General features: G+C 47.2%; 2 protein-coding genes and 1 long non-coding RNA gene across 5 annotated transcripts; 2 read left to right on the plus strand and 1 right to left on the minus strand.

The window, feature by feature from the left end:
* Nucleotides 1-61,118: 61,118 nt before the first annotated feature.
* LOC143766420 (uncharacterized) lies at nucleotides 61,119-166,854 on the minus strand. 3 transcript variants are annotated; one of them, XM_077254096.1, is made up of 7 exons: nucleotides 166,791-166,854; nucleotides 146,410-146,559; nucleotides 146,101-146,280; nucleotides 145,894-146,017; nucleotides 145,714-145,811; nucleotides 145,425-145,515; nucleotides 61,119-63,171 (listed from the first exon to the last, which is right to left on the minus strand). In XM_077254096.1, the coding sequence occupies exons 2-7, from the start codon at nucleotides 146,485-146,487 to the stop codon at nucleotides 61,565-61,567; spliced, it is 2,178 nt and encodes a 725-aa protein (XP_077110211.1). In that variant the 5' UTR covers nucleotides 146,488-146,559; nucleotides 166,791-166,854; the 3' UTR covers nucleotides 61,119-61,564. The 3 variants fall into 3 exon arrangements, with proteins under 3 accessions (XP_077110211.1, XP_077110212.1, XP_077110210.1); XM_077254097.1 differs by lacking the exon at nucleotides 166,791-166,854 and adding an exon at nucleotides 166,461-166,770; XM_077254095.1 differs by lacking the exon at nucleotides 166,791-166,854 and adding an exon at nucleotides 156,714-156,833.
* An 18,922-nt stretch (nucleotides 166,855-185,776) lies between these two features.
* Nucleotides 185,777-193,718, plus strand: LOC143766422 (uncharacterized). The gene is made up of 3 exons (XR_013213567.1): nucleotides 185,777-185,885; nucleotides 187,244-187,336; nucleotides 192,736-193,718. It is a non-coding gene; the product is annotated as an uncharacterized LOC143766422 (long non-coding RNA).
* A 37,013-nt stretch (nucleotides 193,719-230,731) lies between these two features.
* On the plus strand, nucleotides 230,732-257,096 carry LOC143766423 (uncharacterized). Its single transcript, XM_077254099.1, has 11 exons — nucleotides 230,732-230,827; nucleotides 235,425-235,574; nucleotides 235,704-235,883; nucleotides 235,967-236,090; nucleotides 236,172-236,269; nucleotides 250,216-250,365; nucleotides 250,495-250,674; nucleotides 250,758-250,881; nucleotides 250,961-251,058; nucleotides 251,257-251,347; nucleotides 255,254-257,096. Exons 2-11 carry the CDS (start codon nucleotides 235,497-235,499, stop codon nucleotides 257,050-257,052), a joined length of 2,922 nt encoding a protein of 973 aa, XP_077110214.1. The 5' UTR covers nucleotides 230,732-230,827; nucleotides 235,425-235,496; the 3' UTR covers nucleotides 257,053-257,096.
* The last annotated feature ends 31,262 nt before the right edge of the window (nucleotides 257,097-288,358 follow it).

Genomic DNA, 288,358 nt, shown 5'->3' on the forward strand with positions numbered 1-288,358 from the left:
GTACTGAGATGTGGTATGTGGTCCCCACCTGCAGAACCACTCCTTTATTGAGTGTGTCTTGATAATTGCCAATAATTTCCATCTGTTGTCTATTCCATTTGCACAACAGCATGTGAAATTGATTGTCAAACACTGTTGCTTCGTAAGTGGACAGTTTGATTTCATAGAAGTTTGATTTACTTGGAGTTATATTCTGTTGTTTAAGTGTTCCCTTTATTTTTTGAGCAGTGTATATATCTACCTATATCTATCTATACATCTATGTATCATAGAGAGTAAGATAGCAGAATAACAGAGAATTCAATTGTCGGGTTCTCTATAGTTATTGCAGAACCCGACAGGATATGAGACATGGTTTACATACAGTAAACCATTGCATATCCGTTAGATTTTTGTTGATGTCCCTCAGTAATAATGTTAGTAGTGTGTGTGTGTAAAATTTTGCAGCTGTAGGTGTTAAATTAAAGGATTAATTCATGGAAAACACTGGCGTGGGCTCCCACGCAATTTTCTCTGCCAGAGAGGGAAAGTCAGTGACTGAGGGTAGATATTAATAGCCTAGAGAGGGACCATGGTTATTGGCCACCACGGCTAAAAAAAATCTGCCCCCGGCCACCCCAGAAAAGGCGCATCTGTATGATGCGCCTATTCCGGCACTAAGCCTCTCTCTTCCCAAGAGAGTATGAAAGGGTTAAAAATACACATATGAAGAATATATTCCTTTAATAAAATAATGAAACACACAGGTTTAACACCTTTATTGCACTCTCAATCCAAGCGAAGCTCTTGTTCTTCTGTAAAAAAAATTCCAAAATAAAAAGGCAACAATATCCCATACCTGTCCGCTGTACAGTCAAGTCCCACGCTGCACACCATCTCAAGGGGTTAAATAGTTTACAACCCAGAGTGGTGCTAATGCTACCGGCCAGGCTATAAACCACAGAGGAATGAATGAAAAGCTGCCTGCGCAGCCTCCCTGCCTGACCGGACATGAACTCTCTAGCGTTGGAAAGTTTCTGAACATTTTCCCACGCTGTCAGTTCACCGTGGGTCAGGCGGGGAGTCTGCGCATGCTAAGTGACGTCACCCTTGAGATGGATTTACAGCGTGGGACTTGACTGTACGGCGGACAGGTATAGGATATTGTTGCTTTTTTATTTGGGTTTTTTTTTTTACAGAATAGCTAGGGCTTCGCTTGGATTGAGAGTGCAATAAAGATGTTAAACCTGTGTGTTTCATTATTTCATTAAAGGACTTTATTCTTAATATGTGTGTGTGTATTTTTAACCCTTTCATACTACTGGATTAATAATGGATAGGTGTCTTATTGACACCTCTCCATTATTAACCAGGCTTAATGTCACTTTACAATAGCAAGGTTACATTAATCGCTTATTACGCCATATGCCTCCTCTACAGGGCAATGGAAAGAGAGAGGCTAAATGCTGGAATAGGTTCTTCTTACAGATGCGCCTTTTCTGGGGTGGTTGGGGGCAGATGTTTTTGGCCAGGGGGTCAAATAACCATGGTCCCTCTCTAGGTTATTAATAAAAAGAAAAGTTTTTATCATGAATTAATCCTTTAATTTAACACCTATAGCTCCAAAATTTACACACTACTAACATTATTAGTGAAGGACATATAAAAATCTAACGGATATGCAATGGTTTACTGTGTGTAAACCACGTCTCATATCCTGTCAGATTCGGTAGATTTTACAGATGCCTACAATTGAATTATTGGCTATTCTGCCATCTTGCTCTGTATGAAATATAAAGAGATATGTCCATTTTGCAAGCCGGCGAGAAAATCTCACCATACGGATGTCACACGTATACTTTTTTGAGAAAAAAAAATCGCATCCTCGCATTGCACACAGATGACATACGGATCACTGTTCGGGAACATTTCTGTGTATCTCGGCTGGAAAAACCGGACCGTATTTTTATACTTTATGTGTGACGCCGGCAGATACCACCTCCCCCATCCTTATAAACAGCGGCCTGTCTGTCAGGTAGTCGCTTATCCAGTTCACCATCCCCTCATCTACCGCCATATCAGTCAGCTTATTACGTAGTAAGGGCAGCTGTAAGGTGTTGAAAGAACTTGTGAAATCAAAGAAAATGGCGAGCACTGCAGTTCCATCATTGTCCAAGAATGAATGTACTGTATGTAGCAGAGACACTACCGCATCATCGACCCCCAATCTCTGCTGGTACGCAAACTGTAGGGGGTGAGTGTAGGCCCTCACCCTTGTGCACAAGTAGGCAAGTACTAATCTCTCCAACGGCTTCATAGCATGCCATGTTAAGGCCATTGTACTATAGTCATGTAGGGAAGTCAGAAAAGTGATCTTGGGAACCAGCACCAGGCAGGTGGTCTTCCACAGCATTGGTACTCTCTGTAATTGTAGGCTCCTGTTAAACAGGAGCTGGAAGACAGTACACAGTTGGTTTGTGCATGCTCTGATGACACATGGACTGACGCCATCAGGCCCAGCTGCTTTGCCAATGACTAATTTACTAAACTGTTTCCTCACATCGCTTGAGGAGACAGTGAAAGCAGACAGTTTATCTCCCAATGTCAATGCTGCCGATCGTTCCCCTGATCCATCCCCCATTCCTGATGATGAATCTGTTGAAAAACTTGTTCATTTCATTAGCCATGGGCAGATCCACTTTCCCCACGCTCCAGCCTTGTCTTAAACCCAGTTAACTGCTTCAAGAATGGGCAAGAATTTGAGTCTCTCGATGTACAAAACTGATAGAGACATACCCCAAGCGACTTGCAGCTGTAATTGCAGCAAAAGGTGGCACAACAAAGTATTAAGTTAAAGGGGCTGAATAATATTGCATGACCCACTTTTCAGTTTTTGCATTTTCACAAAAATTTTAAATAACTAATAAATTTCGTTCAATTTCACAATTGTGTTCCACTTGTTGTTGATTCTTCACCAAAAATTTACATTTGGTATCTTTATGTTTGAAGCATGATATATTGGAAAAGGTTGAAAAGTTCCAGGGGTCCAAATACTTTTGCAAGGCACTGCATATACATGACTACTGCAATGCAAATGGAGAATTCTCTAGGTAGATAGTAAGACCTAAAGCCAACTGCTAGGAGTTCAATATTTTGACTACAGTGACTTTCCCTAACAGTAATATGTCGCTGATTACACCATCTGTTATTAATGTGTAATATCACCCCACCACCCTTCTTCTTACAACACTTGGCTTTGTCTATCAGCCCGGACCATGTGAAACCCTGGAATCCAGACACTGGAATCCGGGACCTCCCCAAGTAACTAGGTTTCTGTAAAGCACATGAGACTGCATATCTTTACCTCCGTCTGGGTTTTACATAGAGCTAGCAGTTCATCCGTCTTATATCCCAGCGAGCGTACTTTACCCATAATATACTGACGGTACTGCTGGTTTAAACCTTCTTCTCCTGGACTTTTTACCAGCTCTGCAGCCTCTGAAAGGTCTTCACTAGGGTTGAGCGAAACGGGTCGTTCATTTTCAAAAGTCACCGACTTTTGGCAAAGTCGGGTTTCATGAAACCCGATCCGACCCCTGTGCGGGGTCGGCCATGCGGTACGCGACTTTCGCGCCAAAGTCGCGTTTCAATGACGCGAAAAGCGCCATTTCTCAGCCAATGAAGGTGAACGCAGAGTGTGGGCAGCGTGATGACATAGATCTCAGTCCCCACCATCTTAGAGAAGGGCATTGCAGTGATTGGCTTGCTTTCTGCGGCGTCACAGGGGCTATAAAGGGGCATTCCCGCCGACCGCCATCTTACTGCTGCTGATCTGAGTGTAGGGAGAGGTTGCTGCCACTTCTTCAGAAGCAGGGATAGTGATAGGCAGGGTACATAAAGCTGCAAATCGCTTGTGCTGTAGCGATTTCCACTGTCCAACACCACCTTTTGTTTGCAGGGACAGTGGAAGCTACGTTTTTTTTTCCTCAGCGCTGTCGCTCATTGGGCTGCCCTAGAAGGCTCCCTGAGCCTGATAACTGCGTTGCTGTGCCTGTGTGTGTACGACGCTGTGCAAACCAACTGCTTTTTTCAAAGCACAAATCCTCTTGTTCCTTCCTTTCTGCACAGCTATCTTTTTTGTTTGTCCACACTTTTTATTTAATTTGTGCATCAGTCCACTCCTTATTGCTGCCTGCCATACCTGGCTGAGATTACTGCAGGGAGATAGGAATTGTAGGACAGTCCCTGTTTTTTTTTTTTTTTTTGTGGGAGATTAAGATTGGCATTTCTGCTAGAGTGCCATCCCTGTGTGTGCCATCTCTCAATCAGTGGGCCATAGAAAGCCTATTAATTTTTTTGCTTGATTTGGGTACTAAAATCTACCTGAAAAAAAATCACTACATCAATCATTGGGAGAAAAATATTGGCCTCAGGGCTTGTGTGCCACTCCTTACTCCTGTGTGTGCCATCTCTCACTCAGTGGGCCATAGAAAGCCTATTAATTTTTTTGCTTGATTTGGGTTCTAAAATCTACCTGAAAAAAAATCACTACATCAATCAGTGGGAGAAAAATATTGGCCTCAGGGCTTGTGTGCCACTCCTGACTCCTGTGTGTGCCATCTCTCACTCAGTGGGCCATAGAAAGCCTTTTTTATTATTATTATTTGGTTTCTAAAGTCTCCCTGAAAAAAAAAAAAAATTCAAACAGTGGGAGATTAATATTGCCCTTTCTGCTTGTGTGCCACTCCTGACTCCTGTGTGTGCCATCTCTCACTCAGTGGGCCATAGAAAGCCTATAAATTTTTTTGCTTGATTTGGGTTCTAAAATCTGCCTGAAAAAAAAATCACTACATCAATCAGTGGAAGAAAAATATTGGCCTCAGTCAGGGCTTGTGTGCCACTCCTGACTCCTGTGTGTGCCATCTCTCACTCAGTGGGCCATAGAAAGCCTTTTTTTATTATTATTATTTGGTTTCTAAAGTCTCCCTGAAAAAAAAAAAATTCAAACAGTGGGAGATTAATATTGCCTTTTCTGCTTTTGTGCCACTCCTGACTCCTGTGTGTGCCATCTCTCACTCAGTGGGCCATAGAAAGCCTATTAATTTTTTTGCTTGATTTGGGTTCTAAAATCTACCTGAAAAAAAATCACTACATCAATCAGTGGGAGAAAAATATTGGCCTCAGTCAGGGCTTGTGTGCCACTCCTGACTCCTGTGTGTGCCATCTCTCACTCAGTGGGCCATAGAAAGCCTATTAATTTTTTTGCTTGATTTGGGTTCTAAAATCTACCTGAAAAAAAATCACTACATCAATCAGTGGGAGAAAAATATTGGCCTCAGGGCTTGTGTGCCACTCCTGACTCCTGTGTGTGCCATCTCTCACTCAGTGGGCCATAGAAAGCCTTTTTTATTATTATTATTTGGTTTCTAAAGTCTCCCTGAAAAAAAAAAAAATTCAAACAGTGGGAGATTAATATTGCCCTTTCTGCTTGTGTGCCACTCCTGACTCCTGTGTGTGCCATCTCTCACTCAGTGGGCCATAGAAAGCCTTTTTTTTATTATTTGGTTTCTAAAGTCTCCCTGAAAAAAAAAAATAAAATAGGTGGGAGATTAATATTGACATTTGTGCTTGAGTGACAGTCCTGCGTGTGTGGCATCTCTGTGATTTGGTGCCACAGAAAACAGAGTGTGTAACATTGTGCCTGATTTTCCTTGTGGTCTCACCAACCTGTTAAGGGATATTGAAATCATTCTGAAGTTATAGCTCACCGTGTAAGTTGTTTGACAGCAACAAATAAAGTTACTTTGGTTAAGTTTTTAAAACAATGAGGAAGTCTGGTGCAAGAGGTCGTGGCCGTGGGCGTTCATTGTCAGCTGGTAATGATGGTAGTAGTAGTGGAGCATCAGGTGGTCGTGGGGATAAAAATATTCCACCTAAGTCTGGAGCTGTGGAGCCAGTTTCGTCGTCTGGCTACACAAGGCCTCGAACGCTCTCTTTTCTGGGAGTAGGAAAACCGCTTTTAAAGCCGGAGCAGCAACAGCAAGTTTTGGCTTACATTGCAGACTCAGCCTCTAGCTCTTTTGCCTCCTCTTCTGAAACTGGTAAATGTAAAAGCAGCGCGTCGCTTGTGGATGTTCACGGTCAGGGACAAGTCGCTTCCTTGTCCTCTTCAGCAAAAACTACAAGAGAGAAGGATGCAGCAGGCGACACAACGGGTTACTCCATGGAGCTCTTTACACATACCGTCCCTGGCTTAGAAAGTGAAACACTTAACAGGCCATGCCCATTACAAGTAGATTCTGACATGGAGTGCACTGATGCACAGCCAGAGTACTATGCTGCTCCTTTGACTCAGACCACAACATTGCCCTCTCAGGGTACTGATCCACAATCAGACCCTGATGAGACTGTTGCCCCGCCACGAACGCTATACCACCGACCGACATGGTGACACAGACGAAGTTGCACACGAGCTCGAAGAGGAGGTAATAGATGACCCAGTTGTTGACCCCGATTGGCAGCCATTGGGGGAACAGGGTGCAGGCGGCAGTAGTTCAGAAGCGGAGGTGGAGGAGGGGCCGCAGCAGGCATCAACATCGCAACAGGTTCCATCTGCCGGTCCCGTATCTGGGCCAAAACGCGTGTCAAAGCCAAAACCTGTTGGAGGACAGCGTGGCCATCCGGTTAAAGCTCAGTCTGCAATCCCTGAAAAGGGATCCGATGCTAGGAAGAGTGCAGTCTGGCATTTTTTTAAACAACATCCAATTGATCAGCGCAAAGTCATCTGTCAAAAATGTTCAACTAGCTTAAGCAGAGGTCAGAATCTGAAAAGTCTCAATACTAGTTGCATGCATAGACACTTAACCACCATGCATTTTCAAGCCTGGAGTAACTACCAAACGTCCCTTAAGGTTGTAGCACCCTCGGCCAATGAAGCTAGTCAGCAACGCAACATCCCTTCCGTCACTGTAAGGCCACCATTTTCCGCACCACCGGCAGTATCTGTGCAGGTTTCTTTGCCAGCCAAAAGCAGTCAGGGTCAGGGAATCACCAGTTTTGTAGGAGGAAATATTGCATCTAGGGCACCGGCGGAAACAATACCGTCTCCAACCGTCTCTCAGTCTGCCATGTCCACCGGCACACCCGAAAGTTCCACGATCTCCATCTCTCCAGTCCAGCTCACCCTACATGAGACTCTGGTTAGAAAAAGGAAGTACTTATCCTCGCATCGGCGTACACAGGGTTTTAACGCCCACATAGCTAGACTAATCTCGTTAGAGATGATGCCCTACTGGTTAGTTGAAAGCGAAGCTTTCAAAGCCCTGATGGAGTACGCTGAACCACGATACGAGCTACCCAGTCGACACTTTTTTTCCAGAAAAGCCATCCCAGCCCTGCACCAGCATGTTAAACAGCGCATCATCCATGCACTCAGGCAATCTGTGAGTACAAAGGTGCACCTGACTACAGATGCATGGACCAGTAGGCATGGCCAGGGACGTTATGTGTCCATCACGGCACACTGGGTGAATGTGGTGGATGCAGGGTCCACAGGGGACATCAATTTCGGGACAGTTGTGCCTAGCCCACGGTCTAGGAAACAGTTGGCTGTAGGTGTTCGCACCCCCTCCTCCTCCTCCTCGTCCTCCTGCAGAAGCTACAGCTCTTCCACAGACCGCAGTCGGCCAACCACTCCATCGGCAGATGACACTGTTGCACACCAGTTGTCCCATTATGGGCCAGCTACTGGCAAGCGTCAGCAGGCTGTATTGGCTATGAAGTGTTTGGGCAACAACAGACACACCGCGGAGGTTCTGTCCGAGTTCTTGCAACAAGAAACGCAGTCGTGGCTGGGCACAGTAGATCTTGAGGCAGGCAAAGTAGTGAGTGATAACGGAAGGAATTTCATGGCTGCCATCTCCCTTTCCCAACTGAAACACATTCCTTGCCTGGCTCACACCTTAAACCTGGTGGTGCAGTGCTTATTGAAAACTTATCCTGGGTTCTCCGACCTGCTCCTCAAAGTGCGTGGACTTTGCTCACATATCCGACGTTCGCCTGTACACTCCAGCCGTATGCAGACCTATCAGCGGTCTTTGAACCTTCCCCAGCATCGCCTAATCATAGACGTTGCAACAAGGTGGAACTCAACACTGCACATGCTTCAGAGACTGTGCCAACAGAGGCGGGCTGTTATGTTTTTGTGGGAGGATACACATACACGGGCAGGCAGTAGGATGGCAGACATGGAGTTGTCAGGTGTGCAGTGGTCGAAGATACAAGACATGTGTCAAGTCCTTCAGTGTTTTGAGGAATGCACATGGCTGGTTAGTGCAGACAACGCCATAATAAGCATGAGCATCCCCCTAATGTGTCTGCTGATGCAAAGTTTGACGCATATAAAGGATCAGGCGTCTGCACCAGAGGAAGAGGAAAGCCTTGATGACAGTCAGCCATTGTCTGGTCAGGGCAGTGTACAGGACGAGGTAGCGGGCGAAGAGGAGGTGGAGGACGAGGAGGATGATGGGGATGAGTATATTTTTAATGCGGAAGCTTTCCCGGGGGCACTGGAAATTGGTTGCGTGGCAAGGACGGGTTCTGGTTTTTTGAGGGACACAAGTGACGTAGATTTGCCTGAAACTGCCCCTCAACCAATCACAACCGTAGATTTGACAACTGGAACTTTGGCCCACATGGCGGATTATGCCTTCCGTATCCTAAAAAGAGACACACGCATTACGAAAATGATGAACGATGACGATTACTGGTTGGCCTGCCTCCTTGATCCACGCTATAAAGGCAAATTGCAAAATATTATGCCACATGAGAACTTGGAACTAATATTAGCAACCAAACAATCAACTCTTGTTGACCGTTTGCTTCAGGCATTCCCAGCACACAGCGCACGTGATCGTTCTCACACGAGCTCCAGGGGGCAGCAGACTAGGAGTGTTAGGGGTGCACAGATCAGAAGTGGCGTTGGACAGAGGGGTTTTCTGACCAGGTTGTGGAGTGATTTTGCTATGACCGCAGACAGGACAGGCACTGCTGCATCAATTGAAAGTGACAGGAGACAACATTTGTCCAGTATGGTTACTAACTATTTTTCATCTCTTATCGATGTTCTCCCTCAACCGTCATTCCCATTTGATTACTGGGCATCAAAATTAGACACCTGGCCAGAATTGGCAGAATATGCATTGCAGGAGCTTGTTTGTCCGGCAGCAAGTGTCCTATCAGAAAGCGTATTCAGTGCTGCAGGTTCAATAGTAACCGAAAAAAGGACTCGTCTGGCTACCCAAAATGTTGATGATCTAACATTCATTAAAATGAACCACAACTGGATTTCGAAATCTTTTGCCCCACCTTGCCCGGCCGACACCTAGCATTCCTATGAAAAGCTCTTGCCTGTGGACTACTGTGAATTACTTTTCTAATGTCTAATTTGCTGCAGCTGATTGTCCAGCATACGACATGTTTACACCTCCCTAAATGGCCAAACTCCCCACACGGGGCCGTGGTATCGCGACTTGGCGCAAGCACCCGTGAGACTGCTGTTTGTCTGAAGAGGTGGGTGTGCTTGCTTTTGGTCGACGGCATTGCTACTGGGTCCCTTATAGTACAATAAAGTGTCTCTGGCGGTGGTGGTGCGCACCCAACGTCAGACACACTGTTGTAACATGAGGGGCCCTGGGCCTGTACCGCCGGCCACAAGAGAGTTCACCCACCCCCAGGTCAAACATTGGTCTACCACTTCCACAGTTATCTCTCACACTTCCACCAATGTTTAGTCTATGCGCTGACATCCTTCCATAACTGCCACTGACAATACCATTGTGTTGACATGTATGATGGTACTTAACATAGTCAGGGGCAGTGTCCTCTATTTACCACAGTAAATACTTTGCGCTAAATTAGGAGTTCTGAAACAACGCAGAGGATCCCACCCCTGAACCTAATGATTGCACCCTTTAGTGTTTTTGTTTTGTTTTAATGCGAGACATTCACATTTATTTGTTGTTTTGGACTACTAACTGGCAGACACTCATCACAATCGGCCTCCGTTGACCAGACCACTGCTGCCCGTGTACCCCTGGAACCAATTATAAAGTGCCTACAGCCCGCCCATTTTAGTATGTTAGGCCTTCGAAGCCTGTCTGCGGTCCCTCCTTCCACTAGGCCTCCACTCACCTGACCACTGCTGCCCGTGTACCCCTGGAACCAATTATAAAGTGCCTACAGCCCGCCCATTTTAGTATGTTAGGCCTTGGAAGCCTGTCTGCGGTCCCTCCTTCCACTAGGCCTCCACTCACCTGACCACTGCTGCCCGTGTACCCCTGGAACCAATTATACAGTGCCTACAGCCAGCCCATTTTAGTATGTTAGGCCTTGGAAGCCTGTCTGCGGTCCCTCCTTCCACTAGGCCTCCACTCACCTGACCACTGCTGCCCATGTACCCCTGGAACCAATTATAAAGTGCCTACAGCCAGCCCATTTTAGTATGTTAGGCCTTGGAAGCCTGTCTGTGGTCCCTCCTTCCACTAGGCCTCCACTCACCTGACCACTGCTGCCCGTGTACCCCTGGAACCAATTATAAAGTGCCTACAGCCCGCCCATTTTAGTATGTTAGGCCTTGGAAGCCTGTCTGCGGTCCCTCCTTCCACTAGGCCTCCACTCACCTGACCACTGCTGCCCGTGTACCCCTGGAAGCAATTATACAGTGCCTACAGCCAGCCCATTTTAGTATGTTAGGCCTTGGAAGCCTGTCTGCGGTCCCTCCTTCCACTAGGCCTCCACTCACCTGACCACTGCTGCCCGTGTACCCCTGGAACCAATTGTAAAGTGCCTACAGCCAGCCCATTTTAGTATGTTAGGCCTTGGAAGCCTGTCTGCGGTCCCTCCTTCCACTAGGCCTCCACTCACCTGACCACTGCTGCCCGTGTACCCCTGGAACCAATTATAAAGTGCCTACAGCCCACCCATTTTAGTATGTTAGGCCTTGGAAGCCTGTCTGCGGTCCCTCCTTCCACTAGGCCTCCACTCACCTGACCACTGCTGCCCGTGTACCCCTGGAACCAATTATACAGTGCCTACAGCCAGCCCATTTTAGTATGTTAGGCCTTGGAAGCCTGTCTGCGGTCCCTCCTTCCACTAGGCCTCCACTCACCTGACCACTGCTGCCCGTGTACCCCTGGAACCAATTGTAAAGTGCCTACAGCCAGCCCATTTTAGTATGTTAGGCCTTGGAAGCCTGTCTGCGGTCCCTCCTTCCACTAGGCCTCCACTCACTTGACCACTGCTGCCCGTGTACCCCTGGAACCAATTATAAAGTGCCTACAGCCCACCCATTTTAGTATGTTAGGCCTTGGAAGCCTGTCTGCGGTCCCTCCTTCCACTAGGCCTCCACTCACCTGACCACTGCTGCCCGTGTACCCCTGGAACCAATTGTAAAGTGCCTGCCTACAGCCAGCCCATTTTAGTATGTTAGGCCTTGGAAGCCTGTCTGCGGTCCCTCCTTCCACTAGGCCTCCACTCACCTGACCACTGCTGCCCGTGTACCCCTGGAACCAATTATAAAGTGCCTACAGCCCGCCCATTTTAGTATGTTAGGCCTTGGAAGCCTGTCTGCGGTCCCTCCTTCCACTAGGCCTCCACTCACCTGACCACTGCTGCCCGTGTACCCCTGGAACCAATTGTAAAGTGCCTACAGCCAGCCCATTTTAGTATGTTAGGCCTTGGAAGCCTGTCTGCGGTCCCTCCTTCCACTAGGCCTCCACTCACCTGACCACTGCTGCCCGTGTACCCCTGGAACCAATTATAAAGTGCCTACAGCCAGCCCATTTTAGTATGTTAGGCCTTGGAAGCCTGTCTGCGGTCCCTCCTTCCACTAGGCCTCCACTCACCTGACCACTGCTGCCCGTGTACCCCTGGAACCAATTATAAAGTGCCTACAGCCCGCCCATTTTAGTATGTTAGGCCTTGGAAGCCTGTCTGCGGTCCCTCCTTCCACTAGGCCTCCACTCACCTGACCACTGCTGCCCGTGTACCCCTGGAACCAATTATAAAGTGCCTACAGCCCGCCCATTTTAGTATGTTAGGCCTTCGAAGCCTGTCTGCGGTCCCTCCTTCCACTAGGCCTCCACTGACCTGACCACTGCTGCCCGTGTACCCCTGGAACCTATTTTACCTTGCATAGAGCCTATTTTTTTATTTTATTTAATATTAATAAAGCCATGATGGACTACGCTGTACCACGCTATGAGCTACCCAGTTGACAATTCTTTTGCGAGAAAAGCCATCCCACACCTCCACCAGCATGTTAAAGACCACATTGTCCTTTCATTCTGTCAATCTGTGAGTCCAAAGGTACACCTGACAACAGACACATGGAGCGGAAGGCATGGCCACGGAAGGTTACGTGTCCTTTGTGGCGCAATGGGTTAATGTATTGGATGCATGGTCCACACAGGGGACAGCCTGGTAAGTCTGTCTGCAGTCCCTAATTCAAGTTGTCCTCAAATGAATAAATCTGAGCTTCCACCTTCTGGCTCTCATTAAGTGCTGTTTTTTAAAAGATTGTTGGTTCCGGCCTACTAACGGTGTCTGCCCCTGCCTGGTGTTGTCCTCAACTGAATAAAGCTGAGCTTCTACCTTCTGGCTCTGATTAAGCTTTTTTTTTTTTTTTTTTTAAATTGCTGGATGGGGCCTAATACCTCTGTTTGCTGCTCCCTGGTGTTTGTCCTCAACTGAATAAAGCTGAGCTTCTACCTTCTGGCTCTGATTAACTGCTGTTTTTTAAAAAATTGGTGGTTCCGGCCTACTAACGGTGTCTGCCCCTGCCTGGTGTTGTCCTCAACTGAATAAAGCTGAGCTTCTACCTTCTGGCTCTGATTAAGCTTTTTTTTTTTTTATTGCTGGATGGGGCCTAATACCTCTGTTTGCTGCTCCCTGGTGTTTGTCCTCAACTGAATAAAGCTGAGCTTCTACCTTCTGGCTCTGATTAACTGCTGTGTTTTTAAAAATAGGTGGTTATGGGCCTACTAACGGTGTCTGCCCCTGCCTGGTGTTGTCCTCAACTGAATAAAGCTGAGCTTCTACCTTCTGGCTCTGATTAACTGCTGTTTTTTAAAAAATTGGTGGTTCCGGCCTACTAACGGTGTCTGCCCCTGCCTGGTGTTGTCCTCAACTGAATAAAGCTGAGCTTCTACCTTCTGGCTCTGATTAACTGCTGTTTTTTAAAAAATTGGTGGTTCCGGCCTACTAACAGTGTCTGCCCCTGCCTGGTGTTGTCCTCAACTGAATAAAGCTGAGCTTCTACCTTCTGGCTCTGATTAAGTGCTGTTTTTTAAAAAATTGGTGGTTCCGGCCTACTAACGGTGTCTGCCCCTGCCTGGTGTTGTCCTCAACTGAATAAAGCTGAGCTTCTACCTTCTGGCTCTGATTAAGCTTTTTTTTTTAATTGCTGGATGGGGCATAATACCTCTGTTTGCTGCTCCCTGGTGTTTGTCCTCAACTGAATAAAGCTGAGCTTCTACCTTCTGGCTCTCATTAAGTGCTGTTTTTTAAAAGATTGGTGGTTCCGGCCTACTAACGGTGTCTGCCCCTGCCTGGTGTTGTCCTCAACTGAATAAAGCTGTGCTTCAACCTTCTGGCTCTCATTAAGTGCTGTGTTTTTAAAAATTGGTGGTTAGGGCCTACTAACGGTGTCTGCCCCTCCCTGGTGTTGCCCTCAACTGAATACAGCTGAGCTTCTACCTTCTGGCTTTCGGCCTATAGTATCAGATATTAAACTGCATTTGGCCTACTAGTGTGGTTGGGCCCTTAAAACAGTGTCTGCTGCTCTTGGGTTTGCTACTCCACTGAACAAAGCAGTGCCGCCTGTTTAGTCCTGTTACCAATTTTGAACTGCATTTAGCCTACTTTATTCTTTGGCCCTATATCTGTTTCCTCCTCATCCTGCCCATTGCCCAGCCACTGCTAGATGAGTCTGCTGGTACATTGACCCAGACCACTACATTCCCCTTGCACTCTACACAGCCAGAATCTGACCCTGCTGAAAGTAAGGTTCCCCTTCCCGCATGTTATACCACCTTACACAGGGACAAAGAGGAAGGTGCAGATGAAAGTGTAGGTTCCTTCATCAGGTGGGGGGGCATACTCGTTGGCGACGTCACTGGCACAGGGCCCCTCAGAGTACGCAAAAGTGTCGCTGCTGGTGGGAGGCGCCCCCGCCGTGCAAACACACCGCTGTACTTTGAGGGGCCCTGTGCCAGTGCCAATGCCAATGAGTGGGCCCCCCTGCTTGCTTAGGATCACAGCACTTGCAAACTTGACATACTTACCTCTCACTGCTCCACCGCCGTGACGTAGTCCACGTTTCCTGTGCCCACTAAAACCTTGAACCAGCCCTACCCCCCACAACTTTTGCCAAATGACCCCCAATTTCCAATGCCCAACTATTATTATAAAGTTAATTAAGATTGACAATCTTCAGAAACAAGAATGGATGTTTTTGGCATTAAAATGGGCACTGTAGGTGTTTTCCTGGCCTCCACTCACTGCCGACTATGCTTCCCCATTGACTTGCATTGGGTTTCGTGTTTCGGTCGATCCCCGACTTTCAGCGATAATCGGCCGACTGCACCCGACTCGACTCTGGACAAAGTCGGGTTTCAAAAAACCCGACTCGACCTTAAAAAAATGAAAGTCGCTCAACCCTAGTCTTCACACTTCACGAGGAACATGAGGTTTGGCCACAGCTGGAGAAAACTTCAATCTGCTCAGCTCTAGAAGTCGATCACTTGAATACACAACACGTTTAGTGATGGGCTTTGGGACATCCAGCAGATCAGTGACCCTGTCCTTCGTTCCAGTCCACGCCATGTCTGACTGTGTCCAGTGTTCACCTCTGTACCCAGATGGCAGCATCAGTAACCAACAAGGTAGAAGCTGTGTGAATTGCGGAACTGTAGCTGACAGCGGTTATATTAGATTCATGTCCAAGGATGCTAATAATAACTGCTCATCACGATATCCATTTCAGGTTGCATGTAACTGTGGGGGGAAGTACGTAGTAGTGGCGGATCCGGGTACCGATCCAGAGCTGCATGTCCAAGGGCGTTTGGTTGGTTGTGGTGAGTGGTTTCCACCTTCCCACAATGATCCGTCATGCAGGAACAGTGCGATCCACAAGGTATAAAACATCCATGAATCCAAGATTAAAATTAGGGGTCCGTCAAAGTTCCAAAGGTCCAAAAGAAAGTCCAAAGAACAGTCAACAAGCAAAGCTGACAGAAACAAACCAATTAGTTGCTGCTACAATGGGCTGCCAGTAGCACGGCGCCGTTATTATCTCCTCCGCCTTGCAGAGAGCAGACAAACACGTCCGCTCACTCCGGAGTCACAAGTGAAAAAAAAAATCTTATTCAGCAGAGCAAACCAGCTCCTTTCTGGCCAGAAGGGCACTACCAAAATTATTTTTGCCCTCTCTTCCTGTAATTTCCTTAGTATTTTTGGCATCGGAGAGAGAGGAGGGAATCTGCAGATCAGTTCTCCCCCCTCCCATGATTGGGATAGTGCGTCGACGCCTGCTGGATTATCTAGGAGGTTTAGAGAGAAAAATTCCCTAACCTTCGTGTTTTCTCTGTATATGAAGAGATCTACTTGTGGAACTCCCCAATGCTAATGTTACGTGGCTGCTGTTGTGTCCTGGGCTTATTGCCCTATGGACGCTTCAGGCAGCTAGGCCCTACTGAACTCACCTAGCATAACACACTCGCTTACCACACAGCAGTCTCTCCTACAATTAACCATCTACTTACACTAAGTTCCCGTATACACTATGAATGCTACAGTGCCCCCCATCTAGTGGCCATAATTGGGCACTATGCTTTCCCTATTCTAAACATAGCAACAACACAACAGTATAACATATTTATATATATATATATATATATATATATATATATATATATATATATATATATATACTGTATATATATATATATATATATATATATATATATATATATATACACCTAACAGTGTACCAGTACCACAGTATAATAGTGGTAATACACTAAATCGTGTAGCAGTACCAACATACGTTAACAATAAAGAAAGGCTGAGGCCACCAATCACCACACAATAAATAAATAATCAAAGCTATATTGAGCACGAGAACGTGAGAACAACACAATTTAAAACATTTAAAAACGTCACACATGTGACTAATCGAATACAATCATAACCCATAATAGGGTAATACCCAAAACAATGTGACACTAATGATTAAAACCTAAATGGTACAAAGGTACAAGATACAAACAGCACACCACACTGATAATAGTATAAAGAAACCTATGGAGCTGGGGCAGTATAAATATCTAAACCATGCAATATATAGTCAGAAATTGACAGTTACTATCCAATAATGGCCCGCAAAGAATAATTAAAACACAAATATAAAAGATAATAATAGGTATATAAGTCCACAAGAGATGAGCCTGTCTGTACCTGAAAGAATTGCAGGATGGCGGCATGTACTAACACTCCAAATACCAAAACCACATGGGATCAGCACCTCAAAATCATTCAAGAGGCACCTCCTGTAAGTGTCCCCATAACAGCGGCTAAAAAATGCCGAGGGGATTAAGGCCTAATGAGGATGCAAATAATACGAGTGGCATAGTTTATAAATTAAAGCTGATCAGCAGTATAATACCACAAATTGATACACAGACCAGCAAGCCACTGAAAGAGTCGGTGCCATGGGATCCCAGGAGGTAAGTAGATATGTCAATGCATATATGTCAGATCCTGCAAAATAAGTGTCACAAGGATGAGTCTGGAAGCCCAACGTGTGTCGCCACTCTCGGTGGCTTCGTCAGGGGCGGGTTGCTCTTAGAACGCTTTATGCGCAATATATATACAAAATAATTAGCGGTATTCACATCAGCTGTTCAGCTTACGAGAGACCGACGATGTGTGAAACGCTGGGGCGCCGGAAGTCCAACAATGTAACCAGCGCATGCGCGGACTATGTCAATACTGCGCAAGTCAGAGGGAATAAGTCCAATGCCACTGCGCAGGCGTCCAAATGTAGTAACTCAAAATCCCTTGGTGGCAACGTATACTGGCAACGATTAAGTATAAACATACCGGATTCCATAGTAACAGCGCCTGCGCAATAATGGAAAGACTGTGCCAAAGAGACCGGAGTATCCAGATAACAAAACAGTGGAAATAAGACCAGTGAATCCATGGACTCTGAAGAATTACAAGCCATGCCTAGAGAATAGTGTTGAGCATTCCGATACCGCAAGTATCGGGTATCGGCCGATACTTAGCGGTATCGGAATTCCGATACCGAGATCCGATACTTGCCGCGTATCGGATACCGGAATCGGAAGTTCCCAGGATTCAAACTGCACAAATTTGACTCAAATCAGCCAATGAGAATGATTCCAAGTGTGGGCACATCCTGTTTAGCATGGAGGGCATGAAACTACTGGCAAGGCTGTGATTGGCTGCTGAAATGATGTCATGATGCAGTTTAAAAGTCGCTGGCGCCATTTTGCGCTCACTCTGCTGTGAATTCAGTTAGTGACAGGACGCTGTTTGCTGACTGAGGGCCAGTTTTGAGATAGCGATTTGCTTAATTGTTCTTTTCCAAGGCTAATTTAGCAACCGCTGTGTTCACCTACTAATCACCTTGCTTTTGCCTTGTAGCGCTGTTTTCACAGCGATCTGCAAGGTCTGTGTGTGTGTGTGTGTGTGTGAGTGCAGCCCACTCTCTAGTCTGAGTGCAGCCATAGGCCATCCATAGCTGGTTGTATTCAGTTCAGGGAGGGTGGTTCATTGCCTCATACTGTTCTTTGTTTTTTTTTGTTTTTTTTTAAGTAGTGCAGGCTGCTGCACATTTTTTTAAAAAATTCCTATTAGTGTCTTTCCACCCGTATCCAGCTAACTTGTGGAAAAACACTACATAGGATAACGTAGAGGAGGGTTTTTGGGCCTTGCAGCGCCGTTTACGGCTGTCTGCACGGTCTCCGTGTGACTGCAGCTCGCCCTGTAGTCTGTGAGCAGCCATAGCCTGGTTGTATCCAGCTCAGGGTTGTTCACTGCGTTATACCGTAAAAACAATTTTCCTTTTGTTTTAAGTAGTGCAGGCTGCTGCACATTTTTTCAAAAAATTCCTATTAGTGTCTTTCCACCTGTATCCAGCTAACTTGTGGAAAAACACTACATAGGATAACGTAGAGGAGTGTTTTTGGGCCTTGCAGCGCCGTTTACGGCTGTCTGCACGGTCTCCGTGTGACTGCAGCTCGCCCTGTAGTCTGTGAGCAGCCATGGCCTGGTTGTATCCAGCTCAGGGTTGTTCACTGCGTCATACCGTAAAAACAATTTTCCTTTTGTTTTAAGTAGTGCAGTCTGCTGCACATTTTTTCAAAAAATTCTTATTAGTGTCTTTCCACCCGTCTCCAGCTAACTTGTGGAAAAACACTACATAGGATAATGTAGAGGAGGGTTTTGGGGCCTTGCAGCGCCGTTTACGGCTTTCTGCACGGTCTCCGTGTGACTGCAGCTCGCCCTGTAGTCTGTGAGCAGCCATAGCCTGGTTGTATCCAGCTCAGGGTTGTTCACTGCGTCATACCGTAAAAACAATTTTACTTTTGTTTTAAGTAGTGCAGGCTGCTGCACATTTTTTCAAAAAATTCCTATTAGTGTCTTTCCACCCGTCTCCAGCTAACTTGTGGAAAAACACTACATAGGATAACGTAGAGGAGGGTTTTTGGGCCTTGCAGCGCCGTTTACGGCTGTCTGCACGGTCTCCGTGTGACTGCAGCTCTCTCTGTTGTCAGTTCAGCCCCCAAAAAATAAATCAATAATAAAGTTCACCAAACACACCAGTGACACCACTTAACATTTGTGTAGGCCACATTAGCTCATATTAAAGTCTAGTCCACACTTTAGAAAATTAGTGTTTCTTATACCTAAAAAGACATATGAAACTGAGATATCGCGCTAAAACACTGTATGTCCTAATCGGACCTAACAATTGAGACACAAAAACCTTTTCTAAAATGATAATAGTAATAATAATAGTAACAAACTACCGCCACTATAAGTGCCAGATCCAGTATATTATAAAGAAGATGAGCTCTGCTCCTTACCCAAGAGGGTGACTTGATAGAGGTTACGGCTGATATAGCGGTGCTGTTAGTAGGTGTCAGTTGTTGTGGATGCTAGACACCTGGTGGCAGGAGTAGATGTGAGGATGCCCGTAGTCAGGGAACGTGCAGAGCCAGCAGCGCTCCGGCCGGTAGCGATACTGGATGCGCGTGTGAAAAAAGGCCGTCGCTGCTAGGCAGCGGCGTGGGACGTCACAGAAACTACGGCGTGTAGGACAGGGCAAAAAGCTTAACCAACGCGTTTCAAGGGACTCCGTCCCTCTTCGTCAGCTGACAGTTTTGCCCTGTCCTACACGCCGTAGTTTCTGTGACGTCACACGCCGCTGCCTAGCAGCGACGGCCTTTTTTCACACGCGCATCCAGTATCGCTACCGGCCGGAGCGCTGCTGGCTCTGCACGTTCCCTGACTACGGGCATCCTCACATCTACTCCTGCCACCAGGTGTCTAGCATCCACAACAACTGACACCTACTAACAGCACCGCTATATCAGCCGTAACCTCTATCAAGTCACCCTCTTGGGTAAGGAGCAGAGCTCATCTTCCTTATAATATACTGGATCTGGCACTTATAGTGGCAGTAGTTTGTTACTATTATTATTACTATTATCATTTTAGAAAAGGTTTTTGTGTCTCAATTGTTAGGTCCGTTTAAGACATACAGTGTTTTAGCGCGATATCTCAGTTTCATATGTCTTTTTTGGTTCACCAGTAGGTGTGACGGGCGAGGCATGGCACCCGTCTGATATCAGCAGCTTGCACCCTTACTACCTCATTAGCGCCAGTGTGATATTGTCTGTTTTTTAGTTGTTTCTTATACCTGTTAGGAGCTGTTCAGGAATAAGCACACAAAGCCATTAGTACTTTTCTGCTTATCTTTATCAGTCAACCAAGATGAAGAAGGCAGTGAGTAAGGCACGTGGGCGTGGGCGCGGAGCAGGGAGAGGACGTGGGGATTCTGTGCCTGCTGCGGGCACCGGTGACTCTCCAGCACCCAGTTTCACCAGGGAACAGTCCTTCATGCGCAGCTTTGTCACAGAGCGCCGTACACCGCTGCTGCGTGAAGAACAAATTGAAGCCGTTGTCGGATGGATGGCAGCTAACGCATCGAGTTCAATTAGTGCCACATCCTCTCAGACACAGAGCACTGTAGAGCAGCCATCTGTCTCTTCACCACCTGCCAAATTGCCCAGGCAGACAGAGAGCCCAGGACAGGAGTCATCTCTACTTCTGTTCTCTGAATCTCTTGGCTTGGAAACAGGGGGCCAGCCAAGCAGCATTGGAGAAATGGAAGAAGAGGCAGGGTGCAGTGATGCCCAACAGCTTTTTCTGTCTTCCTCTGAAGAGGCGGGTGGGCCAGTGCCTCCGGTCACCACATCGCAGGCCGCATCCGCTGATGATGACACTCAGGTGCCACTTTCTGGTGCGTGCTCTGCTGCTAAAACTACCCAGGAGGAGCAGTTGGTGGCAGAGGGTAGTGTAGATGATGAGGTCCTTGACCCATCGTGGCGTGAGGTGTTGTGAATTTGCTTTTTGCTCCCTCTAGTGGTTACTAGTTTTTTGACTCTGGTTTTTCTGTCATTCCTTTTATCCGCACCTGGGTCGTTAGTTAGGGGTGTTGCTATATAAGCTCCCTGGACCTTCTGTTCAATGCCTGGCAACGTAGTTATCAGAGCTAGTCTGCTGTGCTCTTGTCTACTGATCCTGGTTCCAGTTATATCAGCTAAGTCTGCCTTTTGCTTTTTGCTATTTGTTTTGGTTTTGTATTTTTGTCCAGCTTGTTCCTAATCTATATCCTGACCTTTGCTGGAAACTCTAGGGGGCTGCTGTTCTCCCCCCGGACCGTTAGACGGTTCGGGGGTTCTTGAATTTCCAGTGTGGATTTTGATAGGGTTTTTGTTGGCCATATAAGTTACCTTTCTTTATTCTGCTATCAGTAAGCGGGCCTCTCTGTGCTAAACCTGGTTCATTTCTGTGTTTGTCATTTCCTCTTACCTCACCGTCATTATTTGTGGGGGGCTTCTATCCAGCTTTGGGGTCCCCTTCTCTGGAGGCAAGAAAGGTCTTTGTTTTCCTCTACTAGGGGTAGCTAGATTCTCCGGCTGGCGCGTGTCATCTAGAATCAACGTAGGAATGATCCCCGGCTACTTCTAGTGTTGGCGTTAGGAGTAGATATATGGTCAACCCAGTTACCACTGCCCTATGAGCTGGATTTTTGTATTCTGCAGACTTCCACGTTCCTCTGAGACCCTCGCCATTGGGGTCATAACAGTTTGCCAGGCCAGTATTAAATGTTTAATGCATTGCAGAAGAGGGATTATAAGAAAGAAGATTCTGAGGTTTTTTTTTCTTTTTCCCCTTTACCTCAGAGTGGCTATGCTTGCTGCAGACATGAATGTCCAGACCTTGATTACAAGTGTGGACCAGCTGGCTACTCGTGTGCAGGGCATACAAGACTATGTTATCAGAAATCCTAGGTCAGAACCTAAAATACCGATTCCTGAACTGTTTTCCGGAGACAGGTTTAAGTTTAGGAATTTCGTGAATAATTGTAAATTGTTTTTGTCCCTGAGACCCTGTTCATCTGGAGATTCTGCTCAGCAAGTAAAAATTGTTATTTCGTTCTTACGGGGCGACCCTCAGGATTGGGCTTTTTCGCTGGCGCCAGGAGATCCGGCATTGGCTGATCTTGATGCGTTTTTTCTGGCGCTCGGTTTACTTTATGAGGAACCTAATCTTGAGATTCAGGCAGAAAAGGCCTTGCTGGCTATGTCTCAGGGGCAGGACGAGGCTGAAGTGTATTGCCAAAAATTTCGGAAATGGTCCGTGCTGACACATTGGAACGAGTGTGCACTGGCCGCTAATTTTAGAAATGGCCTTTCTGAAGCCATTAAGAATGTTATGGTGGGTTTTCCCATTCCCACAGGTCTGAATGATACTATGGCACTGGCTATTCAAATTGACCGGCGGTTGCGGGAGCGCAAAACCGCAAATTCCCTCATGGTGTTGTCTGAACAGACACCTAATTCGGTGCAATGTGATAGAAAAACCGCAAATTCCCTCATGGTGTTGTCTGAACAGACACCTGATTTAATGCAATGTGATAGAATCCTGACTAGAAATGAGCGGAAAATTCATAGACGCCGGAATGGCTTGTGCTACTACTGTGGTGATTCTACACATGTTATCTCAGCATGCTCTAAACGTATAGCTAAGGTTGTTAGTCCTGTCACCGTTGGTAATTTGCAACCTAAATTTATTCTGTCTGTAACTTTGATTTGCTCACTGTCATCTTATCCTGTCATGGCGTTTGTAGATTCAGGTGCTGCCCTGAGTCTCATGGATCTTTCATTTGCTAAGCGCTGTGGTTTTACTCTTGAACCATTAGAAAATCCTATTCCTCTTAGGGGTATTGATGCTACACCATTGGCAGCAAATAAACCGCAGTATTGGACACAGGTTACCATGTGCATGACTCCTGAACACCGCGAGGTGATACGTTTCCTGGTTTTACATAAAATGCATGATTTGGTTGTTTTAGGGCTGCCATGGTTACAGACCCATAATCCAGTCCTGGACTGGAAGGCTATGTCAGTCTCAAGTTGGGGCTGTCGTGGTATTCATGGGAATTCCCTGCCTGTGTCTATTGCTTCTTCTACGCCTTCGGAAGTTCCGGAGTATTTGTCTGATTATCAGGATGTCTTCAGTGAGTCTGAGTCCAGTGCACTGCCTCCTCATAGGGACTGTGACTGTGCTATAGATTTGATCCCAGGCAGTAAATTTCCTAAGGGAAGACTGTTTAATCTGTCGGTACCTGAACATACCGCTATGCGTTCATATATCAAGGAGTCTCTGGAGAAAGGACATATTCGTCCGTCTTCTTCCCCTCTTGGTGCGGGATTTTTTTTTGTGGCAAAAAAGGACGGATCTTTGAGACCTTGTATTGATTATCTGCTTTTAAATAAGATCACTGTCAAATTTCAGTATCCTTTACCGCTGTTGTCTGACTTGTTTGCCCGGATTAAGGGTGCCAAGTGGTTCACCAAGATAGACCTTCGTGGTGTGTACAACCTTGTGCGCATTAAGCAAGGTGATGAATGGAAAACCGCATTCAATACGCCCGAAGGTCATTTTGAGTACTTGGTGATGCCTTTTGGGCTCTCCAATGCGCCTTCAGTTTTTCAGTCCTTTATGCATGACATTTTCCGGAAGTATCTGGATAAATTTTTGATTGTTTATCTGGATGATATTTTGGTTTTTTCTGATAATTGGGATTCGCATGTGGAGCAGGTCAGGTTGGTCTTTAAAATTTTGCGTGAAAATTCTTTGTTTGTCAAGGGCTCAAAGTGTCTCTTTGGTGTACAGAAGGTTCCCTTTTTGGGGTTCATTTTTTCCCCTTCTGCTGTGGAGATGGACCCAGTCAAGGTCCGAGCTATTCTTGATTGGACTCAGCCCTCGTCAGTTAAGAGTCTTCAGAAGTTCTTGGGCTTCGCTAACTTCTACCGTCGTTTTATCGCTAATTTTTCTAGCATTGTGAAACCTTTGACGGATATGACCAAGAAGGGCTCCGATGTAGCTAACTGGGCTCCTGCTGCCGTGGAGGCTTTCCAGGAGTTGAAACGCCGGTTTACTTCGGCGCCTGTTTTGTGCCAGCCTGACGTCTCACTTCCCTTTCAGGTTGAGGTGGATGCTTCGGAGATTGGGGCAGGGGCCGTTTTGTCACAGAGAGGCCCTGGTTGCTCTGTTATGAAACCTTGTGCCTTTTTCTCTAGGAAGTTTTCGCCTGCCGAGCGAAATTATGATGTGGGTAATCGGGAGTTGTTGGCCATGAAATGGGCATTTGAGGAGTGGCGTCATTGGCTCGAGGGTGCTAAGCATCGTGTGGTGGTCTTGACTGATCACAAAAATCTGATGTATCTCGAGTCTGCTAAATGCCTTAATCCGAGACAGGCCCGCTGGTCATTGTTTTTCTCCCGCTTTGATTTTGTTGTCTCGTATTTACCAGGTTCAAAGAATGTGAAGGCCGATGCTCTTTCTAGGAGCTTTGTGCCTGATGCTCCTGGAGTCGCTGATCCTGTTGGTATTCTTAAAGATGGAGTTATCTTGTCAGCTATTTCTCCAGATCTGCGACGTGTGTTGCAGAGATTTCAGGCTGATAGGCCTGAGTCTTGTCCACCTGACAGACTGTTTGTCCCGGATAAGTGGACCAGCAGAGTCATTTCCGAGGTTCATTCCTCGGTGTTGGCAGGTCACCCGGGAATTTTTGGCACCAGAGATCTGGTGGCCAGGTCCTTTTGGTGGCCTTCCCTGTCAAGGGATGTGCGGTCATTTGTGCAGTCCTGTGGGACTTGTGCTCGAGCTAAGCCTTGCTGTTCTCGTGCCAGCGGTTTGCTCTTGCCCTTGCCTGTCCCGAAGAGACCTTGGACACATATCTCCATGGATTTCATTTCTGATCTTCCGCTATCTCAGGGCATGTCCGTTATCTGGGTGATATGTGATCGCTTCTCCAAGATGGTCCATTTGGTTCCTTTGCCTAAGCTGCCTTCCTCTTCCGATCTGGTTCCTGTGTTTTTCCAGAACGTGGTTCGTTTGCACGGCATCCCTGAGAATATTGTGTCAGACAGAGGATCCCAGTTCGTTTCCAGGTTCTGGCGATCCTTTTGTAGTAGGATGGGCATTGATTTGTCGTTTTCGTCTGCTTTCCATCCTCAGACTAATGGACAGACGGAGCGAACCAATCAGACTTTGGAGGCTTATTTGAGGTGTTTTGTCTCTGCTGATCAGGACGATTGGGTGACATTCTTGCCGTTGGCTGAGTTTGCCCTTAATAATCGGGCTAGTTCCGCCACCTTGGTTTCGCCTTTTTTCTGCAACTCTGGTTTCCATCCTCGCTTTTCTTCGGGTCATGTGGAGCCTTCTGACTGTCCTGGGGTGGATTCTGTGGTGGATAGGTTGCAGCAGATCTGGAATCATGTGGTGGACAACTTGAAGTTGTCACAGGAGAAGGCTCAGCGCTTTGCCAACCGCCGCCGCGGTGTGGGTCCCCGACTACGCGTTGGGGATTTGGTATGGCTTTCTTCCCGCTTTGTTCCTATGAAGGTCTCCTCTCCCAAATTTAAACCTCGTTTTATTGGGCCTTACAAGATATTGGAAATCCTTAATCCTGTATCTTTTCGTCTGGATCTTCCTGTGTCGTTTGCTATTCACAATGTACTTCATAGGTCCTTGTTGCGGCGGTACATTGTGCCTGTAGTTCCTTCTGCTGAGCCTCCTGCTCCGGTGTTGGTTGAGGGCGAGTTGGAGTACGTGGTGGAGAAGATCTTGGATTCTCGCCTCTCCAGGCGGAGGCTTCAGTACCTGGTCAAGTGGAAGGGCTATGGTCAGGAGGATAATTCCTGGGTGGTCGCCTCTGATGTTCATGCGGCCGATTTAGTTCGTGCCTTTCATGCCGCTCATCCTGATCGCCCTGGTGGTCGTGGTGAGGGTTCGGTGACCCCTCACTAAGGGGGGGGTACTGTTGTGAATTTGCTTTTTGCTCCCTCTAGTGGTTACTAGTTTTTTGACTCTGGTTTTTCTGTCATTCCTTTTATCCGCACCTGGGTCGTTAGTTAGGGGTGTTGCTATATAAGCTCCCTGGACCTTCTGTTCAATGCCTGGCAACGTAGTTATCAGAGCTAGTCTGCTGTGCTCTTGTCTACTGATCCTGGTTCCAGTTATATCAGCTAAGTCTGCCTTTTGCTTTTTGCTATTTGTTTTGGTTTTGTATTTTTGTCCAGCTTGTTCCTAATCTATATCCTGACCTTTGCTGGAAGCTCTAGGGGGCTGGTGTTCTCCCCCCGGACCGTTAGACGGTTCGGGGGTTCTTGAATTTCCAGTGTGGATTTTGATAGGGTTTTTGTTGGCCATATAAGTTACCTTTCTTTATTCTGCTATCAGTAAGCGGGCCTCTCTGTGCTAAACCTGGTTCATTTCTGTGTTTGTCATTTCCTCTTACCTCACCGTCATTATTTGTGGGGGGCTTCTATCCAGCTTTGGGGTCCCATTCTCTGGAGGCAAGAAAGGTCTTTGTTTTCCTCTACTAGGGGTAGCTAGATTCTCCGGCTGGCGCGTGTCATCTAGAATCAACGTAGGAATGATCCCCGGCTACTTCCAGTGTTGGCGTTAGGAGTAGATATATGGTCAACCCAGTTACCACTGCCCTATGAGCTGGATTTTTGTATTCTGCAGACTTCCACGTTTCTCTGAGACCCTCGCCATTGGGGTCATAACAGTGAGGGACAGGAAGGTGGTGGGAGCAGCTCAGAGGAAGAGATTCCTAGAACGGGCCAAAGAGGTAGAGGGAGGGGGAAGACTGCGTAGCCTGTAGCCTCCACTTTGGCACCCGTTAGGAGCATGTCTGTTCCAAAAGCCAAAAAGGGCGCTCCCAAGACTTGCAGTGTCTGGCCCTTTTTTGACACAGTTGCAGATGACATTTGCTATGTCAAATGCAAGGTGTGTCATCACAAAGTCAAAAGAGGTCGAAATGTCAGCAACCTCAATACCTCCAACATGTGGAAACATGTGCGCAACAGGCACGTGGCGGAGTTAGAAAAACACACTGAAGAGCTAGGCCAACCAACAGCGGCAGCTACCACCTCTTCAGCTCGTGTTGCCTCTTCCTCCAGCTCACACGCAGCTGGTTCGGCTTCCTCCCAGGATCGCCGTGGAAGAACCTCTGGCCCTGTTGTCCAGAGACCCAGTGTAATTGCACCCGCAGCACCACGTTCCCAGTCATCCACACACTCCCAGCCCAGTCTACAGCCATCGGTAGTACAGGCATGGGAGAAAAGGCGGCCTTTCTCATCAAACCACCCACGAGCACAGGCTCTGACTGCAGGCATTGCCAAACTTCTGTCACTGGAAATGCTGTCATTCAGGCTGGTGGAGACTGACAGCTTCCGTGACTTGATGTCATTGGCAGTCCCACAGTACAATGTGCCCAGCCGCTTTTACTTCAGCAGGCAAGCTGTCCCTGCCATGCACAAGCATGTGGAGGGACACATAAAACATGCGCTACTGAATGCCGTCAGTAGCAAGGTCCACCTCACCACCGATGCGTGGACCAGTCAACATGGACAGGGGTGATACCTTTCCCTCACTGCCCATTGGGTTAATGTCGTTGAGCCGGGTACAGATCGTGCGAGTGGCGCAGGACGTGTCCTGCCCACTCCAAGGATTGCAGGAATCCATTCTGTACGCATTGACTCCTCCTCTTACACCAGTTCCTCAGAATCATCGCTGCAGGAGCCGTCACAGTCCACCTCCACATGGACCCGTGATGAACGTTTACCTGTTACGACCGACATGAGCACAGCCGTGGCCAAACGTCAACAGGCCGTCTTGAAATTAATTTCTTTGGGGAATCGAAGCCACACAGCACAGGAGCTCTGGAATGCCATCAAGCAGGAGAGCGACGTGTGGTTTGTGCCAGCGAATCTCCAGCCAGGCATGGTAGTGCGTGACAATGGCCGAAATCTGGTGGCAGCTCTGGGCCTCGGCAACCTCACTCACATCCCATGTCTGGCACATGTGCTCAATTTGGTAGTGCAGAGTTTTTTGAGGGACTATCCGGATCTTGATGCACTGCTGCACAAGGTCCGCCTAGAGTGTGCTCACTTGCGGCGTTCCAGCACGGCAAAATCGCGCATTGCGGCTCTGCAGCGCCGACACCGTCTGCCGGAACATCGCATCATATGTGACCTACCTACCAGGTGGAATTCCACGTTACATATGTTGGAGCGGTTGTGTAAGCAGCAGCAAGCTGTAATGGAGTACCAGCTGCATCAGGTGCAAAGAAGTCGCACTCCGCGCCGTTCAGACTTCACAACCACAGAGTGGGCCACTATGAAGACGTCTGCCAGGTTTTGCGTCCCTTCGATTATTCCACGCGGATGGCGAGTGCAGATGATGCACTAGTCAGCATGACTGTCCCCCTTATCTGCCTGCTTGAAAAATCACTGCAAGCGCTAAGGGATGATGTTGTGGAAGAGGTGGAGGATGAGGATTCACCATTTCCATCATCTTCTGGACAGTCAGCGCCACGTGGTTCCTCACAAACGCGTAGGCAGGGGACACTTTGTGAGGAGGAGGATGAGGAGGAGTCAATGGAGGAGGAAGACATCCGTCCAGAGGAGGGAGTTACTCAATTGTCCAGTAGTCAGTGTGTACAGCGAGGGTGGGGTGATGACGAGCGGGCAGAGATCAGCAGGGGACACCATTTCTTGGCCAGTTGGCAGTCTGCAGCACATGGTGGATTCCATGCTGCAGTGCCTGAGAAACGACCGCCGAATCGCCCACATTCTCAACATGCCGGATTATTGGGTGTTCACCCTCCTCGATCCTCGCTACCGGGACAACGTAGAAAGCCTCATCACACCGTTGAACCGGGAGCGAAAAATGCGGGAGTACCAAGACACACTGGTGAATTCCATCATCTTCTCCATTCCAACTGAGAGAAGTGCTGCTAGTGCATTACAAAGCAGCTCAGTGCGTCCAGGCAGTGGTGGAGGCTCTGCACAAAGAGGGAGCAGAAGCAGTGCCTTTGCCCAAGGCAAGACCAGTATGTCCCAACTGTGGCACAGTTTTCTGAGCCCGCCACAAAAGTCTACACCATCACAGACGGCTCCAGTCAGCAGGAGGCAACGGTTCCGTCAGATGGTGACAGACTACATGTCTTGCCCTCTTGCTGTACTCCCAGACGGCTCTTCCCCTTTCAAGTTTTGGGTCTCAAAGCTGGATACATGGCCAGAGCTAAGCCAGTATGCATTGGAGGTGCTGGCTTGCCCTGCGGCTAGTGTATTATCGGAACGCGTCTTTAGTGCTGCAGGTGGTGTACTAACTGACCGTCGCATGCGACTATCCTCCGATAACGTTGACCGGCTTACTTTCCTGAAAATGAACAAGGCCTGGATCTCGCAGGAATTTGCCACTCCTCTTACTGATTAAATAAGTAGTTGACTGTCTACGTTATCCAGGTCTCCTGTTGTGTTCATCTTTCTACCACCTGAACTTAAATTCCTGGGCTCCAACACCGCCAGTTGAGTCTCAGAAGTGCCGTCTGCACAGTCAAAACATACGACCCAGTGTTATTGGGTTTCAGTAACGTCAGCTGATCCCCAGCTGTGTAGCCGGCAATGTGTCCTGCGACCGCCATGCTGACACAACAACTGAAATGTAAGGGAACCTGTCCCCCCCCCCCCCAAGGCATTTGTTACTGAAAGAGCCACCTTGTGCAGCAGTAATGCTGCACAAGGAAAAGGTAGCTATTTTTGTTTAGCTCCTTGCACACGCATAACTTAACACTTATAAAATGTGTCCACTGATACCGTAAAACCGGCCCGGAGGTGGGACTTTCATTCGTAATGTGACGCAGCACAGCCGTCATTCTTACCCCCCCGGCGCCGTGCGCCGGCTCCTCTGCATTGTTTGATTCCGTCCCGGAGCCTGCGCTGTTATGTTATCCCTTGGCCAGGCACACTTAGCGCTGCCCCTCTTCTGACATCATTTGGTGTCAGGCTGGCTGCGCCTGTGCAGCCGCGCTGGCCGAGATCCCGCCTCGCAGTGTCTTCTGATTTAATCCCACTGCGGGCCTGAGATCCATGGACATGCACAGTGCATATCTCAACCTCCGCCTCTCACTCATCTCCCTACGCCTTCTTCAGACTGTGCGCCGTCAGCTGATCCCTAATAGCATGCCACGGCCGTGAAGCCACACAGTCTGAAGAAGCCGTAGGGAGGGGAGTGAGAGGTGAGGATATGCACTGCGCATGGCCACGGATCCCAGGCCCGCGGTGGGATTACATTAGACGACACTGCGAGGCGGGCTCTCAGCCAGCGCGGCCGCACAGGCGCAGCCAGCCAGACACCAAATGATGTCAGAAGATGGGCAGCGCTAAGTGTGCCTGTCCAAGGGATAACGTAACAGCGCAGGCTCCTGGACAGAATCAAACAACGCTGAGGACCCTGGGCACGGCGCCAAGGGGGTAGGAATGACAGCTGTGCTGCGTCATATTACGAAGGAATGTCCCACCTCCGGGACGGTCTCACGGTATCAGGGGATACATTTTATAAGTGTTTAGTTCTGTGTTTGCAAGGAGCATAATGAAAATAGCCACCTTTTCCTTTTGCATCCTTTGTGCTGCACAAGCTGGCTCTTTCAGCTACAAACGCCTTGGGGGGGTTAAAGGTTCCCTTTAGACTTTCTCCAATCAGGCTTCGGCCTACACTGTGTTCCTCTGCTCCTCCTGCTGTCCCTGGGCTCCAACACCGCTAGTTGCCGTCCAGAAGTGCTGTCCGCACAGTCCCAACAGTCGCTCCTCTGTTATTGGGGTTCAGTAACGTCAGCTGTTCCCCAGCTGTGTGTGTGGCAATCCCTCCTATCTCCTCCACCTCCTCCTGCTGCTGTCCCTGGGCTCCAACACCGCTAGTTGCCGTCCAGAAGTGCAGTCCGCACAGTCCCAACAGTCGCTCCTCTGTTATTGGGGTTCAGTAACGTCAGCTGTTCCCCAGCTGTGTGTGTGGCAATCCCTCCTATCTCCTCCACCTCCTCCTGCTGCTGTCCCTGGGCTCCAACACCGCTAGTTGCCATCCAGAAGTGCTGTCCGCACAGTCCCAACAGTCGCTCCTCTGTTATTGGTGTTCAGTAACGTCGGCTGTTCCCCAGCTGTGTGTGTGGCAATCCCTCCTATCTCCTCTACCTCCTCCTCATGCTGTCCCTGGGCTCCAACACCGCTAGTTGCCATCCAGAAGTGCTGTCCGCACAGTCCCAACAGTCGCTCCTCTGTTATTGGGGTTCAGTAACGTCAGCTGTTCCCCAGCTGTGTGTGTGGCAATCCCTCCTATCTCCTCCACCTCCTCCTCATGCTGTCCCTGGGCTCCAACACCGCTAGTTGCCATCCAGAAGTGCTGTCCGCACAGTCCCAACAGTCGCTCCTCTGTTATTGGGGTTCAGTAACGTCAGCTGTTCCCCAGCTGTGTGTGTGGCAATCCCTCCTATCTCCTCCACCTCCTCCTCATGCTGTCCCTGGGCTCCAACACTGCTAGTTGCCATCCAGAAGTGCTGTCCGCACAGTCCCAACAGTCGCTCCTCTGTTATTGGGGTTCAGTAACGTCAGCTGTTCCCCAGCTGTGTGTGTGGCAATCCCTCCTATCTCCTCCACCTCCTCCTGCTGCTATCCCTGGGCTCCAACACCGCTAGTTGCTGTCCAGAAGTGCTGTCCGCACAGAGCCAAACACCTCGCCAATGTGTTAGTGGAATTCAGTAATGCCTGCTGCTCCCCTGCTGTGTATACGGCAACGTGTCCTGCGACCGCCACGCAGGCACAACAAGTTAAATTTAAGGGAACCTGTCCCCCCCCCCCCAGGCATTTGTTACTGAAGGAGCCACCTTGTGCAGCAGTAATGATGCAAAGGGAAAAAGTGCCTCTTTTCGTGGTGCTCCTTGCACATGCTGACCCTAACACTTATGAAATGTGTCCCCTCACACGGTTAAACCGTACGGTCGGTGGAACTTTCCTTTGTCATGTGACGCAGCACAGCCGTCATTCTTACCCCCTTGGCGCCGTGCGCCTCCTCCTCAGCATTGTTTGAATCTGTCCCGGAGTCTGCGCTGTTATGTTATCCCTTGGCCAGGCACACTTAGTGCTGCCCGTCTTCTGACATCATTTGGTGTCAGGCTGGCTGCGCCTGTGCGGCCGCGCTGGGCAAGATCCCACCTCGTAGTGTCTTCTGATTTAATCCCACTGCGGGCCTGTGATCCATGGACATGCGCAGTGCATATCTGAACCTCCGCCTCTCACTCATCTCCCTACGCCTTCTTCAGACTGTGCAACGTCAGCTGATCCCTAATAGCATGCCACGGCCGTGACGCCGCACAGTCTGAAGAAGCCGTAGGGAGGGGAGAGATAGGCGATATGCACTGCTCATGCCCATGGATCACAGGTCCGCAGAGTGATTACATTAGATGACACAGCGAGGTGGGATCTTGCTCAGCGCGGCCGCGCAGGCGCAGCCAGCCTGACACCAAATGATGTCAAAAGATGGGCAGCGCTAAGTGTGCCTGGCCAAGGGATAACATAACAGCGCAGACTCCGGGACAGATTCAAACAACGCTGAGGAGGAGGCGCACGGCACCAAGGGGGTAAGAATGATGGCTGTGCTGCGTCACATGACAAAGGAAAGTTCAACCGACCGTGCAGTTTAACCGTGTGAGGGGACACATTTCATAAGTGTCAAGTTCAGCGTTTGCAAGGACCATAATTAAAAGAGCTAAGTTTACCTTTTCCAGCATTAGTGCTGTACACGATGGCTCTTTCAGCTACAAACGCCTGGGGGGGGGGGTTTAAAGGTTCCCTTTCAACTTGCTCCAGTGCAGGCTTCGGCCTACACTCCGCTCCACCTGCAGAGCCCGGGCTCCAACACCGCTAGTTGCTGTCCGGAAGTGCTGGCTGCACAGAGCCAAACACCTCGCCAACGTGTCAGTGGGGTTCAGCACCGCCAGCTGTTCCCCTGCTGTGTAGCCGGCAACGTGTCCTGCAACAGCCACGCAGACACAAAGCTGCCACCAGTGCAGGCTTCGGCCTACACTCCGCTCCCCCTGCTCCTCCTGCTGACCCTGGGCTCTAACACCGCCAGTCGTGGCCCAGATGTGCTAGCTGCACAGAGAAAAACACCAGCCAATGTGTCAGTGGGGTTCAGCACCGCCAGCTGTTCCCCTGCTGTGTAGCCGGCAACGTGTCCTGCAAACGCCACGCAGACACAAGAACTGAAATTGAAGGGAACCTGTCCCCCCTCCCCCAGGTGTTTTTATGTCTTACAGCCACCTTGTACAGCAGTAATGCTGCATGTGCGCAAGGTGGCTCATAAACTTATTCTCCTTGCACACGTGGAACAGAACACGTCTAACATGTGTCCCCTGAGACCATTAAAACGTCCCTCAGGTGTGACTTTCCTTTGTAATGACACGCAACAACCTCCTTGGTAGTGCTGCCCGTCTTCTGACATCATTGTTTGGCTGGCTGCGCCTCTGCGGCCGCCCTGCCCCTCGGTGTCTTATTTATTTTGACTGCGAGGGTGTGATTGACGGGCATGATCGGTGCATTTCTTCGCCTGTCCCTCATCTCCTTCCGCCTTCTTCGGACTGTGCGGCTTCATGGCCGTGGCATGCGATAAGGGATCAGCTGACGCCGCATAGTCCGAAGCAGGTGTAAGAACCCAAGCGAGAGGCGAACATATGTACTGCGCCAGGCCATGAATCCCAGCCCCGCAGTGTTTTAACAATGTTAAGACACTGCGGGGCTGGGATTCATGGGCATCGCGAACCACACCGGCCGACATGAAATGATGTCAGAGGACAGGCAGCGCTAACAGCGCAAGGCCAAGGGATAACACGACAGCGCAGACTCCTGTGCAGCAAATAACGACGCTCAGGAGGCCGCGCCAAACACCAAGGTGGCATGTTTGCCAGCTGTGCTGCATCTCATTACGAAGGGAACTCACGCCTCCAAAACAGTTTGACTGTTTAAGGGCCTAAATGTTATACGTGGTTCTTTCTGCGTGTGCAAGGGGCAAAATTAAAAGAGCCACCTTTGACTTGTGCAGCATTACTGCTGCCCAAGCTGTGGCTCTTGTAGTTTGTAACCCCTGAGGGGGGGTTAAAGGTTACCTTTAAAATCGGTTCAATTAGGCTTCGGCCTACACTCTGCTCCACCTGCAGAGCCCGGGCTCCAACAACGCTAGTTGCTGTCCGGAAGTGCTGGCTGCACAGAGCCAAACACCTCACCAATGTGTCAGTGGGGTTCAGCGCCGCCAGCTGTTCCCCTGCTGTGTAGCCGGCAACGTGTCGTGCAACAGCCACGCAGACACAAAGCTGCCACCAGTGCAGGCTTCGGCCTACACTCCGCTCCCTCTACTCCTCCTGCTGACCCTGGGCTCTAACACCGCCAGTTGGGGCCCAGATGTGCTGGCTGCACAGAGCCAAACACCTCGCCAATGTGTCAGTGGGGTTCAGCACCGCCAGCTGTTCCCCTGCTGTGTAGCCGGCAACGTGTCCTGCAACAGCCACGTAGACACGACAGACCCAAAGCTGCCGCCAGTGCAGGCTTCGGCCTACACTCTGCTCCCCCTGCTGACCCTTTGCTCCAACACCGCTAGTTGGGGCTCTAGGAAGACAAGCTTGAATAGGTCCCCATCCTGGTTCCAGCACCGTCAGCTGGTTGCGGGCAGAGCCTTTGGCTTAGGTGCCTCCCTCTGGGTATCCGAGTTCCACCAACGTCAGGTGGTCCTTGGTAGTGCTTTCAGGCACGGGTACCTCCTGCTTAGTAACCGGGTTCCAGTAACGTCAGCTGGTCCTCGGTAGTTCAATTGGCTCTTGGACCTTCGGCTACCCATCCGGGTTCCAGTACCGTCAGCTGGTTCTCGGCAGTGTCTTTTGCTCTTGTACCTTCTGCTCCCCATCCTGGTTCCAGTACCGTCAGCTGGTTCCGGGCAGAGCCTTTGGCTTAGGTGCCTCCCTCTGGGTATCCGAGTTCCACCAACGTCAGGTGGTCCTTGGTAGTGCTTTCAGGCACGGGTACCTCCTGCTTAGTAACCGGGTTCCAGTAACGTCAGCTGGTCCTCGGTAGTTCAATTGGCTCTTGGACCTTCGGCTACCCATCCGGGTTCCAGTACCGTCAGCTGGTTCTCGGCAGTGTCTTTTGCTCTTGTACCTTCTGCTCCCCATCCTGGTTCCAGTACCGTCAGCTGGTTCCGGGCAGAGCCTTTGGCTTAGGTGCCTCCCTCTGGGTATCCGAGTTCCACCAACGTCAGGTGGTCCTTGGTAGTGCTTTCAGGCACGGGTACCTCCTGCTTAGTAACCGGGTTCCAGTAACGTCAGCTGGTCCTCGGTAGTTCCATTGGCTCTTGGACCTTCGGGTAGCCATCCGAGTTCCAGTTCCATCAGCTGGTTCTCGGCATTTTCTCAGCCTTCTTGTACCTTCTGCTACATTTCCAAGTTCAAGACCCTAAAGACGATGACCCGGAAGACCACCCCTAAGATGACGACGACACCAGAGATGACAACCACCGAGATGACAACGAACCTGGAGACAATGACCCTGAAGACCACCCTGATGACGACGACCCCGGAGACGACGACCCTGGAGACGACGACGACCTGGAAGACCGAGAAGCAGAAGAACAAGAGGCTGCAGAACAAAGAGCAGAAGAACATTAAGCATAACACTAAATATCAGAGCAAAATATATAATCTAAATTATAAGCAGAAGAAGACTAAGCAGTGTATGGGGGTGAGTCCGTTCCTCCTCGTGGTGCCCCTGGATAAAGCCTGATGCTGCAGGCCAAACGGAACACAGACAAATGTAACTCTTTTGTGACAGGCAGAACGGAAGGTGTAATCTTCAAACTTTTATAGATAACAATTACGGGAATGCCTGTCACAAATAAGAATATGATGAAGAAGTTGAATATGAAGAAGATAATAGTTAAATAAAAAGAATATGAACAATGTAACCAAAAAAATAATAGGTAGAAGATGAAGAAGAAGATGAATAAGGTGAAGAAGGTGATGTCAAAGAAGCTGATGATGAGGATAATAAAGAAGAAGAAAGTGTGGGAGAAGTAAAAAAGAGGGTGAAGGGCGTGGAAGTAGTGAAACATCAATATCTGACAAAATAAAAAAAAAATTAACATAATCAAAATCTTTCTAACGCCGAACGTCATAAAAATTTTTTTAATTCCGGCTATTCTATTTGATTGGGCTAAACCTCTGTGCCTTTAATGTCTCCGCCACCTCCCCCAATACATCCTACATTATTCTTAGTTGTTTTCCTTCATGTAGAATGAACCTACAAGGAAAGAAAGGGTTTATTTTAATTCCGATATTTTCGTCCCATTGACTTGCATTGGGATCGGGTATCGGTATCGGATTGGATCCGATACTTTGACGGTATCGGCCGATACTTTCCGATACCGATACTTTCCGATATCGGAAGGTATCGCTCAACACTACTAGAGAACAGTATATACAATAAAAAATAATAATAAATAATCACCCAACAGTAATTTAATAAACACCTCTCACATTATTACAATAAAGATGTGCATAATAATTTTGTCAAAGTGAAAGGTCGTTGTGAAACTTCTTTCCCCCCCCCCTCTTTTAACCCCTTTACCCCTAAGGGTGGTTTGCACGTTATGGACCGGGCCAATTTTTACAATTCTGACCACTGTCCATTTATGAGGTTATAACTCTGGAACGCTTCAACGGATCCCGGTGATTCTGACATTGTTTTCTCGTGACATATTGTACTTCATTATAGTAGTAAAATTTCTTTGATATTACCTGCGTTTATTTGTGAAAAAAATGGAAATTTGGCGAAAATTTAGAAAATTTCGCAATTTTCCAACTTTGAATTTTTATGCAATTAAATCACAGAGATATGTCACACAAAATACTTAATACTTAACATTTCCCACATGTCTACCTTACATCAGCACAATTTTGGAACCAAAATTTTTTTTTGTTAGGTAGTTATAAGGGTTAAAATGTGACCAGTAATTTCTCATTTTTACAACACCATTTTTTTTTAGTGACCACATCTCATTTGAAGTCATTTTGAAGGGTCTACAGGTCCTTCTCAAAAAATTAGCATATAGTGTTAAATTTCATTATTTACCATAATGTAATGATTACAATTAAACTTTCATATATTATAGATTCATTATCCACCAACTGAAATTTGTCAGGTCTTTTATTGTTTTAATACTGATGATTTTGGCATACAACTCCTGATAACCCAAAAAACCTGTCTCAATAAATTAGCATATTTCACCCGTCCAATCAAATAAAAGTGTTTTTTAATAACAAACAAAAAAAACATCAAATAATAATGTTCAGTTATGCACTCAATACTTGGTCGGGAATCCTTTGGCAGAAATGACTGCTTCAATGCGGCGTGGCATGGAGGCAATCAGCCTGTGACACTGCTGAGATGTTATGGAGGCCCAGGATGCTTCAATAGCGGCCTTAAGCTCATCCAGAGTGTTGGGTCTTGCGTCTCTCAACTTTCTCTTCACAATATCCCCCAGATTCTCTATGGGGTTCAGGTCAGGAGAGTTGGCAGGCCAATTGAGCACAGTAATACCATGGTCAGTGTCATGATCTCCATGGCCAGAGAACTAGCATAAGCCTCTATAGGAACAAGCTCTTGGAAGATGTAACTGTACTGACCATGAACTAAACCTACCGCATCATCTAGAAGTAGCCAGGTAGCATGTCCTACTTTTTATCCCTATATGCCCAGCGCCGGCCGGAGAACTAAATAATGCTAGCAGAGGGAAATATAAGACCTGACTCACCTCTAGAGAAATGCCCAAAAAGGAGACAGAAGCCCCCCACATATATTGGCGGTGATATGAGATGAAACAACAAACGCAGCAGGAAAATAGTTTTAGCAAATTTGAGGTCCGCTTTCTAGATAGCAGAAGACAGAAAGCATACTTTCATGGTCAGTAGAAAACCCTAACAAAACACATCCAGAAATTACTTTAGGACTCTGGCATTAACTCATAATACCAGAGTGGCAATTCCTGATCAACAAGAGCTTTCCAGACACAGTAACGAAACTGCAGCTGTGAACTGGAACCAAAATACAAAAACAAAACATGGACGAATGTCCAACTTATCTAGTAGATGTCTGGGAGCAGGAACAAGCACAGAGAGGCTTCTGATAACATTGTTGACCGGCAAGCATCTAACAGAGAAGCCAGGTTATATAGCGACACCCAGATCTAATCAGAACAGGTGAACAGGGAAGATGATGTCACAAGTTCAATTCCACCAGTAGCCACCGGGGGAGCCCAGAATCCAAATTCACAACAGTACCCCCCCCTCAAGGAGGGGGCACCGAACCCTCACCAGAACCACCAGGGCGATCAGGATGGGCCCTATGAAAGGCACGAACCAGATCAGAGGCATGAACATCAGATGCAGTGACCCAAGAATTATCCTCCTGGCCGTATCCCTTCCACTTGACCAGATACTGGAGTCTCCGTCTGGAAACACGGGAGTCTAGGATTTTTTCCACAACGTACTCCAACTCACCCTCAACCAACACCGGAGCAGGAGGCTCAACGGAAGGCACAACCGGTGCCTCATACCTGCGCAATAACGACCGATGAAAAACGTTATGAATAGAAAAGGATGCAGGGAGGTCCAAACGGAAGGAAACAGGGTTAAGAATCTCCAATATTTTATACGGACCGATGAACCGAGGCTTAAACTTAGGAGATGAAACCTTCATAGGGACAAAACGAGAGGACAACCACACCAAATCTCCAACACAAAGCCGAGGACCAACACGACGGTGACGGTTGGCAAAAAGCTGAGTCTTCTCCTGGGACAACTTTAAATTGTCCATCACCTGCCCCCAGATATGATGCAATCTCTCCACCACCGCATCCACTCCAGGACAATCCGAGGATTCCATCTGACCGGAGGAAAATCGAGGGTGGAACCCCGAATTACAGAAAAACGGGGACACCAAAGTGGCAGAGCTGGCCCGATTATTGAGGGCGAACTCCGCCAATGGCAAAAAAGCAACCCAATCATCCTGGTCAGCAGACACAAAACACCTCAGATATGTCTCCAGGGTCTGATTAGTCCGCTCGGTCTGGCCATTAGTCTGAGGGTGAAAAGCAGACGAAAAAGACAAATCTATGCCCATCCTAGCACAGAATGCCCGCCAAAATCTAGACACGAATTGGGTTCCTCTGTCAGAAACGATATTCTCAGGAATACCATGCAAACGAACAACATTTTGAAAAAACAGGGGAACCAACTCGGAAGAAGAAGGCAATTTGGGCAGGGGAACCAAATGGACCATCTTAGAAAAACGGTCACACACCACCCAGATGACAGACATCTTCTGAGAAACAGGCAGATCTGAAATAAAATCCATCGAGATGTGTGTCCAAGGCCTCTTAGGAATAGGCAAGGGCAACAATAATCCACTAGCCCGAGAACAACAAGGCTTGGCCCGAGCACAAACGTCACAAGACTGCACAAAGCCTCGCACATCTCGTGACAGGGAAGGCCACCAGAAGGATCTTGCCACCAAATCCCTGGTACCAAAAATTCCAGGATGACCTGCCAATGCAGAAGAATGTACCTCAGAGATGACTCTACTGGTCCAATCATCAGGAACAAACAACCTATCAGGCGGACAACGATCCGGTCTATCCGCCTGAAACTCCTGCAAGGCCCGCCGCAGGTCTGGAGAAACGGCTGACAAGATAACTCCCTCCTTAAGAATACCTGTGGGGTCAGAGTTGCCGGGTGAATCAGGCTCAAAACTCCCAGAAAGGGCATCCGCCTTAACATTCTTAGAACCCGGTAGGTACGATACCACAAAATTAAACCGAGAGAAAAATAATGACCAGCGCGCCTGTCTAGGATTCAGGCGCCTGGCGGTCTCAAGATAGATCAAATTTTTGTGGTCAGTCAATACCACCACCTGATGTCTGGCCCCCTCGAGCCAATGGCGCCACTCCTCAAACGCCCACTTCATGGCCAAAAGCTCCCGATTCCCAACATCATAATTCCGCTCAGCGGGCGAAAATTTACGGGAAAAGAAGGCACAAGGCCTCATCACGGCGCAGTCAGAACTTTTCTGCGACAACACTGCCCCAGCCCCGATCTCAGAAGCGTCGACCTCAACCTGAAAAGGAAGAGTCACATCAGGCTGACGCAACACAGGGGCAGAAGAAAAACGGCGCTTAAGCTCCTGAAAGGCCTCCACAGCATCAGGGGACCAATTAGCAACATCAGCACCCTGTCTAGTCAAATCGGTCAATGGCTTAACGACATCCGAAAAACCAGAAATAAATCGACGATAAAAGTTGGCAAAGCCCAAAAATTTCTGAAGACTTTTAAGAGAAGAGGGCTGCGTCCAATCACAAATAGCTCGAACCTTGACAGGATCCATCTCAATGGAAGAGGGAGAAAAAATATATCCCAAAAAGGAAATTCTCTGAACCCCAAAAACGCACTTAGAACCCTTGACACACAGAGAATTAGACCGCAAAACCTGAAAAACCCTCTTAACTTGCCGGACATGAGAGTCCCAATCATCCGAAAAAATCAGAATATCATCCAGATACACTATCATAAATTTATCCAAAAAATCGCGGAAAATATCATGCATAAAGGACTGGAAGACTGAAGGGGCATTAGAAAGACCAAAAGGCATCACCAAATACTCAAAGTGGCCCTCGGGCGTATTAAATGCGGTTTTCCACTCATCCCCCTGCCTGATCCGCACCAAATTATACGCCCCACGGAGATCAATCTTAGAGAACCACTTGGCCCCCTTTATGCGAGCAAACAAATCAGTCAGCAACGGCAATGGGTATTGATATTTAACCGTGATTTTATTCAAAAGCCGATAATCAATACATGGTCTCAAAGAGCCGTCTTTTTTTGACACAAAGAAAAAACCGGCTCCTAAGGGAGATGACGATGGACGAATATGTCCCTTTTCCAAGGACTCCTTTATATATTCTCGCATAGCAGTATGTTCAGGCACAGACAGATTAAATAAACGACCCTTTGGGTATTTACTACCCGGAATTAAATCTATAGCACAATCGCACTCACGGTGCGGAGGTAGTGAACCCAGCTTGGGTTCTTCAAAGACGTCACGATAATCAGACAGGAACTCAGGGATTTCAGAGGGGATAGATGATGAAATGGACACCAAAGGTACGTCCCCATGAGTCCCCTTACATCCCCAGCTCAACACAGACATAGCTCTCCAGTCAAGGACTGGGTTGTGAGACTGCAGCCATGGCAATCCCAGCACCAAATCATCATGAAGATTATACAGCACCAGAAAACGAATAGTCTCCTGGTGATCCGGATTAATACACATAGTCACTTGTGTCCAGTATTGTGGTTTATTATTAGCCAATGGGGTGGAGTCAATCCCCTTCAGAGGAATAAGAGTCTCCAAAGGCTCTAAATCATACCCACAACGATTGGCAAAGGACCAATCCATAAGACTCAAAGCGGCGCCAGAGTCGATATAGGCGTCCGTAGTAATAGATGACAAATAGCAAATCAGGGTCACAGACAAAATAAATTTAGACTGTAAAGTGCCAATGGAAACGGATTTATCAAGCTTTTTAGTACGCTTAGAGCATGCTGATATAACATGAGTAGAATCCCCACAATAGAAACACAACCCATTTTTCCGTCTAAAATTCTGCCGCTCGCTTCTGGACAGAATTCTATCACACTGCATGTTTTCTGGCGTCTTCTCAGTGGACACCGCCAGATGGTGCACTGGTTTGCGCTCCCGCAGACGCCTATCGATCTGAATGGCCATTGTCATGGACTCATTCAGACCTGCAGGCACAGGGAACCCCACCATAACATCCTTAATGGCATCAGAAAGACCCTCTCTGAAAGTAGCCGCCAAGGCACACTCATTCCACTGAGTAAGCACAGACCATTTACGGAATTTTTGGCAGTAAATTTCAGCTTCATCTTGCCCCTGCGATAGGGACATCAAAGTTTTTTCTGCCTGAAGTTCCAAATGAGGTTCCTCATAAAGCAAGCCCAAGGCCAGAAAAAACGCATCCACATTGCGCAACGCAGGATCCCCTGGTGCCAATGCAAAAGCCCAATCTTGAGGGTCGCCGCGGAGCAAGGAAATCACAATCCCAACCTGCTGTGCAGGGTCTCCAGCAGAACGAGATTTCAGGGACAAAAATAACTTACAATTATTTCTAAAATTCTGAAAGCTAGATCTATTCCCTGAGAAGAATTCCGGCAAAGGAATTCTCGGCTCTGATACCGGAGCATGAACAACAAAATCTTGCAAACTTTGTACTTTCGTGGCGAGATTATTCAAACCTGCAGTTACACTCTGTAGATCCATTATAGACAGGTGAACATAGAGCCATTCAAAGATTAGAAGGAGAGAGAAAAAAAAGAAAGACTGCAGCATAGACAGACTGGCAAGTGATCCAATTAAGAGCACACTAACTACTAGAGAAAAAAAAAAAAAAAAAAAAAAAACTTTCAGCAGACTTCTTATTTCTCTCCTTTCTCAGCCAAGGATTTTAACCCTTTAGTGGGCCGGTCAAACTGTCATGATCTCCATGGCCAGAGAACTAGCATAAGCCTCTATAGGAACAAGCTCTTGGAAGATGTAACTGTACTGACCATGAACTAAACCTACCGCATCATCTAGAAGTAGCCAGGTAGCATGTCCTACTTTTTATCCCTATATGCCCAGCGCCGGCCGGAGAACTAAATAATGCTAGCAGAGGGAAATATAAGACCTGACTCACCTCTAGAGAAATGCCCAAAAAGGAGACAGAAGCCCCCCACATATATTGGCGGTGATATGAGATGAAACAACAAACGCAGCAGGAAAATAGTTTTAGCAAATTTGAGGTCCGCTTTCTAGATAGCAGAAGACAGAAAGCATACTTTCATGGTCAGTAGAAAACCCTAACAAAACACATCCAGAAATTACTTTAGGACTCTGGCATTAACTCATAATACCAGAGTGGCAATTCCTGATCAACAAGAGCTTTCCAGACACAGTAACGAAACTGCAGCTGTGAACTGGAACCAAAATACAAAAACAAAACATGGACGAATGTCCAACTTATCTAGTAGATGTCTGGGAGCAGGAACAAGCACAGAGAGGCTTCTGATAACATTGTTGACCGGCAAGCATCTAACAGAGAAGCCAGGTTATATAGCGACACCCAGATCTAATCAGAACAGGTGAACAGGGAAGATGATGTCACAAGTTCAATTCCACCAGTAGCCACCGGGGGAGCCCAGAATCCAAATTCACAACAGGTCAGTAAACCATTTACCAGTGGTTTTGGCACTGTGAGCAGGTGCCAGGTCGTGCTGAAAAATGAAATCTTCATCTCCATAAAGCATTTCAGCCGATGGAAGCATGAAGTGCTCCAAAATCTCCTGATAGCTAGCTGCATTGACCCTGCCCTTGATGAAACACAGTGGACCAACACCAGCAGCTGACATGGCACCCCACACCATCACTGACTGTGGGTACTTGACACTGGACTTCAGGCATTTTGGCATTTCCTTCTCCCCAGTCTTCCTCCAGACTCTGGCACCTTGATTTCCGAATGACATGCAAAATTTGCTTTCATCAGAAAAAAGTACTTGGGACCACTTAGCAACAGTCCAGTGCTGCTTCTCTGTAGCCCAGGTCAGGCGCTTCTGCCGCTGTTTATGGTTCAAAAGTGGCTTTACCTGGGGAATGCGGCACCTGTAGCCCATTTCCTGCACACCAGACTCAGTCCACTGCTTCCTCAGGTTCCCCAAGGTCTGGAATCGGTCCTTCTCCACAATCTTCCTCAGGGTCCGGTCACCTCTTCTCGTTGTACAGCGTTTTCTGCCACATTGTTTCCTTCCAACAGACTTACCATTGAGGTGCCTTGATACAGCACTCTGGGAACAGCCTATTTGTTGAGAAATTTCTTTCTGGGTCTTACCCTCTTGCTTGAGGGTGTCAATGATGGCCTTCTTGACATCTGTCAGGTCGCTAGTCTTACCCATGATGGGGGTTTTGAGTATTGAACCAGGCAGGGAGTTTTTAAAAGCCTCAGGTATCTTTTGCATGTGTTTAGAGTTAATTAGTTGATTCAGAAGATTAGGGTAATAGGTCGTTTAGAGAACCTTTTCTTGATATGCTAATTTATTGAGACAGGTTTTTTGGGTTATCAGGAGTTGTATGCCAAAATCATCAGTATTAAAACAATAAAAGACCTGACAAATTTCAGTTGGTGGATAATGAATCTATAATATATGAAAGTTTAATTGTAATCATTACATTATGGTAAATAATGAAATTTAACACTATATGCTAATTTTTTGAGAAGGACCTGTATATGATTAGAAAATACCCAAGTGTGATGCCATTCTAAAAACTGCACCCCTCAAGGTGCTCAAAACCACATTCAAGAAGTTTATTAACCCTTCAGGTGTTTCACAGGAATTTTTGGAATGTTTAAATAAAAATGAACATTTAACTTTTTTTCACAAAAAAATTAATTCAGCTCCAATTTGTTTTATTTTACCAAGGGGAACAGGAGAAAATGGACCACAAAAGTTGTTGTACAATTTGTCCTGACTACGGCGATACCCCATATGTGGGGGTAAACCACTGTTGGGGCGCATGGCAGAGCTAGGAAGGGAAGGAGCGCCGTTTGACTTTTCAATGCAAAATTGACTGGAATTGAGATGGGAACCATGTTGCGTTTGGAGAGCCACTGATGTGCCTAAACATTGAAACCCCCCACAAGTGACACCATTTTGGAAAGTAGACCCCCTAAGGAACTTATCTAGAGGTGTGGTGAGCACTTTGATCCACCAAGTGCTTCACAGAAGTTTATAATGCAGAACCGTAAAAATAAAAAGTAATTTTTTTTCACAAAAATTATCTTTTCGCCCCCAATTTTTTATTTTCCCAAGGGTAAGAGAAGAAATTGGTCCCCAAAAGTTGTTGTACAATTTGTCCTGAGTATGCTAATACCCCAAATGGGGGGGTAAACCACTGTTTGGGCGCATGGGAGAGCTTGGAAGGGAAGGAGCGCCGTTTGACTTTTCAATGCAAAATTGACAGGAATTGAGATGGGACGCCATGTTGCGTTTGGAGAGCCACTGATGTGCCTAAAAATTGAAACCCCCCACAAATGACACCATTTTGGAAAGTAGACCCCCTAAGGAACTTATCTAGATGTGTGGTGAGCACTTTGACCCACCAAGGGCTTCACAGAAGTTTATAATGCAGAGCCGTAAAAATAAAACAAAATTTTTTTCCCACAAAAATTATAATTTAGCCCCCAGTTTTGTATTTTTCTGACGGTAACAGCAGAAATTGGACCCCAAAAGTTGTTGTCCAATTTGTCCTGAGTGCGCTGATATCTCATATGTGTGGGGGAACCACCGTTTGGGCGCATGGGAGGGCTCGGAAGGGAAGTAGCGCCATTTGGAATGCAGACTTAGATGGAATGGTTTGCAGGCGTCACATTCCATTTGCAGAGCCCCTAATGTACCTAAATGTTATGACGCCAGTGGACAGGGTCTCAGAGGAACGTGTAAGTCTGCAAGATACAAAAATCCAGCTCATAGGGCTGTGGTAACTGGGTTGACCAAATAGCTACTCCTAACGCCAACACTAGAAGTAGCCGGGGATCATGCCTACGGTGATCGCTAGATGACTCGCGCCAGCCGGAGAATCTAACTACCCCTAGGAGAAGAAAACAAAGACCTCTCTTGCCTCCAGAGAAAGGGACCCCAAAGCAAGATACAAGCCCCCCACAAATAATAACGGTGAGGTAAGAGGAAATGACAAACACAGAAATGAACCAGGTTCAGCAAAGAGAGGCCAGCTTACTAATAGCAGAATATAGCAAGATAACTTATCTGGTCAACAAAAACCCTATAAAAATCCACGCTGGAGATTCAAGAACCCCCGAACCGTCTAACGGTCCGGGGGGAGAACACCAGCCCCCTAGAGCTTCCAGCAAAGGTCAGGATACAGATAGGAACAAGCTGGACAAAAATACCAAACAAAACAAAAGCAAAAAGCAAAGAAGCAGACTTAGCTTGAAAAACAGGAACCAGGATCAGAGGACAAGAGCACAGCAGATTAGCTCTGATTTCAACGATGCCAGGCATTGAACTGAAGGTCCAGGGATCTAATATAGCAACGCCCCTGAACTAACGGCCCAGGTGAGGATATAGGAAAAGACAGACGCTCCAGAGTCAAATCACTAATGACCACTAGAGGGAGCAAAAAGCAAAATCACAACAGTACCCCCCCCTTAGTGAGGGGTCACCGAACCCTCACCACGACCACCAGGGCGATCAGGATGAGCGGCATGAAAGGCACGAACTAAATCGGCCGCATGAACATCAGAGGCGACCACCCAGGAATTATCTTCCTGACCATAGCCCTTCCACTTGACCAGGTACTGAAGCCTCCGCCTGGAGAGACGAGAATCCAAGATCTTCTCCACCACGTACTCCAACTCGCCCTCAACCAACACCGGAGCAGGAGGCTCAGCAGAAGGAACCACAGGCACAACGTACCGCCACAACAAGGACCTATGAAACACGTTGTGGATAGCAAACGACACAGGTAGATCCAGGCGAAAGGATACAGGATTAAGAATTTCCAATATCTTGTAAGGACCAATAAAACGAGGTTTAAATTTGGGAGAGGAAACCTTCATAGGAACAAAGCGGGAAGAAAGCCACACCAAATCCCCAACACGTAGTCGGGGACCCACACCGCGGCGGCGGTTGGCAAAGCGCTGAGCCCTCTCCTGTGACAACTTCAAGTTGTCCACCACAAGATTCCAGATCCGCTGCAACCTATCCACCACAGAATCCACCCCAGGGCAGTCAGAAGGTTCCACATGACCCGAAGAAAAACGAGGGTGGAAACCAGAGTTGCAGAAAAACGGCGAAACCAAGGTGGCGGAACTAGCCCGATTATTAAGGGCAAACTCAGCTAACGGCAAGAAGGTCACCCAATCGTCCTGATCAGCAGAGACAAAACACCTCAAATAAGCCTCCAAAGTCTGATTAGTTCGCTCCGTCTGTCCATTAGTCTGAGGATGGAAAGCAGACGAAAACGACAAGTCAATGCCCATCCTACTACAAAAGGATCGCCAGAATCTGGAAACGAACTGGGATCCTCTGTCTGACACAATATTCTCAGGGATGCCGTGCAAACGAACCACGTTCTGGAAAAACACAGGAACCAGATCGGAAGAGGAAGGCAGTTTAGGCAAAGGAACCAAATGGACCATCTTGGAGAAGCGATCACATATCACCCAGATAACAGACATGCCCTGAGACACCGGAAGATCAGAAATGAAATCCATGGAGATATGTGTCCAAGGTCTCTTCGGGACAGGCAAGGGCAAGAGCAACCCGCTGGCACGAGAACAGCAAGGCTTAGCTCGAGCACAAGTCCCACAGGACTGTACAAATGACCGCACATCCCTAGACAAGGAAGGCCACCAAAAGGATCTGGCCACCAGATCTCTGGTGCCAAAAATTCCTGGGTGACCTGCCAACACCGAGGAATGAACCTCGGAAATGACTCTGCTGGTCCACTTATCAGGCACAAACAATCTGTCAGGTGGACAAGAATCAGGCCTACCAGCCTGAAATCTCTGCAACACACGTCGCAGATCAGGAGAAATAGCTGACAAGATAATACCATCCTTAAGAATACCAACAGGTTCAGCGACTCCAGGAGCATCAGGCACAAAGCTCCTGGAAAGAGCATCGGCCTTCACATTCTTTGAACCTGGTAAATACGAGACAACAAAGTCAAAACGGGAGAAAAACAATGACCAGCGGGCCTGTCTAGGATTCAGGCGTTTAGCAGACTCGAGATACATCAGATTTTTGTGATCAGTCAAGACCACCACACGATGCTTAGCACCCTCGAGCCAATGACGCCACTCCTCAAATGCCCATTTCATGGCCAACAACTCCCGATTGCCCACATCATAATTTCGCTCCGCAGGCGAAAACTTCCTAGAGAAAAAGGCGCAAGGTCTCATAACAGAGCAACCAGGGCCTCTCTGCGACAAAACGGCCCCTGCTCCAATCTCTGAAGCATCCACCTCAACTTGAAAGGGAAGCGAGACAATCAGGCTGGCACAAAACAGGCGCCGAAGTAAACCGACGTTTCAACTCCTGGAAAGCCTCCACGGCAGCAGGAGCCCAATTAACCACATCGGAGCCCTTCTTGGTCATATCCGTCAAAGGTTTCACAATGCTAGAAAAGTTAGCGATAAAACGACGGTAGAAGTTAGCGAAACCCAAGAACTTCTGAAGACTCTTAACTGACGAGGGCTGAGTCCAATCAAGAATAGCTCGAACCTTGACTGGGTCCATCTCCACAGCAGAAGGGGAAAAAATGAACCCCAAAAAGGGAACCTTCTGTACACCAAAAAGACACTTTGAGCCCTTGACAAACAAAGAATTTTCACGCAAAATTTTAAAGACCATCCTGACCTGCTCCACATGCGAGTCCCAATTATCAGAAAAAACCAGAATATCATCCAGATAAACGATCAGAAATTTATCCAGATAGTTCCGGAAAATGTCATGCATAAAGGACTGAAAAACTGAAGGGGCATTAGAGAGCCCAAAAGGCATCACCAAGTACTCAAAATGACCTTCGGGCGTATTGAATGCGGTTTTCCATTCATCCCCTTGCTTAATGCGCACAAGGTTGTACGCACCACGAAGGTCTATCTTGGTAAACCACTTGGCACCTTTAATCCGGGCAAACAAGTCAGACAACAGCGGCAAAGGATACTGAAATTTGACAGTGATCTTATTTAAAAGCCGATAGTCAATACAAGGCCTCAAAGATCCGTCCTTTTTAGCCACAAAAAAGAATCCCGCACCAAGAGGGGAAGAAGACGGACGGATGTGTCCTTTCTCCAGAGACTCCTTGATATATGAACGCATAGCGGTATGTTCAGGTATCGACAGATTAAACAGTCTTCCCTTAGGAAATTTACTGCCTGGAATCAAATCTATTGCACAGTCACATTCCCTATGAGGAGGCAATGCACTGGACCTGGACTCGCTAAAGACATCCTGATAATCAGACAAGTACTCCGGAACTTCCGAAGGCGTAGAAGAAGCAATAGACACAGTCAGGGAATCCTCATGAATACCACGACAGCCCCAACTAGACACTGACATAGCCTTCCAGTCAAGGACTGGATTATGGGTCTGTAACCATGGCAGCCCCAAAACAACCAAATCATGCATTTTATGTAGAACGAGAAAACGTATCACCTCGCGGTGTTCAGGAGTCATGCACATGGTAACCTGTGTCCAATACTGCGGCTTATTTTCTGCCAATGGCGTAGCATCAATACCCCTAAGAGGGATAGGATTTTCTAATGGTTCAAGAATAAAACCACAGCGCTTAGCAAATGAGAGATCCATAAGACTCAGGGCAGCACCTGAATCTACAAACGCCATGACAGGATAAGATGACAGTGAGCAAATCAAAGTTACAGACAGAATAAACTTAGGATGCAAATTACCAACGGTGACAGGACTAACAACCTTAGATATACGTTTAGAGCATGCTGAGATAACATGTGTAGAATCACCACAGTAGTAGCACAAGCCATTCCGGCGTCTATGAATTTTCCTCTCATTTCTAGTCAGGATTCTATCACATTGCATCAAATCAGGTGTCCGTTCAGACAACACCATGAGGGAATTTGCGGTTTTTCTATCACATTGCATCACATCAGGTGTCTGTTCAGACAACAACATGAGGGAATTTGCGGTTTTGCGCTCCCGCAACCGCCGGTCAATTTGAATAGCCAGGGACATGGTATCATTCAGACCTGTGGGAATGGGAAAACCCACCATAACATTCTTAATGGCCTCAGAAAGGCCATTTCTAAAATTAGCGGCCAGTGCACACTCGTTCCAATGTGTCAGCACGGACCATTTCCGAAATTTTTGGCAATACACCTCAGCCTCGTCCTGGCCCTGAGACATAGCCAGCAAGGCTTTCTCTGCCTGAATCTCAAGATTGGGTTCCTCATAAAGTAAACCGAGCGCCAGAAAAAACGCATCAATATCAGCCAATGCCGGATCTCCTGGCGCCAACGAAAAAGCCCAATCCTGAGGGTCACCCCGTAAGAATGAAATAACAATTTTTACTTGTTGAGCAGAGTCTCCAGACGAACAAGGTTTCAGGGACAAAAATAATTTACAATTATTCCTGAAATTCCTAAACTTAAATCGGTCTCCTGAAAACAGTTCAGGAATCGGAATCTTGGGTTCAGACCTAGGATTTCTGGTAACATAATCTTGTATACCCTGCACACGAGCGGCAAGCTGGTCCACACTTGTAATCAAGGTCTGGACATTCATGTCTGCAGCAAGCTTAAGCCACTCTGAGGTAAAGGGGAAAAGAAAAAAAAAAAAATGAGAGAGGGAAAAAAAAAAACTCAAAATTTTCTTTCTTATAATCCCACTTCTGCAATGCATTAAACATTTAATACTGGCCTGGCATACTGTTATGACCCCAGTGGACAGGGTCTCAGAGGAACGTGTAAGTCTGCAAGATACAAAAATCCAGCTCATAGGGCTGTGGTAACTGGGTTGACCAAATAGCTACTCCTAACGCCAACACTAGAAGTAGCCGGGGATCATGCCTACGGTGATCGCTAGATGACTCGCGCCAGCCGGAGAATCTAACTACCCCTAGGAGAAGAAAACAAAGACCTCTCTTGCCTCCAGAGAAAGGGACCCCAAAGCAAGATACAAGCCCCCCACAAATAATAACGGTGAGGTAAGAGGAAATGACAAACACAGAAATGAACCAGGTTCAGCAAAGAGAGGCCAGCTTACTAATAGCAGAATATAGCAAGATAACTTATCTGGTCAACAAAAACCCTATAAAAATCCACGCTGGAGATTCAAGAACCCCCGAACCGTCTAACGGTCCGGGGGGAGAACACCAGCCCCCTAGAGCTTCCAGCAAAGGTCAGGATACAGATAGGAACAAGCTGGACAAAAATACCAAACAAAACAAAAGCAAAAAGCAAAGAAGCAGACTTAGCTTGAAAAACAGGAACCAGGATCAGAGGACAAGAGCACAGCAGATTAGCTCTGATTTCAACGATGCCAGGCATTGAACTGAAGGTCCAGGGATCTAATATAGCAACGCCCCTGAACTAACGGCCCAGGTGAGGATATAGGAAAAGACAGACGCTCCAGAGTCAAATCACTAATGACCACTAGAGGGAGCAAAAAGCAAAATCACAACACCTAAACAGTAGAAACCCCCCACAAGTGACACCATTTTGGAAAGTAGACCCCCTAAGGAACTCATCTAGATGTGTTGTGAGAGCTTTGAACCCCCAAGTTTTTCACTACAGTTTATAACGCTGAGCCGTGCAAATAAAATAAAAAACATTTTCCACAAAAATTATTTTTAGCCCCCAGTTTTGTATTTTCCCGAGGGTAACAGGAGAAATTGGAGCCCAAAAGTTGTTTTCCAATTTGTACTGAGTACGCTGATACCCCATATGTCAGGGTAAACCCCTGTGTGGGCACACGGGAGAGCTTGGAAGGGAAGGAGCACTGTTTTACTTTTTCAACGCAGAATTGGCTGGAATTGAGATCGGACGCCATGTCGCGTTTGGAGAGCCCCTGATGTGCCTAAACAGTGGAAACCCCCCCAATTATAACTGAAACCCTAATGCAAACACACCCCTAACCCTAATCCCAACCATAACCCTAACCACACCCCTAACCCTGACACACCCCTAACCCTAATCCCAACCCTATTCCCAACCGTAAATGTAATCCAAACCCTAACCCTAACTTTAGCCCCAACCCTAACCCTAGCCCTAACCCTAATGGGAAAATGGAAATAAATACATTTTTTAATTTTTCCCTAACTAAGGCTACGTTCACATTTGCGTTGCGTCATGCGCCCCTATATTTAACATGGGGGCGCATGGACATGCGTTGTCTTGCGTTTTGTGACACATGCGTCATTTTTGCCGCAAGCGTCAGGGCGCAGAGGACGCTGCATGTTGCATTTTTTTTGCATCCAAAATCAAGCCAAAAATGGACGCATGCGTCACAAAACAATGCGTTTTTGCATGCTTTTTGCATGCGTTGTGTGTTGCGTCGCCGACGCAACGCCCAACAATGCAAATGTGAACGTAGCCTAAGGGGGTGATGAAGGGGGGTTTGATTTACTTTTATAGCGGGTTTTTTAGCGGATTTTTATGATTGGCACCCGTCAAACACTGAAAGACGCTTTTTATTGCAAAAAATATTTTTTGCGTTACCACATTTTGAGAGCTATAATTTTTCCATATTTGATAATATAATATATATTGCGGCGGTATCTTAAGAAAGGACACGAAGCGACGTTTATTGTGGAGAAGAGTCATGTGAGGTCTTGTTTTTTTGCGGGACGAGTTGACGTTTTTATTGGTAACATTTTCGGGCACGTGACTTTTTGTGACGCAGAATGACCAAAAACCAGCTATTCATTTCTTTTGGGGGAGGCGTTTATACCGTTCCACGTTTGGTAAAATGGATAAAGCAGTTTTATTCTTCGGGTCAGTGCGATACCTCATTTATATCATTTTTTTTATGTTTTGGCGCTTTTATACGATAAAAACTATTTTATAGAAAAAATAATTATTTTTGCATCGCTTTATTCTGAGGACTATAACTTTTTTATTTTTTTGGTGATGATGCTGTATGGCAGCTCGTTTTTTGCGGGACAAGATGACGTTTTCAGCGGTACCATGGTTATTTATATCTGTCTTTTTGGTCACGTTTTATTCCACTTTTTGTTCGGCGGTATGATAATAAAGCGTTGTTTTTTGCCTCGTTTTTTTTTTTTCTTACAGGATTTACTGAAGGGGTTAACTAGTGGGACAGTTTTATAGGTTGGGTCGTTAAGGACACGGCGATACTAAATATGTGTACTTTTAATGTTTGTTTTTTTTAATTTAGATAAAGAAATGTATTTATGGGAATAATATTTTTTTTTCTTTATTTAGGAATTTTTATTTTTTTTTACACATGTGGAAATTTTTTTTTAAACTTTTTTACTTTGTCCCAGGGGGGACATCACAGATCGCTGCTCTGACAGTTTGCACAGCACTCTGTCAGATCACCGATCTGACTTAGAGCACTGCAGGCACTCGGTAAGCCACCTCCCTCCCTGCAGGACCCGGATGCCGCGGCCATCTTGGATCCGGTACCTGCAGCGAGGAAGGAGGTAAGAGACCCTCGCAGCAACGCGATCACATCGTGTTGCTCCGAGGGTCTCAGGGAAGCCCACAGGGAGCCCCCTCCCTGCGCGATGCTTCACTATACCGCCGGCACACCGCGATCATGTTTGATCGCGGTGTGCCGGGGGTTAATGTGCTGGGGGCGGTCCGTGACCGCTCCTGGCACATAGCGCCGGATGTCAGCTGCGATAGGCAGTTGACACCCGGCCGCGATCGGCCGCGCTCCCCCGTGAGCGCGACTGATCGCGCTGGACGTACTATTCCATCCTTGGGAAGTAGGGCCCACCCCACATGGACGGAATAGTACGTCCAATGACAGAAAGGGGTTAATGAACATGGTAGTGTAAAACATTTGTGCCATCCTTAAGCTGATAGAAGAACTTGATAGGAAGAGAAAAAAAAAAAAACTTCTCAAATGCGAATCTAAATGGATCTTTAATTTGCAATGTGCGACTCCTTCTGGACTAAATGAAGATCTGTTGTATACTGGTTTCTACAAACAGATTTAGCAATGGGTTTTTTCTTCTTATCAAGTTCTATCAGCGTAAGGATGGCACAAATGTTTTTTAGTGTCATTAGCAGTGTAATTTGTTTATCTATATATATATAAGAGGCATCGTGATTACTCGCTAATCCCGCCCCCTGCACAGTAGCTCCGCCCCCACCACATAACCACACATAATCCTACCCCCCACCCCATTACCACACATAATCCTGCCCCCACCACATTACCACACATAATCCTGCCCCCCCCACATTACCACACATAATCCCTCCCCCCACATTACCACACATAATCCCGCCCCCCACCACATTACCACGCATAATCCCGCCCCCACCACATTACCACACATAATCCCGCCCCCCACCACATTACCACAGATAATCCCACCCCCCACCACATTATCACACACAATCCCTCCCCCCACAAATCCCGCACCATCACCACACATAATCCCACCCCCCACCACATAACCACACATAATCCTGCCCCCACCCCATTATCACACACAATCCCGCCCCCACCACATTACCACACATAATCCCGCCCCCCACCACATTACCACAGATAATCCCACCCCCCCACCACATTACAACACACAATCCCTCCCCCCACAAATCCCGCCCCATCACCACACATAATCCCACCCCCCACCACATAACCACACATAATCCTGCCCCCACCACATTACCACACATAATCCCGCCCCACCACATTACCACACATAATCCTGCCCCCGCCACATTACCACACATAATCCCGCCCCCCCACCACATTACCACAGATAATCCCACCCCCCACCACAATACCACACATAATCCTGCCCCCCACAAATCCCGACCCGTCACCACATCACCACACATAATCCCGCCCCCCCACCACATCGCCACCCATAATCCCGCCCCCCCACCACATCACCACCCATAATCCCGCCCCCCACCACATCACCACACATAATCCCGCCACCCCCACCACATCACCACACATAATCCCGATCCTTCAACACATCACCACACAATCCCGCCCCCAACACATCACCACACATAATCCCGTACCCCACCCCATTACCACACATAATCCTGCCCCCCACCACATTACTACAGATAATCCCTCCCCCCACCACATTACCACACATAATCCAGACCCCCACCACATCACCACACATAATCCAGGCCCCCCACCAAACACACATAATCCCGCCCCTCCACCACATTACCACACATAATCCCACCCCCCCACATATAATCCCGCCCCCCACCACATCACCACACACAGTCCCGCCCCCCACCCCATTACCACACATAATCCCGCCCCCCACAATATCACCACACATAATCCCGCCCCCAACACATCACCACACTATTGTTATTAACTTCATTTAAGTTAATTTACCACCTGCGTAAGCGCTATTGAATGTTGTCATTATTTACTTTTGTTTAATCACCAGCCGCGTTAATTAGATAGCAATGAGCGTGCCGAGCGTTAGCTGGCTGGAAACATCTAGTTATATATAAACAGATATAAACAGCACACTACCATGTTCATTAAAAGGGGGGGGAGAAGAAAAGTTTCACAACGACCTTTCACGTTATTGACAAAATTATTATGCACATCTTTATTGTAATAATGTGAGGTGTTTATTAAATTACTGTTGGGTGATTATTTATTATTATTTTTTATTGTATATACTGTTCTCTAGGCATGGCTTGTAATTCTTCAGAGTCCATGGATTCACTGGTCTTATTTCCACTGTTTTGTTATCTGGATACACCGGTCTCTTTGGCACAGTCTTTCCATTATTGCGCAGGCGCTGTTACTATGGAATCCGGTATGTTTATACTTACTCGTTGCCAGTATATGTTGCCACCAAGGGATTTTGAGTTACTACATTTGGACACCTGCGCAGTGGCATTGGACTTATTCCCTCTGACTTGCGCAGTATTGACATAGTCCGCGCATGCACTGGTTACATTGTTGGACTTCCGGCGCCCCAGCGTTTCACACATCGTCGGTCTCTCGTAAGCTGAACAGCTGATGTTAATACCGCTAATTATTTTGCATATATATTGCGCATAAAGCGTTCTAAGAGCAACCCGCCCCTGACGAAGCCACCGAGAGTGGCGACACACGTTGGGCTTCCAGACTCATCCTTGTGACACTTATTTTGCAGGATCTGACATATATGCATTGACATATCTACTTACCTCCTGGGATCCCATGGCACCGACTCTTTCAGTGGCTTGCTGGTCTGTGTATCAATTTGTGGTATTATACTGCTGATCAGCTTTAATTTATAAACTATGCCACTCGTATTATTTGCATCCTCATTAGGCCTTAATCCCCTGGGCATTTTTTAGCCGCTGTTATGGGGACACTTACAGGAGGTGCCTCTTGAATGATTTTGAGGTGCTGATCCCATGTGGTTTTGGTATTTGGAGTGTTAGTACATGCCGCCATCCTGCAATTCTTTCAGGTACAGACAGGCTCATCTCTTGTGGACTTACATACCTATTATTATCTTTTACATTTGTGTTGTAATTATTCTTTGTGGGCCATTATTGGATAGTAACAGTGTCAATTTTTGACTATATATTGCATGGTTTAGATACTTACATTGCCTCATCTCCATACTGTTTTTGATTGTCCATATATACTATTATCATTGTGGTGTGCTGTTTGTATCTTGTACCTTTGTACCATTTAGGTTTTCATCATTAGTGTCACTTTGTTTTAGGTATTACCCTATTATGGGTTATGATTGTATTGGTTTAGTCACATGTGTGACGTTTGTAAATGTTTTAATTGTGTTGTTCTCACGTTTTGGTGCTCAATAAAGTTTTGATTATATATTTATTGTGTGGTGATCACCCATTTAGTGGCCTCAGCCTTTCTTTCTTGTGCATATACTGTGAATATTTGGGCCCTGGGTGGATCCCCTCAATTATTGTCCTATGGTGCCCTCCACCTTCACTTGCTAACATACGTTAACAATTAATCTGACACTGATAATCTACGGCAATGGGACGAGAGGAAAAGTCAAGGGTATAAAAGTAATATATCAAACCCCCTACACTAACAGCATGTAGAACACCCGGTTCAGCTCTGTCGGAGGTATCCTCTGTCTGCTTAGGAAGTCTGCCACCTGGTTTTTGGACCCCTCTAGGTGAACTGCTGAAATGGATAGCACCGTCTCCTCCGCCCACTGAAAGACCTTCTCTGCAAGATGTTGCAGAGAGGGATGTCTTGGAACTTCCTCATAGCGTAAAAATGCCACGGTCGTGTTGTCCAATAGGATTCTCACATGTTTGCTCCTGACTACTAACTGGACTTGGAGCAGGATCTCCTACACTGCAAAGTTCCCTATAATTTGAGGACCTGGCTTGGATTTCTGGAGTCCAAGGTCTTTGGAAGTATCTCCCTTCCACACAATCACCCCAGCCTAGTTGACTTGCATCAGTGGTGATCACTGAGCAGGGAGAGAGAACCCAGGGGAATTGAATCTGGAGGTTTTCTGGAATGGTCCACCAGCATAGAGATCTCCTGACTAAGGGGGAGAGGGGCATCACAGCATCCAGGGACAGTTGGCGTTTGACCCAAGCAGCCAGAACGGCCCGAAGACCCCGTGAGTGGAAATGACTCCACTGAACACAAGGGATGCAGGAAGTCAGTCCCAGGATCCTTATTGCCTCTCTGATGGAACAACAGCTTCATGAGAATTGACAGATCCTGTCCCCTATTGAGGTCTGATTCTCTACTGCCAAGAAAGATGTTGTTAAAGGATAATCTAGGAGAATCCCCAGGAACCTCTTTCTGGACTCTGGAGAGAGATCTGACTTCTTCCAGTTTATCACCCATCCCAGCCTTTGTAGCATGCAGACTGAGTTCCGACAGTGCTCCTTGAGTTCTTCCCTGGATCTGGCTTTGATAAGCAAGTCGTCCAGGTAGGGGACTATGATAATATTTAACTTTCTTAGGCGACTACTTCCGCCACTTGCTTGAACACTCTGGGGGTCGAGACTAGACCGAAGGGAAGGCAACGGAACTGGTAGTGAAAATCCCTCCCCTGGACCTTTCGAGCAAACCATAAGTACCGCTGGAAGGAAGCATGGATGGGAACGTGGTACGCATTTTTTAGGTCTAGGGTACATATTACCACATTTTTTTTCTATCAGGATGACTGTGGCCCTGATGGACTCCATTTTGAATATTTTGGACTTTACGCAACGGTTTAGAGGTTTCAGGTTTATTCACTGGTCAACAGCATTTTTGGTGCCAAAGATATTTCATCGAATTTAGGGTAACTTTGGGGTGCTGATTCTGAATATGTCATCAGTTTTGCCAGATTGGCTCAAGTTTTTGAGGTTTTTCGTAAAATGTGTAAAAAAAAGACGTAATTTGCTACACGCGCATTAACTGCACAGAAATAACAGTCATCATGATGATTTTTTTGCTCTCTCCACACCATTGGAACACCAAATTTGAAGCTTTTTCTTTGTCCTTTGCTCCATTTTCGTAATAATTCGATACATGCTTTGCACACTATGTGTGGTCCCCAAGCATAACCCCAAAATAGGCAAAAAACACTTTTTTTACGAAGTCTGTTATGTTTCTTCTATGTTTTGGCAGTGTGTAACACAAAACTATATTGAGAACTGCTCAGTTCAAGTACTAATCCAAAGAAATTAATGAGATGATGCGTCGCATTTACCAAGAAGTGCTATAAATAAGATACCAAAAATCTCAAAAACTTGAGCCAATCTGGCAAAACTGATAGCATATTCAGAATCAGCACCCCAAAAATACCCCAAATTCATTAAAATATTTTGGACACCAGAAAAAAAAATTTTTTTTGTTGACCTGTGATTATCGTGCGGCTCTCTTCCGAGGGTTTTTTGACCGAGAAGAGACTGGAATAATGGCCTTTGCACCTTTCTTCCTCGGGCACCGGTACTATTGCTCCGATGTTTAGGAGATCCTGAACATCTGACCACATGGGGTAAGCAGCAGACTGGAGGCAGGAGCTTGTTATTATGATCCTCCCTGGCGGGGTCTGGGTAAACTCTATTCTGTAACCTGAAGAGTTTATCCCCAACACCCACTGATTTTCTGAGATCTCTTGCCAACTTTCAAGATACTGTCCTAGCCGTTCCCCCAAGCTCATTTTCTTCCTGAACAGAAGAGAAAGTCCTTACCCCTACCTCCTTTGGGGTAGGTCCATCTGCCTGACTTCCCCTATAGCCTGACATCCGGTTGGGTTGGGGTGTACGAAAGGCCTAATATTTTTTTGGTTTATCCTCAGGGAATCCCTTTTTATTTGATGCCTTTTCCAGAATATCATCTAGAACCGGGCCAAATACTATCACCCGAGAAAGGAATGGAACACAGTTTGTTTTTGGACTGTGTGTCCCCAGACCATGTTTTTAGCCAAATAGCTCACCGGGCAGCATTAGCTAAGGCTTCATTCCTGGCTGCAAATCTAACAGATTCTGTAGATGCATCAGCCATGAACCCGGTAGCTAGCTTTAGGAGGGGAAGGGATTTCAGGATAGCATCCCTGGGGATTTTAGACTTTAGGTATTTTCCAGGTCGTCGACCCATAGGTGTATGGACCAAGCTTGCTGTGACGTAGGCTGGAATTATGGCCAATGTCTCCCAGGTTCTCTTAAGGAGACAATCCGCCTTCCGATCCATTGGCTCTTTAATGTTAGAGGAGTCCCCAAATGGGATTGAAATCCTCTTTGCCACCTTGGCTATGGGCACAACGATATTGGTGATGTCCTCTAGCTTGAAGGGCAGGTGAAGCTTAAAGTCTCTGGAAATAACCAGCCTTTTCTTGGTGTCTTCCCACTCCTCCATGATCTTCGAGCAGATGTGGCTGTTAACCAGTAAGACTCTGTTCCTCTGGGATCTTAAACCACAGAACCTCTCGTCCTGTATACAGTAGAATGAGGAAACTGGGTTTCCTCCACCTGCATAGTGCTCCTCCCTGATGACCATTGAGGTGCAAGGTTTGCATAGATGTTTTTGCCAGGTGTCTGGCAGCTTAGTATTGTAGAGAGCACATCTTCTAGACTTCCCTGCTTTCTTGCCGTCCCTTTTAGGTGTTGCAGAGGTGGATTTTCTCCCCTAGAATACACAGCATATGACAGGTGTTTCTATGTGTGCGGTAAGGGGCTGACAGTGGGCTTCTCATTAACCCTTCTATTCATGTGCCCTGGCCTTGTTTATAAGTAACCTCACCTTTGGCAGATTCCTCCATGTTTAAGCATACAATTGGGCAGCCTACAGCCATTTAGAACCCTATTTACATAATACCCATCAGATGAGGTGCCGCTAGGATCCTTGCTTCGTTTGCATACTTTCTGCGTTCCACCATGGAACGCATGCTGACCGCGACCCAGAAATGCTCAACCCGGCCCGCAGGAGATTCTGTGTGCTGGAGCAGAAAGCCTCCTGGCAGGAGGAATTTGCTCACAGCCTGGGAGCAGCGCTCACCACATAGTCTGAGGGACACCCATCAGAGGGTGTCGGCCACAGACCGCTTAACAGAAGGAAGAGAGAGGCTGGGCCCCCTGATCCGCTCTGGGTGTGCCAGGTATAGCCACGAGGGATATGCCGGAGCTCTTCTCTCGTCATTCCTATTCTCACTGTGACAGGAACAACACTGAGGGGTGGAGATGGGAGGGTCCTATTAACCTCTAGTTGTTTCCTGTCCCAGCAAGGATAAGAAGGACGACCTCCATAGTACTGTCAGTAGGGATGACCTGGAAACTCTTTGTAGCTAAATCTAATTATATGCTTAAAGAAATAAGTAAGCATCTGCAAACTGTCTATCTCTTCAGGGAAGACCAGATTCATTGCAGGAGCTCACATGCTTGGCAGGCTCCTTTGCAGTCTAGGTGCATCATCATTAAGTTCTTGATCCATAGAAAGCCTTCTGCGACGTTCTGGAAATCTCTGTGGCATTATTGGAGCAGATGACCAGTCAGATATTTGGATTCTGGGAATATTCAGAACATCACAGAATGGTCTCATGTCACTTGGATCTTTCAAAGTAAACAATGCCATTTTCCTAAAAGGCATCAAGTAGTGGTTTCAACACCCTTCCTTTAGCAAGTGTCATTCAGGATAGATCTGTGGGCAATTAATTGTATGCGTTTTCCATTGAAATTAACATGGACCATGATTGCCTAGTGTACGGTGCACCCTGTCTATCTCCAGCTCCTTATCAATAAGATCACCAAGGATATTATTGAATAATGTCTGCAGTGTTGGCATAAGCGCTTGTGTATTGATGCTTTCAGGTATACACCTTATTTGGATATTATTGTGATTTTCTTGATCTTCAACCATATTAAACAGACTGTTTATCTGTTGGCTGTGAAACTCCAGTGTTTGCTTATGAGAATTATGATGGCCCATACCTTATATGACATCATCCTCTTAATCTCTGTACCTGGTCAGTGAGCTGTGACACAGAATGCGAGTCCCGACACCACTGGAACACAGCCATAAAGGAACGAGAGTATGAGTGTTTATATTTTAACGAGGCCAAACATGAGGAATGACAAGGGGTTGTCCTACTAGTGGATAATCCCTTTAAGAAATACAATTTTCAGTTAACTTTTCCAACATTCTGAACATGAAAAAGGCTTCTCTCATGTGTGACCTTTCGGAAGTTTATTAAAAGTTGATTTGTGTAAAACATTTCCCACATTGTGAACAGAAAAAAGGCTTATCCTCTATGTGAATTATTTGGTGACTAAGAAGAGATGATTTCTTAATAAAACATTTATCATATTCTGAACACTAAAAAGGCTTCTCTCCTGTGTGTGTTCTTTGGTGCTTAACAAAATTTGATTTCTGGTTAAAACATTTCCCACATTGTGAACAGAAAAAAGACTTATAACCTGCATGAATTGTCTCGTGACTAACATGTTCTGATTTCTAATTAAAACATTCCCCATACTCTTAACATGAAAATGAATTTTCCCTTGTGTGGGTTCTCACATGCCTATCAAGATGCGCTTTCGTGTTAAAACATTTCCCACATTCTGAACATGAAAAAGGCTTCTCCCCTGTGTGGGTTCTCACGTGCCTAACAAGGTCCACTTTTTGGTAAAAATATTTCCCACATTCTGAACATGAAAAAGGCTTCTCCCCTGTGTGAGTTTTTTGATGTTTAAAACGATCTGATTTATCTTGAAAACATTTCCCACATTCTGAACATGAAAAAGGCTTTTCCCCTGTGTGAGTTCTTTGATGTTTAAAAAGAGCTGATTTATCTCGAAAACATTTCCCACATTCTGAACATGAAAAAGGCTTCTCCCCTGTGTGGGTTGTCATGTGCCTAACAAGGTCCACTCTTTGGTAAAAATATTTCCCACATTCTGAACATGAAAAAGGCTTCTCACCTGTGTGAGTTCTCCAGTGGTTATCAAGTTGCACTTTCACCTTAAAACATTTCCCACATTCTGAACATGAAAAAGGCTTCTCCCCTGTGTGATTTCTTTGATGTATAAGAAGAGCTGATTTTTCCTTAAAACATTTTCCACATTCTGAACATAAAAAAGGCTTCTCCCCTGTGTGAGTTCTCCGGTGGCTATCACGATGTGCTTTCCTGTTAAAACATTTCCCACATTCTAAACATGAAAAAGGCTTCTCGCCTGTGTGAGTTCTTTGATGTTGAAAAAGAGCTGATTTATCTCGAAAACATTTCCCACATTCTGAACATGAAAACGGCTTCTCCCCTGTGTGAGTTCTCCAGTGGCTATCAAGTTGCCATTTCACATTAAAACGTTTCCCACATTCTGAACATGAAAAAGGCTTCTCCCCTGTGTGAGTTCTCCAGTGGTTATCAAGGTATCGTTTCAGGTTAAAACATTTACCACATTCTGAACATGAAAAAGGCTTCTCCCCTGTGTGAGTTCTCCAGTGGTTATCAAGGTATCGTTTCAGGTTAAAACATTTCCCACATTCTGAGCATGAAAATGGTTTCTCCCCTGTGTGAGTTCTCCAGTGGCTATCAAGTTGTGCTTTCCTAGTAAAACATTTCCCACATTCTGAACATGAAAAAGGCTTCTCCCCTGTGTGAGTTCTCCGGTGGTTATCAAGTTGCGCTTTCACATTAAAACATTTCCCACATTCTGAACATGAAAAAGGCTTCTCCCCTGTGTGAGTTCTCCAGTGGCTACCAAGTTGCGCTTTCTGGTTAAACCATTTCCCACACTTGGAACAAGAAAAGTTATTCTTCGCTGTGTGAATTTTTTGATGTTTATGAAAACACTTTTCAACGGGAGAACTATTTCCACATTCTGAAACTGAAAATGTATTTTTTGCTTTAGGAGCAGTTTGTTTTTGAATTCTTAGTTTGTAACTTTGATTTTCCTTAGTAGTTGGTAATGAATCAGAAGACAGGACCTGTTTCAAAGGATCAGATGACAGATCTTTGCTCTGAAGTGATGATGGTATATCTGGAGTAATGGCACTCACTTCAGTTGTATCGTGTGGGATCTCAAGATCATCTGATTTAAAAATTGAATATGTCAGCTGTCCCTCTGGTCTCCTGGTACAGTCATCTGCCAAGAAAAAAAACAATATTTATTTTTTAATAAAATACCCTTAAATTTGATATTTTTGAAAAGTTCCAATTAAACTGTCAGTAAATTTTGAAATATTCACCAAGACAATGACAGTTAACAGTTTAATAGAAAACCTCATAGGATGAACCAGTAGAGCGTGGTGTTCATATGTTTGTTCATTCTTAGTTACATAGTTACATAGTTATTAAGGTTGAAGGAAGACTGTAAGTCCATCTAGTTCAACCCATTCTGCCTCCCTAATATGGAATAAAAAGGCACCAAACAATGTTATGTAGACTAAAATAATACTAATAAAAACTTCTACTCATCTCACAAAAAAACAAGTCACCCACTCAGGTCCATCATCTGTCAGTGGTAAAACAGAGGTTTCCACCATATTAGAGGCTCAAAGGCTCTTGAAAAGCAACATGGCTTCCATAAACCAATCCAGCAATATCCGCTCTTCCAAAGTCAAATCTCCCCCTCGCTTCTGGTCCTTGAATTGTGCCCAAATCAGATTTAGCATCCATGTATTTGTCATTTCTATAGTGAGAAGAGTGAGAAGAACCCAATTAATTTATTGTGTGTTTCTCCTGAAGCACAATCTGGGTGCTATGTGTTGGTTAATAAAAAAGGCAAATGTGCAATTTTCACTCTCCAACATCCACTGATTACAGATATTAACAAAGTGTCTTTGACGCCAAAATATTCCCTACTTCTAATGATTAATTAATTCAATGTTTTATTTCCCAAAATGGCAACACTTTATGGGAATTTCTACTGCTCTAGTTTTCTGCACGTTTGTCACAATAGGTTTTCTGCACATAGTGTGTCCCATCTCCTATGTGACCTGTTCCTGCAACGTCTGCTTCTGTCACCAGGAGTCGCCTTATTCATTCTGCAGGCAGCGCTGGTAATGGAAGAGACATGGGAACCAGGAAATTCAAGAGAATTTTGAAAATAATTTGTAAGGTCCACTTGTTTCCTATTATCCTTTGTGAAGAATTCCAAAATTATCACCTCATAAAGTGATACATGTCAGGGCCCTGATTAGGAACACAAAACTGGCGGGGGGACGAGGTTAACCCCTTTCTGCCATCGGACAGAATAGTACATCAGCGGTACGTCGGCAATAGAACCAGAGGTCTCCTAAAGACCTCTATGGTTGTTAATGCCAGATTGCTGTGAGCACCACCCTGTGGTCGGCGCTCAACGCAATGCTGGAATTCAGCTACATAAGGGCAATCTGAGCATCTCCCCTATGTAGCAGAGCCGATCAGGCTATGCCAGCTTAAAGCCTCCCATGGAGGCTATTGAAGCATGGCAAAAGTAAAAAAAAGTTTTAAAAAATATGAAAAAAATAAAAAATATATAAAGTTCTAATCACCCCCCTTTCGCACCATTCAAAATTAAAAAAAAACTACACTTATTTGTTATAGCCACGTTCAGAATCACCTGATCTATCAATAACAAAAGGGATTAACCTGATCACTAAACGGCGTAGCGAGAAAAAACTTAAAAATGCCAGAATTACGTTTTGTTGGTTGCCGCAACATTGCATTAAAATGCAGTAACGGGCGATCAAAAGAACGTATCTGCACCAAAATAGTATCATTAAAGACGTAAGTTTGGCATGCAAAAAAATAAGCCCTCACCCAACCCCAGATCACGAAAAATGGAGACGTTACGGGTCTCGGAAAACAGCGCAATTTTTTTTTGCTTTAGCAGAGTTCGGATTTTTTTTTACCACTTAGATAAAAAATAACCTAGACATGGAGAATGATAATGGCAGGTCAGTTTTAGCATTTAGTGAACCTAGAAAAAAAGCCAAACAAAAAACAAGTGTGGGATTGCACTTTTTTTGCAATTTCACCGCACTTGGATTTTTTTTTCTGTTTTCTAGTACATGACATGTTAAAATCAATGGTGTCGTTCAAACGTACAACTTGTCCCGCAAAAAATAAGCCCTCACATGGCCAAATTGATGGAACAATAAAAAAGTTATGGCTCTGGGAAGGAGGTGAGCGAAAAACGAAAAAGCAAAACCGAAAGAAAAAGGGGCTTAAACACTATTTTGGACACTAACTACTGTAGTCAAAAACTGATTATATACAACAACACATCTACTGAAATGATCAAACTCAACAGTCTTCATTAGTAAGAAATTAGTAAACAGAGGTGAAACCTCTCTGGGGTAATTACAGTTTGGGGCTCAGTGGCTCTTGGCAATCTAAACTATTGTAAATGACAATATTTTCTGTCAGAGGAATATCATGAAGAAATATTAGACATTTAAAGAGAACTTTTTATGATAGTGCAGAGCTAAGGTGTCAGATCTCTGGCATTTGGCAGAGGAAATGGAGACTTTTTTAAAGATACCAGGGAATAGAACACTCACATAAGTGAGGCAGACCGATCCCACCACAATGAAACCATCATACAGAATGAAACTAAAAAAAAAAAAATACAAATTAGACCTACTGGTAATTATACTTCCAGGAGTCCATCATGACAGCACCTCAGGAGGTAGTCCCGTGTATCCTCTAGGGACAGGAAACACACAAGAGGTTAAAATCCCCCCCTTTCCACCAAAACCAGGATGGATGCAACTCTATTTTATTTAACTCTTACACACAAATGTTAACTCACATTAGTTTCAAAGTTAAGGGGGGGGAATGTAATGGTGCGGCCATGATGGACTCCTGGAAATATAATTACCGGTAGGCCTAATTTGTATTTTCCCAGGATGTCCCTCATGACAGCACGTCAGGAGAAATACCAAATAAATGGCATTCTAGGGTGGGACCACTGCCTGTAGAACCTTTCGTCCGTAGGACAATTGAAGACCTGACATCACATCTAACTTATAATGTCTACAGAAGGTTGTTAAATTGGACCAAGTTGCTGCCCTGCAAATCTGGTCTATGGAAGCCCCTGTCCTTTCAGCCAAGGAAACAGAAACTGTTCCTGTAGAGTGGGCTTTAATTTTAAGCAGGGTATCTTTTTTCTCTGACTCATATGCTATTGCTATGGTAGACCTGAGCCACCTAGACAAAGTTAATTTAGAGGGTTTTTTACCCTTATTTTTCCCAGCATATTGCAAGAAGAGGTTCGAATCCTGCCTCCAAGAAGCTGTGATCTCTACATAGCGCATCAATGCTCTTCTCATGTCTAGTGTGTGGAACAGCATTTCCTTCTCGTTTTTTGGAAGATGACAAAGGTGGAAGAATAATCTCTTGGCTCAAATTTGACTCTGACACTATCTTCGGTAAAAAGGATGGGTCAAGCCTAAATATTAACCGATCCTCTAGGATCTGTAAGTAGGGATCCCTGACTGAGTGCCTGTAATTCACCCAAACGTTTCGCCGAGGTAACTGCCACCAGGAATGCCGTCTTCATAGAGAGGAAGTTGATGTTGGATTCTTATTGGGGCTCATGGGGGGATCTGCACAGGGTAATTAACACAAGATTTAGGTCCCAAGAAGGCACAGTTTCTCTGACTGTGGGTTAATCTGGTAATGGCTCGAGAGAACCTTGCTACCCAAGGGTGGTCCGCTAAAGTAAAGTCCATGAAGGCACTAAGGGCAGAGATCAGCACCTTCAGTGTGGTAGACTTTAAGCCCATCTCAAATCCCTCCTGGAGGAAGTCCAATATTCTGGGAATGTCTGGACAGACTGTGCTTGAAGTAGATTCGCCAACGTAAGAACAAAACCTCTTCCATATCTTGGAATAGATCGCTGATGTTATTGGTTTCCTACTCGCCTGCATAGTAGCTATCACCCTGTCTGACAATCCCCTGGAACTTAGGATCTTCCATTCAGGATCCAGGCCTTCAGGCACAGAAGACGATAGTGTTTGTGCCAGTGGGGACCTTGCAACAGCAGATCGGGTCTGTCTGGAAGTGGAACTGGATCTTCCAGAGTCATGCGGTGCAACATTGGAAACCAAATCCTCTTCGGCCAGAAGGGAGCTACCAATATCACTGTGGCCTTATCTTCTTTGATTTTTCTCAGTATTCTCTGTATGAGGGGAAAAGGAGAGAATGCGTACAGAAGACCTTCTTCCCAACTCTGAGATAGGGCATCTATGCTGTTGTGAACTCTATTTTTGGGCTCCCTCTAGTGGTCACTAGCGGTACTGTGTAGTGTTTTCTTTCTGCAGGTTGGCTGCATCAGCTGGTTCATTATCCTTGGTTGGTTTCCTATTTAACTCACCTGGATACTCAGTTCCTTGCCTGCTATCAATAGGAATTTCCTATTCCTCTGAGGGGAATTGATGCTATGCCATTGGCTGAGAATAAGCCTCAGTATTGGACGCAAATGACCATGTGCATGACTCCCGTACATCAGGAGGTGATTCGCTTTCTCGTTCTGCATAATTTGCATGATGTTGTCGTTTTGGGCCTGCCATGGCTGCAGGCTCATAATCCAGTTTTAGATTGGAAAGCTATGTCTGTGTCAAGTTGGGGTTGTCAGGGAATTCATGGCGATACTCCGTTGGTGTCTATTGCTTCTTCCACTCCTTCTGAGGTCCCTGAGATTTTGTCTGACTACCAGGATGTATTTGATGAGCCCAGGTCCAGTGCCCTGCCCCCTCATAGGGATTGTGACTGTGCTATAAATTTAATTCCTGGTAGTAAATTCCCTAAGGGACGACTTTTTAATTTGTCTATACCAGAGCATGCCGTGATGCGGAGTTATATAAAAGAGTCTTTGGAGAAGGGACATATTCGCCCATCCTCTTCCCCTCTTGGTGCAGGATTTTTTTTTTGTGGCCAAGAAGGACGGTTCTTTGAGACCTTGTATAGATTATCGTCTTCTGAATAAAATCACAGTCAAATTTCAGTATCCTTTGCCACTATTGTCTGATTTGTTTGCTCGGATTAAGGGGGCCAGTTGGTTCACTAAGATAGATCTCCGTGGTGCGTATAACCTTGTGCGCATTAAGCAGGGAGATGAATGGAAAACAGCATTTAATACGCCCGAAGTGTCATGATCCCCAATGGCAAGGGAACAGGGAAAAAACGGACAAGCTCTAGGAAGATGGTAACTAAGGTAACCGCGATGCTGAACCTACCACGCAACTAATAGTAGCCAGGGGGTGTTCCTAAGTTGGTTCTAGACACCTCGCGCCAGCCGGAGATCTAACTACCCCTAGAAGAGGAATACACAGACCTGGCTTGCCTCAAGGGAAACCCCAAAAGTCATAGTAGCCCCCCACATATAATAACGGTTAGATAAGAGGAAAACACAAACGCAGTATGAAAATAGATTCAGCACAGTGAGGCCCTCTGACTAAATAGCAGAAAATACAAAAGAGGACTTCACGGTTACCTCAAAACCCTAAATAGCCATCCTGAAATTACCTTAGCACCGTTATCAACTCATGACACCGGAGCGGCAATTTCAGCTCACTAGAGCTTCCAGCAGCACAAGAAACATAAATGCATGCTGGACAAAAAACAAATGTTCAAATGCCAAAGATTCAACTTAGCTGAATTGCAGACTTGGAGCAGGTAGCAAGTAACAGGAGAGCTCTGGTAACATTGATTGCCGGCGCTAGAGTGACTGGGAAGCCAGCCTAAGTAGGAAACTCCCAGTAGCCTGATGAAAACAGGTGCACTGAGGACCCAAGCCACAAGTCAGCCAGTACCACAAGTAGCCACCAGAGGGAGCCCAAAAACAGAATTCACAACAGTACCCCCCCCTTAAGGAGGGGGCACCGAACCCTCATGAGAACCACCAGGGCGATCTGGATGCGCCCTATGAAAGGCGCGGACCAAATCAGAGGCATGAACATCAGAGGCAGTCACCCAAGAATTATCTTCCTGACCATATCCCTTCCATTTAACCAAATACTGAAGTCTCCGTCTGGAAACGTGAGAGTCCAAAATCTTCTCCACAACATACTCCAATTCACCCTCCACCAGCACAGGAGCAGGAGGCTCAACAGAAGGAACCACCGGCACCTCATACCTCCGCAACAACGACCGATGGAAGACATTATGAATGGTGAAAGATGCCGGTAGGTCCAAACGAAAAGATACAGGATTAAGAATCTCCAAAATCTTATACGGACCTATAAACCGAGGTTTAAACTTAGGAGAAGAGACCTTCATAGGGACAAAACGAGAAGACAACCACACCAAGTCCCCAACACGGAGACGATGACCCTCACGACGATGACGATTAGCAAACTGCTGAGTCTTCTCCTGAGACAACTTCAAATTGTCCACCACATGACTCCAAATCTGGTGCAGTCTATCCACCACAGTGTCCACTCCAGGACAATCCGAAGACTCCACCTGGCCAGATGAAATACGAGGGTGAAACCCTGAATTGCAAAAGAAAGGGGAAACCAGAGTAGCAGAACTGGCCCGATTATTGAGGGCAAACTCGGCCAACGGCAAAAAGGCGACCCAATCATCCTGATCAGCAGACACAAAACACCTTAAATAAGTCTCCAAGGTCTGATTAGTTCGCTCCGTCTGGCCATTAGTCTGAGGATGGAACGCAGACGAAAAAGACAAATCAATGCCCATCCTGGCACAGAACGCTCGCCAAAACCTAGACACAAATTGAGATCCCCTGTCAGAAACGATGTTTTCCGGGATACCATGTAAACGAACCACATTCTGAAAAAATAAGGGAACCAACTCCGATGAAGAAGGCAATTTGGGCAAGGGTACCAAATGAACCATCTTAGAAAAACGGTCACACACCACCCAAATGACGGACATCTTCTGAGACACCGGGAGATCCGAGATAAAGTCCATAGAGATGTGAGTCCACGGCCTCTTTGGAATAGGCAAGGACAACAACAATCCACTAGCCCGAGAACAGCAAGGCTTGGCCCGAGCACACACATCACAAGACTGTACGAAGGTACGCACATCTTGAGACAGGGAAGGCCACCAGAAGGACCTGGCCACCAAATCTCTGGTACCAAAAATTCCAGGGTGGCCTGCCAACACAGAAGAATGAACCTCTGAGATGACTCTACTGGTCCACTCATCTGGAACAAACAATCTCCCAGACGGACAACGATCATGCCTATCAGTCTGAAACTCCTGCAACGCACGTCGCAAGTCTGGAGAGACAGCAGACAAGATCACTCCATCCTTAAGGATACCAGTAGGCTCGGAATCACCAGAGGAGTCAGGCTCAAAACTCCTAGAAAGAGCATCTGCCTTTACATTTTTCGAGCCCGGCAAGTATGAAACCACGAAATCAAACCGGGAGAAAAACAACGACCAGCGCGCCTGTCTGGGATTCAGACGCCTGGCAGACTCAAGGTAAATCAGGTTCTTGTGATCAGTCAAGACCACCACCTGATGTCTAGCACCCTCAAGCCAATGACGCCACTCCTCAAATGCCCACTTCATAGCCAAGAGCTCCCGATTACCGACATCATAATTTCGCTCAGCGGGCGAAAACTTTCGAGAGAAAAATGCACATGGTCTCATCACTGAGCAATCGGGACTTTTCTGTGACAAAACCGCCCCTGCTCCAATCTCGGAAGCATCCACCTCAACCTGAAAAGGGAGCAAAACATCAGGCTGGCGCAAGACAGGGGCAGAAGCAAAACGGCGCTTAAGCTCCCAAAAGGCCTCCACAGCCGCAGAGGACCAATTGGCAACATCAGCACCCTTCTTAGTCAAATCAGTCAAAGGTCTAGCAATACTTGAAAACCCAGTTATAAATCGACGATAGAAATTAGCAAAGCCCAAGAACTTCTGAAGACTCTTCAGGGAAGTAGGCTGCGTCCAATCACAAATAGCCCGAACCTTGACAGGATCCATCTCAACAGAAGAAGGGGAAAAAATATATCCCAAAAAGGAGATCTTCTGAACCCCAAAGATACACTTTGAACCCTTGACAAACAAAGAATTGGACCGCAAAACCTGAAAAACCTTCCTAACCTGTTGAACATGCAACTCCCAGTCATCCGAAAAAACCAAAATATCATCCAGATACACAATCATAAATTTATCCAGGTATTTACGGAAAATATCGTGCATAAAGGACTGAAAGACTGAAGGAGCATTAGAAAGGCCAAAAGGCATCACCAAATACTCAAAATGGCCCTCGGGCGTATTAAATGCAGTTTTCCACTCATCCCCCTGCTTAATCCGCACCAAATTATACGCACCCCGAAGATCAACCTTAGAGAACCACTTTGCCCCTTTAATACGAGCAAATAAATCAGTCAATAGTGGCAAAGGATACTGGTATTTGACTGTAATCTTATTCAACAGGCGATAATCAATGCAGGGCCTCAGGGAGCCATCCTTTTTACCCACGAAAAAAAAACCTGCTCCTAAAGGGGATGAGGATGGACGGATATGTCCCTTTTCCAAGGACTCCTTAATATACTCTCGCATAGCAGCATGCTCAGGCACAGACAGATTGAACAAACGACCCTTGGGAAACTTGCTACCAGGAATCAAGTCTATAGCACAATCACACTCCCTGTGGGGGGGGAAGAGAACCCAATTTAGGCTCCTCAAAAACATCAGAGAAATCAGACAAAAATGCTGGAATTTCAGAGGGAGTAGATGAAGCAATAGAAACCAAAGATGCTCCCCCATGAGCCCCCCGACATCCCCAGCTTAATACAGACATTGTTTTCCAGTCAAGGACTGGATTATGAGTTTGCAACCATGGCAGTCCAAGCACTAAGACATCATGCAAGTTATGTAGCACAAGGAAACGAATCACCTCCTGATGATCAGGAGTCATACACATAGTCACTTGTGTCCAGAATTGTGGTTTATTCCTAGCCAAAGGAGTGGAATCGATACCCTTCAGAGGGATAGGAACTTCCAATGGCTCTAGGCTAAACCCACATTGTCTGGCAAAGGACCAATCCATAAGACTCAAGGAAGCGCCAGAATCCACATAGGCATCCACAGCAATAGATGACAATGAACAGATCAAGGTTACAGACAAAATAAACTTAGACTGTAAGGTGCCAATAGCAAAAGACTTATCAGCCTTTTTTGTGCGTTTAGAGCATGCTGATATAACATGAGCAGAATCACCGCAGTAGAAGCACAATCCATTTTTACGCCTATAATTCTGCCGTTCACTTCTGGACAGAATTCTATCACATTGCATAATCTCCGGTGCCTGCTCAGAAGACACCGCCAAATGGTGCACAGGTCTGCGCTCCCGTAAACGCCGATCAATCTGAATAGCCATAGTCATGGACTCAATCAGACCTGTGGGCGTAGGGAACCCCACCATGACATCTTTAACGGCATCAGAGAGACCCTCTCTGAAATTAGCCGCCAGGGCGCACTCATTCCACTGAGTAAGCACTGACCACTTTCGAAATTTTTGACAATATATTTCAGCTTCATCATGCCCTTGAGAGAGGGCTATCAAGGCCTTTTCAGCCTGAATCTCCAAATTAGGTTCCTCATAGAGCAACCCCAGTGCCAGAAAAAACGCATCCACATTGAGCAACGCAGGATCCCCTGGTGCCAATGCAAATGCCCAATTCTGGGGGTCACCCCGCAACAAGGAAATAACAATTTTAACCTGCTGAGCAGGGTCTCCAGCGGAGCGAGATTTCAGAGAAAGATACAATTTACAATTGTGCTTAAAATTCAAAAAGCAAGATCTATCTCCAAAAAATTACTCAGGTATAGGGATCTTGGGTTCAGATATAGGAGCATGTATAACATAGTCTTGAATATTTTGAACCCTAGAAGCAAGTGTATTCAGGTCCGAAGCCAAACCCTGGATATCCATCTCTCAGCAGCTGAGATCTGAGCCATTCAGGGGTTAAGAGGAGAGGAAAAAAAAAACAGCAAACTGCAATTATGGCTAAGCAGAGTTTCAGAGCAAAAAAAAAAAAAAAAAAAGGTCAGAAACTTCTTTTCTTTTCTCTCCTTCTTCAGCCAATACATTCAGTGGCCGGCAATACTGTCATGATCCCCAATGGCAGGGGAACAGGGAAAAAACGGACAAGCTCTAGGAAGATGGTAACTAAGGCAACCGCGATGCTGAACCTACCACGCAACTAATAGTAGCCAGGGGGTGTTCCTAAGTTGGTTCTAGACACCTCGCGCCAGCCGGAGATCTAACTACCCCTAGAAGAGGAATACACAGACCTGGCTTGCCAAGGGAAACCCCAAAAGTCATAGTAGCCCCCCACATATAATAACGGTTAGATAAGAGGAAAACACAAACGCAGTATGAAAATAGATTCAGCACAGTGAGGCCCTCTGACTAAATAGCAGAAAATACAAAAGAGGACTTCACGGTTACCTCAAAACCCTAAATAGCCATCCTGAAATTACCTTAGCTCCGTTATCAACTCATGACACCAGAGCGGCAATTTCAGCTCACTAGAGCTTCCAGCAGCACAAGAAACATAAATGCATGCTGGACAAAAAACAAATGTTCAAATGCCAAAGATTCAACTTAGCTGAATTGCAGACTTGGAGCAGGTAGCAAGTAACAGGAGAGCTCTGGTAACATTGATTGCCGGCGCTAGAGTGACTGGGAAGCCAGCCTAAGTAGGAAACTCCCAGTAGCCTGATGAAAACAGGTGCACTGAGGACCCAAGCCACAAGTCAGCCAGTACCACAAGTAGCCACCAGAGGGAGCCCAAAAACAGAATTCACAACACCGAAGGCCATTTTGAGTACTTAGTGATGCCTTTTGGACTCTCTAATGCTCCTTCTGTGTTTCAGTCCTTCATGCATGACATCTTCCGAGAATATCTGGATAAATTTATGATTGTTTATCTGGATGACATTTTGGTCTTTTCTGATGATTGGGAGTCCCATGTGAAGCAGGTCAGGATGGTGTTTCAGGTCCTGCGTGCTAATGCTTTATTTGTGAAGGGCTCAAAATGCCTCTTCGGAGTACAGAAGGTCTCCTTTTTGGGTTTTATTTTTTCTCCTTCTACTGTGGAGATGGACCCAGTCAAGGTCCAGGCTATTCATGACTGGACTCAGCCTACGTCTGTAAAGAGTCTTCAGAAGTTCTTGGGTTTTGCTAATTTTTACCGTCGTTTCATCGCTAATTTTTCTAGCGTGGTTAAACCTTTGACGGATTTGACCAAGAAGGGTTCTGATGTGACTAATTGGTCTCCTGCGGCCGTGGAGGCCTTTCGGGAACTGAAGCACCGGTTTTCTTCAGCTCCAGTCTTATGTCAACCAGATGTCTCTCTCCCCTTCCAGGTCGAGGTTGATGCTTCTGAGATTGGAGCAGGGGCTGTTTTGTCGCAGAGAAGCTCTGATGGCTCTGTGATGAAGCCATGTGCTTTCTTTTCAAGAAAGTTTTCGCCTGCCGAGCGGAATTATGATGTTGGTAATCGGGAGTTGTTGGCTATGAAGTGGGCATTTGAGGAGTGGCGACATTGGCTCGAAGGAGCTAAACATCGTGTGGTGGTCTTGACTGATCACAAAAACCTGATTTACCTCGAATCTGCCAAGCGCCTGAATCCTAGACAGGCTCGTTGGTCGCTGTTTTTCTCCCGTTTCAACTTTGTGGTCTCATACCTGCCTGGTTCGAAGAACGTGAAGGCTGATTCACTTTCTAGGAGTTTTGTGCCTGACTCTCCGGGAGTTTCTGAGCCGGCTGGTATTCTCAGAGAGGGAGTGATTTTGTCTGCCATTTCCCCAGATTTGCGACGAGTGCAGCAGAAATTTCAGGCGGATAGACCTGACCGTTGTCCACCAGAGAGACTGTTTGTCCCGGATAGATGGACCAGCAGAGTTATTTCCGAGGTTCATTCTTCGGTGTTGGCGGGTCATCCTGGGATTTTTGGTACCAGAGATTTGGTGGCTAGGTCCTTCTGGTGGCCTTCCTTGTCGCGGGATGTGCGTTCCTTTGTGCAGTCTTGTGGGATTTGTGCTCGGGCTAAGCCTTGCTGTTCTCGTGCCAGCGGTTTGCTTTTGCCTTTGCCTGTCCCGAAAAGGCCTTGGACGCACATTTCCATGAATTTTATTTCGGATCTTCCAGTATCTCAGAAAATGTCTGTCATCTGGGTGGTGTGTGATCGTTTTTCCAAGATGGTCCATTTGGTGCCCTTGCCTAAGTTGCCTTCCTCCTCCGATTTGGTTCCTCTATTTTTTCAGAATGTGGTTCGCTTGCACGGCATTCCTGAAAATATTGTGTCTGATAGAGGATCCCAGTTTGTGTCCAGGTTTTGGCGGACTTTTTGTGCTAAGATGGGCATTGATTTATCTTTTTCGTCGGCCTTCCATCCTCAGACTAATGGCCAAACCGAGCGAACTAATCAGACGTTGGAAACTTATTTGAGATGTTTTGTTTCTGCTGATCAGGATGATTGGGTGACTTTTTTGCCATTGGCCGAGTTTGCCCTTAATAATCGGGTTAGTTCTGCTACTTTGGTTTCGCCTTTTTTCTGCAATTCTGGTTTCCATCCTCGTTTTTCCTCGGGTCAGGTTGAGTCTTCTGACTGTCCTGGGGTGGATTCTGTGGTGGATAGGTTGCAGCAGATTTGGAACCATGTGGTGGACAATTTGAGGTTGTCACAGGAGAAGGCTCAGCGCTTTGCCAACCGCCACCGCGGTGTGGGTCCCCGACTTCGTGTTGGGGATTTGGTGTGGCTGTCTTCTCGGTATGTTCCTATGAAGGTCTCCTCTCCTAAATTCAAGCCTCGCTTCATCGGTCCTTATAAGATCTTGGAAATCCTTAACCCGGTGTCTTTTCGTTTGGATCTCCCAGCATCGTTTGCCATTCATAATGTGTTCCATAGGTCTTTGTTGCGGAGGTATGTGGTACCTGTGGTTCCTTCTGTTGAGCCTCCTGCTCCGGTGCTGGTCGAGGGAGAATTGGAGTACGTGGTGGAGAAGATTTTGGATTCTCGTATCTCTAGACGGAGGCTTCAGTATTTGGTGAAGTGGAAGGGCTATGGTCAGGAGGATAATTCCTGGGTTGTCGCCTCTGATGTTCATGCTGCCGATTTGGTTTGTGCCTTCCACGCGGCTCATCCTGATCGCCCTGGGGGTCTTGATGAGGGTTCGGTGACCCCTCCTCAAGGGGGGGGTACTGTTGTGAACTCTATTTTTGGGCTCCCTCTAGTGGTCACTAGCGGTACTGTGTAGTGTTGTCTTTCTGCAGGTTGGCTGCATCTGCTGGTTCGTTATCCTTGGTTGGTTTCCTATTTAACTCACCTGGATACTCAGTTCCTTGCCTGCTATCAATGTATTCAGTGCTCTTCAGATTCCTTGTGATTACCTTGCTCCCAGCCTCTCCAAGACAAGCTAAGTTTTTGTCCGTTCATTTTTTGATTATCAGCATTCATCATGTTTCTTGTCCAGCTTGCTAAGATGTGATCTCCTTGCTTGCTGGTTGCTCTAGGGGACTGAGTTTCTCCCCCCACACCGTTAGTTGGTGCGGGGGTTCTTGAAATCTCAGTGTGGATATTTTGTAAGGGTTTTTTACTGACCGCACAGACCCCTTTACTATTTTCTGCTATCTAGTATTAGTGGGCCTCATTTGCTGAATCTGTTTTCACCCCTGTGTATGTGCCTTCTTCTTACCTCACCGTTATTATTTGTTGGGGGCTTCTATATCTTTGGGGATTATTTCTCTGGAGGCAAGAGAGGTCTTTCTTTCTCTCTAGGGGTAGTTAGTTCCTCAGGCTGGCTCGAGACGTCTAAGATTTTTAGGCACGTTCACCGGCTACTTCTAGTGTGTTTGGATAGGTTCAGATTTGCGGTCAGTCCAGTTTGCCACCTCCCTAGAGCTTGTCCTATGTTTGTTACTTAGCTGGAGTAATTCGTGATCCTCAACCACTAAGGATCATAACACTATGCCTTCTGGGCTGTCGGCTGTATTTATGGAGAAGAATCTTGCCACCTTCGCGTTCTTCCGGGTTGCAAACAGGTCTACACGCGGTGTTCCCCATCTCCAGGTCAGCTGGTGGAATACCTCTGGGTTCAGTTCACACTCTGAGGACCAAAGTTTCTCCCTGCTGAGATAACCTGCCGTTATGTTCTCGGAACCTTTCAAGTGCACAGCGGAGATGGACCGGACGTTTCTTTCTGCCCACTGAAAAATATTTTTGGCTAAGGTCTGCAGGAGTTGGCCTCCTTGGCGTCACAAGAAGGAAACTGCTGTGATATTGTCCGACAGGACTTTTACATGTCGATCTCGTACCGTGTCCTGACAGCATTGCAGAGTCTCCCATACAGCTTTTAGCTCTCTCTAATTGGAGGATCTTCTCCATTCTTCCGGGCCCCATGTGCCCTGTAGAAAACAACCCTCTACCTCTGCACCCCATCTGCTCAAACTTGCATCGGTGGTAATCCAGATGCAGGGGGAAACGATTCAAGACACTCCTCTTCCGAGATTGTCCTTGGATGTCCACCATGACAGGGAATGTTTTAGACCAGTGGGGACCGCTATCTTTTTGTCTAGGCCTGAGGGATGCCTGTTCCAGGATGCAAGGACTGCACTTTGAAGGCGTCTTCAGTGGGCCTGACTCCAACATACACTTGTGATGCAGGATGTCATCAGTCCTAAGATCCTCATGGCGTATCTGATGAAGCTCATCATCTTCCTCTGTAATGCACAGATCCTGCTTCTGATCTCCTCTTGCTGCACGTGGGGTAGGTAGGACATCCTGCGATGGGGATCAAGGAGGACCCCTAAGAACACCACCTGGGTCCCTGGATGTAAATCGGATTTTTCCCAGTTTATTTGCGACTCTAGGTCCTCCAGAACTTTTATAGTGCGAGATAGATGTTGTGTTAGGTGTACAGCCATGTCTGCTACCAGCAGGATGTCATCCAGGTAGGGGACCATGACTATTCCTTGTTTCCTCAGAAAGGCTGCCACCTCTGTCATTTTCGTAAAGATGCGCGGGGCTGAGGATAGGCCAAATGGGAGGCATGTGAACTGGAAATGATGGTTTGAATCGTAATGGTGTACAGCGAACCTCAGATATTGGCAATGGTCTGGGTGATTTGGCACATGATAATACACATCTCTTAGATTTAAAGTGCACATGATGTTGTCTCTCTCCATCAGTTGGATGGCAGATTTTATTGTCTCCATTTTAAATCTTTTGTATCTTACCCACTGATTCAGTGGTTTTAAATTTATGATGGTGCAATATTTGACTGAAGGCTTTTTTATGGAGAATAGAGAGGAGTAGTGGCCCTGATGAACTTCTACAATAGGTACCGGCTAGACCACCCCCAATTCTAAGAGATTTCTGACATCTCTCCAGAGCCTGCCTTGCGTGGAAAGGGATTGGGGTTTGGTGATGCAAAACCAATGGGGAGAGAGATGGGCAAAGTCTATCCTGTTACCTTCTCCTATGGTTTGCAGAATCCACTTGTTGCTGGTTATGGCCCCCACTCTGTGTTAAAAAACTGCAGTCTCCCTCATACTTTCCTGGTGTCAAGACCTTCTATGTGCGGTGGAGGAAGATTGGGTGACTTTACCCTTACCTCCCTTGGGGTAACTCCATCTGCCTGCCTTACCCTTTCCCGTAGAGTCCTGCCTAGAGGGCTGACGGGGCCCACGAAAGGAATTAAACCTTTAGTTTTTCCCTCCGGCAACCCCCTTTTGTCATCAGCGGCCCTCTCTAAAATGTCATCCAGTACAGGACCGAAGACGTATTCCTGAGAAAGGGATAGAGCAGAGCTTGCTTTTGGATTGGCTATCCCCGACCATGTTTTAAGCCATATGGCCTGCCGTGCCGAGTTGGATAGTACGTTACTTCTAGCCACAAATCTTACAGACTCTGCTGAAGCGTCCACCATAAATTGTGTCGCCATTTTTAACATGGGGATAGATTCTGCTATAACCTCTCTAGGGGTGTTGAATTTTATCTGGGTGGACAGTTGTCAATCCAGACGCACATGGACCTAGCTACCAAGGTGGTTGCTATGTTGGTGTTAGTAATCGCCACCATGGACTCCCAGCTTCTTCTCAACAGACCTTCTGCCTACCTGTCCATGGCATCCAATAGGCAGGAAGAGTCCTCAAATGGTATAGCGGTCTTTCTTGTCACTCTGGTGATAGTAATATCCACCTTTCCACCTTAGGGATTTCTTCCCATTGTTTGATTTCTGAAGGATCAAAAGGAAGACGGGCTTTAAAGTCACAAGGGATGACCAGGCGCTTCTCCGTATCTTCCCATTCTTCCAGGATCATGGCTCTAATATGCTGGTTGACTGGAAACACTATTTCTTTGTGTTCTGAGACCGCCGAACATCTCGTCCTGAACCGTGCGACCACTGTTTCTTCAATCTGCATGGTTGCTCTCACCGCTTTCAATATGATGTCCGTATCTTCGGATGAGAAAAAATACTTTTTCCTCTCCTTGGATGGCCTTTGGGATAAACATTCTTCCTCGGCTTCAGCTTCTTCCTCTGAGTAGTTCAAGTAAGGGTACGCTTCCTCTGAGGATTCCTCCATCTCCCATCGGGCTCTCTTGTGACGGGAGGTGATGCATCTGGCTGTGGCAGCACGAGATTAGCAACGGTGTTCTGGACTTCTTCCCTGATAGTGGCCCGCATACCCATCAGGAAGGACGCCTGTTCCTCTTTTAGAAAAATATTTAGAATTGAGAGTCCTCAGTGGTTGATACCTTTTAATGGCTAACTGAAAAGATGGTAACAAATTGCAAGCTTTCGAGACTACATACGTAGTCTTTTTCTATCTACTGGCTAACACGGTTCCAAGATATATTTCTTTCCTGTTCCTCTCTTAGGAATTTTGCAACACACTCTGGACATAATTGTTTTGTGTATGAGTCCGCTAATTTAGTGTTGCATGTCGGGCATCTCCACATCCTTTTCCGGGAAGAAGAACTGGATCTTAAGGGGGTCCCTTTATCCCAACACACAAAATGGAACATTTCCCCTTTAACTAAGTGACTACTAGCATGAGACAAAGCAGGCGCTATGGGGGCACTTACGCTGGCCATGGACTGCTCGGCTAGTACTTCTGAGCGAGATGGATTAACCTCCTTGGTTCAGACTGTAAATGCCAATTAGACACACAATACACAGGGTAAACCTAGTTATACCCTATGCCCATCGGGAGATATATAACTTATCGGTCCCGTAAAATTTACATAATTATGACCTACAAAAGATTGCATAAAAACCTCATCGTACAAAAAACGTATACATTTTATTTGAAACAATATTCCAACATTATAAAAACAACATTGATGGAGATAGTACCAAAATATAGGCACCACAGGCCAGAGGTACACTTATCACAAATTAAATCCCGCCACTTTTGTACATATAATGGTTGTTAGGGTAAAGAAATCTCTCATGCCGCACGGCATGATATACTATATTAACCCAAAATTTATCATAACATTGTGGCGCGATAGACAGGTATATATATATATATATACACAATATAAACCGTGACTATACCTCTGGTCTGATGCTGCCACCACCCCTATGCGCGTTTCAGCTACCTGTGCCTTCTTCTAGGGGAGTGGCATCATCAGATCCAGATTACATTTCATATCCCTGCTGACCAATCATAAGACTAAAAACAACGCCGCGTCATGGGATCGCCGCCTTCTTGCGGCGCATGCATCATCCACCCCAAAGAGGCCCGAGTCATCCCCGGCGTCACCAGGCAACACCGCCCACGGGAACGCCCACAAGGACGGTCACGTGAGCGCCAACCTGACCGAGACGCCGGCAACAACGCGCAGCCCCTCAGAAGCGAACGCGCACGCGCACAGGAGGAGATCACAGACGGAGCCAGCCACCATAATCATGTAAGTGTAGATAACAATAATCCACTAATCCCACAATACATCCATAATCGCTACAAATACAAATAGATACAAAACTCATTCGATTCATATAACAACCGTGGTAATGGCAACAAATAAATACAAAAATCATATGGATCAAATACCAACCGTGATGAATTATAAATAGCATTACATATAATTTTCAACACAAAAAACTATACAGACATTATAATAATATCACAATTGACCAATTACACAAAAATATATGTACCCTATGTGCATAGTGTATATAGTGCCAATACGTATATAAAAATATAATTCTTATTTATTAAAAACTTGAAACAGTTTATTATATCAATAAACATAATTAATACACCTATTATAAATATATTAATAGACCATAACTTGTAAAGTGCAGTGTGCTATAACAAGCGTGACGATGAGAAAAGTCTTCCTGTACTCCTCAACATCCATCCAAAGATTCATAAAGGGGATACAAACTGATGGCTGCAAATACAACAAATATAAAGTTAAAATCAGCAATAATTTAAAACACGATAAAATGGAAAGAACCAATGAAAGAACCAATAAAACCAACATAAAAATTAAAAAACGACCATTTAACCAACATAAATTTTTATGCAAGTACAATAGGCATAATAAACAACCGCACTTGTAGTGCAGGTTATTGTGTGCGTGATTTTAAACTTGCGTCCATCTGAAGACATAAAGTCCATTGCTGTATCCATATTAGGACACGCCACACACTTCCCACAAGGTGTACTACCCCATGGAGGCCTTGGTTGTTGTTTTTGCAATGGAAACAATTGGGGGCGCTCTTTTGGTGTGTAGTTGCTCCTAACTAATAAATCCCTCAAGTTCTTCGATCTTCGTGCCGTAAGTGAGGGTTTCTGAGACAAATATTGTTTTCAGCACTGGATCCGCCAGTAATACTGGCCAGTGCTTTTCCACACTTTCCAAAAGCTTCCCCCATTGAGAATTATAAGTTGTAACAAGTCTTACCTGATTACTTGCTGCCTTTTTATTGGAGGAATATAAGAGTTGGTGACGATCCATGTTCCTGGCTCTATTATATGCTTTTTTAATACTTCTCTTGCTGTAACCCCTCTCCAAGAACCTTGCTTTCATTTCTGTCGCTCGACACTCAAAGTCTTCCATGGTGGAACATATTCTTCTAATTCGAAGAAACTGACCCACTGGCACTGCATTTGCAGCGCCCCAGAGTCCTGGTCGTTGCAGTAATGTCGCTCTGCCGCTAAGGGGAGTGATGTTACGTCTGACTGCACTAAAGGAGTTCACCTGATCAGGTAACACTCACATTACACTTCACACTCCGGCCACCAGGGGGGGTGGTTCTATCTAGTAGGCCACTCCTCACACTCTGGTAAAACTGGGGGTTGGACAGGAAGACAGAGAGAAGTAACTGGGAAGAGCTAGTGAGAGGACCTGTCAGGGATGGGATCCTGGCAGACTCCTAAGAGCTGAACTAACCAGTGAACAACGGGAATACAGTAAAGAGGAATTAGGACCAGAAGGAGTCGTGCTGTTAGACCGAGGCAACATCCTTCTGAGGCGCAAACAGTCGGTGGCCGGAACGCCGAGCAAGTAAGAGACTCTAAGTACTACTGCAAACCACGGCCGGACAGCCAATTATAGGTTGGCTGTCTCACACAAATCACCTAAGCAGACAACGGAGGCAGCTGTGGGAGAGGGGCGACTCTAGGGTCCCGGAAGAACTCCAGGCCTACCCCGTCATACGGGTGCGTCCTACCATATCACCTGGGGGGACGGAGAGAACGAACACGAGAGACAGGCAGAATCAGTTGTGAGGACTATCCCGGGAGCTCAGCAGGGAAGAACTACAACACCCAGCGCTAGAAGGTAGACACTGATTCCCACCTGTAAAGGGAACTCCTGATGTGCCTTTGGACCGGCCGGTCTCTGACAGCCCTGTTGACAGCACTCTGGACTGAGGACTCTAAAACCTTCAGTAAAGAGGTAAAGAGACTGCAACCTGGTGTCCTCGTTATTTACTACGACCTACACTGCACCGCAACATCACCACCACCTTTCATTGGATGCCCCTCAGCAGGGTCACGGGCCGGGTCTAGCCACCGTGACAACCCCAGAGCAGAGACTCAGAGGCCCGGTACCAGGTACCCCTCGGCCCTGCGGCAGTGGGGGCGCTCCATTTTGGCGTCACGAACAGGATCTACTTAAGCCTGAAGAATCAGGTCATGTGTGCCTTGGAACTGTGATTTATTGTGCTTGGACTGTAACTTATTGCAAAGACTGTGCGTCGACAATTGCCGCCAAGAGTTCCCGCCACGATTCGCCATCGCAGTGTGCGGAGGGAGGAGCCACAGCTTCGTGGGCGGAACCGGCCAAAAGAAGCGCAGAACGAGAAAGCGCGGTAACGTGCCGATCCCGGAAGAGGAACCCCGATCTCCAGCAGGTTAGTGGAGGAACGGCCAGCCATGTCCGAGTCGGGAGGAGCGGAGGAGGAGGCCGCAACCGGGGATGCAGGGGCACCTCCGGGCCCCGCAGCGGGCGAAGCCGCGGCCCTAATACCACCACCGGCTGCCGCAGAACCCGCTGCCCCCAGCAGTCAGTTGGACACTGCCGCTACCACAAAGGCCATAATGCCCTTCTCTATGCCGTACCTGCCCGGAGCGGCCTGGCTCCCGCGATACTCCAGGGAGTCGCATACATTCACTGACTTCAAGGAAGGGCTCTGCAGCCTGCTCGAGTTCTATCCCCTGACAGAGCCTTAGAAGGTTCATATGATAACCGGCCAACTCTTTGGGGCGGCTCTGAGAGAATTGAAGTCCTGGCCCGCCGAGGATAATGGAACTGCACAGCAGATTTTCGCAAAGCTTAAAGCCACCTTCGAAACTCGCACTGCTACAGAAATTAAACTGACTTTCTATGGATGCAAACAGAGACCGCAGGATAGCTTACGGGACTATGCCCTTAATCTCCAGGAGGCGATGCGGGCTATTAAGCAGAGTGACCCCGGCAGCATGCAGGATGAGGATAAACTCCTGAAGGAGCGGTTCATTGAGGGGCTCCTGTGCAGTCACCAGCGGGGCCAATTGCACTTCTTGGCCATGCAAAATCCAGACTTGACTTTTGCGCAATTCAAAGATAAAGCTATCCAGGCATTGCAGGAGCGACAGCCCAGCCGTGCAGCACCTCCCCGGCGTCCCGCGCTCACATACCACCAGGAGGTGGCGTCGGATGCCCCAGTCGCCGCCGAGACCGATGCCCAGAGCCTAGAGGACGACTCCCCTGCAGGACTTCGCCTCCAGATGCAGGAGCTAACCAAGAGCGTTGCTGCCCTGGCCCGGATGGTGCAGTCCCTACAGGAGGCCCCCAAGGAGAAGATCCAGTTGGCCTCCAGACCAGAGGATGTCCCTTGGATGCGACAGAGGAGGACTCCGCCAACCAGAGGCCGGAACGACGATCGCTTCCACCGGGACGGACGACCCATCTGCCGCCGCTGTCACCAGGTGGGCCACCTTGCAAGGTACTGTCCTTTAAACGAGCAACCCCTGGGGCAAAGGGCCAACCCCCAGGAGTAGGACGGTCAGGCCCACAGCATTGGAGAACCAAGTACATTGGAGGATGACCAGTTCTCCCTGTAGTGGTTGATGGAATCCCCTTGAACGCTTTGCTGGACACCGGTTCTCAGGTGACGACTATACCTTACGTGCTTTATAGACGGTATTGGGAGGACACCGATATTACTCGTGGCCCTGACGATGATTTCACCATAATAGCCAGTAATGGTCAGCCATTGCCACAAGTGAGGTATAAGGAGGTCACCATCAAGGTGGGGCGGGTGAAATTGAAAGCCCAGGGGATTGTGATTGCTGATATTGACCGTCGAGAATGTAATCCCATGATGACTCTTGGTACTAATGTTATAGAAAATTGTCTTGCAGAAGTTATTGTTTTATTGCAGCAGGTGGCAGAAACCACTGGCCACAGTGAGCAACGTGCCCTGCAGAAGGAAATCAGAGCTCTGATGCAGAGACAGCAGGTAGAGCTGACTGGTGGTGAGATTGGTCGTGTCACTGTGAGTGACTCAAACCCCATCGCGATACCCCCCAGGAGTGAAATGTTAATATGGTGTCAGGCAGCCATAGGCCTCAGGGGAAAGGACTACCAGGCCTTGGTAGAACCCGTATATTCAGACAATAGGCCTACTATTCTGACAACCCGGGGGGTGGTCGACGTCCGCCAGGGGAGAGTGCCCGTACGTGTCCTCAATTGTGGGGAGGAAGAGGTTCACCTCACCAAGTATGCCACGCTTGCCAAATTGTTCACTGTTAATAATAGTGTGATACAGACACCTGAACCCTTGGTCCCGTCAAACGTGGCGGAGGACAACGGTTCTGCAGAGCACTCGAAAGACTGGTGTCGGGAATTGCATGTGGGCACTGACTTCACCCCATCCCATCAAAAACAGGGGGCCTACAGGGTGGTACACGAGTACGAGCAGGTATTCAGCAAACACCCCTTAGATTTTGGGCAGGTGAAAGGGATCCAACACCATATCCCCACGGGAGATCACCGACCCACAAGAGAGATATCGCCCTGTACCCACAGCTCATTACCAGTGTGCCAAGGACATGTTGCGGGAAATGAAGGAGGCTGGGGTGGTGAGAGACAGCTGTAGCCCCTGGGCAGCTCCGTTAGTCCTTGTTAAAAAGAAAGATGGTACAATGAGAATGTGTGTTGATTACAGGCAGTTGAATCGCATTACACATAAGGACGCATACCCACTGCCCAGGATAGAGGAGTCTCTGGCTGCCTTAAAATCTGCTAACTACTTCTCTACCTTAGATCTCACCAGTGGGTACTGGCAGGTTCCTGTAGCGGAGGCGGACAAAGAGAAGACGGCCTTCACGACACCAATGGGTCTCTGCGAATTCAATTACATGCCCTTCGGATTGTGCAATGCTCCCGGGACGTTCCAGAGGATGATGGAGTGCTGCCTGGGACACATGAACTTCGAAACTGTGCTGCTGTATTTGGATGATGTCATTGTCTTCTCTAAGACCTACGAAGACCATCTGAAGCACCTGGCCGAGGTGTTTGAAGCCCTGTCCAACTTTGGCTTAAAGGTGAAACCATCCAAGTGTCATCTGCTGAAACCTAAAGTGCAGTACCTGGGCCATGTGGTGAGCGCTGAAGGAGTGGCCCCAGACCCCGAAAAGGTCACGGTGATCAAGGACTGGCCAAAGCCCAGTGACCTTCACGAAGTTCGGCAGTTCCTCGGGCTGGTAGGCTATTACCGGAGGTTCATTAAGGACTTTACCAAGAAGGCCGCACCCTTGCAAAACCTGTTGGTGGGCCAACCAAAGAGGACCAAGGGGAGGAACACCCCCTTTGATTGGAACGAGGAGCTGGAGGGATCCTTCACTTGTTTGAAGTCGGCACTGACGGGAGAAGAGGTACTGGCTTACCCCGAATACGACCAACCGTTTGTGCTGTACACAGATGCCAGCAATGTGGGGTTAGGAGCCGTGCTGTCCCAGGTCCAGAAAGGCAAAGAAAGGGTGATCGCTTACGCCAGCAGGAAACTCCGTCCCACGGAAAGAAACCCTGATAACTACAGTTCCTTTAAGCTGGAATTCCTTGCCATCGTCTGGGCAGTGACAGAGAGGTTCAAACACTACCTGGCCTCCGCGAAATTCACCGTCTTCACGGATAACAATCCGCTAACGCATCTGGATACTGCTAAACTCGGGGCCTTGGAACAGCGGTGGATGGCCCGGCTGTCCAACTATGATTTCACCATCAAGTACCGGGCAGGACACAAGAATGCCAATGCCGATGCCTTGTCCCGAATGCCCAATTTGCCAGAAACAGAAGAAGACCCGGAGGCACTTGAAGAGGTGGAGCTGCCTGCATTCCATCGCCCCAAAGCCACTCAGAACTCTCATCATGTGAAGAACAGGCACAGGAACCAACTGGATGCCACGCTGAATCCCCTGCCCCATCACGGATGGGCGGAAACTCAGGATGGTGACCCCGCGGTCCGTCGGGTGAAAGAGCTCTTGACGCAGGCAGGGTTGCATCCCGGCCCAGATGATCCACAAGAAACCCAACAGCTGTGGAAGGGGAGAAGCAAACTGTTTATCCATGATGGCAAGCTGTGCAGGAGGAGCATCGACCCACGTACTCATGAATTGGTGTGGCAGATAGTGGTGCCAAGGCGAGATGCGCCCATGGTTCTGGGAGCCTACCACGATGGAGCCGGACACTTCGGATGGAGGAAGCTAGAGACGCTACTCCGAGGGAGGTTCTATTGGATTGGTATGAAGAGAGCCATTGAGAAGTGGTGTCGGGAGTGCGGTCCATGTAGCCTGCGCAGGAAGGACCGTGGCAGCCAACGGGCTCCCCTGCAGCCTATCATCACCAAACGGCCGCTCGAACTGGTCGCGCTGGATCATGTGAAGTTGACACCTAGCTGGTCCGGCTATATCTACGCTCTTACCATCGTAGATCACTACTCCAGATTTCTGGTGGTTGTATCTGTCAAGGATCTAACAGCCAGGACTGCCGCCAAGGCCTTCCAGCAGTACTTTTGTAGGCCCCATGGCTACCCGGAGAAGGTACTGACTGATCAGGGACCAGCATTCGAAGCAGAAGTGTTCCAAGAGTTCTGCCAACTGTACGGGTGTAAGAAGATCCGAACCACGCCGTACCATCCTCAAACCAATGGGATGTGCGAAAAGATGAACCAGGTGGTGATCGACTTATTGAAGACCTTGCCCGTAGAGGAACGGAACCTGTGGCCGACAAAGTTGCCTGACTTGGTGGATATCTACAATCACATCCCAGTAAATTCCACCAACTGTACTCCAGCGTACCTAATGAGGGGAAGGCCTAGCCAGCTACCCGTTGATCTGGACATGGGGGTCCTAGTCCCCGAAGATACCTCGCCGGATGCAGAAAGGCAGCGAAGGTACCGCAAAGTACAGGCGTGCGTGGAAAGAAGTCTCGCCCAGGCTAGGCAAAAACAAGAAAGGGACTACAACCAGCACGCTCCTGCGATTCCCCTGTTACCTGGTGAGCAAGTACTTAAACGAAAGAGGAGACTACACAAGCTCGATGACCAATGGGAAGCACAACCGTATACCATCCTGCCATCCGATTTCGACAACACGAAGGTCTGTCTCATCAGCAAGGACAGAGGGGAGACATCGACAGCGGTATCCAGGGATCACCTTAAGGTCTGCCCCGATAAGTTGAGAGAGAGGGACACGGCCCCAGGAATCTCCCCGCCGGTGGAGAAGGAGAAGATGATCCATACCGTCCTTGGTGACTTTCCCCAGTCCTGGACTCAGATAAATCAGGCCATCGTGGTACCTGTTCTAATGTTTCACCAGCCGGACCCACCAGAAACAATGGTGGTACCAGATCATCCGGCCCCGCAACCTCAACAAGCCCTACCTGAGGATGCCATGCCAACCGTTGAACCGGCAAATCCTCCCTCTGCTATCGGTGAGCCTGCCGTACCTACTGTTGCCAGCAGCAGCAGCCCTGAGAGCTCTAGCCTGCCAGTGCTACCCAGACTCACTAGAAGTGTAGCCAGAAGACAGTGCACTACACCAGCGGTAGCAAGCATAGCGGGCCCTGCTAGGTCAATAGCGACCACTGCGCTGCGAAGGTCCACACGCAGCACTCAGAATCAAACTCCCCTCCGCTACAAAACGTGGAGGTATTAATGAGGGCTGCTGTTTAGTTGAAAATGTTTGTGTGCATATTTTCTGTTACAGGTTTTAAAAATGGACAGCGGAGTAATGGACAGTGAATTGCTCCAAAAACTTCTAAAAGGGGACCCCTTTGTTTACCCGGGGTCCCCGCTGTTTTAACCACTGAACTGAGAGTCATAAACTGTGCATGACCTAACTTTCGCAACATTCAAGAAGTCCTCACCTCCCATAAGGGGAAGCACTGTTATGTTTAATTGTTTATAATCTTTCAAATTGTTGTGTGTTTCCTGTTAACATGTATTGTTGTTCTTGTTTTCCCAGTCCGGGAGTACTGGATTTAACCGGGGGGGGAGTGCAGCGCCCCAGAGTCCTGGTCGTTGCAGTAATGTCGCTCTGCCGCTAAGGGGAGTGATGTTACATCTGACTGCACTAAAGGAGTTCACCTGATCAGGTAACACTCACATTACACTTCACACTCCGGCCACCAGGGGGGGGGGTTCTATCTAGTAGGCCACTCCTCACACTCTGGTAAAACTGGGGGTTGGACAGGAAGACAGAGAGAAGTAACTGGGAAGAGCTAGTGAGAGGACCTGTCAGGGATGGGATCCTGGCAGACTCCTAAGAGCTGAACTAACCAGTGAACAACGGGAATACAGTAAAGAGGAATTAGGACCAGAAGGAGTCGTGCTGTTAGACCGAGGCAACATCCTTCTGAGGCGCAAACAGTCGGTGGCCGGAACGCCGAGCAAGTAAGAGACTCTAAGTACTACTGCAAACCACGGCCGGACAGCCAATTATAGGTTGGCTGTCTCACACAAATCACCTAAGCAGACAACGGAGGCAGCTGTGGGAGAGGGGCGACTCTAGGGTCCCGGAAGAACTCCAGGCCTACCCCGTCATACGGGTGCGTCCTACCATATCACCTGGGGGGACGGAGAGAACGAACACGAGAGACAGGCAGAATCAGTTGTGAGGACTATCCCGGGAGCTCAGCAGGGAAGAACTACAACACCCAGCGCTAGAAGGTAGACACTGATTCCCACCTGTAAAGGGAACTCCTGATGTGCCTTTGGACCGGCCGGTCTCTGACAGCCCTGTTGACAGCACTCTGGACTGAGGACTCTAAAACCTTCAGTAAAGAGGTAAAGAGACTGCAACCTGGTGTCCTCGTTATTTACTACGACCTACACTGCACCGCAACATCACCACCACCTTTCATTGGATGCCCCTCAGCAGGGTCACGGGCCGGGTCTAGCCACCGTGACAACCCCAGAGCAGAGACTCAGAGGCCCGGTACCGGGTACCCCTCGGCCCTGCGGCAGTGGGGGCGCTCCGCATTGACAACATGAGATGGATGAGAGGAGCTGGCATGGAGGACAGCATTCACTGCTGTTATATATCTCCCGATGGGCATAGGGTATAACTAGGTTTACCCTGTGTATTGTGTGTCTAATTGGCATTTGCGTTTTTGCTGTGTATTTTCACAGATTTGTTGACGTACAATGGATTATAGGAATAGAGATTCGACCTGGCAGATACAGGCTGCCTCGGTTTTTGATGGTGAAAGTGCTAATTCAGCGGCCAGTAGTAATGAAGAGGTTAAAAATTTGCAAGCTCAGTTAAAACAGTTGGTACATAAACGCACCAAGTTATGGTGGAACAGGGCGTTTTTGGAAAATTATTTAAAAAAGAAACTGATTCCACGTGGATTGAGGATTCAGGTATTCCCATCATTTCCAGTGCAGGATGAATTTTTCATTACAAAATGGGAGGAGATCTGTACGAAGTCATCTTTTCAATTCATGGAGTTGTTGGTAGATCTCAATAAAAAATCTGTCACTGCTTTGGAGGTAGAGATTGATGAATCCTATGGTAATGTAAAAAAACTGATAACATCTGAAGCTTTGTCCAATTTTAATATAACTATGGATAAAAACTCAGACGAGTGGGAATCACAAATTAAGACGGTACATGCAAAAAAAGTGTCTCGGGACAATATGGATTTTCAACAGGGCACAGTGTATAGATGGAGACGAAAAAGCTCCATGAACCGGAATAGAAGAACATCCTCCCTGTCATCTGTGTCATCTTCTGGTGGAGGATCTGAAGCATCCCATTATTCAATTCAAACTAGGTTTCGGAATAATAATAAAAGAAAAAAAGAACAAAACGGAGATACAAATAAACGTCCTCAGGTCTCCACATCCAGGAGTGATACTTTGAAGGTAATAAATTTGTCTGAGCATAAACTAAGTGATGAGGAATTATCTGTATTGTCTAAGGGTTTGACTTTTTCACCCAGCACGCGGCTTGACACCTTTACGGTGATCAAGGATCTACATGTCTTTGGAAGATCGTTATTATTTAAAAAATGGCACCACAGTGAAGAAATTCAAAAACTTTTCCCTCTACCTGAGGAACAAGCTGCATTGAGAACTTTGGAGGAGCTGGCAGAGGAACATGTTAAACCATCTTTGGGTAAGATGCCACCTTCTCTGCGACCTAAGTCCAAAAAATTCCCCCCAATGTCCTTATGCCCTAATGTAGAGATTTTTATCCAGCTGGTAACTAAAGAGCTGGAGCTAATTCCACCAATTATAAGTATTAAAAAGGCATATAATAGAGCCAGGAACATGGATCGTCACCAACTCTTATATTCCTCCAATAAAAAGGCAGCAAGTAATCAGGTAAGACTTGTTACAACGTATAATTCTCAATGGGGGAAGCTTTTGGAAAGTGTGGAAAAGCACTGGCCAGTATTACTGGCGGATCCAGTGCTGAAACAATATTTGTCTCAGAAACCCTCACTTACGGCACGAAGATCGAAGAATTTGAGGGATTTATTAGTTAGGAGCCACTACACACCAAAAGAGCGCCCCCAATTGTTTCCATTGCAAAAACAACAACCAAGGCCTCCATGGGGTAGTAAACCTTGTGGGAAGTGTGTGGCGTGTCCTAATATGGATACAGCAATGGACTTTATGTCTTCAGATGGACGCAAGTTTAAAATCACGCACACAATAACCTGCACTACAAGTGCGGTTGTTTATTATGCCTATTGTACTTGCATAAAAATTTATGTTGGTTTGACAACAAGAGCTCTAAAAGTGCGTGTGAGGGAACATGTTAGGGATATTTTAGCTGCAAAGGATGAGGACAATTTGGAGCTATTAAAAAGTGTTCCCAGGCACTTTAAACAGTACCATGCATGTGACCCCTCTCATTTTCGTGTGAAGGGTATTGATTGTATCCCTGTAAATCCACGGGGGGGGTAATGTGAGTCGGCTTTTGGCCCAAAAAGGACCCCGGTGGATATGGGAATTACGGACCCTTAAACCAAACGGGTTGAATGAGACCTTGAGTTTTGCGCCCTTCCTTTAAATGGTCGTTTTTTAATTTTTATGTTGGTTTCATTGGTTCTTTCCATTTTATAGTGTTTTAAATTATTGCTGATTTTAACTTTATATTTGTTGTATTTGCAGCCATCAGTTTGTATCCCCTTTATGAATCTTTGGATGGATGTTGAGGAGTACAGGAAGACTTTTCTCATCGTCACGCTTGTTATAGCACACTGCACTTTACTAGTTATGGTCTATTAATATATTTATAATAGGTGTATTATTTATGTTTATTGATATAATAAACTGTTTCAAGTTTTTAATAAATAAGAATTATATTTTTATATACGTATTGGCACTATATACACTATGCACATAGGGTACATATATTTTTGTGTAATTGGTCAATTGTGATATTATTATAATGTCTGTATAGTTTTTTGTGTTGAAAATTATATGTAATGCTATTTATAATTCATCACGGTTGGTATTTGATCCATATGATTTTTGTATTTATTTGTTGCGATTACCACGGTTGTTATATGAATCGAATGAGTTTTGTATCTATTTGTATTTGTAGCGATTATGGATGTATTGTGGGATTAGTGGATTATTGTTATCTACACTTACAATTATTATGGTGGCTGGCTCCGTCTGTGATCTCCTCCTGTGCGCGTGCGCGTTCGCTTCTGTGGGGCTGCGCGTTGTTGCCGGCGTCTCGGTCAGGTTGGCGCTCACATGACCGTCCTTGTGGGCGTTCCCGTGGGCGGTGTTGCCTGGTGACGCCGGGGATGACTCGGGCCTCTTTGGGGTGGATGACGCATGCGCCGCAAGAAGGCGGCGATCCCATGAAGCGGCATTGTTTTTAGTCTTATGATTGGTCAGCGGGGATATAAAATGTAATCTGGATCTCATGAGGCCACTCCCCTAGAAGAAGGCACAGGTAGCCGAAACGCGCGTAGGGGTGGTGGCACCATCGGACCAGAGGTATAGTCACGGTTTATATTGTATAATCACCTGTCTATCGCGCCACAATGTTAAGATAAATTTTGGGTTAATATAGTATATCATGCCGTGCGGCATGAGAGATTTCTTTACCCTAACAACCATTATATGTACAAAAGTGGCGGGATTTAATTTGTGATAAGTGTACCTCTGGCCTGTGGTGCCTATATTTTGGTACTATCTCCATCAATGTTGTTTTTATAAAGTTGGAATATTGTTTCAAATAAAATGTATACGTTTTTTGGTTCAGACTGTGCACATCACCTTTTTAAAGGGTCTTACCTTGTCCAGATGGCCTCCAGATTACCCCCATAGCTCTCTCGTGTTCCTAATTGGAACCCACGCTGCGCCGTCCCGATTGGAAGTGTCCCTCTAAACCGGAACTGTGCATCCTCGAATTCCGTCCGGCCGGAATCACGTTCTCCGATGGAACCTATGTTCACCATGTGACCGGAAGTAAGCGGAAGCTCCCCAGCTCCACCGACACGTTGAGTGACCCCCGCCTAGTGAGGTATCAGCGATGGAGCCTCTTTACAGCAGAAAGAAAAGAGATCCAGTCCCCTCCGATCCTACTGAGCTCCGGTAAGTATCGCGCTCCTGCGATCCTCTTGCACGCTCTGTCCTGCTAGGGACAGGAAAAACACTGGGGTTGGGGTGGAAGGGGGACTTTTAGTCCCTTGTGTGTTTCAGGTCCCTAGAGGATATACGGGACTACCTCCTAACGTGCTGTCATGAGGGACGTCCTGGGAAAGACATTTTTTATTCTATGTTGCATCTTTAACAACATAGAAATAAAAACACACCGGCGCTCCCAGGGGAATGAACTAGAAGGCTGCAGGTGCCTAGACAGTAACTGTGCTGACTCTGTCAAATAACAAAAGAGAATAATAAATAGATAAGGACACCGCGCCAACTAGATAAAGCAATACATGGGTATAAAAAGAGAGCGTCTAACTGGACAAGATGTACAACACAATAGAAGTATAACCAATATCAGCAAACCAATAGCCAATAATAAAAGCAGAAAGAAAACAGAGCGAATGCCTGTTTTAGCCGGAATTTCACATAAAGTGCGTAACAAATGTTAATGGAGAAAGCAGCGTGGGGCGGCACGTGGGGCACTGACGAGCCCTGACGAAGAAGGTCCGGAGACCTATACTGCATGGGCAGTGTTATATACTACGTCTCTATGCTATATACTACATGGCTGTGCAATATACTACGTGGCTGTGCAATATACTACGTGGCTGAGCTGTCTACTGTGTTGGCTGTGCTATATACTACGTGGTCTGTGTTATATACTACATCGCTGTGCTATATACTACGTGGCTGTGCTATATACTACGTGGCTGTGCTATATACTGCGTGGGCTGTGTTATATACTACGTGGGCTGTGCTATATACTACGTGGCTGTGATATATACTACGCGGCCGGCCGCGACCAATCAGTGATATTGGCGCGGAATTTAACCCCCACTCACAGCACGACGTACATACATACATACATATTCTAGAATAGCCAATGCTTTCGAATCGAGCCACCATCTAGTATATATATATATATACACTCACCGGCCACTTTATTAGGTACACCATGCTAGTAACGGGTTGGACCCCCTTTTGCCTTCAGAACTGCCTCAATTCTTCGTGGCATAGATTCAACAAGGTGCTGGAAGCATTCCTCAGAGATTTTGGTCCATATTGACATGATGGCATCACACAGTTGCCGCAGATTTGTCGGCTGCACATCCCAAAGATGCTCCATACAAGGCAGGATGGATCCATGCTTTCATGTTGTTTACGCCAAATTCTGACCCTACCATCCGAATGTCGCAGCAGAAATCGAGACTCATCAGACCAAGCAACGTTTTTCCAATCTTCTACTGTCCAATTTCGATGAGCTTGTACAAATTGTAGCCTCAGTTTCCTGTTCTTAGCTGAAAGGAGTGGTACCCGGTGTGGTCTTCTGCTGCTGTAGCCCATCTGCCTCAAAGTTCGACGCACTGTGCGTTCAGAGATTCTCTTAGGCCTACCTTGGTTGTAACGGGTGGCGATTTGAGTCACTGTTGCCTTTCTATCAGCTCGAACCAGTCTGCCCATTCTCCTCTGACCTCTGGCATCAACAAGGCATTTCCGCCCACAGAACTGCCGCTCACTGGATTTTTTTTCTTTTTCGGACCATTCTCTGTAAACCCTAGAGATGGTTGTGCGTGAAAATCCCAGTAGATCAGCAGTTTCTGAAATACTCAGACCAGCCCTTCTGGCACCAACAACCATGCCACGTTCAAAGGCACTCAAATCACCTTTCTTCCCCATACTGATGCTCGGTTTGAACTGCAGGAGATTGTCTTGACCATGTCTACATGCCTAAATGCACTGAGCTGCCGCCATGTGATTGGCTGATTAGAAATTAAGTGTTAACAAGAAGTTGGACAGGTGTACCTAATAAAGTGGCCAGTGAGTGTATATATATATATATATATATACACACACACACACACACACACACACACACACACTGTGTTCCAAATTATTATGCACAAAGAGTTTGAGTGATATGGTTAGAATTATTTTGTTTGTCATTTAAACTCATTGATGGTGATGTGTGTCAGGGCTCTTTATATCACTGAAAGCAATTGCAGATACCTGTGCAAATTAGTTTGGCAGGTGTGTCCAAATAAAGGCAAGACTACTTAAGAAGGCTGTTCCACATTATTTAGCAGCCTACAATTTTTGCCAAAATGGGAAAGAAAAAGGATGTGTCGGCTGCTGAGAAGCAACAAATTGTGGAGTATTTAGGTCAAGGCATGACTACAATCAACATTGCCAAGATACTTCATCGTGATCATCGCACAATCAAGAAGTATGTAGCTGATTCCCAGCACACACGTGTGCATGCTGATAAGGAAAAATTTGAGGACTGTTTCCTACAGGCAATTGCGTAAGGTTAAAAGAGCAGCTGCAAAAATGCCTTGTCATAGCAGCAGACAAGTTTTTGAAGCTGCTGGTGCCTCCAACATCCCCAGAACAACAAGATGCAGAGTCCTTCAGAGGTTTGCAGCTGTGCGTAAGCCATCCTGTCGACCTCCTCTATCCACTGCACACAAGCAGAAACGGCTCCAGTGGGCCAAACGATACATGAAGACTGACTTCCAAACTGTTTTGTTCACCGATGAGTGCCGTGCAACGCTCGATTGTCCAGATAGATGGAGTGGAGGATGGCTGGTTGATGGACACCCCATGAAAACACGGCTAAGGCGCCAACAAGGAGGAGGTGGAGTAATGTTTTGGGCTGGAATCATGGGGAGAGAGATTGTCAGCCCCTTTATGATCCCTGACGGGGTAAAGATGAACTCCATAATCTATGTGGAGTTTCTAAAACAACACTTCCTGCCATGGTTCAAGAGGAAGAACCGTGCTTTCCGCAGCAAGATCATTTTCACACATGATAATGCACCGTCCCATGCTGCAAAAAACACATCTGCATCTCTGGCTGCTATGGGCATAAAAGAGGACAAACTTATGGTGTGGCCACCATCTTCCCCTGACCTCAACCCCATTGAGAACCTCTGGAGCATCATCAAAAGGAGTGTCTATGATGGCGAGAGGCAGTTCACATCTATGCAACAACTCTGGGAGGGTATTCTGTCCACATTCAAAACAATTGAAGCAGAAACCATCCAAAAACTGACAAATTCAATGGACGAGAGAGTTCAGAAGCTTCTTTCGAACAAGGGGTCCTATGTGCAAATGTAACATCACCTAGAATAAAGTTTTCACTTGAAAACTGTTTGATTTCATTTTGTAATAAGCGGATAATGCTTATAACTTCACAATTGACCATTTTTTGGTTCAAAATAAAAAAAAAAGGTTGAAAACTCTGCTGTGCATAATAATTTGGAATATGCATTTTGAGTGATTTTTTTTTTAAAGATACTGTTTTCATAGGCAGTTTGTTCCAAAACATTGTAGATGACTGGAAAATAACAATGACTGCAATTCAGATAGGTAATTTAGAGAAAATATGAGGAAATATTATTTGCATAATAATTTGGAACACAGTGTATATATATATATATATATATATATATATATATATATATATATATATTCGTCTAAGGGTCTGTTTGTCTGTAACGGAAATCCCGCGTTGCTGATTGGTTGCACCAGCCGCCCGCGACCAATCAGCGACAGGTGCAGTCAGGCCGTGAATTGGCGCGGGATTTAAACCACGCTTCGCTGATTGCTCGCGCCCAGCCGGCCGCGACCAATCAGCAATATTGCAGCGGGATTAAAACACCACTTCATAAATAAACTACGTACATATTCTAGAATACCCGATGCGTTAGAATCGGGCCACCATCTAGTAGATATATAATAACAAGGCCGATGTTTATGAATGAACGTTTAAAAAAAAAAAATGAGAAAAAAAATGACGTGGGCTCCCACGCAATTTTCTGCGCCAGAGGGGGAAAGCCGACGGCCGGGGGCCAATATTTGTAGCCTGGGAAGGGGGTAATACCCATGGCCCCTCCCAGGCTATGAATATCAGCCCACAGCTGTCTGCGTAGCCTTTACTGGCTATTAAAATAGGGGGACCCCCCAAAATAAAATGACGTGGGGTCCCCCTATAATTTATAGCCAGAAAGGCTACACAGACAGCTGCGGGCTGATATTCATAGCCTAGAGAGGGGCCATGGATATTGGCCCCCCGACTACAAATACCAGCCCCCAGCTGCCCCAGAAATGGCGCATCTGTAAGATGAGCCAAATCCGGCACTTGGCCCCTCTCTTCCCACTCCCGTGTAGCGGTGGGATATGGGGTAATAAGGGGCTAATGTCACCTTGCTATTGTAAGGTGACATTAAGCCAGGTTAATAATGGAGAGGCGTCAATAAGACGCCTATCCATTATTAATCATAGAGTAGTGAAAGAGTTAAAAAAGAAATAAAGACACAGCCAGAAAAAAGTATTTTAATATTCTTCATTTAACCATACTTACCATACTCGATCGCCTGCAAAAAACGTAAAATAATAAACCGTATACTCCCTGTCCGACGCAGTCCAATTAATAACAAGTGTCCCACGACGATATCCCCTATAGAACAGTGACATCGGGTGATGTCACTGCTCTATAGACCTCCAGTGACACACTGACAGGAGACAATGGCTCCTGCAGTGCATCACTGAGAGGTTACTGCAGTTCACTGGTCTCACTTCATGGCAATTGTTGCGTGGGAACTTTCTCACACAGAAATGCCAAAAGTGAGACTAGGGACTATTTTCTCACAGGGGCGTAGGAATACATTGTGAGGAATACATTGTGGAAGGATACCTTCCATCATTGTATTCCTGGAGCCCCTGGAGAGCAGTCACATCAGCTGATGTGGCAGCTCTCCACGTGAGATCATCATGGGACACTAGTTTTAAATGGATTTCTGCGGATCAGGGAGTATAGTGTTTGTTTATTATTTTAATATTTTTTACAGGTGACAATGGCTTCTGGGATCAAAGTGACAAGAGATGGTATGTACTCTATGTTATATGTACTGTATGTCTATATGTATGTATTGTATGTATGTACTGTATGTATGTGTTGTACGGTGTATGATGCATGTTGTATGGTGCATGTCGCATGTTGCATGATGTCGCATGTCGCATGCTGTTGCATGTCGCATGTTGTCGCATGTCGTCGCATGTCACATGTTGCTTGTCGTATGTTGCCGCATGTTGCATGTCGGCGCATGTTGCATGACGCGTGTTGTCGCATGTCACATGTTGTCGAATGTTGCATGTCGTCGCATGTCGCATGTTGTCACATGTTGTATGTCGCATCTTGCCGCATGTCGCATGTTGTCGCATGTTGTATGGTGTATGGTGAATGTTGTGTGTTGTATGTGCACACAGTCTAGACGAGTCCGGCTCTGCTACATCTGGATGCCAGACATCCAGATGTAGCAGAGCCTGTAGATGATCGCCAGAGAGAACTCTCCAGCGATCACGTACACTACAGCGTTCGCGAGAACCAGACTAGGGCCCGGAGAAAAGTCCCGGTCATGTGCACGGCAGTTCTCGCGATAACATAAGTTATCGTGAGAACTGCAGTGGACGAGGGACTTCCGACGGCGGGACAGGTGAGCCGGCAGACATGCGTAGTAAGCTGCGTGTACGCAGTTTCTACGCATGTGACTAATCATTAGATGCGATTTTATCTCATCTAATGATAGTCTATGGTAAATTTACGGCGCGGTGATGGAGCGTCGCCGCTTTGTAAACAGACATGCTGCGTTCTGAAAAGACGCGCCACATGTCCGTTTACGCGGGTCTGCCGCCTGCATGTTTTACCGCATAGTGGAGACGAGATTTCATGAAATCCCTTCCACTATGCTGTAACATCTGGACGCTGCGTGTTTGACGCTGCGGCTCTACGCAGCGTCAAACATGCAGCGTTTCCTGAACGTGGAAACATACCCCAATAGTTTTCTTTAAAGGGCCACTGTCACCCCCCTCCAGCCGTTATAAACTAAAAGAGCCAACTTGTGCAGCAGTAATGCTGCATTCTAACAAGGTGGCTCTTTTAGTTTTAGGTTCAAGTATACCCCAAATAAAGCGTTTTTATACTTAGCCACAATTCCTGTCTCTAGCCAGGGAGGCGGGTCCTCACTCCCCAGCTTGGCCAGCTCCTCTGCCGTCACTCACATCTTCCTGCGCTTTCGGCGCCGCCCCCTCAGCGCTGTTATCGTTCCAAAACCGGCACCTGCGCTGTGTACTGGTGTCCTGCGCAGACGCAGTAAGCTCTGGCCGTCTGATGTAATGGCTGATACCAGAGAACAAAAGACATCCATAGGGCAATCACATGGCAGTGACATCATCGCAGGTCCTACAGCTATTTGCTGTGCAGCGATCCATCCTGGTGTTCTGTGGATGTCTTTTGTTCTCTTGTATCAGCCATTACACGGAATATTCTGAGCTTACTGCGTCTGCGCAGGACACCAGTACACAGCGCAGGTGCCGGTTTTGAAATGATAACAGCGCTGAGGGGGCGGCGCCAAAAGCGCAGGAAGATGTGAGTGACGGCAGAGGAGCTGGCCAAGCTGGGGAGTGAGGACCCGCCTCCCTGGCTAGAGACAGGAATTGTGGCTAAGTATAAAAACGCTTTATTTGGGGTATACTTGAACCTAAAACTAAAAGAGCCACCTTGTTAGAATGCAGCATTACTGCTGCACAAGGTGGCTCTTTTAGTTTATAACGGCTGGAGGGGGGTGACAGTGGCCCTTTAAGTGATTTTCTAACTTGTCAGCACATTCTATGTACGCTGTCATTTGGCTTTGTAGTTTACAGATCTGGGCAGGCAACGGTCAGCATCTTTTCATTTCAGTAGGTAGTTGGATCTACCAGGTTGTAAGTTCTACAGAAAATGGCATACCTCCCAACTTTCGAGGAAGCGAAAAAAGGACAAAGTTAGCATAAACAATAAACAAAAAAAATATGGCCATACAGTGCTCCATGCTGTATAATGGCCACACATGACGCTCCATACTGTATAATGGCCACACATGATGCTCCATACTGTATAATGGCCACACATGACGCTCCATACTGTATAATGGCCCCAAATGATGCTGCGTACAGTGTGCTGGCCCCACGTGATGCTCCATACAGTATAATGGGCCCACATGATGCTCCATACTGTATATTGGCCACAGTGCTCCATACTGTATATTGGCCACACAGTGCTCCATACTGTATAATGGCCACACAGTGCTCCATACTGTATAATGGCCACACATGATGCTGCGTACTGTACAATGGCCACATGATGCTGCGTACTGCATAATGGCCACACATGATGCTCCATGCTGTATGATGGCCACACATGATGCTCCATACTGTATATTGGCCACACAGTGCCCCATACTGTATAATGGCCACACAGTGCCCCATACTGTATAATGGCCACACAGTGCCCCATACTGTATAATGGCCACACATGATGCTCCATACTGTATAATGGCCACATGATGCTCCATACTGTATAATGGCCACACATGATGCTCCATACTGTATGATGGCCACACATGATGCTCCATACTGTATAATAGCCACATTATGCTCCATACTGGATAATAACCCCACATGATTCTTCGTACTGTATAATGGCCACACATGATGCTGCGTACTGTATAATGGCCACACATGATGCTCCGTACTGCATAATTGCTCCACATGATGCTCCATACTGTATAATGGCCACACAGTGCCCCATACTGTATAATGGCCACACATAATGCTCCATACTGTATAATGGCCACATTATGCTCCATACTGTATAATGGCCCCACATGATGCTGTGTACAGTATACTTGCCCCACGTGATGGTCCATACAGTATAATGGCCCCACATGATGCTTTGTACAGTAAAATGGCCCCACACAATGCTGGGTACAGTATATTGGCCACACATAATGCTGTGTACAGTATAATGGCCCCTCACGATGCTCCATACAGTATAATGGCCCCACACAATGCTGGGTACAGTATAATGGCCACACATGGTTACCCCACCCCCATCATTGCCTTCTCCATCACTACACACACACACACACACACACACACACACACCTTTCACCGTGCACCCTCGCAGCAGCTGGCAGCTTCCACTCCCACGGCGCTCAATGGTGTCATCCAGCTGCGCCACTGACTGCTCACGTCGCTGCAGCTGTGATACGCCACTGATAATGACCTTGCCGTGTCTTCTGTGCCAGTCAGTGTCAGAGCAAGGAGCAATATCTGCTCCGTGCACCTCATACACACGCGGCTCTGCACTGTTATGGACCTGGTGGTTAGGAGCACTGTTATGGACCTGGTGGTTAGGAGCACCCGGAATGACCAGATAGTTAAAACGGAGATCAGAGACAAGCTCTGAGGAGGTGGTAACTCTACTGACCGCAAACCCTAATCCTATCACAAACACTAGAAATAGCCGTGGAGCGTTCCTAACTCTCCCTAGACGCCTCTTCACAGCCTAAGAGCTAACTACCCCTGAAGATAGAAATAGAAGCCTACCTTGCCTCAGAGAAATTCCCCAAAGGAAAGATAGCCCCCCACAAATATTGACTGAGTTGAGAGGAAAGTGACAAACACAGGAATGAAATCTGATTTTAGCAAAGGAGGCCGATTCTTCTCTAGATAGACAAAAGATAGGAAAGGGAACTGTGCGGTCAGTATAAAACTACAAAAACCACGCAGAGTTTGCAAAAAGACCTCCACACCAACTCACGGTGTGGAGGTGCAACTCTGCACCCCCAGAGCTTCCAGCTAGCAAGGAAATATCATAATAGCAAGCTGGACTAGAAACATAGCATGTACTGAGAAATATACTCAAAACAAATGGACAACAAATGAACTAGCAGGGACTTAGCTTCTGCTGGAGTAGACAGGTCATCTGAGAAATCCAAGAGAGATCTGAACCAGTACTGAGACATTGACAGCTGGCATGAACTAACGATCATAGCAGAGTTAAATAGGAAAGCCAGCAGGAACAATAAGTGAGGGCAGCTGAGCAAGCCAACCTCAAAGATCAGCAGTTCCACTCAAAGCCACCAGAGGGTGTCCAAGGACAGAACTCACTAAAGTACCATTCACGACCACAGGAGGGAGTCCAAGAACGGAATTCACAACAGTACCCCTTCCTTGAGGAGGGGTCACCGAACCCTCACCAGAGCCCCCAGGCCGATCAGGACGAGCCAAATGAAAGGCACGAACCAAATCAGCAGCATGGACATCGGAGGCAACAACCCAGGTATTATCCTCCTGACCATAACCCTTCCACTTAACCAGGTACTGAAGCTTCCGTCTCGAAATACGAGAATCCAAAATCTTCTCCACCACATACTCCAACTCCCCCTCAACCAACACCGGAGCAGGAGGATCAACGGAAGGAACCATAGGCGCCACATATCTCCGCAACAAAGACCTATGGAACACATTATGGATGGAAAAAGAAGCTGGAAGGGCCAAACGAAAAGACACAGGATTGATAATTTCAGAAATCTTATAGGGACCAATAAAACGAGGCTTGAACTTAGGGGAAGAAACCTTCATAGGAACATGACGAGAAGATAACCAGACCAGATCCCCAACACGAAGTCGGAGACCAACACAGCGACGGCGGTTAGCAAAACGTTGCGCCTTCTCCTGAGACAACATTAAATTGTCCACCACATGAGTCCAAATTTGCTGCAACCTGTCCACCACCGAATCCACACCAGGACAGTCAGAAGGCTCAACCTGCCCTGAAGAAAAACGAGGATGAAAACCAAAATTACAAAAAAAAGGCGAAACCAAAGTAGCCGAACTAGCCCGATTATTAAGGGCGAACTCGGCCAATGGCAAGAAGGTCACTCAATCATCCTGATCAGCAGAAACAAAGCATCTCAGATAGGTTTCCAAGGTCTGATTGGTTCGCTCGATTTGGCCATTTGTCTGAGGATGGAACGCTGAAGAAAAAGACAAATCAATGCCCATCTTAGCACAAAAGGACCGCCAAAACCTAGAGACAAACTGGGAACCTCTGTCAGACACAATGTTCTCCGGAATGCCATGCAAACGAACCACATGCTGAAAAAATAATGGAACCAAATCAAAGGAGGAAGGCAATTTAGGTAAGGGTACCAAATGGACCATCTTAGAAAACCGATCACAAACCACCCAGATGACAGACATCCTCTGAGAGACAGGAAGATCAGAAATAAAATCCATGGAAATATGCGTCCAGGGCCTCTTCGGGACAGGCAAAGGCAAAAGCAACCCACTGGCACGAGAACAGCAAGGCTTGGCCCGAGCACAAGTCCCACAGGACTGCACAAAAGAACGCACATCCCGTGACAAGGAAGGCCACCAAAAGGACCTAGCAACCAAATCTCTGGTACCAAAAATCCCAGGATGACCAGCTAATACCAAACAATGAACCTCAGAAATAACTTTACTAGTCCATCTATCAGGAACAAACAGTTTCTCCACTGGACAGCGGTCAGGTCTATCAGCCTGAAACTCCTGCAGCACCCGCCGCAAATCAGGGGAGATGGCAGACAGAATCACCCCCTCCTTGAGAATACCAGCCGGCTCAAGGACTCCCGGAGAATCAGGCAAAAAACTCCTAGAAAGGGCATCAGCCTTCACATTCTTAGATCCCGGAAGGTACGAGACCACAAAATCGAAACGGGAGAAAAACAGCGACCATCGAGCCTGTCTAGGATTCAACCGCTTGGCAGACTCGAGGTAAGTCAGATTCTTGTGATCAGTCAAGACCACCACGCGATGTTTGGCTCCCTCAAGCCAATGTCGCCACTCCTCAAATACCCACTTCATAGCCAACAACTCCCGATTGCCGACATCATAATTACGCTCAGCAGGCGAAAATTTTCTAGAAAAGAAAGCACATGGTTTCATCGAAGAGCCATCAGAACTTCTCTGAGACAAAACAGCCCCTGCCCCAATCTCAGAAGCATCTACCTCGACCTGAAAAGGGAGCGAAACATCTGGCTGACGCAACACAGGGGCCGAAGTAAAACGACGTTTAAGCTCCTGAAAAGCCTCAACGGCTGCAGAGGACCAATTCACCACATCAGCGCCTTTCTTCGTCAAATCAGTCAAAGGCTTAACCACACTGGAAAAATTAGCGATGAAGCGACGGTAAAAATTAGCAAAGCCCAAAAACTTCTGAAGACTCTTCACAGATGTAGGTTGAGTCCAATCATAAATGGCCTGAACTTTAACAGGGTCCATTTCAATAGTTGAAGGGGAAAAAATGAAGCCCAAAAAGGAAACCTTCTGAACTCCAAAAAGGCATTTAGACCCCTTCACAAATAACGCATTAGCACGAAGGACCTGAAATACCATCCTGACCTGCTTCACATGAGACTCCCAATCATCCGAAAAGACCAAAATATTATCCAAATATACAATCATGAATTTATCCAGATAATTCCGGAAGGTATCGTGCATAAAGGACTGAAACACAGATGGAGCATTAGAAAGCCCGAATGGCATCACCAGGTACTCAAAATGGCCCTCAGGCGTATTAAATGCTGTTTTCCATTCATCATCCTGTTTAATACGAACAAGATTATACGCCCCTCGAAGGTCAATCTTGGTAAACCAACTAGCCCCCTTAATCCGAGCAAACAAATCAGACAGCAGAGGCAAAGGGTACTGAAATTTGACCGTGATCTTATTGAGAAGACGATAATCTATACAGGGTCTCAGAGAGCCATCCTTCTTGGCAACAAAAAAGAACCCTGCTCCCAATGGTGACGAAGACGGGCGAATATGCCCTTTCTCCAAGGACTCCTTTACATAACTCCACATAGCGGCAAGTTCTGGCACAGACAAATTGAAAAGTTGGCCCTTAGGGAACTTACTACCAGGAATCAAATTAATAGCGCAATCACAGTCCCTATGAGGAGGTAGGGCACTGGACTTGGGCTCATCAAATACATCCTGGTAATCCGACAAAAACTCAGGGACTTCAGAAGGAGTGGAAGAAGAAATTGACATCAAAGGAACATCACTATGTATCCCTTGACAACCCCAACTAGACACAGACATTGATTTCCAATCCAGTACTGGATTATGAACCTGTAACCATGGTAAACCCAACACAACAACATCATGCAAATTATGCAACACCAAAAAGCGAATATCTTCCTGATGTGCGGGAGCCATGTACATGGTCAGCTGAGTCCAGTACTGAGGTTTATTCTTGGCCAATGGCGTAGCATGAATCCCCCTTAAGGGAATAGGGCTCTGCAAAGGCTCCAAGGAAAAACCACAGCGCCTGGCAAACTCCAAGTCCATTAAGTTCAGGGCAGCGCCAGAATCCACAAATGCCATAACAGAATAGGACGACAATGAGCAAATCAGGGTAACAGACAAGAGAAATTTAGGCTGTACAGTACTAATGGTGACAGACCTAGCGAACCTCTTAGTGTGCTTAGAACAATCAGAAATAGCATGCGTGGAGTCACCACAGTAAAAACACAGCCCATTCTGACGTCTGTGTTCTTGCCGTTCAGCTCTGGTCAAAGTCCTATCACATTGCATAGGCTTCGGCCTCCGCTCAGAGGACACTGCCAAATGGTGCACAACTTTGCGCTCGCGCAAACGCCAATCAATCTGAATGGCCAAAGACATTGATTCATTCAGACCAGCAGGCGTGGGGAACCCCACCATAACATCTTTAAGAGCTTCAGAAAGACCCTTTCTGAAAATTGCTGCCAGGGCATACTCATTCCATTGTGTAAGCACAGACCACTTTCTAAACTTCTGGCAATATACCTCTGCTACATCCTGACCCTGACATAGAGCCAGCAAGGTCTTTTCTGCCTGATCCACAAAATTAGGTTCGTCATAAAGCAATCCGAGCGCTTGAAAAAATGCATCTACACTAAGCAATGCAGGATTTTCTGGCTCAAGGGAGAAAGCCCAGTCTTGCGGGTTGCCACGCAACAAAGAAATAATAATCTTCACTTGCTGAATGAGGTCACCAGTGGAGCTGGGTTTCAAAGCAAAAAACAATCTGCAATTATTTTTGAAATTCAAAAATTTAGATCTATCCCCAGAAAACAAATCAGGAATTGGAATTCTAGGCTCTAACATCGGATTCTGGACTACATAATCTTGAATACTTTGTACCCTTGCAGTGAGTTGATCCACACAAGAGGATAAACCTTGAATATCCATATCAACACCTGAGTCCTGAACCACCCAGAGGTTAAGGGGAAAAGAAAGACAAAACAGGCTGCAAAGAAAAAAAAATTGACTCAGAACTTCTCTTATCCCTCTTTTGAGATGCATTAACACTTTGTTGGCCAGCTGTACTGTTATGGACCTGGTGGTTAGGAGCACTGTTATGGACCTGGTGGTTAGGAGCACCCGGAATGACCTGATAGTTAAAACGGAGATCAGAGACAAGCTCTGAGGAGGTGGTAACTCTACTGACCGCAAACCCTAATCCTATCACAAACACTAGAAATAGCCGTGGAGCGTTCCTAACTCTCCCTAGATGCCTCTTCACAGCCTAAGAGCTAACTACCCCTGAAGATAGAAATAGAAGCCTACCTTGCCTCAGAGAAATTCCCCAAAGGAAAGATAGCCCCCCACAAATATTGACTGTGAGTTGAGAGGAAAGTGACAAACACAGGAATGAAATCAGATTTTAGCAAAGGAGGCCGATTCTTCTCTAGATAGACAAAAGATAGGAAAGGGAACTGTGCGGTCAGTATAAAAAACTACAAAAACCACGCAGAGTTTGCAAAAAGACCTCCACACCAACTCACGGTGTGGAGGTGCAACTCTGCACCCCCAGAGCTTCCAGCTAGCAAGGAAATATCATAATAGCAAGCTGGACTAGAAACATAGCATGTACTGAGAAATATACTCAAAACAAATGGACAACAAATGGACTAGCAGGGACTTAGCTTCTGCTGGAGTAGACAGGTCATCTGAGAAATCCAAGAGAGATCTTAACTAGTACTGAGACATTGACAGCTGGCATGAACTAACGATCATAGCAGAGTTAAATAGGAAAGCCAGCAGGAACAATAAGTGAGGGCAGCTGAGCAAGCCAACCTCAAAGATCAGCAGTTCCACTCAAAGCCACCAGAGGGTGTCCAAGGACAGAACTCACTAAAGTACCATTCACGACCACAGGAGGGAGTCAAAGAACGGAATTCACAACACCGCACCGTGCATCTCGTACACACGCGACTCCGCGCCGTGCACCTCGTACACACGCGGCTCCGCGCCGTGCACCTCGTACACACGCAGCTCCGCGCCGTGCACCTCGTACACACGCGACTCCGCTCCGTACACCTCGTACACACGCGGCCCCGCTCCGTACACCTCGTACACATGCGGCCCCGCTCCGTACACCTCGTACACACGCGGCTCCGCTCCGTACACCTCGTACACACGCGGTTCCGCTCCGTACACCTCGTACACACGCGGCTCCACTCTGCACACCTCGTACACACACGGCTCCACTCCGCACACCTCGTACACACACGGCTCCGCACACCTCGTACACACACTGCTCCTCTCTGTACCCCTCGTACACACACGGCTCCGCTCCGTACACCTCGTACACACACGGCTCCGCTCCGTACACCTCATACACACACAGCTCTGCTACATCCACACTGTAAACACCTCCTGACCTCACACATACGCTTACCCTCCTCCAGCGCCATGACAACCAGCAGAGTCCTGTACACGGAGGTCCGCCCGATCATGTGACCCCCTGGCTCCTCCCATCCTGTGACTTCATCACAGGTCCTGTGCGCTCTGCAGGTGCAGGGGCTCAGGGAGCTGACTGGGTGATATACACACCTCCCAACCAGTGCAGGGCAACTAATGTCCCGCCCGGGATCGCGGGGCTGACTGTCAAAATCGGGACAGTCCCGCTGGATCCGGGACGGTTGGGAGGTATGGAAAATGGCTTTCAATGCCTAACGTCATTTGAACACTTTTGGGCTGTTGAAAATGTTGTGGTCGAAAAGCAAAAGGGTGATCACACTATTGTGATACGGCCAGACTAAATGACCGATAAAGCAGCCACAGCCGATGACTGAGAAGAATCTGTGACTTCTTAGTGGTTACTACTCACTAGAGATGAGAGAATATGAATATATAGTGGTGCTTGTATATGCACTTAGTAAACTGCTGCAAATTAGGGTCTAAAACCAAATAGACCAAATAGGATTATGCATAAAAATAAAAATATTGTGCTGTTACATGTGCTAGATATACAGTTGTGGCCAAAAGTATTGACACCCCTGCAATTCTGTCAGATAATACTCAGTTTCTTCCTGAAATTGATTGCAATCACAAATTCTTTGGTATTATCTTCATTTAATTTGTCTTCAATGAAAAAAAAAAACACAAAAGAGAATGAAGCAAAAAGCAAAACATTGATCATTTCACACAAAACTCCAAAAATGGGCCAGACAAAAGTATTGGCACCCTCAGCCTAATACTTGGTTGCACAACCTTTAGCCAAAATAACTGCGACCAACTGCTTCCGGTAACCATCAAGGAGTTTCTTACAATGCTCTGCTGGAATTTTAGACCATTCTTCTTTGGCAAACTGCTCCAGGTCCCTGATATTTGAAGGGTGCCTTCTCCAAAATGCCATTTTTAGATCTCTCCACAGGTGTGCTATGGGATTCAGGTCTGGACTCATTGCTGGCCACCTTAGAAGTCTCCAGTGCTTTCTCTCAAACTATTTTCCAGTGCTTTTTGAAGTGTGTTTTGGGTCATTGTCCTGCTGGAAGACCCATGACCTCTGAGGGAGACCCAGCTTTCTCACACTGGGCCCTACATTATGCTGCAAAATTTGTTGGTAGTCTTCAGACTTCATAATGCCATGCACACGGTCAAGCAGTCCAGTGCCAGAGGCAGCAAAGCAACCCCAAAACATCAGGGAACCTCCGCCATGTTTGACTGTAGGGACCGTGTTCTTTTCTTTGAATGCCTCTTTTTTTTCTCCTGTAAACTCTATGTTGATGCCTTTGCCCAAAAAGCTCTACTTTTGTCTTATCTGACCAGAGAACATTCTTCCAAAACGTTTTAGGCTTTTTCAGGTAAATTTTGGCAAACTCCAGCCTGGCTTTTTTATGTCTCAGGGTAAGAAGTGGGGTCTTCCTGGGTCTCCTACCATACAGTCCCTTTTCATTCAGACGCCGACGGATAGTACGGATTGACACTGTTGTACCCTCGGACTGCAGGGCAGCTTGAACTTGTTTGAATGTTAGTTGAGGTTCTTTATCCAACATCTGCACAATCTTGCATTGAAATCTCTTGTCAATTTTTCTTTTCTGTCCACATCTAGGGAGGTTAGCCACAGTGCCATGGGCTTTACACTTTTTGATGACACTGCGCACGGTAGACACAGGAACATTCAGGTCTTTGGAGATGGACTTGTAGCCTTGAGATTGCTCATGCTTCCTCACAATTTGGTTTTTCAAGTCCTCAGACAGTTCTTTGGTCTTCTTTCTTTTCTCCATGCTCAATGTGGTACACAAGGACACAGGACAGAGGTTGAGTCAACTTTAATCCATGTCAACTGGCTGCAAGTGTGATTTAGTTATTGCCAACACCTGTTGGTGCCACAGGTAAGTTACAGGTGCTGTTAATTACACAAATTAGAGAAGCATCACATGATTTTTCGAACAGTGCCAATACTTTTGTCCACCCCCTTTTTTATGTTTGGTATGGAATCATATCCAATTTGGCTTTAGGACAATTCTTTTTGTGTTTTTTTTCATTTAAGACAAATTAAATAAAGATAATAATAACAAAGAATTTGTGTTTGTAATCATTTTCAGGAAGAAACTGAGTATTATCTGACAGAATTGCAGGGGTGTCAATACTTTTGGCCACAACTGTAAGGACAAGGATGTAATAATTAGTTAAAAAAAAAGGACTAAAATGATTATACTGCCAGAAACAATTAGATAGTACCTTATGTGATCAGTTATCTTTTTACTCTTCAGAAACACTTTAAACAAAGGAGTGCTGCAAGCACGGTGTTTACCTGAAGATGTTGCAGGTCCGGTCTGTAGAGTGCTCTGGTGCTTACGATTGGAGCAGCTTTTGTGTGATTAACCCTATCGTAAGCACCAGAGCACTTTACAGAGTGCTTGCTGCACTCGTTTGTTTAAAGTGTTCCTGAAGAGTAAAAAGTTAATAGTATGTGATCAATCTAATTGTTTCTGGCAGTATAATCATTTTAATCCAGTTTTTTAACTATTCATTACATCCTTGTCCTTATATCTAGCATACTGTATGTAACCAGGGCAGAGGTGAGAGAATATTTCAATGTGTGGCCTCCCTGCTAACTCCTTGCACCACTCCAGTCTGTCCTCAACTCTTGTTCGGCTAATCCACCTCTCTCCTCACTACTCCCCTGCTTCACCCCTCTGCAAATCCCTCCACTGGCTCCCAATTCCCCAACGAATCAAGTTCAAACTACTAACACTAATCTACAAAGCCATCCACAACCTGTTCTCTCCCTATATCTCTGAACTAATCTCCCAATATCTCCCCTCATATAATCTTCGATCCTCCTAAGACCTCCTACTCTCCTCCACACTTATTCGTTCATCACACAACCGCCTCCAAGATTTCTCCCGAATATCCCACATCCTCTGGAATTCCACGCCTCAACACATCCGATTATCCACCACCCTCGGATCCTTCAGACGGAAACTGAAAACCCATCTCTTCAGGAAAGCCTACAGCCTGCAATAACCATTCTGCTGCCTCACCAACCACCCGAGCTGCCACCTCACCAACCACCCGACCTGCCGCCCCACCAACCACCCGAGCAGCTGCCACTTCACCAACCACCCGAGCAGCTGCCACGTCACCAACCACCCGAGCTGCCGCCTCATCACCACCAGAGCTGCCACCTCACCACCAGAGCTGCCACCTCAACACCACCAGTGCTGCAGCACACCGACCTCCTGTCTCTTCCTCATTATCCTAAAGAATGTAAGTCTGCAAGGACAGGGTCCTCTCCCCTCTGTACTAGTCATTGTAAATTTGTTTAATGTTAACGATATCTATAACCCTGTAAGTAACCCCTTTTTCACATGTGCAGCACCATGGAATTAATGGTGCTATATAAAAAAATAATAATAATGTTTGGTTCGGATTATGATCACCGAATTTGCAATATTCACAGTTTCATTTGTCCTATATTCGCCGAAGAAAGACGAATGGCATTCAAGTCAATGGGAGGCAAAAACAAACGTATGCACAGCACCTTTTAACGCCCCAAAAGCTGCCAAAACACATCAAATAAGGGGCAGACACCAGGAAAGGGGCCTCAATTCACCCACAGTGCAAATTGTAGCATGGCACTGCAGCAATCAACCATGCATGAGGTATCGTGGTCTGGGCCAGCATTTACAGCTTTCAATTGAGCATAAAAGTAAAATGAGGTGGGTGAGGGATCCGTGTAGGCCTCCTGTGCTGGGAGCCCTGATACCACATACAACAGCTCAACCTGCTTTCATGCTCAGCCACGCTCTGGTGGCACAAACATCACTTTTGTTGAATACCATTGTCAGAAAAATGTAAGGAAAGTAGTAACACAGGTAGGTGACTTCAATGAAGTGGAGGCCTGACGGTCTTGAAGGCCTACTACTACAGGCAACACGCAAGACCCAACCAGTGTTCTACATATTTACAAAAATTAGTGGCAGGCACCAACAAAGTGGCATCAATTGCAATAGAGTAGAACTAGTATAGCGGGGACCGACACCTCTTTTACTACACCCAACCCAGCAGATATACACTAACAGGCAAGGTGGTGAAAGCACTGTGCCATATCCCTCTGAAAGCCTGGAGGGGCCTAACTAGGTGACCTACCAAATCCCAACTCAGATAAATGGCAGCAGGCGAAAGCTGAGACCCAAGGATGGAAAAGGAGGTGGCACCAGGTGCTACTCCATGGCTGACCTACAAAAGGTGGCAGTTGACTCCCTACAGCGGGTAGTCTGCTAATGCCGGAAGGAGGGATGAAGAATGCTGGCAGGCACTGTAGGGACACTGGAACCACGGGTGCATATGGGACCAGCTGAGGAACAGAAAAGCACTGGCAGGGGCGGCCTGGACCAGCTGATGGACATAAGGGCTCAGACCGGTACGAGCAGATGGGTACAGGTTAGACAAGCATATGAGGGAACCTGGGAAACCTGACAACTAGCAAGAATGCAAGGCAAACTAACATTGTAGTTCAGAGCTCAGGCACCTCCCATATTGGAGGAGAAGCCTTAAATAGAAGGTGTCACCCAGCTATAGGGAGACACCTAAGGTTGACACGGGCGGTCGGTCCCTTTAAGAGGGAGCGCATGCACGCCCTAAGCATAGTGCCCAGCCCTACAACTGAACCTTGGTGTACACCGACACATAGCAGGCGAGATAAGGAGGTGGTGTGTGAATGGGAGACATTGAATGTCCTGTCTGTTAAGGTACCTTCACACTAAGTGACTTTACAACAATATCGCTAGCGATCCGTGATGTTGCAGCGTCCTGGCTAGCGATATCATTGTGTTTGACACTCAGTAGCGATCAGGATCCCGCTGTGATATCGCTGGTCATTACTGAAAGTTCAGAACTTTATTTGGTCGTCAGATCGCCGTGTATCGTTGTGTTTGACAGCAAAAGCAACAATGCCAGCAATGTTTTACAATGGTAACCAGGGTAAATATCGGGTTACTAAGTGCAGGGCCGCGCTTAGTAACCCGATATTTACCCTGGTTACCATTGTAAAAGTAAAAAAAACAAACCGTACATACTCACCCTCTGATGTCCGTCACGTCCCCTGGCGTCCGCTTCCCGCACTGACTGTGAGTGCCGGCCGTAAAGTAAAAGCACAGCACAGCGGTGACGTCACCGCTCTGCTGTTAGGGCCGGCGCTCACACAGTGCAGGGAAGCGGACGCCGGGGGATGCGAATGTGAGTATGTACTGTTTGTTTTTTTACATTTTACACTGGTAACCAGGGTAAACATCGGGTTACTAAGCGCGGCTCTGCGCTTAGCAACCCGATGTTTACCCTGGTTACCCGGGGACTTCGGCATCGTTGGTCGCTGGAGAGCTGTCTGTTTGACAGCTCTCCAGTGACCACACAGCGACCAAACAGCGACGCTGCAGCGATCGGCATCGTTGTCTGTATCGCTGCAGCGTCGCTTAGTGTGAAGGTACCTTTAGGTAAGAGGAGATCCAACAAAGGGTCATGCCTGTAATGTCAACAGATCACAAAGTCTGTCTGTAGTAAGGCTACTTTCACACGAGAGAGAGAGAGAGAGAGAGAGAGAGAGAGAAATGGAAAATGCATGATTTGAATGGAAAAATGCATGAAAAACCGTATTCATCATTTCACCTCACATTTAATTCGTTTTTTTGCTGGGTCAGTCGCTGGGTGTTTTTTCGCCGTACTGAAAAACACATTCCTATGTACATTTTCTCCGGCCCCTGGAAAACTAATATGACGGTTCCGGCAAAGAACGGATGAAATGTGAGGCTATCCATCACAATCCGGCGCTAATACAAGTATGTGAGTAAAAAAACAGATCTGGTGGCAACTTTTGCCGGATCAAGCCTGATGGCAAAAACCTGATGTGTGAAAGTAGCCTAAGGCTATGTGCACACATAGGAAATGTGGTGCAGAATTTTCTGCACAAAATCCGCATCTCCTGGCAGAATCCGCAGCTGCGGATTTGCCGCAGTTTTTATGCGGATTTTGTGCAGATTTGCCGCGGAATTTATGCAGTTTTTGCCACAGCGGATTTCTATCATGGAGGGGTGCAGAAAAGCTGCAGATCCGCACAAAAGAAGAGACATGAACTTCATTTAAATCCGCAGCAATTCCGCACTGATTTCTCCGCACCATCTGCACAACTTTTTTTTTAACCCATTGATTTACATTGTACTGTACATCACAGTGCGGATCTGCAGCGTTTCTGCGTGGAAAAATCCAATGCGGATCCGCAGCAAATCCGCATCGTGTTCACACAGCCTAAGAGGGAATGGTCCACTGTTTCAAGGGCAGATTCCAGGTCCGGGAGAAGGAGCAGGACAAACTCGTGTCGCTTTTATTTAGCGTTAGTAGGTTGTTGGTGACTTTAGTCAGGGCAGTTTCAGTGGAATGCTGAGGTCTGAAGCCAGATTGTAAGCCATCAAAGAGGGAGCAAGAGGAGAGGTGGAAGGACAGTTCAAATTGGATGTGTTGTTCCAATAGTCTGGAGGCATAAGGGAGAAATGATATGGGGCGATGGCTGGACACAGAGGATGGGTTAAGGGTGAGCTTTTTGAGGATTCGTGTGATCAAGATAGGTTTCAATAAGGAGGGAATAAACCAGTTATTGACAGGTTGAAGAGGTGGGTTAGGCTTGGGATGAAGACTCTTCTGGCATCACGGCATGGCCTCTCATCTCTCACACTATCTTACCCACTGCTCCAGGCCATGATGTGGTTTCTGTTTCTTGCCAGCTCCATATTCTGTTCCTCTGCTCTCTGCATGCTTCCTGGCTGTGTGCACAGGGGAAGGCGCCTGAACTCTCTGGTTCTCTCTGGTAGGAATCAGGTGCACCTGTCTAATCTGTTCCTGAACAATTACCAACTGGCCTCCAGTATTTAGTTCAGCTCCACCCAGTGGACTGGGCCTGTGCAATGTGTTAGCTGAGTTTGTGCTTAGCTTCTGAGTTTGCCAGGCCTTGCTCTGTGATACTCCCTCTCTAGAGGCTCTTCTCCTTGCCTTGCCTTGATCTTGTTTTCCGCCCTCCAGGAGGCAGAATATCCTGGTCCCTGTGTCTTTGTTCTTGTTTTTTGTCTTGTTCCATTTCCTTGTCTGAACTTATTCTTATCTCGGTCTCCTTGTCTGTGGCTTCCTTCCCTGTTGTGTCTTTCCTTGTGTTCTCAGTCTGCTTATGCTCCGCACTCTTGTGGCTCTGCCTGCTCTGTACCTTTGTGGCTTTACCTCTGCTCCGCACTCCTGCGGTTCTTCTCCGTTCTACTCTGCTTAGCTTCTGCTGCTGCTGTAATCTCTCACTGCAGCTCCTCTCCGCATTGCTTGTGGTTCTGCTCTGCTGCTGCAGAAACCTCTTGCTGCAGCTCCTCTCCACATTCCTTGTGGCTCCGCTCTGCTTAGCTTCTGCTGCTGCAGTAATCTCTTGCTGCAGCTCCTCTCCACATTCCTTGTGGCTCCGCTCTTAGCTTCTGCAGAAATCTCTTGCTGCAGCTCCCCTCCGCATTCCTTGAGGTTCTGATCTGCTTAGCTTTTGTTACTATGCTATCTCTTGCTGCTCTTCCACTCCTATTTGCAGCCTTGCACTTCTCTTCCTGTGTGAACAGGTCCCAACCTGTTCCTTCATTCTCCTTTCCTTCTGGCTTGTTTCTGTACCTGCATCTCCTGTGTGAACAGGTCCCAACCTGTTCCTTCATACTTCTTTCCTTTCTGCTTGTTTCTTTACCTGCACCTCCAGTGTGAACAGGTCCCTACCTGTTCCTTCATACACCACACCAACCAGCCCTGTGTTCTCTGCCATGCCTGCCAGCCCTGTGTTCTCTGCCGTGCCTGCCAGCCCTGTGTTCTCTGCCGTGCCTGCCAGCCCTGTGTTCTCTGCCGTGCCTGCCAGCCCTGTGTTCTCTGCCATGCCTGCCAGCCCTGTGTTCTCTGCCATGCCTGCCAGCCCTGTGTTCTCTGCCGTGTCTCTGCCAGCCCTGCGTCTCAACAGTGCCAGCCTACTCGTCTGAGTTTCAGCCGTGCTCTTCTGCCAGTCCTGCCTGATGCCCGCACCTGTCAGTGTTTCTGTTCTCCAAGAGGGATCAGCAGCCACAGCCAGACACCACCGTGGAGTACCACCTGGCAGCTGCCTGCTGCACAAGCCTGACTTCACCATCAGAGGCTCCAGTGAAAACCCAAGTAGCTGTCATAGTCATGCCCCTTCCAGGGTAGTCTGGTTTGTGGCACAGTGGGGCCACAAACCCCCTGAGCTCACGCCCACCAGTCAGGGCGTGAGCGTGACACATGCTATTTTTGACTGATCTTAGATACCAAGCACACCCAGTCTTTCTCTATCCACCATAACATCTCTGCCTGCACCTCTTTCACAGTCCAGCGGCTTGTTGTGTTCACCCTATTCCACCATGTGTCAGCACAGCAGTGAGCCCCCATTTGTGCAGTTGTGCTCACATAAAAGATTGTTTCCTCCTACACATGGCAAAGAGCTTGAATGCCACCATCTTCAATCTACTAATAATAACCTTTATTTATATATCGCAAACATATTTCTCATAGTTTTACAAGTCAGCAGTTCATATAAAACAGTCAAATGTTACCAAGTTTAAGATAATCAAACCATTTAAACAAAAAAAGATTGATTCTGCTTTTCAGAGCTTACAATCTACAATGAGGTGGTGGTGACAAAGTACGCGTGCTTATTTACAATGATGGTACAACCATCTAGGGGAAATGGGGGGGTAGATAAATGCTGATGAACCTTTTGGGTACAGATGAGTTTGATGGTAAATTATGATCGAAGAAGAAGAGAATAGGCTAAATATATATACAAAAGGACTTTGATTAGGGAATGTGATAGACCGCCCCAAACAGATGTGTTTTTAGGGAGTGACGAAAAATGTCGAAGTTGTGGTTATACTCCTAATTTCATAGGAGACAAACGGTAAGAGGTGAGTTATCTAGGCAGGAGATTGGTCTGAGCCGGATAAAGTCCAGATCAGGGGTGCTACTGTCTTTGTGTGTCTCAGAGGTTGAAAGTTGTGAGAGGCCACGATAAGTGGCTAGATATAGAAGCTGGAATGCAGTTGAGGAGGTGGGGCTGTTGAAGTCTCCCAGGATAATGGTTGGCAATTTTGAGGATATGAACTGTGGCAAAAAATACTAGCAAAAAGGCAGAGATGCTTACCTGCTCAGGCCTCTAAACAAATGCCCATGTAGTTAAGATGGCAGCAACACAGGTGCACAAATACTGATGAGGCAACCACTCACAACTTACCAATCCCAATGGAGGGGGTGGCTGTTGGGTATATTACTGCACAAAAAAGACTTTTGGCCCTCCATTGGGATTGGTAAGTTGTGAGTGGTTGCCTCATCGGTATTTCTGCACCTGTGTTGCCGCCATCTTAACTATTGGGTCAACTGCATCCTGATAGTGCATTTGTTTGGAGGCCTGGACAGGTAAATGCAGCGCCCCAGAGTCCTGGTCGTTGCAGTATTGTCGCTCCGCCGCTAAGAGGGGTGATGGTACGTCTGATGGCACTGAAGGAGTTCACCTGACCAGGTATCACAGACACCAATACACTTCACAGTCTGGCCTCCAGGGGAAGCTAAGGGCGCTATGTATTAGGCCACTCCTCACAGTCTGGTAAAACTGGGGGTTAGATAGGAAGTTAGACAGAAAGCTGACTGGGTTGGAACCATGCAACATCCTGTGGCAGAGGGTGTTGCGGGGGAAGATTCAGGGGGGTCCCTGTCAGGGGTGGGATCCTGACAGAGGCCTAGCAAACAGAAAGAACGTTACGGGTCCGCGCCTGCACTTCATCACGGCGGTAACCTAAGAAAGGACAAGAAGCGAGGTTTATTGTGAAGAGTGAGAAACAAGATCAAAGCAACAAGGAGAAACACCAGTAGGAGTCGTGCTGTAAGACCGAGGCAACATCCTACTAAGGCGCGTAGCCGGTGGCCGGAAACGCCGAGGAAGTATTAGGCTCCAAGCAGTACTTCAAACCAACGGCAGGACAGTCAGTTATAGGCGGGCTGTCTCACCTAAAATCACCTAAGCAGACATAGGGGGCAACAGTGGGAGAAGGGCAACTCTAGGGTCCCGGAAGAACTCCAGGCCTACCCGTCATACGGGTGCGTCCTATCCATATCATCTGGGGGATGGAGAAGAACATCAGAATCAGTTGTGAGGGAACATCAGAAACAGACACAACAGTTGTGAGGACTATCCCGTGAGCTCAGCAGGGAAGGACTACAACACACAAGCGCTAGAAGGAAGGCACAGATTTCCACCTGCAAAGGGAACTCTGGAGGTGCCATCGGACAGGCCGGTCTCAGACAGCCCTGTTAACCGTACTCTGGACTGCGGATCCTGAAGCCTTCAGTAAAGAGGTAAAGAGATTGCAACCCTGTGTCCTCGTTATTCATCGCGACCGGCACCGCACACCACCATCCACACCTTTCATTGGACGCCCCTTAGCAGGGTCCCGGACCGGGTCTAGCCACCATGACAATCCCAGAACCGAGACAGAGAGGCCCGGTACTGGGTACCCCTCGGCCCTGCGACAGTGGGGGCACTCCATAAACATCTCTGCCTTTTTGCTAGTACCTTTTGAATTTTTGGAGGATCTCTAAATCCCCTTTTTGTGCTTTATTTGTCTAGTGCTAGGACTCCTAAGCATGGGGACCCTTGACGTGGGTTACGAGCTGGCGTATTTTGGCCAAAATATTAACTACATACCTCACATATTTTTATATGTGTTTTTTTGCACTTTTTTCACGGTGCAGTTGGGCCCATTTGGTCTTGTAATCTGTGATGTCTGTTCACATGGGATGTATTTGGATAGCGCTGGGCAGCGTGCCTGATCTAATAGAAGGGTGTCACTAATAGGCTGTTAACCTGGATGCTGTACATTTCCATTGTGTGAACATCGCCAAATACAAGTCTTTTTTGTGCAGTAATTTACCAAGCAGCCACCCCCTTCATTGGGATTGGTAAGTTGTGAGTGGTTGCTTTATTGGTATTTCTGCACCTGTGTTGCCAAGATCTTAACTACATGGGTCCACTGCATCCTGATAGTGCATTTGTTTGGAGGCCTGAGCAGGTAAGCATCTCTGCCTTTTTGCAAGTATTTTTTGAATTTTTGAAGGATCTCTAAATCCCCTTTTTGAGCTATATTTATGAAGTGTGGCAGCAACACATAAAAGTGATCAAGGAAGTGGAAGACCCTGACGGTGTGAACCTCAAAAGAAGAATGGTGTCCAATTGGACTGTATTTATTTAGCTAAAAACAGGATTGTTGTTGGCAGCGAGGGTGGTTGTTGTGGAGTTAGCAGTGATCGTACAGGGGAATATACACATATTCCATGTGTTCTAATCTGGAGGTGGATAAGCCGTACGCTCACTATTAATTTCAGAGAACTAATTACTGCGAACAGCTTGCAGCCTCCTGGGATGATCATTGCCCAATCGCATCATTCAAGGGAGATAAAAGGTGTTTAAACAAGGTTATAATAACCCAATTTAGTTGTGTATACACCAGGGCTGTGGAGTCAGTAAATCAAACATCCGACTCTTCAAATTCCACGACTCAGACTCCCTCATACATGATTCATGTTTAAGTGATAAATTTACTGTAGTAAAATGGTAACATAAGGCTTTTAATCATTATTATGATACAACAATCAAGCCATTTAAATAAAATATATTTATTGGAATACAACTTTAAAGCAAAAAACTTTTACATATTTACAATTTATTATACACTCTGCAGTAAGTAGGGAAAAAAGTGTTTTCAACAAAAACGTACTGAATAACATTTGTGCAGTCTATGAATTTGTTTTGAGAATAAGTATCGCCTCCATCAGATCCTCCTTCATAGATTACCTCAAATCTTACCTAATTATTTTAAAGGTACCGTCACACTGAGCAACTTTCCAACGAGAACGACAGCGATCCGTGACGTTGCAGCGTCCTGGATAGCGACCTTGTTGTGTTTGACACGCAGCAGCGATCAGGATCCTTTTGGGACATCGCTGGTCGGAGCTAGAAGTCCAGAACTTTATTTCCTCGCTGGATCACCCGCTGTCATCGCTGGATCAGTGTGTGTGACACCGATAGAGCGATGTGTTCGCTTGTAACCAGGGTAAACATCGGGTTACTAAGCGCAGGGCCGCGCTTAGTAACCCGATGTTTACCCTGGTTACCATTGTAAATGTAAAAAAAACCAAAACACAGTACATACTTACATTCCGGTGTCTGTCACGTCCCTCGCCATCAGCTTCCCGCACTGACTGTGAGCGCCGGCCGTAAAGTAAAAGCAGAGCACAGCGGTGACGTCACCGCTGTGCTGTGCTTTACGGCCGGCACTGACACAGTCAGTGCGGGAAGCTGACGGCGAGGGACGTGACAGACACCGGAATGTAAGTATGTAGTGTTTTGTTTTTTTGTGTTTTTTTTACATTTACAATGGTAACCAGGGTAAACATCGGGTTACTAAGTGCGGCCCTGCGCTTAGTAACCCGATGTTTACCCTGGTTACCCGGGGACTTCGGCATCGTTGGTCGCTGGAGAGCTGTCTGTGTGACAGCTCTCCAGCGACCACACAACGACTTACCATTGATCACGGCCTGGTCGTATCGCTGGTCGTGATCGTTGGTAAATCGTTTAGTGTAACGGTACCTTAAGGCTAGAGAGCAACCTCTCTACACTAACTTAGGTTGGTGGCAAAGCTGTAACCACATGGGCAACATCTCTAACAATTTCAAGGTGTAAAGAAATTTCCTCGTGCACAGTCAGTTTTGATGAACTATTGAACTCTTCTACTTCTTTGAGAGCAAGTGAAAAACGTTGAATCTGTTTTCTATGGGAGTGGAATCTTTTTCCCTGCTGCAGCGCTTGCCTGCTCCATGACGTCCAACTACTTGTCGAAATCAAACTCCTCATCTGATGAGGATGAAGAAATGACAGCAGCAGCAATGGCAGGACCGAGTCCTCTAGCTCTTAGCCATCCTGTAGCCCACTCATCCTAACTCAGGGGTGGGCAATTAATTTTGCCATGGGGCCGCATGAGAAATTGGGATGGTTTTAGAGGGCCGGACTAATATAATTACCGTATTTTTCGGACTATAAGATGCACAGGACCATAAGGCGCACCCCAAATTTGGGGTGAAAATTGCAGAAAAAAAGATTTTTTATAAGATGGGGGTCCGTCCTATTGTCCGAATTTATAGTAACTTACCTGAGGGCTGGCGGTGGCAGAGCAAGGTCACAGGAGGCATGGAGTCGGCAGAGGTGGGGTGATGCGGTGTGGGGTGCACCTGAGCAGGGTCCCTTTCTGCTTAGGTGGGCAATGCCACGGCCGGGTGTCCATGGGGGGGTTGCAGCAGTGGTGTGGCGACGGCAGAGGTGCGGTATGGCGTGCGCAGGGTCCCTTCCACCAGTGAGGTGATGCAGCGGCCCGGAATGCAATGTGAGCAGCAGAGCCGGGTTGAATATCGTGCCTTCAGCCATCTTCCCGAGGTGGCGCGTGCACAGATGGAGTGCTCTGCTTCACGGGGCTTCAGGAAAATGGCCGCGGGAGGCCGCGCGTGCGCAGATGGAGATTGCGGCGGCCATTTTCCTGAAGCAGAGATCTAAATCTGCAAACTCTGCTTCAGGAAAATGGCCGCCACGATCTCCATCTGCGCACGTGCGGCCTCCCGCAGCCATTTTCCTGAATCCCCGTGAAGCAGAGCACTCCATCTGCGCACGCGCGGCCTCGGGAAGATGGCCGCCGCCACCGATAAACCGGTGATCAACCCGGCTGTGCTGCTCACATTGCACGTGAAGTACAGGGCTGATGCGTATGAGCTCGGGGCCTTCACTCCAGCCGCCAGCGGTCCTCCTCAGAAGTGTCTGGTGGCTGGCCGAGCGGTACCGGGGGCGGCTGTCAGAAGTGACAGCTAGCTGGCGGGCCCTTTAAAATCAGGCGGGTCGCATCTTGCCCAGGTCTGTCCTAACTGGTACCTCAGTCAGAGCTTCTTTTCCTTTAGTAAGCTGTTGATCAGCCAGCAATATACGATGACTCGGGTCCACATAAATAGCTGCCAGAAGAATTTTATTTTCTAATAGCAGTGTCTCTCCATTTCATTGAAGCAGCAATGCCATCTGCGATTAAACCTCCTCTTTGGGACAGGCAAAACAACAAGTTCTTCCACTTCTTTATAAAGGAGCCAGGAGTTAAATCCTCAGCTTGCAACTTTTTAGTCACTGTAAATGGTTGATAAAGCAATTCCTTGACTTCAGCCACCTGTGTCTATTGACCTTCATGTAGTGTTACCCAGGGCCGGACTGGGACTAAAATTCAGCCCTGGCATTTGAAGTTACACAGGCCCACTTGTCACACGGTGACTGTATAATACCTTTGTACACTTGTAGGCAGGGCCGGTTTTAGGCAAAGTGGGGCCCTAGGCAAAGTGGGGCCCTAGGCAAAGTTTAAAATGGGGCCCCAAATGCTAACATATTGCACATCACACAAAAGCATTTCGGTTGTATTTACGTGCGCTGATCTCAGGCCGCAAAATGAGTTTGATCGACCATACTGAAGTTGTTCAACGCTTGTTTCCCGGCCTCTTTCCACCGTCTGAGACAGAATGATGGGACAGAACGATCACTAACAGATCACCATACAGTATCATGTTATCAGCAGCACATCTACAGTTTATGCTGGCGATGTGCTGCTGAGAACAATGATTTTTGTTCCGGCAAAAACAATCTGAATATGCAGCATTTTACTTGTTTAGTAAAATATACCCCATAGTCCTCCATATATTATAATGTGCACCATAGTCCTCCATATATTAAAATACACTGCTCAGTCCTCCACAGAGCATAATACACTCCTCATAGTGCTCCATATAGTATAATGCACCGCCATAGTCATCCATGTAGTACAATTCACTTCCCATAGTTCTTCATATAGTATAACGTATTCCCCATAGTCCTCGATACAGTATAATGCAGCCCACATACAGTATAATGCAGCCACCACCCTACAGAGTATAATGTAACCCCCCATAAAATATAATGCAGCCCCCCCAATAGAGTATGATGAAATCACCCCTCATAGAATATATATATATATAATACAGCCCCCCCATAGAATTTAATGTAGCCCCAAATAGAATAGAATACAGCCCACCTCCCCATAGAATATAATTCAGCCCCATCAGAGTATGATGCAATCATCCCTCATAAAATCTAATACAGCCCCCCATAGAATATAATACAGCCCACCTCCCCATAATATATAATGCAGCCCCCCATAGTATAAGACAGCCTCCCCCATAGAATATAATATACTCCCATAGTATAACACAGCCTCCCCTACAGAATATATTATACCCCCGCAATAGTATATAACACAGCCACATAGTATATAACATGGCCTCCCCCATAGAATATAATATACCCCCTATAGTATATAGCAAAGCCCGCATAGTATATAGCACAACTTGCATAGTATATAGCACAGCCTGCATAATATAGCACAGCCCGCGTAGTATACAGCACAGCCCACACAGGGGTATATAGAGCACAGCCCGCACAGGGGTATATAGAGCACAGCCCGCACAGGGGTATATAGAGCACAGCCCGCACAGGGGTATATAGAGCACAGCCCGCACAGGGGTATATAGAGCACAGCCCGCACAGGGGTATATAGAGCACAGCCCGCACAGGGGTATATAGAGCACAGCCCGCACAGGGGTATATAGAGCACAGCCCGCACAGGGGTATATAGAGCACAGCCCGCACAGGGGTATATACAGCCCAGCCCGCACAGGGGTATATACAGCCCAGCCCGCACAGGGGTATATACAGCCCAGCCCACACAGGGGTATATACAGCCCAGCCCACACAGGGGTATATACAGCCCAGCCCACACAGGGGTATATACAGCCAAGCCCGCACAGGGGTATATACAGCCAAACCCACACAGGGGTATATACAGCCCAGCCCACACAGGGGTATATACAGCCCAGCCCACACAGGGGTATATACAGCCAAGCCCACACAGGGGTATATACAGCCAAGCCCACACAGGGGTATATACAGCCAAGCCCACACAGGGGTATATACAGCACAGCACAGGGGTATATACAGCCCAGCCCACACAGGGGTATATACAGCAGAGCCCACACAGGGGTATATACAGCAGAGCCCACACAGGGGTATATACAGCAGAGCCCACACAGGGGTATATACAGCAGAGCCCACACAGGGGTATATACAGTATACAGCAGAGCCCACACAGGGGTATATACAGCAGAGCCCACACAGTATACAGCAGAGCCCACACAGTATACAGCAGAGCCCACACAGGGGTATATACAGCAGAGCCCACACAGTATGCAGCAGAGCCCACACAGGGGTATATACAGCAGAGCCCACACAGTATACAGCAGAGCCCACACAGGGGTATATACAGCAGAGCCCACACAGTATACAGCAGAGCCCACACAGGGGTATATACAGCAGAGCCCACACAGTATACAGCAGAGCCCACACAGGGGTATATACAGCAGAGCCCACACAGTATACAGCAGAGCCACACAGGGGTATATACAGCAGAGCCCACACAGTATACAGCAGAGCCCACCCAGTATACAGCAGAGCCCACCCAGTATACAGCAGAGCCCACACAGTATACAGCAGAGCCCACACAGGGGTGTATACAGCAGAGCCCACACAGGGGTGTATATAGCAGAGCCCACACAGGGGTATATACAGCAGAGCCCACACAGGGGTATATACAGCAGAGCCCACACAGGGATATATACAGCAGAGCCCACACAGGGGTATATACAGCAGAGCCCACACAGTATACAGCAGAGCCCACACAGGGGTATATACAGCAGAGCCCACACAGTATACAGCAGAGCCCACACAGGGGTATATACAGCAGAGCCCACACAGTATACAGCAGAGCCCACACAGGGGTATATACAGCAGAGCCCACACAGTATACAGCAGAGCCCACACAGGGGTATATACAGCAGAGCCCACACAGTATACAGCAGAGCCCACACAGGGGTATATACAGCAGAGCCCACACAGTATACAGCAGAGCCCACACAGGGGTATATACAGCAGAGCCCACACAGTATACAGCAGAGCCCACACAGTATACAGCAGAGCCCACACAGGGGTGTATACAGCAGAGCCCACACAGGGGTATATACAGCAGAGTCCACATCGCGTCACCCCCCCCCCCCCCGATAATGGCCCCACAGTCCAGTTAAAAAAAAAAAAAACACTCTCCTCACCTTTCCTTTTGCCCGCGCTGCGCGCTGCTCCTGGCTCCTGTCTCCTGTCTCGGCGGCTGCAGTCTGCCCGGGACACAGCAGGTGCGCGATGATATGACGTCATCGCGCACCCGCAGTGTCAGAGGCAGAGCGGGGAATGATGGGAGAGGGGGCGTCAGGTGACGCTCTCTCCTCCATCATTGCATTGAACTATACCGGCGTCATAGACGCCGGTATAGTTAAATGCGGCGGCGGCACTGGCGGGGGGGGAGGGGGAGAAACAGTGCAGCGGCCCACTACTGGCACCGGCCCTTCTGGCATTTGCCAGAAGTGCCCGATGGCCAGTCCGGCCCTGGTGTTACCTGAGGGTTGGCTATATCTACAAGGAAGGGTTTCAGCTCACTCAATCATTAAATAGGTGCTGCCCCACTGAGTGACTTGAACCACAGTTGCCCCTTTCCAGGAAGTCTCTTCAAGATGGAATCAATTTTAGGGGTTCTGGTAACAATAGCCAATTTCACAACACAGCGAATGTGATGAATAGGAAAGAGGTGTGAAGCAGCTTCAACAAGATCTAATTGTAAAGAATCATTTTGCTGTTCTTCTGTAGTAATATCTGTTTGTTCCTCCATTATGGGAAAAGGACTGTGGCCTTCCATCTCGAACATACTGAATGTGAAATGCTCTTCTAGCTGCTGTTCACCTTCATTGTTCTTATTCATCATTTTATTTCTACTTATGTTTGAAGCATTATCAGTTACAATAGGAAGAACCTGTTCTTTTTTGAGTTCATAATCTTGCAGAACTTTTTCCACTACGGTCTGGAGAAACTGGTTGCTGTGATAAGCTTTAGTATCTTTTACTGCCAGCGTCTTAGTAACAATTTTTCTGTTGTCACAAACATATCGATTGTTGATAACAAAATAGTTCATTCTGTGACGTGTGCAGGCATCCATTTTAAGAAAGACAAAGCATCTCTAGAGAGTCTTTTTATGAACTTCCTTTTGGTTAAGGGTGTTAGGGATAGCGGAATGCACCAAGTAATAGAGAGATTGATACAAGGTGTGTTCGCAGCCCGCGGTGAACAGTGCAGATACCTGCTGCAAAGTAATGGCGGATGACACTGAGCTCACACGTGGGTTAAACTTCACCCAGTGTGAAATGAAAGCGAGCTCTGTTGCCTCACAGAGTCGCGCTGTACACAGAAGATAATACCCTAACTAGGGTTGTGCTTGCTCTGGAACTCTTCTGTGCTAACCGCACACATGAAGGAACCAAATGCCAAGCCAAGGCTAATTACCCCCACTGACGCTAGCTGCCTGCCTGAGTGTACAGCCCCAAAGCTAAACAGACTCACACCACATATAACTGTGGGGTATTGTATCCACTGGCAACAGCCAAACACAAATGATACTAGCACATAGGCGTGCGGCCATGCAAACCTTTTATAGTTGTAGCTCTCCAGGACCTTCCTAGTGGACCAATAGGAGCTGCTACAGGACCTGAGCGTGTGACCCCCGACCTCCAATGAGAGGTCTTCCTTTGGGCATGCTCAGAAGGAGAAAAGCAGGACTTAGTCCCAGGAGTGCCTGCTCACCGCAGAACAGTACTGGTTATAATGGCTGAACCTGGTAGGGCAGCAGTAACCAAACGTGCAGTATCTGTCTGAGCCAGGCGCTGGGACCGACGTCTCCGTTGAGCAGGTTCCACTGTGGCTGGAGAAGAATGGGAGACTGCAGTGGACATGGTTCGAGATTCCCCCTGTGCAGCGGCAGGATATTGACACTTAGCATTACCCCCCTCCTAGGGCCCCCACTCCTTGGACCTCACTACGTTCAAAGGCTGCAATGAGCAGCGGAGCCCGAATGTGCACCACAGGTTCCCAGGTTCAGTCCTCTGGGCTGTAGCCCTTCCAGTCCACCAGATAGTATTTTTTGCCATGTACCATCTTGCACCCCAAGATAGAGTTCACCTCGTACTCATCCATGGACGAACCCGATGTCCCGGCAGATGACTCGGAAAACCGGGACATATAGATGGGCTTTAAGAGGGATACATGAAAAATGTCAGTGATACCTAGGCGCGGAGGAATAGCCAAACGGTAGACCACAGGGTTCATTTGTTTCAAAACCTTGAAAGGATTTATGTAGCGAGGGGCAAAGTTAGTGGACTCCACTAACAGCCTGATGTTACGGGCGGAGAGCCACACTAAGTTGCCAGGAGCAAAGGTCGGAGCAGAGCGCCGGTGTGCATCGGCAGAAACACTCATTCTCTCCTTGGAGGCCAGGACGGCATCCTGTGTGCGGTCCCAAATGTCACGTGCCTCTACCGCTCAGTCTGCCACCCAAGAATCGGTGGATGACACGGGCATGGGCACAGGGACACGCGGATGCTGGCCGTAATTAAGGAGAAATGTAGTCTGTCCCGTGGAGTCGGCTACGGCGTTGTTCAAAGCAAATTCCGCTCAAAGATGCCCAGTTTTCCTGCCTGGCAGAGATAAAATGTCGCAGGTATGTGACCTGAGTCTGGTTGGCCCTCTCTACCAACCCATTCGTCTTGGGATGGTACGCAAAAGAGAGATTCAGCTCAATGCTGAGTAAACGACAGAGCCTCTCCAAAACCGAGAAGCAAACTGGGGACCCCGGTCATTGACAATTTTGTCAGGCATGCCATGTAGACAGAAAACATGTTTAATGAACAACGCCGCCAAGGCCCGTGCAGAAGGTAACCGTGGAAGTGGCACCAAGTGCACCATTTTAGAAAAATGGCCGGTGACTACACAGATAACGGTGCAGCTATGAGACTTGGGTAAGCCCACCACGAAGTCCATCCCGACCATCTCCCAGGGCCTGTCTGCCACCGGCAGAAGGTAAAGTAGCCCAGCAGGCTGTTGCCGAGGAGACCGATTCTTTGTGCAGGAGACGCACGCCAGAATATAGTCTCTAACGTCACTGGCCATATGCGGCCACCGGTACGTCCTTGCCAGAAGCTCAGATGTCCTTTTGATCCCAAAATGTCCACCCACCCTGGACGAATGAGCCCAAGAGAGAACCTCCGGTCGCAAATTAGATGGCACTAAAAGTCTTGCCCGGAGGGACAGACTCTAGCGACACCGGTGCCACAGTTCAAACTCTCGGAGGGAACAATTAGTCGAGGCTCCTCCTCTGATGATGATGATGATACCACGGAGCGGGAGAGAGCATCGGCATGAATGTTCTTCTCCCCAGATAGGAAATGAAGGGTGAAGTGGAACCGGGAGAAGAACAGGGACCATCTGGCCTGGCGAGAATTCAGCCTCTGGGCTATCTGCAAATATACAAAATTCTTGTGGTCAGTGTAGACTTGGAAGGGAAAGCGAGCCCCTTCCAGAAGGTGTCTCCATTCTGAAAAAGCCAACTTCAAAGCTAGCAACTCCCTGTCCCCGATGGAGTAATTCCACCGGGGACACCCTCTCTGCGGGTGTAAAGGTCTTGGAGAAAAAGAAGCAAGGATGCTTCCAACCTTGAGCATCCTTTTGGAAGAGGACTGCTCCTGCACCGCCAGATGAGGCATCCACCTCCATTATAAATGGCTTATGTACATCAGGGCGATGTAGAATGGGAGTGCTGGCAAAATGGGACTTAATAGAGAGGAAGGCCTTGGAGACCTCCTCTGACCACAATTTGGGATTTGCTCCCTTCTTGGTGAGGGCAACCAGGGGAGCTACCAAAGTTGAGAAGTGAGGAATGAACTGGCGATAATAGTTAATGAACCTCATAAAGCGCTGCACCGCTTTGAGAGAATGGGGTTCCTGCCAGTCCATCACAGCCTGTAGCTTGGCGGGATCCATAGACAATCCTTGGGCCGAGATGATATAGCCCAGGAAAGGCAAAGAGTCCTGCTCAAACACACACTTCTCCAAATTGGCATAGAGGGAGTTTGCCCGTAGGAGGTCGAAGACTTTGCAAACATCTCTCCGGTGGGAGTCCATATCTGGAGAGTAGATGAGAATATCATCCAGATAGACTACAACCGAGGTGGAGAGCACATCGCAGAAGATATCGTTCACAAAGTCTTGGAAAAAATCTGGGGCATTACAGAGCCCGAAGGGCATCACCAGGTATTCATAGTGCCCATCCCTGGTGTTAAAAGCCGTCTTCCATTCGTCCCCCTCACGGATGCAAATCAGGTTGTAAGCACCCTGCAGATCTAGATTAGTAAATACCCTTGCTCCCCGAAGCCTATCAAAGAGCTCAGATACCAGGGGCAGTGGGTACTTGTTCTTTGATGGCGTTAAGACCCCTGTAATCTATGCATGGGCGTAATTTTCCGTTCTTCTTCTGGACAAAGAAGAACCCAGCCTCTGCAGGTGACACTGACTTCCTAATGAATCCTCTTGCCAAATTCTCCTGGATGTACTGAGACATTGCCTCCATCTCAGGGAGAGATAACGGGTAGACTCAACCCCGGGGAGGCTCAGCACCAGGCAAGAGGTCAATAGGACAGTCATAGGGACGGTGAGATGGAAGGGTCTCCGCAGCCCTTTTGGAGAACATGTCCGCATAGGCCAATATTGCTTGGGGAGAGAGGAAAGATCTGCGGGTACCTCAGTAGTAGCAACCTGAACGCACTCCCTCTATCTACCCTCACAAGATTTACTGCATCCCAAAATTCTGCCTGTGGACCACTCTATATGAGGGGAGTGGTACCGTAGCCAAGGTATCCCTAACAGGACCCCATTAATTCCCTCAGGAATGACGAGTAAAGAAATAATCTCCTGATGAGATTGCGAAATAGATAGAGTAAATAGGATGGTCTGATGTGTTATCTGTGAGGGCAGTGTCGACCCATTCACCACTCGTACGGTCACTGGTTTGGCGAGCATCACCAGGGGTATTGCATGTCGTTGGGCGAAGGCAGATGACATAAAATTGCCCTCTGCCCCGGAATCTATGCAAAGCTCTACCGAATGAGTGGATGAGCCTATGGTAAATGTCCCCTTAAAGGACAGTTTGGAGGAAAACGTCGCCGTGTCTAGTGTACCTCATCCTACAACCACTAGACGCTGACTTTTCCCGACCGCTGGAAACATGTGGTGACAAGATGTCCTGACTGCCGGCAGACATGACAGACGTTGAGTGCATGAGCGGTCCGGGACTTTGATCCCGCTCGTGACACCTCCATGGCCTCATATGACTCGGGCACCTGGATCGGAGATTCCAAAATTTTGGCGAAAATGGGAGCCAGCTGACACCTCTGCCTGCACTGGGCTCGCTCCAACCTTCATTCGTTAAAACGAAGATCTATGCGAGTAGATACAGCTATTAGCTCCTCCAGTGTGGCGGGAATCTCCCTAGTGGCCAAAGCGTCCTTCACATGGTCAGCCAGCCCCCTCCAAAATACAGGGATGAGGGCTTTTTCCGACCACTCCAGCTCAGATGCTAAAGTCCGGAAGTGGACGGCAAAATGGCTGACCATGGATGAGCCCTGAGTCAATGCCAACAGTTGGAGCGCCGTATCATGGGTGACTCGAGGTCCTAAGAAGACCTGTTTCAGAGTGCTCAAGAACAGCACTCTGCACCACATGATCGCCTTGCTCCCACAGCGGTGTAGCCCACTCCAACGCCCTGTCCGACAAGAGAGATATAATACATCCCACCTTTGCCCGCTCTGTGGGAAAATGTGCAGCCAGGAGCTCGAGGTGTATTGCGCACTGGCTCACGGAGATCCTACAAGGTTTACTATGACCAGAGTATTTATCTGGCAGCGGGAGGCAAGATAAGGTCGGAACAGGGGTGGCAGTGGACAAATTTGCTGCAGCCACGCTAGCAGCCTGAACAGCTAGGGCAGTAATATCCACAGCTGAGGTTGTGCACTCGAGAGCAGCCAACCTGCCCTCCAGCTGCAGGATGTACCGCAGCAGTTGCTGTTCGTCCACCATTACTAGCCAGACCCTGGCTCTAGTATACTGTTAGGGCTAGTGGAACGCACCAAGTAATAGAGAGATTGATACGAGGTGTGTTCGCTGCCCGGGGTCCGCCCTGCAGATATACCTGCTGCAAAGTAATGGCAGATGGACACTGAGCTCACACGTGGGTTAAACTTCACCCAGTGTGAAATGAAAGCGAGCTCTGTTGCCTCACAGAGTCGCGCTGTACACAGAAGATAATACCCTAACTAGGGTTGTGCTTGCTCTGGAACTCTTCTGTGCTAACCGCACACATGAAGGAACCAGATGCTAAGCCAAGGCTAATTGCCCCCGCTGACGCTAGCTGCCTGCCTGTACAGCCCCAAAGCTAAACAGACACACACCACATATAACTGAGTGGTAGAGTATCCACTGGCAACAGCCAAACACAAATGATACTAGCGCATGGCCATGCAAACCTTTTATAGTTGTAGCTCTCCAGGACCTTCCTAGTGGACCAATAGGAGCTGCTACAGGACCTGAGCGTGTGACCCCCGACCTCCAATGAGAGGTCTTCCCTTGGGCATGATCAGAAGGAGAAAAGCAGGACTTAGTCCCAGGAGCACCTGCTCACCGCCGAAAAGTACTGGTTATAATGGATGAATCTGGAAGGGCAGCAGTAACCAAACGTGCAGTATCTGTCTGAGCCAGGCGCTGGGACTGACGTCTCCGCTGAGCAGGTTCCACTGCGGCTGGAGAAGAATGAATGGGAGACCGCAGTGGACATGGTTCGAGATTCCCCCTGTGCAGTGGCAGGAACTCGACACCTAACAAAGGTCTTCTCCAAATTACTAATTTTCTAATATTTTCTCTTTTCAGGGAAACACCAAGTTTGCGGGCCATTTCTCCATTAAGAGCTGTAAAATCTGGTCGTGCAAATAATGGTAATTGTACACTGTCCTTCACAACAAGCTCGATGAGCTGTCTTTTAAACATCTGCTGTCATTGTTACAGTAACAGTAACTGTCACTTACAAAATATCTTGTAACTGATGTTCGAGATGCTCTTTCCTCCTCCTTTGTCGGGTGAGGAGGTGCTGGGATCTGGTTTCTTGGTGCTGCTGTGATCTTTTACAATCACAGCTTTGTAATCTACTGGGTGGCAGTGTTGCAAATGTCTTTTAAGATTGGAAGCTCTTGAAGGAACATTTATATCACTGCCTGAGTATGCAGTGATTTTGGCATCACAGCATTTGTTTTCATCTGGGTCACTTATACACTGACACACAAAATGTTTTTTTATCTTGAGTCACTGTGAAATGCTCAAATACAGTGGACTTCATAAGATGCTTAGACATTTTGTAATTATGTAAATTCGCTCTCAAAATAATTTTGTCCTGTAAAAAATAAGGTATATTGAAATTCTTGCAAGAATAGGGAATCATGGACTGTATAATTTAGGATAGAAATAAAAATCTTTGCATAAGTCAATAGGACAGAAAAGTATAAAGTTTGAAAGTTCAGCGTAACGCTATCTAACAACATATTTTACAATGTCAGGCTTGTCTCGGGGTACAGCTCACTAAATACTTCGCATCATATTTCTTCACAGTCTATGAAGAGAGGAGGAGGGAGGGAGTCTGTTTGTGCTGAATCATGTTCTGGAACACAGACACAAATATATATATCCTCATCAATCCTATTACTGTAGATCCTAATTTGAGAATTTAGAAAACAAGGTATTTCTGAGGCGACCAAGGTGTTCATCTCTATCCATGGGGTTGGAACATATACGATTGTATCTGATAGCTTGGCTGTAGACAATAGAATTTTTTATGTGTTTTGGATGGAAACTGTCCCATTTAAGGTATGTTGGATAGAGATGAACACTGTGGTCGCCTCAGAAGGACCTTTTTGAATCAAGGTTACCATCCAAGAACAACTGAAAACCAGATTACAAGAGCCACCAGAATATCAAGGAATCACCTGCTACATTTCAAAGCTAAAGAAGAAAACAACTGGGTGCCTCTAGTGGTCACCTACAATCCAAATCTGGAGGTGCTAAGGGGAGCTGCACGGAAATTACAACCTTTACTACAAAAAGATGCCCGACTCCATTTTTCCAGACCCCCCACTACTGTGTTTTAGGCAGCCCCCAAATCTAAGAAGCATCATTGTCAGAAGCTCGCTGTCCTCTCCAACAGCTGCAGGAACCTTTCCTTGCAACCAGAAAAATTGTAAAACCTGTCCATTTATAATGACCACGGACAAGATAAAGATCCCCAATTCACATCAGGACTACAAGATACCAGGTACTTTCAGCTGCGTCGCTTCTAATGTGGTGTACTTAATTATTTATACTAAATGTCCAACTGGGGGTCTGTATGTAGGGGAGACAGGGCAGAAACTGAGAACAAGGATGAACTCTCATCGCCATACAATAAGAGAAAAAAGAATGGATCTAACTGTGACAATACATTTTTGTCTCCCCAATCATAACATTATGGACATGAAATTACCTGTATTTAAAGGTAACTTCAAATCTAAGAGAGGCAGTAGAGTATGGGAATATAAGCTGATGATGACCTTTGACACTCTCAGTGCAGGAATGAATGTGTTGCATGGATTTATGTCTTTTTACATTAACTAAGGGATTTGCTCCTCAGACCATGTGGGGTCATGATAACAGAACCAGACCCCAAGTAGAGGACAATAAAACATTCCTTATCTATGAACTCCTCCAATATTTATGGACATAACCTGTTTATCACTCACATAATGGTAATTCTGCTTCACGTCACCTGTCTTGTCTATGGCATTTTTCTGTGCTGTGTTGTGCATAAATATGTGATTCCTCAGAATTTCTTTTATTCTATGCCTGATGAAGAGACCTGAGTAGTCTCAAAAGCTTGCAATTTGTTACCAACTTTTCAGTTAGCCATTAAAAGGTATCAACCACTGAGGACTCTCATTTTTCTATCCACTGGCTAACACGGTACCAAGATATATATCTTTCCTGTTATATATTTTAGGAGTCAAGAGTTTGTCCATTTTATATCTACTCCAACTCCACCAAAATAGGCTCTAACTCCATGACTGACTCCACAGCTCTGGTATACACAACATTTCAATCACTTATACATCCAGTTGCTGCAGGTCCAAGGGGGTCTTCAGACCAGGAAAACACAGGTAAGGAGGGTTTGTGGTAATCTGTTCTGCTGGTATCACATATAATAAATCCAAATCCAGACAGAAAACAGTTATTCTTCATTTAGTCTACGCATTTCAAAGTACTACAGACTTAATCAGGACAAGAAAAGCCTTATTCTTGCCCTGATGAAGAAGTCTGCAGTTCTTCAAAATGCATAGACTAAATAAAGATTAACCGCATGTACTTTGTCTGGATTTGGATTTATTATATGGGATACAAACAGCGCAGATTATCCACAAACCCTCCAAACCTTTGTTAACTCGATGACAGGGCCCTGGGTGACTCTAGTGGCTGTCAGGGCAGTCGGGGCTCAGGCTGCTACACAAGTCTTGCAATCCCCAAGGCTTGCGGGGCGCATGGGGATGGAGAAATAATCCACTACACACCATAAGATGGACTAGGCTACTAGACATCAGGGGATGGAGAACTAAAGAAGTAGACACCAAGATGTCACTAGAAACCAAGTCTTGGAAACCTAGTTTTATGTCCTGATAACGAGGTCCTGCGTGTCCTCCAAACGCGTTGACTTTTAAAAACCTTCACAATAAAATTTTCTTTTTACTTTTCTAGTACATTCTGTTTGGAACCTTCATCAAAAGCACTTTGTATGACACCTCATTCCCATCTTCAACATCCAGTAATAGAAGTTGTCATTTGTCTTTGGATAGGACATCACGTTGTTGGTTCAATACGGTTTTCAGAAACATTAACACCTACCCCACATACACCTCGAACACAAAGTCTAATCCCCCTTCCACCATGACCTCGCTTTTTCCACAGTCATGTTGCTCCAATATTGTGCTAGAAGAACACTATTAGCAACTAAAAATTCGATTTTTTTACTCTGCACACAGCTGAATTTCAGCGCACAAAATGATAAGTTGAAATATGGCGAGATGAATCACTTTACTCACAGAAGAAAGAATTGTTTCAGTGTGGATAAGGCCTGCATGACAAAGAAGAACTGCGCAAAAAAATTTCAAAGTGAGATGTCCCCTAGTGTATGACGTTCGTAACCGATTAAATTTTTAGGGGCCTTTTGATGAGGCCTGTATACAATTGACTAGATGCTCAAAACAATTTAAAACTGATATCACGCTTTCTGTATCACGTTAGTAACATAAAAAAATATATTTTTAGTGTGGATGAGGCCTGTATAATCTAGAGGATTGTCCTTGGCGTTGGAACATCCTCTTTCCTACAGTTCCTGCTGGAAAGTTTGCTTGAGAAATATGGCCGACGTGTCGTTAGATGAACTGACCAGGAAAAGGGGCATGATGGTGGCAGGAACGTACGACAGGATAAACAGGATCAATAACATGGTGGCTATGGGTGGTATGAGATCCAGGATCCATCCTACAAAGAATATTCGTTTACCCACACCAATTACCAGAGAGCATTTGATGCTCGTCAGAAGATATGTGTAACAGATGTGTGTCTCAAGCTAGGCAAAAAGATGCCCGTGAGAAATTAGTTGCCAAATATGAAGATAGTCTCAAAACTAATTTCAAACTCAGATCTCTGCTGCTGTATCTTGTTTGCAAAAAAAAAAAAAAGAAAAAAAATTAATGTGCAACAGCTCTGCACACAGAACATTTTCAACGCCAGTAAATGAAAAGGTTGGATAAAGCTAGCTGCATCAAGTTTAGCAAAAGAAAAATATATATATATTTTAATGTGTGTGAGGTCTGCAGACAGCTTCATATCACCGCCACAAAATGACAATGTGGAATACAGCGGGCTGTATCACATTAAGCAATAGAACAAAAAAATAATATTATAAATTAATAATATGCACACTGTGGAATTTCACCGCCAACACATAACAAGGTGAGATATGGCATGGCGAATCACACTAGCAACAGCCCAAAAATAATATTTCTTCATACACAACAGCTCAAATCAAAGAACAATATCACCACAGCACTAAATGACAAGGTGAGATATAGCATGCTGTTTCACATTTAGCTAGTGAAAAAAATAAGATTTAGAATCAAACTTGCGCAGGGAGCACAATAGAAGCAGTGCACAACATACAACCTGCTTATTACGAGCAGGAACAAAACAAGAGTGGACCCTCTGGACCGTGGGGGAACTACCCCTGGGCGAGCGGACCTAGATAGGAAACCAACCCCTATACAGGGATCGTTTAGGAGCAAGCCCAGAGGTCTCTTACCCACGGTGGAGTACCAAGAGGGACGGCTCCAGGAAGGAAGACGGGAGAGGCTGGAGGAGAACAAGGCTGAAGGTGTTTTGAAAGGCTGGAAACCGGAGCAGGGAGACTGATGGAAAGAAACAAAGGAACAAAGACAAGGGAAGGAAGGAGCGGGTACTGGAAGGGAAAGGAGGGCAATGGTGAGACTAGACGAGGAACCAAACGGAGTAGGTACACAGCACAGTAGCGGAAGGGGCCAGACGCACAAGCAAAAGCTAATGACAATCAGGCACAGAGGAACAGGTGAAGCAGCCTTTTGTAGCAGGAGCAAGAACAGGATAGGATGAGAGAGACCCCATGACCTCAGGGGGCGGTGGCCGAGAGGCTGTACCTGCGTCCAGGAGGGAAGCTAGAGCACCTGCATTGAGACAGGACACCAGCCGAGGACCTGGAGACCGGAAGTGCCGGGAAGGCAGAGGAGCGTGCAAACCGGGACGCAGCAGAGGTGGAATGAGAACGCAGGAGAGTGGCGGTTGTAACAGGCGCAACGCTGGAGAGGTGAGAACCGCGCCGCAGGAGAGTGGCGGTTGTAACAGTACCCCCCTTCTTACGCCCCCCTTTACGAAGAGTAGCAAGGAATTTATTAAGAATACGGGGGGCATCAATGTTCTCCAAGGGCTCCCAGGACCTCTCCTCTGGACCAAACCCCTTCCAATCCACCAGAAAAAACTCTTTACCCCGAACCTTTTTAAAAGCCAAAATATCCTTTACCTCAAAGACGTTGTCAGAGCTAACTGGTAGAGGGGACGTGCGAGATGAGAGATGAAAGCGGTTAAAGACAGTGGGTTTGAGAAGAGAGACATGAAAAGTATTGGGTATACGGAGCGAGGCAGGCAATTTCAGCTTGTAAGCGACTTCGTTGACTCGACGCAGAATCTCGAAAGGACCTATAAAACGTGGCCCAAGTTTGTAGGACGGAATCTTGAGTCTGATGTACCTTGAGGAGAGCCAGACCTTGTCACCTGGTAGAAAAGAAGGTGGATCTAAACGCCTTTTGTCTGCTTGCCTTTTCATTCTTAAAGATGCTTTGTCGAGCGTTTCCTTGACTTCATTCCAGATAGTGGAAAACTCGCAGACCAGAGAATCGGCTGCCGGAACACCGGAGGTAGAGGAAACTGGTAGAGGCACACCAGGATGTTGTCCGAATACAATGAAGAAGGGAGTTCTCGCAGAGGCTTCGCTGGAATGGTTATTGTAGGCAAACTCAGCCCAAGGAAGAAGGTTTACCCAGTCGTTATGATGAGCATTAGTGAAATGTCGTAGATAGGCGGCTAGAGTCTGATTGGTCCGTTCAACTTGACCGTTAGTCTGAGGGTGATACGCGGAAGAAAAGTCCAGAGTCACTCCTAGAAGTTTGCACATAGCTCTCCAGAAACGGGAAGTAAATTGTACACCTCTGTCAGACACAATGTGTAGTGGTAGACCATGTAGTTTAAAGATGTTCAGGATGAAAATGTCCGCCAAGTCAGGAGCAGAGGGTAAACCGGGCAGCGGAATAAAGTGAGCCATCTTCGAAAATCTGTCCACCACAACAAGTATGACTGTACATCCGGAAGAGGTGGGTAAGTCGGTAATGAAATCCATGGCAATGTGTAGCCAAGGTGCTGATGGCACAGGAAGAGGAAGCAGATTTCCAAATGGTAGTTGTCTTGGCACCTTGTTTCTGGCACACGAGGGACAAGAAGCGAAAAATTCTTTGACGTCTTGACGCAGAGTAGGCCACCAGTAGTACCGAGAGATAAGGAGAAAAGTCTTTTTGGAACCAGCATGCCCCGCCAGTTTAGAAGAATGACCCCAAGTTAACACTCTTCTTGTGTCTGCTTCCGAGACTAAGGTTTTTCCCGGTGGGGGATGAATCAACTGTACAGGAGCAACAGTTAAGACCTTAGAAGGATCTATGATGTATGAAGGTTCCTCCTCAGTATCAGGTGGCTGAAAAGACCTTGACAGAGCATCCGCTCTAATGTTCTTACAGCCAGGCCGGAAGCGCAGCTCAAACTCGAAACGGGCGAAAAACAGGGACCATCTGGCTTGTCGGGGGTTTAATCTTTGCGCAGTTTGCAGATAAGCAAGGTTCTTATGATCGGAATAGATTACGAACGGATGTACAGATCCTTCAAGAAGATATCTCCATTCCTCCAAGGCCAACTTGATGGCTAACAACTCTCGATCTCCTATAGTATAGTTCCGTTCTGAAGTCGAAAAGACCTTAGAGAAGAAACCGCAGGGAACCATTTGACCTTCGGAAGTCCTCTGAGAGAGCACAGCTCCAGCACTTGAAGAAGAGGCGTCTACTTCCAGGACGAAGGGCTTGTTTACCTCCGGGTGATGCAAAACTGGAGCGGAAGAAAAAGATTTTTTAAGCAACAGAAAAGACTTTTCAGCTTCTGGTGACCACTTCTTGGAGCTGGAGTTTTTTCGAGTGAGAGCAGAAAGAGGTCTGATGATTGAAGAGAAATGCGGAATGAATTGCCGGTAGTAGTTAGCGAAACCAATAAAGCGTTGGATGGCTTTTACTCCGCAGGGTTGTGGCCAGTTGAGAATGGCATTCACCTTCTCGGGATCCATCTTGAGACCAGAATCCGAAACGATGTATCCAAGAAAAGGCAAGGAAGTTTGCTCGAAGACGCATTTCTCGTACTTAGCATACAGGCGGTTATCTCGCAGACGTTGCAGAACTTTGCGCACACTCCTTCGATGAGATGGAAGGTCTGGAGAAAATACAAGAATGTCATCCAAATAAACCACTACACATATGTAGAGGAGGTCTCGGAAGATATCGTTAACGAATTCCTGAAAAACCGCGGGAGCGTTACACAGGCCAAAAGGCATGACCAAGTACTCGTAGTGTCCATCCCGAGTGTTAAAGGCGGTTTTCCACTCGTCGCCGGAGCGGATTCGGACTAAATTGTAAGCTCCACGCAAGTCAAGTTTAGTAAAGATGCGGGCTCCTCGAAGGCGGTCAAAGAGCTCGGGTATCAGAGGCAGAGGATACCTATTCTTGACTGTGATGTTGTTTAGCCCACGATAGTCTATACAAGGTCGTAGAGAACCATCTTTTTTCTTTACAAAGAAAAAACCTGCTCCTGCAGGGGAGGAAGACTTTCGGATAAATCCTTTTGTAAGATTTTCTTGAATATACTCGGACATGGACTTAGTTTCTACAGCAGAGAGAGGGTAAATTCTTCCTCTTGGAGGAGAGCAGCCAGGGAGGAGATCAATCGGACAGTCGTAGGAGCGATGTGGCGGGAGACTCTCTGCTTCTTTCTTGTCGAAGACATCAGCATACGACCAATAGGGTGAAGGTAAACCAACCGGAACACTAGTGGATTGAGTAAGGAGCACAGGACGCACCGACCGAAGACATCGATCATGGCAAGAAGGACCCCATCGTAGAACATCTCCGGACCGCCAATTGAGAGTGGGCTCATGAAGTCTGAGCCACGGAAGACCAAGCAAAAAGGCGTGGGAAAGACTTGGTAAAACATAAAAGGCAATTTTCTCTTGATGAAGAGCGCCGATCTGTAGCTCGACTTCTTCAGTGACTAACGAAATAGTCTCCTGTAGCGGTCTTCCGTCCACCGATGCAACCAGGCGAGGGAAGTCCAACGAGATTACTGGGATGCGAAGCCTCCGAACCGCCTCAAGACTGATAAAATTGCCTGCCGCGCCCGAATCCACATACGCGACCTCGGAGAACCGATCCTGGTTGGAAACAAGTAAAACTGAAAGAGTCAAAGGTAGAGAGGAAACAGGATCACCTAGGGAGGCCTCTCTTACCTGCCCTAGGCGGAGGAGTTTTCCGGCCTATCAGGACAACTGCGAAGCAAATGAGCGGCACTACCACAGTAAAAACAGAGACCCTGGGTACGTCTCTCCTTACGGCGCTGCTCTGCCATCTTTACTCGATCTACTTGCATGGGTTCAGAAGCAGGAGGGGTAGAAGAGGGAGAGACGGGAGCACGAGGACTACTAGGCTGGCGAAAGGTGGAAGCAGAGGAATTAGGTCTCTTCTCTCCTGCGGACTCACGAGACCGCTCTTGGAAGCGGAGATCAATCCGAGTGGCGAGGGAGATAAGATCCTCTAGAGTGGTCGGAGTGTCACACCCGGCAAGCTCATCTTTAATTCGGCTGGACAAACCCCGCCAGAAGGCACCCACTAGAGCCTCATTGTTCCACCCAAGCTCTGAAGCCAAAGTACGAAAACGTATGGCATATTGTCCGACGGATAAGGGTCCCTGGCGTAAATTAAAGAGGGACTCCGTGGTAGAGGCCAAACGTCCGGGTTCGTCAAAGACCTTGCGAAAGGTCTCGAGAAAATTCTCTAAGTGGGAAACAACGGGATCATCACGTTCCCACAAAGGATTAATCCAAGCTAGGGCCTCTCCTTCCAAATGAGATACAATAAATGCCACTTTGGCTCGATCGGATGGGTACTGCTGGGGCAGAAGCTCAAAATGGAGGCGGCATTGGTTCAAGGACCCTCTGCAGAGCTTAGGGTCGCCACCGTACCTAGGAGGTTTTCCCAGACGAGGAGGGGGATGAGGAGTGCCCGAAGGACTGGAGTCATTCTGAGCAGAGGCAGTGGGAGCGGACTGTAAATTAAAGAGGCGGTCATCAATCGACGCCATGTAGCTAAGCATGCGGGACTGAGTATCTCGCTGCTGCGAGAGCTCCTGTTGGAGGCTAGTAAGCTGAGCGGCATTTACGGGATCAGCAGCTTGCAGAGCGGATAAGCGTGACTCCATAGTTTTCATAAAAGCCATGATACGCTGCTGGTTGTCACGTAAATGGGCCAGTTCCTTCTGGGCCGAAAAAGCGGTACCTGCGGGGTCCATGGCCTGATTGTACTATTACGAGCAGGAACGAAACAAGAGTGGACCCTCTGGACCGTGGGGGAACTACCCCTGGGCGAGCGGACCTAGATAGGAAACCAACCCCTATACAGGGATCGTTTAGGAGCAAGCCCAGAGGTCTCTTACCCACGGTGGAGTACCAAGAGGGACGGCTCCAGGAAGGAAGACGGGAGAGGCTGGAGGAGAACAAGGCTGAAGGTGTTTTGAAAGGCTGGAAACCGGAGCAGGGAGACTGATGGAAAGAAACAAAGGAACAAAGACAAGGGAAGGAAGGAGCGGGTACTGGAAGGGAAAGGAGGGCAATGGTGAGACTAGACGAGGAACCAAACGGAGTAGGTACACAGCACAGTAGCGGAAGGGGCCAGACGCACAAGCAAAAGCTAATGACAATCAGGCACAGAGGAACAGGTGAAGCAGCCTTTTGTAGCAGGAGCAAGAACAGGATAGGATGAGAGAGACCCCATGACCTCAGGGGGCGGTGGCCGAGAGGCTGTACCTGCGTCCAGGAGGGAAGCTAGAGCACCTGCATTGAGACAGGACACCAGCCGAGGACCTGGAGACCGGAAGTGCCGGGAAGGCAGAGGAGCGTGCAAACCGGGACGCAGCAGAGGTGGAATGAGAACGCAGGAGAGTGGCGGTTGTAACAGGCGCAACGCTGGAGAGGTGAGAACCGCGCCGCAGGAGAGTGGCGGTTGTAACACTGCTGTCTTTGTCTGTGGACCTCAGTGATGGCAAAATAAAAAAATAATAATACATTTTATATCTATCTATATATATATATTTAGAAGGTCGATTTCACAGCCGTACAGGACACTACCGAGCTATACTAGGAGTAAGAAACAACCGCCTAGCTGACTAGCTAAAAACTAGATGCTAACACTGCCAGCGTCAGGAGCAGCCTCTCTTCTCTGTTACAGTGTCAAAATGCCACTAAAACAGGATGTCCGCTCTCTAAATGGAGAAAGACATATGACTTCAGCAGCTAATGCCACAAGTCGTTGTGTCAGGACATTGTGGATGTTTTCTGCACCCTAACTGGCTAGCTGCAATGTGCACACATAAAGTTAGGGGAAGAAATAACCATAGTTACGCACCGATAATGGTGTTTCTCAGAGTCCATGACAGCACCACGGAGAGAGGGGATCTGCCCTTCAGGGACAGGAAACCTACAGATAAAAGGGCGGTACCTCTCCCTCGCATCAGTTGGTTTACAGAGCATCGGAGGACCTCCAGGTTAATGACAACAGGAAAATTATATGCACATCATATTTGTTTAGCAAAATATACACCGTGTCTATACACAACTCAAAAAATAAGAGGTGCTCACCACAGACGTGACGGGAGGGAATAAGCGGGTGGCTATCGGTGAGTAACTACGACTGTCTCAGTCCCCCATGACAGCACCACGGAGAGATTTGCAGAGACTATAAGCTTAGTGAGGGACCACGGCCTGAAGAACCCTTCTCCTGAAGGTCAAGTCAGAAACAGAGGCTAGATTTAATCTATAGTGTTTGAAGAAGGTTTATGGTGATGACCAGGTGGCAGCTTTACAGATTTGTTCTATTGATACCTCTGACCTCTCAGACCATGAGGTTGCTATGGCCCTTGTGGAATGAGCTTTTAAGCCATCCGGGACGATAATCCCCGTGGATGATTAAGCCAAGGCTATCGCATCCCTTATCCACCTCGCCAAGGTACCCTTGGATGCTTTGAATACCGTCCTGGGTCCCTGGAAGCAGACAAAAAGAGAGCCTTCCTTCCTATACCCCTGGGTAGATTCTAGGTATTTAGACTAATGTCTAAAGTATGGAATTTTTTCTCTTTCTCATTTTTTGGGATTTGGACAAAAAGATGGAAGGGATACCTTTGGACATCTGAGAAAATCAGATTCTACCTTGGGTAAATAGGACGGGTCGGGTTTAAGGATGACCCTATTATCTAAGATCTTTGTTAAAGGGGGAGGGGTTGCAGATAGGGCTTCAATGTCGCTTACGCTTCGTGCAGATGTTATAGCTACCAGGAGAATGGTTTTTAAGAATAAGATCTTAAGGGGAATTGTCTCTATGGGCTCAAATGGAGGACCTGTTAGAGCGGACAGGACTAGATTGAGATCCCATGAAGGTAGCTTTTGTGTGACTAGAGGTTTAGATCTTGCTGGAGGTTTAATGAACCTTGTTATCCATGGGTTGACTGCAATGTCCTGATTGTATAGTGCACCTAAGGTCGCCACCTGTACTTTTAAAGTACTGACTGCTAAGCCTTGTTCCAGACCTTTTTGTAGGAATTCAAGTATTTTACTAATTGAAGCCCCATCCTGCACTTTTATTTTGGAGATACAAAGGAACTTTATCCAGGTTTTCCCATAAGCTTTAGGCCTGCATCACACTAGAGAGTTTTACGGACGTATGGGAGGCGCAAAAACTACGCATTGCACACGGACCAATGTTGAATGCAGGCATTACAAAGCTTTTTGCTTTTTGTTCCAGGATACCGGCAAAGCTTTGTTTTAGGTAGGACATCGCCTATTTTTCATTTTCCCCCTATCTCTTCTTTCCCTAGTAAGGGAAGAGAAGGAAACTAATTATAATAGTGATCTTTCTCTATGATCATTCACCATTCAGATGTGGACGCAGGTACCGGTTCTGGAGGGGGGATCGGAGGAAGATTCAAAGATGGTGGGTTGCTCACTGCAGCAGATCTGCTGCGCTATGTAAAGTGGCTGCTGGACCCACTTCTCCTGTCTTTGTATTCAGGGATCTCCAGTTGCTGCTTGTGGTGGCGCTGGTGCTGTGGCCTAGGCTGCTGTTCCAGTTCTTGCTGGATGTCGCTGTCCTCCATGGCTCATAGGGGACTGAGTGCATCAAGAGTGTGTGCACTCTCCCCATTTTTAAATCTCTCGCCCCTCCATCGTTTCCGGCTGCCTCTTCCTGCACCGCGTCAGTGAGGGAGAGTTCTTATTGTGCGTGCGCGCGCCTCAGGGACCCGGAAGCTCCGTTCTACTACCAGAGGGGCAGCCATCTTTGTGCACCTTCCGGAAGGAGTGCTGATAGATGCGAGCTCCCCAGAGTCTAGAAAGCCCCTATCTCCCTTTTGGAGCAGTGGCAGTCCCCCCGCTCACCCTGAAGAACCCATTGGTTCCAGCCGTGGCAGCCTCGGAACCTGGGACCAGCCGCGACAGGAGCGTCCTCGCAGGGAGATTTCGACTGACCAGCCCCGTTCCCTATCTTCATCAGACGCAGTCTTCATGCAGGTACCGCACTGAAGGTTCCCCGTCAGGAACAAGAAACCAACTGATGCGAGGGAGAGGTACCGCCCTTTTAACTATAGGTTTCCTTTCACTGAAGGGCGGATCCCCTCTCTCCGTGGTGCTGTCATGGGGGACTGAGAAAAATACTTTTTACAAGCACGCTGCGCCTCTGAGCTCTGCAAACCTCCTTCCCTTAAACAAGTGCCCCACGCTCATGATACACCACCATTATGGTTGCAAAAGAGTTGAAAATTGCAGGAAAATTTGTAGATTGCCACCATTTTCAACAAAATGTTTCTGATTTTTCCCTATTTTATAAAATTTTGCTCGTGTTTCCGATCATGAATCTGAATGTGTGAATTGATGCTTGGCGATCGTTTTCTGAAAAAAATTGCTTATCATTACTACTCACCTGGGTAGTCATATGTAGGAATCTCCTCTTTACACTGCTCATCACCCCTCACATATGTCTCTGTAGTATTAATATGGGTCAGATCTTCACCCTGAAACAAATATTCTAAAAGTCACAGACAGATGGAGAAGTCACATCTATGGTCAGTTCTAATCTTTCCATCTCCACCGTTCTCATTAAACAAGTATAAAACATATAATACTGGTGGATAAAACAAGACTGAACACAAGACCATCACAGCCGTCTACACATCATAGGGGAGATCTCATGACACTTTCACTCCATCTACCTGATGATCCTGAGGAACATTGGGATCTTCTTGTTTAAGGTCCTGTGGAAGAAGAGGACAGGGACATCTCTCTGGTGTTGTCCTCCTACTGGCTAGATCTGGAGGAAACACATACAGGGACTGAATCATTTTTTGCATACAGATAATTATAGGCAGTGTATATTTAGTCCTGTCTATTACCTGGTGATGTGAGGGGCTTGGGAACTTCCATCATGATGTCCTTGTACAGATTTTTGTGTCCTTCTAAATACTCCCACTCCTCCATGGAGAAATAGACGGCGACATCCTGACACCTTATAGGAACCTGACACATACAATGATACCGTCATCTACCCGATCCCTTCATAGCATTACTGTATAATGTCCCAGCATTCTCAGCAGTGTCACCTCTCCAGTCAGCAGCTCAATCATCTTGTATGTGAGTTCTAGGATCTTCTGGTCATTGATGTCCTCATGTATCAGGGGGTGAGGTGGAGGCCCCGTGATTGGGCTCAGGGGTCTTCCCCATCCCTCAGACACAGGGTCCTGACAGCGCTCACTAGGGGTCTTCTTCACTACTGTGTAATCCTGGTTATGGAGAGACACAATAATAAATCTCACTACAGACATTTCCAGAGTCCTCATCTCTCCAGTTCTGTCCATCTGTTATTCCCATAAATAAGAATGATGTAATGTGACGTCATCAGAATCTCTCACCTCTCCAGTAAGCCGGAAGAGGATCTCTAGGGTGAGGTGTAATATCCTCTCCGCCATCTTGTCTCTGTCCATATCCATCTTTGATGGGTAAATCAGAAAAATTATTTTATATGGAAGATCTTCACTGAGAGGATCTGATATTGTAGAGACCTGAATGAGAAGAAGATGAGCCGATGTAACATCATAAAAATCCTGTGTAATAATACAATTACTGGAGATAATAAGGGAAATAAGATAATAAGATTTATTTTACGCTATTTAGTGTAAAATAAAGACATGCTGATTCAAGGAATGAGGAAACATCTGAACAAAAGGATGAACATAAGGACGTAGGCAGGCTGACCTGAGTCTGGATGTGTTTCATTACAACTCAATTTAGGATTATAGGTCACATCTGAAAATCATAATAGGCAAAATGGACGTAATATGAGAACATTGTCAAACAAAAGTTTAACTTTAAATCGCCTGGTGAGTGGTGGTCAAATAGTAATGTCAGTTTGTCACCTTTAGGCCGGTGTCAGACTAGCGTATGGCATCTGATGCGATATGCTAAGGACCCCTCTGTTACTGCTCTGCTGCAAGTGGGAGCCGAGAGTCATGCTACTGTGCTCCGAGCCTCTCGCACAGAGACATTTGGAGCACAGCTGAGGAGGAGGCGGAGAAATTAATTTCTCCATCTCCTCCAATGCTGGGATCAGCGTCAGTGGCGTAACTACAAAGTTATGGGCCCCGGTGTGAACTTTCAAATGGGCCAACCCCCCCAAAACCTCCCCCATTTGAGCCTTAACTCTATTGAAACTGTATGACCAAGCCAAGGTACATTCCTGAATCTCCATAATGTTAAAATAGACACCAATAAAAGTAAAATTAATTGAGACATCAGTAGGTTAAGTGTTTTTGAATATCCGTATTGAATCAGGAGCCCCATATAATGCTCCATACAGTTCATGATGGGCCCATAAGATGCTCCATATTAAAATATGCCCCATATAATGCTGCATAAAGGTTAATAATGGCCCCATAAGATGCTCCATTGACACATTTTCCCAATATAATGCTGCAGAAACGTTGATTATGGCCCCATAAGATGCTCCATATGGACACTTGCCCCATATAGTGCTGCACAAATGTTATGGCCCCATAGATGCTCCATACAGACACTTGTCCCATTATAGTGCTGCACAAATGTTATGGCCCCATATACACTGTGTTCCAAATTATTATGCACATAGAGTTTAGGAGTGATAAGGTTAGAATTTTTTTGTTTGTCATTTAAACTCATTGATGGTGATGTGTGTCAGGTCTCTTTATATCACTGAAAGCAATTGCAGATACCTGTGCAAATTAGTTTGGCAGGTGCGTCCAAATAAAGGCAAGACTACTTAAGAAGGCTGTTCCACATTATTAAGCAGCCTACATTTTTTGCCAAAATGGGAAAGAAAAAGGATGTGTCGGCTGCTGAGAAGAAACAAATTGTGGAGTATTTAGGTCAAGGCATGACTACAATCAACATTGCCAAGACACTTCATCGTGATCATCGCACAATCAAGAAGTATGTAGCTGATTCCCAGCACACACGTGTGTGTGCTGATAAGGAAAAATTGAGGACTCTTTCCAACAGGCAATTGCGTAAGGTTAAAAGAGAAGCTGCAAAAATGCCTTGTCATAGCAGCAGTCAAGTTTTTGAAGCTGCTGGTGCCTCCAACGTCCCCAGAACAACAAGATGCAGGGTCCTTCAGAGTTTTGCAGCTGTGCGTAAGCCATCCTGTCGACCACCTCTATCCACTGCAACAAGCAGAAACGGCTCCAGTGGGCCAAACGATACATGAAGACTGACTTCCAAACTGTTTTGTTCACCGATGAGTGCCATGCAATGCTCGATGGTCCAGATGGATGGAATGGACGATGGCTGGTTGATGGACACCCCATGAAAACACGGCTAAGGCGCCAGCAAGGATGAGGTGGAGTAATGTTTTGGGCTGGAATCATGGGGAGAGAGATTGTCGGCCCCTTTATGATCCCTGAAGGGGTAAAGATGAACTCCATAATCTATGTGGAGTTTCTAAAACAACACTTCCTGCCATGGTTCAAGAGGAAGAACCGTGCTTTCCGCAGCAAGATAATTTTCATACATGATAATGTCTCATGCTGCAAAAAACACATCTGCATCTCTGGCTGCTATGGGCATAAAAGAGGATAAACTCATGGTGTGGCCACCATCTTCCCCTGACCTCAACCCCATTGAGAACCTCTGGAGCATCATCAAAAGGAGTGTCTATGATGGCGGGAGGCAGTTCACATCTAAGCAACAGCTCTGGGAGGGTATTCTGTCCACATGCAAAACAATTGAAGCAGAAACCATCCAAAAACTGACAAATTCAATGGACGAGAGAGTTCAGAAGCTTATTTCGAACAAGAGGTCCTACGTGCAAATGTAACATCACCTAGAATAAAGTTTTCACTTGAAAACTGTTTGATTTCATTTTGTAATAAGCTGATAATGCTTATAACTTCACAATTGACCATTTTTTTGTTCAAAATAAAAAAAAAAAAGGTTGAAAACTCTGCTGTGCATAATAATTTGGAACATGCATTTTGAGTGTTTATTTTTTTTTAAAAGATACTGTTTTCATGGGCAGTTTTTTCCAAAAACATTGCAATTATACTAGAATAGTAGATGACTGGAAAATAACAATGACTGCAATTCAGATAGGTAATTTAGAGAAAATATGAGGAAATATTTGCATAATAATTTGGAACACAGTGTAGTGCTGCACAAACATTATGGCCCCCATATAGTGCTGCACAAACATTATGGCCCCCATACAGTGCTGCACAAACATTATGGCCCCCATATAGTGCTGCACAAACGTTATGGCCCAATACAGACACTTGCCCCATATGCTGTTGCTGCGATAAAAAAAAACAAAAAACCACATACTCACCTCTCTGTCGCTCAGGCCCTCGGCACTTTCAATATTCACCGCTCCTCGTTCCAGCCGCCGCTGGCCGCTCCATCTTCCGCCTCCTCCGCACTGACGCTCAGGCAGAGGCGCGCACTAACTATGTCACCGCGCCCTCTGACCTCAGCATCACTGCAGAAGACAGAGCGGCGGCTGGAACGAGGACAGGTGAATATCGCGCAGTGCTGCGCTCCCCTCCCCGTTATACTCACCTGCTCCTGGCACGGTGCAGTCCCTGCTTCCCCGGCGCTGCTGCTTCTTCCTGTACTGAGCGGTTACCGTTACCGCTCATTACAGTAATGAATATGCGGCTCCACCCCTATGGGAGGTGGAGCCGCATATTCAGTACTGTAATGAGCAGTACCATGTGACCGCTCAGTACAGGAAGAAGCCGGGGCGCCGGGCAGCCAAGGACCTGCAGGGACCGCACCAGGAGTAGGCGAGTATAATTAGACAGCACCCCCGCTCCCTGGCCCTGCCAACCCCCTCCTTGGCCCGCCGCATCATCAGGCGGCCCACTGTTGGCTGCGCCCGGGGCACATGCCCCGGCTGCCCCCCGGATATGCCACTGCTCTGACCTGCCGGGCCCCTGACCTGCTGGGCCCGGTCGCAACGGCGACCGCTGCGACCGCGGTAGTTACGCCCCTGGTCAGCGTATATTGCACATCACTCGGATGATATCTAAGGGATGTGCTTTGTCTCACTCGCACCCATAGACTTATATGGGTGTGAGTGAACCCGAGATTCGGACGAGTGTCGGTGACAATCGCAGCATGCTGCGATTTCACTCGCACGTTGAAAACGGTCGAGAAAAAAAAAAAAAAAAACGCCGATGGGAGCTCCCGCATAGATGAATACTGGTCCGAGTGCTATGTTTTATCACATAGCAATCGTCCGTATTCATCGCTAGTGTGACCCCGGCTTTAACTCTACCTCCCGAACCACTTTTTTCATACATGTTGGGAATAACTCATGAGTCTAAGCATTTACTGCAAATTAAATTAGGAGATACAATTTATCTTTCCAGGTGACATCCTATGGTAAGACAGCTTGACTTGAAGCAGGAATTATGCCAACTTTCAGGCTATGTGTACACGTCCGGAATTGCCGCGGAAATTTCTGCGGCAATTCCGGAACTCCCTGCCACGGGAAAACCGCATGCGGAATTGGCATGCATTTTCCCGCTAAACACTAGCTTTTTACAAGTGTAATTAGCTTGCAGAATGCTAGCGTTTTCCAAGCAATCTGTAGCATCGCTTGGAAAACTGATTGACAGGTTGGTCACACTTGTCAAACATAGTGTTTGACAAGTGTGAACAACTTTTTACTTTTGATGCTGCCTATGCAGCATCAATAGTAAAAAGATAGAATGTTAAAAATAATCAAAAAATCATGATATTCTCACCTACCGGCGACTCTCGCAGCCTTCCCGCTTCTCGCGATGCCTCGCGTTCCCAGTAATGCCTAGCGGCAATGACCCCAGATGACGTAGCACCGCACGTCATCACAGGTCATTGCCGCAAAGCATCCTTGGGAACGCGGAAATGCGGAATGCGGAATGCATTCTAATAATAGGATGCTTAATGTGTGCATTTTTTTCACAGTTTTATAGTGTTTTTATAGCGAAAAAAAAAAAACACGAAAATTCCTGAACGTGTGCACATAGCCTTAAAGTCCAGGATCAAATACTGTATACACTGCGTGCAGAATTATTAAGCAAATTGTTTTTTGGATCACATGATACTTTTTATACATGTTGTCCTACACCAAGCTGTTCAGGCTTGAGAGCCAACTACAAATTAAGTAAATCAGGTGATGTGCATCTCTGTAATGAGGAGGGGTGTTGTCTAATGACATCAAAACCTTATACAAGATGTGCTTAATTATTAGGCAACTTCCTTTCCTTTGGCAAAATGGGTCAGAAGAGAGATTTGACGGGCTCTGAAAAGTCCAAAATTGGGAGATGCCTTGCAGAGGGATGCAGCAGTCTTGAAATTGCCAAGCTTTTGAAGTGTGATCACCGAACAATCAAGCGTTTCATGGCAAATAGCCAACAGGGTCGCAAGAAGCGTGTTGGGCAAAAAAGGCGCAAAATGACTGGCCATGAATTGAGGAAAATCAAGCGTGAAGCTGCCAAGATGCCATTTGCCACCAGTTGTGCCATATTTCTGAGCTGCAACGTTACTGGAGTAACAAAAAGCACAAGGTGTGCAATACTCAGGGACATGACCAAGGTAAGGAAGGCTGAAAAACGACCACCTTTGAACAAGAAACATAAGATAAAATGTCAAGACTGGGCCAAGAAATATCTTAAGACTGACTTTTCAAAGGTTTTATGGACTGATGAAATGAGAGTGACTCTTGATGGGCCACAGGCTGGATCAGTAAAGGGCAGAGAGCTCCACTCCGACTCAGATGCCAGCAAGGTAGAGGTGGGGTACTGGTATGGGCTGGGATTATCAAAGATGAACTTGTGGGACCTTTCCGGGTTGAGGATGGAGTGAAGCTCAACTCCCAGACCTACTGCCAGTTTCTGGAAGACAACTTCAAGCAGTGGTACAGGAAGAAGTCGGTATCGTTCAATAAAAACATGATTTTCATGCAGGACAATGCTCCATTAGATGCCTCCAACTACTCCACAGAGTGGCTGGCTAGTAAAGGTCTCAAGGTCTCAAAGAAGAAAAACATAAGGATATGGCCCCCTTGTTCACCTGATCTGAACCCAGGGCTGCCACTAGGAATTTCAGGGCCCCATACTGTCAAAATTTCGTGGCCCCATTGAAAGTCCACCCAGGCTCCACCCCCCAGTTCCGCCTCCACCCTAGCTCCGCCTCCACCCTTCAAACCTTCCACGGTCCCTCTGCCCTCTCTTGGAAAAACTCCACTTCTGCACCACGTCCTCACCAATCACACATACACCATATCACATATATAGCCATCAGCTTTTGTTTTGACCAAAAGATTTTTTAAGACTGCCACCACGACAAGGTAGACTCTTGATCTAACTAGAGAAATCTGACTAGAGGAACCGCTGGTGAATATCGGTCTGCACCTGGAGTGCAGTGCATGGACCGGCTGCGGGTCTCCTGACCTGAACTCGGCAGCCTCACAGCATGTATGAGGATGCTGGTCAGGAGATCGGCGCCCAGTCCATGCACTGCTGTGTGAGCGCAGACCGATTTCCCCCTTTCAAAATTACACTGCCATAATAATAAAGATGCTTCCCAGTCATATATACTCACTTGCATCAACAATTGCATCAATAAAACTGAAATGGTGGACAAACAAATACATGGACTTGTTATTTACTCACACAGCCGATGTTGCCACCGCACCCACTACCCAGTCAAGAAGAATCTAATGGTCGCCTCAGCCTGCCCACCAAATAAATGGAAACAGTGTATATTATCTATTATATAAAGCTGAATGTGTGTGTGTGTATGTGTTATGTATGTGTATGTATGTGTGTGTGTGTGTATGTGTGTGTATGTATGTGTGTGTGTCCGGGATTGGCATCTGCACGGTCGCAGCTACAGCCACAAAATTTTGCACAGTCACACGTCTGGACCCCAATAGTGTCATAGGCTATGTTGTGAGGCGAAATTTTAACCCCGCGCGTTCCAATTCACCAAACAATTTTGTCCCTATCTACATAATGGGGAAAAAGTGAAAGGAAAAGTGTTGGAGGAAAATTGACAGCTGCCAGATGTGAACAAGGGGGACTTAAAGAATGAGAGCGATGGCGCCAAAGAGTATATACCGTACAGTTGCTAAGGTGGGGCCCCGACATGGGATACTCACCACACACGGGGATATGAACACACACACAAAATGAGCCACACACTACCACATGCATGAACACATATACCACCCTCAGCACACATTTCACCACACATACACCAACCTCGCCACATAAAAGTTGAAAAACAAAAGTCGCTGCTCAAAACTCGCTATGCGCAAAACTCACCACATGCAAAACTCACCTCATGGAAAACTCGCCACACGCAAAACTTGCACACGCGGAAAACTTGCCACATGCACAAAAGTTGCAACACATGCAAAAGTTGCCTCACACAAAACTTGCACATACTCCAAACGCACTACACATAAAACTCGCCACGCGCAAAACTCGCCATGTGCAAAACTTGCTGCACACAACTTTCTACACTAACCTGTTACATGCAATTCGACACACAAAAAGTTGCTACATGCATGTCGCCACACAAAACTCACCTCACAAAAGTCGCTACATGCATGTAGCCACATGCAACTCAACACACACAACTTGACACATAAAACTCGCCCTAAAACACAGACAAGTCTGGTATTACCCTTCAAAAATAAAAATCTGATTAACAAGCAGACAAACTACAAGAGCAACAAATGTACCATATAGGAAATACAGCAGCTGTTAGTCACATGACCTGTCTATTATGTGTATGTGTGAGCTAATATATACTGCCAGGGGGGAGGGCTTCCTGTTGGCTGGGGATTTATCAGGCTGCCAATTTAGCTTACAAATACTGAGGTAAAAATACTGACCAAATAACGTGTGAAAGTGGTCTAATACAGAAGGAGAAGGCATACAAATATATACTATATGCAGGGGAGATGACATACAGGTACATACTATATACAGGGGAGATGACACAGGTATATACAGGGGAGATGACACACAGATATATACTATATACAGGAGGAGATGACACACGTATATACTATATACAGGGCAGATGACACACTCATATATACTATATACAGGGGAGATGACACAGGTATATACTATATACAGGGGAGATGACATACAGGTATATACTATATACAGGAGATGACACACTGGTATATACTATATACAGGAGATGACACACAGATATACTATATACAGGAGCAGATGACTTACAGGTATATACTATACACAGGAGGAGATGACACACAGGTATATACTATATACAGGAGGAGATGACTTACAGGTATATACTATATACAGGAGGAGATGACATACAGGTATATACTATATAAAAGAGGAGATGACACATAGGTGTATAGAGGAGGAAATGGCATACAGCAGGTATATACTATATACAGGAGATGACATACAGGTATATACTATATATAGGAGGAGATGACATACAGCAGGTATATACTATTTACAGGGGAGATGACATACACGTATATACTATATACAGGAGATGACATACAGGTGTATACTATATATAAGGGAGATGACAAACATGTATATACTAAGGGGAAAATGAGAGGTATGAGGTGAAAATGAGGGGTGTGAGGTGAAAATGAAAAGGTGTGAGTGCAAAATGAGAGGAGTGAGGGAAAATAGTGGAGTGATCAGAAAATGACAGATGTGAGGTCAAAATGACAAGTGTTAGGGGGGAATGAGAGGAGTGAGGGGGAAAATAAGAGGAGTGAGGGGGAAAATGAGAGATGTGAGGGGGGAAATGTGAGGCGTGATGGGAAAATAAGAGAAGTGAGGTGCTATAATTAACCACAGATGTTTACTATGCCCAGGCAAAGCCGGGCTATTCAGCTAGTTGCATATATAATCACCAATTATGCAAAACTAAAAAAAAATCTTTATTGGTATTTATTAAAAATCTATAAATTCTAGAACATAAATACACCTCAAAACTTAACTCAAAGTGATCATATAAAAAATAAAAAGTAGTCAACAGTAAAGGAGTGATCACCCCATTTATTTACTACCCTGGTTAATACAATTAATCCCCACAGTTTTAAGCGTGCCCTAAAAACGCATTTGTTCAGACTGGCCTACCGCCTCAATGCATTATTATTATTTATTTATATAGCACCATTGATTCCATGGTGCTGTACATGACAAGGGGTTACATGCAAATTACAGATATCACTTACAGTAAACTAACAAACACAGACTGATACAGAGGGGCGAGGACCTTTACCTAACTATTCCTTGGTGGCCCATTCACAAATCTTAAACCATAATCGGGTTCCTCGCATCATGTTCTCATACACTTCATGCAGTTAATAGCCTCTGTGTCTGTACTGCTACACACTTAGGCTATTAACTAGTTCATGCAGCTTTACATGAACACCCGAGCCTTACACTATGGCTGGTCCAAACAACGAAAGCAATTGTTACCATCCACCTCTCGTGTCTCCCTTTTTCCTATAGTCTGTAAGCTTGCGAGCAGGGCCCTCATTCCTCCTGGTATCTGTTTTGAACTGTGATTTGTTATGCTGTAATGTCTATTGTCTGTACAAATCCCCCTATAAATTTGTAAAGCGCTGCGGAATATGTTGGCGCTATATAAATAAAATAATTATTATTTCTTCTTATTATTATTATTATTATTTATTTTACTCACTTTTATAGCACCATTAATTCCACAACTCTTTACACTTGTCAACTATTCTTGTTTGCTACCCGTTCGCAAAGGTTGGCACCCTCTTGAAACGCAATCTTCGACTAGCCTTGGTTGACCTCGCTATCCCCTCAGCCTCCCCGCAGCAGATTCCACCTGCAGAACGCAGACTTACCCTAGCAATCTCCACCTGCTGGATGCATACTCCCCTTAGCACCCTTCCCCTACTAGCCTCCCCTCACCCTGTTGGATGCGGCCCCAACAGGGCCCAGGGGGAGACTAGTGGGGGCTGCAGGGTCCAGGGGGGAGGCTAGTGGGGACTGCAGGGTCCAGGGGAGGCTAGTGGGGACTGGGGGCTGCAGGGCCCAGGGGGGAGGCTAGTGGGGGCTGCAGGGCCCATGGGGAGCCTAGTGGGGACTGGGGGCTGCAGGGCCCAGGGGGGAGGCTAGTGGGGGCTACAGGGTCCAGGGGGGGCTAATGGGGACTGGGAGCTGCAGGGCCCAAGGGGGAGGCTAGTGGGGACTGCAGGGTCCAGGGGGGCTAGTGGGGACTGGGGGGCTGCAGGGCCCAGGGGGAGGCTAGTGAGGACTGGGGGATACAGGGCCCAGGGGGAGGCTAGTGGGGGCTGCAGGGCCCAGGGGGGAGACTAATGGGGACTGGGGGCTTCAGGGCCCAGGGGGAGGCTAGTGGGGGCTGCAGGGCCCAAGGGGGAGACTAGTGGGGGCTGGGGGCTGCAGGGCCCAGGGGGAGGCTAGTGAGGACTCGGGGCTGCAGGTCCCAGGGGGAGGCTAGTGAGGACTCGAGGCTGCAGGTCACAGGGGGAGGCTAGTGGGGGCTGCAGGGTCCAGGGGGGAGGCTAGTGGGGGCTGGCAGTTCCCACTATCCTTCCCCTGAACCCTGTTGGACGCAGCCCCCAGTCACCACTCGCCTTCCCTCATCAGCCACACGCTGCCAGGCGCAGCCACCTGAAGCCTCTTCTGCTCACCAGACTCAGAGACAGGACGCAGTCTCCTCACTTTATTCTGCCTGACTGCCCGCCGCCTTCTCCTCAGCCTACTTTGTCTGCCCACCGACACCTGGCACATCGCACGCTGCTCTGCTTGGAATGAGGAAGTGCGATCACGAGCAGTGTGACTCAGGACAATGATGCACCCCGGCCGGCCGCAACTTAAAGGTACAGCGCCCATTTTCATCTGTCCGATGCATTAACAACACTGTAGGTTTATCTTTAAATCACCACAGTGTTGTTATGCATCGGGAGTTTGGCAGAATAGAACAAAATGTCCAGGGGCCCGATGAAGAGAAACAAAGAGAGAGGGGCCCGAGTGGAGTGAGCTGCCAGCGTGTATGTGTTTGGGCCCCCCTTTTTGCCTCTGACCTCTGGGCCCCATACTGTAGTAATGGCTGTAATGCCCTGATGGCGGCCCTGTCTGAACCCCATAGAGAACCTGTGGTCCCTCATAAAATGTGGGATCTACAGGGAGGGAAAACAGTCCACCTCTCGGAACAGTGTCTGTGAGGCTGTGGTGGCTGCTGCACACAATGTTGATCATAAACAGATCAAGCAACTGACAGAATCTATGGATGGAAGGCTGTTAGTGTCATCATAAAGAAAGGTGGCTATATTGGTCACTAATTTTGGGGGTTTTGTTTTTGCATGTTAGAAATGTTTATTTCTAAATTTTGTGCAGTTATATTGGTTTACCTGGAGAAAATAAACAAGTGAGATTGGAATATATTTGTTTTTTATTAAGTTGCCTAATAATTCTGCACAGTAATAGTTACCTGCACATACAGATATCCTCCTAAGATAGCAAAATTTAAAAATAACCCACTCCAACTTCCAAAAATATTAAGCTTTGATATTTACGAGTCTTTTGGGTTGAATGAGAACATAGTTGTTGATCAATAATAAAAATAATCCTCTAAAATACAACTTGACTAATAATTCTGCAAGCAGTGTATACTCGAGTATAAGCTGAGATTTTCAGCCCATTATTTTAGGCTGAAAGTGCCCCTCTCGGCTTATACTCGAGTCATTGTCCTAGTGGGTTGGCGGGGGAGGGGGAGCGGCAGCTGTCACATCATACTCACCTGCTCCCGGCACGTCTCTGTATGTCTTTGCTTTTCCAGGCGCCGGCAGCTTCTTCCTATGTTCAGCGGTCACGTGGTGCCGCTCATTAAAGTAATGAATATGGCTGCGATGTATAAGGGTGGAGGACATGTTCATTACTTTAATGAGTGGTACGATGTGACCGCTGAACATAGGAAGAAGATGCCGACACCCGGAGAACATCTGTCAGTGAGAAGCTGCCAGCGACCGCACCGGGAGCAGGTGAGTATAACGGGGGAGGGTGAGCATTCCGATATTCACCTGTCCCCGTTCCACCGCCGGGATGAGTCTTCTGCGTCCACTGGCTGTGACGTTCAGGTCAGAGGGCGCGATGACGTGGTTAGTGTGTGCGCCACCCTCTGCCTGAACAGTCACTGTAGAGAGCCAAAAGACGGAGTGGCATGCGGCGGTGGAACGAGGACAGGTGAATATCACAAGTGAGGGTGTCCCCGCCTGCTCAGGACAAGAGGTTAGTATGTCAGTTATTTTTTTATCGCAGCAGCAGCATATGATGCAATTGTTTCTATAGAGCATCTTATGGGGCCATAATCAACCTTTATGCAGCATTATATGGGGTAAATGTTTCTATGGAGCATCTTATGGGGCATTAATCAACCTTTATGCAGCATTATATGGGGCAAATGTTTCTATGGAGCATCTTAAGGGGCCATAATCAACTTTTGTGCAGCATTATATGGGGCAAATGTTTCTATGGAGCATCTTATGGGGCCATAATCAACCTTTGTGCAGCATTATATAGGGCATATTTTTGCATGAAGCATCTTATGGGGCTCATCATAAACTTTATGGAGCATTATATGGGGTATATTTTATTATGGAGCATCTTATGGGGCCCATCATGAACTTTATGGAGCATTATATGGGGCTTCTGATTCAATATGGATATTCAAAAACACAACCTACTGATGTCTCAATTAATTTTACTTTTATTGGTGTCTATTTTTATTTTTGAAATTTACCAGTAGCTGCTGCATTTTTCACCCTAGGCTTATACTCGAGTCATTACGTTTTCCCAGTTTTTTGTGGTAAAATTAAGGGTCTCGGCTTATACTCGGGTCGGCTTATACTTGAGTATATACGGTACATCACAAAATAGGTTTGATGCTTCCTGTAGTAAATCAAGACCCAGCATTTTTACAAATTTACTGTTTGGGAGATGAACAGATACAAGCTGATAGACTTTGTGAAGCTATACCTGAGACACAAAAAGACATTGTTTTGAATTTGCAATGATTTTTCCATCAACACAATCAGTTAGTAAACCTTTATAAAACAGACTTAGAAAAAGAATGCCAAGTGCGGAATATCAGGGTGTAATAAGAGCAGACAAGACTCGGTTGGTGAGCGCAGAAGGAGATTTAATTCTCCCAGTGTCAACGAAGTAGCTATTGTCATGGTTGGACAGGACTTTCTAAGCCAAGATATACCGTATTTTTCAGATTATAAAATGGTGCTTCTTATAATCCATGCATCTTATTGCTTACCGGGGGTGTAGGCTGCGGTGAAGCGGGATCCCAGGGTCGCTGCTGGAGGAGACAGAAGTGGCGCAGGTCGGGATGGGGGGTTTCCAATGTTTGGCACACCACTGTGGGTGCCTCCGATGCTGCTGCGGGGGTCTCTAGTGCTGCTGCCGGGACTCTTCCAACATTTTGTGAAAGGCCAGAGCCCCCGTAGTTCCATGGTTTCCTATGCGGTGGACTCTGGGAAAATGGCTGCCAGGGGGTGGCGCATGCGCAGATTGAGATCTCGGCACCAAGATCTAGGAGATGAGATTTCAGCGCCGAGATCTCATCTCCCGAGATCTTGGTGCCGAGATCTCCATCTGCGCATGCGCCGTCCCCGGCAGCCATTTTCTCGGAGTCCACTGCATAGGAAACCATGGAACTGCGGGGCCTCTGACCTCTTACAAAATGTCAACAGAGCCCCAGCAGGTCCCCGCAGAAGCACCGGAGACCCCCGCAGCAGAACCGCAGACCGTCGCAACAGCACCGGAGACCCCAGCAGCGGCGTGCTGCACATCGGAACACCCCTCATCCCAGCCTGCAGCGACCCTATGACCGTGCTCCACTGTGGCCGGTAAGGTACCGTATATACTCGGGTATAAGCCAAGATTTTCAGCACATTGTTTGTCCTGAAAACACCCCCCTCGGCTTATACACAAGTCTTTGTCCAAAAAGCTGGCGAGGGAGCGGCAGAGCAACGGCAGGAGCCGGCAGTTGTGACATCATACACACCCTCCTCGGGCCCTTGCTGAACGGCGCTGCATCTCGGTTATCCCGACGCCGGCAGCTCCCCTGTGCTGAGCGGTCATGTGGTACCGCTCATTAAGGTAATGGATATGCACGCGTCTCCACTCTCATAGGCATCAAGCGCATATTCATTACCTTAATGAGCGGTGGCCCGTGACCACTGAGCACAGGAAGAGCTGCTGCATCGGGACAACAGAGAGGGGAGAACGGGGGATCCGAGCGGAGCCATGCATACAAGATGGGATGTGGGACCGGGGGAACCATGCATACAACAGAGGGAGCCACGCAGAGCAGGACAGGGTGAGCCACACAGAGCAGGACAGGACAGCGGGAGCCACACAGAACAGGACAGGATGGGGGGAGCCACACAGAACAGGACAGGATGGGGGGAGCCACACAGGACAGAATGGGGGGAGCCACACAGAACAGGACAAGACGGGGGAGCCACACAGAGCAGGACAGGACAGGGGGAGCCACACAGGACAGGACAGGGGGAGCCACACAGAGCAGGACAGGACGGGGGGAGCCACACAGAGCAGGACAGGATGGGGGGAGCCACACAGGACAGGACGGGGGGGTGCCACACAGGACAGGACGAGGGGAAGCCACACAGGACAGGACAGGGGGAGCCACACAGGACAGGACAAGACATGGGGAGCCACACAGGACAGGACAAGACATGGGGAGCCACACAGAGCAGGACAGGATGGGCGAGCCACACAGTGCAGGACAGGACGGGGGGTGCCACACAGCAGGACAGGATGGGGGGAGCCTCACAGAGCAGGACAGGATGGGGGAGCCACACAGAGCAGGACAGGATGGGGGGAGCCACACAGAGCAGGACATGGATGAGGGGGCAATGCATACCCGGCTTATAATTGAGTCAATAAGCTTACCCAGTTTTCCTTGGCAAAATTAGGTGTCTCAGCTTATACTTGGGTAGGCTTATACTTGAATATATACGGTATACCTGCATTGGGCAGCACGGTGGCTCAGTGGATAGCACTGCAGCCTTGCAGCGCTGGGGTCCTGGGTTCAAATCCCACCACGGACAACATCTGCAAGAAGTTTGTATGTTTTCCCCGTGTTTGTGTGGTTTTCCTCTGGTTACTCCGGTCCCCCCCCCCCACATTCCAAAGACATACTGATAGGGATTCTAGACTGTGAGCCCCCATCAGGGACAGCGATGATAATGTGTGCAAACTGTAAAGCGCTACGGAATTGGAGCGCCCCCAGACGCAGGGCCGCGGGGTACTCGGTACCGGGCCTCTCTCTGTCTCGGTTCTGGGGTTGTCACGGTGGCTAGACCCGGTCCGTGACCCTGCTAAGGGGCGTCCAGTGAAAATGTTTGATAATGTTGCTAGAGAATGAGGACAGGAAGTGAAGCTGTAGGGGTTAGTGGGCGAGTCCTCCTAGGAGCCATAGAGAGATGGCTCAGTGATCCTGTACTATGAAAAGAGGCAGTAGGCCTGGGCAGATAGACAGGCAGTCCTGCATAAGACAAATCAGAGAGTAAAAAAAAAAATGTTGCACTAAGCAGAAAAAAAAAAATGAATTCAAGTTAATTTATATTTTAGGAGTTTTATACTGAGCCTTTAGTGGATCCAGCTTATACTTCCTTAGAGGCAAAGTTAAATTATTGTTCAGAATTTGCACTTAGTAGAATACCCGGCTGGGTAATAAAAGTTATTTATAGTATGTTATTTAAAATATTTAACCATGTTTTGTTTGTAACGTTTAAGAGTCCTCACCTCCCATAAATGGAAGCTCTGTTCAAATTTACTTGTTCAATGCATTTCAAAATTTGTATGTCTTTTTGCTGACATGTATTGTTGTTTTCTTCCCAGTCCGGGAGTACTGGATTTAACTGGGGGGGGGGGGGGGGGGGAGTGCAGCGCCCCAGAGTCCTGGTCGTTGCAGTACTGATGCTCCGCCGCCAAGGGGAGTGATGGTACGTCTGATGGCACTGAAGGAGTTCACCTGACCAGGTATAGAACACCACCACAGACACCAATACACTTCACAGTCTGGCCTCCAGGGGGAGCAAAGGGCACTATGTATTGGGCCACTCCTCACAATCTGGTAAAACTGGGGGTTGGATAGGAAGTTAGACAGAAGCTGACTGGGTTGGAACCAGGCAACATCCTGTAGCAGAGGGTGTTGCAGGGGAAGATTCAGGGGGGTCCCTGTCAGGTGTGGGATCCTGACAGAGGCCTAGCGAACAGAACAGAACGTTACGGGACCGCGCCTGCACTTCATTGCGGCGGTACCCAAAGAAAGGAAAAGAAGCAAGGTTTATTGTGAAGAGTGAGAAACGAGATCAAAGCAAAAAGGAGATAACACCAGTAGGAGTCGTGCTGTAAGATCGAGGCAACATCCTACTGAGGCGCGTAGTCTGTGGCCGGAACTCCGAGGAAGTTTTGGGCTCCAAGCATTACTTCGAACCAACGGCAGGACAGTTAATTATAGGTTGGCTGTCTCACCTAAATCACCTAAGCAGACATAGGGGGCAACTGTGGGAGAGGGGCGTCACTAGGGTCCCAGAAGAACTCCAGGCCTACCCGTCATACCTGTGCGTCCTAGCCATATCATCTGGGGGACGGAGAAGAACATCAGAACAGATACGAGTTGTGGGAAATAACATCAGAACCAGACACAACAGTTGTGAGGACTATCCCGTGGTGCTCAGCAGGGAAGTACTACAACACACAGGCGCTAGAAGGAAGGCACAGATTTCCACCTGCGAAGGGAACTCTGGAGGTGCCATCGGACCGGCCGGTCTCAGACAGCCCTGTTAACCGATGATAATGTGTGCAAACTGTAAAGCGCTACGGAAATGGAGCGCCCCCAGACTCAGGGCCGCGGGGTACTCGGTACCGGGCCTCTCTCTGTCTCGATTCTGGGGTTGTCACGGTGGCTAGACCTGGTCTGTGACCCTGCTAAGGGGCGTCCAGTGAAAATGTTTGATAATGTTGCTAGAGAATGAGGACAGGAAGTGAACCCGTAGGGGTTAGTGGGTGAGTCCTCCTAGGAGCCATAGAGAGATGGCTCAGTGATCCTGTACTACGAAAAGAGGCAGTAGGCCTGTGCAGATAGACAGGCGGTCCTGCATAAGACAAATCAGAGAGTAAAAGGTGGTGGTGGTGAGTGGTGCAAGTCGCGATGAATAACGAGGACACAGGGTTGCAGTCTCTTTACCTCTTTACTGAAGGCTTCAAGATCCTCAATCCAGAGTACGGTTAACAGGGCTGTCTGAGACCGGCCGGTCCGATGGCACCTCCAGAGTTCCCTTCGCAGGTGGAAATCTGTGCCTTCCTTCTAGCACCTGTGTGTTGTAGTACTTCCCTGCTGAGGACCACGGGATAGTCCTCACAACTGTTGTGTCTGGTTCTGATGTTATTTCCCACAACTCGTATCAGTTCTGATGTTCTTCTCCGTCCCCCAGATGATATGGCTAGGACGCACCCGTATGATGGGTAGGCCTGGAGTTCTTCCGGGACCCTAGTGACGCCCCTCTCCCACAGTTGCCCCCTATGTCTGCTTAGGTGATTTAGGTGAGACAGCCAACCTATAATTAACTGTCCTGCCGTTGGTTCGAAGTAATGCTTGGAGCCCAATACTTCCTCGGCGTTCCGGCCACCGGCTACGCGCCTCAGTAGGATGTTGCCTCGGTCTTACAGCACGACTCCTACTGGTGTTATCTCCTTTTTGCTTTGATCTCGTTTCTCACTCTTCACAATAAACCTCGCTTCTTTTCCTTTCTTTGGGTACCGCCGCAATGAAGTGCAGGCGCGGTCCCGTAACGTTCTGTTCTGTTCGCTAGGCCTCTGTCAGGATCCCACCCCTGACAGGGACCCCCCTGAATCTTCCCCTGCAACACCCTCTGCCACAGGATGTTGCCTGGTTCCAACCCAGTCAGCTTCTGTCTAACTTCCTATCCAACCCCCAGTTTTACCAGATTGTGAGGAGTGGCCTAATACATAGTGCCCTTTGCTCCCCCTGGAGGCCAGACTGTGAAGTGTATTGGTGTCTGTGATACCTGGTCAGGTGAACTCCTTCAGTGCCATCAGACGTACCATCACTCCCCTTAGCGGCGGAGCATCACTACTGCAACAACCAGGACTCTGGGGCGCTGCAGAATATGTTAGCTCTATATAAAAAGATTATTATTATTATTTATTATTACAGTATTATTATATGACGCACCCCCCATTTCCCCCCCAAATTTTTTTGGGGAAAATGTGCGTCTTATAATCCGAAAAATACAGTAATTATTCAGCGACAAAGCAAAAATCTTCAACGCATTACAGAATCACATAGATCATATGATGCTCTACAATATCCTATAATATTATGGAATGGCCAAGACGGCGATCACTATAATCTAACAGACTGATCCCAACACTGCGAGGCCGACCAATAAAGAAATATCAGCTATGGACTTCTATGCCTACCAAATAATGATCAGACATGGTTCATCAAACCACATTTAACAATGTAGGCAATTTTTCATCAATTTATACTAGATATGTATGCCAAAGTGGAAAGCGAGCGTCTTTTGTACATATAGCCGAAGAAAGAAATATTTAGAGTGTATGAATACATTAATATAAGAAATGCTATTGCCAATTACGGCAACGTGGTGGACATTGGGGGAATGGTTATTTTACCGGCTACATTTACAGGAAGTCCCAGACATATGCACGAGTATGCCCAGGACGCCATGACACATGTTCGGATATATGACGGTCCAGATTTGTCTATTACAGTTACGTGTAATCCAACTTGGCCTGAGATAAGGGAAGAGCTTCTGAATGGTCAGGGCCCCTCAGATCAACATGATTTAAAGGGAACCTGTCAGCAGGATTGTGCACAGTAACCTACAGACAGGCGCCATTATACTGATAACATTGATACCTGGTGATGAAATCCGTCTTGTGGTTGTTTAATCTGTATTTGCAACTTTCAGGTAATGAGATTCTCGTGCTCCGGGGCGGCCTGTGAGCGGGGTTCTATGTGGTGCTCTGCTTACATATTCATACTGATGGCTTCTGACAGGTCACTGATCCCTCACTGACATGTCCCCCATTTTACATACTGAATATCATAGGTTTTGAAAAAAAAAAATTCACATTCAGCAGGCATGTGCCGGTGCCTGTGCCATAGCATGATCACATCTATAATGTCCATTTAATTATTTTATTTTGTGATATAAACTTGTTCAGAGAAAAAAATAATTCTAAGAATTGCGCCGGCAGAGCCTGTGCAGTAACATCCTCCATCGGCGATCCGAAGGATGCTACTACACAGGCGCTGACAGTGCCATTTTGTTAGAGGAAAAAAATTGACTCCACCGAGATCAGATCGCCAATAGATGCCACTGCACAGGCGCAGCTGGGGCAATTTTGAGAGAGAATTTTTATTTTTTTTTAATAAGTTTATATCACCAAATAAAATGATTAAATGGGTATTATAGATGCGATCATGCTACAGCGCAGGCATCGCCACCGACAAGTGCCTGCCTGCTGAATGTGCATTTATTTTTCTTAAAAACATTATATTCAGTATGTAAAATAGGGGGCAGGTCAGTGAGGGATCAGTGACCTGTCAGAAGCCATCAGTATGAATATCTAAGCAGAGCACCACATAGACAGAATAAGTTCTGGATCAGGACTGTATGGCTGGTAAAAGGACGGGTACTGGATAGGAAACAGACACGATACGGTCAGGAGCACAGGACGGACTCAGGTACAGGATCACACAGGTGCAGGTTCAGACTGCACTGGTGAGGGTAGCGGTATAGGTGCATACAAGATGGATCAGGTTCTGGTAGATGCAGGATGGGCTCAGGAATAGGTTACAGAAGGATGCACATGATCAGGTTCAAACAGGGCAAGCATGATGGACAGGATCAGGTTAAGGGAGCACACATACAGGGACCTTACAACTAAGTAGCAGAAAACACACTGATTACTAAAGTTGCTAAAGTACCTTCCAATAATGGAGGGTGCCTTAAATATCAAACGTCTCCATCATGTAACGTGAAGGAAAGGCTGTGTGCAACACGAAGGGATAAGGAAAAGGGAACCAAACACTAGGGAAGAGGGGAGTTAGAGACCACAGATCTAATGTCACCCTGTCTGCCCTATCTTACCTACATAGGTTCCGCACCTATCACGGAGCAGGATACATAATCCCTGCCTGACCCTTGCGATAATCGCTGCACCGGGAAGGACAGAATGAGCGTTAGTCAATCCCCACTACCGCTAAAGACAGCTAGGATACACAAAACAACGGGAAACCTAGCTTGAGTAGACTCAGAGAGAAACACCATCGTCCTTTAACCTACACAGAGGACGCTAGGCGACTGCTGCAGCTCCAGGCCTCAACAGGGAAGTGCAAATAGAAAATATCACCCACGCTTGCCAGCAGCAAGTATATCAACACTCAGGTCCAGGCGTGGCCATTAGCACTTGGGGAGGTGGCCACTCGTCTGCAAAGCAAACTACTGAGACCTCCTGCAGAGGTCTGCAGCCTCTGACACATCCATCTCCCAGCTATTGGCTGAGGATGTTTGCAGACGTGCAGGTGCTGCCCCTGTGATAGGCCGGAGCGCGCCCAGAGCACACTGCCAGGAGACCTGCGCCACACAGCTGACTAGATTTCTGCCAAACCTTACTTGATCTTAAAGGGCAACACCAGCAGACGAGCTGCATGGCTGCACTGTATGCACAGGACCTGTGATGAGGTCACAGGAGGGGAGGAGTCAGGGGTCACATGATCAGGGGCCTCAGTGTATGCAGGACTCTGCTGTGCTGGTTGTCATGGTGCTGGATGAGGGGAAGTTTATGTGTGGGGTCACGAGGGGTTTACAGTGTGGATGGAGCAGAGCCGTGTGTACAAGGTGTACAGAGCAGGGCCGTGTGTGTACGAGGTGTACGGAGCAGAGCCGCGTGCGTGCGAGGTGTACGGAGCAAAGCCGAGTGCGAGCAAGGTGTATGGAGCAGAGCCGCGTGCGTGCGAGGTGTACAGAGCAGAGCCGCGTGCGTGTAAGGTGTACGGAGCAGAGGCGCATGTGTACGAGGTGTACAGAGCGGAGTCGTGTGTGTATGAGGTGTACGGAGTGGAGCAGCGTGTGTGTGTGTGTGGTGTGTACGGAGCGGAGCCATGTGTGTCTGAGGTGTGCGGAGCCGCGTGTGTACAGAGCAGAGCCGTGTGTGTACGAGGTGTATGGATTAGAGCCGTGTGTGTATGAGGTGTGCCAAGAGGAGCTGTGTGTGTACGAGGTGTACGGAGCGGAGCCGCGTGTGTACAAGATGTGCAGAGCAGACTGTATATAATAGAAGTACTGGGTGTACACTGCACACAGAGCGGAGCCGTGTGTGATGCTTCGGGTATATAGGCCGCAGTGCAGACACTTGCTGAGTGTGAGGAGCGAGTGAAGTGGGATCCCAGTGATAAGAGAATCTCCGCTGCTCCCACCATTGATGCCGTACACAGTGCGCAGCAATGATAAATGTGATCGTGCTCCCTGGATCTGATCATCATGACGTTTCGGAGTAATGACCTTTCTCAGACACTCGCTGGATGGGGGCGCTGTGGGCAGGAATATCTTATAGGATGCTGCACAATTTATAAAGCAATTTCTGGAGAATGAGGCGACCCCCAGAATGTGGCAGGAGATCTCGCTTCCGCGGCTCCGGAGGGAAGAATCACTGTTTGGTTTCTGGATTGTACATTTGTCTGGAATAATGTGCAGCGGCCAGAACAGCGACCCCCTCCCCCCACCCCCAAAGTGACCCCATTTCAGATCGACAGTCCTCAGGGAATCCATCTGGGTGTGGGGGGCATGTTGAACCCACAATTGTATCATAGATCTTTATATTTCTGGTCGTCATTTTTTCCACTAAAATGTTTTGGGTCCAAATTTTTCAGTTTCACAGAGTAAAATGGAGCCACAATTTATACAGAAATTTCTCCCCAAACCTGAGGTCAGAAATGACTGCACACGGCCGGGCTCCAATGGGGAGAGTCACTGCTTTGCTTTTGGAGCAGTAATTTGGCAGTCCTCACTTGTGGTGGGGGCCAACTGCAAAGCCCCCAAGATGTGTGAAGACATACAACCCCCTAAAGTGACCCCATTTCGGACACTGTACCCACCAGGGAAGTCATCTCAGGGTGTCATGGGCATTTTTATCCCACAGCTGTCACTGATTTGTTTATCACTTGGTTGTGAAGATAATATTACATTTGTTCTGAGGTGCAGCAAGGGGTTCAGCTCAGGGGGGAAACATCTGAGTGGGCTCCTAAAAAGGTGTCACCTCACCTGCCCTCTCAGCATCTCCCTACTCACTATGGTCATTACACGACTTCTCAGCATGTTGCTTCCATTTGGCCTTATGGCAGGATTGCCCAGTCTCTACAGGAATATAACCCTACTGTGTCCTTCAGAGATTAGGTCCCCAGCCTATCCCGTGGCGGCAGGTCCTATAATAGGCAGCTGCACCCACCAATCTGCTGAATCTTGGTTCCTAGACAGTTCATGCTTTTAGTGGTTGGGTTGTGTTGCCTGTTGTACCTCACACTTGTGTCTCTGACCCCCGATCAGCTGCTCCAGTCTTGATTACCTTGGAGTAGTACCTGGTGCTACCGTCTGTCCAGCCTATCCTCTCCACCAGTAGCTCTAGTGAAGACCTGGTGGACACCTTGTTATACCCCTCCAGGGAAAGCCCGGCCCATGGTGCATGGGATCCACATCCACCAGTGTTACACCAAGTAACTATGCACACCTCATAACTTTTGAAGCACAGATCATGTGGCGCGCATAGCAACAAATTTGGGCCACACCCCAATCCATGCCCATTCACCATAATGACAACCCAAAACATCCAAATGACCCTCATCAGAAGTTCACATACCCTGGTGATTTTGGCCTGATAACATGCACAGAAGTTGACACAAATGAGTTTGAATGGCTACTAAAGGTAACATCCTCACCTGTGACAAATGCAGGGAAAATTGTTCAGGATACAAAGAAAAACCCACAAAAAACATCAGCTGAAATACTGGACTCTCTGAAAACAAGCGGTGTGGCTGTTTCAAGATGCACAATAAGGAGGTGCTTGAAGAAAAATGGGCAGCATGGTCAAGTCGCCAGTAGAAAGCCAAATGACCCTGATCATATGTTCACATACTTCATTTTTTAATACCGTGTATTGCCCCCTCTAACATCAATGACAGCCTGAAGTCTTTTGTGGTAGTTGTGGATGAGGTTCTTTATTTTCTCAGATGGTAAAGCTGCCCACTCTTCTTGGCTAAAAGCCTCCAGTTCCTGTAAATTCCTGGGCTGTGTAGCATGAACTGCATGCTTGAGATCTCCCCAGAGTGGCTCAATGATATTGAGGTCAGGAAACTGAGATGGCCACTCCAGAACCTTCACTTTGTTCTGCTGTAGCCAATGACAGGTCAACTTGGCCTTGTGTTTTGGGTCATTGTCATGTTGAAATGTCCAAGTACTTGCCATGCGCAGCTTGCAGGCTGATGATTGCAAATTTGCCTCCAGTATTTGCTGATAACGTGCTGCATTCATCTTTCCTTCAACTTTAACCAAATTTCCTGTGTCTTTGTAGCTCACACATCCCCAAAATATCAGTGATTCACCTCTGTGCTTTACAGTAGGAATGGTGTTCCTACTGTATGGTTGTGGCCAAAAAGTTCAATTTCGGTCTCATCAGTCCTAGTTACCTTGTTCCTGAAGTTTTCAGGCTTGTCTCTGGGCTGTTATGTGTATTATAGGCGAAAATGGCTTTCTTCTAGCGACTCGACCATGCAGCCCATTTTTCTTCAAGTGCCTCCTTATTGTGCATCTTGAAACAGCCACACCGCTTGTTTTCAGAGAGTCTTGTATTTCAGTTGATGTTATTTGTGGGTATTTCTTTGCATCCCAAACAATTTTCCTGGCATTTGTCACAGGTGAAGATGTTACCTTTAGTAGCCATTCAAACCCATTTGTGTCAACTTCAGTGCATGTTATCAGGCCAAAATCACCAGGGTATGTAACTTTTAATCAGGGTCATTTGGATGTTTTGGGTTGTCATTATGATTTAAAAAGAGAAAACACAGTAGTTTGACAATAAATGGCTTCACCCCAACCACTAACCATGAGTGGAGAAAAGGTTGTGGTGTTATCATTCATGTTCTCTGATAAAAGGCCAAGAAAGCAAAAATTCTGCTGGGGTATGTAAACTTTTGAGTAGGGTTGAGCGACTAACTTTTTTAGGATCGAGTCGGGTTTTGCGAAACCCGACTTTGTCAAAAGTCGAGTCGAGTCGAGTCAAATCGTCCGATTATCGCGCAAAGTCGGTGATCGCCCGAAACACGAAACCCAATGTAAGTCAATGGGGGAGCCTCTGTCTCTCTCTCATCCCTGCAAAGGTTGTGTTGGACTGTGGAAATCGCTACATCCCAAACGGTAATATGGCGGTTTTACCCCCTGTTACGCCGCAGAAAGCAAGCCGGAACCTATGTCATCACGCTGCCCACACTCCTTCATTGGCTGAAAAATGGCGGGGAAAGCATCATATGAAACGCGACTTTGGCGTGAAGATCGCCGATCGCATGGCCGATCCCACAGTGGGATCGGGTCAGGTTTCATGAAACCCGACTTTGCTGAAAGTCGGCGATTTTTGAAAATGTCCGATCTGTTTCGCTCAACCCTACTTTTGAGTGCAACTGTATACATAATGTATTGCTATGGATATGTATACTCTGCTTCTGAGTGCATTGCCTGCAATATAGCTGTCAATATGACCAAACTCTCCCATCTCCAGTATTGTGAGCTTTGGCTCAATGGTAAAGCAACAGCCTGCAAACACTGAGATGGAAGTTCATAGTCCTGGGGAGACCGATCACTGGAGGGAGAGGAAGTGAATATTACATATAATGTATGCACTCAATAAAACCATCCCACAATGGACAAAAATACTCTTGATCCGCGTCGGCAGTGACCCCCGTGTACTTGTGGAATGGGTAAGAACTATTGAACCGGGTTGAGCATGGCATATGCCGTACTTTTTGATCGGTACCCCACTGTGGGATTTATGTGGTCCGACCTGTAGTTACCCGGCCTATGTAGTATCTTTACCTTAATATGCACTAGCAGCACTTTAGGATGAAAAATAATCAGAGACTCACAGGGGCTGCCGCCGTGTAGAGTATTTCAGTGTTTCCCTTTGGTTCCCTTGCTGTCTACATTATGTCTGTAATGATTAATTATTTATAAACAGTGTATTTGATTGTTCTATGAATACAATTATTTATACTTTTTCTAAATGGGACCTATACTCCGTGTGTTATTCTCTGGTTCTCTTAATGTATGCACTCAGCAGAGAAGCAGCCCCACCCTCCGAGGAGGAGGAGCTATGGGAGCAATGAAAACGTCGGAGAGGTGAGTATAGAAGTTAGGAGAACAGCTGAGATATGACAGGACAGTCCAGCTGAATCCGGGACGGTTGGGAGCTATGTGATTGAGATGCTGTGTCATGAAAGGACAAAGATGAGTGGCCAAAATAACTCCAGAAACTCATTGCCAGTTATCGCAAACGCTTGATTGCAGTTGTTGCTGCTAAGGGCGGCCCAATCAGTTATTAGGTTTAGGGGGCAACCACTTTTCACACAGGGCCCTGTAGGTTTGGATTTTTTTTCCCTGTAATAATAAAGACCTTCATTTAAAAACTGTATTTTGTGTTATCTTTGTCTAATATTTACTTTTGTTTGGTGATCTGACACATGTAAGTGTGACAAACATACAAAAGAATAATAAATGTGTGTGCATCTGTCTATGTATACACATATATATGGTGAGGAGGCAGGGAGGAGTTTGTGTGGAAAATGGAGAAGCCGTGCTAAGTGCTGGCTCACGGGCCACTGCAACACATGATGGAGCTTGTAGTATTAGAACACAGTATGCCTGGGGACAAGAAGTCATTGATAAACATCAGTTGCATCTGGCAGACACAAGTGATGCTATCTGCATGATAAAGATATATATCTATAATAAGAGTATGGATGCATTTGCGGCACCCCCACCGCCGCAGGGCCGAGGGGTACCCGATACCGGGCCTCTGAGTCTCTGTTCTGGGGGTTGTCACGGTGGCTAGGCCCGATCCGTGGCCCTGCCTGCACGGGGGAGCGTCCAGTGAAAGGTGGTGGTAAATGGTGGTGGTGCAGTGCAGTAAATAACGAGGACACCAGGGTGCAGTCTCTTTACCTCTTTACTGAAGATCTCTGGGTCCTCAGTCCGGAATCCGGATAACCAGGCTGCGCAAGACCGGCCGGTCCAATGGCACCTCCAGAGTTCTCTTTGCAGGTGGAAATCTGTGCCTTCCTACAAGCGCTATGTGTTGCGGTCCTTCCCTGCTGTGCTTACGGAAAGTCCCCACAACTGTTGTGTCTGTTTCTTAAGTTCCCTCACAACTCGATTAGATGATTGTTATGATCCCAATGGCAGAGGATCTCTGATATTCCGGCAAGATAGCAAAAGCATAAATACTGCTCTAGGGAGGTGGAAACTGGGCTAACCGCATACCTGATCCTAACACAAACAACTAGAAGCAGCCGGTGAACATGCCTACGTTGGTTCTAGACGTCTCGAGCCAGCCAGATAACTGTCTAACTCTAGAGGGAAAATAAGACCTCACTTGCCTCCAGAGAAATTGAACCCCAAAGATATAGAAAGCCCCCAACAAATAATAACGGTGAGGCAAGAAGAAAACACAAACGTAGAGATGAACTAGATTTCAGCAAAGTGAGGCCCACTAGTCTAGATAGGCAGAAAATACATAGTGGACTATGCGGTCAGCAGAAAACCCTACAAAAACATCCACGCTGAACATTCAAGAACCCCCACACCGACTGACGGTGCGGGGGGAGAACATCAGCACCCTTAGAGCTTCCAGCGAGCCAGAAAATCAAATATAAGCAAGCTGGACAAAAACACTGAAAAAATGCAAACGATCCAAATTGTTCAAAACAGACTTAGCTTTTCTTGCATGAGACAGACTGAAAGGAATCCGGAGGAGACCATATAGGTCTGGATACAACAATGCCAGGCAAGAGACTGAGTCCAGAGGAGACTTAAATAGGGAACACCCGCTGCTTAACGACACAGCTGGAGCTCAGGCCTGCAACAAGACATGCCTAACAGAATACCGTTAGTGACCACCAGAGGGAGCCCAGAAACACAGTTCACAACAGTACCCCCCCCTTGAGGAGGGGTCACCGAACCCTCACCAAGACCCCCAGGGCGATCAGGATGAGCAGCATGTAAGGCATGAACCAAATCAGCCGCATGAACATCAGAGGCGACAACCCAGGAATTATCCTCCTGACCATAGCCTTTCCACTTAACTAAATACTGGAGCTTCCGTCTAGAGATACGAGAATCCAGAATCTTCTCCACCACGTACTCCAACTCGCCCTCAACCAAAACCGGGGCAGGAGGCTCAACAGCAGGAACCACAGGCACCACGTACCGCCACAACAAGGACCTATGGAACACATTATGAATAGCAAATGACGCTGAGAGGTCCAAGCGAAAAGACACCGGGTTAAGGATTTCCAAAATCTTATAAGGACCGATAAAGCGAGGCTTGAACTTAGGAGAGGAGACTTTCAAAGGAACATGCCGAGAAGACAACCAAACCAAATCCCCAACACGAAGTCGGGGACCCACACCGCGGCGGCGGTTGGCAAAACGCTGGGCCTTGTCTTGTGACAATCTCAAATTGTCCACCACATGGTTCCAAATCCGCTGCAACCTATCCACCACAGAATCAACCCCAGGACAGTCAGAAGGTTCAACCTGGCCCGAGGAGAAACGAGGATGAAAACCAGAGTTGCAGAAAAAGGGTGAAACCAAAGTGGCAGAACTAGCCCGATTATTAAGGGCAAACTCGGCCAGTGGCAAAAAGGTAACCCGGTCGTCCTGATCAGCAGAAACAAAACATCTCAAATAAGTCTCCAACGTCTGATTAGTTCGCTCGGTCTGGCCATTAGTCTGAGGATGAAAAGACGACGAAAAAGACAAATCAATACCCATCTTAGCACAAAAGGATCGCCAGAATCTGGACACAAACTGGGATCCTCTGTCATACACAATATTCTCAGGGATGCCGTGCAAACGAACCACATTCTGAAAGAACAAAGGGACCAAATCAGAGGAGGAAGGCAACTTAGGCAAGGGCACCAAATGGACCATTTTAGAAAAACGATCGCACACCACCCAGATGACAGACATCTTCCGAGATACCGCAAGATCCGAAATGAAATCCATGGAAATGTGCGTCCAAGGCCTCTTTGGGATAGCCAAGGGCAAAAGCAACCCGCTGGCACGAGAACAGCAAGGCTTAGCCCGAGCACAAATCCCACAGGACTGCACAAAAGAACGCACATCCCGCGACAAGGAAGGCCACCAAAAGGACCTAGCCACTAAATCTCTGGTACCGAAAATCCCAGGATGTCCCGCCAACACCGAAGAATGAACCTCAGAAATAACTCTGCTGGTCCATCTATCAGGGACAAACAATCTCTCTGGTGGGCAACGATCAGGCCTATCAGCCTGAAATTTCTGCAGCACTCATCGCAAATCTGGGGAAATGGCAGACAAAATCACTCCCTCTCTGAGAATACCAGCCGGCTCAGAGACTCCCGGAGAGTCAGGCACAAAACTCCTAGAAAGTGCATCAGCCTTCACGTTCTTCGAGCCAGGCAGGTACGAGACCACAAAGTCAAAACGGGAGAAAAACAACGACCAACGAGCCTGTCTAGGATTCAGGCGCTTGGCAGACTCGAGGTAGATCAGATTTTTATGATCAGTCAAGACCACCACACGATGTCTAGCTCCCTCGAGCCAATGTCGCCACTCCTCAAATGCCCACTTCATAGCCAACAACTCCCGATTACCAACATCGTAGTTCCGCTCAGCAGGCGAAAATTTCCTTGAAAAGAAGGCGCATGGCTTCATCACGGAGCCATCAGAACTTTTTTGCGACAAAACAGCCCCTGCACCAATCTCAGAAGCATCAACTTCAACCTGGAAGGGAAGAGAGACATCCGGCTGGCACAAGACTGGCGCTGAAGTAAACCGACGCTTCAGCTCCCGAAAGGCCTCCACGGCCGCAGGAGACCAATTAGCAACATCAGAACCCTTCTTGGTCATATCCGTCAAAGGTTTAACCACGCTGGAAAAATTAGCGATAAAACGACGGTAAAAATTAGCAAAGCCCAAGAACTTCTGCAGGCTCTTAACAGACGTGGGCTGAGTCCAGTCATGAATGGCACGGACCTTGACTGGGTCCATCTCCACAGTAGAAGGGGAAAAAATAAAACCCAAAAAAGAAACCTTCTGTACCCCAAAGATACATTTTGAGCCCTTCACAAATAGAGCATTCTCCCGCAGAACCTGAAACACCATCCTGACCTGGTTCACATGGGACTCCCAATCATCAGAAAAAAACAAAATATCATCCAGATAAATAATCATGAATTTATCCAGATATTTCCGGAAGATGTCATGCATGAAGGACTGAAACACAGAAGGGGCATTAGATAATCCGAAAGGCATCACCAGGTACTCAAAATGACCCTCGGGCGTATTAAATGCCGTTTTCCATTCATCTCCCTGCTTTATGCGCACAAGGTTATAAGCACCACGAAGATCTATCTTGGTAAACCAACTGGATCCCTTAATCCGAGCAAACAAATCAGACAACAATGGCAAAGGATACTGAAATTTAACCGTGATCTTATTCAGAAGACGATAATCTATACAAGGTCTCAAAGACCCGTCTTTCTTGCCCACAAAAAAGAATCCTGCACCAAGAGGGGACGAGGATGGGTGAATATGTCCCTTCTCCAAAGACTCCTTTATATAACTCCGCATCGCGGCATGCTCTGGCACAGATAAATTAAAGAGTCGTCCCTTAGAAAACTTACTACCAGGAATCAAATCTATAGCACAATCACAGTCCCTATGAGGAGGAAGGGCACTGGACCTGGTCTCATTAAATACATCCTGAAAGTCTGACAAAAACTCAGGGATCTCAGAAGGAGTAGAAGAAGCAATAGACACCAATGGAGAATCGCCATGAATCCCCTGACACCCCCAACTAGACACAGTCATAGCTTTCCAATCTAAAACTGGATTATGGGCCTGTAACCATGGCAGACCCAAAACGACAACATCATGCATTTTATGCAGTACCAGAAAACGAATCACCTCCTGGTGTACAGGAGTCATGCACATGGTCACTTGCGTCCAATACTGAGGTTTATTTTCTGCCAATGGCGTAGAATCAATTCCTCTAAGAGGAATAGGATTTTCCAAAGGCTCCAGGACAAAACCGCAGTGCTTGGCAAACGACAAATCCATCAGACTTAAAGCAGCACCAGAATCCACAAAAGCCATAACTGGGTAAGAAGATAATGAACAAATTAAAGTCACAGACAAAATAAACTTAGGTTGAAAAGTACCAATGGCGACAGGATTAACTTCTTTTTTTAAGCGTTTAGAGCATGCTGAGATAACATGTGTTGAATCACCACAGTAGAAAAACAACCCATTTTGACGTCTATGATTTTGTCGCTCGGCTCTGGTCAAAATTCTGTCACATTGCATAGAATCAGGTGACCGTTCAGACAGCACCGCCAAAGGATTAACAGATTTGCGCTCCCGCAAACGTCGATCAATTTGAATGGCCAGAGCCATTGAATCATTCAGACCTGTAGGGATAGGAAACCCCACCATCACATCTTTAATGGCTTCAGAAAGACCATTTCTGAAATTTGCGGCCAGTGCACACTCATTCCATTGAGTAAGCACGGACCATTTCCGAAATTTTTGGCAATATACCTCAGCTTCGTCCTGACCCTGAGAGATAGCCAGCAACATTTTTTCAGCCTGATTTTCAAGATTAGGCTCCTCATAAAGCAAACCAAGCGCCAGGAAAAACGCATCAACATTCACCAATGCAGGATCTCCTGGCGCCAGAGAGAAGGCCCAATCTTGAGGGTCGCCGCGCAAGAAGGAAATAACAATCTTAACTTGCTGAGCGGAACCACCAGAGGAACGAGGTTTCAGAGACAGAAACAATTTACAATGATTCCTAAAATTCAGGAACTTAGATCTATCTCCAAAAAACGGCTCAGGAATAGGTATTTTTGGTTCAGACATAGGGCTATGGATAACAAAATCCTGAATGCTTTGCACCCTAGCAGCAAGCTGATCCACACCAGAAGTCAGAGTCTGGACACTCATATCTGCAGCAGAGTTTCAGCCACTCAGAGAAAAAGGGGATGGAAGAAGCTAGGCAAACTGCAGCAAAAAAAACCAAAAAAACTCAGAACTTCTTTTTAATCCCGCTTCTGCGATGCATTAAACATTTTCTTTAGGCCTGGCATTCTGATATGATCCCAATGGCAGAGGATCTCTGATATTCCGGCAAGATAGCAAAAGCATAAATACTGCTCTAGGGAGGTGGAAACTGGGCTAACCGCATACCTGATCCTAACACAAACAACTAGAAGCAGCCGGTGAACGTGCCTACGTTGGTTCTAGACGTCTCGAGCCAGCCAGAGAACTGTCTACCCCTAGAGGGAAAATAAGACCTCACTTGCCTCCAGAGAAATTGAACCCCAAAGATATAGAAAGCCCCCAACAAATAATAACGGTGAGGCAAGAAGAAAACACAAACGTAGAGATGAACTAGATTTCAGCAAAGTGAGGCCCACTAGTCTAGATAGGCAGAAAATACATAGTGGACTATGCGGTCAGCAGAAAACCCTACAAAAACATCCACGCTGAACATTCAAGAACCCCCACACCGACTGACGGTGCGGGGGGAGAACATCAGCACCCTTAGAGCTTCCAGCGAGCCAGAAAATCAAATATAAGCAAGCTGGACAAAAACACTGAAAAAATGCAAACGATCCAAATTGTTCAATACAGACTTAGCTTTTCTTGCATGAGACAGACTGAAAGGAATCCGGAGGAGACCATATAGGTCTGGATACAACGATGCCAGGCAAGAGACTGAGTCCAGAGGAGACTTAAATAGGGAACACCCGCTGCTTAACGACACAGCTGGAGCTCAGGCCTGCAACAAGACATGCCTAACACAATACCGTTAGTGACCACCAGAGGGAGCCCAGAAACACAGTTCACAACAGATGATGTTCTGCTAATCCTCCGTCCCTCCCTGATGTTACAGGTAGGACGGCACCCGTATGACGGGTAGGCTCGGAGCTCTTCCGGGACCCTAGAGTCGCCCCTCTCCACAAGTTGCCCCCCAAGACTGCATAGGTGATTTAGATGAGACAGCCCGCCTTTGACTGACTGTCCTGCCGTTGGTTTAAAGTATTGCCTGAAGCTGAATATTGTAATACTTCCTCGGTGTTCCGGCCGCCGGTTGTGCGCCTCAGTAGGATGTTGCCTCGGTCTTACAGCACGACTCCTACTGGTATTCTCCTTCTTGCTTTTATCTCGTTTCTCACTCAGCACAATATATCTCGCTTCTGATCCTTTCTTAGGGCACCGCCGCTATGCTGAGCAGGCATGGTCCCGTGACGTTCTTTCTTGTAGCCAGGCCTCTGTCAGGGTCCCAAACCTGACAGGGACCCTACCGAATCTTCCCCACAACACCCCCTGCCACAAGGTGTTGCCTGGTTCCAACCCAGTCAGCTTTCTGAGCTAACTTCCTGCCTGACCCCCAGTTTACCCACAATGGTGAGGAGTGGCCTAATAAATAGCACCCTTAGCTCCCCCTGGAGGCCCGACTGTGAAATGTATTGGTGTCTGTGATACCTGGTCAGATGAACTCCTTCAGTGCCATCAGACGTACCATAGCCCCCCTTAGCGGCGGAGCCACAGTACTGCAACGACCAGGACTCTGGGGCGCTGCACTCTCCCTCGGTTAAATCCAGTACTCCGGGACTGGGAAGAAAACAACAATACAGGTTAGCAAACAGACATACAATTTATGTGAGTGCAATAACAATAAGCATATCTGAACAGAGCTTCCCTTTATGGGAGGTAAGGACACTTGAACGTTACAAACATGGTTAAATACTTTGAATAACTTAGTATAAATAACTTTTCTCACCCAACCGGGTATTCTACTTAGTGCAAATCTTTGAACAATAATTTAACATTGCCTTTAAGGACGTACACTCTGAATCCACTAAAGACCTTCTTATAACACATTATAAGGCTTAAGCAACTGTGCTACATTCTCCTACTTGATGTCTGCAGGACCGCCTGTCCTAACGGCTCCAGACCTACTGCCTCTCCTTTCTATTACAGGACCGCCCCGTTCAGCCCGGGCCTACTGCCTTTTCAACTACTATACACAGTATAGAACATAACATTACTTTCAGTTGGAAATCACTGAGCCATCCCTTCATGGCTCCTAAGAGGACTCGTTGACTAACCCCGTTCGGGTTCACTTTCTGTCCTCATTTTTTTTTTTTCTATCAACATTATCAACATTTCTTACAATCAACTAGTTGGATACATATAACTTTCACATGTAAGCATTATCATCACTTTCTTTCTGTCAAGACATTATTGCTATCTATCTGTCTTAAAGCAATACCATTCTTTAAGTGCAACTAGCGAACCTCCCCTTTAAGAGGGGACCAAGTCTTTATGAGGTAGCACATCTTCTCAAGCTACCAGTCCATACTCAGCAAAGGCTCCGGTGCGATATCTTCACAAAGAGTCCTTCTTTAAGTAAACCCAGTAGGGAGCACCTTTAAGAAGGTGCAAACTATTTACAAGCAGTTTGTATCATGCATTGTTCATGATCCAGCAGTTTTTTTCAGTGATGAATAAACAGGAAACAAAACAAAAAGCAGAAGAAGGGATCCCGGGTAAACAAAGGGATCCCTTTAAGAATAACCCAGGTCGGGTTTAAAGTAGCAAAAAGCAGGGAAACAAACAGTTAACTATGTACAGTTTCAGGTTTCCGAGGTTTAGTTGGACGGCTTCCAGGGCTGCACCTGGCACTTAACCCTTCTTGGCCTGGGCAAAGTGAGGTCCAGGGTTACACCCAGTGCTGGACAAACGCCGTTAATCCGTCTTTCATGTACAGTTAAATCATGTGCAGCGATGGAGGTCTGCGCAGCTTGAGTATGGGCATTTGCTGCAGCAGAGGTAGCGGCTGCTGCAAGATCAGTCACTGGAACGGAATCAGCAGCTGTGGCACTAGCAGTCACTGGAGTGGTGTCGGTCGTCAGGGCAGGGTCGTCCTTCATACCTGCTTCAGACGTGGTCCCACCGGTGCCGGTCTGCTCCGCCTCCGCTGGGGTCTGGAACGCTGGTTGCGGGGCCTTGCGCTGCGGCGTTGTCATCTCCGTTTGCAGCATCTCGCTTTCCGGCAGGGCCTTGCCTTCCGGCTTCGGAGCGCTGGAACTTCTTTCCTGCTCCGGACCAGACGAGGCTGCCGACGGGCGTCTGGTGAGGCTCCCAATGAAGGTCTTCTTCCACCCGACCTCAGTGCTCAGCTGCGTCCGCCGGAGTTAGTTGCTGAGCTCATCCACTCCGGCCTGCAGGAAGTCAATATCAGCGGTGGAGGCCTGGTTGCGGCGCCCCTCCGGGTAATTGGGGGAGTCCTCCGCTCCTACCCCACGCTCCGGCTCTGGGTGGCTCGCCATGGCATCCTCCATGTCTCTGACTCCTTCTTCCTGATCCTTTTCCCGCTTTCTCCTTTGTGGGCGGTTTCGCTTTCGTTGTCTCCGCCCTCCATTGAGGATGAGGAGGCGGATCTCGGCTGCTGATGGACACGCCCTCAAGGGGCAGAAATACTTAGACTGGGCGGCCATTGTCTTTCGCGCCCTCCAGCTTGTGTACGCCCACTTCCACGCCCTTCTTCTTCTCCTGCGCTCTCCTTAGCGCTGTAATGGCGGCGGTTTTGGCGGTAACTTTTGGCGGCAAGTGGCAACACACAGTCCTTGTAATAAAGCACAGTCCAAGCACGATAAATCACAGTTCCAAGGCACACATGACCTGATTCTCCAGGCTTAAGTAGATCCTGTTCGTGACGCCAAAATGCGGCGCCCCCACCGCCGCAGGGCCGAGGGGTACCCGATACCGGGCCTCTGAGTCTCTGTTCTGGGGGTTGTCACGGTGGCTAGGCCCGATCCGTGGCCCTGCCTGCGCGGGGCAGCGTCCAGTGAAAGGTGGTGGTAAATGGTGGTGGTGCAGTGCAGTAAATAACGAGGACACCAGGGTGCAGTCTCTTTACCTCTTTACTGAAGATCTCTGGGTCCTCAGTCCGGAATCCGGATAACCAGGCTGCGCAGGTCCGGCCGGTCCAATGGCACCTCCAGAGTTCTCTTTGCAGGTGGAAATCTGTGCCTTCCTACTAGCGCTATGTGTTGCGGTCCTTCCCTGCTGTGCTTACGGAAAGTCCCCACAACTGTTGTGTCTGTTTCTTAAGTTCCCTCACAACTCGATTAGATGATGTTCTGCTAATCCTCCGTCCCTCCCTGATGTTACGGTTAGGACGGCACCCGTATGACGGGTAGGCTCGGAGCTCTTCCGGGACCCTAGAGTCGCCCCTCTCCACAAGTTGCCCCCCAAGACTGCATAGGTGATTTAGATGAGACAGCCCGCCTTTGACTGACTGTCCTGCCGTTGGTTTAAAGTATTGCCTGAAGCTGAATATTGTAATACTTCCTCGGCGTTCCGGCCGCCGGTTGTGCGCCTCAGTAGGATGTTGCCTCGGTCTTACAGCACGACTCCTACTGGTATTCTCCTTCTTGCTTTGATCTCGTTTCTCACTCAGCACAATATATCTCGCTTCTGATCCTTTCTTAGGGCACCGCCGCTATGCTGAGCAGGCACGGTCCTGTGACGTTCTTTCTTGTAGCCAGGCCTCTGTCAGGGTCCCAAACCTGACAGGGACCCTACCGAATCTTCCCCACAACACCCCCTGCCACAAGGTGTTGCCTGGTTCCAACCCAGTCAGCTTTCTGAGCTAACTTCCTGCCTGACCCCCAGTTTACCCACAATGGTGAGGAGTGGCCTAATAAATAGCACCCTTAGCTCCCCCTGGAGGCCCGACTGTGAAATGTATTGGTGTCTGTGATACCTGGTCAGATGAACTCCTTCAGTGCCATCAGACGTACCATAGCCCCCCTTAGCGGCGGAGCCACAGTACTGCAACGACCAGGACTCTGGGGCGCTGCACATTTACTGGCACATAATAGATTAGTGAATAAAAAATGAAAAATTAGGGTAGTGGGTAACTTTTTTAATAATTGGTACAGAAACCTTTGTTTGAAATCACAGAGGTCAGACATTTCCTGTAATACTTGACCAAGTTTGCACACACTGCAGCAGGGATTTTAACCCACTCCTCCATACAGATCTTCTCCAAATCTTTCAGGTTTCGGGGCTGTCGCTGTGTAACATTGAAATTCATCTCTCTCCAAAGATTTTCTATTGGTTTCAGGTCTGGAGACTGGCTAGGCCACTCAAGCTCCTTGAAATGCTTCTTACGGAGCCACTCCTTAGTTGCTCTCGCTATGCGTTTCGGGTCATTGCCATGCTAGAAGACCCAGCCACGACCCATCCTCAATGCTCCTACTGAAAGGAGGTTGTTGGACAAAATCTCGCGATCCATGACCCATCCATCCTCCCTTTATACAGTAAAGTTGTCCTATCTGCTTTGCAGTAAAGCACCCTCAAAGAATGAGGTTTGCCCCACCATGCTTCATGGTTGGAACAGTGTTCTTGGAGTTGCACTCATCCTTCTTCTTCCTCCAAATATGGAGAGAGGAGTTGATCGTAAAACGTTCTATTTTTGTCTCATCTGACCACATGACCTTCTCCGTTGCCTCCTCTGGATCATCCAGATGGCCATTGGTGAACTATTTGACATGTGCTGGCGTGAGCAGCAGGACCTTGCATGCCCTGAAAGATTTTAATCCATGATGGCGTAGTGTGTTTGTAGCGCTACTACCGCTGTCCCTGCATGGTGTCCCCTTCCTCCTCCATGCAGGGACGCCGGCATACTCACTGCCCCAGACCCTCGGCGCAATCATCTGCATTCTCCTTGTTGTGTGAGAGCAGCACCCAGCGGCGAACCTAGTATGCACATGCGCACACTTCCCCATTCTTAAAGGGGCAGTGCAAGCACATACTAAATGCCCTCAGCTTGTTGTTCAGAGCTATTTAGTATAATTACTACACCTGTAAAAGGGCTTCCAGCCAATTGCTGGGAGTTATCCTGTTTGTAATAACATTACATAGAATGGTAGAGTTGGAAGGGACCTCCTGGGTCATCTGGTCCAACCCCCTGCTCAAAGCAGGATTCACTAAATCATCCCAGACAGATGTGTGTCCAGCCTCTGTTTGAAGACTTCCATTGAAGGAGAACTCACTACCTCTCGTGGCAGCCTGTTCCACTCATTGATCACCCTTACTGTCAAAACGTTTTTTCTAATATCTAATCTGTGTCTCCTCCCATTCAGTTTCATCCCATTACTTCTAGTCTTGTGCAAATGAGAATAAAGATGATCCTTCTACAATGTGACAGCCCGTGAGATATTTGTAGACAGCTATTAAGTCTCCTCTCAGTCTTCTTTTTTGCAAACTAAACATTCCCAAATCCTGTAAAACGTTCCTCATAGGACATGGTTTGTAGACCGGTCACCATTCTGGTTGCTTTTCTCTGAACTTGCTCCAGTTTGTTGATGTATTTTTTAAAATGTGGTGCCCAAAACTGGACACAGTATTCCAGATGAGGTCTGACCAAAGAGGAGTAGAGGGCAATAATGACTTCACGTGCTCTAGACTGTATGCTTCTGTTAATACATCCCAGAATTGCATTTGCCTTTTTTGCTGCTGCATCACACTGTTGACTCATGTTCAGTCTGTGATCAATTAGTATACCCAGTGGCGTAACTACAAAGTTATGGGCCCCGGTGCGAACTTTCAAATGGGGCCCCCCCACCATGCCAAAATATATAGGTGAATTAGAAATGGCGACACGCACAAACGAACACGATCTGCGTTAGTATACATGCACCATTACAGAATTAGTTGTAGGCTCTGTTCACAAGACTGAAGTTCACTGTCTGTATACAGACCACAACCTCCAGCCTCGTGGAGGGTATCCCGATCCAAACTCACACCCTCATCCTGGACTTCCTCTTCACGTTCAGTTTGTTCGAAGATGGAGACAGCGACACCAGCGCTGATTGGTGCCGGGAATCACAACAGCACATCACAGCCCCGAGGGGGTCATCACAGCCACTGTGGGAACGGCGCTGGCACAAGAGGCGAGTATAGGCTTTATTAATTTATTGGGGTGAACATTTAGTTTAACACGAGGTTGTCCTAGTGGGAGACAATTACTTTAAACATCCAGGCAAAGAAAAAACAGAAGTGCACTCACCGGTCTCTTGTGCGAAAGTCCTTTATTACATATTACATATGCGGGCACACTTGAGGAGAACATGGACAAAAGAAAGTCTTTTGTCCACATTCTCCCCAAGTGTGCCCGCATATGTTCTAAATAAAGGACTTTCGCACAAGAGTCCGGTGAGTGCACTTCTGTTTTTTCTTTGCCTGGATTTTTACATTCCACTTTTTATGTGCACCCAGTGTCTAAGGTCAGGCATACATGGCATAGCAGCGGCAATCAGTTCTACTATTTATTTGTGGAGGCGGTGACACGTAGGCACATTGGTGCTGTGTATTTTTTCTATATCTCTACAATCCTTTTAAACAGTGGACTCTTTATTAGCCCATGTGGCAACATTTCAGTTTCATATCAGAGAAATGGCCCATATAGGCCAGCTGCAGAGTGTATGTGTGTATATAACACACACACTGCGGCTGGCCTATATGGGCTATACACAGCAGTATATTACACACAGTGGTATAACCTATGTAACGTACATACCGCAGTTGCAGTTTCACCTATACAATGTATATAGACTGCTGTACATGCATTATATAGATGATACTGTGATTGCAGTGTATAGTCGCACCAGGCTCGGACTGGCCCATCGGAGAACCGGAGGATTCTCCGGTGGGCCCAGGCACTGACACCTGCTGGCATACTGGCCAGCAGCTGCCTAGGGCCCCCACTGCTCCAGGGGCCCCTTGCCAGTGGCTATGGGGCCCCTGAGTCAAGGGGGGCCCGCCCTGTGCCAGTAGCCACAGCTGGAGACAGGATCCTGTCCCTGCTGCTAAAGCCAAAGGAATATTCACGCTTCCCAACGCCCCTATGGGCGTGGAGAGGCGTGAATACCATTTCTCTTTAATAGCGGGCAGCGTTAGCCGCCGGGTGCAGCTAACACTGCCCATATGTAAAGCCGCACCACACACACACAGTCACAAAGTACTGCACACACAGCACAGCACCGCGCACACACACACACACACACACACACACACAGACTCACAGAGCAGCTTAGCTCACGGTAGAGGCTAAATCCAAGTCGGCTAAAGGACCTCTGCCCATGTGACCGGAAGGGGCGGCGCCTCTTCCTCCATAGAACAGACAGAGCACACACCAGGAAGCTGTGGATATCATGGCGGGATTTCGTGCAGGATTTGGTTTTGGAGTGTTTTTTGCAGGATTTGCCTCTTCCTCCGCAGAGCAGAGCAGACAGGAGGAGGCTGTGGATGTCATGGCTGGATTTCGAGGATTTTTGTGCAAGATTTGGGGTATTATGGGGGTCATTCTCCAAAGTCATAGATCAGGTAAGTGGGAGTCTGCCTGGGGAGAATGGGGTGATGTTGCTTGCATGGGGCTGCATGTGCATGCTGGTGGGGGGGTCTGCCTGGGGAGAATGGGGTGGTGTTGCTTGCATGGGGCTGCTGGGGAGAATGGGGTGTTGCTTGCATGGGGCTGCCTGGGGAGAATGGGGTGATGTTGCTTGCATGGGGCTGCCTGGGGAGAATGGGGTGATGTTGCTTGCATGGGGCTGCATGTGAATGCTGGTGGGGGGGGGTCTGCCTGGGGAGAATGGGGTGATGATGCTTGCATGGGGCTGCCTGGGGAGAATGGGGTGATGCTTGCATGGGGCTGCCTGGGGAGAATGGGGTGATGTTGCTTGCATGGGGCTGCCTGGGGAGAATGGGGTGATGTTGCTTGCATGGGGCTGCATGTGAATGCTGGTGGGGGGGGTCTGCCTGGGGAGAATGGGGTGGTGTTGCTTGCATGGGGCTGCTGGGGAGAATGGGGTGTTGCTTGCATGGGGCTGCCTGGGGAGAATGGGGTGATGCTTGCATGGGGCTGCCTGGGGTGAATGGGGTGATGTTGCTTGCATGGGGCTGCCTGGGGTGATGTTGCTTGCATGGGGCTGCCTGGGGAGAATGGGGTGATGCTTGCATGGGGCTGCTTGGGGAGAATGGGGTGATGATGCTTGCATGGGGCTGCCTGGGGAGAATGGGGTGATGATGCTTGCATGGGGCTGCCTGGGGAGAATGGGGTGATGATGCTTGCATGGGGCTGCCTGGGGAGAATGGGGTGATGATGCTTGCATGGGGCTGCATGCTGGAGGGGGGTGTGCCTGGGGAGAATGGGGTGATGTTGCTTGCATGGGGCTGCATGCTGGAGGGGGGTGTGCCTGGGGAAGGGTGACTGCATGCTGGGGGTCTCAGTGGGAAGGGGGTCATGTTCCTTGCTAGCGGTGCTGGGTGTCTGTTGGGAAGGGGGGCTGCAGGTCTCTGGGGAAGAGAGGCTGTGTGCTGGAGTCTCTGTTGGGATGGGGTCATGTTGCCTGCGTGGGGTATCTGCGTGCAGGGGGGTCTACCTGTAGAATGGGGCTGATGTTACTCGCATGGGTCTGTGTGGTGTGGGGGGCTGATGTCACGTGCTGTGCAGGTCAGTGTGTGTGATGTCACTTGCGGTGGGGGGTGCAGGGAAGTATAGTGCTACGTGTGTGGGGGCGAACAGGGGAGGGGATGAATGATGATGGAGATCTGAGGGATTGATATTACTTAGCATGAGAATCTCTGCCTGATGGTGAGGAGTCGGACCTGTTTTTTTTTTTTTTTTTTTCTTTTAATACATAAATCGTTTTCTCATTAATATTATTGGGGACACATTCTGTCAGGTTGATGACTGACCTATGACCTCTGGGAGCGAAACAGCTTTACAACAATGTCTCCAGATCCCTGGCTTTATTCTCCCCTCGCACGCTGTGCTGGTCAGTATTAGCCCGGTGGCACTGGTGTTAGCCACTACTTGTATCCAGTTTTCTGCATGATTTTCTCCAGTCACCTTCCACGACAGCAGTATCGGAGGATGTCTCCCCGCCCTAATAGGGGACAGGAAACAAAGAGGTTAAATACCCCTCCCCTTCCTGCAACCACCAGTGTTTTTCCTGTCCCCTATGGGGCATGAAGAGGTTCTCTGATAGTGCTGCCGTGGCCGGCGATCGGGAGCACTGTTACCTTTCTAGCCAGGCAGTCGAGGTCGGGGGCTCCGCTCTCCTCCTCTATCCAGACTGCTCCCATCTCCGTGACCTTCCACGCGACTTGGGACCCCTGCCCGCCCTACCCGCGCCTCTTTCGGGTGGCAAAGCAGGGCGGTGTGGTGCTCCGGGGTCCTTCTCAAGCTCCCCGGCTTCCTCCTCCCTCCATGCTGCTGCTGGAGCTGGCGCGCGCGCACCGGAAGTGACGTTCAGCCGAACTTCCGGGTTTTTCGCCGGCCCCTTGCGCCGCAGCTCCAGCGCGCGCCATTCAGCGTCCTGAGCCGGGACATGCAGTGGCGGCATGGACGGGGCGTCCCTGACCCCCCCCCCCCCATCAAACGGACACCTCGAGGGGGAGGAGCACCACCAATCTCACTGGGAGCCTCGGTAACCTATTTATTCCTGGCTAAGGAAGCCTCCAGGTAAGACCTCCTGTCTATACCCTCTATAGTCAGATCTCTGATATGGATGGCGACAAATCCCTTCACTCTGCTTCTGCAGAGCCCAGCGCTCACCCCCCTGCCGTAAGTAGTGGGATGATGTCCCTTGCTGTCCATTTTTCTAAAATCAAGCGACTTAGTCCGTCTTCTCTCTCTCTCCTTTAGGGAGACAAGACTTCTGCCCCTAAGAAGGTGCCCAGTCGCAAGTGTGCTGCATGTGCGTCCAAGCTTCCCTCCACATATAAAAAGAAGCTCTGCCAGCCATGCACAGACGAGGTTCTGCGTGCTGAACAGCCCTCTCTTATGGACATCATCAGGACTCTCATCAGGCAGGAAGTTCAATCTTCCATGGCGACCTTCTCCCAGCCCCCGACACCACAGCCTCCTCCTGCAAAAAAAAGGAAAATAGCCCCTGTAGTCTCTGACTCTGACTCAGGAGAAGTGCATACTTCTGACTCAGGGGACCGTTGGGAGAATGAGAGTTCTGCCTCTACCTCTGCTCCCAAATCAGACAACAAAAAGTATCTCTTTTCCTCCGAGGATTTGGAGGAATTAGTGTCTATGATGAGGGGCACCATGGGGGTGGAGGAGGAGGTGGAGGGCCATTCTGTACAGGATGACATGTTTGGGGGGTTAAAGCCCAAATCGGTAAAGGGATTCCCCATACACAAAAATATAGAAAGCCTCATCCTCCATGAGTGGGGCCTTCCAGAGAAAGGGTTAAATGTGCCATCAGAACTCAAGAACCGTTTTCCCTTGGAAGGAGACTGTTCTCTTTTCGAAATGCCCAAGGTTGATGTCCAGGTTTCAAGGGTAACCAAAAAAACGGCCCTGCCTTTTGAAGATTCCTCCCAGCTAAAAGATCCCATGGATCGCAAAACTGAGAGTTTATTAAGAAAATCCTGGGAGACTTCAACTAACCTACTGAGGTCCAACGTGGCATCAACATGTGTAGCCAGATCCCTGTTCCTCTGGCTGCGTACATTGGAAAATCACCTGGTGCAGGGTACACCCAGAGAAGAGATTCTTAATTCTCTTCCTCTGCTCCAAAGGGCAACCGGATTCCTCGCGGACGCCTCCGCAGAATCAGTACGGGTTGCCGCTAAATCAGCGGTTCTCACTAATTCCGCTAGAAGAGCTTTGTGGCTTAAATCCTGGGGAGGTGATATTACCTCAAAGTCTAAGCTTTGCGGTATACCTTTCCAGGGTCATTATGTATTTGGGCCAGTCCTGGACGAAATCTTGGACAAAGCTTCGGATAAGAAGGTCCTTCCGGAACAAAAGAACCCTAAGAAGCGTTTTTTTCGTCCCCCCCATGACCAAACCCCCCAGCAGAATTACAGGGGTAAGGGCAAATCAGGACGATGGAGTTACCCCAAGGGAGGAAAAGCCAGAAACATCCTGGTCCCCCAACCGACTCAGGCCTCTGAAAAACAATGACTGCCCTCCGGTCGGGGGTCGACTCTCGGGATTCCTCTCCCAGTGGCAGGTGATTACCACAAACCAGTGGGTCCTACGTACCATACGGGAGGGACTAAGGTTGGAGTTCGAGAGTCCTCCTCCCCATCGTCTGTCTATCACTTCCCTACAATCCCCAGGACTTCGGGAAATTTTGATGCCGGATATCCTAGGCCTGCTTTGAGCGAAGGTGATCTCCCAGGTACCACATCGGGAAATAGGAGAAGGTCACTATTCCCACCTCTTCGTGGTGAAAAAACCCTCAGGGAAACATCACATCATTATCAACCTGAAACCTCTAAATCAGGTAATAAAATACCGGAGATTCAAAATGGAATCGATCAGATCAGCAATCCCGCTGATCGGTCAGGACTGGGTGATGGCGACGCTGGACCTGAGGGATGCATACTATCATGTGCCAATACACCCAGACCACAGAAGATTCCTCAGGTTCGCGATCTCCCAAAACAAACGGGTCAGCCATTACCAATTCAACGTCCTCCCGTTCGGAGTCTCGTCGGCTCCACGAGTCTTCTCCAAGATCATGACAGAAGCGGTAATCTTTATTCGTCAACAGGGGATCTGTGTCATACCATACCTGGACGATTTTCTTATCATCGCTCCATCCGCTTCACGTCTCAATCAGGATATGACAAGAGTCCTCGACATTCTAGAATCTCTCGGGTGGATCCCGAACCTGGAGAAATCAGACCTCCAGCCTTCACCACAGAAGAAATTCCTAGGAATCCTTCTGGATTCGGAGAAGAGAATGTCCTTTCTACCCGAGGACCGTCAGACCGATCTTGTCCGCAGGATCTCCAGGTTCAGAGATCAAAGAGCCCCGACTCTAAGAAACTCTATGTCAGTCCTGGGTTCATTGACATCCTGCATTCAAGCAGTCTCCTGGGCACAAGCCCATACGAGAATACTTCAATCACACATCCTGGCATACTCAAGAGGACATCAGATGGCCTTAACCAGGAAGATTCCCCTTCCCTCGCATGTGAGATCCTCTCTGTTATGGTGGCTGAACCCCCAGAATCTACACCGAGGAGTCAGCTGGGATCAGCTTCCCCTCAGAGTTCTCACAACAGACGCAAGTCAGAGAGGTTGGGGCGCCGTGATAGAAGGCTTCCACTTCCAGGGGTTGTGGGCCCCAGATGTGAGACGCAGTTCCTCAAATCTGAGGGAATTGAAAGCGGTGGAAGAGGCGCTAAAAGCCGCATCTATCATCATCCAGGGCTACCATGTCCGGGTGATGTCCGACAATATGACCACCGTGGCATATCTCCGACACCAAGGGGGCACAGGACACTCGAACCTGAAGCTGACTGCTGGAAGGATTTTTTCCTGGGCAGAAAACCACCTGATGTCAATCTCGGCAGTTCATATAAGGGGATTGGACAATTCCCAGGCGGATTATCTCAGCCGGAGAGACTTCCATCCAGGGGAATGATCTCTAAACCAGGAGGTATTCCTAGCCCTGGTCCAAAGGTGGGGAACTCCCGATGTGGACCTATTTGCCAGCATTCAGAACACAAAATCAAACACCTTCTTCTCCCTGACCCCCTCAAACGGGACACTAGGACTGGACGCGTTCTCCCACCCCTGGGAGTTTACCCTGGCATATGCTTTTCCACCAATACCATTGCTACCCAGGACGTTGCAGAAGATCCGGACGGATCAGGTCACAACGATTTTGGTGGCCCCATTATGGCCAGGAAGGAGCTGGTTCAGCGCACTAACTGGCATGTGTCTAGAAGGCCCGATTCCGCTACCACAGAGACACGACCTTCTTCAACAGGGTCCCCTGACCCATCCAGACCTACACAAACTAAAGTTGACAGCCTGGTTACTGAAGCCGAGATCCTGAGAGCCAGAGGACTCTCGCAGGAAGTAATCGAAACCCTACAGAAAAGTAGGAAGCCAATAACGAACGCCATTTATGGCAAGATATGGAAGAAATTTTCATCATGGTGTGCCCCGAACAGACCGGATCCTTTCAACCCAAATATTGCGCAGATTCTTTAATTCCTACAGAAGGGCTTAGAGCTGGGTCTTTCACCAAGTACCCTAAAGGTTCAGGTGTCAGCTCTTGGTGCTTTCTTTGACCGGGATCTAGCAAGTCATCGATGGGTGAAACGATTCATATCATCGGCAACCAGAATCCGTCCGAAACTCCAGATCCATACCCCACCTTGGGACTTAAACCTGGTGCTAAAGGGTCTGACCGGGGACCCCTTTGAACCCCTTTCAGCATCTAGCTTAAAGATCTTAACCCTCAAAACGGTCTTTCTGGTAGCTATCACTACTGCCAGGCGTATAGGGGAGTTACAAGCCTTATCGATTCAGGAACCATTCCTGACTATAACTACGGATAGTATAATCCTCAAATTAGACCCGTCCTTTACACCTAAGGTAGCTTCAAGCTTTCACAGAAATCAGGACATCATATTACCTTCTTTCTGTCCCAATCCCTCTAATCCTAAAGAGGAGGTCTTTCACACCCTGGACGTCCGCAGGGTGGTCCTATTCTACCTCCAGCAAACGGAGGACTGGAGGTTGGATCAAAACCTGTTCATCCAGTGGTCAGGGCGTAATAAGGGCAAGAAGGCAGCCAAAAGCACAATCGCTAATTGGATAAAGCAGGCCATTAGCCTAGCATACTCTTCTCAAAAGCTATCACCCCCAGCTTCTCTGAAGGCCCACTCTACCCGCTCAGTCTCAACCTCCTGGGCAGAAAGGGGAAGCGCATCAGCAGAGCAGATTTGCAGAGCCGCCACCTGGTCGTCAATACACACGTTTACCAGGCACTACAGGCTCAACTTCAACAGGAATCTAACGTTCGGCAGACGTGTTCTGCAGGCGGTTGTCCCTCCCTAAAGAAATTAGCGGTTGGTATCACTCCGATACTGCTGTCGTGGAAGATGACTGGAGAAAATAGAATTAGTTCTTACCGGTAATTCGGTTTCTAGGAACCTTCCACGACAGCACTAATTTCCCTCCCTATCTGTTTTATAAATTTATGATTCCTGCACTTAAATGGTAACTATACATGCTACTGTGTCCAGAAAAAACACTGGTGGTTGCAGGAAGGGGAGGGGTATTTAACCTCTTTGTTTCCTGTCCCCTATTAGGGCGGGGAGACATCCTCCGATACTGCTGTCGTGGAAGGTTCCTAGAAACCGAATTACCGGTAAGAACTAATTCTATTTTTTTTCTGTTTTATTCTAGGTATTGTGACTTTTCCCCATCCTGTGCCCCCCAGAGCAGTGACCTCCCTGCAGATGTCATTTCATCACTGGACTTCTTTTCACCAAGTGGAATGGCGGTGCCCCCACAATCCATGTGAGGACCCAAAGGGATGACACTGTGGGCGTCTGATAATGTCAGATAGATGAGTATAATTACTAAAAAAAAAACAAAAAAAACCCTTTTTCTCGATTTGCTCTCCCTCTGTCTCCCCGCTCTCCCTCTGTCTCCCCGCTCTCCCATGGTGTGCTAAGCCCACCAGCATCAGGGGCTTATCTACATCATTCTGTAATCCTGTAGTTAAGCCTCCAATGTATCCTAAAAGATGAGAAAGAGGTCATATTATACTCACACGGGCGGTCCGATCCAAGTCGTGGTCCGGTCCTGGGCCTCCCATCTTGATAGGATGACTTCCTCTTCTTGTCTTCACGCTGCGGTGCGCAGGCGCCGGGAAAGGTCAGAGAGGCCTGGGGCCTGCACACTGCAGTACTTTGTGCTGGAGCCGCAGCGTGAAGACACGAAGAGGACGTTATCTGATGAAGATAGGAGGCGCCAGAGCGGACCGCGGTGCCCATCGGACAGGACCGGGACTGTCCCTGGGTGAGTATAATATAACCTCTTTTTCTCATTTTTTAGGATACATCGGAGGCTTACCTACAGCATTACAGAATGCATTACAGAATGCTGTAGATAAGCCCCTGATGCTGGTGGGCTTAGCTAGCCCTCGATTTTGGGGGTGACAGGTTGCCTTTAAGCACCACAATACAATTTTTGCAGCTAAAGCACAGGGGACTTTGGTACAAAATGTGTTTTTCTTTTTTGTAATTAATCTGTCTTTAATGTTTAATTCCTTGTTTTGATTTCTAAAACTCTTTATTATTGATTTGTATGTATGCATACTTATATATTTCTCGTTTTTATTTCTAACTATTTGACTTGTAATAAACTTGTTTGACAGCTATGAGTTGAAATTTCATTTCCTTGCTGATTTACATACTATGGGATAATGGGGAAGAGACAAAAGGTCGGGGGTGCAGCAGCTCTGGTGGTGGTGAGGCAGCAGAATGGTTATTGCAGGCTGTAGGCTTTCCTGAAGAGGTGGGTTTTCAGGTTCTGTCTGAAGGATCCAAGGGTGGTGGATAATCGGACGTGTTGAGGCGTGGAATTCGAGAGGATGGGGGATATTGGGGAGAAATCTTGGAGGCGGTTGTGTGAGAAATAAGTGTGGAGGAGAGTAGGAGGTCTTGGGAGGATTGAAGATTACTTGAGGGAAGATATTGGGAGATTAGTTCAGAGATATATGGAGGGGACAGGTTGTGGATGGCTTTGTAAATCAGTGTTAGTAGTTTGAACTGGATTCGTTGTGGAATTGGGAGCCAGTGGAGGGATTTGCAGAGGGGAGAAGCAGGGGAGTAGCGAGGAGAGAGGTGGATTAGCTGGGCAGCAGAGTTGAGGACAGACTGGAGTGGTGCAAGAGAGTTAGCGGGGAGGCCACAGAGGAGGATGTTGCAGTAGTCGAGGCGAGAGATGATGAGGGCATGCACAAGCGTTTTAGTAGATTGAGAGCAGAGGAAGGGACGGATTCTGGCAATATGTTTGAGTTGGAGGTGGCAAGAGTTTGGACGTGCGGTTTGATGGACAGAGCAGAGTCGAGAGTTACTGTGAGGCAGCGGATTTCAGGTGTGGGAGAGAGCGTGACGCTGTTTACCATAATAGATAGATCAGGTAGGGGGGATACGTGAGATGGAGGAAAGATGAGTTTGGCATTGTCTACATTGAGTTTTAGGAAGCGAGAGGTGAAGGAGGATATGGCTGATAGACACTTCGGGATTCTGGACAGCAGAGAGGTGACATCTGGGCAAGAGAGGTAGATCTGAGTGTCATCAGCATACAGGTGATACTGGAAGCCATGGGACTTTATGAGTTATCCTAGGCCAAGGGTATAGATGGAAAAAAGTAGGGGCCCCAGGACAGAGCCTTGAGGGACTCCAACAGAGAGAGGGCGGAATAAGCCAATACAGTCTGCTGTACCTGCGCAACGACCGCAGAGTTGCCCAGATCATACCCCTACTGATTACTGGGTGGCCACCCTGCTGGATCCCTGCTGCAAAGACAAAGTACCATTATTACTTCCGTCACTGGAGCGGGATGGCAAAATGTGTGAATACAAGCACATGCTGGTAGGGGCACTACTGACGGCATTCCCACCTGACAGAAGAAACACAAGGCAGAGGAGGAGGAAGTCGCCAACGCAGCTGGGGCACCACCTCAGAAGGGAGGGTTAACATGGCTAAAATGTGAAAACAAATTCATCAGCATGACACAGCATCCAGCACCACCATCTGATACGGTCTATACAAATAGGTGCCAGCGTTATATGTTGTGAATTTGGATTCTGGGCTCCCCCGGTGGCTACTGGTGGAATTGAACTGGTGTTTTCATCTTCTCTGTTCACCTGTTCCCATCAAGATGTGGGAGTCGCTATATAACCTTGCTGCTCTGTTAGTTGCTTGCCGGTCAACAATGTTATCAGAAGCCTCTCTGTGCTTGTTCCTGCTCCTAGACAACTACTAGATAAGTTGGACTCTTGTCCATGTTTGTTTTTGCATTTTTGTTCCAGTTCACAGCTGTAGTTTCGTTACTGTGTCTGGAAAGCTCTTGTGAACAGGAATTGCCACTCTGGTGTTATGAGTTAATGCCAGAGTTTTAAAGTAATTCCTGGATGGTATTTTGATAGGGTTTTCAGCTGACCATGAAAGTGTCCTTTCTGTCTTCTGCTATGTAGTAAGTGGACCTCAAATTTGCTAAACCTATTTTCATACTACGTTTGTTATTTCATCTTAATTCACCGCCAATACATGTGGGGGGCCTCTGTCTCCTTTCGGGGTATTTCTCTAGAGGTGAGCTAGGACTATATTTTCCTCTGCTAGCATTATTTAGTCCTCCGGCTGGTGCTGGGCATCTAGAATCAACGTAGGCATGCTACCCGGCCACTGCTAGTTGTGCGTTAGGTTTAGTTCATGGTCAGCTCAGTTCCCATCTTCCAAGAGCTAGTTCCTATATATGCTGATGCTATGTTCTCTTGCCATTGAGAACATGACAGTTTGACCGGCCCACAAAGTGTTAATTGTTTGGGCTGAAGCAGGAGAAAAAGAAGTGTTTAAGGGAATTTTTATTTTTTTTTTCCCCTCAGAGTTTTGCTGCCTAGCCCTTAATTGCTGTCTAGCTGCTTCTTACCTCCTCTTAACCCTTGAATGGCTCTGTGTCCACCTGTTTGTAATGGATCTTCAGAGTGTAACTGCAGGTTTGAATAATCTCGCCACGAAGGTACAAAATTTGCAAGACTTTGTTTGTCATGCACCTGTATCTGAGCCGAGAATTCCTTGGCCGGAATTTTTCTCGGGGAATAGATCTGGGTTTCAGAATTTTCGAAATAATTGCAAATTATTTTTGTCCCTGAAATTTCGCTCTGCCGGAGACCCTGCACAGCAGGTCAGGATTGTGATTTCCTTGCTCCGGGGCGACCCTCAAGACTGGGCTTTTTCATTGACACCAGGGGATCCTGCGTTGCTCAATGTGGATGCGTTTTTTCTGGCCTTGGGGTTGCTTTATGACGAACCTCATTTGGAGCTTCAGGCAGAAAAAACTTTGATGTCCCTATCTCAGGGGCAAGATGAAGCGGAAATTTACTGCCAAAGATTCCGTAAATGGTCTGTGCTTACTCAGTGGAATGAGTGCGCCCTGGCGGCGACTTTCAGAGAGGGTCTCTCTGATGCCATTAAGGATGTTATGGTGGGGTTCCCTGTGCCTGCGGGTCTGAATGAGTCCATGACAATGGCTATTCAGATCGATAGGCGTTTGCGGGAGCGCAAACCAGTGCACCATCTGGCGGTGTCCACTGAGAAGTCGCCAGAGAGTATGCAGTGTGATAGAATTCTGTCCCGAAGCGAGCGGCAGAATTTTAGACGGAAAAATGGGTTGTGTTTCTATTGTGGTGATTCTACTCATGTTATATCAGCATGCTCTAAGCGCACTAAAAAGCTTGATAAATCTGTTTCCATTTGCACCTTACCGTCTAAGTTTATTCTATCTGTGACCTTGATTTGCTCTTTGTCATCTATTACCACGGACGCCTATGTCGACTCTGGCGCCGCTTTGAGTCTTATGGATTGGTCCTTTGCCAAACGCTGTGGGTATGATTTAGAGCCTTTGGAGACTCTTATTCCTCTGAAGGGGATTGACTCCACCCCATTGGCTAATAATAAACCACAATACTGGACACAAGTAACTATGCGTATTAATCCGGATCACCAGGAGATTATTCGCTTTCTGGTGCTGTATAATCTACATGATGATTTGGTGCTAGGATTGCCTTGGCTGCAATCTCACAACCCAGTCCTCGACTGGAGAGCTATGTCTGTGTTGAGCTGGGGATGTAAGGGGGCTCATGGGGATGTACCTGTGGTTTCCATTTCATCATCTTTTCCCTCTGAAATTCCTGAGTTCCTGTCTGACTATCGTGACGTCTTTGAAGAATCCAAGCTTGGTTCATTACCTCCGCACCGAGAGTGCGATTGTGCCATAGATTTAATCCCGGGTAGTAAATACCCAAAGGGTCGTTTATTTAATCTGTCTGTGCCTGAACATGCTGCTATGCGAGAATATATAAAGGAGTCCTTGGAAAAGGGACATATTCGTCCATCGTCATCTCCCTTAGGAGCCGGTTTTTTCTTTGTGTCAAAAAAAGACGGCTCTTTGAGACCATGTATCGATTATCGGCTTTTGAATAAAATCACTGTAAAATATCAATACCCATTGCCGTTGCTGACTGATTTGTTTGCTCGCATAAAGGGGGCCAAGTGGTTCTCTAAGATTGACCTTCGTGGGGCGTATAATTTGGTGCGAATCAGACAGGGGGATGAGTGGAAAACCGCATTTAATACGCCCGAGGGCCACTTTGAGTATTTAGTGATGCCTTTTGGTCTTTCAAATGCTCCGTCAGTTTTCCAGTCCTTTATGCATGATATTTTTCGCGATTATTTGGATAAATTTATGATTGTGTATCTGGATGATATTCTGATTTTTTCGGATGACTGGGACTCTCATGTCCAGCAAGTCAGGAGGGTTTTCCAGGTTTTGCGGTCTAATTCTTTGTGTGTGAAGGGTTCTAAGTGTGTTTTTGGGGTACAGAGGATTTCCTTTTTGGGATATATTTTTTCTCCCTCTTCCATTGAAATGGATCCTGTCAAGGTTCAAGCTATTTGTGATTGGACGCAGCCCTCTTCTCTTAAGAGTCTTCAGAAATTTTTGGGCTTTGCTAACTTTTATCGTCGATTTATTGCTGGTTTTTCGGATATTGCTAAGCCATTGACCGATTTGACTAAGAAGGGTGCTGATGTTGCTGATTGGTCCCCTGACGCTGTGGAGGCCTTTCGGGAGCTTAAGCGCCGTTTTTCCTCTGCCCCTGTGTTGCGTCAGCCTGATGTTGCTCTACCTTTTCAGGTTGAGGTCGACGCTTCTGAGATCGGAGCTGGGGCAGTGTTGTCGCAGAAAAGTTCTGACTGCTCCGTGATGAGGCCTTGTGCCTTCTTTTCCCGTAAATTTTCGCCCGCTGAGCGGAATTATGATGTTGGGAATCGGGAGCTTTTGGCCATGAAGTGGGCTTTTGAGGAGTGGCGCCATTGGCTTGAGGGGGCCAGACATCAGGTGGTGGTATTGACTGACCACAAAAACTTGATTTATCTTGAGACCGCCAGGCGCCTGAATCCTAGACAGGCGCGCTGGTCATTATTTTTCTCTCGATTTAATTTTGTGGTGTCATACCTACCGGGTTCTAAGAATGTTAAGGCGGATGCCCTTTCTAGGAGTTTTGAGCCTGACTCGCCTGGTAACTCTGAGCCCACAGGTATCCTTAAGGATGGAGTGGTATTGTCAGCCGTTTCTCCAGACCTGCGGCGGGCCTTGCAGGAGTTTCAGGCGGATAGACCGGATCGTTGCCCACCTGATAAACTGTTTGTTCCTGATGATTGGACCAGTAGAGTCATCTCTGAGGTTCATTCTTCTGCGTTGGCAGGTCATCCTGGCATTTTTGGTACCAGGGATTTGGTGGCAAGGTCCTTCTGGTGGCCTTCCCTGTCACGAGATGTGCGAGGCTTTGTGCAGTCTTGTGACGTTTGTGCTCGGGCCAAGCCTTGTTGCTCTCGGGCTAGTGGATTATTGTTGCCCTTGCCCATTCCTAAGAGGCCTTGGACGCACATCTCGATGGATTTTATTTCAGATCTGCCTGTTTCTCAGAAGATGTCTGTCATCTGGGTGGTGTGTGACCGTTTCTCTAAGATGGTCCATTTGGTTCCTCTGCCCAAGTTGCCTTCTTCTTCCGAGTTGGTTCCTCTGTTTTTTCAAAATGTTGTTCGTTTGCATGGTATTCCTGAGAATATCATTTCTGACAGAGGGACCCAATTCGTGTCTAGATTTTGGCGGGCATTCTGTGCTAGGATGGGCATAGATTTATCTTTTTCGTCCGCTTTCCATCCTCAGACGAATGGCCAGACCGAGCGGACTAATCAGACCCTGGAGACATATCTGAGGTGTTTTGTGTCTGCTGACCAGGATGATTGGGTTGCTTTTTTGCCATTGGCAGAGTTCGCTCTCAATAATCGGGCCAGCTCTGCCACTTTGGTGTCCCCGTTTTTCTGTAATTCGGGGTTTCATCCTCGATTTTCCTCTGGTCAGGTGGAATCTTCGGATTGTCCTGGAGTGGATGCTGTGGTGGAGAGATTGCATCAGATCTGGGGGCAGGTGGTGGACAATTTGAGGTTGTCCCAGGAGAAGACTCAGCTTTTTGCCAACCGCCACCGTCGTGTTGGTCCTCGGCTTTGTGTTGGGGATTTGGTGTGGTTGTCTTCTCGTTTTGTCCCTATGAGGGTCTCTTCTCCTAAGTTTAAGCCTCGGTTCATCGGCCCGTATAAGATATTGGAGATTCTTAACCCTGTTTCCTTCCGTTTGGACCTCCCTGCATCCTTCTCTATTCATAACGTTTTTCATCGGTCATTATTGCGCAGGTATGAGGTACCGGTTGTGCCTTCCGTTGAGCCTCCTGCTCCGGTGTTGGTTGAGGGTGAGTTGGAGTACGTTGTGGAGAAAATCTTAGACTCTCGTGTTTCCAGACGGAGACTCCAGTATCTGGTCAAGTGGAAGGGATACGGCCAGGAGGATAATTCTTGGGTGAATGCATCTGATGTTCATGCCTCTGATCTGGTTCGTGCCTTTCATAGGGCCCATCCTGATCGCCCTGGTGGTTCTGGTGAGGGTTCGGTGCCCCCTCCTTGAGGGGGGGGTACTGTTGTGAATTTGGATTCTGGGCTCCCCCGGTGGCTACTGGTGGAATTGAACTGGTGTTTTCATCTTCTCTGTTCACCTGTTCCCATCAAGATGTGGGAGTCGCTATATAACCTTGCTGCTCTGTTAGTTGCTTGCCGGTCAACAATGTTATCAGAAGCCTCTCTGTGCTTGTTCCTGCTCCTAGACAACTACTAGATAAGTTGGACTCTTGTCCATGTTTGTTTTTGCATTTTTGTTCCAGTTCACAGCTGTAGTTTCGTTACTGTGTCTGGAAAGCTCTTATGAACAGGAATTGCCACTCTGGTGTTATGAGTTAATGCCAGAGTTTTAAAGTAATTTCTGGATGGTGTTTTGATAGGGTTTTCAGCTGACCATGAAAGTGTCCTTTCTGTCTTCTGCTATGTAGTAAGTGGACCTCAAATTTGCTAAACCTATTTTCATACTACGTTTGTTATTTCATCTTAATTCACCGCCAATACATGTGGGGGGCCTCTGTCTCCTTTCGGGGTATTTCTCTAGAGGTGAGCTAGGACTAATATTTTCCTCTGCTAGCATTATTTAGTCCTCCGGCTGGTGCTGGGCATCTAGAATCAACGTAGGCATGCTACCCGGCCACTGCTAGTTGTGCGTTAGGTTTAGTTCATGGTCAGCTCAGTTCCCATCTTCCAAGAGCTAGTTCCTATATATGCTGATGCTATGTTCTCTTGCCATTGAGAACATGACAGTTATAACAACATGGTGGAAGAGTACATGTCAATGTCCACACGTCTGCATGTACTAAGTGATGGGTCTGCCCATTTAACTTCTTGGTTTCCAAACTGGACACATGGCCTAGGCTTATACTTTTAGACTTGGAAGTGCCGGCATGCCCCGTGGCAAGTGTAATGTTGGAACATGTGTTTATCACAGCAGGGGATATAATCACACATAGGCGCATCCACCTGTCCAAAGCCAACGTGGGCACTCTCGCATTCATTAAAAGAAACCAGGAGTGGAGTCCACAGGACTTGTCTGTACCTTTGGCAAACAAGACAAATGTACCATCTGCACCCAGACATTGTTATATTTTATTTGCCATTTGTTTTATTTTGGGGCCTTACCAAAAAGGAAGAGAAATAAAATCCGCAAAAATAATGTTGGATACCATCAGGCCTGCCTCTTCCATCTACACTGCAATGTCCACCTCCTGCTAGTCCACCTACACCACCACCTCCTCCACTAGGATATCCGACTACTGTATCTACATTGTTCTTTTTTATTTTATACTATGTTCTTCTAAGTGCTGTCCCTAAAAAAAAAAAAAAAAAAAAAAAAAAAAAAAAATTAATAAACCACCCCCTCAAAAAAAACTTGGATACCTCATCCTCTGCCTCTTCCACCTTCATCGCCACATTCGCCTCAAGCTCATCCACCTACTACACCTCCTCCTACATTTGGACCTATGCCTCTTTTATCAAGATTATTATTATTACTTTTTATTCTGTTATTTTAAGTGATCTTACTATCCATATTTGTTTTCAGGGCTGTTGTCCTGCTTACCCCCTTTTTGTTCCATTTTACACCTTTACCGCTTACTACCCCCATTTTACAGCACGAAAGTTCGAGACCACATTGGCTGTGAGCTGGTCTCATTCTGCTGGAAAGGGCCCAACAAACATTTACCTTTTCAGCCTATTAATCAGTGAACAGCTGTCTGCTTTTTCTTAGCTGGTTATTAAAAAATGGGTGGACTCACCCAAAAAATTAATTGGGGCCCCCTCCATTTTTAATAACAAGCTAAGGCAAAACAGACAGCTAAGGGCTGATATTAAAAAGCTGTGAAGGTCCATGGATATTGGCCCCTACCAACACTAATAAGACTAGTCCTCAGCCGCATGAGAAATGGAGCATCTATTAGAAGCGCTAATTCTTGAGCATCAACTCAGCTCTTCCTGATTGCATGTGTGCAGTGGCAATTGGGGTAATCTATACAGCTCTGGCCAAAATTAAGAAACCACCACATCAAAACCCTGTAATGGGCAGCCCATTCTCCAGACCTGAACCCAATTGGAAAACTTGGAATGTAATCAAGAGGATGATGGATCTTCACAAGCCATCAAACAAAGAAGAACTGCTTACATTTTTGCGCCAGAAGCAGTGTGAAACACTGCTGGAAAGCATGCCAAGATGCATGTAAGCTGTGATTAAAAATTATGGTTATTACACAAAATATTAATTTCTGAATAGTGATGGGCGAACACTAAAATGCGCGGGTGCTCGTTGCTCGGGTCGAGCAAATTGGAATACTCGGGTACTCGGCCAGAACAGCGAACCCAATATAAGTCTACGGGAGACCCGAGTATTTTTACTGCGATCCCCCCCGGGGGTCCTTTTTAATTTCTAAAAACATCTGAAAATGATGGAAACACTGCTCAAAAGACACAGGAACATCATGGGGATCGCCCCTGGAAGAAATCCTGACTCCTAGTTCACAGCCTTAATCATTTTTTTCTGAGATTCATGCGATTTTTCCCGGTGCCACAAAAAACACATTAAAACGAAACCAAAACGGGTTTTGCTGGGAAATATGTCAAGGTACATCCTTTGTAGGTTAATCACTTGCCTGTAAGGTCAAATATTTAACCCCAGACCGAAAATTTCCTCCCCCACTTGGGCTTAGTTCAGACGCAGCGTTTTTGAAGCGTTTTTCAACTTTAACATTGCATTCAACCACAACAAATGCATTCACTGGGAAATGTCAAAAATACTTTTCAAAATTTATTTTACAATTGCAAGGTAAGGATGCATTCCAACTAGTGCTGGGGTCCGCCAGGAGGGGATCCGTAATGGATCTGACCTCCTGGTGACCCCAGCTAAGGCTGGCGGAATCCCGCCATTCCGGCAGCCTTAGACTACTTTCACACTAGCGTTTTTTTCAATACGTCGCAATGCGTCGTTTTGGCAAAAAAACGCATCCTGCAAAAGTGTTTGCAGGATGCGTTTTTTTCCCATTGACTAACATTAGCGACGCATTTGCGACGCATTGACACACGTCGCAACCGTCGTGCGACGGTTGCGCCGTGTTGTGGCGGACCGTCGGCTGCAAAAAACGTTGCTTGTAACGTTTTTTGCGGCCGACGGACCGCCATTTCCGACCGCGCATGCGCGGCCGGAACTCCGCCCCCACCTCCTCGCACCTCACAATGGGGCAGCGGATGCGCTGGAAAAATGCATCCGCTGCCCCCGTTGTGCGGCGCAGAGAACGCTAGCGTCGGTAACCTCGGCCCGACGCTAGTGTGAAAGTAGCCTTAGCTGGAGTTACTAGGAGGTCAGATCCATTATGGATCCCCTTCTGGCGAACCCCAGCGCTACTGGGAACATAGCCTAAGATGTGTATATTTTAAAACATAATTATGTGCATAAAACAACAAAAAAGTAAGTAAACGGGCACGCCAAATATAGGCATTCTATATGCAATTTTTTTATGAAAACATTTTTTGGTTGTAGCAAACTTGGTGCAGGAATATTTATTTGTAACTTTACATATTCCCCCGACAATTCTCGCATATTATTTTTTCGGCTGAATGTTCCTTGCATACATTTTGTCCGCAAGTAGAACAGAAACGCTCCGATTTTCTTTCCTTCTTTGCTGGACAAATATAGCAGCGCTGTCATGCAGAATCCACACTCTTCCCAGCAATAGCAGAGTCATAAAAGTTCTTCCCCAGCAACAATACAGACAAAAAGACTGAGTATCACATGAAAACCTAGTACAGGACTAAAAGGCCCCAGGTGCGTGAATATGGGGTAGTCCCAAAAAAAGGTTGTTATACCGAAATGTCTGTAACATAAAAATATATGAATAACTGGAAATTACTAACCACTATATACCTGAGGATTACCTAGATTTTCAAAATTCTAACTAAAGTACTTTTACAGAAAATAGAAAACATGTAACCTGTCAGGCCTGCGAGGCCCCAGGTATGCGTTCTAGGGTTAAACTGAGATATCATGGAGTCATCAGACGAGTGGCCATAAACCACTAGAAAATAAAAGCCACAAGGATTTAGATCAAACCACCACAGGCAGAGTTTCAGTAAACCTTAATGTTTTACAATGACAAACAGCAAACATATAGAGGCTTTGAACTGTTTCTGAAGTGAGAAAACAAACATTTATCAAGATTGTGTCACTATGAGCATTGTCTGTCACATCTGTAAATGTTTTACAAGACATGCAGCTATGTGATTGTCTGAATGCATTCGGTGTACAGTATTTCAATCTTGTTTACAAATCGCCATTTGTATATTCGCCATTTGTACATTTGAGGCAGCCAAAGTTATGGCTCTCAAGGAGAGAAACTAATATAGTGGACAAAGAAATATTTGTAATAAACTACAGAGCCAAACTAACATCATTGCATTATCAAATTTATATGAAGTGTATTGTGTCCAATTTGCGCAACCAGGCAACACAAAAAGGAGCTTTTCCAGTGAGCTCTTTAAGGTACACAAATGTGAAGTGTTTGCCATCAAGGATGTGGTTTCACCAATGGGGGGTACCTTTTTTTAAAATATACTATTGCCATCACAGCCACCCATGCCCAGGCCTATAACAATACAAAGCATGTTCACCTGGGTCATGTCGTCGGAGATAAGGAAGAGACATTGCAGGAGACAGAGTTAAGAATTAGGGCCAATGTAGTGGTGTGTGTCTCTGAGACTTGTAATGCAGTGCATGATCTGCCAAACAATTCCCCAATGGGGGTACCTTTTTTAAAACTACACTAGTGCCATCACATGCCCCTAGCCCAAATATCAACGGCCTATAACAGTACTGAGCATGTTTACCCTGGTGATCTAGTGGCAGGAACATTTTAGATTGCAGGAGACTGAGTTAAGAAGTCGGCCCAATGGAATGTCATGCCCAATTCCCCAATGTGGGATCCTTTTTAAAAAAAATAAGAAAGTGCCATCACAGCCCCCTTGGCCAAAATGCACCGTACAGAGCACGTTCACCCTGGTGATCTACTGGCAGGTACAGGACAGTTTGCAGGAGACCGAGTTAAGAAGTAGGCCCAATGTAATGTCATGCCCAGTTCCCCAATGTGTTGTCCTTTTTAAAAAAAATAAAAGAGTGCCATCACAGCATCCTTGGCCAAAATGCACCGTACAGACCACGTTCACCCTGGTGATATATTGGTTCTGGATGAGGATAAGGAGGAGGATAAGAACAAACAGACCAAACCTGTAAGCGTATACCCATGTGGGGTTGTGAAGAGGTGCATGAGAATACGCCTGCCCAAAAGAGAGAATGTATTTGAGGTTATGTTTCGCTGTTTTCACTTGGTGGTGTACAGAAGTCTTTCCCAATCCAGGCCTTGTTCATTTTTATAAGAGTCAGCCTGTCAGCATTTTCAGTTGACAGGCGGATGCGCTTTTCTGTTATAATTCCACCAGCGGCACTAAAAACCCTCTCTGACAGAACGCTAGCAGCAGGGCAGGCCAGGACCTCCAAGGCGTAGAGAGCCAGTTCATGCCACGTGTCCAGCTTGGATACCCAATAATTCAAAGGCACATAGGAATCACGGAGGATGTTTGTACGATCTGCAAGGTACTCCCTCACCATCTTCCCAAAGATTGCACTTCTTGTGACAGCACCCCTTGCCTCTGTGCCGCCACGATGGGAGTGTCTGAGAAAACTGTCCCAGAACTTGGCCATTGTTCCCCTGCCTGAGCTGGATTGTACTTCTGCCTCTCGCTTGGAGTCCTTGGTTGTACAACAAACTCTGACGTCTGCTGCCAGCGTTCTCACATGGGAATTTTCTAAGTAATTCCGCTACAAGGGCCCTGTGGTACTGCAAAATTTTAGTACACCTCTCTGCCTCAGGCAGAAGAGATTGAAAGTTCTCCTTGTAGCGTGGGTCTAGAAGTGTCACCAACCAGTAATGAGTGTCACCCCAAATTTTGATAATCCGAGGGTCACGTGAAATGCAGCGCAACATAAAGTCAGCCATGGGTGCCAGACTGCTAACAGGCAAGACTTCCGTGTCCTCATCAACAGGACGACTGACGATGCTATCCTCCTCCTCCCTGTCCTCAGGTCATCCCTGCTGAACAGAAGCTAATACAGATGTGTTTGTAGTACCATCTATAGCACATGAAAGTAGCTCCTGTTTTTCCTCCTCCTCATTGCCTACCAATCCACGTTGAGAAGACATGAGGCTGGGCTGAGTGTAATCCCCCCCATATGTTTCCTTGCTCCATGTCCTCGTGCTCCGCCTGCAATGCATCCTCTTTGATTGTGAGCAGAGAGTTTTTCAGAAGGCTGAGAAGCGGGATAGTGATGCTAATTATGGCATCATCACCACTCGCCATCTTAGTGCAGTCCTCAAAGTTTTGGAGGATGTTACATATGTCTGACATCCATGTCCACTCCTGAGGTCTTATGTGTGGAGTCTGACCTGAAATTCGACGGCCTTGTTGTTGTTGGTAGTCACCAACGGCCCTCTTCTGCTCACAAATCCTTTCCAACATATGCAGCGTAGAGTTCCAGCGCATGGGGATGGGGACATCACACAATAGTCGGTGAGCTGGAATCTGAAAACGCTACTGAAGCACGGCAAGGGCGGCTGAAGCTGTAGCTGACTTTCTAAAATGGTCAGACAGACGGCATACTTTCAATAGCAGATCCGGCAGCTCCGGGTAGCTTTTCAGAAAACGTTGAACCAAGAGGTTAAGCACATGGGCCAAGCAAGGTACGTGTGTGAGCTCACCTTGCCTCAGCCGCCACCAGGTTACGGCCATTGTCACACACGACCATGCCTGGCTGTAGGTTCAGCGGTGTCATCCAAACATCTGACTGCTCTTTCAGCAACATCTGACTGCTCTTTCAGCACTGTCCACAACTCTTCTGCATTGTGCGGTTTGTCACCTATGCAGATTAGCTTCAGCACAGCCTGTTGCCGCTTGGCTGAGGCAGTGCTGCAGTGCTTCCAGCTTCTGACTGATGTGTTGATTTCAGAGATGGAGGATGAAGAGGAGGAGGTGCAGGAGCTGTAGACTGTGGGGGCAACCCTGATTGACATAGGGCCAGCAATCCTCAGCGTGGGGAGGATGTGTTCCATCCCAAGGTCCAACTGGGTCCCGGCTTCCACTATGTTAACCCAGTGTGCCGTCATTGAGAAGTACCGTCCCTACTCACAAGCACTTGTCCACGTGTCCGTGGTTAGGTGGACTTTCCCGGTAACAGCATTGTTGAGGGCACGGGTAATGTTGTGGGACACATGCTGGTGTAATGCCGATACGGCACACCGGGAGAAATAGTGGCGACTGGGGACCGAGTACCTTGGGATGACCGCCCCCATCAGGTTGCGGAATGCTTCCGTCTCAACAAGCCTAAAAGGCAGCATTTCTAGCACAAGCAGAAGAGAAATATTAGAATTGAGGACTGTGGCATGTGGGGCGTTGGCTGGGTATTTCTGCTTGCGTTCCAAAGACTGGGTTATAGACAACTGAACGCTGTGCTGGGTCAAGGACGTGGACGGGCTTGCTGATGGTGCTGCTTGACTGTGGGCCACAACAGGTGCAGGGCTAGAGGCATCTTCACATGCACGGTGTACTGGGGATTGGCTTCTATGCAAAACAGTGGAAGAAGCAGTGGTGTGACCAGCAGGCAGTGGTCCTCGAGCCTGGGGTTCAGCCCACAAAGTCAGGTGCTTTGCTTGCATGTGCCTGATCATGCTGGTGGTCAGGCTGGTTGTTTTGCTACCCCTTCTGAAGCAGGCATGGCAGGTGCTGCAAATGGCCTGTTTAGGGTTATCGGCAGAGTCTTTAAAAAATAGCCAGACTCGGGAAGATCTCACAGGTGGAATGGCAACTTCACTCTTCACTAGTCTGTGGCCACCACACTGCTTCTTCCTGCCTGTTGGGGGATATGCCTCCTTCCCCATTTGTGCTGCTGTCCTCGCTACGCATGTCCTCCTGCCAGCTTGGGTCAGTTACTATGTCATCCAGTACCTCGTCTTCCACATTTGCACCCTGCTCCTCCTCCTGACTTTCTAGAAATTGTGTCTCATTATGGTCCACCTCTTGTGACACTTTCCCACCATTGCCTTCGTGTGACTGGGGCTGGTCAAAGCTTTGGGCAGCTCTACATCCGATCTCATCTTTCCCCACTTCAAGTTGACTGGGAGAGATTTCTGAATCTTGAAATGGAAAACTGAACAGCTCTTCAGAGTGTCCAAGTGTGGGATCAGTTGTCTCAGGGCACTCTGCATGGTGGGAGGAAGGAGGATCAGGGTGAGGAATATCTTGGCCTCACTCACGGCTACTCAGACTTGACCGTGCGGAAGACAAGGTGGTGGTGGTGGTGGCTAAGTGACTGGAAGCATTATCCGCTATCCAACCAACAACCGTTACACACTGCTCTGGCTTCAATAGTTGTGTGCTGCGGTCCACTAGAAACTGGGACAGGAATGTCGAGCGAGAAGATGTGGGTCTTTGTTGTTGCCCACTTTCACCTTGCCCACGGCCTCATCCTCTGGATGCACCATCAGCATCACGTCCACTTCCCCGTCCCTTGCCTTAACCATTTTAAATGGACTACTGCACTATTTCAAATGCTCAACACAAATGTCTTTATTAGTAGCAAAATAATATCTGATCAGTATGCCTGCAAATCTATGATTTTTCAAACCCAAACACCAGGCAGGCCTCTGCCTGACCTAACAGACTGTATTCAATTTTTTTTTTTTTAAAGTTAATTTATGCAAAATAGTGCTATATAAAATTTGAGTATCACACAGCCAAAAAATAAGTACACCAGCCTCCAATGCCCAAACTTGGAGCACAGAGATATATGACGGCTGTAACGGAAATACCACACTGGCAAATCTGTGGCCTTTGAATTTTTTTGATACTAAATAGTGCTGTATAGAATATGACTATCACACAGTCAAAAAATAAGTACACCGGCCTCCAATGACCAAACATGGAGCATGCAGATATATGAGGCCTTTTTCAGTGAATTTAAAACACCAAAAAAAAGGGAGCACAAGGGTCGCACAGACAACTATGCTACGTATGCCTGACAAACTATAACTTTTCAACAGGCCTCAGTCTGACAGAACAGACTGTATTTTTTTTTTTGGGGGGGGGAATTTCTGAAAAAAAAAGAAGGAAAAATAGGTATATAGACAGTAAATAAGCTGCAGCAGCAGCAGGCACTCATGGAGCTTTGGGAGGGATGCAGTGGGAGCAATGGACGCACATACAGTGCCTGCAGGCCTTGCACTGATGTGGATATGCTGTGCCCTGCCTACCTAGTGCTGCAATATCGGGACCCACAAATTAGCCCTAAAGAGGACTTTTGGTTTCTGAGGAGTTGTGGATGTAAGAGTTGCAGACCTACACTAACTCTAAAACCACGATTCCGACCCTATCTCGGCAGCAGCTCTCCCTATTCTCGCTGAAACAGGAACAGAATGCGGCGAGCAGGGCCTCGCCAGGTCTCTTATACTCGGGATGATGCTGTACGGCCCAGCCAATCACTGCACGACACAACAAAGATGGCTGCCGTGTTTCATGGCCTGGCAGACAATCTCTGCACCGTGATTGGGTCTCTAAAGTCCGCCAAAACTGCTGGGTGGAGACTGCAGTTACCGCCGAATAATACCGGAAATGCTCGCTGCTCGCCGAGTACCCCGATACTCGGGCGAGTAACGAGTAGTGGCAAGCACGTTAACTCATCACTATTTCTGAACTCTTCCTGAGTTAAAAAATTAGTACTGTTGTTTCTAAATGATTATGAACTTGTTTTCTTTGCATGTCAGACATTTATAGAATAAAAGAACAATTTACATTTTACTCAAAAATATACCTATAAAGAGAAAAATCAGACAAACTGGACATTTTGCAGTGGTCTCTTAATTTTTGCCAGGGCTGTAAGTATAATTACAACTGTGATTTGTCAAAAATCACAGCTGACATCAAGCCCAGGGTTAGTAATAGAGAGGTGTCTATGAAACACCCCGTTTACTAACACTGTAAGTAAAAATAAAGAAACACAGATTAAAAACATGTAATTAAAATATAAAAACAGACACCCTCTTTCACCCATTTACCAAAAAAAAACCACCTGCAGGTTCAATGAGATCCACAAGGTCCAGCGTAATCCACATCGAGGTCCCAAGACGATCCCCTGCTCCAATACATACAGAAGCCACAGTGACATCATAAAACGTGACTCCTCCCCGTGTCCGCCGTACACACACTAAGGGTGGCATGGAAGCCGCCACCTCTGAGGTCACCGGAGATTACAGTTTGCGGTTATCACAGCACCCTCTGAGCTGTCACTGGAGGTGAACTCAAGGAGCACAGTGACCGGCAATACGCATAACCTGGCGGAAACATTGTAGTAGGTTGGATTGCCGGACTGCCCCCTGCGTGACACAGGGGCACTACAGTACGGAAGTCCGACAGTGAACCAGTGGGATCATTACAGTGCATCAGATTGGTGAATCACTGTTGGACTGCGTTGCCCACTAGACTTTGTTATATACAGCAAGCTAAAGCTAAGTGGGCAGAAGGACCTGGTGTTTTAGCTTACTAAGTCTGGTATTAAACCACTCCAAGGGACCTGGTCCTTTATCCCACTTGGATTTAGCTTTCTCACAGAGAGCAGGCTAAATCCAAGTTGGCAGAAGGACCTGGTCCATTTGGCCAATAATTATAGTATTAACCCCTTCACAACGCATGATGCAGTTACGTCATATATCATAGAAATATAAGAAAAAAAATATTGCTTTTGCTCAATTAAAAAAATACACAAATTTGGAATTGACGTGTTCAGAAAGGTCTGACCAATCAAAATGTAAAATAATCTGATCAGTAAACGGCATAACGAGAAAAAACTCGAAACGCCATAATGACTTTTTTTTGGTCGCCGCAACATTGCAATAAAATGAAATAAGAGGTGATAAAAACATGGTATCCGCGCCAAAATGGTATCAATAAGAACATCATGCCAAAATAAAAAAAATTCCCAGCGGCGATGTGGATGGAAAAATAAGTTATGGGAAGGAAAAAAAATTTAAAAAAACGGAAAATCGCCCGAGGGTTAAAACACTCCTAGGTGCATGCATGGAAAAAAATCTGTGGTTGTGTGATCTACAAAAATGATCACCAGTAAATAAAACGGGACGAGGATGAGATTGGCGCAGAATATTGTACACACTGGGATTAAGGGGAAAATTCGTGTGTATAATTGTCACATATAAATAAATGTGTAATCAGATGTCAGATCTAGTCTGCGGCTCAATATTACTGCAAAAAATCACAAGACAGTATATATATCTATCTATATACAATAAGGGTCCTTCTATCTACTGGGATTTAGCATTCTTATATAGAGCAGGCTAAATCCAAGTCGGCTAAAGGACCTGGTCCCTGTGCCAACTTGGAAATAGCCGACTGTGTGTGAGAAAGCTAAATCCCAGTGCACAGAAGGACCTGGTCCTTTAGCCGACTGGGATTTAGCTTTCTCTATACTGAGCCGGCTATTTCCAAGTCGGCAGAGGGACCTGGTCCTTAGCCGACTTGGATTTAGCCACAACCCTTAAGGCTACGTTCACATTTGCGTTGTGCGCCGCAGCGTCGGCGCCGCAACGCACAACGCAAACAAAAACGCAGCAAAACGCATGCACAACGCTGCGTTTTGCGCCGCATGCGTCCTTTTCTTCATTGATTTTGGACGCAGCAAAAATGCAACTTGCTGCGTCCTCTGCGCCCGGACGCGGGCGCCGCAGGGATGCATGCGGCGCAAAACACAAGTGCGACGCATGTCCATGCGCCCCCATGTTAAATATAGGGGCGCATGACGCATGCGGCGACGATGCGGCGCCGACCGCAAATGTGAACGTAGCCTTAGCTCACCTCCCGGCGTCCTGCTTCCTGTCTGAGACAGCCCAGCTGGATGACGTCATCATCCAGCGTTCTGTCTCAGAAAGCTTTCAGCGAGGAAGAGGCTGCTGGGATGAGCTGCTGCTGCGGGGAGGTGAGCTGTGTTGTGTGCCTGCGTGTGTGCGACGCGTGTGTGTGTGTGTGACGCGTGTGTGTGTATGTGTGACACGTGTGTGTGTATGTGAGAGTGTGTGTGTGTGTGATGCGTGTGTGTGTGACGCGTGTGTGTGTATGTGAGAGTGTGTGTGTGATGCCTGCGTGTGTGCGACGCGTGTGTGTGTGTGACGCGTGTGTGTGTGTGTGTGACGCGTGTGTGTGTGTGACGCGTGTGTGTGTGACGCGTGTGTGTGTATGTGAGAGTGTGTCTGTGTCTGTGAGATACATTGGTATATATGGGGGAGAGATGCTCTGCAGATATTATATGGCCATGTGAGATACATTGTTATATATGAGAGGGAGAGATGCTCTTCAGATTTTATATGGACATGTGAGATACTCTGTTATTATATGAGTGAAGAGATTCTCTGCAGATATCACATTGACAGTGATAAACACTGTTATACATTATATGGGTGGAGAGATGCTCTGCAGTGTGATATGGACATGCTGAGATACTGTTATTATTATGTGGGAGGAGAGATGCTCTGCAGGTGTTATATGGACGTGTGAGATACATTGTTATTATATGGGTGGAGAGACGCTCTGCAGGTGTCATGGAGGCATGTACTCGGGGTCAGAGTGACATCCAGCTATGACAGATAAGTGATGCTCCTTGCTCCTTGCACTATGTACGTGACTTGTCTGAAGGGATGCTCTGCAGAAGTGATATAGTTTGTGACGAGTAAAGTCACTTGCAAAAGGGCGATGACTTGCAGCTGTGGTGAATGATATGTAGCGCTTTAGTAGGGTAATGCTCTGCAGCAGGTATATAGTTTATGGTGAGTAATGCTCTGCAGCAGGTATGTAGTTTATGGTGAGTAATGCTCTGCAGCAGGTATATAGTTTATGGTGAGTAATGCTCTGCAGCAGGTATATAGTTTATGGTGAGTAATGCTCTGCAGCAGGTATATAGTTTATGGTGAGTAATGCTCTGCAGCAGGTATGTAGTTTATGGTGAGTAATGCTCTGCAGCAGGTATATAGTTTATGGTGAGTAATGCTCTGCAGCAGGTATATAGTTTATGGCGAGTAGCTCTGCAGCAGGTATACAGTTTATGGCGAGTAATGCTCTGCAGAGGTCACATTTTTTGTGGGAAGCCAGCAGTATTGGTCACTTGTATTAGGTGATGCTCTGCCTATGTGAGCACAGGAGAACATGCGGCTTCTTATAAATGTGTATGAGTATGAGTATGACCCGTTACTGGAGCAAAGCTCTGCAGTGATCCTGATTTGATGCTCTGCAGGGGTTACCCAGGTCATTGTCAGTGACGTCTGTGTGTCACTTGAACTGAGCAATAAGCTGCAGCGATTGCAGACAGGGCCGGACTGGCCATAGGGCAGTTCTGGCAAATGCCAGAAGGGCCGATGGCAGTAGTGGGCCGCTCGAATGTGCCGCTGTCGGCACACTCCCCACGCTGTCGCAGCACATTCCCGGCCCCGCATTCAACTACGGTACAGTTGAATGCAATGATGGAGGAGAGAGCGTCCGCTGACGCCCCCTCTCCCATCATTCCCCGCTCTGCCTGCCGCTGACACTGCGGGTGCGCGATGACGTCATATCATCGCGCACCTGCTGTGTGACCGGGCGGGCAGACTGCGACTGCTGAGGCCGGAGCCAGGAGCAGCGCGGGACACGAGGAGAGAGGTGAGTAGTGTGTTTGTTTGTTTTTTTATCAATGAGTGATGACTGGATTGTGGAGCTATTGGGGGGGGGGGGCTGCCTGCCTGCATTACTTTCTATGGGGGCTGCCTGCCTGCATTACTTTCTATGGGGGCTGCCTGCCTGCATTACTTTCTATGGGGGCTGCCTGCCTGCATTACTTTCTATGGGGGCTGCCTGCATTACATTCTATGGGGGCTGCCTGCCTGCATTACATTCTATGGGGGCTGCCTGCCTGCATTACATTCTATGGGGGCTGCCTGCCTGCATTACATTCTATGGGGGCTGCCTGCCTGCATTACATTCTATGGGGGCTGCCTGCCTGCATTACATTCTATGGGGGGCTGCCTGCCTGCATTACATTGTATGGGGGCTGCCTGCCTGCATTACATTGTATGGGGGCTGCCTGCCTGCATTACATTCTATGGGGGCTGCCTGCCTGCATTACATTCTATGGGGGCTGCCTGCCTGCATTACATTCTATGGGGGCTGCCTGCCTGCATTACATTCTATGGGGGCTGTGCTGCATTATATTGTATGGTGGCTGCCTGCATTACATTCTATGGGGGCTGCCTGCCTGCATTACATTCTATGGGGGCTGCCTGCCTGCATTACATTCTATGGGGGCTGTGCTGCATTATATTGTATGGTGGCTGCCTGCATTACATTCTATGGGGGCTGTGCTGCATTACATTCTATGGGGCTGGCTGCATTACATTCTATGGGGGCTGTGCTGCATTACATTCTATGGGGACTGTGCTGCATTAAATTCTATGGGGCTGTTCTGTATTACATTCTATGGGGCTGGCTGCATTACATTCTATGGGGGCTGTGCTGTATTACATTCTATGGGGGCTGTGCTGTATTACATTCTATGGGGGCTGTGCTGTATTATAGTCTATGGGGGCTGTGCTGTATTATAGTCTATGGGGGCTGTGCTGTATTACATTCTATGGGGACTGAGCTGTAATGCTGGATACAGCTGTAATTATATATTATATAGTCGTGTTACACTCCCCTCACTTCTTGTAGCCTACAAGTGTATAAAGATGATATACAGTCACCATGCGACAAGTGGGCCTGTGTGACTTCAAATGCCAGGGCTGAATTTTAGTCCCAGTCCGGCCCTGATTGCAGATCTTCTAGGCTGTGAAGTGTATATATGTATATCACGTGTATGGAGTGACGCTCTGCAGCTGTTATACATGATATAATAAATGAAGTGTATGTGCCACTTCTTGTTTGGAGTGATGCTCTGCAGAAGTGATGCAGCTTATGGTGAGCGTTGCCACCTTTAAGTGCTGTTTACTTACTGATCTTCCCACAACATTGATGCTCTGCAGATGTTGCTCTGTCTTTTGATGAGTGATGCTCTGCAGAGGGCTCCCACAGATTTTCCTCTGAGGATGATGCTGATCATAACAATCCTCATAAGAAATGTTCTTCATAATCAAGGATTTCAATTCTTCAGATTCCCCTGAGGTCACAGTCAGGGTCTCGGAGTCGGTGTAAGGATAGTGCATATCCTGCCTGTGTCACTCAAGGTATATGGCACCTTATGGTGTATGGCACCTTATGGCATATGGCACCTTATGGCATATGGCACCTTATAGTATATAGCACCTTATAGTATATGGCACCCTATAGTATATGGCACCTTATGGTACATGGCACCTTATAGGATATGGTACCTTATGGTATATGGCACCTTATGGTATATGGCACCTTATAGTATATGGCACCTTATGGCATATGGCACCTTATAGTATATGGCACCTTATGGCATATGGCACCTTATAGTATATGGCACCTTATGGCATATGGCACCTTATGGCATATGGCATCTTATAGTATATGGCACCTTATGGTATATGGCACCTTATAGTATATGGCACCTTATAGTATATGGCACCTTATAGTATATGGCACCTTATGGCATATGGCACCTTATGGCATATGGCATCTTATAGTATATGGCACCTTATGGTATATGGCACCTTATAGTATATGGCACCTTATAGTATATGGCACCTTATGGCATATGGCACCTTATAGTATATGGCACCTGATGGCATATGGCACCTTATGGCGTATGGCACCTTATGGCGTATGGCACCTTATGGCGTATGGCACCTTATGGCGTATGGCACCTTATGGCGTATGGCACCTTATGGCATATGGCACCTTATGGCATATGGCATCTTATAGTATATGGCATCTTATGGTATATGGCACCTTATAGCATATGGTACCTTATAGCATATGGCACCTTATAGCATATGGCACCTTATAGCATATGGCACCTTATAGCATTTGGAACCTTATAGTATATAGCACCTTATAGTATATGGCACCTTATAGTATATGGCACCTTATAGTATATGGCACCTTATAGTATATGGCACCTTATGGCATATGGCACCTTATAGCATTTGGAACCTTATAGTATATAGCACCTTATAGTATATGGCACCCTATAGTACATGGCACCTTATAGGATATGGTACTATATGGTACCTTTTTAGCATATGGCATTTTATTGTATATAGCACTGTGTGCCTGCGTGTGTGAGCGTGTGTCTGTGTGCCTCCGTGTGTGAGTGTGTGCCTGCGTGTGTGTGTGTGATGAGCTGCGGTGAGGTGTGTGTGGTGGTGAAGGACAATGATATTGGTGGGGGGAGACGATGGAGGTGATGGGCAATGATGGTGATGGAGGTGATGGGCAATGATGGAAGTGATGGGCAATGATGTAGGTGATGGGCAATGATGGAGGAGGGGGAGGCAATGATGGAGGTGATGAAATGGACAATGATGGTGGGGGAGGAGGCAATGATGCAGGTGGCGGAATGGGCAGTGATGGAGGTGGTGGGGGAGAATGATAGGGGTGGAGGGGGAGAAGGCAATGACGGAGGTGGTGATGATGACAATGATGGGGGTGGAGAGGGGCTTCATTATATTTTATGAGGGGGCTACATTATATTCTGTGAGGGGGCAACCCCAACCCTTGCTACATAATTAAGGCGTGTACTACCTTATATTATACCCTGATATTAGCGCTTTTTACCGCACAATTGGTGGTCTTGTATCTATTTCTATATAGCTACATAGTGGGCCCCAAGAATGATTTTCTCTGGTGGGCCCAAGGTGCTCCAGTCCGACGCTGAGTCGCACTATATATACACAGCAGTATCAGCTATATCAGGTATATACACATTAGTCACAGTGTCACCTATATAATGAATATAGACTTCTGTATATACATTATTATAGGTGATACGGTGATTATATACAGCAGTGTCACCTATATATTGTACATGCAGCAGTCTATACACAGTATACAGGTCAAACTGCAAATGCTGTATACGTAAAAGATTTCATGCTGGTACTCACCTGAGATGGAGTAGGATGAGGAGGGTCCACTGTCCAGGCAGCGTCGGAGGCGCTGAAGACTTGGAGCGGATGCCGGCCAGGGATTGGTGAGGAGAGCGCTGTCCAGAGTGAGCTACTTTCACACTAGCGTCGTACGACGCACGACGAATTGCGTTGTTGCGACGTACCGACGCAAGCAGTGAAAGCGCCGCACAACGGGGGCATCGGATGCAGATTTTCAACGCATCCGCTGCCCCATTGTGAGGTGCGGGGAGGAGGGGGCGGAGTTCCGGCCGCGCATGCGTGATCGTAAAAGACGGTCTCGATGCACCAAAAAACGTTACATGCCACGTTTTTTGGTGGCGACGGTCTGACGCAACCGTCGCAGAACGGTTGCAACGTGTGGCAATGCGTCGCTAATGCAAGTCTATGGAGAAAAAACGCATCCTGCAAGCACTTTTGCAGGATGCGTTTTTTCTACAAAACGACGCATAGCGACATGCAGTGCACGACGCTAGTGTGAAAGTAGCCTCAGGCGTCTGTGCGGCCTTTTCACACTTCTGCACAGGCCCTGCTGTGCACACACTCTCCTGTTTGCCCACACTGACCAGTGCTGCAGACGCACGCCCAAGCACGAACGAGGCCCGCACTCACAAAGGGCACAGAAATCACAGGGGGCACATAGCTGGGGGCACAGAGATCATATTGGAGCATACAGCGAGGGGGGGGCACAGATCATATTGGGGTACACAGCGTGGGGGCAGAGATCATATTGGGGCACTCAGTGGGGGGCACAGATCATATTGGTGCATACAGCGGGGCACAGAGATCATATTGGTGCATACAGCGGGGGGCACAGAGATCATATTGGGGCAAACAGTGGGGCACAGAGATCATATTGGTGCATACAGCGGGGGGCACAGTTCATATAGGGGCACACAGCGGGGGGCACAGAGATCAAATTGGGGCAGAGAGATCATATTGGTGCATACAGCGGGCACAGAGATCATGTTTGTGCATACAGCGGGGGGCACAGATCATATTGGTGCACACAGCGGGGGGCATAGAGATCATAATGGGGCACATAGCGGGGGGCACAGAGATCATATTGGGGCACACAGCGGAGGGCACAGAGATCATATTGGGGCACACAGCGGGGGGCACAGAGATCATATTGGTGCATACAGCGGGGCACAGAGATCATATTGGTGCATACAGCGGGGGGCTGTCCCGAGGGTACTGGGTAGACTACAGCTGATTACCCGGGCCCCTGCAATATCCCTCAGACTAGGGAAACCCTGTCTGTCCCTCTCCCAGAGTTTACACTGAAGGTGTGCATGTCTGGGCCGCCAGGCCTGACCCTGACTCCTGTTTCAGTACTAAGCTGAAACCTCCACCCGCCACCCAGTGATAAAACCTCACACCAACCCCTACAGGAAGCACAGACAGGGAAAACTAAAAAAACGCACCACGCCGCAGACACACAGGAAAACACTATAATGTGCACAGGGCAAAACAAATACAAATATAGGAAGGAGAAATATGACGAAGGATAATACACCACCAGATACGATATTTCCTCTCCTAGACCACCACTCCAAACCGAGATCACCAGGCACAAGACACAAGCTATAATCGGCGACGCCCAAAGTTCAGCAGAACTATTTAAAGGCAGTGGGCGAGACCCAGCCTCCAATCCGAGGACCAGCTAGATTAACCCCGGACAACCTAGATGAAATCTAGCCGGCGCCACTGAGCGCATAGTGGACAAATGCGGAATTACCGCTGTGTGTCGGATGCCCTGGTGTGAATAGCGTCTGACATGACAGTACCCCGCCTTCTACGAGGGACCCCAGGGCCCTCACGACTTATAGGACCCGGCTTGTCAGGATGGCGGCGGTGAAACAAACTGACCAGCCGGTCCGCACGAATGTCCGAGGCCGGTACCCAAGACCTCTCCTCCGGCCCATAACCACGCCAGTGTACCAGGTACTGTAATGTGCGGCGCACTACTCGAGAGTCAACCACCTTGGAGACTTCAAATTCCAAATTGCCATCCACCAAAACTGGAGATGGCATCTGCATCGTGTATACGGAACCCACCACCTTTTTTAACAACGATCTGTGGAACACGTTGTGTATCTTATAAACCGTAGGAAGCTCCAATCGGTAGGCTACTGGGTTAATGATGACGGCAACCCTAAATGGACCAATAAACCTTGGACCTAATTTCAAGGATGGTATTTTGAGTTTGATGTTTTTTGTGGACAACCACACCCAGTCACCCACACTCAGGTCCGGACCTGGCACACGTCTACTTTCAGCCACACGTTTGTACCTAGCACCCACACTCAGCAAGCGCTGTTTAACTCTCCTCCAGACAGATGACAGTTGTGCTCCTAGCTGGTCCTCCTCCGGGACGCCAGCAGAGTCCCCCTGACGCAGAGTAGAAAATTGAGGATGATGCCCGTAAACACAAAAGAATGGGGACTCCCCAGACGAGTCCTGGCGGTGATTATTTATCGCAAACTCCGCCAAAGGAAGGAACTTCGACCACTCCTCCTGATTGTCAGAAACAAAGCAGCGTAAATACTGCTCTAAATTCTGGTTCATACACTCGGTCTGACCATTTGACTGAGGATGAAACGCCGAAGTATGTGATAACTTGATCCCCAGCCGTGAGCAAAATGCTTTCCAAAACTTTGCCACAAACTGAGTACCTCTATCAGACACGATGTCAGACGGAACCCCGTGAAGTCTGACCACCTCCTGTACAAATACCTGAGCCAGAGTCTTAGCGTTAGGCAACGAAGGCAAAGACACAAAGTGCGACATCTTTGAGAACCGATCAACAACCACCAAGATGACCGTGTTCCCAGCTGAAGAGGGCAAATCTGTAATAAAATCCATGGAGAACTCCGTCCATGGCCTACTGGGTACCCCTAGCGGATGTAAAGTGCCAGCAGGACGGGAGCGAGGCAGCTTAGCCCTAGCACACGTGGTACATGCTGACACGTACGAGACCACGTCCTGTCGGATTTTGGGCCACCAAAACCGACGCGACACCAACTCCAAGGTACCCCTAACCCCTGGATGGCCAGCCAGGACAGCATCATGATGCTCACCCAACACCTTTAGGCGAAGATGGAGCTGTACAAACGATTTGTTAATGGGAAGCTCTGGTGGTACTTCCTCCTGAGCCTCGGCAATCTCAGCCTCAACCTCTGTCGTGAGAGCCGAGACCACTACACCTTTTTGGAGGATGGGTACTGGATCTTCCCGAGGCTCTCCCCCCAGAAAACACCTGGATAAAGCATCCGCTTTAGTGTTCTTAGACCCCGGTCGGTAAGTAACAAAAAAGTTAAACCGCGTGAAAAACAATGCCCAGCGAGCCTGCCTGGGGGACAGACGCTTGGCTGACTCCAGATAAAGCGGGTTTTTACGGTCGGTGATAACTGTAACCTGATGGACCGACCCCTCCAAGAAGTGTCGCCATTCCTCAAAAGCCAACTTGATAGCCAACAATTCCCTGTTGCCGATATCGTAGTTACATTCGGCGGGCGACAGCTTCTTGGAAAAGTAGGCGCATGGACACAACTCGCCCAAAGATGAGGCTTGTGACAGCACCGCCCCCACTCCAACCTCAGACGCATCGACTTCCACAGTAAATGGTTTCGATACGTCCGGCTGCACCAGGATGGGGGCCGAAGCAAAACTGCTCTAAAGAAATTCGAATGCGCGCACAGCAGCCTCAGGCCAGGCGGAGAAATTGGTACCCTTTTTCGTCATGTCAGTAAGCGGTTTAGCAATGGTAGAAAAATCATTGATAAACTTCCTATAGTAGTTAGAAAACCCAAGGAACCGCTGAAGCTGTTTTAGGTTTTCAGGCCGTTCCCAACTCAGCACCGCTTGCACCTTAGCGGCGTCCATTTTAAACCCTGAATCGGACACAATATAACCCAAGAAAGGAAACTTCTGAACCAAAAATACACATTTCTCAAGTTTAGCATAGAGCTTATTCTCTCTGAGAAGCTCTAACACCTGCCTGACATGCTTTAAATGAGTATCACGGTCGCATGAATTAATGAGAATGTAATCTAAGTACACAATAACGAATTTCCCCAAAACATGCGAGAACACATCATTTATGAAATGTTGAAATACTGCAGGCGCGTTTGTCAACCCAAATGGCATCACCAAATTTTCAAAATGACCCTCAGGAGTATTAAAAGCAGTCTTCCACTCATCCCCTTGACGGACTCTTATGAGGTTGTACGCCCCCTGAGGTCAAGCTTGGAGAACCACTTAGCACCAGCCACCTGGTTGAACAAATCAGGTATCAGCCGCATAGGGTAAGGATCACGAACCGTAATCTGGTTTAACTCCCTGAAATCCAGACACGGGCATAACCCGCCATCTTTCTTCTTAATGAAGAAGAACCCCGTTGCAAAAGGCGAGGACGAAGGCCTGATGTGCCCTTTGCTCAGACTCTCAGCAATGTAGTCTTTTAAAGCTTGCCTCTCAGGACCAGAAATGTTAAACATCCTTGCTTTCGGGAATTTGGCCCCTGACGTTTTTTTGACGTATAACCCGACGTCTGCTTTCCGGGGTGAACTAAAGGACATGTTGGAGAAAGCATTCCAGGAGGGAGTGATGACCAAGGAACTGAGAACAAATTTAACACCGTTGTATCCAAAACTGGCGTGCATTTACTTCATCCCGAAAGTCCACAAAAATATGTCTGCACCACCAGGATGCCCGATCGTATCAGGGAATGGGAGCCTATGTGAGGTAATTGGTAAATACCTGGATTTCTATTTGAAGCCCCTGGTGTACAATTTACCCTCCTATATTAGGGATACGGGAGATGTCCTTAGTAAAATTGATGGTATACCAATGGAGGAGGATATGTGGTTGGTATCATTCGATGTTGAATCGTTGTATACTGCCATAGAGCATCATCATGGTATTGCAGCAGTTGAATCTTTTTTACTGGCCACAGACATTGATAAAGATTTGATTTGTTTCCTTCTTGATTTGCTCAAGTTCGTTCTGGAGCATAATTATTTTATCTTTAAGGAAACAATATATGTACAGCAGAGGGGGACTGCTATGGGTGCAGCATTTGCCCCCTCATATGCAAATTTATTCATGGGTAACTGGGAGAGACAGATATTTTTTGTCAACCCCATTGCGTACATTGAGAAGGTCCTGTTTTGGGTTCGTTTCATTGATGACATTCTTATGATTTGGCAGGGCTCAGAACAGGACCTTCTCGCCTTCCGTGATGCCCTCAATGACAACAATATGAACATCAAGCTATCGTGTAAGTATAGTCAAGTCTCGTTGGATTTTTTAGATATCAAGATCACTAAGGGATCTGATGGTTTTTTGGAGACAAATGTATTTAGAAAAGAAACGGCAGTGAACTCTCTGCTACACGCTTCCTCTTCCCACCCTAAAGCTCTAATCCAAGGTATACCAACTGGGCAATTCATCAGGATTAAAAGAATTTGTTCTAATGACCAATTCTTCTCAGAACAGGCAGAGAGTCTCTCATCGAGGTTTAAGGACAGAGGTTATTCGAGACGAAGCATAAAAAGAGGACTCCACAAAGCGACTAGAATGACTCGCTCCACACTGATGAAAACTAAAGCCAAACCGATGGCAGAACAAAAGGTGAGATTTATATCCACCTACACCGAACAATGGAACATGATGAGGGATGTGTTGAGAAAGTACTGGCCTTTGTTACAAACTGATAAGGAGTTGATGAAATACCTACCTGTCTATCCATCCATTACATATCGAAGATCAAGTAATCTGAAAGACCAACTGGTACACAGTTATTATGCACGTCCTAATATACAAAAGGCATTTGGAACCAAAGGGCAGAAGTGGGGTTGTTTCCCCTGCAAAAATTGTATTGCTTGCCCTAACATTGTCCTGGCATCGACATTTTCCTCTAGTGATGGTAAAAAAACTTTCACTATAACGCAGCATGTTACCTGTAATACAACAGGTGTGATATACTATGCACAGTGCCCATGTCCCAAGATTTATGTGGGACTAACATCTAGAGCACTGAAAACAAGAGTGAGGGAACATTATAGGGACATTATTAATGCAGGGGGAATCGATGATCTGTCCCTGCTCAAACCAGTACCAAGACATTTCAAATGTCACCATAACTAATGCAAACCTTCTCAGGGTTATTGGAATTGACAAAGTGTTTGTGGACCAAAGAGGAGGAAATTGGAAAAAGACCCTGGCACAATTGGAAGCTCGGTGGACCTCTAAAGTTAATTTGGTTCAACCATTTGGTTTGAATGAGGTGCTTAGTTTTGTCCCCTTTCTTTAATGTATGGTTTATCTAGTGCTGTTTTTATTACTTGTTTTTAATCTTTTGTTTTTTTAGTTTTTAGCTCCTGATAAGTCTCCATATACTCGGTATGATCATTTACAGTGGTTGGCTTTATCGATTCCTGGATACTCCATATGTTGGTTTTGGGACATAAATCAATCAAAAGCGGCTCCGTCTATATATGCTTCTCATATTTTATTTTTTATTATTATATTTTTTCTGTTTTAATATGTGTGTTTGCACTTTATTGTTTACATGCTATGATACATATTTATGCTTTGGTATATGTAAAATTTTTACATATGTATATACATATACCCAAAAGGTTCTTACCCTTAATTATATCACTGTGCACATAATAGCACTGTTGCACTTTATATATTTAATAGATATATTTTGTATAGGTTGCACTCATATTGATAACTATTGCATACATTGTGAATCAAAGACTGTATGAGAATCACATTTTATGCGAATATAGGTTTAATCTAGTTTGCTTTAATTATATGTATATATTACTGTTTACACATACATATTTATTTGTCTTATATTTGTTAATTTTGCACTTTGTAATGGTCTTTTGTGATCTTTAGAAGATGCATTATTTGATTGTAATAATGCACATTTGCACTCGCTATGTATGGTTCACTCATCATTATCCGTGATTTCCCTATATAGGCGGTCCATACTTTTTAGGTCCCAATTCCATTTACTCTTTGCGGTGTGCGCTCATGGATACTTCGGGCATCGCGTTGCTGTGGAGACGCGTCTCGATTGGGGCTGACTCCACCCCCTGCTCTGACGCGTCGGGCAGGGGAGTGGACTGGCTCCATGTGACGCTGACCGGCAGTGACGTCGGAGCCGGCGTGTTGAAATGAGCGCCATTACAAACTGCTGCCTCCACTGCTCACATCCACTATTTAAATCCCCTCATGGCTACGGTCAGTTGTAACTATCCCCCTGGACGAAGCATCACGCGAAACGCGCGTCGGGGTCCTTCCACTGATCTGCATCTCTAGGTAAATATATTGATGCCTTCTCCCAAGCTTTGCACTTTAGCACCGTATGCACTTTTCAGCTACTGCATATCGCATTGATTGGTCTATAGGTAAATATACTGATGCCTTCCTCTAAGCTTTGCACTTTAGCACCATATGCACTTTTCAGCTACTGCACACTGCAGTGATTGGTTTAATTATAGCTGGGGCATTCTTTATGGTTTACAACATGCTCTAGGCACAGCATTATTCTATGGCCCTACTTGCGTTACTTACCTCCAGCGCTTAGTGTGTATTTTGTCCACTGTGACATACTATATCCAATTAGGATTTATTGTACCTTATCCATTAGCTGCCATCTTTTCTATACATGATGGGCTTTGTGCATTGAATAGATATATTACTGAGCTTGTTTAAGCATTTAGCTTGGGATCACTTGATGGTTTATAGGCGTACCAACAGTGTATGCAGACAGTATATTCTGTTACGGTATCTCCACTGTCTGTTATTGTATTTATCACATGTTTTATATTTGTCTGTAATTAATAAAATATTACTGTTTTTATTGGCAACTAAGCTTCCGGCTTTTCTCTTTGCTATATTGCTTATATGTTCTTTTGCATACTTCTGATGCTGAATTTTATGGTGAAGACACAGAAGAGGTTTTTTTTCTGATGACTCTTCCATGAAGGACATATTTGTGCAGGTGTCTCTGACCAGTAGAACAATGTACCACAACTTCAGAGTCTGCTAAATCTTTCTGGAGGTCTTTTAGGCTATGTGCCCACGTTGCGGATTCGTGTGCGGATTTTTCTGCGCCGTCTTTGAAAAATCTGCAGGTAAAGCGCACTGCGTTTTACCTGCAGACTTCCTGTGTTTTTTGTGCGGATTTCACCTGCGGTTTTACACCTGCGAATTTCTATTGAGGAGCAGGTGTAAAACGCTGCAGAATCTGCACAAAGAATTGACATGCTGCGGAACATACAATGCAGCGTTTCCGCGCTGTATTTTCCACAGCATGTACACATGCGGATTTTGTTTTCCATAGGTTTACATGGTACTGTAAACCGGATGGAAAACTGCTGTGAATCCGCAGAGTCAAATCCACTGCGGATCCGCAGCCAAATCCGCAATGTATGCACTTACCCTTACAGTCAAGTGAGGTACAGATTCGCTTTTGTAGCAATCCTACAAACAGCTCCAGGGCCGGACTGGCCATAGGGCAGTTCTGGCAAATGCCAGAAGGGCCGATGGCAGTAGTGGGCCGCTTGAGTGTGCCGCTGTCGGCACTCTTCCCCCCGCTGTTGCGGCACACTCCCGGCCCCGCATTCAACTATACCGGCGTCATAGACGCCGGTACAGTTGAATGCAATGATGGAGGAGAGTGCGTCTGCTGACGCCCCCTCTCCCATCATTCCCCGCTCTGCCTGCCGCTGACACTGCGGGTGCGCGATGACGTCATATCATCGCGCACCTGCAGTGTGACCGGGCGCCGGGCAGACTGCAGCTGCTGAGACCGGAGCCAGAGGAGAGCAGCGCGGGGCACGAGGAGAGAGGTGAGTAGAGTGTTTGTTTTTTTTTTAACAAAGAGTGATGAGTGGATTGTGGAGCTATTGGGGGGGGGGACTGCCTGCCTGCCTGCATTCCATTCTATGGGGGCTGCCTGCCTGCATTCCATTCTATGGGGGCTGCCTGCCTGCATTCCATTCTATGGGGGCTGCCTGCCTGCATTCCATTCTATGGGGGCTGCCTGCCTGCATTCCATTCTATGGGGTCTGCCTGCCTGCATTCCATTCTATGGGGGCTGCCTGCCTGCATTCCATTCTATGGGGGCTGCCTGCCTGCATTCCATTCTATGGGGGCTGCCTGCCTGCATTCCATTCTATGGGGGCTGCCTGCCTGCATTCCATTCTATGGGGGCTGCCTGCCTGCATTCCATTCTATGGGGGCTGCCTGCCTGCATTCCATTCTATGGGGGCTGCCTGCCTGCAGTACATTCTATGGGGGCTGCCTGCCTGCATTCCATTCTATGGGGGCTGCCTGCCTGCAGTACATTCTATGGGGGCTGCCTGCCTGCAGTACATTCTATGGGGGCTGCCTGCCTGCATTACATTCTATGGGGGCTGCCTGCCTGCATTCCATTCTATGGGGGCTGCCTGCCTGCATTCCATTCTATGGGGGCTGCCTGCCTGCATTCCATTCTATGGGGGCTGCCTGCCTGCAGTACATTCTATGGGGGCTGCCTGCCTGCAGTACATTCTATGGGGGCTGCCTGCAGTACATTCTGTGGGGGCTGCCTGCATTACATTCTATGGGGGCTGTGCTGCATTATATTGTATGGTGGCTGCCTGCATTCCATTCTATGGGGGCTGCCTGCCTGCATTCCATTCTATGGGGGCTGCCTGCCTGCATTCCATTCTATGGGGTCTGCCTGCCTGCATTCCATTCTATGGGGGCTGCCTGCCTGCATTCCATTCTATGGGGGCTGCCTGCCTGCATTCCATTCTATGGGGGCTGCCTGCCTGCATTACATTCTATGGGGGCTGCCTGCCTGCATTACATTCTATGGGGGCTGCCTGCCTGCATTACATTCTATGGGGGCTGTGCTGCATTAAATTCTATGGGGGCTGTGCTGTATTACATTCTATGGGACTGGGCTGCATTGCATTCTATGGGTGCTGTGCTGTATTACATTCTATGGGGCTGTGCTGTATTACATTCTATGGGGGTTGTGCTGTATCACATTCTATAGGGACTGTGCTGCATTACATTCTATGGGGACTGTGCTGCATTACATTCTATGGGGGCTGTGCTGCATTACATTCTATGGGGGGCTGTGCTGCATTACATTCTATGGGGGCTGTGCTGCATTACATTCTATGGGGGCTGTGCAGCATTACATTCTATGGGGGCTGGGCTGCATTACATTCTATGGGGACTGTGCTGTATTATAGTCTATGGGGGCTGTGCTGCATTACATTCTATGGGGGCTGAGCTGTATTATAGTCTATGGGGGCTGAGCTGTAATGTTGGATACAGCTGTAATTATATGTTATATAGTTGTGTTACACTCCCCTCACTTCTTGTAGCCTACAAGTGTACAAAGATATTATACAGTCACCATGCGACAAGTGGGCCTGTGTGACTTCAAATGCCAGGGCTGAATTTTAGTCCCAGTCCGGCCCTGAACAGCTCTCACTGAAATTTTGCTTGGTCTTCCAGACCGTACCTTGACCTCCATTGTTCCTGTTAAATGCCATTTCTTAATTACATTTCGAACTGACAAAACGGCAACTTGAAGAAAACGCTTTGCTATCTTCTTACAGCCTTCTCCTGCTTTGTGAGCCTCCACCATTTATATTTTCAGAGCGCTAGACAGCTGCTTAGAAGAACCAATGACTGCTGTTTTTTGGCACAAGGTTGGAGGAGGCTGGGTTTTATAAGGCTGGGAAATTTGCATCACCTGGCCTTTCCTAATCAATGAGAGTTAACAAGCCATAACCCTGACAGGCTAATTAAGGTCTGAAACCTTGATCATAGTTATCTGAGCAGACAATTCTTCAAGGGTGCCCACACCCTATAGGCATTGCCCTATTTTCCTTTTTGTACTGTTTAAAATGTAAAAAATGACAATATATGTTTTTTTTTAATTAAAATACAAAGGAAATGTGATATCTTTAACTTTAGGCCTTTTAGAGATTTAGAGATCTTTTCATCTTCAACTTGCCTAACTGTTCACAATAACAGTAATTTTGACCAGGGATAATGCTATAAAACTGAATGAAAGTTCCATGAATTTCTTTGAGCTGTTATTGCAAATATTTCCCAGTTATTGATGAACTTCCTCAATAAGAGAAGAAGGTCTCACACGTGTCCGCAATCCTCTCAGGATTAGTTGTTGGGGAAGATCATTTCCAGGAAAGCTTTGTTCCTCCAGGTTTTGGTTCGTATAAAGAGTAGATTGTTTTATCAAAACGTTAAAATCCTTCATACTCCGAGCCCCAGAGCCGCCAGTTGGTGGTTTGTTATTGGAAACTGGATTTACGTGACCGAGCCAAGAACGTTCCTGGGCTTTGTAGTCCTTAGTCTTTAGCAAGACGCCCTGTGCGGAGCAGAGTATAATATTAGGAGGAAGGAAAAAAGACACAAGACGATAATACTCAGATGGGAAAAATAGAGGAAATATTGGGGAACAAAATATGTGATATTCAGATGGATCCAATCATTGTTTTATACAAAATCTACTTATTAAACGAACCAAAACATGGAAAAAGCTCCGCTCTGTACACACACGGCTCCACTACATACAACTCATACACCTCATACACACGCGGCTCTGCTCCGTACACCTCGTACATACGGCTTAGCTCCACACAGCTCGTACGAACATGGCTCCGCTCCGTACACCTCATACACACACGGCTCTGCTACATCCACAGTGTAAACCCCTCCTGACCCCACACAGAAACTTCCCCTCATCCAGCACCATGACAACCAGCACAGCAGAGTCCTGCATAAACTGAGGCCCCTGATCATGTGACCCCTGACTCCTCCCCTCCTGTGACCTCATCACAGGTCCTGTGCACACAGAACAGCCGTATATGTGGTGTTCGCGAGGTAGGTGGAGGCTCCATTATTCTCTATGTGGAGTGCGGCTCTGCGGGTGGAGGTCGGTGCTGGAGGCCCCATTATTCTCTATGTGGAGTGCGGCTCTGTGGGTGGAGGTCGGTGCTGGAGGCTCCATTATTCTCTATGTGGAGTGCGGCTCTGCGGGTGGAGGTCGGTGCTGAAGGCTCCATTATTCTGTATGTGGAGTGCGGCTCTGCGGGTGGAGGTCGGTGCTGGAGGCTCCATTATTCTCTATGTGGAGTGCGGCTCTGCGGGTGGAGGTCGGTGCTGAAGGCTCCATTATTCTGTATGTGGAGTGCGGCTCTGCGGGTGGAGGTCGGTGCTGGAGGCTCCATTATTCTCTATGTGGAGTGCGGCTCTGCGGGTGGAGGTCGGTGCTGGAGGCCCATTATTCTCTGTGGAGTGCGGCTCTGCGGGTGGAGGTCTGTGCTGGAGGCTCCATTATTCTCTATGTGGAGTGTGGCTCTGCGGGTGGAGGTCGGTGCTGGAGGCTCCATTATTCTCTATGTGGAGTGCGGCTCTGCGGGTGGAGGTCGGTGCTGGAGGCTTCATTATTCTCTATGTGGAGTGCGGCTCTGCGGGTGGAGGTCGGTGCTGGAGGCTCCATTATTCCCTATGTGGAGTGCGGCTCTGCGGGTGGAGGTCGGTGCTGGAGGCTCCATTATTCTCTATGAGGAGTGCGGCTCTGCGGGTGGAGGTCGGTGCTGGAGGCTCCATTATTCTCTATGTGGAGTGCGGCTCTGCGGGTGGAGGTCGGTGCTGGAGGCTCCATTATTCTCTATGTGGAGTGCGGCTCTGAGGGTGGAGGTCGGTGCTGGAGGCTCCATTATTCTCTATGTGGAGTGCGGCTCTGAGGGTGGAGGTCGGTGCTGGAGGCTCCATTATTCTCTATGTGGAGTGTGGCTCTGCGGGTGGAGGTCGGTGCTGGAGGCTCCATTATTCCCTATGTGGAGTGCGGCTCTGCGGGTGGAGGTCGGTGCTGGAGGCTCCATTATTCTCTATGTGGAGTGCGGCTCTGAGGGTGGAGGTCGGTGCTGGAGGCTCCATTATTCTCTATGTGGAGTGCGGCTCTGCGGGTGGAGGTCGGTGCTGGAGGCCCATTATTCTCTGTGGAGTGCGGCTCTGCGGGTGGAGGTCGGTGCTGGAGGCTCCATTATTCTCTATGTGGAGTGCGGCTCTGCGGGTGGAGGTCGGTGCTGGAGGCTCCATTATTCTCTATGTGGAGTGCGGCTCTGCGGGTGGAGGTCGGTGCTGGAGGCTCCATTATTCTCTATGTGGAGTGCGGCTCTGCGGGTGGAGGTCGGTGCTGGAGGCTCCATTATTCTCTATGTGGAGTGCGGCTCTGAGGGTGGAGGTCGGTGCTGGAGGCTCCATTATTCTCTATGTGGAGTGCGGCTCTGTGGGTGGAGGTCGGTGCTGGAGGCTCCATTATTCTCTATGTGGAGTGCGGCTCTGAGGGTGGAGGTCGGTGCTGGAGGCTCCATTATTCTCTATGTGGAGTGCGGCTCTGTGGGTGGAGGTCGGTGCTGGAGGCTCCATTATTCTCTATGTGGAGGTCGGTGCTGGAGGCTCTGTTTTTCTCTATGTGGGGGAGGTTCCACATCAGAACTGTAGCAGGTAAAGACCCCAATATCCACAGGTGTCCCTTCTAATTGGGGGAAACTATCACCTCTAATAATCCTCGGACAGTTCTGACAAACACGGAAAAGTGCCCCTTTATGGAGGTGACAGAAATTCTGTTTAGTTCCTTTAGCTTCATAGTATCAGCTCTAATCCAATGGTGAGAGAGCGATTTACCCTGAAGAGTCACAGATTGTGGGGTTGTTATAAAATGTTGTATTTAGCAGGCTTTTGTGTTGTCTCCTTATAAGAATCACAATGTGTTAGGGCTAGCGGAACGCATCAAATTATAAGAGAGATGGTATAAGGTGCACTCGCAGCCCGGGGTCCACCGTGCAGAGATGGAACCTGCTGCTGAGTAATGACGGACTATATGGCGGTACAATGTGGATACACACACGGGTTAACTTCACCCTGTGTGAATGAAGCAAACTCTGTTGCATCACAGGGCCGCGGTACCGCACCAAGAGCGCAAGCAAGGAGTCTCAGGACTCTATCCTAAGACACAGGAGTAGAGTGTACGTTCAGACCACTTGCGCTCGACACCGCAACTGGGGTGTCAAAGTAACAGAAAATATAACTTAAAGCACAAGAGTGCGTGCTGTGCCGCTTTGGCGGACCCACTAACCACCCAGACTTGGGATAGGAAAGCGCTCTATAAGCGCACGGTGACGCACTGGCGGTTACAGCAATAGACGCTGTATCATGTGTCTTTGTGTTGACAGCTTAGTCGGGCGCTAGACAGCAAGCATCCACCTTTTGCGAACAGTCATACACAAGGGAGGGGATTTTAAAGAACGACTTTCACTCATCAACACACACACGATTCCAAATGTACACTAGCGCATGGCCGTGCGACCATGCAAACCTTTTATAGCTGCAGCAAGAACAGGACCTTCCCAGAAGGACCAATGGGAGTCAGCCACAGAAGAAAACCTTCAGGAGCTTCCTAAATTACCAATGGGATTTGCTGCAGTATCTAAGCGTGTGATCCTTGATCTCCAACGAGAGATCTTGCCCTGGGCATGCTAAGAAAGGGAAGAGCAGGACTTTGTCCCAAATACGTCTGCTCGCTGCTGCCCAGTACTGACTACAATGGCAGAAGCTGGAAAGGCAGCAGTAACCAGTCGTCCAGTATCAGCCTGTGCTAGATGCTGGGACCTACGTCTCCACTGAGCAGACTCCACTGCGGCTAGAGAAGAATGGGAGACCGCAGGGGAGATGGTTTGAGATTCCCCCTGTGCAGAGGCAGGATCTCGACACCTAACATTACCCCCCTACTAGGGCCCCCCCCCCCCCTCCATGGACCTCGCTACGCTCGAAGGCAGCAAAGAGCTGTGGAGCCCGAATGTGTTCAGCAGGCTCCCAGGACCTGTCCTCTGGGCCATAACCCTTCCAATCCACCAAATAGAATTTTTTGTCACGTACCACCTTGCACCCCAAAATAGCGTTCACCTCGTAATCGTCCGTAGACGAACCCGATGTCCCGGCAGATGACTTGGAAAACTGGGACATGTATATGGGCTTCAAGAGGGACACATGAAAGGTGTCGGTGATACCCAGGCGTGGAGGAAGGGCCAGACGGTAGACCACAGGGTTAACCTATTCGAGGACCTTGAAGGGACCCAAGTAGCAAGGTGCAAACTTAGTGGACTCAACTCACAGCCTGATGTTACGGGCGGAGAGCCACACCCAGTCGCCAGGAGCAAAGGTCGGAGCGGGGCATCGATGAGCATCGGCGGAGGTCCTCATTCTCTCCTTGGAGGCCCGAATGGCATCCTGAGTGTGGTCCCAAATGTCACGTGCCTCCACAGCCCAGTCTGCCACCCTGGAGTCAGTGGAAGACACTGGCATGGGCACAGGCACCCGCGGATGCTGGCCGTAATTTAGGAGGAATGGAGTCTGACCGGTGGAGTCGGCTACAGCGTTGTTAAGCGCAAACTCTGCCCACGGTAGCAAGGATGCCCTGTCATTCTGCCTGGCAGAAACAAAATGTCGTAAATATGTGACCAGGGTCTGGTTGGCCCTCTCAACCAACCCATTCGTCTCGGGATGATATGCCGAGGAGAGATTCAACTCAATACTGAGTAGATGACAAAGCTCTCAACAGAATCAAGACGCAAACTGGGGACCCCAGTCACTGACAATTTTGTCCGGCATACCGTGTAGGCGAAAGATATGCTTGATGAACAACGCTGCCAGAGCCCGTGCAGAAGGTAGCCGTGGAAGAGGCACCAAGTGCACCATTTTGGAAAAATGGTCGGTGATCACCCAGATAATGGTGCAGCTACGAGACTTGGGTAAGCCCACCATAAAGTACATCCCGACCATCTCCCAGGGCCTGTCCGCCACCGGCCTTGTGGTAAAGCAACCCAGCTGGCCGTTGCCAAGGAGACTTGTTCTTGGCGCAAGAGACACACGCCCGAACATAGTCTGCGACGTCACGAGCCATATACGGCCACCAATATGTCCTCGCCAATAGCTCAGATGTCCTTTTGGGCCCAAAATGTCCAGCCACCCTGGACGAGTAAGCCCAAGAGAGAACCTCCAGATGCAGATTGGATGGTACAAAAGTCTTGCCCGGAGGCACAGACTTGAGCGAAACCGGGGCCACAGTTCTGAGGCTCTCGGTGGGGACAATAAGCCGAGGCTCCTCCTCAGATGATACAACAGAGTGAGAGAGAGCGTCGGCACGAATGTTCTTCTCCACGGAAAGAAAATGGAGGGTGAAATGGAACCGGGAGAAGAACAAGGACCATCTTGCCTGGCGAGAATTTAACCACTGGGCTGTCTGCAGGTACACCAAATTCTTGTGATCTGTGAAGACTTGGAAGGGAAAACGAGCTCCCTCCAAGAGATGTCTCCACTCCGAGAAGGCCAACTTCATGGCTAGCAACTCCCTGTCCCCAATGGAATAATTCCTCTCTGCTGGTGAGAAGGTCTTAGGAAAGAAGAAGCTAGGATGCTTCCGACCTTGAGCATCCTTTTGGAAAAGGACTGCTCCAGCACCAACAGATGAGGCATCCACCTCCATTATAAATGGCTTATCTACATCGGGGCGACGTATGATGGGAGCGCTAGCGAAGTGTGACTTAATGGAGAGAAAGGCCTTGGAGACCTCCTCAGACCACAATTTGGGATTTGCTCCCTTCTTGGTGAGGGCAACCAAGGAAGCTACCAAAGTTGAGAAGTGTGGAATGATCTGGCGATAGTAATTAATGAACCCCATAAAGCGCTGCACCGCTTTAAGAGAATGGGGTTCCTACCAGTCCATCACAGCCTGTAGTTTGGCAGGATCCATATCCAATCCCTGGGCAGAGATGATATAGCCCAGAAAAGGTAAGGACTCCTGCTCAGTCACACATTTCTCCAACTTTGCGTAGAGGGAATTTGTCCGTAAGAGGTCGAAGACTTTGCGAACATCTCTCCGATGGGAGTCAATATCTGGAGAGTAGATGAGAATATCATCTTGATAGACTACGACCGAGGTGGTGAGCATATCCCGGAAGATGTCGTTCACAAAGTCTTGGAAAATGGCTGGGGCATTACAGAGCCCGAAGGGCATCACCAGATATTCATAGTGCCCATCCCTGGTGTTAAAAGCAGTCTTCCATTCATCCCCCTCACGGATGCGAATCAGATTGTAAGCACCCCGCAGATCTAATTTTGTAAATACCCTCGCTCCCCGAAGCCTATCAAAGAGCTCAGATATCAGGGGCAAAGGATACTTATTCTTAACGGTGATGGCGTTAAGACTCCTGTAATCTATGCATGGACGTAGTTCCCCATTCTTCTTCTGCACGAAGAAGAACCCAGCCCCTGCAGGTGACACTGACTTCCTAATGAATCCTCTTGCCAGATTTTCCTGGATGTACTGTGACATTGCCTCCATCTCTGGGAGAGATAACGGATAGACTCGACCCCGGGGAGGCTCAGCACCAGGCAAGAGGTCAATAGGACAGTCATAGGGGCGGTGAGGCGGAAGAGTCTCCGCAGCCTTTTTGGAGAACACGTCCGCATAGGGCCAATATTGCTTGGGGAGAGAGGAGAGATCTGCGGGTACCTCTGTAGTAGCAACCTGAACGCATTCCCTCTGACATCTACCCCCACAAGATTCACCCCATCCCAAAATTCTGCCTGTGGACCACTCAATATGAGGAGAATGGTACCGTAGCCAAGGCATCCCTAACAGGACCTCGTCAATTCCCTCAGGAATGACGAGCAGAGATATAATCTCCTGATGAGATGTCGACATGGACAGCGTGAAAGGGATGGTCTGGTGTGTTATCTGTGAGGGCAGTGTCGACCCATTTACCACTCGCATGGTAATGCCGATTCCAGTGTCGGTAAATGAGACGAGAATTAGCGTTATGGAAGATGAGTCTATGAGAAACGTATTCAGCTGCCGACTCCGAGGAAGAAACTGCTTGTTGTCTGTGGCCTAAATATATAGGTTTTATTAGTAGATGTAAGAAGAAAACTAAATACTGTAAAATAATAAATCTCCTCATATGTTTCCCTTATTATCGCTAGTAATTGTACTATTACACAGGATTTTTATGATGTTACATCGCTTCATCTCCTTCTCATTCAGGGCTCTACAATATCTGATCCTCTCAGTGAAGATCTTCTATAGAAGAGAATTTTCCTGAATTACCCATCAAGGATGGATATGGACAGAGACAAGATGGCAGAGAGGATAATACACCTCACCCTAGAGATCCTCTTCCGGCTTACTGGAGAGGTGAGAGATTCTGATGACGTCACACTACATCATTCTTATCTATGGGAATAACAAATGGACAGAACTGGAGAGGTGAGGACTCTGGAAATGTCTGTAGTGAGATTTATCAATGTGTCTATCCATTACCAGGATTACAAAGTAGTGAAGAAGACCTCTAGTGAGTGCTTTCAGGACCCTGTGTCTGAGTGGGCTCAGGGGTCTTCCCCATCCATCGCGTGGCTTCCACCTCACCCCCTGATACATGAGGACATCAATGACCAGAAGGTCCTAGAACTCGCCTACAAGATGATTGAGCTGCTGACTGGAGAGGTGACACTGCTGGGAATGCTGGGACATTATACAGTAATGCTATGAAGGGATCGGGTGGATGACGGTATCATTGTATGTGTCAGGTTCCTATAAGGTGTCAGGATGTCGCTGTCTATTTCTCCAAGGAGGAGTGGGAGTATTTAGAAGGACACAAAGATGTATACAAGGATGTTATGATGCAGGTTCCAGAGCCCCTCACATCACCAGGTAATAGACAGGACTAAATACACAGGACCTGTAATTAACTGTATGTAAAGAATGAATTCAGTCCCTGTATGTTTCCTCCAGATCTATCCAGTAAGAGGACAACACCAGAGAGATGTCCCCATCCTCTTCTCCCACAGGACTGTAAACAAGAAGATCCCAATGTTCCTCAGGATCATCAGGTAGATGGAGAGAAGGTGTCAAGACATCTCCCCTATGATGTGTAGATGGCTGTGAAGGTCTTGTGCTCAGTCTTGTTTTAGCCACCATTGTTCTGTTTTATACAGTGGCATGTAAAAGTTTGGACACCCCTGGTCAAATTAATGTTATTGTGGACAGTTAAGCAAATTGAAGATGAAATGATCTTTAAAAGATATAAAGGTGAAGATGACACATTTGCTTTGTATTTATGCCAAAAACATTGTCATCTTTCACATTTTAAAAATTCCAAAAAGGAAAATATGCTGATGCAAAAGTTTGGGCACCCTTGAAGATTTGAGTGCTCAGATAACTTTTGCCAAGGTTTCAGACCTTAATTAACCTGTTGGGGTTATGACTTGTTCACTATCATCATTAGGAAAGGCCAGGTGATGCGAAATTCCCATCTTTATAAAAACCCAGCCTCCTCTAACCTTGTGCCAAAAACAGCAGCCATGGATTCTTCTAAACAGATTCCAAGCACTCTGAAAATGGTGGAGGCCCACAAAGCAGGAGAAGGCTATAAGAAGTTAGCAAAGTGCATGCAAGTTGCCCTTTCCTCAGATCAAAATGTAACAAAAATGGCAGTTAACAGGGACAGTGGAGGCCAAGATAAGGTCTGGAAGACCGAGCAAAATTTCTGTGAGAGCTTTTTGTAGATTTATTAGAGAGGCAAAACCGCCACCGCCGCCGCATGGGGGTAGATTAAACATTCTTTGGGGCTGTGTTGCCACATTTCACGGATAGAGTGAAGAATGGATTCAATGAAATTTCAACACATTTTTGTTGCAAACATATCATCTGTAAAACAGCTGAAGTTAGAAAAGAATGTCTTCTTCAGATAGATAATGATCCTAAACACATGTCAAAATCCACAATAGACTACCTCAAAAAGGTGCAAGCTGAAGGTTTTACAATAGCTCACAGTCCCCTGATCTGAACATCATTGAAAATCTGTGGCAAGACCTCAAAATAGCAGAGGAAGCAAGATGACCAGGAACTTCAAAGAACTGGAAGAATTTTCCAAGTAAGAATGGATGAAAATTCCTCAAACAAAAGTTTAAAGACGCTGGCTGCAAAAAGTGTTTACAAGCTGTGATATTTGCAGAAAGGGGTGCTACTAGGTACTAACTATGCAGGGTCCTCAAACTTTTGCATCGGGCCACTTTCTATTTTGTAATTTTTTTTAAATGTAAAATATATATATTTTTTGCCTAAAATACAAAGGGAATGTGTCATCTTTAACTTTAGGCCTTTTAGCGATCATTTCATCATCAACATGCTTAACTGTCCACAATAACAATTATTCTGACCAGGGGTGCCCAAACTTTTTACATGCCATTGTATACAATGAATTCTCCTGCTCACTCTAAGTTTAATAACCTTCTTTAACCGTATGTTACTTTTTAGCTACTGACAAGGGTGATAGTCCCGACACATATAGGCCACACCACTAGCTCTACTGCGAACACAGGCCATAGTGGAGGTCTCCGGCTCTTCCCGCTAGGCTGCAAGTCCTCCTGATAAAGGCTATCAAGACTTGCTGGTCCACCTTTGTTTCACTGGCCCCTTTCTTGTCTGTTGTACTATCCTGGACCAACCTCTGTACCGTACATCAGTGCTAAAAGCAATGGCCCGGCTTAATCGAGACACCAGCTCTTCTTGGGAGGCATATACTCCCAAGTTGAATATCCTCACGAATCGTTGGTGCTTGACCAACGGCATATGTCTCTCTTATCCGAAGTAGTGAAGGCTGGTACCTGCCTCTTACCTGGTGTAGTCTGGCCTATGAGTTTTGACCGGTTCCGGTCTGGTTCTCGGGCTTTGGCTGGCGTAGCTTGGACTCTGGGACTTATCTGGTGCCGCACAGGTTCTGGTTCTGGTGCGCCACAACCTGCTGCCTTGGGTGCTTTCCATGGCCTAGTCACTTGACCTCGCATTATTCCACTGCACACATCCTGCCCGTTCCTTTGCTTGATGCGAAATCTGCTCCCGCTTTGGCAGGTTGGCCTTTTATGTCAGGTACTTGTGTCATCAAAATCACCTTTCCCGGGATACTATCTAGACTCTTCCTTTCTGAAAATCTCCCGCTTCCCATCAGTTCCGCAGGGTCTTGCCTGGACTCCAGTTGGCAGTCATCTTGTATAAATGCTGCACCATGCTGAGGATTCTTACTTCTAATAGCACACACTCTTACACCACTTCTGCAGTATGTATGATGCCCCTCAGAGTATGATGTTCCCACAGTACCGCCATTCCACTACACACAGTATAAGGTTCCCACAGTACTGATATCCCCCCACACAGTGTATAATGTTCTCACAGTACTGATATCCCCCCACACAGTGTATAATGCTCCCACAGTACTGTCATTCCCTCCACACAGGATAATGCTCCCACAGTACTGTCATTCCCTCCACACAGTATAATGCTCCCACAGTACTGTCGTTCCCTCCACACAGTATAATGTTCCCACAGTACTGATATCCCCCCACACAGTGTATAATGTTCCCACAGTACTGATATCCCCCCACACACAGTATAATGCTCCAACAGTACTGTCATTCCCTCCACACAGTATAAGGTTCCCACAGTACTGATATCCCCCCACACACAGTATAATGCTCCCACAGTGCTGTCATTCCCTCCACACAGTATAAGGTTCCCACAGTACTGATATCCCCCCACACAGTGTATAATGTTCTCACAGTACTGATATCCCCCCACACAGTGTATAATGCTCCCACAGTACTGTCATTCCCTCCACACAGGATAATGCTCCCACAGTACTGTCATTCCCTCCACACAGTATAATGTTCCCACAGTACTGATATCCCCCCACACAGTGTATAATGCTCCCACAGTACTGTCATTCCCTCCACACAGGATAATGTTCCCACAGTACTGATATCCCCCCACACAGTGTATAATGTTCCCACAGTACTGATATCCCCCCACACACAGTATAATGCTCCCACAGTGCTGTCATTCCGTCCACACAGTATAAGGTTCCCACAGTACTGATATCCCCCCACACACAGTATAATGCTCCCACAGTGCTGTCATTCCCTCCACACAGTATAAGGTTCCCACAGTACTGATATCCCCCCACACACAGTATAATGCTCCCACAGTGCTGTCATTCCGTCCACACAGTATAAGGTTCCCACAGTACTGATATCCCCCACACAGTGTATAATGTTACCACAGTACCACCATTAAACCACACACAGTATAATGTTCCCACAGTACTGTCATTCCTCCCCACACAGTGTATAATGTTCCCACAGTACTGATATCCCCCCACACAGTATAATGTTCCCACAGTACTGATATCCCCCCACAAAGTATAAGGTTCTCACAGTACTGATATCCCCCACACAGTGTATAATGTTCCCACAGTACCGCCATTCCACTACACACAGTATAATGCTCCCACAGTACTGTCATTCCCTCCACACAGTATAATATTCCCACAGTACTGCCATTCCACCACACACTGTAAAATGTTTCCAGAGGACTGCCATCCCCCACTAACAGTATCATGTTCCTACAGTACCGCCATCCCCCCACACAGTATAATGTTCCCTCAATACATCCTATCGCTTTCTAATGTCCAAGCAATACTACACACACAATATGATACCATCCACTCCACCAGCTACCCCGCAGCTAATTAATAAATACTCCCTTAGCCCCATTCTTGGTGCAGATACTAATGAACCCAGAGCCAATAAGATATTTAAAACACAATACTTGGATAGTCAGGGGCGTATCATCCATAGCGGCAGCCCATGTGGCCGCTATAATGTCCATGAATTGAGAGGACTCTGTGCGGTTTGGCACTGGTCACACTCTCCTTCCCCATCATCACAATTTCAGCGATATCCACACTCCCATGACGGTGATACCGCTGAATAGAATAGTGAAGTAGGGAGTCAAAGGCTCCTGATCCACCATTCAACCTTCGCCTGTGAGTCTGAGACTCCGTGCACAGCAGGCACAATGACGTCACTACATCACACCTGTAGTATGGAGCCTCAGTACTCAAACTGCACAGACCAGAGCAGCGCACCTCGGGAACAGGGTTGGGTGAGTAGTGTGTTGTTTTTTTTTGTTTTTTTTAAATATCAGGAATTGTGGGGGCATCAAATTGTGGAGGGCTGTGGGGGCCATTATAACGAGTAAAGGAATGTGGTGGACTATTAGGGTCTCCATACTGAGTGGGGGTACTTATTTTGTGTAACAGACTGCGGTGGCCATAATACTGTATGAGGGGCTGTGGGGGCCATAATCCTGTGTGGGGTCTATGAGGGCCATCATACTGTGCTAGTACATTCTAAAGGAAAGCGGAGGCATAATGGCAGTGGGATTCCAGGCAGGGAGCACAGCGGAGATAAACAGCAGAGCGAGGTCCTTAGCTCAAGCCAGTAGGCCTGATTAAAGGGAAGGTGCCTCGATTTTTAATGTTATATTTAATAATTATTATATAATCAGTTAGTTTAAATACAAAATTAAATGTACAACTTTAAGTTTCTTTTAAATTATTTTTTATTTCAGCCACTTGGGGCTGCCTTTTGCTTTTTGGGGTGTGTGTGTGTGAGAATGACACTTACACGCCTCAAATACAGCAACTCTTGGGCATAAAAAGCTGTGGTCACCGTCTGATCACATCTCTTGCTTTGAAGCTGCTTCTCCTGCCTCTTAGCTGTGACATGAGAACGCCCCATGGGCTGTCCAGGTCACATCTGTGGGAGGAGATTGCGGCCATAGTTGTGTAGCTCTTAGTGTATGCTGCGGGCATAGCGTACAGACTCCTCAGTGCGTGCGATGACTGGAGCTGCCGGGGAGTGGCGGTTCTGTGTGAGGTGAGTATCTGCAGAGGTGTCAGGGAGCGGTGATCCCAGCCTGTTATCAGTATTACATTACAGGCTGCTGATCACCGCTCAATGCCTACCTGTTCAGAGCACAGCAGGGAGATCATTCATCTGCTGTGCTCTAACACAATGAACAGAATGCAGGGCTGTGTGGGAGCTCAGGGAAGGTAAGTACAAGTGTTTGTTTTTTCTATGTATTGGAATATATGGGGCCATATACGAGGATGGGGACATAAATACCAGGATGGAGGGGCCATATAACAGGATGGGGGCCGTGTACCAGGATTGAAGGACATATGCCAAGATTCAGCCATATACCAGGATGCACTATATGGGGCCATTATACTATTGGGCACTATATGGAACCATTACACTGAGAAGCACTGTAAGAGGCCATTATACTGTGGAACACTGCATGAGGATAATATACTGTGGAACATTATATGGGGCCATTACATTGAGGGGCACTATATGGGGCCATTATACTGTGGTGCACTATATAAGGCCTTTATACTGTGGAGCACTATATGAGGCCATTATACTTTAGGGCATTATATGGGGCGATTATACTGTGGGGTAGAATAAGAGGCTGTGTATACCATGAAACAGTATATAGGGCAATTATACTGCGGGGTACAATAAGAGGCTATTATAGTGTGGGGCATTATATGCTGCCATTATACTATGGAGCACTATATGGAGCCATTATACTGTGATGCACTATATAATAATAATAATAATAGTCTCTTTATAGCACCAACATATTCTGCAGTGCTTTGCATACATTTTCATCCCTGTCCCCAATGGGGCTCACAAACTAAATTCCCTATCAGTATGTCATTGGAATGTGGGAGGAAACCGGAGAACCTGGAGGAAACCCACACAAACATGGGGAGAACATACAAATTCCTTGCAGTAGTTGTCTATATGAGGCCATTATACTGTGGTGCACTATATGGGGCCAATATATGGTGGAGCATTATATGGGGCCATCATACTGTGGAACACTATATGAGACCTCTATACTGTGGAGCACTATATGAGGCCATTATACTGTGGAGCACTATATGAGGCCATTATACTGTGGAGCACTATATGGGGCCATTATACCGTGGAACACTATATCCGGCCAATATACACTGCTCAAAAAATAAAGGGAACACTAAAATCCCACATCCTAGATATAACTGAATGAAATATTCCAGTTGTAAATCTTTATTCATCACATAGTGGAATGTGTTGAGAACAATATAACCTAAAAATGATTAACGTATCACAACTAATATCCCACGGAGGTCTGGAGTTGGAATGATGCTCAAAATCAAAGTGGAAAATGAAGTTACAGGCTGATCCAACTTCTGTGGAAATGCCTCAAGCCAAGGAAATGATGCTCAGTAGTGTGTGTGCCCTCCACGTGCCTGTATGATCTCCCTATAACGCCTGGGCATGCTCCTGATGAGGCGGCGGATGGTCTCCTGAGGGATCTCCTCCCAGACCTGGACTAAAGCATCCGCCAACTTCTGGACAGTCTGTGGTGCAATGTAACGTTGGTGGATGGTGTGAGACATGATGTTCCAGATGTGTTCAATCTGATTCAGATCTGGGGAGCTGGTGGGACAGTACATGGCTTCAATACCTCCATCTTGCAGGAACTGCTGACATACTCCAGCCACATGAGGTCTGGCATTGTCCTGCATTAGGAGGAACTCAAGGCCAACCGCACCAGCATATGGTCTTACAAGGGGTCAAAGGATCTCATCTTGGTACCTAATGGCAGTTAGGCTACCTTTGGTGAGCACATGGAGGGCTGTGTGGCCCTCCAAAGAAATGCCACCCCACATCATTACTGACCCACTGCCAAACCAGTCATACTGAAGTATGTTGCAGATCGCCATCCACGGTGTCTCCAGACTGTCACGTCTGTTACATGTGCTCAATGTGAACCTGCTTTCATCTGTGAAGAGCACAGGGCAATGGGGCGAATTTGACAATCCTGGTGTTGTGTGGCAAATGCCAAGCGTCCTGCACGGTGTTGGGCTGTGAGCACAACTCCCATCTGTGGACATAAGGCACTCAGACCATCCTCATGGAGTTGGTTTCTAACTGATTGTGCAGACACATGCACATTTGTGGCCTGCTGGAGGTCATTTTGCAGGGCTCTGGCAGTGCTCCTTCTGTTCCTCCTTGCACAAAGGCTCAGGTAGTGGTCCTGCTGCTGAGTTGTTGCCCTCCTACAGCCCCCTCCACATCTCCCGGTGTACTGGCCTATCTCCTGGTAGCGTTTCCGGCCTCTGGACACTACGCTGACATACACAGCAAACCTTCTTGCCACAGCTCGCATTGATGTGCCATCCTGGATGAGCTGCACTACCGGAGCCACTTGTGTGTGTTGTAGATTCTGTCTCGTGCTACCACGAGCGTGAAAGCACAACCAGCATTCAAAAGTGACCAAAATATCAGCCAGAAAGCATTGGTACTTAGATGTGGTCTGTGGTCCCCACCTGCAGAACCACTCCTTTATTGAGTGTGTCTTGATATTTGCCAATAATTTCCATCTGTTGTCTATTCCATTTGCACAACAGCATGTGAAATTGATTGTCAAACAGTGTTGCTTCCTAAGTGGACAGTTTGATTTCACAGAAGTTTGATTTACTTGGAGTTATATTCTGTTGTTTAAGTGTTCCCTTTATTTTTTTGAGCAGTGTACTTTGGGGCACTTATATGGGGCCATTATACTGTGAAGCAATATATGTGGGGCCACTATACTGTGGAGCTCTATATGGGGTATGGAGACACGGGGGTCGGTGGGCGCCCAGGGTCCGCTAGCTGGAATCTCGTGGACCAGGGATCGTCTCGCCTAACGCCTGCTCTCCCTATAACGTGGGCATAACGCTACTCAGACAACACAGGGTGTGGGTAAAACAGTGTGGTAATGCTTGATTGAACCACAAGCAGGCAGATAACACAGAACAATTCCAGCACAGTGCCCAAGATGGTTCACATTACAGACTCGCCAGGATAACAGCTGTGACTTCAGATCTTCCAGGGTCACTACCACACCTTTGGCACGTACACAGAGAGAAGTTAACGATAAGCATAGGAAGAGGACAGCCCATTCAGTCCATATCAAGTACAAGGCCAATTGATCCGAGAATCACAACCCGGCTTCTCCAAACGTCTCCATGGAGTCAGACGACCAGTGGGTCCCAATCGTGGCTTTCCCCAAATGTATCCATGGTTCAGCAATGGTCAGTGGAGCTGATCTGTATTCTTCCAACCGGAGCCGAAATCCCTTAAGTTGTTTCCTGTAGAATGACAGATCCGTGTCCCTCGTGATGGTGCCATGATATTGACTGCTGTTCTGTCTCTGGTCCTTTGGATGTATATGTATTGGCAGAATCTCTGGCTGTCTCTGAGTCTCTTTTATACAGAGGCATGTAACCTAATTTTAGACCTAACAAGTGTCCTTCAGTCCAGCCTCACAGATAACGGGAACAATGCTGATGAAATCAAGTAGCATTACTTGATTATTTAATCTATTTGTATAGTTTTTCCCTCTCTGCTTTCGAAGTCAACAAACTGACTTCTCAGCAGGATGCATCATTAGGATATCAGCAAACATCACTAGTCATCAAAAATAAGAGCACACTATGTTATATGAAATATCAGCTTACAAGTCCATTTTACAGGATTAAAAGCAAAAGTGTAGATAACAGCATATTCTTCTTGGTTTGCTAAAAATAGTCATCTGGGTAATTAAGATATAATCTGGTTTCTTCACATGGGGCTATTATGCCATGGCGTACTATATGAGACTGTTATACTGTGGAACACTATATGGGACATTATATTGTGGAGCACTATATGGGGCCTTTTACTCGGGTTACTATATGGAACCATTATATTGTAGTGTACTATATTGGACCGTTATACTGTGGGGCACTATATGGCGCCATTATACTGTGGAGCCCTATATGGGGCCATTACACTGCGGGGCACTATATGGGACCATTATACAGAGGGCTCGGTGACTCTATTGAGCAGTGTAGTTACTGACGTTGCCGCTTATCACAGCTGCCTGGATTTGTGAAGCGCAGCGGGACCCAAAGTGGCTGCTGCTACAGCCTATAGAGATTTGTTCTCTTAATGAGGCCAAATACCCTTTAGATGTCAGATTCGAGGATCGTTGTGGGAATGCCATAGACTACATCGGACCTGCTTGGGAACTTTGTCTAATAAATTGTAGAACGAGAGACAGTGTCTTGTCTTTATTTCTCTTGTTTTATTTTTTTTCAGGTTTCCATTTGTGGTGAACCGGGGAATGTCGGGGAGTCTTTATTCAAATAAAATTTATTTTTCTGTCCGTGGTTTTTTTTTTTTCCCCCATTACTGGGTTAGTAGAGGGGGTGTCTAATAGACATCCCCTCATTATTAACCATGGGTCTTGATGCCAGATGTTATTTTTGACAAAGCACAGCTGTCCTCAATCACAAGTACCATTACCCCGATTGCCACCGCACCAGGACAATCGAGAAGAGCCAAGGCTATGTGCCAAAATTGGTGCATCAAATGTTATGCACCAATTCTGGAGTTCTGTGGGCTGGTATTTTTAGGCTGGCAAGGTCCCAATCACAAGAGACCTTCGCAGCCTGACAATATCAGCCCTCAGCTGTCTGCTTTACTGTGAAGAAACCAGATTGTATCTTAATTTCCATAGACGACTATGTTTTTGCAAACCAAGAAGAATTGAGTTTTTATCTGTATATTGGCTTGTGGATTTAAGTGCCTATGTCAGGTGGGTCAAGAAGACAGATTGGCAAACTGATATACTATTTAACATACTGTGTAAGTCTGTAATAGTGACTTGTACATGGTGTGTGTTTATCTTTGTTTTCTGTGTGCTGATATGCTAATTGTGTATTGTATTCTATAACCAGTTTGTTGACTTCGAAGGTAGATGGGGAAAGGCTGTGAAGGGGACTGAAGGACACTGGGTAATTCTAAAAATTACATGCCTCGGGTGTAAAAAGACTTAGGGTATGTTTCCACCATCCGTAATGCGCTTGGACGGAGCGGAAAACTCGCTGTGCCCATAGCGCCGCCACCTTCTGTACGCGCGGTGATTCCGAATGTGTTCATTGCACACATCCGGAATCTCCGCACCCCATTCATAGGGCCCTGTGATTTACCTTGTGGCGACGGAGCGTCGTCACAAGTTAAACAGACATGCTGCGTTCTAATAAGATGCGCCATATATCCGTAAACGCAGGCCCGCCAGGTACGTGTTCGCACACATAGTGGAGACGGGATTTCATAAAATCCCTTCCACTATGCTGTAACATCTGGACGCTGCGGTTGTACACAGCGTTCAATCCGCAGCTATTCCGGATGTAATCCGGCCCGTGGACACATACCCTCAGAGAGCAGATCTCATCACGCAGAGCTTCCAGCCGGACATTCTTCAAACCACCCAACGGACGAGAGACAGGACTGCAGCCAATTCATCATGGCACCATCACGAGGGACACTGATCTATTATTCTATAGGAAACAACCTAGAGGTTTTCGACTCCAGTTGAAAGGACACAGATCTGATCCAGTGACCATATCTGAACCATGGATATGGTTGGAGAAAGCCAGGTTTGGGACCCGCTGGTTGCCTGGTCCAATGGAGATGATCGGATAAGCCAGGTGGTGACTCTCGTGTCAACTGGCTTTGGACTTTATATGGACTGTTCTCGGTCATCTCCCTATGCTTGTCGATATCTCTTCTCTGTGTGTGTATCACAGGTGGAATAGCGACCCTGGGAGCTATGACGTTACATCTAGTATAATCCCTGCGAGCCAACGGAAGTGTGGGACCCTGTAATGTGCACCATCTTGGGGGTAACTGCTGGGACTGTTCTGTTTGCTATTGTGTGTTGTGGTTCAATAAAGTATTGCCACACTGTTTTACCCTAACCCTGTGTTGTTTGAGTGGCGTTATGCTCACGTTTAATGGGAGAGCGGGTATTAGGCGGGTCGATTCCTGGTCCATACGGTTTTGGCTAGCAGACTTGGGCACCAGTCGACACCCCGTTACTGCAGCATGACCCCTGCTCCGTCCACTTCTATGTGAGTAGTGGTGTAATGTGTGACCCAGTTCCTTGCACTTCTATGAGAGTAATAGTGTAATGTGTGACCCCTGTCCGTCCACTTCTATGGTAGGAGAGATGTAATGTGTGACCCCCACTTTGTCCACTTCTATGGGAGCAGTGATGTAATGTGTGCTATAGGAGTAGTGGTGTAAGGTGTGGCCCTGCTCTATCTACTTCTATGGGAGTAGTAATAGACGGAGCGGGGTCACACATTACACCACTGCTCCCATAAAAGTGGATGGAGCAGGGGTCACACATTACACCACTGCTTCCATAGAAGTGGATGGAGCATGGTCACACGTTACATCACTGCTCCCATAGAAGTGGACGGAGCAGGGTCACACATTACACCACTGCTCCCATGGAAGTGGACGAAGAGGGGTCACACATTACACCACTGCGCTCATTCAAGTGGACGGACCGGAGTCACACATTACACCACTGCTCCCATAAAAGTGGACGGGTCGCACATTACATACATTAGATAGCGCATATCTAATCCCATGCTGTGTGATATGCTCTGCTGAGCTCAATATCTAGTCCTAATCTTAGCGTGTGTAACTATAAGCGTATCTAATCACAGCACGTGATACGCTCCATGTTTCTAACCCCAGCTTATGATACAGCGAGCAGCACCAATTAACAGAATCGGTGCTGCTGGTCGTCCTCGTTGACACTGTATATTTGTCAGTTTCGCTGGCAGTCACCAACAAAATGGCTCCTCACTGGGATCCTAAACCTCATCCTCTTATCCTATTACACCCAGAAGGGGAGGAGAGGAGTGACATCAAACACGTGATCAGACCCAGCCCACATTTACTGCAGTTGTAATGTGAGCTAGTTGTAGACTAGGTTTTCATGGCAAATTTCAGCAGCTGCTCCCCCTAGTGTTCAAAAGTGGAAATACCAAACCTTAAATTATCTATATATATAATTGTCTAAGGTCCACTTCCGTCTGTTTGTCTATTAGTAACGGACATCCCACGTAGCTGATTGGTCGCGCCCAGCCGGCCGTGACCAATCAGCTACAGGCACAGTTTGGCCACGAATTGGCCCCTCCCTACTCCCCTCCAGTCAGTGCCCCCCCCCCACATAGCGTTTCAGCAGTCCGTTAACGGTGCCATTAACCCTGTAAGTGTGACCAACTTTTTACTATTGATGCTGCCTATGCATTATCAATAGTAAAAACATATAATGTTAAAAATAATAATAAAAAAAACAAACATCTTCTGGCGTCCGCGCTAGCCTTTCCCTCTGCTCGCGACGCTTCGGTCCCAAGAATGCATTGCGGCAATGACCCCAGATGACGTAGCGGTCTCGTGGGTTATTGCCACAAGGCATTACTGGGAACGGAGCGTCGCGAGAAGCATCGCTAAAGGCCTTGGCTGGATCCGGGGGCCGCGGGAAGGTGAGTATATAACTAATTTTTATTTTAACAGGGATATGGTGCCCGCATTGCTATATACTACGTGGGCTGTTATATACTACGTGGGCTGTTATATACTGCATGGGCTGTGCTATATACTACATGGGCTGTGTTATATACTACGTGGGCTGTGGTATATACTGCGTGGGCTGTGGTATATACTACGTGGGCTGTGTTATATACTGTGTGGGCTGTGCTATATACTGTGTGGGCTGTGCTATATACTGTGTGGGCTGTGCTATATACTACGTGGGCTGTGCTCTATACTACATGGGCTGTGATACATACTACATGGCTGTGCTACATACTACATGGCTGTGCTATATACTACGTGGGCTGTGCTATATGCTACGTGGCTTTGCAGTATACTACGTGGCTGTGCAATATACTATGTGGGCTGTGTTATATACTGCGTGGGCTGTGCTATATACTACGTAGCCGTGCTATATACTATGTGGCCGGCTGCAAACAATCAGCGAGAGGTGCAGTCCGGCCGCGAATTGGGGCGGGATTTGAACCACGATTCGCTAATTGGTCGCGCCCGGCCGGCCGAATCCTGTGTGTTCATTGCATTATTCTGAAATCTTCATAAATAAACTACATACATATTCTAGAACAACCGATGCGTTAGAATCGGGCCACCATCTAGTTTTTTAATATTCTACTTAATTAAAAACTGGAGAGGAAGAGACACAGTTATCAAACTGGGACACAAGTTCTCCTATTGAGAGCTGAAGATGCAGTACCACAGCATCGAATGGACTATGAAGTCCTCACAAATCACCTGGGAGCTGTGAGCAGCTCTGAGGAGCCGTAGTGGCACATCTCAGCCCGTATAGCCTCCTCATGGGATGATAGGCCTTCCCATAAAGTTTGCTGGACTGTTGTAGCTTGTAACAAAAGTTATGTACCGCCACATGGAGCCGGAAAGTTCCTGACTGCACAATGCAGAAGAAGCATTCATAAAGGGTTGTGCCTGCTATCTGATGTACCGTATTATTCGGATTATAAGATGCACTTTTTTCTCCCAAATTTGAGGGGCGCCTCTCATAATCTGAAGGCATGCGTAGATTAAAATCTTGGGAGACAAAATAACAGGACACCTGTGCCGTCCCTGCGGTGTACATCTATGTTCTGGTGCCCAAAGATTTAATTATTTTAAAAATCACGTTTAAGGTGTTAAAAAATAATAAAATGTGTCTTCTGCCTGTTTTTTGTTTTTTTTTCTTTTTACAGGCGCCAATTTTCTTTTAAAACATTTTAATATCTGCTTTTTCTGATGTTTTTCTTGTAATATAGGAAAGTCAAAGGCCGGAAATAAACCCCATAAAGCACTGTACATGGAGCCCTTGGGATCAGATAATTTCTGCCGGTTTCTTCTGTAAAGAAGAAAACTAAATACTGTAAAATAATAAATCTCTTATTATCTCCAGTAATTGTATTATTACACAGGATTCTTATGATGTTACATCGGCTCATCTTCTCATTCAGGTCTCTACAATATTGGATCCTCTCAGTGAAGATCTTCCATATAAGAGAATTTTCCTGATTTACCCATCAATGATGGATATGGCCAGAGACAAGATGGCGGAGAGGATATTACACCTCACCCTAGAGATCCTCTTCCGGCTTACTGGAGAGGTAAGAGATTCTGATAACGTCACATTACATCATTCTTATCTATGGGAATAACAGATGGACAGAACTGGAGAGGTGAGGACTCTGGAAATGTCTGTAGTGAGATTTATTAATGTGTCTCTCCATAACCAGGATTACACAGTAGTGAAGAAGACCCCTAGTGAGCGCTGTCAGGACCCTGTGTCTGAGGGATGGGGAAGACCCCTGAGCCCAATCACAGGACTTCCACCTCACCCCCTGATACATGAGGACATCAATGACCAGAAGATCCTAGAACTCACCGACAAGATGGTTGAGCTGCTGACTGGAGAGGTGACACTGTTGGGAATGCTGGGACATTATATAGTAACACTATGAAGGGATCAGGGGGATGACGGTATCATTGTATGTGTCAGGTTCCTATAAGGTGCCAGGATGTCGCCATCTATTTCTCCATGGAGGAGTGGGAGTATTTTGAAGGACACAAAGAACTGTACAAGGATGTCATGATGGAGATTCCCCAGCCCCTCACATCACCAGGTAATAGGACTAAATACACACGGCCTATAATTATCTGTATGTGAAGAATGAATTCAGTCCCTGTATGTGTTTCCTCCAGATCTATCCAGTAAGATGACAACACCAGAGAGATGTCCCCATCCTCTTCTTCCACAGGACTGTAAACAAGAAGATCCCAATGTTCCTCAGGATCATCAGGTAGATGGAGAGAAGGTATCATGAGATCTCCCCTGTGATGTGTAGACTGCTGTGAAGGTCTTGTGCTCAGTCTTGTTCTATCCACCAGTATTATATGTTTTATACTTGTGTAATGAGAACGGTGGAGATGGCAGGATTAGAGCTGATCATAGATGTGACTTCTCCATCTGTCTGTGACTTTTACAATATTTGTTTCAGGGTGAAGATCTGACCCATATTAATACTACAGAGACATATGTGAGGGGTGATGAGCGGTGTAAAGAGGAGATTCCTACATATGACTACCCAGGTGAGTAGTAACCACTAAATGCAGAGAAGTCACAGATTCTTCTCAGTCACCGGCTGTGGCTGCTTTATCGGTGGTGTAGTCTGGCAGTATCACAATCGTGTGATCACCATTTTGCCTCTAGACCACAACATTCTCCTCCACTCAAAACTGCTCAAATGACTTTGGGCATTAAAAGCCCTTTTCTATAGAACGTACAGCCTGGAGGATCCAGTAAATCTGTAAACTACAAAGCCAAATGACAGTGTACGTAGAATGTGCTGACAAATTAGAAAATCACTTGAAGAAAATGATTATGATGGTCCTGTAAGAGAAAGCGGAGGGTAATGATGCTGTTGGCTTCCTAGATCTCTGATATCTTATTGGATTAATCTACCTTCTCTCCCTTCTGTGCTGCTGAATGTGATCAAATGGTCCCTACAAGACCAGGTCCAATCTTTCTGGCCAAACTTCACTTTTATAATCAACAATATTACATGTGCAGTGAGGGCAAATGTGAATTTCTGTATGATAACAGAGTTTCCCTTTATCCTGACTTTCAATTTCTTTTAAAACCGACTAACTTCAAGAAGGATTGTGATAAACTACATAAAATCCATTACACCTGTGCCATGATATATCTCTAAGCTGTGCGTGGCTGATGGCTGTAATATACATTTATTCACCCCTGTAGGGGATGTGTTGGCATGGCTCGAGCCCTGGTTTCAAGGGTTCACTCCACATCATTAATTCCATTATGTTTTCGATCCTAAGGAATTCAGATTACAGCACAATCTCTCCTGAAATGGGAAGCACTAACAATTTCTCTACTCTTCTGTTCAGGACTCATAGTAGCTCCAATGGTCCACCACAAATGATTGCAACTCTGGTTAAGTGTTGGAGCTCTCCCCTCATACACACATTGCTGTTGGGGATGTATTAGAATAAGAAAATGTATTTTCTTTACATGTTCATCTGTATGATAGTTTGATTGTGGTGGCATCACGCTGCCTCAGTTATCTGAGTCTTTTACTCCGTGGTAGTCCTTTAAAAAGGTCTCCATTGCCTCTTCTAAATTTATCACACGTCAGCTCTGCACTATTATAAATAGTTCTATTTAAAAGTATATTTCTTGTTGAAACTCATGTGATAGAAAAAATTGGCCTTTACGACAGCTTATATTGCCAAGAGCTACTGAGACCCACACTCTAATGACCCTGAAATGGTTTTACCATTAGTTACATATATATATAAACACAAATGCACAAGCTGGAGGCTGAGTACATAGGACTGAACCAGAGGAGAACAAGACTGTATCTCTCAGCTTCCAGCAATATGATTCGAGCTTTGGTATGGTATGGTGCTTTCCAATTGCTTGAAGTAGGGCGCAGATTACTTTAACTAGACAGTGTACACACCTAAACTGCCAGAATACATGGTACCACGGTTCGCAGGCTCCTTAATCTTAGTGGTTGGACAGAGTCTGTGCCCCCAGAGCTTATGGGTCTGAGGTCTCCTCCATTAGCAGCGCCGCCTGCAGAATGAATAAGCAGACGTCATATCCCAGAGGAGATGGGACACAGCATTTGTAAAAGTCCTAATATGACAAAATGTCAGAAAACCAGAGCTGTAGAAATCCCCATAAGAGACTCCATTTTGGACAGTCTAACCCTCAGTGAGTTAATCTATAGGAGTATTGACAATTTTGACTACACAGCCACTTTCCGGTAATTAGCGTGCAGTGGATGTTGGAGAGTAAAAATTGAAATTATACCATTTTATTAACCAAAACATAGTGCCCAGATTGTTCTTCAGAAAACACATGCACCTTTAAATTAAGTGAGTTCTTCTCGCACACGATAGATACATTTTTAACAATTTATTGTGCTGACACAAGAAAATCCACAATTTCGGATAATAGACCCATATGAATACAGATGTGTTTAAATCCTCAACATTTTGGCGCAAATCTGTCTTTCTAAAGACTAAAGAATCATAGAATGATAGTTGGAAGGGACCTCCTGGGTCATCTGGTCCAACACGCAGCTCAAAGCAAGATTCACTAAATCGGCCCAGACAGATGTCTGTCCAGCCTCTGTTTGAAAACTTCCATGGAAGGAGAACTCACCCACCTCTCGTGGGAGCCTGTTCCACTCATTGTTCACCCTAACTGTCAAAAGTAATTTCTAATATCTAATGTGTCTCCCCCCATTCAGTTTCATGCCATTGCTTCTAATCTTTCTTTGTGCAAATGAGAATAAAGATGATCCTTCTACAATGTGATAGCCCTTGAGATATTTGTTGACCGCTATGAAGTCTCCGCTCAGTCTTCTTTTCTGCAAGCTAAACATTCTCAAATCCTGCAACCGTTCCTCATTATACACGGATTGCAGACCGGTCACCATTCTGGTCGCTCTTCTCTGAACTTGCTCCAGTTTGTTGATGTGTTTTTTTTTTTTAAATGCAGTGCCCAAAACTGGACACAGAATTCCACATGAGGTCTGACCAAACAGGAGTAGAGGGCAATAATGACTTCACGTGATCTAGACTGTATGCTTCTGTTAATACATCCCAGAATTGGTTGATGTATAGGTGATGGCATAAGGTGTTCATGTGCCACGTGGACACCAATGCACATGGACACCTTACTCCACCACTCGGGGACCCTGAACCTGTAAAAACTGATGTATCTTGAGAGAGGCAGATTCGCACCGAAAATGTTGATGATTTAAACAACTCTGTAATTCATATGGGTCTATTATCTGAAATTGTGGATTTTCTTGTTTCAGCACAACAAAACATTAAATTTTTATCGTTTTCCGGAGTTCTACCATTTTGATCTATTGACTTTTTACTCCAGAGCACCCATTCAACAGTGAGCACCCCGTTTCTTGACTGTAAATGCCAAATACATTGGTTCTAAATGTGGTTTGAGCACACTGCAAGACTCAGAAGTGAAGGGGAAATTTGACTTTGGGAGAGCGGATTTTGCTGGATTGGTTTATGGACACCATGTTGCTTTTCATGAGTCTTTGAGCCACTAATAATGTAGAAACCTCTGTTTTTCCTTTGACAGATGATGGACCTGTGTGGGGACTTGTTGTTTTTGTAAGATGAGTAGAACTTTTTATTGGTAGTATTTTTTTTTTCTACATGTGCAAATTGCCTCTTTTGAGAAAAAGAGGACTTAACTCTATAGCGCCACCTGTTGGAAGTAGCGATCCTACAAGTCACAATCAACCCTCTAACGAGTCGTGCAATATGACTGAGGATAAAAGCCAAATCAGTATCTCAATTCGCAGACACGGTGTTTCGGGCTGTTGGCCCTCGTCAGTGTGAAGCATGAGAACTGATTTGGCTAGGTGAGAGGCTCTGGACTGGGGTCTAAGGGGTATCGTTTCTCCTTATGGAGAGTGACATACCATCTCTGGCTTGTCAAGGTAAGGAGGCTTATTTTCCGTACAATGCTCCTCTGGGAATTTAAATATGCAAATTGCCTCTTTTGAGAAAAAGAGGACTTAACTCTATAGCGCCACCTGTTGGAAGTAGCGATCCTACAACTCACAATCAACCCTCTAACGAGTCGTGCAATATGACTTAGGATAAAAGCCAAATCAGTATCTCAATTCGCAGACACGGTGTTTCGGGCTGTTGGCCCTCGTCAGTGCAAAGCATGAGAACTGATCTACAAACATTGCTTGGTGGCTTTTTATTCCATATTTGAAAGGCAAAATGAACAAACAGTTGAACACCACGCTCTACTGGTTCATCCTATGAGGTTTTCTATTAGACTGAGAACTGTCATTTTCTTGGTGAATAATTCAAATTTTTTACATAACTTGCCATTTTTATTGACCGCTTAAATAGAAATGTTCAAAATATTAAGTTTGAGGATATTTAATTGAAAAATAATTGGGTTTTTTTTGGCAGATGACTGTACCAGGAGATCAGAGGGACAGCTGACATCTTCAATTTTTAAATCCGATAATCTTGAGATCCCACAGGATGCAATTGAAGTGAATGCAATAATTCCAGATATACCATCATCCCTTCACAGCATCTGTCTGTCATCTGATCCTTTGAAACTGGTCCTGTCTTCTGATCCATTACCGACTACTAAGGAAAATCAAATTAGTAAAATAAGCATTAAAAAACGAACTGCTCCTAAATCAAAGAAGCAGTTTTCACCTTCAGAATATGTAAATAGCTTTCCCCTTGAAAAGTCTTTTCTTAAACATCAAACAATTCACACAGCAGAGAACAGATTTTCTTGTTCCAAGTGTGGGAAATGTTTTAACCAGAAATTGGATTTTGTTATACACCACAGAACTCACACAGGGGAGAAGCCTTTTTCCTGTTCTGAATGTGGGAAATGTTTTAACCAGAAATCAGATTTGCTTAAGCACCAGAGAATTCACACAGGGGAGAAGGCTTTTTCCTGTTCCGAATGTGGGAAATGTTTTCGCCAGAAATCAAATTTTGTTATACACCACAGAACTCACACAGGGGAGAAGCCTTTTTCCTGTTCCGACTGTGGGAAATGTTTTAACCGTAAAGCGAATCTGGCTAGCCACCAGAGAATTCACACAGGGGAGAAGCCTTTTTCCTGTTCCGAATGTGGGAAATGTTTTAACCAGAAACCAGATTTGCGTAAGCACCAGAGAACCCACACAGGGGAGAAGCCTTTTTCCTGTTCAGAATGTGGGAAATGTTTTAACCAGAAATCAGGTTTGTGTAAGCACCAGAGAATTCACATAGGGGAGAAGCCTTTTTCCTGTTCTGAATGTGGGAAATGTTTTAACCAGAAATCAGGTTTGTGTAAGCACCAGAGAATTCACACAGGGGAGAAGCCTTTTTCTTGTTCAGAATGTGGGAAATGTTTTAACCAGAAACCAGATTTGCGTAAGCACCAGAGAACCCACACAGGGGAGAAGCCTTTTTCCTGTTCAGAATGTGGGAAATGTTTTAGCCAGAAATCAGGTTTGTGTAAGCACCAGAGAATTCACATAGGGGAGAAGCCTTTTTCCTGTTCTGAATGTGGGAAATGTTTTAACCAGAAATCAGGTTTGTGTAAGCACCAGAGAATTCACACAGGGGAGAAGCCTTTTTCTTGTTCAGAATGTGGGAAATGTTTTAACTGTAAAACGAATCTGGCTAGACACCAGAGAACTCACACAGGGCAGAAGCCTTTTTCCTGTTCCGACTGTGGGAAATGTTTTAACCAGAAATCAGGTTTGTGTAAGCACCAGAGAATTCACACAGGGGAGAAGCCTTTTTCCTGTTCTGAATGTGGGAAATGTTTTAAACAGATATCAGGTTTGTGTAAGCACCAGAGAATTCACACAGGGGAGAAGCCTTTTTCTTGTTCAGAATGTGGGAAATGTTTTAACCGTAAAGCGAATCTGGCTAGCCACCAGAGAATTCACACAGGGGAGAAGCCTTTTTCCTGTTCCGAATGTGGGAAATGTTTTAACCACAAACCAGATTTGCGTAAGCACCAGAGAACCCACACAGGGGAGAAGCCTTTTTTCTGTTCAGAATGTGGGAAATGTTTTAACCAGAAATCAGGTTTGTGTAAGCACCAGAGAATTCACACAGGGGAGAAGCCTTTTTCCTGTTCCGAATGTGGGAAATGTTTTAACCAGAAACCAGATTTGCGTAAGCACCAGAGAACCCACACAGGGGAGAAGCCTTTTTCCTGTTCCGACTGTGGGAAATGTTTTAACTAGAAATCAGGTTTGTGTAAGCACCAGAGAATTCACACAGGGGAGAAGCCTTTTTGTTGTTCAGAATGTGGGAAATGTTTTAACCAGAAATCAGGTTTGTGTAAGCACCAGAGAATTCACATAGGGGAGAAGCCTTTTTCTTGTTCAGAATGTGGGAAATGTTTTAACTGTAAAACGAATCTGGCTAGACACCAGAGAACTCACACAGGGCAGAAGCCTTTTTCCTGTTCCGACTGTGGGAAATGTTTTAACCAGAAATCAGGTTTGTGTAAGCACCAGAGAATTCACACAGGGGAGAAGCCTTTTTCCTGTTCTGAATGTGGGAAATGTTTTAAACAGATATCAGGTTTGTGTAAGCACCAGAGAATTCACACAGGGGAGAAGCCTTTTTCTTGTTCAGAATGTGGGAAATGTTTTAACCATAAAACGAATCTGGCTATCCACCAGAGAATTCACACAGGGGAGAAGCCTTTTTCCTGTTCCGAATGTGGGAAATGTTTTAACCAGAAATCAGATTTGTGTAAGCACCAGAGAATTCACACAGGGGAGAAGCCTTTTTCCTTTTCAGAATGTGGGAAATGTTTTAACCTGAAATCTGATTTTGTTATACACCACAGAACTCACACAGGGGAGAAGCCTTTTTCCTGTTCTGAATGTGGGAAATGTTTTAACCAGAAATCAGGTTTGTGTAAGCACCAGAGAATTCACATAGGGGAGAAGCCTTTTTCCTGTTCTGAATGTGGGAAATGTTTTAACCAGAAATCAGGTTTGTGTAAGCACCAGAGAATTCACACAGGGGAGAAGCCTTTTTCCTTTTCAGAATGTGGGAAATGTTTTAACCTGAAATCTGATTTTGTTATACACCACAGAACTCACACAGGGGAGAAGCCTTTTTCCTGTTCTGAATGTGGGAAATGTTTTAACCAGAAATCAGGTTTGTGTAAGCACCAGAGAATTCACATAGGGGAGAAGCCTTTTTCCTGTTCTGAATGTGGGAAATGTTTTAACCAGAAATCAGGTTTGTGTAAGCACCAGAGAATTCACACAGGGGAGAAGCCTTTTTTCCCTTCCCCATGACAGCATCGGTACATGAGAAATGGTCCCGCCCCCAAGAACAGGAAATCTGCATAGGAGATAAAAGATGGGGGCGGCACCTCTCTCCTCAGTTTGGTTTCCTGTTCTTGCGGGGAACCTACGATGCTGCAGAGGAGGTGATCTCCTTTGTTTAACCGGTCACTGACCGAGGTCCGCGGTGGGAGCAGCGGTGGCAGCGTGCGCGCGTCACCCACATACCTGGCTGCATGTGCGTCCTTCCCCACTACGGACTCCTCGGCGTCCGCTCCTGGCCGGAGGCTGGGCCGGGGGGGAAGAAGAGAGAGAGCGTACCCATCACGATGCTGGCGCCAAGTGAATGGGAGGACTTCCGGTTTGTATACCGGAAGTGACGCTAGACTCCGAAGGAGCGGTGTGCTGACACTCCCCGGGGGGAAAGATGTTCAGGGGCGCACACACCATCTCCTGCCCACACTTATTTAAACTGCATGGCGGCAAGGAGACGCTGGTAACAGCCTCCTACAAAGATGGCAGATCCTGTGGATTCAGCGATCCCTGCAGAGACACCACAGCCTGTCGTGGTACTGAGGGTCCGGTGGGTGAGTGCCTTTTGTAAGGCAAAAAACATATCAGTAACACTGTATTTCTGTGTGTATATGCAGGGAAGGAAAGTTACCTCTAAACAAAAGAATAAAGTATGTGCACTCTGTGATAAAAGCCTTCCCAAGACATATGAGAAGCGTATGTGCCGCTCATGTATAAAGAAAACGATAACTGAAGATTCATCATCATTTCTTCAGAATATAAAAGCTATTGTAAGAAACGAAGTGCAGAGCACAGTAAAGGAGCAATTAAAGCATCATGAGTTGCAGAGCTCCGTAAAGCTGCCTTCTGCGCCTGCCCAAACATCTGATATAGAATCTGAGGGTGAGCCAGGAGAGCTTCCGGCCGAGGAAGTCTCGGACCTGGACTCTTCGGATGAAGAGTGTGGTCGCCCATATGTGTTGTCAGAAGATGTGGGGAAGTTGCTAAAACTGGTCACATCCACATTGGGGGTGGAGACACCAAAAGAAAAACAAACGGTTCAGGACTCCATGTTCAGCAATCTGGAAGGGAAAAAGCGGAAAGTTTTTCCGTTTCATGATAATATATTAAATCTTATAAAAAAGGAATGGAAAAAACCGAATAAAAAGATTTCGGTTCCCCAGGCCCTAAAACGTAAATATCCCTTTGATGACGAAATTTGTGAGAAATGGGAAAAGGCACCTAAGTTGGATGCGGCTATCGCTAGTACCTCCAGGGGCATAGCGCTTCCTTTCGAGGATATGGGTGCCCTAAAGGACCCCCTAGATAAAAAAGCGGATGCCTTTCTAAAATCAGCCTGGGAAGCTTCAACATGGGTGTTCAAATCAGGGGTAGCGGCTACCTGCACTGCCCGTGCCATGGTTAGATGAACTAAGTGACCAGATAAAAAACAAGTGTCCAAGAGACAGACTTCTAGAAGTTATCCCTTCACTACAAAATGCAGCAGGGTTCCTGGCGGACGCAGCCATTGATTCGGTACGGTTTGCTGCCCGGGCAAGTGCCCTCTCTAATTCGGGCAGACAAGCATTATGGTTAAAAAACTGGAATGCTGATTTTCAATCAAAAGTAAAGCTCTATGCTGTACCCTGTGAGGGGCAATATTTATTTGGGAAGGCATTTGGATGAAATTTTAGAAAAGGCGGCGGATAGGAAAAAACACTTCCCCCCACCTCCCTTCTTTAAACGCCGTTGGTATGACAATCGTCGGTCCTTTCGGGGATCAGGTAAAGGAGGCCGAGGCCGTCCAATGGATAGGGCCACTCGGGGGAAAACCTGGGGCGAAAGAAGGGAGAGGGGATTCCTTTTCAATAAACCTCCAAAACCAGATCCTAAACAATGACGCCATATTCCAGGTGGGAGGGAGGCTTCGGTTCTTTGTCCATCAGTGGGTAAGCTTACAGCCGTCTCAATGGATAATCAACCTGTTATCCGACGGCCTACGATTAAACTTTATCTCCCTGCCTCCTCACCGAATAAAAGTTACTCGTGTAGCCAAAAAGAACCAAATCATACTCAAAAAAGAAGTTCATCTCCTTCTAGACAAAAAAGTCCTGGTAAAAGTGCCTCCTCAAGAAATAGGGAAGGGATTTTACAGCACCCTATTCCTCACACCAAAAACGGATGGGTCGTTAAGAACAATTTTCAACCTAAAAGAGGTAAACAAGTTCATCCGAGTAGAAAAATTCAAGATGGAAACTGTGAAAACGGCGGTAAAATTACTGTATCCAGGATGTTACATGGCAGTGTTAGACCTTACGGATGCGTACTATCATGTACTAATCAGCATAGAGCATCAACAATATCTAAGGTTAGTAGTGCAGCTGGGACAGGTCTACACCCATCTACAATACCAATGTCTCCCCTTCGGGGTATCGGTGGCCCCTCGTATCTTTACAAAAATAATTTCAGAAATAGCATCCTTCGTAAGGAGAGAAAATATTCTACTAATACCCTATTTAGACGATTTCCTCCTTATAGCAGACAATCAAGAAGATTGCACAAGAGCAGTTACGAAGGTACGAGAGTTACTGACCAGGCTGGGGTGGATAATAAACTTAAAGAAATCAAAAATGATTCCGGTCCAGATACAGGAGTTCCTGGGGATTCAGTTAAATTCAATCAGACAAGACTGTCCTACCAGACAGGAAGATCGAGGCCATAAAACAACGAGTAAAACAAATACAAGCGGTCCAATCCATCTCGGTGAGGGAAGCCATGTCCCTCTTGGGTATGCTAACAGCAACAATTCCGGCAGTCCAGTGGGCACAACTGCATTCAAGGGACCTACAGTGGCAGATCCTGTCAGAACAAAGGGAAAAACCCTACAACTTAAATCGAAAGATCGTATTGTTACAACAGGTACAGGACTCTAGACTGGTGGCTAAATTCCGAAAATTTAAGGAAAGGGGTCCCATGGTCAATCCAAAACCCGGTGGTACTGACCACAGATGCGAGCCCGTTAGGTTGGGGGGCACACCTATCAGGTCGGATCCTACAGGGTCTATGGGATCCACAGATGCAATTAGCCGCCTCAAACCTGAAGGAACTAGCGGCAGTAGGGCAAGCGATTCTTCAAACAGAAGAGAACATCAAAGGAAGACATCTGGTAGTACTGTCCGACAACAGCACGACGGTATCATATATAAATCGAGAGGGTGGAACAAGATCAAGTCCCCTGATGGAAGAAGCAAGAAGGCTATTTCGTTGGGCCGAAAATCATCTCTTATCTCTTACAAGTACACACTTAAAGGGGTCGGACAACCATCTTGCAGACTTTCTCAGTCGTCACGTGCTGCACCAGGGCGAGTGGTCTCTAAATCAAACATTTTTTGGAGAAATCTGTGCCATCTGGGGGCTTCCTCAAGTGGATCTTTTTTCCACAAAACAGAATTGGAAGGTGGAAAGATTCTACTCTCTGAACCCGAAAGAGAACCCGGAGGGAGTAGATGCGTTGCTACACAAATGGAAATTCCAACTAGCCTACGCGTTTCCCCCAATTCCATTAATCCCTACGGTCCTGAAAAAGATCCGGGAGGAGAAAGCGCGCATAATCTTAATCGCACCCTTCTGGCCAAAGAGAGCCTGGTTCACTTGGCTCAGACGTATGTCCATCTCGGACCCATGGATACTTCCAGATGTTCCAAACCTTCTGCACCAGGGTCCAGTGACACATCCTCAAGTACACAGTTTACACCTCACTGCTTGGAACTTGAGAGGGGACTTCTGCTAGCAAAGGGATTCTCGGATCCGTTAGTTACTACTCTGCTGTCCTGTAGAAAGAAGATCACAGCTGATAAATATCAAAAAGTATGGGGAAAATTTTTTAGAATTTTCGGGCCGTGTTATAACAGATACTGTTCAAAAAGTCCCTATATCAGAAATCTTGGAATTTCTCCAAAAGGGTCTGGAGAGAGGATTATCTACCAGCACCCTAAAAGTGCATATCTCGGCGCTTAGCGCCCTGTTTGACCAAAAGTTGGCTGATCACCCCTGGGTGTGTAGGTTCATTCGAGCCTCCTTTACAGTCAGACCATTCAAACCTCGTCCAAAGGTCACTCCCTGGGATCTAAATTTAGTTTTTAAATGCTTTAACCGCCTCTCCCTTTGAGCCTCTTTCCTCCATATCGGTAAAAGCACTAACTTTAAAGACTGTTCTCCTGATTGCCCTTACCTCAGCCAGACGCATTAGTGAGCTCCAGGCTATATCTATTAACCCTCCTTACACTATATTTCTGGAGGACAGAGTAATTATAAAGTCTGATCCAGCCTTCTTACCGAAGGTCAACTCAAAATTCCACAGGGACCAGGAGATTATTTTGCCCTCATTTTGTGCTAACCCAAAATCCCAGGGAGAAGAAACCTTCCATTGCTTGGACGTCAGACGTTGCCTGCTTCAATATATAGACGTGACAAATCCATGGCGACAGTCTTCAGCCCTTTTTGTCTCCTTCCAGGGGGCAAACGGGGAAAAAAGGCCTCAAAATCAACCATTGGATGGTGGCTCCGTATGGCTATATCACTTTCCTATTCCTCTTCGGGGCAGGTCCCTCCACCTGGGGTTACGGCCCACTCAACTAGGGCTATTTCCACATGTTGGGCAGAGAGGGCAAATGCGTCCATAGAGCAAATCTGTAATGCAGCAGTATGGTTTTCACCCTCTACTTTCTTCCGACATTATAGATTAAATCTGGGGCTATCAAATCTCGCCTTTGGGAGAAAAGTGCTATCTGCAGTTATCCCACCCTAGAGGTTCTTTCTATTTCTTCCTCTCGTACCGGTGCTGTCATGGGGAAGGGAAAAAATGATAATTACTTACGGGTAATTTGATTTTCCAGATCCATGACAGCACCGCTCTAATTCCCGCCCTATCTTGGTGATGGTTGTGTGACTCACGATAAATAAATAAAAAAAATATATATATAAATAAATAATATACATAAGATGGGGAAATAACCACTTAATATATAGTCTTTAGACTTTAATATAATGTATATATGGCTAAGACTGACATAGCGGTTACCTTACTTTCTTTGTAAACAAACTGAGGAGAGAGGCGCCGCCCCCATCTTTTATCTCCTATGCAGGTTTCCTGTTCTTGGGGGCGGGACCATCTCTCATGTACTGGTGCTGTCATGGATCTGGAAAATCAAATTACCCGTAAGTAATTATCATTTTTCCTGTTCTGAATGTGGGAAATGTTTTAACCAGAAATCAGGTTTGTGTAAGCACCAGAGAATTCACACAGGGGAGAAGCCTTTTTCCTGTTCCGACTATGGGAAATGTTTTAACCAGAAATCAGGTTTGTGTAAGCACCAGAGAATTCACACAGGGGAGAAGCCTTTTTCTTGATCAGAATGTGGGAAATGTTTTAACCGTAAAACGAATCTGGCTAGCCACCAGAGAATTAACACAGGGGAGAAGCCTTTTTCCTGTTCAGAATGTGGGAAATGTTTTAACCAGAAAGCTGATCTTGATTACCACCAGAGAACTCACACAGGGGAGAAGCCTTTTTCCTGTTCAGAATGTGGGAAATGTTTTCGCCAGAAATCATATTTTGTTATACACTACAGAACTCACACAGGGGAGAAGCCTTTTTCCTGTTCCGAATGTGGGAAATGTTTTAACCGTAAAACGCATCTGGATAGCCACCAGAGAACTCACAGAAGGGAGACGCCTTTTTCCTGTTCAGAATGTGGGAAATGTTTTAACCATAAATCAGATTTGCTTAAATGCCAGAGAATTCACACAGGGGAGAAGCTTTTGTATGTTCTTAATGTGGAAAATCTTTTAAACTGAAATGGTATTTTCTTAAATGGGTTGTTATCATGTTTGGCCTTGTTAAAATATAAAAAAAATCATATTCACCTTCCATGTCAGTGCTCTTCCAGTGGAATCGGCAATCATGTTCCTGGGGCTCTGTGAGGTTGTTACATAGCACAAGCCCTGTGCCCAATCAGCCCCAGCTTCACTGTCCCTGCCCTGAGACGTATTGAACATCAACTGGAAGCCAGGTCTGCGACTTCTCTTTGACTTCCTCGTATTGTTCGATTTTGTCTGAAGGTGAGAACAGTGAAGCCAGCGCTAATTGTACGCAGGGCTTGCGTGACATAATAACCTGAGCCCCCAAAACGCAAGTGCTAACACTGCTGGATCCGCGCCAGCATGGGAGGTTTATACAAGTTTTTTTATTTTAACAGGACCAAACATGAGGAATTAGAAGTAAAAATCCCACACAGAGGAGAAGACATTATAATACCTAGAGTGTGAAATATGAATTACTGGAAAAATTGTATTTTGTTGACCATTAAAAGTAACTTGGAGAAACAATATTCCTTATTGAAAAATTGTACAAAAACAGAACAGCCAGATGTATTAGAATAGGTTCACATTGCGTTAATGGCAATCCGCTGACGGCATCCGTTACATAGCGGCACTAACGCTATGTAACGGATGCGTTAGTGCACCCATTGACTGCTATTATGTAGCGCACCGCTAACACATGTAAAAATCGGCATGCGTTAGTGATGTGCCGTCATTCTGTGACGGACCCTCGGACGCGGTCTACAGCGTTTTCGGGGTCCGTCACCCCTAGCACAGATGGAGCATCTGCGCTAGCGCGATTGCATAACGCGATCTTTAAAAGGCACTTGTGTGGCGCAGTCCGTTTAACGTATGCGTTGAATGGACTGCACTTAACGCAATGTGAACCTAGCCTTATTGATTGAGAAAGGGAAATTACAGCATACAATATTTCTTGGACTATACGACACACTTTTCCATTATGTCCATCCAGACAGCACCATAGATGTCCTTCCTTGACCTGTAGCGGGACAGGATTGCAGAGAGGTTAAAAGGCCCCTCCCTTCACCCTCCAGTGGTTTTCCCTGTCCCTACAGGGGGTGGTTGTATGAGAGAGGTTGCTCTTAGGGTACCGTCACACATTGAAATTTCCATCGCTACGACGTTACGATTCGTGACGTTCTAGCGATATCGTTACGATATCGTGTCTGACACGCAGCAGCGATCAGGGATCCTGCTGAGAATCGTACGTCGTAGCAGATCGTTTGGAACTTTCTTTCGTCGCTTGATCACCCGCTGACATCGCTGGATCGTTGTGTGTGACAGCGATCCAGCGATGTCTTCGCTTGTAACCAGGGTAAACATCGGGTAACTAAGCGCAGGGCCGCGCTTAGTAACCCGATGTTTACCCTGGTTACAAGCGTAAACGTAAAAAAACAAACCGTACATACTCACCCGTCGGTGTCCTTCAGGTCCCTTGCAGTCTGCTTCCTGCTCTGAGTGCCGGCCGGAAAGTGAGAGTAGATCACAGCGGTGCTGCGATCTGCTCTCACTGTACGGCTGCACTCAGAGCAGGAAGCAGACGGCAAGGGACCTGAAGGACACCGACGGGTGAGTATGTACGGTTTGTTTTTTTACGTTTACGCTTGTAACCAGGGTAAACATCGGGTTACTAAGCGCGGCCCTGCGCTTAGTTACCCGATGTTTACCCTGGTTACCCGGGGACTTCGGCATCGCTCCAGCGCTGTGATTGCAACGTGTGACCGCAGTCTACGACGCTGGAGCGATATTCATACGATCGCTGCGACGTCACGGATCGTGCCGTCGCAGCGATGAAAATTTCAATGTGTGACGGTACCCTTAGAGGGAAGATAGTCCATACAACGTCCACAGGCTAAGGGGGATCTCGGCCTTCCTTACCCCCTGTCAAGCAGTCCGTGGCTGACACCTCTTTGAATGGAGGTCCCTCAGCCATCAGTAGCTGTGCCAGTATAGACTCGGGGGGAGGGGGGATCATAGGGTCTTGTCCTTCCCTTCCCCCTGTCAAGCGGTCTGTGGCCGACACATCTCTGAGAGAAGTCCCTCAGCCAACAGCCAGCCTGTGCATCATTGGCAGTAATGCAGTATTCCTGATGTGACACAGCTTCCCTCCATGGTGGGTTCTCGGCACTATCAGCTCCCCCTGTTTTTCTAGCGGGTGCGGAGCCAGCACTGATAAGTGCACAGTGGAATGTTGTGTTGACGGCCTAAGCCTCTGGGCTAATGCTGGTCTCATGCCTTTGTGCCAAAGCTGGGCCTATAGCCTCATGTGCTGAGATTTGATTTCACATATATGCAGCTAAGCCTTGGACCTCTAGGTTATCGTAAGGCCATATGTCCGGGCTACATCTCATGATTTGACTTCAGTTAGTTGCGTGTCATGTCTGCACAGGGCATTATGATCGGGCTTTAGAGTGACTTTTGTAAAGCATGGTTCCCATTTTTGGCTTAATAAACAAGTGTTTCATTGTTCTTTCAAACATAACTACTCCAGTCAGCAGAACACATGGTGTTAATGCAGCACATTGTCTCCATGAAGACTGCCCTCCAGCTGCAGCTCATTATTTAGCTCCTTCAGGTGGGGCCAGTCTGACAAGTGGAGGATTATCCTGAATTCTGATAGATTGCTCTCTAGAATGTAACTGGGTGTTAGGGGTTGAGTTCCCGCCTCTGCACAGGGGGAATCTCGGGCCATCTCCACTGCGGTCTCCCATTTGTCTCCTGCCACAGTGGAGTCTGCTCAGCGGTGACGTCGGTCCCAGCGTCTCGCTCAGTCTGACTGTACAAAGGGTTACTGCTGCTTTTCCAGCTTTTGCCATTGAAGCCAGTGCTGGGCAGCAGCGAGCAGACGCTTTTGGGACTAAGTCCTGCTTTTCTCCTTCTGAGCATGCCCAGGGTAAGATCTCTCATTGGAGATCGAGGGTCACATTCTTGGATACTGCAGCAAAGTCCATTGGTTCTCCAGGAAGGTCCTGAAGGTGCTCAGGCTCTGTGGCAGCCTTTCATTGGTCCTTCTAGGAAGGTCTTGTACTTGCTGCAGCTATAAAAGGCTCGCATGGCCATGCGCTAGTATCAATCCAAATATGTGCTTTGCGCCAGTGTGGTTATGTATGAATGGATTCAGGGACCCGGCTGAAATAAGCCCCTAGAATACCGGCACCTCCGGTGAGGAGATTGTATGAACGTATTCAGGGACCTGGCTAAAAAAAGCCCCTAGAATTCCGGCACCTCCGGTGAGGAGAGTGCGTGTGTGCATAACCACTGACTGCTATCAGTTTGGCAGCAAGCTTGTGCTCCTGTGAGGCTAACAGGGCACAGTGCTTTCCTCTCACGCCTACTCTGTGAAGTAACAGCTAGTCTATACCGCCAAACAGTGCCACCATTCACTAGCAGCAGGTTCCTCCTGCACGGTGGACCCCGGGCTGCAAACGCACCAATTATAATAAACCGCTATATTTACTCGGTGCGTTCCGCTAGCCGTAACACTGGGCCTGGTCTCTTGTTTGATACCTTCAAGAATGGCCATAGTCTGTCTGTTCCTCATAGTGCCTCTATGCATCATAGTGCCTCTGTGAATCATATTGCTTCATAGCGCATCGTGGCGCCTCTGTACTTCATAGTACCTCTGGCATTGTGGCTTTTTGCCTCTGGCTTAGACCTTCTGCCTTGTGCCTCGTTACTTCGGCAGCGTGGCCACACCTTGTATCATCAGCCTACCACTTCACATTTTGTCTCTGGCCTCAACTATGGTTCAAAACAAAAATCATCAAGCATATAGCAGAAATGTGGCTGAGAGTGGATCAATGTCATTCCCCCAACATTAATGTTCAGACACACTGGACCAACAGGACAACTCCAGAGAATATAGAGACCAAAAAGATGGAGTATAAGCATCCAATGAATCATAGTAATAATTAGAATAAGTTTTATTATATTGCAACTAAATTACACCATAAAATACTCATATGGCACTTGCAGAGAGGAAATATGGAGGAGACATGTAGGTATGCTGGGTTATGCAGGGGAAACAAGATACATCCAGAGCAAAAACAGTAAACAAGTAAAATAAATAACAAAAAACTGAACAATCCCACGCTACAAATAGAGCCAGGAAACATACATAGGTATATAGGTACAATACCCCATAGATACTCCTACTCAGATAGTAAATCCCAGGTGCTTACCCATGTCCAAACGGATGGTTCCCCTGACTCACCCAGCAACCCCATTTCGCGGTCTAGCTTTCTCAAAAGGAGTTAATTACTAACCAATCTCGTGTGCTTTAACTGGTGCCCATACCGGAAGTATAGTTGACTGTCGGCGCACGCGCCCCCGGGACCAAGGCACCACCTCCCCCTAGGCCGTCACAGCCATGCGCGCATGAGGTGGAATTCCACCGATTGACATCAATGTGACATGCGCACACGGCTATTACTGATAACCGCTTGGGAGCCGGAAACCTAATAGGTCCAAGGCGCATGTGCGCACTGTCAGCGTCCATCTAAGGCTAGTTTCACATTTGCATTTAAATCCGCAGCGTTTAATCCGCATCCGCAAGTGGTGGAAAAAACGCATATAAACGCGTACAAACGCGGCGTTTTTTAGACGCATGCGGTAACGCATGCGGTTAAAAAGACGCCGCGTTTGTACGCGTTTATATGTGTTTTTTCCTGCGTTTGCATTTTTGGTGCGCATGATGAGAAATTTCACAAGAGAAAAATCAAGATAACCAGACACCGTCAATGGGACTACAGAGGGCGTGTATTATGGGATGGAGAAGGAGACAACGTAGGCGTTTTTGGAGACACCCCATTATCGAACTACTGTAGAGCCGTGGAGCCTATCACACGCTGTATGCCGAGCTTAATGCCAACCCGGAGAAATTCTAGGAATACACAAGGATGTCGCAAGACTCGTTCCGGGATTTGCTTGCTCATGTCCAAGGAGCCATACGGCGACAGGACACCCAGCTCCGTAGAGCGATTCCCCTGGAGGAACGTCTGCTGGTTACATTAAGGTACGTTCCAAATCTAAACCAATGACAGTCCAAATTTTGTGTTTTCTGACATGTATGTTTTGGGTATTTTCCTTTATTTAGCATAACCACACCATAAATAGAATAGTTTGTAATTTTTGGGGGGTTTCTTTTTCTTACAGATTTCTGGCAACCGGAGAGAGTTTATCATCCCTCCACTTCCAATACCGGCTTGGAATATCCACCCTGTCTGGAATAGTTGCGGACACCTGTCGGGCTTTGTGGAATGTTCTCCGAGTGTGTGTGATTTCCCCAACTGTTTAGGAGCGGTGGATGGAAAGCACATCTGCATTATCAAACCTGCCAGAACAGGATCGGAGTATTTTAGCTATAAAAAATATTTTTCTGTTGTGCTCATGGCAATAGCTGATGTGAACTGTCGCTTCATCAACGTGGACATTGGAACGATTCCCAGACTTTCAAGAACTCGGATATGGGCCGCCTTGGGTATGGCAAAAATTTACATTTTCCCCCGCCACAACCTCTCCCCAACACTCAAGGTCCACCAATGCCATTTGTTATGGTTGGGGATGAGGCCTTTCAGATGTGTGAAAACCTACTGAAGCCCTATTCCAGTCGGGACTTGAACCACACTAGAAGGATCTTTAACTACAGACTGACCAGGGCCCGAAGAACAGTAGAGTGTTCCTTTGGCATTCTGGTCTCTAAATGGCGCATTCTTGCATCAGCCATAAATCTAAAAGTGGAAACAGTCGAAGAGGTGGTCAAAGCCTGTATGGTTCTGCACAATTATATAATGGCTAAGGAGCAACCCAACATTGAACTGGATGAAGCAGTTGCATACCCACTGCCCGATTTCCAGCATCACCCGCTGCGGTCAACTGCAGCAGTTGGTCACATGCGGGACCAATTTGCTGCCTTTTTTGATTCAGATATTAGACGTGTGTCATGACAGGACAATGTTGTGTAAATGTCCTGTTGTAATTCGATCTGTACCAGTAATTTTCTGCAATGATAATATTTCTCATTAATAAACTTTAGTTTTGGTTGTGTTGACCGTGTCTCCTATGTTTTTCCACTACAAACCAAGGCTGTCCTACAACTAACAGTATTTGGTCTGTATTTAATATCAGTATTTGTAATCCAAAACCAGGAGTGGGTGATAAAGGCAGAGGTGCTAGTTATTATGTTAATATCATAATTTACCTCTAATTGTTCCACTCCTTGTTTTGGCTTACAAATACTGATCTAAAACACTGGCCACATACTGCTAGTGGTATGGCAGCCATGTTGCTTTATTGGTAAGCTTGTTGACGTCATTGCGTCCTGATTCTGTTCTGCTGTATCCATTGGACACAGACTGAAGAGACAATGACTGTCACACTAAAGAAATCTATACTCATCAAGTCAGGTGTCAGAAATAATAAATTCATGATGCACATTTAACAGCTTCATGAATTCACTATTTCTGACACCTGTGCAGGTGAAAAAAACAAAGAAAATATATATAATATGATGTAACAGTGGGAAAAATACCATATTGTAATTTATATTATATTTTAGACTTTGTTTCGTTTTTTTCTTTGTTTTTTCTATATGGTTTCCGATTGTCCGATATACCTTCCATTGGTGCACATTGGTGGTTATAGATATAGTTATATATTTTTTCCTCCTATGTACAATTACTATATGCACCGTGCTTTGAGATATATCTACCTGTGCAGGTGAGCATAGATATGCCGTGTGTGATCACCATCGTCCCTTCAATTTGTGTGTAATAGATTATGTACACAGAAGAGAAAATGGAGGTTATACAAGGCAGTTCTCTACTCACCAGGTCAGGTGTCCTAACTAATGAGTTTTTTGACACCTGACCTGTTCAGTAGAGTTCTGCACTGTATGTCCGCCATTTTCTCTTCTGACTGCAACACTAGTCACAGACAAAGCAGAAAGAAGAGATTATGGAGATAATACAAGTATACATTTTTGGCCCACTTTATATCTCTATACTAAAGACACACAGTCTTTTTTTTATATAACTACTGGAGATATGATGTGGCCAAAAAATAAAGTGTGTGGCGAAGTTTCTTATTCGGCGCACGGTGTGTGTTGCCGGTTGCGGAAGACACTATAAACCAAACATAATTGGGGCAAATCAATTTTTTTAAAATTTTTTAACAACCAAAAAATTTGTTTAACTGCGCCGGCTTGGGGTAGAGTGATGTAAACGGGGGGTGTGAAGCACTGAGGCTGAGAGTTTCTTTCATCACACACAGTCGAGTGAGCACGGCCAAGGTCTCTGCTGCTTCACACTGCAGTGCAATACTTACCAAATGCATTTCGGACCCGAGTCGGGGCGTTGTCCCAGCCATCCCACATCTCTGGTCACCTCATTCCATAGGCGCCGGAATGTGACGTTGTTTGAGTGCAGTGGATCCCGGGTGTCCCACAACGAGACTCACTCCTGGACCAGGGAGATGAGGAGGTCATTTTCAATTAAGTCATCCTCCCGTTGTGAAACCAAAAAATTAAATAAAGTCATTAAAGTTTAGTGAATTAACATAAAGAAAAAAGGGGATGAGAGGCTGAGAAATGGCATGAATAGGAAAGTCAACATACAAAAGGATTCCAAAATAAAAAAATTAAGAAATAGGAATGAAAAGAAAAGAAGATTCAAGAATATTACACTGAGGATACAGTAAACAGTCAGCCTTGTATACGTACCCGCTACCGTCTTTCCACCCGACCTTGAGTCCGCTGCTCCTGCCCTGTCTCTGCCGCAGTTGAAGAAGAGCTCTAAAAAAATGAAAAATTCAAATTGTCACTTGTAGATGTGACAGTGAATACTTGCCAATCTGACGAGGCAAGTACTCACCTCACTGACATGCTCGACTTCCGACGGCCCAGGACAAAACTCCTCATCAGAAGAAGACATTCTGATGCATGTAGAAAAAAAGAAATGCAAGAAATTAGGACATGTAGAGACAGAAAATAGAAAATAAAGGCATCGGCTAGGATATACTCACATTGTTCAGTGTCTTGTTTTCCTCCAAGATGTAGCCTGTGTCTCGTCTGCTTCAGTGTCTGCTGAGTAGTGACCTGCAAATGTCCACTCCCTCCCTTTATCACCTTGTATGTGGGGGTGGCTTATCAGTGTCTAGACATGTTTTTCTCTTTTGAAACGCATGCGTTCACGAACGCAAGCAAACGCATGTGCTTGTGAACGCATGGGTTCATATAGACAGCAATGCGTTTTTTTAGCCGCAAACCTTGCGCAATCGACCGCATGCGTTTCCAGGCGGCAAATTGACGCCTCTAAAAATTACTACATGTTGCATTTCCGCGCCAAGCTGCAAACGACGCATGCGTCGTCAAACGCGGCAAAACGCGAACAATCAAAAACGCATGCGTCCCTAATGTTAAATATGGGAATACACAACGCATGCGGATATATGCGGTAGAAACGCTGCGGACACAACCGCAAATGTGAAACCAGCCTTACCGAAGACCAAGGGCGCCGCCATTGAATAAAAGATAACAAATAATAATGTTAATTCAGTGCCCCCAGAGGACTGTGCAAATAAGCAAAAAACATACTAGGACTTAGCAATAAGTACAATATGACTGGGCCAGTACAAAACAAGCCAGTAAATAATATGTAAATATGAATATACATTAAAGTACATTTTACTAATATAATTGTCTAAGGGTCACTTCTGTCTGTCTGTCACGGATATTCATTGGTCGCGGTCTCTGTCTGTCATGGAAATCGTATCGCTGATTGGTTGTGGCAAAACGCCCACGACCATTGCCACGACCAATCAGCGACGGTCATAGTCTGGCAGCGAAACGGCCGCTGCTTTACTGCCCTGCAGTCAGCGCTGAGCGCTCACATGGGGTTAATGCCAGCGTTAACGGACCGCGGTGTAACGCACTCCGTTAACGCAGCTATTAACCCTGTGTGACCAACTTTTTACTATTGATGCTGCATATGCAGCATCAATAGTAAAAAGATCTAATGTTACAAATAATAATAATAAAAAAGGTTATTTTCACCATCCAACGTCACGTGCTGTCCTCGGCAGTGCAAGCGGCAGGTTCCGGTGCCAAGGATGCTATGCAAGAAGGACCTGCCATGACATCACGGTCATGTGACCGCAATGTCATCACAGGTCCTGCACTCATACCAACCCTGGGACCGGAAGCTGCCGCGTGCACCACACACAGGCGCCAGGACTTCAAGGGGCCTTCGGAAGGTGAGTATGTTTATTTTTTATTTTAAGTCTTTTTTAACCACGCATATAGTGCCCACATTGCTATATACTACGTGGGCTGGGTTACATACTGCGTGGGCTCTGTTATATACTACATCTCTGCTATATACTATGTAGCTGGGCAATATACAACGTGACTGTCCAATATACTACGTAGCTGTGCAATATACTATGTGGCTGTGTCGGTTCTGTTATATACTATGTCGACTGTGCACTATACTACGTGGCTCTGTTATATTCTACGTGGCTGTGCAATATACTACGTAGCTATGCAATATACTACGTCCCTCTACAATATACTACGTGGGTCTGCTATATACTACGTCGCTGAACAATATACTACATAGCTGTGCAATATACTACGTGCCTGCAATATACTACATGGCTCTACAATATACTACGTGGCAATGTTATATACAATGTGGCTCTGCTATATACTACGTGGCTGTGCAATATACTACGTGGCTATGTTATATACTACGTTGGTTGTGTTATATACTACGTCACTGTGCAATATAGTATGTAGCCTGTGCTATATACTACCTACATATTCTAGAATACCCGATACATTAGAATCGGTCCGCCATCTAGTAATATATAATGCAGATCAAAAAGTGCATATAGTGACAGTAAAGTGATAACGTGCGAAATTGTTCAAAATCTCAATAAATAAGATGAACAGTACAAATGTGCAATAATAAAAAATGTTGAAAAAGGGGACATCATAAAGCATCATCAGGACAAGATATCCTCTACGTCTGTGGGAGAAACTGGATGAACACGAATAATCCAAGGCAACCAAAACGATTTCCATGAGACAGAGCCCAACAGTACAACTAACGGACTGTACATACTAAAAAGAAGAAGCAAGCAGTAATTAGAATAAAAATACTAAAAACAAAAATGGGGAAGACTCTCTGGGAGAGGAGAGAAAGACCGAAAACAAAATTTTAATAGTACCACACACATAGAAAATAAGTGTGTAGGCGAATATATCCAATTAGAAATTAAGAATTAGTATTATTATAGAGGACGAAGAAGTGGTGGAAAAGTACATATTATATCCCAAAGCCATTCTGCACACACGGGCAAGGAACAAAACCTGCCATCTCACAGAAAGGGGACGAAGCTCAATTTTTCATTAAGTCCCATGGGAGCCACAGTGTCAAGGGTGACAATCCACCTGCACTCACATTGTGCCAATAGTTGGTTTAGATTGCCACCCCTGATGCCCCCATGGATTTTATCAATGCCCCTTAACTTCAGGCCGCTGGGATCAGATCCGTGACACATCCAAAAATGTCTTGGTAGAGTTTTCAACATAGATATGTCCGATGCCTCCCTTGCGGCTATAATATCTAGTACATGTTCACGTGTCCTTACCTTTAATTCCCTAGAGGTAAGACCTACAAATGAGGGAGCAGGGACAGGTAGCATAATATACCACATGTGTCGTATTACACGAGATATATTCTCGGATTTTATATTCCCTGCTCCTGGTTATAGAGTCCTCGTGTTTCTGGACCCAGATCCAGCTTCGGTTGCTTCATTCTTTGCAACTGGGTTTGGACGAGGGAACAGCTATGCTCGGATTGGCCTAGTAATTTAGTATTTCTTCTGTTGGGAACAGAAATCCCAAGTGAGCTACTGCCGTTGAGTGCTAAGGGCAAGTCTCTTTCATAGTTAGCATTCAAGGGAGACATACTGTATGTCTTTTGGGTTCATCCTATAAAAGGACATACTACTGTTCTGGGAGCAGGAAATCCTTATCACGATTCAGCAGCTCTGTGTCATGTGGCAGATGATCCCATACTCGCTGCTCTTACAGCAGTCAGGGCTCCTAAGATAAAGAATCTGTATCCAGGACTCTTACAGTTGAGAACCCATAGTCCCACTGCCTCACAGTAGATAATCACCCTCTGTGATAGGAAGAAACCTACTTTTCTCTAGCTATAAAGTTGGGTTCCTGGCTCCACGGCAGGCTGGGTGTAAAATATCACAGAGAAGATTGCATTTTAGGCCTTTATTCTTTACACCGGCTGAGCCCCGATTGGATAGCCTGTCCTGGCTGTGTAAAAACAAAAATATTTGACACATATATAAACACTAGACTGTGGCCCGATTCTAATGCATCGGGTATTCTAGAATATGCATGTCCCCGTAGTATATGGACAATGATGATTCCAGAATTCGCGGCAGACTGTGCCCGTCGCTGATTGGTCGAGGCAACCTTTATGACATCATCGTCGCCATGGCACCCATTATGACATCTACGTCGATACTGTGCCCGTCGCTGATTGGTCGAGGCGAATTTGCGGCAGACTGTGCCCGTCGCTGATTGGTCGAGGCAACCTTTATGACATCATCGTCACCATGCTGTGCCCATCGCCCGACGCGGGATTTCCAGGTCAGACAGACAGACAGACGGAAAAACCCTTAGACAATTATATATATAGATATATGTCTGGACTAATGACTCGTACAGAGGCAGTTTCAAATAATCTCTCATGTCAAAAGATTTTTACCAGCAACCCCACCCACTACCACCACCACTTTCTTCAATTCCAGACTCTCTGTGTCTAACATCAGTAAAACAGGAGTGATTATCCACATTTCCCTTTCAGTGGTTCTAATGAGAAGCCTGACGTTGGTAATGGTAGGGGATGTTACCTGCCAGACTGCGTATTTCCTTAGTTTCCCTAATATTTAGCCCTTACTTGAGGCCTAGACATCTAAGGATTCGAAATAGACGTGATCTCCTGGATGAGTAATGTACATGCATCCCAATGCTCTGACTATTATCCATGTACTAACTGTTATTGGTTTGATCTTCCAGCAGTCCAGGGTCTCTGTCCTGCAGGTTTCCTTGTAATATGGTAAGCTGGTCTGTAACCAAGGTTTAGAGGGAACCTGTCACCCCCAAAATTGAAGATGAGCTAAGCCCACAGCATCAGGGGCTTATCTACAGCATTCTGTAATGCTGTAGATAAGCCCCCGATGTATCCTGAAAGACAAGAAAAAGAGGTTAGATTATACTCAACTGGGGGGACGGTCCAGTCCGATGGGCGTCACAGTCTGGTCTGGATCCTCCTATCTTCATAGGATCACGTCCTCTTGTCTTCACGCTGTGGCTCAGGCGTACTTTGTGTGCCCTGTTGAGATGATTTTCTGGTAGTAGGAAACTCGACCTCCCAATGTAGTAACCGCCTTGCTGACATAATTTCGTTTCTACAGGCGTTGGGATGGATTATCAATTTCGAGAAGTCCAGGCTGGTGCTACAGACCCTTCAGACTTTCTTGGGTCTTCATTTGGATTCCACAATTCAAAAATGTCTGCTTCCAGACGTAAAGAAGTCAGTCATAAAGGCGAAAGTTAGGACAGCAATGGACAAACCTCGGATGTCCTTTAAGAGAGGGTATGTCCCTTCTAGGATCCCTTTCCTCCTGCATTCCTGCGGTCCTCCGCAAGGAAGAAAGTTTGTGGGGTCATCTGGGGGGCGTAATAACCTTGTCTACAGAAGTGTTAACCTCCCTGGCCTGGCAGTTGGATCATACCCATCTTTCTAGAGATGTCTCATGGGTAATAAAACCATCCAGTGTAATCACCAATGATGCTAGACCTGAAGGATGGGGCGCCTATATAGGGGACAGCCTAGCCCAGGGAGAGTGAGACATAGAGGAGATCCAGGACTCATCAAACTTGAAAGAGCTGAACGAGATCAGTCATGTATTACATCATTTTCTTCCACAGTTTCGAGGTTCGCATGTACGAGTCCTGTCAGATAACACCACGGCTGTTGCATATGTGAACCGACAAGGCGGAACACGATCAAAGAAGCTGATGTCTTCCGCTGTAAAAATTTTCATTTTAGCCAAGACCCATCTACTTACTCTCTCAGCTGTCCATATCAAGGGGAAGGACAACTCAAAAGCAGACTTCCTGAGCCATCATGTGCTACGTCAAGGAGAATGGTGTCTCAACCGCCACATATTCAGAAAGATCATAGAATTATGGGGTATTCCTCAAATAGACCTTTTTGCCACGGAGGAGAACAAGCCGGTGCGGAGATTTGCCTCCCTGCATGCAGTAGATCATTCGGAGATAGTGGATGCCCTTCAAGCTCCTTGGCAGTTCAAACTAGCATATGCCTTTCCACCAATAATGCTGCTACCTCTGGTCATCAGAAAGTTCTGGCCCAAGAGTCTTTGGTTCTCCTGGCTGCGGGCCATGTCCATGACTGACCCATGGATCCTCCCATCAATCCCAGATCTACTCTTTCAGGGTCCATGCCTTCATCCTCAAGTGGAGGGCCTCCACTTGACGGCATGGAACTTGAGAGGCAGTTATTAAAATTAAGGTGATTTTTGGAGGGCTTGACACACTCCTACAGAGTAGGAAAGAATTTACAACAAAAATTTATTGTAAAGTATGGGGGAAATTCCTAGAATTCCATTCAGTTACCCTCTCTAGGGAGGTTCTAATCACACCTATTTTAGAATTTCTGCAGAGAGGTAGAGAACTGGGTCTGTCCGTTAGTACGCTAAAGGTCCAGGTATCTACCTTAAGAGCCCTTTATGGTTATAATGTGGCAGGAGATAGGTGGGTATCTCGATTCATCGCAGCTTGTGAACGAAGTGACCCTGTTCACATTTCTAGATTTCCTCCCTGGGATCTAAATTTAGTTCTGGAGGTTCTGACATTTTCCCCATTTGTGCCATTAGAGTCTGTTCCCCTGAAACACATATCATTAAAACAGCCCTTTTGGTAGCATTGACTTCAGCCAGAAGTGTTAGCGATATCCAGGCTCTTTCCATAGATCCTCCCTTCCTGTTAGTATCTCAAGAAAATATTATACTGAAACCAGATCTATTATACCTACCTAAGGTGGCAGAAAAAAAAAACCTTGTACCCTAACAGATAATAGATAAAACTACATATTTATTGTTCACTTTAAAAACATTGAACACACAATCACCATACAGACAGCCGTGCTTGACTAGAGCTGTCCCTCACACTGTTGATGCTCTAAGTTTTCCCTGCCTATGCAGCGGAGGTTGGCACCCTAAAATTGATTCGAGATAGGCGCCCCCGCTCGACGGCGGCTGTCCCTCTTACTCCTGTTTAACGGCTATAAATGGCGTGATACAGTTGTACTCCAATCTAGCATGACAGGAAAATTAAAAGGACAGTGATTGCCTTGCAAATTAATCATCTATGGCAATCATTAGACAGTGTGAGGTAGAGTGAATAACAAAGTAACTTAAAGTGCAGAAAAAGTGCATAATACACACAGAGTACCTCTCTATAACTATTCCCTGCTATTTATAACAGCCTACCTAACTGTGGGGGTTGGCACCCTACTGTTCAGCGGATATGGCGCCTCCACTCTTCGGCGGCTCACCCTAACGGTAACCCTATAAATAAACTACTGACTCTTAAAGATATAGCCTGGTGGGCCCAAACCAAACACAGTCATTGATTACAGGTAGGCTGAATTAGCTTAACCAAAGATGGGTGCAGTATAGATAACAAACTGCACAGCCATGCTGTGATATAGAAAGATGCCAGTTATAACAATGGGGTGCACATCGTTTGCGATGTTTTGAGGACAAACACCTCATGCCTCAACGTGTTTCACCGATCTGGATCATCAGGAGGCTTGGATAGACAGATGCTGTATGGTGACCACCCACGTCGCTACTACTACACAAAAATGGGCCCTGCACCAATTGGGAGAAAACCTCCTTAACCAATAGAGGTAGAAAAGGAGCCACCACAATAAGAGTCCCATGTATATACACAGTGTTGTATTCCAATGCAGTCACTTAACCCCCCACACTTTATAATCATAGCCTCACCATGATAGAGGTCTTAAGCACATAACCTTGTATAGTTCTCATATTGAAATTAGGCATCCTAGATTTAAAGGTTACAATTAGTGTTGAGCGATACCTTCCGATATCGGAAAGTATCGGTATCGGAAAGTATCGGCCGATACCGTCAAAGTATCGGATCTAATCCGATACCGATACCCGATCCCAATGCAAGTCAATGGAACGAAAATATCGGAATTAAAATAAACCCTTTCTTTCCTTGTAGGTTAATTCTACATGAAGGAAAACAACAAAGAATAATGTAGGATGTATTGGGGGAGGTGGCGGAGACATTAAAGGCACAGAGGTTTAGCCCAATCAAATAGAATAGCAGGATTTTTATTTTTTTTTATGACGTTAGGCGTTAGAAAGATTTTGACTGTTAATTTTTTACTTATTTTGTCAGATATTGATGTTTCACTACTTCCACGCCCTTCACCTTCTTTTTTACTTCTCCGACACTTTCTTCTTCATTTTCCTCATCATCAGCTTCTTTGACATCAACTTCTTCACCTTATTCATCTTCTTTTTCATCTTCTACCTATTTTTTTTTTTGTTACATTGTTCATATTCTTTTAATTTAACTATTATCTTCTTCATATTCAACTTCTTCATCATATTCTTATTTGTGACAGGCATTCCCGTAGTTGTCTATCTATAAAAGTTTGAAGATTACACCTTCCGTTCTGCCTGTCACAAAAGAGTTACATTTGTCCGCGTTCAGTTTGGCCTGCAGCATCAGGCTTTATCCAGGGGCACCACGAGGAGGAACGGACTCACCCCCATACACTGCTTAGTCTTCTTCTGCTTATAATTTAGATAATATCTTTTGCTCTGATATTTAGTCTTATGCTTAATGTTCTTCTGCTCTTTGTTCTGCAGCCTCTTGTTCTTCTGCTTCTCGGTCTTCCAGGTCGTCGTCGTCTCCAGGGTCGTCGTCTCCGGGGTCGTAGTCATCGGGGTGGTCTTCAGGGTCATCGTCTCCAGGGTCGTCGTCATCACGGTGGTTGTCGTCTCTGGTGTCGTCGTCATCTTAGGGGTGGTCTTCCGGGTCATCGTCTTTAGGGTCTTGAACTTGGAAATGTAGCAGAAGGTACAAGAAGGCTGAGAAAATGCCGAGAAACAGCTGATGGAACTGGAACTCGGATGGCTACCCGAAGGTCCAAAGCCAATGGAACTACCGTGGACCAGCTGACATTACTGGAACCCGGTTACTAAGCAGGAAGTACCCGTGCCTGAAAGCACTACCAAGGACCACCTGACGTTGGTGGAACTCGGATACCCAGAGGGAGGCACCTAAGCCAAAGGCTCTGCCCGGAACCAGCTGACGGTACTGGAACCAGGATGGGGAGCAGAAGGTACAAGAGCAAAAGACACTGCCGAGAACCAGCTGACGGTACTGGAACCCGGATGGGTAGCCGAAGGTCCAAGAGCCAATGGAACTACCGAGGACCAGCTGACGTTACTGGAACCCGGTTACTAAGCAGGAGGTACCCGTGCCTGAAAGCACTACCAAGGACCACCTGACGTTGGTGGAACTCGGATACCCAGAGGGAGGCACCTAAGCCAAAGGCACTGCCCGGAACCAGCTGATGGTACTGGAACCAGGATGGGGAGCAGAAGGTACAAGAGCAAAAGACACTGCCGAGAACCAGCTAACGGTACTGGAACCCGGATGGGTAGCCGAAGGTCCAAGAGCCAATGGAACTACCGAGGACCAGCTGACGTTACTGGAACCCGGTTACTAAGCAGGAGGTACCCGTGCCTGAAAGTACTACCAAGGACCACCTGACGTTGGTGGAACTCGGATACCCAGAGGGAGGCACCTAAGCCAAAGGCTCTGCCCGGAACCAGCTGACGGTACTGGAACCAGGATGAGGAGCAGAAGGTACAAGAGCAAAAGACACTGCCGAGAACCAGCTGACGGTACTGGAACCCAGATGAGTAGCCGAAGGTCCAAGAGCCAATGGAACTACCAAGGACCAGCTGACGTTACTGGAACCCGGTTACTAAGCAGGAGGTACCCGTGCCTGAAAGCACTACCAAGGACCACCTGACGTTGGTGAAACTCGGATACCCAGAGGGAGGCACCTAAGCCAAAGGCTCTGCCCGGAACCAGCTGATGGTACTGGAACCAGGATGGGGACCTATTCAAGCTTGTCTTCCTAGAGCCCCAACTGGCGGTGTTAGAGCCCAGGGTCAGCAGGAGGAGGAGCAGGAGGAGGAGCAGGGGGAGGGGAGTGTAGGCCGAAGCCTGCACTGGCGGCAGCTTTGGGTCTGTTGTGTCTGCGTGGCGGTCGCAGGACACGTTGCCGGCTACACAGCAGGGGAACAGCTGGCGGTGCTGGACCCCACTGACAAATTGGCGAGGTGTTTGGCTCTGTGCAGCCAGCACTTCCGGACAGCAACTAGCGGTGTTGGAGCCCGGGCTCTGCAGGTGGAGCAGAGTGTAGGCCGAAGCCTAATTGAACCGATTTCAAAAGTAACCTTTAACCCCCCCTCAGGGGTTACAAACTAGAAGAGCCACAGCTTATGCAGCAGTAGTGCTGCACAAGTCAAAGGTTGCTCTTTTAGTTTTTCTCCTTGCACACGCTGAATGAAACACGTATAACATTTAGCCCTTTATACAGTCAAACTGTGTTGGAGGCGAGAGTTCCCTTCGTAATGAGACGCAGCACAGATGTCAAGAATCCCACCTTGGTGCTGGGCGCAGCCTCCTGAGCGTCGTTATTTGCTGTACAGGAGTCTGCGCTGTCGTGTTATCCCTTGGCCTTGCGCTGTTAGCGCTGCCCATCTTCTGACATCATTTAATGTCGGCCGTTGCGCTTTGCGATGACCATGAATCCCAGCCCCGCAGTGTATTAACATTGTTAAAACACTGCGGGGCTGGGATTCATGGCCTGGCGCAGTACATATGTTCGCCTCTCGCTCGTGTCCTTACACCTGCTACAGACTGTGCGGCGTCAGCTGATCACTTATCGCATGCCGCGGCCATGAAGCCGCACAGGCTGAAGAAGGCGGAAGGAGCTGAGTGACAGCCTGGTGAAGATATGCACTGCTCATGCCCGTCAATCACACCCTCGCAGTCAAAATAAATAAGACACCGAGGGGCGTTGTGTCGGGCAGGGCGGCCGCAGAGGCGCAGCCAGCCAAACAATGATGTCAGAAGAAGGGCTGTGCTACCAAGGGGGTCGTTGCGTGTCATTACAAAGGAAAGTCACACCTCAGGGACGTTTTAATGGTCTCAGGGGACACATTGTAGACGTGTTCTGTTCCACGGGTGCAAGGAGAATAAGTTTATGAGCCACCTTGCACACATGCAGCATTACTGCTGTACAAGGTGGCTGTAAAACATACAAACACCTGGGGGTGGGGCGACAGGATCCCTTCAATTTCAGTTCTTGTGTCTGCGTGGCTGTTGCAGGACACGATGCCGGCTACACAGCAGGGGAACAGCAGGCGGTGCTGAACCCCACTGACACATTGGCTGGTGTTCTTCTCTGTGCAGCTAGCAGTACCGGGCACCAACTGGCAGTGTTAGAGCCCAGGGTCAGCAGGAGGAGGAGAGGGAGCAGAGTGTAGGCCGAAGCCTGCACTGGCGGCAGCTTTGTGTCTGCGTGGCTGTTGCAGGACACGTTGCCGGCTACACAGCAGGGGAACAGCTGGCGGTGCTGAACCCCACTGACACATTGGTGGGTGTTTTTCTCTGTGCAGCCAGCACTTCCGGACAGCAACTAGCGGTGTTTGAGCCCGGGCTCTGCAGGTGGAGCAGAGTGTAGGCCGCAGCCTGCACTGGAGCAAGTTGAAAGGGAACCTTTAACCCCCCCCCCAGGCGTTTGTAGCTGAAAGAGCCATCTTGTACAGCACTAATGCTGGAAAAGGTAAACTTAGCTCTTTTAATTATGGTCCTTGCACATGCTGAACCTAACACTTTTGAAATGTGTCCCCTCACACGGTTAAACCGTCCGGTCGGTGGAACTTTCCTTTGTCATGTGACGCAGCACAGCTGTCATTCTTACCCCCTTGGCGCCGTGCGCCTCCTCCTCAGCGTTGTTTGAATCTGTCCCGGAGTCTGCGCTGTTATGTTATCCCTTGGCCAGGCACACTTAGCGCTGCCCGTCTTCTGACATCATTTGGTGTCAGGATGGCTGCGCCTGTGCGGCCGCGCTGGACGAGATCCCGCCTCGCCGTGTCATCTAATGTAATCACTCTGCGGACCTGTGATCCATGGGCATGAGCAGTGCATATCCTCGCCTCTCACTCCCCTCCCTACGGCTTCTTCAGACTGTGCGGCGTCACGGCCGTGGCATGCTATTAGGGATCAGCTAACAGCGCACAGTCTGAAGAAGGCGTAGGGAGATGAGTGAGAGGCGGAGGTTAAGATATGCACTGCTAATGTCCATGGATCACAGGTCCGCAGTGGGATTAAATCAGAAGACACTACGAGGCGGGATCTCGTCCAGCGCGGCCACACAGGCGCAGCCATCCTGACACCAAATGATGTCAGAAGACGGGCAGCGCTAAGTGTGCCTGGCCAAGGGATAACATAACAGCGCAGACTCCGGGACAGATTCAAACAACGCTGAGGAGGAGGCGCACGGCGCCAAGGGGGTAAGAATGATGGCTGTGCTGCGTCACATGACAAAGGAAAGTTCCACCGACCGGACGGTTTAACCGTGTGAGGGGACACATTTCATAAGTGTTAGGTTCAGCATGTGAAAGGAGCACCACGAAAAGAGGCACTTTTTCCCTTTGCATCATTACTGCTGCACAAGGTGTCTCCTTCAGTAACAAACGCCTGGGGGGGGGGGACAGGTTCCCTTAAATTTAACTTGTTGTGCCCGCGTGGCGGTCGCAGGACACGTTGCCGTATACACAGCAGGGGAGCAGCAGGCTTTACTGAACCCCAATAACAGAGGAGGGACTGTTGGGACTGTGCGGACAGCACTTCTGGACGGCAACTAGCGGTGTTGGAGCCCAGGGACAGGAGGAGGAGGAGGTGGAGGAGATAGGAGGGATTGCCACACACACAGCTGGGGAACAGCTGACGTTACTGAACCCCAATAACAGAGGAGCGACTGTTGGGACTGTGCATACAGCACTACCAGGCAACAACTAGCGGTGTTGGAGCCCAGGGACAGGAGGAGGAGGAGGTGGAGGAGATAGGAGGGATTGCCACACACACAGCTGGGGAACAGCTGACGTTACTGAACCCCAATAACAGAGGAGCGACTGTTGGGACTGTGCGTACAGCACTACCAGGCAACAACTAGCGGTGTTGGAGCCCAGGGACAGGAGGAGGAGGAGGTGGAGGAGATAGGAGATAGGAGGGATTGCCACACACACAGCTGGGGAACAGCTGACGTTACTGAACCCCAATAACAGAGGAGCGACTGTTGGGACTGTGCGTACAGCACTACCAGGCAACAACTAGCGGTGTTGGAGCCCAGGGACAGGAGGAGGAGGAGGTGGAGGAGATAGGAGGGATTGCCACACACACAGCTGGGGAACAGCTGACGTTACTGAACCCCAATAACAGAGGAGCGACTGTTGGGACTGTGCGTACAGCACTACCAGGCAACAACTAGCGGTGTTGGAGCCCAGGGACAGGAGGAGGAGGAGGTGGAGGAGATAGGAGGGATTGCCACACACACAGCAGGGGAGCAGCTGACGTTACTGAACCCCAATAACAGAGGAGCGACTGTTGGGACTGTGCGTACAGCACTACCAGGCAACAACTAGCGGTGTTGGAGCCCAGGGACAGGAGGAGGAGGAGGTGGAGGAGATAGGAGGGATTGCCACACACACAGCTGGGGAACAGCTGACATTACTGAACCCCAATAACAGAGGAGCGACTGTTGGGACTGTGCGTACAGCACTACCAGGCAACAACTAGCGGTGTTGGAGCCCAGGGACAGGAGGAGGAGGTGGAGGAGATAGGAGGGATTGCCACACACACAGCTGGGGAACAGCTGACGTTACTGAACCCCAATAACAGAGGAGCGACTGTTGGGACTGTGCGTACAGCACTACCAGGCAACAACTAGCGGTGTTGGAGCCCAGGGACAGGAGGAGGAGGAGGTGGAGGAGATAGGAAGGATTGCCACACACACAGCAGGGGAGCAGCTGACGTTACTGAACCCCAATAACAGAGGAGCGACTGTTGGGACTGTGCGTACAGCACTACGAGGCAACAACTAGCGGTGTTGGAGCCCAGGGACAGGAGGAGGAGAAGGAGGTGGAGGAGATATGAGGGATTGCCACACACACAGCTGGGGAACAGCTGACGTTACTGAACCCCAATAACAGAGGAGCGACTGTTGGGACTGTGCGTACAGCACTACCAGGCAACAACTAGCGGTGTTGGAGCCCAGGGACAGGAGGAGGAGGAGGTGGAGGAGATAGGAAGGATTGCCACACACACAGCAGGGGAGCAGCTGACGTTACTGAACCCCAATAACAGAGGAGCGACTGTTGGGACTGTGCGTACAGCACTACCAGGCAACAACTAGCGGTGTTGGAGCCCAGGGACAGGAGGAGGAGGAGGAGGTGGAGGAGATAGGAGGGATTGCCACACACACAGCTGGGGAACAGCTGACGTTACTGAACCCCAATAACAGAGGAGCGACTGTTGGGACTGTGCGTACAGCACTACCAGGCAACAACTAGCGGTGTTGGAGCCCAGGGACAGGAGGAGGAGGAGGTGGAGGAGATAGGAGGGATTGCCACACACACAGCTGGGGAACAGCTGACGTTACTGAACCCCAATAACAGAGGAGCGACTGTTGGGACTGTGCGTACAACACTACCAGGCAACAACTAGCGGTGTTGGAGCCCAGGGACAGGAGGAGGAGGAGGTGGAGGAGATAGGAGGGATTGCCACACACAGCTGGGGAACAGCTGACGTTACTGAACCCCAATAACAGAGGAGCGACTGTTGGGACTGTGCGTACAGCACTACCAGGCAACAACTAGCGGTGTTGGAGCCCAGGGACAGGAGGAGGAGGAGGTGGAGGAGATAGGAGGGATTGCCACACACACAGCTGGGGAACAGCTGACGTTACTGAACCCCAATAACAGAGGAGCGACTGTTGGGACTGTGCGTACAGCACTACCAGGCAACAACTAGCGGTGTTGGAGCCCAGGGACAGGGGGAGGAGGAGGTGGAGGAGATAGGAGGGATTGCCACACACACAGCAGGGGAGCAGCAGGCGTTACTGAACCCCACTAACACATTGGCGAGGTGTTTGGCTCTGTGCGTACAGCACTTCTGGACAGCAACTAGCGGTGTTGGAGCCCAGGGACAGGAGGAGAAGCAGAGGAACACAATGTAGGCCGAAGCCTGATTGGAGAAAGTCGAAAGGGAACCTTTAACTCCCCCCCTTAAGGCGTTTGTAGCTGAAAGAGCCAGCTTGTGCAGCACAAAAGATGCAAAAGGAAAAGGTGGCTCTTTTCATTATGCTCCTTGCAAACACAGAACTAAACACTTATAAAATGTGTCCCCTGAAACCGTGAGACCGTCCCGGAGGTGGGACTTTCCTTCGTAATATGACGCAGCACAGCTGTCATTCCTACCCCCTCGGCGCCGTGCCCCGGCTCCTCAGCGTTCTTTGATTCCATCCCGGAGCCTGCGCTGTTATGTTATCCCTTGGCCAGGCACACTTAGCGCTGCCCATCTTCTGACATCATTCGGTGTCAGGCTGGCTGCGCCTGTGCGGCCGCGCTGGCCGAAAGCCCGCCTCGCAGTGTCGTCTAATGTAATCCCACCGCGGGCCTGGGATCCGTGGCCATGCGCAGTGCATATCCTCGCCTCTCACTCCCCTCCCTACGGCTTCTTCAGACTGTGCGGCGTCACGGCCGTGGCATGCTATCAGGGATCTGCTGACGGCGCACAGTCTGAAGAAGGCGTAGGGAGATGAGTGAGAGGCGGAGGTTCAGATATGCACTGCGCATGTCCATGGATCTCAGGCCCCCAGTGGGATTAAATCAGAAGACAATGCGAGGCGGGCTCTCGGCCAGCGCGGCCGCACAGGCGCAGCCAGCCTGACACCAAATGATGTCAGAAGATGGGCAGCGCTAAGTGTGCCTGGCCAAGGGATAACATAACAGCGCAGGCTCCGTGATGGAATCAAACAACGCTGAGGAGCCGGGGCACGGCGCCGAGGGGGTAGGAATGACAGCTGTGCTGTGTCATATTACGAAGGAAAGTCCCACCTCCAGGACGGTTTTACGGTATCAGTGGACACATTTTATAAGTGTTAAGTTCTGCGTGTGCAAGGAGCATAATGAAAATAGCTACCTTTTCCTTGTGCAGCATTACTGCTGCACAAGGTGGCTCTTTCAGTAACAAATGCCTTGGGGGGGGGACAGGTTCCCTTACATTTCAGTTGTTGTGTCAGCGTGGCGGTCGCAGGACACATTGCCGGCTACACAGCTGGGGATCAGCTGACGTTACTGAAACCCAATAACACTGGGTCGTATGTTTTGACTGTGCAGACGGCACTTCTGAGCCTCAACTGGCGGTGTTGGAGCCCAGGAATTTAAGTTCAGGTGGTAGAAAGATGAACACAACAGGAGACCTGGATAACGTAGACAGTCACCTAATTATTTAATCAGGAAGAGGAGTGGCAAATTCCTTCGAGATCCAGGCCTTGTTCATTTTCAGGAAAGTAAGCCGGTCAACGTTATCGGAGGATAGTCGCATGCGACGGTCAGTTAGTACACCACCTGCAGCACTAAAGATGCGTTCCGATAATACACTAGCCGCAGGGCAAGCCAGCACCTCCAATGCATACTGGCTTAGCTCTGGCCATGTATCCAGCTTTGAGACCCAAAACTTGAAAGGGGAAGAGCCGTCTGGGAGTACAGCAAGAGGGCAAGACATGTAGTCTGTCACCATCTGACGGAACCGTTGCCTCCTGCTGACTGGAGCCGTCTGTGATGGTGTAGACTTTTGTGGCGGGCACAGAAAACTGTGCCACAGTTGGGCCATACTGGTCTTGCCTTGGGCAGAGGCACTGCTTCTGCTCCCTCTTTGTGCAGAGCCTCCACCACTGCCTGGACGCACTGAGCTGCTTTGTAATGCACTAGCAGCACTTCTCTCACTTGGAATGGAGAAGATGATGGAATTCACCAGTGTGTCTTGGTACTCCCGCATTTTTCGCTCCCGGTTCAACGGTGTGATGAGGCT

Source organism: Ranitomeya variabilis, chromosome 4, assembly GCF_051348905.1.
Source record: "Ranitomeya variabilis isolate aRanVar5 chromosome 4, aRanVar5.hap1, whole genome shotgun sequence".
Lineage (NCBI taxonomy): Eukaryota > Metazoa > Chordata > Amphibia > Anura > Dendrobatidae > Ranitomeya > Ranitomeya variabilis.

Excerpts from the sequence above, each read along its gene's own strand:
- LOC143766423 (XM_077254099.1), top strand. The coding sequence starts at position 235,497 with ATGGATATGGACAGAGACAAGATGGCAGAGAGGATAATACACCTCACC. Across the intron at positions 235,575-235,703 it reads TCTTCCGGCTTACTGGAGAG|GATTACAAAGTAGTGAAGAA; the intron begins GTGAGAGATTCT and ends ATCCATTACCAG. Across the intron at positions 250,366-250,494 it reads TCTTCCGGCTTACTGGAGAG|GATTACACAGTAGTGAAGAA; the intron begins GTAAGAGATTCT and ends CTCCATAACCAG.
- LOC143766420 (XM_077254096.1), bottom strand. The coding sequence starts at position 146,487 with ATGGATATGGACAGAGACAAGATGGCGGAGAGGATATTACACCTCACC. Across the intron at positions 145,812-145,893 it reads CAAGCCCCTCACATCACCAG|ATCTAGCCAGTAGGAGGACA; the intron begins GTAATAGACAGG and ends TGTTTCCTCCAG. Across the intron at positions 63,172-145,424 it reads TCCTACATATGACTACCCAG|ATGACTGTACCAGGAGACCA; the intron begins GTGAGTAGTAAT and ends TTTTCTTGGCAG.